This window comes from Agelaius phoeniceus, chromosome Z, assembly GCF_051311805.1.
Source record: "Agelaius phoeniceus isolate bAgePho1 chromosome Z, bAgePho1.hap1, whole genome shotgun sequence".
Lineage (NCBI taxonomy): Eukaryota > Metazoa > Chordata > Aves > Passeriformes > Icteridae > Agelaius > Agelaius phoeniceus.
The window spans coordinates 41,664,990-41,902,058 of NC_135303.1; the positions used below are offsets into that span (position 1 = coordinate 41,664,990).

The 237,069-nt window shown below is 41.7% G+C and overlaps 4 protein-coding genes across 9 annotated transcripts; 3 read left to right on the forward strand and 1 right to left on the reverse strand.

Moving 5' to 3' along the window:
* Positions 1-25,843: 25,843 nt before the first annotated feature.
* Positions 25,844-133,604, forward strand: LOC143691860 (PALM2-AKAP2 fusion protein-like). 4 transcript variants are annotated; one of them, XM_077171773.1, is made up of 5 exons: positions 25,844-25,919; positions 111,143-113,534; positions 120,380-120,558; positions 123,720-123,758; positions 130,031-133,604. In XM_077171773.1, the coding sequence occupies exons 1-5, from the start codon at positions 25,854-25,856 to the stop codon at positions 130,121-130,123; spliced, it is 2,769 nt and encodes a 922-aa protein (XP_077027888.1). In that variant the 5' UTR covers positions 25,844-25,853; the 3' UTR covers positions 130,124-133,604. The 4 variants fall into 4 exon arrangements, with proteins under 4 accessions (XP_077027888.1, XP_077027889.1, XP_077027890.1 ...); XM_077171775.1 differs by lacking the exon at positions 25,844-25,919 and adding an exon at positions 37,989-38,106; XM_077171777.1 differs by lacking the exon at positions 25,844-25,919 and adding an exon at positions 38,281-38,414.
* Positions 133,605-140,009: 6,405 nt separating this feature from the next.
* Positions 140,010-152,700, forward strand: SLC46A2 (solute carrier family 46 member 2). The gene is made up of 4 exons (XM_054652714.2): positions 140,010-146,684; positions 148,211-148,294; positions 149,918-150,074; positions 151,523-152,700. The coding sequence occupies exons 1-4, from the start codon at positions 145,625-145,627 to the stop codon at positions 151,578-151,580; spliced, it is 1,359 nt and encodes a 452-aa protein (XP_054508689.1). The 5' UTR covers positions 140,010-145,624; the 3' UTR covers positions 151,581-152,700.
* Positions 152,701-152,905: 205 nt separating this feature from the next.
* SNX30 (sorting nexin family member 30) lies at positions 152,906-205,721 on the reverse strand. Its single transcript, XM_054652149.2, has 9 exons — positions 205,407-205,721; positions 183,808-183,996; positions 177,361-177,471; positions 174,474-174,632; positions 171,922-172,117; positions 171,074-171,273; positions 165,409-165,495; positions 159,955-160,107; positions 152,906-157,809 (listed from the first exon to the last, which is right to left on the reverse strand). Exons 1-9 carry the CDS (start codon positions 205,566-205,568, stop codon positions 157,750-157,752), a joined length of 1,317 nt encoding a protein of 438 aa, XP_054508124.1. The 5' UTR covers positions 205,569-205,721; the 3' UTR covers positions 152,906-157,749.
* Positions 205,722-216,655: 10,934 nt separating this feature from the next.
* On the forward strand, positions 216,656-229,192 carry INIP (INTS3 and NABP interacting protein). Of its 3 annotated transcripts, none has more exons than XM_054652070.2 (6): positions 216,656-216,872; positions 217,535-217,642; positions 218,156-218,243; positions 224,959-225,061; positions 227,558-227,648; positions 228,525-229,192. In XM_054652070.2, the coding sequence occupies exons 3-6, from the start codon at positions 218,219-218,221 to the stop codon at positions 228,618-228,620; spliced, it is 315 nt and encodes a 104-aa protein (XP_054508045.1). In that variant the 5' UTR covers positions 216,656-216,872; positions 217,535-217,642; positions 218,156-218,218; the 3' UTR covers positions 228,621-229,192. The 3 variants fall into 3 exon arrangements, with proteins under 3 accessions (XP_054508045.1, XP_054508046.1, XP_077028107.1); XM_054652071.2 differs by lacking the exon at positions 216,656-216,872 and adding an exon at positions 217,034-217,175; XM_077171992.1 differs by lacking the exons at positions 216,656-216,872; positions 217,535-217,642; positions 218,156-218,243 and adding an exon at positions 218,314-218,392.
* The last annotated feature ends 7,877 nt before the right edge of the window (positions 229,193-237,069 follow it).

The following is a 237,069-nucleotide window of genomic DNA, read 5'->3' on the forward strand; positions in this document are numbered from 1 at the left end:
CATATTGTAGACCCTGTTGCTCTAGGATCACATGGCACATTTTCATATTTGCAGAAGAAAAACAAAGATTGGGTTTAGCTAGAAAGGCAGTATGTTCTGAGAAAACTTATTTCCTGAGTGAGGGAAGTATTCCATACAGCATATATAATTTGTGAGAAAAGAACACTGAATTATTCAAGGACTGACAAAGTAAACAGTGTGCAATTTGCTTTTGGGGCTTATCACAGACAGCATCCTCTCTATATCAGGACTGGAGGAACCTCACCATAATCTGAATTGTAGGTGGGGGGGGAAGAAAAAACCCTTAAGTAGTTGGGTTTTTTTTCCTGACATAGTGTGTTTACCTGAGGTTAGAACTATGATAGGATGGATAACATAGCTAGGTATCACATGCCTCCTTCTCAGAAATCTAAAAATTCATCTTCAACTCTGACATTTAAAAAATGCACCACAAATTGCCCATTGCTACACAAGTACCCACCCTCAGCTCCTTTCACTCAGAAGCCATACAGATAAAATGTGTATGCACACACACACACACACACACACACACACACACACACACACTTTTGCAATATGGTACTTTTTTGCATTACAGAAGGGAAAATGGCCCTGCATTTCTGCTTTAGAATTTAGTCCTGAAAGTTTTGCAGTAGTTGGGGCTTCAAATTGTTTTTTTTCCTACTTGTGTTCAATGACAGAAAGTCAATTTGGCTGTCCAAGAGTCCACTCTGTCCACTCTGAATGCTGAGAGAACTGGCATGGTTCTGTCATTGAAGGACAAGAATTGATTCTGCTGAAAGAAATTATTATGATTGTTTCAATCTCTTTGATTTTGCAAATACCTTCCTAATTCAGAAAGTGTTTCAACATGGCAAAAGGAGGGATCATGCACTTGAGTTAGCAGTAGTGTCTGTGAGAAGACCATGAATTGACAAGGGCATTATCATGTGCAACTAACTTAGTGCTTGGACTCCTGGATATATCAGGTACATATTCCATCTCTTACTGCATACCGTGGCCTGTGACATGCTATTATTTTCATTCCACCTCACTTTATTCCATAGCCATGAGAAGATGTTCAGCTGATAATTCCTATGCTGTACAAAACAGAGTCATCCAAGTAAATACCAACAACAGACTTGACAATTTTAATATTGCTGCTGTAACTAAGGTTTCAAAAACAAGGTATTTCCATGCATTTCCCCTTTTAAAATTTCTAAGGAAAAAAAAAGGGAGTGATTGGGATATTTTTAATAAAATACTTAGCAGCTGGTTCAGATAGCACAACACTCCCCTGAAGCTTGTCTGGAGTAGTTCTGTGGAGGTCAGTGACTTCACAGAGTAAGGGCATATTCAGCATGTAGGAGGCCTCTCAGGTTTTGTTTCTTTTTAATTTATTTTAATAGCTCTGTATCCCTCTGGTAACAGAATGAAAATAGGTGCTTACTCTAAGAGTTCAACACTCAAGCTGCTTCAGTAATTGGGCAGGTGGGGGGAAGGAAATGGAATAGCACATTTTCAGAGAGCCCCTTACTCTCCTGCAAGACCCTCACAACCTTCCCTTAATGCCTCAAAGATCATACAACTCTGCAAAATTCTTACTTCCCACTATGATATTTTCAAGGTTACATGAAGAAAGCTTTAAGGCTAGTAACTGTAAGAATGAATAATAAAAAAGGGACAAGAAGTTAGTAACAGTTTTTGCTGTTCCAGGACCTCCATTTGCAGTTCTCATGTGCTGCTCAGATGCCCATTGCACTATGCACAGTCACAAATGAATGTGCTGTAGCTGCTCAGGGGAAATCCAGGCTGGTCTCTGAAGCAGTTTGCAAAACCACAGCATTTTACACAGGTGTGTAGAACATCCTCCACAGTTTTTTCTACCTGTGGTAGAAAAAGCTACCTGCATTATTGTCAGAAGAGTCTAGTTGACACAGATCACTTTCTCAGATTAGACAATGAAGGAGATACTTGTATAGAAATAGAGTTTGCTATATCAGACTTGGAGGAGGGCACTTCCTAAAACATAACTCAAAATAAGAATTAAGGGAAAAATTAGCTGGCTGAGACAGTGTGGGTCACTCCAAACATGGGGCAGAGGGGGGTTGTGTTGGCATGCAGACACTGGCATGTAAACCTAGGAACTTGGTTGCCACAGAAAGAAGGGAATTTGCTCCTGTCTTTTATATACAGCATATCTTCCTGGTGTGAGGAAGCAAGGTCTCTGGACACACTGAGCACTAATAAAGATGCTGGCTCAGGTCTTGGGAAACATCATTTCCAATTGCTGCTCTTCTGAGCAGTTCAGCATGACCTCACAAAAAGTCTCTCATCTGCAGATCTACAAAGGTATGTAGAGACAACATCATCCACTTGATTTAGATGGGAAGTGCAGATACCTAAAATCCTTTGTGAGCCTGAAGTTTTTCACATTTTACATCTGTAATTTAGGATATTTGGCACTATCCTGCTTTGTGCAGCTGTGGTGATGTGGCTGTTGGTGTCTGTCACAAGACTGGAGGAATGTGGGGCATGCTGTGGGTACACAGCAACATAAAATATCTTCTTACTGCTACATTTTTGGAATGGTTCTGCTTCTAACAGCATTGCCAAACCAGAAAAAAATACAGGCTGCATTGCAATCAAACCCAGCCAATTACAGCAGTCAAGCATTTGTTGGGAATGGTTGGTTTGCCATGAATTATGAGAAAAAGGATAGAACTGCAGCACATTTGGTGGCTTGTAGGTAAGAAAACAAAAGGAAAAGAATAGTTGAAGGAAAAAATGAGGCATGCAAAAATGGGTCACTTTCTCAGACACGACAAATCAATTCAGCTTCCTTTTTGAGTATTTCCACTGTATGTAATGCATCACTGGCTACAGAATCCCTCCGGCTATGGATGAGTCTGCTCCAGGAATGGCAGCAATATGGTAGCTCCTGTGGGCTGGGGGGAGTTGGTTGAGCTACTCAGCCCTGCTCTAAAAGAGGTTATCTATTCACTTGAGCATAACCCTGTGCTAAAATAACTGTGCAGTGGTTACCTCTGGACATCATTTCATTGTGGTTTGTGGGCATTCTGTGGCTTAAAATGAAAGTACCACCAGGTTTTGATCATTATATTTCACTGGAGTGTGGTAGACATATCATTTATTTTAAAGCAAATGAGATTACTTAGCCCTGGCAATTTTAAAAGTAGATTGTTGCTGGTCAGTTTTTGTTGCTTTGTAAGACAATGTTTCTTCTTAACATGCTATGCTAAGTTATAAACATCTTTATTGCTTCAGAAATAAGGGTTTATAAACAAAGGTGGGGTACTTCCTTCTGTTGACCATCTTAGGCAATTTTATATTGGTTTTGGTTGAGTTACTGGTGAGATGGGGTAAAGTGGTGAATCTGTTAAATACCACATGCAGTTGCACACTGAGAACAGAGCTGACATCTGGAAATTCTCCACTGCTGCTATTTCAGTCTGCTTTTTTTTTTACAGAAGCTGAGGTCACCAAGGGGTTAGTAAATTTGGAAAGTTAACTAAGATAGATACTACCCTGGGATAAAAACAGCCTTTAACTTACAGGAGAGAAGTAATTTCTGGTTTTGGTTCTACAACTTGTGCTGAAATTCTAGTGCTTTTTGGGGTCTTTTTTGAATCTCCAGCTCATGGAGTCAAACAATTTGAGGTCAGTCTTTGCTGCAATTTAAAAAACAAAACAACACAAAACCAAACCAAACCACAAAAAACCCAAACAAACAAACAACAACAACAACAACAAAACAAAACAAAACAAAAAAAAAAAAACACAAAAAAAAAGAAACAGTATTTCCTGGGATTCCTAGCTAAGGATGAAAACTGGAAAATATTTGCTCTAGCTGCATGTACTGCAGGTCTGTGGTAGTCTATTTTCTGAGCCTTTTTCTGTGGCATTTATGAGATCACAGACAGTATTTTTAAGCACTCTTGAATACAATGAGGAAATGAGACTATAACAAATGGAGAAGCTATTGAAATATTATACATTTTTTCATTTCTTCACTGATTTTATACATCAGGATTTTGAGTTCACAGAGCTAGAAATACTGAGATTAATTTATTGATGTGTCTTCACAATGTGCCAAATATTTTCTAAATATGAACAAATCCAGGACCTGTCATGGAGGCTGCCTGTCTCCACTTTCTTCACACATTACAAGTCCAGCAGAGGAAACATTGGGGCTTAAAGCTCTAAATAATGTTCAGAGTATTTGAGTTCTAATTGAAAGTGAAAATAAAAGGAAACTAGTTATTTTTCTCTCATCATCCAGCACCAAAAAGAGTCCTCCTCTAATCCATAGACTAAAAGGAATTAAATTCAGTTTGATGTCAAAGGACAGCTTTCACAATTTAACAACTTCAAATATTAGCAGCAGGGCCAACAAGTCCCTTAAAAGAAAGTCCACATGTGATTTCTGGGACAGAACCTTACCCCAAGCCCAGCCAGTGAACTCAAAGGGCTTGTGTGGGAAGTCAAAGCAGACTTTTGTCACAAAGCACTAGAAATAAAGTATTGAAATTAGTTTGGAAAACCCTCTCTGGTGCAATAATATTTTTAAAGCTAGGTTCTTGACTGTCAGAGAGATTGAAAGATAAATAGTCCCAGAAAGCAAAATTCAAGGAGGGGAACACAGGCTTTGATTGCATACCCAGCTTACTCTGAAGAAGTGCACTACCTGTCACCATCAGCACTGAGAAGCAACTGTTTTTCCTTATAAAGAAAATAAGTGGCACAAAATCATGGTGTTTTCACAAAGGGCTCTGCTGTGTGCAGAATTTCAAAAAGCAAATCTCTTTACAGCAGCAAACCAGGGCCGACCCTGCAGTTACACTGCCTGGAGTTCCTGGTGTGTTCCAATATTACCCACTATAAAAGCACATGACTCACTGCCAAAGTGACAGCCTTAATTTTCATCTTAAGTGTTTAGTCATTTTCAATTATGTACAATTATGTTAAGAAAAGTTTGGCCAGAAGAGTTTATAGAAAAGCTAATAAGCTTTTTCAATAGTATGCAGTCAGGTTAGTATGTTACTGTGATACAGGTTGCTGAAAGCCACGTTGTTCAAATAGGTAAGAAAAAAAATGTACAGTAGGAAATCAAATAAACTACTTTTAGAGAATAGACCCGTAAAAGATATGTTTGAGAAAAATTTAACCCTTCTGCTAGTATTTGAATCCCCACAAATGTTTTTTGTCATAACAGAAAAGAACTAGCCATATACTTGAATTTAATTACAAGGGTAGCCAAATTTATTTCCATGGATCTGCTTGTACCACCTCATTTCATTAGAGACTTCATACAAAACCCTAGATAACTGGAAACAACAGAAGATGTGAGCCATCCTGTAAAGGAATCACCTTTTTTGGAGAACAGGATTATTAAATAGTGCCAGGCAGGAGAGCAAGATAATTATGAAACAGGTTCAAGTTGAAAGAGAGAGAATTTAGGTTAGATATACTAGAAGAAATTCTTTATCATGAGGATGGTGAGGCACTGGAACAGCTTACCTGGAGAGAAGATGTGGATGCCCAGTCCCAATCAGTTTTCCAAGCAAGGCTGGATGGGGCTTTGAGAAACCAGTTGGGGTCTCCCCTGCCCATGGCAGAGGAGTTGGAACTAAATAACCTTTAAGGTTCTTTCCCACCCAAACTGCTCTATGGAATGCAGTTAAGTGCCTTAAATTAACTGATCTGTCTCAACCTGCAGTGATGAAGGTCTTGCCTCCTGTGTAACTAACCCTCTTTTCTTCTAAGACCTCTATTTTGCAGAAATATCTTCTTGATTCTCCACTGCTAATGGGTGTGGAAGCCCACCACATATGGCACCTACAAAGAATGGGCAGCAGAGATGGTGCTGAGCAGACAACAAAAGGAGGCAGAAACTTGTTATGTGGTGTTCTGTTTTAAGGACACTGAGAACACTGTGTATTCTGCATTGGAGCAGAATAAATAATGCTGTTTCATTTCAGTGGTGAAAACTAACAAAATAAAAGTAGATTAAAAGGGGATACTACCAGGCTGATCCCAAAGCTGAAACTTTCTTAATTGACCAGTTGTTTAAAAAAACACCGTTTGAAGGAAAAAAAGAAAAATGTCATAGTATCTCAAATGGAGTAAAATTATTGCTATGACATTATTAGGACATTCCCTTCAATTTTTTTATCCAAAATTATTATTAGTGATTTTAATTATTATTAGTGAATTCTATGTGATCTTGCTCTTTTAGAGCTCTATTTTTTTCCCAGAAACTTTGCTGTTTAGAGTCAAAGGGAAAATTCCCTTGACTTCAGCCAGCACAGCACTTCTACGTGAAGCCTGCAGGGCTGACATTACAATTTCAAGTCAAGTGTGTCTAATAAGGAAGCTAGCTATGGGCAAGAGACCCACAGCTGTATATTGTCAGTACTGGACGTTGCTTGTTTTCCTGCTGCCTGTGGCCAGCTCTCTGATTTTCCCTTCCCTCCTGACTGCTGCCTTTTTCCCCTCAGCTGCCTGCATATTTGCACAGCACTCATTTGAGCACCGATGCACTACATGGATGTCTCTGAAGCACAGACCCAGTTTGATGCTGCTGTCAGAGAGGAAGACTCCGGTCTAACATTAATTGTCATGTATATAAAGACTAGCACACCTGTTTGACAGATGCTAAAGTTTGTGAAGAAACTTTTCTCCAGAAGTTTTTTTCCAAGAACAAAGATGGAGAGTGATTGCTTTTCTTGAGTCATCATCCCCTGTACACAAATCTTCCAGTGTCATGTGCATCTTGAAACCCTTAGCCAATACTGAGGATTGTAGGAATTACATCCAGATATAATGTCTGACCCCAAAACAAATCTTCCCTTTCTCACTTCCACTGCATAAAGTAAGCAAAACTCAAATCAGGTAGTGAAGGTTGAAGCAAGAATATAATATGCCAGAAAAATCTTAGTGAAAGATCTTAGTGAAAAAATGTCTTGTAGACCCCCTAGCCCTTCAGAGAGGTCCCAGAACTGGGAAGCAATAAGATGCCAACCTTGAAGCCAGAAGCTCTGCAAATCTAGTCACTGCTGAAGGACATAGTCTCTGCATTCCTTACTCAAGTCACCTGAGCTCTCTACCTCAGCCTATCTGCTGTCTAATTTTTCAGGTGGAGACACTATTCATTTAAAGACAGCAATGTGAGCACTAATTATTGATTATAGGGACTATCTCCATCAGGTTGTACAGCAGTTTTGGTGGCTTCTCCCTGTTTCAGTACAAATAATTAATACTATTTATAACAGTCACCAAGACAGAGTTGCTAGTTCCATTCAGTTAATTTTGTCCTTAAAAAGAAATCTTCTCTTGAATAAAATCTGTGTGTTTTGGTAAAGTGGCACTCTGTCCATATAATCACATGGTGTTTTTTAAGTGTCAATATTACTGCAAGCTAATTCAGGGCCCTTGTGTGTGAAGAGGTAGATTGGAAAATTCCCCCTGGCAGAGTCAGGGAATGGGATTCCCTCTCTATTGAAGCAAAGTGGCATCAGTACTCCCAAGCAGGTGGTCAGAAGAGTGAGTTTTTTGTAGTTCAATATATATTCCCACTCTGACTCTTGAAGTAGGAGTCAAAGACAGACAAGTGCTTAGCTGGGCAAGAGTGGCAGATCTCCCAGCTCATCTGAGTTGAAGGGAAGTGAATCAAGGAGAAAAGAGACTTCTGGTGCAAGGGAATCCTGTGAGAAGAGAAAAAGATGAATACTTGCAGGTTTTCCCAGTCTGAGGAGATATAGAGAAGCATCAGGGGGCACAACAAATTGCAAGTGGATGAAATATCAGTTCTTCACAGCTCTCATGCTGAACATGGGGTTTAGGCTCCAGCCTGCTTAGCTAGTCCACCAGGGAGTCTTCATACCAGTTACAAGTCAGTGTCTGGAAGCAACCAACATGTCACCTAGTCTACAATAAATAAAAACTCAACAGGCAAAAGTAAACTTGGGGAGCACACAGAAATGCTCACTTTTGATAGTTTTTTGAGGTTTGCTGCAGCCCACTGCAAGAGTTCCAAGTCAGAACTACCACAATCCAAACATGAATCTGCTGTCCCTGTAATTCAGAACAGAGAGGATCATAGGCCACAAAGATCGAGAGCTAGGCAAACTTCAGGACTAGGCAAATTACAGGTTTTGCACAAGGGTGACAGACAACCATATGATTTAGAAATGGATGTAGGTCCGGGCTTTCCCAGAAAATGAGTGAGCCAGCTCCTGTGGTTTGGTGTGTATCCATTAATGTCATTTGTGCAGAGATGTGCTGTACAGAGCATTATGTCCACATCAGACCATACCAGACCTGAAGACAAATCTGAATTGCTTCCATAACATTAACCTCAAAGACAATCCAACCTCAACTTCACAAATTCTCAGACCTGAAAGATCAGCTTCGGCCAAAAAAGATGAGCACATTCAGGCCTCCAGACATTAACTTCCCTCTTATTTGCTATTTAGATTTAAAAATAAGTTCTCTGTGGAGAATGGTTGCTGTAGCAGCCCTTGTCAGTTCTGTCTTGAAAGATTTAGTCAGTCTCAAAGATTACATTTGCTTTATGCTGGACTCAGAACTGGGCTGAGCTTGACCAAGACCTCATAGTCATGAACAGTTTTATACCTGCAGAAATGAATGGGGTCAGTGGGGATGTGTGTGTGTGTGTGTGTGTTCATGTATGTGCAGAAAACATCCCCTGACACAACAAATATAGGCTTAAGTTTATGAAAATAAATTTGGTATTAATTCTAAACAGTGTATCCTTTTGTTAGTATTTGCCCTTGGATTTTTCAATTTTATCAATTCTCAAGCTGACTGAGACAGGACTCACTTTTTTTTTTGCTGGCAATATAACACAAGTATTCTAGAATGTGGCAAGAACAGGGCAATGGTGAAAAATTTCTGATGTCTTATGTCAAAAAACTGGGCTCACACCCTACATTTTACAAAATCTGGTAAACCTTCAGCTGTGCAATACTGCCTGCTCTGAAAGCAACAGCTGGAGTCCTGGCCCCACTGCAATCAAAGGGAGTCTTGTTTCTGATTTCCTGGGACCAGAATACACAATGAATCTCTCTGTGTAAATCTTTGCAGGCCTGGATCCTAAAAAATTTACGTACTACTTTCAATAAGCCATAAATTTAAATCAATATATTAATATTAAAAATACTAGCTTTCCATGAAGTTAAGTTAAAAGGAAAAATCTATTCTGTTGCCAGAAAGTCCTGAATATATTGTAAAGTTCCCCAATATTTATAATTGTGTTATTACTGTCACTGTAATCAATCCCATCCAATTATCTTAGTAAAGAGATGTAAGACTTCAGTCTGGATATCAAATATTTATGAAAGACATATTAAAAGAAAGAACTTCCAACTGAGCCATGAGGGACAGCATACTGAAGTTATGCAGAAAAGATTACTTGGTAGTTGTTTACATCTTAAAACTCTGCCTACATATACTTTAGCCTGTGTGACTCCTTGGCTCACCTTCAAGAGTTTGCACAGCCCACTGTGCATGCCTAGCTTTGATATTAGCAAGCTCAAACTCCAAAGTTTTTGAAATGCAAATCATCCAAAGAAAACTTACACTGACATTTGGATTAGTTCCTACTACCAGCGAAGCTATGTGGTTCAGTTCAACTAGTTCTTCTTTTACAGTTCCTCTTTTTGATTTCTACCTGAATCAAAGCTGTCATTTGTACAGTACTGTGAGTTAATGTATGGCAAGATAGAGGGCAATGTAGTCTGAACTGAAAGGTATATAGATTTTAAGTTAAACAAGATTAACATCTAGCAAAATGGGTGAGCAATGACAGGGTGATGTATTACACAGAGTGGAGATGCCAGTATAAGTGAACTCAAGGGGTTATAGGGTAGATAAGAATACCAGAACTGTTCCCAGAAATTGTTTAATCAAAAACTATTACTATCATGAAAATTACCACATTTTTGTAATAATATGTATTTCCATCAGACTATACTTTTTGTTTTCAGATGAAGTGATAAATCCAATGTGGTTATACACATGAGCCTTGGCTTGGCAGCTGACATATTATAAAGTTAGGCCCCCCTCAAGAATCATAACTAATTTAATGGCAACATGATTATGCTAAGAGCAAAGTGATAGAAATAGCATGTGTGCCTTGTACAACTGACCTGGTAAACCTTCAGCTAGACTGAAGGTTTAGACTAGACTTTACTGAAGTACCAAACATCCTAAGTATTTGTGGAATATCTTTTATTATGTCCAGGCAGTAGGTGAAGAATTGAATGGAAATGGTCTTTAGCAATTGAAGTGCAAAAGATGCTGTAAGCTATATTTTGGCACTTAATGTGTATTTTAAAAAACCAGCATCGTATTAAGGCAGAGAAGTGCTATTGTTATTATATGAAAAATGAGGAACTAAGAAAGGAGACAATGAAGGGACTGCCTACAATGTGGTAGCTCAGCCATTTCCTCAGAAAAAAGAGTTTTCTGATGCCAGTATGCTTCTTCTGTTACCATGCCTGTACATTTAATCTGCAGAGGAAAAGTCATAAACTGAAGAGCTACCAGGCAGGTAACTCCATTTCACAGCAGCAAGGAGCCGTGTTAAAAAACCCTTCAGGGTGCTTCAGTGCCCAAGGTGGGAATGATTACAGCCCCCAGACCTCCTGTATGTACAATTAATACCGATGTATCCCATCAGCAAAAGTTCTGCGTACAACACACTAGCAACTGCCATGAGGAAAGCTTCTGCTGCCCTTCAGGTGTGCACCACTGGCATTGAGAGCTGTTAGCTACAGAGGCAGTTCTTGTTGTGTTTTAGACCAGGCTGTTTTCAGGGTGTGCTAAAGCCAAGGAAAGATGACCTGCCCTTGCTTTATGTCGATGCACTGGTACAGGAAATGCCATGGCGTTACACGGGAGAAGCATGACTGCTCCCATCATGGCTGCATCTTTTACTGCTTCCTTGCATAACCAGTGTTCTGACAATGTTTTTAGAGGGCAGAAAAATATCTCCACAAGAACACAAATGTCTTGTCTTCCTTTCTCTTTTGCTTTGCTTTTCCAAATTTCTGCAGTATTCTGGTCTCTCAGTCTCAACTAATGTACAATTTTCCAGTAAGGATTTCCCTAATCACTGATTTTTAATGGGAGCACCCTGAACAAAAGGGGGTGTGGCAATCAATATGCCTTAAACCATAGTAGACAGATGTAATTACATAGCAGCAAATGCAAAATAATATCCCATTTTACTAGGATAGGACATATCTTCTAATTTTATAGCCAAAATAAAATAAAATATTATAAACCAGAAGTTATTGGTACTGGAAAAGGAGAAAACAAAGGACAGAACAAAATGTAGAAATGGTGAACTGCTAGCTTCCAGCACTCCTTCTCCAAATATTCACTTACACAATGAATATACTTCCCATTCTAACTCTAAGAAGAGTTGGGTACCCTGCAGCAACCTTTGTAGAAACTCAAAAAGAGACCAACCTCAGAGTGAGGGAACAAGAATTCATAGTCCCATTCAACTTAGGTTGCACAGAACAAGCCTCTGCTTGTGTCTCCATCTGTTCATTTCTATTACATATATATACAAAGCCTTAGGCCAGGCACTGTCTTTCAATTACATTTGCATTATGCAGGAAACATCTCTGCTCATTAAATCTACTGGGGTTTTAAAGTGTTAGCTTTGGGATAGCACCAAAATATTCATATTATCATCCCAGCAAAAAAAAAAAAAAAAAAAAGAAAGAAAAAAAAAAAAGGCATTTAAAAAAAACCCTCAAACATCTATTTGAAGTCAACTATTCACCTCCTTCTGCAAAACACAGGAAAGCAAATTCAGCCCTGATACAAATATGTAAACATCTCACTGACTTCAATGGCCATTCAGCTTAGCTGTGTCAAATCTGAATTAGGCCTTAGGTCTCAAACTGTCTTGTCTGCTCTTGCCATCTGTCTTCCTTTGCTAACCTAATTCCTTATTAAATAGTGTGTCCTTATTGAGTGTGAACCTATCCCGCTGATCCTTTCTCTGTAACAAACACTGCTAGAGGCTAAAATTCCTGAAAGTTATGACTACTTTGACTGCCTTTGCCTCTAGATACTATGAGAGTTTCTTTTAAGGTGGTCTGAAATTCAGACTGTGAATTAAAAATTCCTGAGCATTCAATCTTTTTGCTGTCATATCTTAGACATTTAAAATTACTAAGCTGTTTAACAAACCATAATTTATAACAGTTCAGTTCTTGGGTTCACTGTCTGTTCTCCTTAGAGGTTTCTCAACTGGCAGCACTAATCATGGTAGTTCACCCACTGTGTAGATGATGAGGGTGTTATGCAGAAGAAAAAACAAACAAAACAAGCAAACGAGCAACAACAACAAAAAAACCCAGACAGACAAATGTCTCCATGTTAACAAACCAATGGACAATAGATTTAGAAAGCATATTAAATGGGCAAGGCAGAGACATGTACAGTGACATCCCTGGTCTAGTGATTGTGATGCTGGAGGAAGTACAGGGGATACAGACCTGTACAGGGGTTCTCCCTATGCGAAGCTTCTTCCTGCTGCTGTCAAAACCAATTGTTCCAGTCCAGTAGGGCAGTTCTTGTGTTCTTAGAAACTGTCTTTTACTCATGCTGATCTCAGAAAATAAATGTGGAAAATACAAGCAACCTGCCTGTACTGTTAAAAGAAATTAAGCAGGACAGTTATTTTTATCTGTTACTTGGTGCACATTGTAAAGAGACTATTTGAATAGCTGAATAAAGGAAGAGGCAGTCAGTCACAAACTTACTTTAAACTCAGGCTGAGCTATTCACAAATTGAGAGCTGCTGAGGATCAAGTAATTTGATTGTCATTTAAAGAGGAGAGAAAATAAAAAAGAGAAAAAAACAATGAACAAATGAAACCCAAAATCACCAAATGCCATCTCTCTTCTTTTTTCATTATGCTGCACAATATCATGTTCCATGCAAGACTTGATATTAAAGTACAGTGGTTCTTTCAAAAAGAGGCTTTCCAATACACTTCTAATTTCTAAAAATCTCACAAGAACTGTAGCTTGCTACATTTCATCAGGAATTATTTAAATAAGCAGCCTAACATTTGGGGGCTTACCCTGAAACCTGAAATTTCCTGCTCTTTGTTTGTTTTCAGAGCTGGATTCTCTGTCTAGAGGGCAGGCTGCCTCTTTAAGGTGTTATTTTAAAATCTTATAAAAGTAAGTAATAACTCTAGCACTGAAGCAATAAGTATTTGAGTTACAGGTAACACGAAAGGTAATTGAAACCCTGATGTAATTTTATGCCTTCTTCATGCTCCATTCCACTGCTATTATGGGTTTATTGTCAAGATGGGAGCTGCACAAAATGATTATTGCTACCCTGGTACAGGCTCTATGCTGCTTTTTTCCTCAAGATGGTAGCTAATTCTCTAAGGAAGACACTTTACCCCACCAACACTATTTGGTGTTCATGCTAAGGAGAAAGGGAGGGAACAAAAGAAACAGGACAGGTAAAGAGAGATGCAAGTACACTACAAAATCTACATTTTAAAAGGACGTGAGTTTTCTTATTACAGCTTTAGAATGCCCCCAGCTTGGCTCAGGGCTCGAGCTCTGGAAAAACTCCATAGTTACAAATACTGTTCATGCATCAGCTTCCACTTTGTGCAGCCTGCACAGATGGACTGGCTCATGAGGCAGGGGAGCCTCGCACATCATGGCCTGCCTTGCATGTGACTTCTGCCCCAGCAGGCAAAGCCAGTGCTGGAAACTAAAGTAATGTGACTCCAAAAAAGTTGAAACCAAGCATAACTATCCAAAGTGAAGCATCAGCCTTTAGTGTGTTTTGATGTACTCTGGAATGCACGTGCTTAAAGACTTTCATTGCCTCAGTAATATTTTTAATTTTGAATTTAGACAATGCATGTTACAGGACAGATAAACAGCTGAGAGAGAACAAGTAGAACTGAGCTGATAACTTCCACAAGCTGGCAGGAGAAAAACAGATTTTTCCTACTGACTTGGGATTGTGCCATAGCTGTTTGTTCTACACTTGAGGAGCCATGTTTAGCATACCACAGACACAAGAGTCAGAGTTTTTGAATTGCACCAGCAGGGCACATTTTAAGGAGCACATGTTGTGAATTTGAAGAAGTAATAGAGGACAAAGCCCTTTGAGAATGGCTGGCTTATGCTCCTTTAGGAAGTGCAGAGAAAAAGCATCCCTTTAATCTCCCATATGTTTGTTTATCTAGAGGCTTAGAGGTTTTACTAATATGCAGGGTTTCTCTTTCTGAATGATATCTTTACATGAGTTCTCAAAGCATGGGACAATCTGGGAAGTTATATCCAGTTAGCCCATCTCTCTGCAGCAGGACTTAAAAGTAACAGAATGGTTAGAATGTATGGAGCTCACAGTTGGTAATGGCACAGCTGACAGCCTCTGCATAAAAATCAAGGGACAAACAAATAATGTGGATGTCAATGTGGGAATCTTCTATAGACCTCCTAGCCAGGACAATAATGCCAACAAATTCTTTGAGGAACTAAGGGACAATTCCAAGTCAACTGCTTTTGTCCGTTCATGGGGACTTCAACTTGCCAGAAGTTAACTGAGAGCCTCACACACCTAGTACAACCCAGGCTGGAGGATTCCTAGAAAACCTGAATGACAACTGCCTGGAGCAGGTCCTAGGGGAACCAATTCAAAGTTGCCCTCCTGCATCTGCTGCTTTTCAACAGAGAGGATCTCGTGAGCAAAGTGGAGATGAGTGGCCGTCTTGGCCACAGCAATGACAGAGCAGTCGTTGTCAGGAGGAAAAGTGCCAGCAAAACCTCAGCTCTGGACATGAGGAGAACAAACTTCAGGCTGCTCAGGAAAATAGTGAGTAAAGTCCCCTGGGAAAAGGCTTTTGCCAGCGCCCAGGTCCATCAGTGCTGGTCACTTTTCAAACATCACCACCTAAGGGCATAGGAGCAGGCAATTCCCAAATGCTGGAAGTCAAGCAGAAAGGGCAGAAGGCCAGCTTGCCTGAACAGGAAATGAGGCAAAAAAGGAAAGTATATACACAGTGGAAGAAAAATCAGGTGATACGAGAAAAGCAGAGAGAGGTTGTTTGCCACTGTAGGGAGAAAATTGTATGCCAAAGCTCAATGAGTTGAAGCTGGCCAGAAATGTGGGGGGAAATAAAAAGAATTTTATCAAATATATTAATGGCAAAAGGGACTGTAGAAATAACATTGGCCCATTACAGGATGAGAATGGTCACCTCACCAACAGTGACATAGACAAGGCAGAGGTATTTAATGCATTCTTTGCCTCTGTATTCAATATGGGTGAAGGACCAAGAGGGTCTCAATGTCTGGAGGACCATGACTGCGAAAATGTTGAACTTCCAGTCAAACCTGAAATTGTGCAGGATCTGCTGCTCCAGCTGGATCCCGACAAATCTAGGGGGCTTGATGACATTCATCCAAGAATCCTCAGAGTGCTGGCTGATGTAATTTCAAGAACTCTCTTGTTGATTTTTGAGCAGTCTTGGAAATTAAGAGGAATCCCAGCTGAGTGGAGTTGATGAATGTTGTTTCAATTATCAAGAAGGCCAAGAAAGAGGACCCTGGAAACTACAGACCTATCAGTCTCACTTCAATGCCTGGTAATGTTCTGGAGAAGATTATTCTGGGAAGTATTGAAAAAACACCTGAAGAACAGTGTTTTCAGGTCACAATCCCTGGTCACAGCCAGCACAACCTCATGCAGGGAAAGTCCTGCTTATCAAACCTGATTTCTGTTCATGATAAAATAACCCACCTAGCTGATCAAGGGAAGCCAGTTGATGCAATCTCTCTGGATTTCAGTAAAGCCTTTCATGCTGTTTCTTACAGGATCCTTCTGCACAAGCTGTCCAGCACGTGGCTGGATAAAGACATCGTGTGATGGGTGAGCAACTGGCTCATGGGTCAGGCAGAAAGGGTTACAGTGAATGGGGTGACACCAGACTGGTGACCTGTCACCAGGGGGTTCCACAGGGCTCCATGCCAGCTCTGTGCTCTTTGTCTTCATGAATGGCTTGGACACAGGACTGGAAGGGTTACTAAGTAAGGTCACAGATGATACAAAACTGGGAGGAGCAGTTGACTCCTTCAAAGGCCAGAAGGCCCTGCAGAGACGCCTTGACAAATGAGAGGATTGGGCAGGCACCAACTGTGTGAAATTCAGCAAGGACAAGTGCTGGGTTCTGCACCTGGGATGGGGCAACCCTGAATGTACAGAGAGATAAACGAATGACAGGCTGGAGAGCAGAAATGAGTGCAGGAAAGGGACCTGGGGATCCTGGTTGAAGTTGAACGTGAGTCAGCAGTGCCCTGGCAGCCAGGAGGGCCCCATGTCCTGGGAGGCATCAGGCAGAGCATCACAGCCAGGCAAGGGAGGGGATTGTCCTGCTCTGCTCTGCTCTGAGGCAGCCTCACCTGGAGTGCTGGGGGCAGGTCTGGGTACCACAATAAGAAATATATATATTTTGAGCTGTTAGAGAGTGTCCAAAGGATGGCCATGAGGATGGTGAAGGGTCTTGAGGGGAAGTTCTGTGAGGAGTGGCTGAGGTGACTTGGTGTGTTCAGCCTGGAGAAGAGGAGACTGAGGGCAGACCTCACTGCGTCTTCCTTGTGAAGAGAAGAGGAGGGGCAGGCACTGTTCTCTTCTCTGTGGTGACAGTGACAGGACCCAAGGGAATGGCCTGAAGCTGTGTCAGAGGAGGTTTAGGTTGGATAAGATTGATCACCAGGATGTTTGGGCACTGGAACAGGCTCCCCAGGAAGCTGGTCGCAGCACCAGTCTGACAGAGTTCAAGTTTGGACAATGCTCTCAGGCATGTGATACAACTCTTGGGAATGGAGCTGTGCAGGGCCAGGAGTTGGATTCAATGACCCTTGTGGATCCCTTCCAACTCAGCTTATTCTGTGATTCTGTGAAGTGTTGGTTGTTTAGGGCATTATATTTCTTACAATGCCCTAAGTATTGTCTGGAAGGTGAAGGATGTGACATAATTTGACATTACACATTAACTCTGTCCTGAAATATTAAACCTTTTAGGTGAAAATCATAGCCCAATATCATGAAACCAAAATCATAATATATTCTCTTTTTAGTTTGGCTTTTTCTTTTAAAGCCCTCAATATCTTCCTCTAGGAGTCAAGAAATCCTTTACTGAACTCTCTAAAGCATATGGCTTTAATAAGAAACATCACTAGAGTTTTGGCCATGCCTCTTTTGAATGTTGTGGCTGGGAAATGAAACATTTCACTAGCTATTTTAACTGGGGAGTTAATCTGTGAATGACTGAGGATATACCATATCTGGGTACTATGTTTGCTAGTGAAAACAAGTAATAGTTTGAAAGCAAACATTATAATTTTTTCTAATTATATATAATTTTATAAGATTATCCACAGAGGCCAGAGGTTGATGCATCTTCTCTAATTGAACAGTAACTTACTCTATAAGTAGCCCCTCTGAAATCATTGAAACTGATTACCACGTGGCACAGCTAAGCTTAGGTGAAGACATGTATCTTCATCCTTTAATGTCTGGATCTTGTCTCTGATGTCCTTTTGTCAAAAGTCAGATTACATTAACCTTACATCATCGATGATTTTAGTTTGATTACACATTTACTAACTCTGTTCAGTGCTCTGGATCTAGATAGTAGATCTACCCTCAACTTCAGGTGAACTACACTCTCTTGGATTGCATGGCTTTCCAGCATTTTATTGCTCATACCATGATGACACCAATTCACCAATTCACACCAATTCACCAATTCACACCAATTCACCTGTACCTTTCAGCTCTCCTGTGCCAGGACTAGCAAGATTTGACTCTACCATTGCAGAATTTACAGGTTTTGTGTTAACATGTGTGTCTAGTACAAATGTAGGATTGGATAGGATTCTTTCATATCTTGACCACAACAGAAGACAGTGACAAGGCATTAATTAATACCGTTTTCTATCAAGCAAAACTGGTAGTTTGACTTTGCCATAAAATATTGATGCAAATTTTTCTGTCAGAAAAGTTGCACATTTCTTCAAAACAATTGACAGTTGTTCCCCTTAACTCAAAAGTATGCAAAACTGGAGATACAGATAGTCTGGGCTATGTCTGCCTCATTGCAGTCTGGCCCTTAACCACTACAAAATAATTGGGCATACAAACCCACTCTCAGTGTTCTCAGGGGTCTTCCTGTTGCTTTGTGCAAAACTGAACTAGTTCTTCATGGTTTTGTGCTATAAACCTCCTTATTTTAGTAGTTAAACTCATGGATAACCTGTAAAAATCTGGGAATATGACATTCTTTACCAGCATGGAACAGAGCTGCTCAGAAAAAGTTATATCTGTTTATTTCTAAATCCACGGGTGGATGCATGCAGTTCATTCACTTGTAGTCACCTTCAGAGAGCCTGATGTTTTGTAAAATCTCCAAATGCAAACCAGCTTCAAAATGTCACTTCCTAGGAGACCATGAGGTGTGAAAGGAAAATTGATGGCAGTAGTTTCTCTCATATACACTCTATTACCTGCAGCTAAATGTCAACAGAGTATGTTTGTCCCACTCCCTCTGCAGTTATGCCATCTGACATATATAAGGTTTTACCCTCTTGAGTCAAACTGGTTTTTCACAGGAAAAAGCAGATAAGCATAACTGAAAAATCATCTAAAGATGTAGCTGAAAAATTGAAATTGCTTTCCTGCCATTCCCAGGAGGTGCACTGCAAAGACACAGACATTTACTTCCACAGTACTATTCAAAACTAGTGGGGAATGTCCTGTCTGCTGCTAAATGTCAACAAAGAGAAAAGTAGGTTTAACTGCACATGTCACTTTTGACTATTGCAGATGCATCCACAACATCTTTTGCATATGTATGGAGCATTCCCAACCACTGGTAGATGCAACGGCAGATCTAATTCAGGAAATTTAAAAAATAATCATAAAAATATACCTTATCTGCATCAGTGTAGGCAAGATCAGCATGAGGAAGAGAGGAGATAAGTTGTCTGACTTAGCAGCTAAGGGAATTTGACATTCCTCCTCTTCCTGGTTATTTACACACATGCATTTCTTGGGCCAAGAAATCCTTTATACAGGTGCAACACGGTTAGTACCACAAGCTATCCCCTCCCCTGCACTACAGATGCACTTTCTGTGCTGTTTCTGTAAGTGATGGTTTTTCTTTCTCCTCACAGACAGTGGTTATCAGTAGCAGTTAATCTTTCTGCTACCTTCTGCTTTCTTTCTGTGGTTAGGTTTAAAATGTCATGATTAAAAAGAACTTACATTACATCACTTGTGCTTCCTTGCTTCATATCATTCAAGGAGTTCTCTGCTAATTTTAAACTCTTGTTCAAGGCAACGAATTCATCATTTGGTTGCACTTCTGTCACATACAGGAACTAAATCTAGATGAAATTGGGAGGCTATCTATTCTTTTAACAATAGAATATCACTCTTCTTACCTGGTAATTCCAAATGAGGGAATGTTCTCCAAGGCAAATTATTACAAGCCAGAGAAACAGAATTCACAAGTTTTTTCCCTTATTCATGCCTCCAAATTCATGTCAGAGTTTTAGCTTATGTTTTGCAAACATTTTCTCTGTCAAAAATTTTAGTGGTTCCCTCTCACTTCCATCAAAAGTTCTTCATTATGATCAAGATTGCTGGGACTGGGAGCTATTTTCTAAGCAACATTGCAATCTTATTCTCTTAGAATAGCTTTAATCTTAGGGCTGGTCTATACTTAAGGTTTCTTTCCAAAATATATGTAGATTATGGTTCTGAGGGCATTTTGATTGCTTTGTAGCAGAAATTATGAACTTCATTGCACACTTGCAGCTATTTGTGGTACTAGAACTAACTATTAAATGGTTTTTTCCCACAGAGCTAAATCTATGAGAAAAAGCACAAAGATCTGAATCAACAATAGTTCATCACAGTTGGTCACTAGGAACTATGTTGGTAGGTAGAAATTCCTTGTTAAAACAAGTAAAAGACAGGTATTGAGAGTGGTATTGCATGACCATGTAGTGAATAGCTAGATATAGAAGATATAACTGGTCTTCCAAGCCACCATCACTTCCCCCACAACTGAAACATGCAAAAACTATGTCATGAGTATGGTGAGACTGAACTAGTTCAAATCACAACTGAAAGCCTGAATTGAAGAGAGCTAATCCATCTCAGTGACAGAGATCTGCGCAATGGGTTTAATTGATCTGGCTGCAACCGCTGATGAAAGTCTTCTTAGGTGTTTTCCAAACTGGTGCCAGACATCTGCATCTAAAATATGCACCTGAACTTTGGAGATTGACACTTTGACATTTATTCTTAGTACAGATGCAGCATAGTATTTCTAGCATGGTCACAAACCAACTCTGAGGGATGTCACCAGCCAAGGCTCCTTTTCCTTGGGGCATAAGTAAGTGTGATTTCCCTCCCGCTAGTACAAGCAGGGAGATTTTTGTCGTATTTGTATTTAAGTACAAAATACATCACAGTGTGAAAGCTGAAAAAAGGCGAACCATTTAGAAAGAAAAAGCAAATCAGCGAAAGAGAATTGTGCTATTAGCTCTATAACCTGGGCGTTCAACCCAGTTAATAACATGACTATCAGATGCAGAAAAACACATTATGTAAGCTAGTGTGTTCAGACAATTGCAATGAGACACATCAAAAAGAAGTGGCACCTACAGCACTGTCTGCAACAGTTTTTCTAAAACTGAAGATTTTATTAAGTAGAGTATAAAATTTTTCTTAACTCTTTGAGCCCTCAAAACATGATTTAAAGGGTAAGAAATTTTCCCTGCTGTTGTTTCAAAATATAGCAAGTATGCAATGCCTCAACGTAGCATTAAAGTGAAAAAAACAGATAAATGAGTGGTTTTCTTCGCCACTGAAGCTATGCCTTTATCTTCCTGCTGCAATGTGATCTCTCCCAGTCTGAACACCAGGAAACCACCAAGCCTTTTAGTGGTTTAATAAATAAATGTGTCAGCAGTCTTGCTAGAAGATTTTTCCTAGACTGTGTCCTTTTTCTTCTCCCTCTCCTTCTTTAAGGATTTTATTTTTCTGAAGACCTTCTATTAATCACAGGAATCACTGGTGACAAACTCTGCTTTGTAGTGTAACATGGCATCTGCCTGCTGGCTGAGCTTGGCACTGCCAAGACATTAACATGAGGACATAGTCAATCTTTCATTTTAATGACAAGTCCTGGGTAGCTGAAAGAAAGCAGACTGAGATACAGCAGGAATTCCTGTGATCCAACTCAGGTGAAAGTAGTTGCTGTAATAAATTCCCTCCTTGACCTGTTCAAGACCAAGTTAAATGATGATCCAGGATTTATGTGGTTTGAACTGACCTGCTCCCTTCCAGTCTGAACAGGGCAGGAGGCATGCTGGTGAGCAACTGGCCAAGAGATCAGGGATACAAGCACCCTGCAGAAGGGAGAAAGGAACAATCTAGGAGTAGTACTTTGTGCTTTTGGGACACGTATACAATGTTCCTTGGCTTTGAAAAGGACTAGAAGTGTTCTCCACAAACAAACTGTCTCAGTGAAAAAGAATAAACTGATCCATCTGCATTCCAGCAGACGGCTGATTTGGTCAAAAATTACTATCTTGGGAGAAATGAAGAAAGGTTGACTTAGTTTTCCTGGTGAATACTCTTAAGTACTTTATCTGCCTTTTCCTCAGAGGAGACACATATTTGCACTAAATTGTTCTCTGATTCATCTTCTCTTGCACTACAACCTGCTCTTTACTGAACCAATTTCTTTGACAAGAGGATGTAGGCTGCCAGATTTTGGATTGATAGAGACTGCACCAATGTTAATGGCTGTGTGGCGTAGGTTTGGAGTTGTTTCCTGACAGCTTACCAGCACAGCAATGGAGTCCGTATGCTGAAAACACGGAGCTCTCTGTAGCTAAAACAAATATCAAAACTAAGATCCTAAGATCTGTAGAGCCAGGGTTTTCTAAAGGAGTTTTGGGTCACTGCAGAGAGTTTACATACTTTAGTAGTGGAATTGCACCTTTAAGTTTCCCTTCTCTGTCTAGCTTCTGTGGAGGTAGAACAGAAACTCAAAGTGTTTGGGAGACTGAGAGTGCTGGAGCAAGGACCCTTGAGATGAGTGTGGTGCCCACAGGCCAAAGCCAGCCCAATCAGAGGTGCTTCCCTGTGGTCACAGTGCTAACCATGAAGAACTGTGATTCAGGAACAGGCAGATAAAATCTTCCCTTTTTTGTTGAGAGCAATGAGTAGGTGTGCACAGCAGTTTTCCGGATTCCTCATCAGTACCTTTCTTTTCCATCCATATTTTGCACATTCACTGCCAAATAAATTACCAGGAACTACTGGACTTTTACTCAAATTTCATCCTTCCCATCTTGACAATATCTGTTCCTTTCTCTACTAGCTGATGCTGATGAGAGCCCAAATTCATTCTAATTATCTGTACCTTGATTTCTCTCCCAAATCTGCATGGATATGTCTCTTAAGGAAAAACTTTTAGCTCGGCTTCATTCCTGTAATATCATTTGGCCCTCTCTATTGCAAACCTCCTGTCATCTATCAAACCCTATTCACAGTTGAAATGAACAGCAAATAAAAGGAAACAAAGAAGTCAGCACAGTGCTGCACAGACGTGGAGCTAGCATGCACAGAGATGGATGAAAAGCCACTGAGCCCCAAGAGTGCTGATGGAGCTGCCCTGCAGCTGTTCTGCTTGAGTTACTTCATCACTGCTGTACAGACGATTATAAATGTAAAAACTTAGCTGTGATAATGGCAGCAGGAACTGGTACTATCTAGGCCTTTATAAAATGTCCATGAATGCTTGGATATTTATCTTTTTTAATCCAAGGGTGATTATGAAGTTGCCATGTCCTTCATGTAAATCAAGTCTGAGGTCAATGCTATAGCACATATGGCCTGTCACCAAAAACAGTGGGGGATGAAGTCTACTCATGATACTTATTTATTTTGTGAGGTGTGTAGGAAATATATAATTTCCTTATGCAGGTTAATTTCTAGGCCTCAGACTTTCATGACTTTTTTCTAGAAAGGTACATTTTTAATCACTGTAATACTCTCTCCTTAATCTTTCAAGTGTTGCCACATCAATGGGGAATATATCTTACAAGTGGAGATCTTAAGACAATACCAGTGCCTTCCAAGGGGTATGCAGAATGCTAGTTGTGGCACAAGTGTGAAATTAGGTAACCCACATTTCTAGTGAGCATCCCAGTCACCAGGATACACTTTCTTGCTTGGCTTAGGCTGCACAGACATCAGCATTTCATCAGAGAGCAGTAGTATGGTTTTTAGTGAACTCATCCCTCTCTCCTCTACCACATTTGCAGTTGATTCAGATGTGGAGTGATTCACAGTACAGATGTACTGTTGAGATGCATGCAAGAGTGCTTTTGGAGGAAGCCAAACCAGAAGCTCTGCTGCAGGGTCACATGGAACACTTCTCAAACCATAGCATAAACATAAATATCCAAATCAAGTGGTATTCCTTATGACAGTATGGTAACATTCACTCCAAGGAATCGGACTAAATCTAGCCTGACATTAAATCCTGAAAGTATTTATAATATAGACTTGGATATTTCAGCACCAACTGCTCCTATCCTCTGATCCAGTCCGACAGCTACAAGGTAATGCGGAGGCATCCATTCAAGGATAACATGCAAAAGCTTCACAATTCCAAATACATTTAGCTTGGGTATGAAGGGAAGTTCTAGAGAAATTATAAAAAAAGGTACACAGATCTCTTTCACATCTGGTTTTGGAAAGCAAGAGAGCATATAGATATCAGTAGACAATAAAAGACCCATTATGCTGAAATGTTATATACAGTTATATAAAAAGAAGGATTCTTTTGGCCTGATATTAGCATGAATAAAGCTATCAAAGAGAGCTGGAAAGATTAAAAAAACCAGAAAAAAAAAACCTCAGAGCAGAATAAACTAGTTGTTTTTTCTGCAGCATTACTTCCAAAGCAGCAATGCTATATGGGAACCCCATAGAGCATAGAGATGAATGCAAAGAAGGGATTAATCCTGTGGTAAAGTCACAGGATTAGAGTTCTGACTTTGTGGACTGTTTCAGAGTGTGGAGAACACAAGAAAAAAGGTCTCAATTCCATTACTTCTCACATTGGTTTTAATGCAATTCTCAAGGCTTCCTGAGGGCTATCTATTGGCTCTGTGGACCACATGGACAACATTGCTCAGCAGGTAGGAAGAGGAAGGACCAGCTCCAGAGAACCTGTGCTGGGAAAAGTTAAAAGCATTTTCAGGATTTTTATGGGCACATAAGTCCCACTGGCACTTTTAAATATTCTTCTCCCAAAGCAAAAGAAGTCTAAATGAAACTGCAACCAGCAAACATTGTTAGAAGAAAAGATGCAGGTCTTGTAGTGAAAGTCTGTCTCAACTGCAGCTCAAGCTAACACTGTTAGCATGTGCCACTGTCCACTGGAGCAAAAAATATGCAGAGGGTATCTCTGAAACACAGATACTTTTTGCATAAATACTCATAACACAATGGTGGTACATACACAAACAGTAGTGAGTTGAAGAGATACACTCAAGATTATAGACTCAAGTAGCAGCAGAGGGCATGAATAACTATCCTTGTATTAACCAAGGGCTTCAGAGCCATTTCAAGATGTATTATTACATGAGAGACCTATTTCAAATTTAGTAGGCATGCACTGTGCTGTGGTAGCATAAGGAACTTTATTCAATGTGCTCCCAGTTTGAATGTGTACCTTCAGCAGAGCTACTGGTGATGATACACAAATCCTTACACATCTTGCCTCTCTATGGAGAAGATCATGTAACCCCTATAATTTAATTTCACAACTTAGAACATATTCACTGATTTAATCTGACTCTAACCCAACATTATTTAATTATTGCCATTGCTATGGAAATTCTGAAAGCAATCGAGCAGCTGTCTGTGCTTAAACAAGATTGTCCATGAAAGTGAGATCAGTGGGTATGTTCTTACCTTCTTTAAGGCCTAAGCTCGATACAGAAATAAAAGTGCAGAGGTTGTGGCAGACAGGCTGCTCACACCATGCCCTATAAGCTGTGCTTGTGGCCTGACATGACCCAATAAGCAGTGGTAACTATTCCCTGCATGACAAAACAGCATTCTCTAATATGACATAACCTTAGTTAGGGGTCCAGATGCTCTTACTTGCCCTGCCCTTTGGATGCACAGAAGTGATGAAAAGTTCTCTGGCTTCTTCTAGAGACAGGACAAGCTCATACAGGGTGTGACCACAGGCACACCATCAGCACAGCAACATGGGTGAACACCGAGTGCCTGGGGAGCTGCCTGGGGGTGACAAAGGCCATCCCATCACCCCATGAGGAACCAGGGCAGCTCTGCCACTGGGAACCACCCTAGGGACAGGGATGGCCACTGAGCGGTCTGAAATGGAGTATGTTCTTCCTAAGCCATGGCACCCCACGTCAACACTAACCACCCACTGCATTTTCTCCAAAGAGCCAGCCGCCTCTATGCAGCACACAGAGCTGTCTCCAGCTGGCAAAGATATTTGTCAGCCATGGTTTTGGAGCCTTTCTATGTTCTTTAACAACAATGACAAAACACCAGGTTGGTGACAGAGCATGGTGGGTAGAAATGGATCCAATCAAAGCAAAAAAACCTCACAGCCATGCGTATTCTCCCATGGACAATAAATGTCTTTGGTTTTGTAGATGCAAGAGGACTGGCTATGCTGCTGAGGGACCCATCGGGACCATGCTCCTGTGAAAGTTCTGAAGCCAAGAAGGGTGCAGGGGTAAGTCTCCTCTCACTGTGGCCTTGTGGGAGGCACAGGGATCTGCACTGTCCATAATTCTTGACGGACCCCACACTCAGTGGAGTGCATCCTATCTTCAGCTGCAAGGATGCTGTCATGCTGGGCGTAGTTTTGCACAGTAGACCCCATTGGTGTAAACTGTATTCTCTTGGCTTCCACAGGGCTTCTTTTGAAATAGCTACAAGTCCAGTGCCACAGTTAGGATTAGGACGATTTTCAACAGAAGTGAATCTCTCGAAAAGTTTGGTTAAATAATCCTGGCAGCTCATGGAAGATGGTGTCAAACCAATGCTCTGTCCTTCCTCACTGTCAGTCAGTCTCCCACATATCTTCCCTTGCACATTCTATTCTCTTCTTCTCAGGCTCCCCTGCAAATACTGCTGCTCCACCTCCTTTCATCTGCTGGGCAGCTTCCTGTGAGCAGCTTGTCAGCATGAGGAGGGCAAGTGCCTGAGAAGCTTTGCCAAGTATTTTTCCTGGTAGCCTGGTATAGTGGGGTGGCACATGGAAACACTGTTTTGCTGGAAAAGCCATGACAGGAATACTCCTTTTTCTTTGTCGTTCTCACTGTGGTTGTGTGCAGCCATGTGTTTCCAACAGCAGCTAATGAAATTGTCAGTAAGATAAAGAGTGGAAAGGCAGTGAATGGGCAAGTGAACTCCTGCAGGGCCAAGATATTCATCTTCATGGTGGCCTACATTGCTGAGGAAGTTTTTGTCTGAAGCCAAAAACAACCATGTTAAAAACTAGAGGTGTCTACAAAAATTTTACTCTAGACATTTCTAAATATGCAAACGTGAGGCCATATTAATACCTAAATTATTACATAGGCCATATTAATACCTAAATTTATTTTAATCTTTCATACTTTTAAAAATTAAATTAAACAGCAATCTAGGCTCTTAAATAGGTTCATATGAGACTGATGAAGCATATTTCATACATCTGCTAGAAAAGTAGGTTTGATTGGAATTTTTTAATTACAGTTAGTTAAATTTCTTTAGAGAATCATTTAAAGATAAAATGCAGTAAACTTGTGTCTTCTTCTGGTCTGTGAGTGAAAACTAGTGTGAGAAGCTCATATCAGCTACCTTTAAGATCTTAAAGGCCATGGTGAATAATCAGCTCAAGCCAGCATCTGCATAACTTCTTTTTTTGAATGAGGAAAATGTAAACACAAAACACATTTTGATTTTTCTTACAAGACTTACTTCTTTCTTTTACTAGCTAAAAAAAATCATTTTCTCAAAATCCAGATTTCCTACAGGCTCTACTTTTTTATTTTCTACAGTGCTAATGTTTAAAAAATACCAAAACAAAACAGATCGACTGATAACAAATATGAATCTGACTACATGTACCACGTTCTAAATTAACAATTTAGAATGGATGGCATAACACAGAATTTCACACTTCTGGGTATCAGGACCAGATTTAAGGTTAAATCTATATAAAGCAGCAAGTCAAAGCATCCTCAGAGACACCAATCAATAATAAACTACTTTTCATTAGGGAAATAATTTTTAACACAGGCAATAAAAGTAAGGTCTAAATTGATAGTGCAAATAAGTCAAAATGAAACCCCCTTCATGTTATAGTTAAATCTGATATTTAAATTATTCTGGTTGGAGCTGGAGCATGGACTTGCACAGGCATTCCCAGACATTGTGCCCGGGTTGCTATCAGTGCTCTGCTCAGTGTAGCTGCTTTGTGGCAGCTCTGAAGTCACAAGCAGCACCTCTCGGGCTGCTGAGAAAGCTCTCAGCTGGACTTTAATCAGCCCGTAACATTCTCTAGCTCAAATTAAGGTCATCCTTAAGGAAGAGGGGAAAAATGTTCGATGACTCTGAATGCAATTTGTTTTAATAGCACAGTACTTCGAATGCTTGGGAGTGTAACATCACACAGAACAAAATCTGACTTAGCATTGTTTCCTCCTTGGCTTTGAAAAAGAGGTGTCATTTTTTCAATAAAGACCCCGTGCTGAAGGCAGAGGTTTAATGACATAATTTTGCAAAAGGGAGGCTGACTCAGTGCTGCTGCAAATGTAGCATGAGCAGAATCAGCAAAATGCCAGCACAGGAAAGTCAATAAAGTCCACGAGAGTATCCTTACCCACATGGAAAAAGGATTAATTTCGTCATTGAAAATTACAAAGAGCTAAAATTTTCCTCTATTAAATGCTAACAATTTGTGGAAGGGACAATCCTGTGTTTGAGGCAAAGATTATATGGAGCAGTTGGTTATAAACTCTTCCAAGTTTGCTGAGAGAGATATCCAAAATGATTGTCCTTTCTATTGTTAAAATGTCAAATGGGCAATGCTATTTGCATATATGAAAATTATCAGTTCTAGATCCACTCCAAAAATAATCCATGCACACCTAGTTGCAGTATTGTTTCAATAATATTTTCAATTAATAGAAACAAGAAAGTGAAATCCTCATATTTGTGTTATTTTCAACAAACAACTTACTCCAAGGGGAGGCCTGGGCCGTCATAAAGTTCCCTTCCCTTTAATGAACTATTAAAAAAGACACAACAAGCTACACTAAGGTCCTGACTGTGCTATTGACTGTATGGTTCAAGTAAATGGTAACTAGTGTAGCTTTCAATTAAGTGTAGAAAATTCTTACATCAAATAGATAATGATATTCATAGCCAGTGAAGACAAGATATCGATCAGTAAACAAGTGCTACACTTGGAATACTCTGTCTCACCAGAGGGAGAATTTGTAGTCCTCCCTAAGAGCCATTCCATGTAACATGCTCTGAACAAGCCAAATTAGACCTATTGTTGAACAAGACAAAGTTTGTGAGTAACCTTGGAGGGTTTTTTTATGTTTCTTCCTACATTTCTAAATAGCAAAATGCTGCCTCTTCATTGTTGCATTGTTGCATCCTGTTATGCCTGCAGCTCTCTTTAGAGTGCACGTTCAGAATACAGTGTAATTTATTACTGAACCATTCTTGCAGCTTTTGCTCAAAAAGTGTATGTGTGTGGGAGTAGCATAAACTGCAGCTGGTTGTCTTTATATTTCCACCATTATTGCTGCTGACTGGCAAGAAGGAAGAAGATGTACATGAACAATATTTGGTTTTCTGTAATATTGCTGTACAGGAGATTGAAAGGTTATCTTGGTGGATGACTTCTAATTTCAACAAAACCTTTAGGGCCATGGAAAACATCAGCAGTAGGCTGAATTTATCTTTCATTGCTAATATTTTGGGGTCATACTTTATCAGAAGTATAGAACATTAATTTTCTTTTTCATTGGTTTTATAAAATATTGTATCACCAAAGAACCTAAGTGAGTCCAGAAATTTATGGGAAAAATCATTAATTTCATAGTGCTGCTGCTTTAAAACAAACAAACAAAAAAAAAACCAATTCAAGCAGTTCTAGGATATGCCCCTTCCCCTCATCCTCCCTCTTGTCCTGCTGCCATAAAAGTGTTGTGGATGAAAACTTTCCATGTGACCCAAAATGGCAGAGGCTTTTATATTTTACAGCATTCTGTATCAGTTTATAATGGAAATGCTTTTTCTGCATAGTAGAAGTATATGAACATTGAGAGACCAGACAGCAAAAATCCCTGTCATCTGGGATGATTGGGATCTTTCAATGTGTAAGCCTTCTTCCTGACTCTTCAGGGAGTATCAGATATGTCTCGCTGCTATGCCCACCATGATCAGATACTTCTGAAATTCACTCACAGTATGCAGCAAAACACGGAGGCAAGGTACCAGCCAACTTCAAAGAGGAAAATAGTTTGTTTTCTGCAACTGATGCTTTCCCCAGCTGGCTCCTGCCTGTTCTCATCACTGCCTTCCCAAGCTGCACAGTCCATCCCTGGTCCTGTCCAAAGCTTACCTCATGCTGAAGTCAACAGAGCTGATGGGCAGGGTGATGGAGAGGAGAATTCATTTGCCTTACTGAACCGCATGTCACAGCACACAGCTAAGAGTTCATTCCCAGTTATTTCTGCTAATTGCCCTCGACTGCATCTTTGTATCATCATGGAGACAGGCAACATTGCTGAGGGAAACCAGACTTATCAGTCATTCAAAGTGATCAAACATTATGTTTGACCCCTGGCTTTGTAGTTTTATTTTTGTGACTCTGCGTGGAAACTGTCTAAGCTGAGTAACAACACTGTCAAGCTGTGGACCTGTGTAATATGCCCCCTTACCTCCATATCCAAAGACAAATAAGATTGCCTGCTCCAACAGTGAGTTAGACATTAAAATGCACATCAGTTTCAGTTTCGTACTGCAGAGTGTGTATTTAATCAGCAGACCTATTATCAGGCTATTATCAGGTTCTCATATCATCTTATTATAGCTTCATTTTGCCTGATTGCACTTCTGATGATCAGAAAACACAGTGAAGCTAAGACCTTAGCTTATTGCAGGCACAGCGAGTCCTTCAGCTAACCATAGGTTTGGTCACTGGGCCTGTTTCCTTTCTAATTCAAGAAAAGGACACATCTTTAGGAAGCTATGATACTTTTATTTGAGGTGAAAAAACATATTCTTAGTTATGAGACAAAAATTTCTACTTTGAACTATGATCCGCTTCTTTGAAATATTATCCTTGTCTCTGATTTTCTGAGAACTTTTAGGTAGTCTTGGTTTTCTCAGTCATTTCTAGTGTTGCCATCCACTATGCAGCAGATGACACATGACACATTCCAGTTGGAGGCATTTAACACCTTTGCAATAGCACTAGAAGGAATAAGCATCCAGCTTTTCTCTTGCAAGGGCCTGGTAAAGTGTGTTGAGAAGACAGTTTAACTGCTGAAGATTAGCACTTCAAAGTGCAAAACTCAGAAGATTGAAAGGTCGAGAATTTGCAGGACCATTCCCTAAGACTGTAGCAACATAAAGGTGAAAATGTTGGGAGTATGGGAAGAGGATCCTGATGTTCTGTGTAGTAGGGATTTCAGTCACTGGAGGCTGACAATTCCCCATATAGGAGTAAAAGCAAAGGCAGAAGGATTTCTCTTCATAATTGTCAGAGCGCATCTGTGGTAATGCTCCAGGAAAAGATATCATGACAAAATATGCCTTTCTCCATTTAGTTCATTCTTGGAACAGAAGTAACTACTGTGTTGGCTTTGCCTAGCAATTAGATGTACAGAATTTAAGAAAACTGACCTATTTTGGCGGTTGCTACTTGTGAGCTGAAAAGGCTATATTTACCTGCAATATGAGCAGGTAAAGTTTAAATGTTATTGTTTTTAATAATTATAGAAGTTGCTTAGTGTAGTATTAGTCATCAGCTTTTGATTCTCTTTTGCCTTTCCTGGTTAAAGTTTTGTGTAATGTCCTTTTATACTCATCAGATTTTCTTGTCCCAGACACTAACAGTTCCTCAAATTCCATTGACATTTCTTTCAAAATCCACCTTGTGTCTCTCCACATAATCATTTGAAGAGCATTTTTTGCTATGACTGCAATCTATTCTAATCAGGCTTCTTTTCCAGTTTCTACTTTCTACTGAAATCCACGCAGGTGTTACAAAAACATATTTTTCACTCTTTCTCTAACATACTTTTCACTCTTTCTCTCTCACTAGATTTCTTCACAAGATCTACACAGGCCTATTGAAAGCATCTGATTACATTCTCTTCCTATTTTTTCTCTGCTGCAAGTCCCAGGTTCCCACCCCGCTTAGTTTCTGCTAATGCTCAATTTCTGCTAATTGTTCCTCTTGTTTGCTGTCACTTTTACTTTAGTCCGCTCTCCTGTATCTCCCACAGTTCTTTATCTCCCTTATCAGACTCTTTTTCCTGGAGTGACTCCGGGCCCAGTTTTTCCTGCAGGGGCAGGAGAGGTCTCTGCACATCAGCACCCATTATTGCCTTCATTTTGATAACATCATGGGCCAGATAAGAAATCATTATGTTGAATGAGATAAACTTACTAAAGGAAAGCCTGTCTCAAGTCCAGGTCTCAGTAAACATTTTGGAACCCTCCAAGAGCTATGGCATAAAAAAAATTCCAGCTCCTTCTTCCATCACAGTTTTGATCACTAACAGCAACAAATTATTTCTGTGTTATCTTTGCTTCAACTACTGGAATTCATAGTTATATTTATAACTCAGTTTTTGCAAATACTGCAACGTTGAATAATCAGTGAAATAACACTATGTATGGGTGTTTATGTGTAGATACTTAAACATTTCTGGACTGTTCATTTTGTGAATTACCTACACAAACAATTTGACCGGCTCTACAGTACTTTTTTTAAACTATAGAGCCTAATTTATTTAAGCTGCTGCAGGACAACACTGCTTTATTCTCTGCAGACAACTTTATTCTTTGTCTTGTTGTTTTTATTGTTCCACTGGTAGTGAATAAAAGGCTGCATCTGTTCCTCAGGAAGGACTTAATCCAAAGCTTATTGAATGCATTGGAAGAGTCTCCACTGGGCTTTGGATCAAGCTCTTTAGTTCACAAACAAATGCTTTTTTGTGAGAATATGCTATTGAAGTATTGTATAGAAGAATTACAGAGGTTCCCTATTTCTAAAATAATGACTGCTCTTTAAATCTTTTTTGCTATGCCCGCTCTATCACAGGAACAATTTGCAACTGTACATAATTGTTGCAGTACTGTAGTCCATGTTTATCATGCCCCACCATGTTAATATAAGTGTAGTTAATATAAGTGTAGAATATGTAATGCTGTGGTAACAAGCTATATTGATATGGCTCTTCCTATGGAGGCAGTAATTTGAGAAATATATAGAGATTCATGTACTGGCCTGAGGATGATCTGGCTCAATCAGGCAAGATGGACATGGCAAAACATCTTTAAGGACTGCCTCGTATTGGTGTTATTGATGAAGCTGAGTAGAAAGAGGGGTTTGTAGAATAAAAGAGGGATACTACTGAATGGAATTTTTTTCTACCCTTAGGAAAAGGAGCAGACTGAAAAGAGTCACAAAGGGGAAGTCACAATAGGGGAAAGAAACAGGGGCCATTGTGGACAGGGGTACAATCAGACAAAGATAAGGCAGGAGGAATCAAAGCAGAAACACTAGCTGAAATAAGACTGTAAAGGACTTTAAGTGAAACTTTACAGCTCCAGATTTGCATTGACTGTATTTTCGACAAGGAGGGAAGATCCATGAGTTGGTTATGCAGTGGAATTCCTGAAAGCTGCAATAAAATAGATTTTTTTCCTTACAATACTACAGGTACTGAATGCTTATTTGGATTTCTTGTGAAGGGAAACTAACAATTCCCGTGCATTGAAGAGAACATGGTGCCAGAGAAACTTGCCTAGAGTACCTTTTCACGTGGGTGTAGATGACAGAAACAGTTACTGCTGGGTATTACTTTGGTGACAGAGCTGCTTGCAGTAAAACACACTATACTGTGTGGTAAGTGCTTGAAGGGTTGCCTGCACACGTAGTTTGTACGCTGATGGTGACTCAGACAGTTTATGGAGCCAATACTAAAACATTACTCACTCAAGGAGCCACATTTAAGCCAATGAGATTACTCATGTAGTGAGTGGCTGATAGAGATCTTGCCAAGCTATTCCACCACATAATAGATGTGTGTAAATGAGCCTGTAAGTCAGGTGAATAACTTCAGAAAGGAATTTTTACGTTCATTCTATGTATGAACTTTTTCTATTTGAACTCCTTAACCACAGCTGAGGTCCTATTACGTTTTGCCAGCTCCCACTAACCGTTCCCACTAACCAGCAGTCCCTATCCTAAAACTCATCAACTCATACAGACAAATAAGGGGAAGTGACTTGCCTTCAGTCACATCACAAGTCAACAGCAATGACAGAAATAGAACAGGGATCTCCAGTCAATTCTCTACCAGCAGCTCCCTGCCTCTGTAATTCACAACATTTAATCCCTGAACTGAATACAAAGCATTTATGAATGTGACCCCTAAATTTCCTACAGCTCTTCTGCTAACTGTCTGGTGGATCTCTGCATTCATTAGCTTTATAAATGCACAGAGAATACACTGAAGTACCATTTTCATCTCACACACATCATTACAAGCTAGTGAATTCCCTCATCCAGCTCATCCCCATGTTTTTCTTCAGTCAGAGAAATAACCAGAACCACAATAAAAGGAAAATTATTCTAATCACAACATTTCTGACAGTCAGTCTAAGACACTTAAAAATCTGCATCCCAAGCAAAACTCATTTTTCATATTCAGTAGAATTCAGTGTGGAGGCTACCATATCAAGCATCACCTTTCTGGACTGCATTTCGTTTAATAAATGTTATAAAAGTGCCTGGCATATTCAGCATCATTACCACCAGTATTTTCCTTCCTTTCTTTGTTCTGCATTGCTCTCAGCACCTTTTAGAGTTCATAGAGAACACAAATAGTGTGCTGGGCTGTAAAGAGCAACCTGAAAAAATTTATAATAGGAAGAGGTAACCTCTTCAAATTATTTTCCATTTGAAGGTCCACTGCATAACAATAAAAAAATCTGCCTCACTGAAACCAGGCTCTCCTGTACTGACAAGGTCCTAAAGCAGAGTAACTCCTCTGTCTCCTGAATAGAGGAGGAGCAGCAGATACTGATACAGCTTCACTCTTTTCACTCCCTATTTTTCTCTCCTCTCCTCCAAACATCTTTGTCTTTAATTTCCTTCCCTTTATCTCCCCATCCTGAGCTGCCCTGTGTCTCTTCCCCTTTCTAACTCCAGGCACTCTTTGTTGGCAATGGTTCCATCCTCTTTCTGTCCATGGAAGGGCACACATCTGTACAGAGGCAGATTGCAAACTAGGTCAGTTTATATGGAGAGATAAAAAGAGCAGGAATAAGAGCCTTTTTGTATAATAACAAGGTCTCACACAAGCACGTGGCCCAGTTGTCAGAGATGTTGAGCATCTGCTGTTGCCACTGACTTCAGTGGCACTAGTCTTCATGTCTACAGGCTGCAGAAGTAGAAAAGCATCCTCAGTTTTGCAGTCCCCTGCAAGCAGAAGTTCAGATACACAATTGCAGCTCCTTGATGTTCTCCAAGACGCCACATTAATATCAGGATCTTTTTTTGTCAATTTTTCCAACATGTTCAGCACAGTCTTGGGATGTAAATTGGTCAGTCATTGGAGGAGGAATGAGGTGATACTAGGTATAACACCTTTTTAGTTCACAAGCACATAAAACAGGCCTGAAATAGAATGACAAGTGAGGAACTGTCATGTGAGTGTTAAAAATAACTATCTTTCTTGACAAATATTTGGTTAATGCAGGTATCTTTATATTCTTCCTCCTTTCAGAGTTTTTAGGACAATACCAACTGATCTTGCAATTCATTATTTAGGTAAAGGTATTTTAACATTACAGTAAAAGTAAAGGAAGACTGCGCTCTGGCAAAGATTAATTGCTCCTTTCCGCTACCTGGACCTCTCTGTAAAAAAATTACAGAGCATTAACTGCATCAGTCTCATTTGTGATATTGCTTTACCTAATGGAAGAAAATCTGTGCTGCAGTCACATGCATCGGTCCAATCGTGTATGAGTCCAGAAAGCAGGAAAGGGGCAGAAGGTAATTGTTGGAACAATAAGATAGAGGAAGAGGAGCTCTAAAATTCCCTGTTTGACAATGTAGCATCATTGGTTTCCACAGTTTCCTCCACAGTCCACTACTGCCAGTCTCTCCAAAACATGGAGCTCTTAGCAAGCAGGATACTTGACAATGCTTATTTTAATTATGATTCTGAGGCCTGGAGGGGACTTTTCTGGATGGTTCTGAAGGTTTCCAGAAGCAAAAATCACTAATTTATTTCCCTTCCTCCCTTCCAATAACTGCCTTACTCTATTTCTAGCAGCTGAAGTTCCTAAAAACCAAATAAAGGGTGGTCTGACCTGTGAAACATACAAAAAGGATGCAACCCCCATGCTCCTTTTCCTCTTTACTCCATATCCCCATATTGCCATTTGGATGGCATGCCTACCTGTGGGAGTACAGACTTTGATGACTGCAGGGCAGGATCAGCAATGCATGTCCATGCACAGGTGCAGCTTTCCTTTGCTCCCTGCCTGCTCTCTGCAAATAGGCTGAATGAGGACACATTGTGATTCCAGCACCTTATCCTAGAAGGACAGAGGCTAGGAGTCCTGTCTTTGGGCAGATAACTGCATTGCAGACATTCCTGGGGACATTCCTAGATGGTGCAGCTGAAACACCCCTGTTCAGAGCTGATCTCTCTTCCTCCTTCCTGTACCCCAGCCCCATGCTAGTGGTAAGTAAAAAATGTTCATTAAAAAGCCCATCCTTTGTCCAGAGAATTTACAGCAAAGTCTGAGAAAGAGAAAACAGATGGCTGCCAGTAGGGAGAATGACAGACAGTTCCCTGGTCAAAGACCTTGGTGGGGTTTTGTCTGTACCATACTCTTGCATGTTTTTAGACCCATACATTTACAAAGAGGGTTGTGGCCAGGTGTAGTTGATTATTAGGATAGCTTCTTACTTACAGTTATAGCACCAGCTTACATGTCTGCACTTACGTGTGTATGGCTCGGTTTCCTTATTCCATTACTTTTTATTACAAATCATTTTCATTATCACACAGTGTTCAGGTAGCAACCATGCCTCTGTGTGAGCATCTGTGTCCTTGAGTTCTCAACAGAGAATGCAGCAGCTGAATTATCAGCAACAGCATGTACCTTCCCATTTAAAACACTGGCAACTGAAGAGTGGAAGGTGGAAAATGTGACACTAAACTTCAATACAGACTGAAGAGCTAGAGGTTTGCAAACCTCATGCCTGTACTGTCCAAATACAGAGATGCTAATTGGGCTAGAACTAAAGGACACTTACTGCAATCTATCTGAGAAGAGTCAACATTGCTGCTGTAAAGTCCTGCCTTAAACAAACCTTTTGGAGGTCTCTGAAAAGGTAAACAAAAACGTGGATAAGGGTGATCTAATTTCCATATCAGACTGGGTGTCTAAAAGGTTCTTGACAAAGGCTTTTAAGGAGACTAAGCAGAGAAAACAACAGGAGGGAAAGCGCTGGTATAGCTCGGTAATTGCTTAGAAGATAAAATTCAAAGTACACGAATAAATCACCAGTTCTCACAATGGAGGGAGGTGCTGGTTGGTGTAGAGTTCTGCAAGAGTCAGTGTTGCAATGTGTGCTGTTCAATGTACTCATGCCTTTCCTGGGAATGGAGTCAAATAGCAAAGTTCATCAAAATGAATTTATTTGGCAGTAATAAGAGGAAAGATTGTGAAGAATTATATCTGGACATTATGAGATTGAATATCAGAAATCCAGTATAGGTGAATGTAAAATAACACACATGGACAGTCATTAAAAATGGTGGGCTCTGAGCTGGCATGAGTAAAGTCTCAGGGTTATGACAGGCCATAGAAACATCACCTCCTGTGCTCAGAAGATCCTCATGAAGTATTGTCAAGGAAAATATCATTGTACCACTGTATGAATCCGTGCTTTGATCACATCTTAAATCCTGTGTATTTTTTCAACTCAAATTAGATCTGTTAGATCAGGGTCATGCTCAGGAGTGCATCAAGGACACTAGGAGGTACAGAACTGTCTGTGAACAAAGGTCCCCGTGAGAGCAACCTACAACTCTTCAGCCAGGAAATGTAATGATGTATAGAGATTACTGTGGAGATCTACAAACCCATGAGCAGGTCTAAGAGAGGGTTAATTGTTCCCATCTCCAGCTTAAAGAAAGGGTTAGTTGTTCATCGTCTCCAGCACAGGAGCTGAGGGGATAATTAAGCTGGTATTGAAACAAAAAATAAAAGGCAGGGCTTCTTCACAGGAAGAATAGCACATCAATGGGAATCTTTGCAAGCATATTTGGGATCCAGGCAACATTGAAGAAGTCCGGGACAGCAGTACTACCTATTAAAAAAAAAAAAAAAAGGAAAAAAAAAAACCAACCAAAAAAACCCCACACCAATAAAGAAAATCAAGCCAAAACCAAACAAAAAGAAAACAGCCCGAAACCCGCGGCTTGGAAACCCCCGGAGCTGGCGGCGAGTGAAGCTCCCGCCCCGTGCACTCCCCGGAGGCGAGCCGCGGGGCCGCGCTCCTTTCCTTCTCGACGGGGCTCGGCCCCCCCCGGTCCCGGCTCCCTCCCCTCCCGCCCGCCGCGGGCATCGTAACAGGAGAGGCTCGCAGGCGGAGGGTAACCCGAGCGCGGCAGGGCGGGGGCCGCAGGGGCGGCCGCGGAGCCTCCGCACGGAGCGCATCGCCCCGCGGGCCGGGACGGGACGGGCGCGACGGGACGAGGCGGGGCGGGGCGGAGCGGGACGAGGCGGGCGGCGGCTTTGCCCCCCTCTTTCGGCGTCGGCGAAGGGGGCGGGCGAGGAGGGAGGTGGGGAGGAGGAAGAGGAGGAGGAAGAGGAGGAGGAAGGGGGACTCGACGTGCCGGGGCTGCGCGCGGAGCTGGCAGCGCACGCTGCGAGCCCGAGGAGCGGGAGCGGTTTGGATAAGGTACCTCCGAGCGCCGGGATGCGCGCGTCCGCGCGGCGTCTTTCTGTCTGCCTGCCTGTCTGTCTGCGTGTGTGTGTGTGTGTGTGTGTGTGTGTGTGTGTGTGTGTGTGTGTGTGTATGAGAGAGAGAGAGAGAGCGGCTCCCGGCGCGGAGGGAAGGGAGGCGGCGGTGGCTGCGGCGCCGGCGAGCTGGCCCTCGGCGGGTTGCGAGCGGGAGAGGGGAGAGGGCGGATAGGCAGGGCGAGGCGGGGGAGGTGAGGGTCTGTCGGTAGAGGTGCGAGGAAGGACAGGGGAAAAGCGAGGAGGGAAGATGGAATCGCGGGGAGGGAGAGACGAGAAGAGGAAAGGAGAATGCAGATGCGCGGAGGGGAAGGGAAGAGGCCAGGAGGAAAGAGGGGATGCCGAAGGGGGACGATTCTAGCCTTGCCATGGGCAGTCCTGCGCGGCGTGCCCGCCAGCCCCGCGGGATCCCCCGGCGTGCACGGCCCGGGCGGACTGCCGGGAGCTCCGCCGGAGTGGGGGGCCGCGTAGTGACCGCCGGGTCCGTGCCCGCATCCCCCCGGTGTCCGCAGGCTGGGGCGGCTCTGCCCCCGCCGGGGTCTCCGCCGCCCTCCCGGGGCCGCCGCTGTGCCTGGGAGACGAGCGGGCTGTGGGCACGGAGGGGGCGTGTGGAGGGGCTTCAGACAGAGCCTGAGAAACCTGTGACGTAATTATTTTTTAATCAGCATGTGTTTTTTATGGCGATCTCAAATTTTCCTGGACTCCCCATTTTGAACAGAAAATCCCCTGTATCTTTGTTCCAAGTATTTCTATTTTTAGATTCCTCTGTAACAGCAAAGCGAGTTCATGAGTTTTAGGTATTTTTTTTTCTTTTTTGTTTGGCCTCTGCTGAGGACCACTGCAGTGTAAACTTCCGAAACACTGGTGTCTCTTTGAAAAAAAGTTATTGAAATTATTACTGAGGTGAGCAGGCCGGCAGCTATTGTGGGTATACCAGTGTTTGAGTTCCTGATGACATTAATCATTAGCCTTAAAGAGCAGTCATCACACTGAAGTTAGGTTTTTATCTTAAGATGAATTGCCTGTCAGGTCCCAGAAGATGTACATTAGGTGCAAGTACCAGCCTGCTGTTAGAAGAGACAGAGCATATACCCCCAGTTGTGATTTTACCAATGAAATAAACTTGTTTTATTATAGGTGGTGATTAGCAGTTCAACGTTGTAATGATATTCTCTGATTCTAGCATTGTCTCATAGCTCTGGTATGTCAATTTGTATTCATGCTGTGTAAGTGTTTTGCAGAGGTTTTGCCTATCTGGCAGGGATTTATTTCAATTTCACAATTACGTTTTCTGATCTCAGAGCCTCAGGAACCCAAAGAAGTTGTGTATGTATATATCAGCATCTGTTGTAGTGTGTGACTGTTTTTTTCCCTAAGAAATACAAGTTTTTTCATGTCTTTAGATCACAGTTTTTATGTCTCTGCACACAGCAGAAGTTACAGCGGAAATTGTGTTCATTTAAGTGTATTCATTGCAAGCATTTCTGACCACTCAGTATTAAGTGTTTTTTATCGATTGATCTTCATTTTATATTTGAATGCCAGTCCATTTGCTGCCCTGCCGAAGCCTCTGCCAAAATAAGTGTTGAGAAATCTAAAATGTTACATACAGATACTGGCTTTTGAGAACTGATTCCTTGTTTTTGTATTAGTTTTCCTAGCTGTCCAAAGAGTACAAGTCCCGGTGAGCTCTTAAGTAAATTAAGCCATATTTATAGATATTTTGTAATAGTGCCAGTAAAAAAATAGGTCTTGTGGCCACTGATGGTTATTTCTCTTCACTGTGGATGTGCAGCTTCTGTACAAGGGATGTGTGCAGTCCTTTTAAATTACTCCAAACTCCTGTGACTTCAGCCACAGTTTTGGCTAGAGTTAAGAACACAGGATCATATGACTTACAGAGTGAAAAATACAGCCAGCAGAATACTGAGCAGTTTGATGTATACTTTGATCATAAGATAATTTGATTCATGCCTGGTTTGTCTTGTCTAAACCGCAAAATTCACTTTTGCTACTGGAAACACCTGCTGATTTAGCAACTACTATTGATACTCCATTTATAGCAAGACAAGAAGAGCTACATAAAGCATCATCCAGAACTGTCCCTATTGTCACTATTCACAGTGTGATTTTTCTCTTGTTCATGTGCTGCTGTACTGATTCTCAGGCAGTTCTGACTTCAGCTGATGGGCAGTACATTTATGGCTGTGGGATAAAGAGGGTTGTTCAAGCTACCAAATGGTCTCTTTCTTCCTCCTACCCCCCTTTAAAAAATGAAAAGCTGCGGCAGCTGTCTCTTCGAGCAGGCTGTGCTGAAGGGGCAGATCTTTGTTCTCATGTGCACCCTGTTTCTTGGATGGCTAGAGTTCAGCCTGAATTCTGTGTAATTTTGATACAATTTTCATTGCCTATTTCCCATATTTAGGCGTATTTTTTTATTATTTGTTTCAATGCCAAAACTTAATGAAGGTTCCATAGGAGATTCTGGACAGATAATTCATTGAGGAAAAGTCTTTTCCAATACTCCCACCCACTAGGACCAAGTCCATTGAAGTTGATGTGGATAGGCTTGGCATTCAAATTATTGTGGAAAAAAAAAGCTGGCCTGTTAATTGACGATGATGCCAGCTTACCTAAATATTGCATTGGTCTTGTAGAGGAATGTTCTTAAATTGATTGCTGACCTAGACCACTATAGTGCAGTTCTATAAAATGAGGCTTAATTTTGAAATATAGCAGCAGCACTGAATGAATGCCAACAGATGCCATTATATCTATAATTTATTTAGTTTTCTTTGAGCCATATGTCAAAGTGGTGTTCTTTTTCTTCTACATGTCCAAAATTTTAAGTCTTATCTGCTGAACTAACTGTAAGACTTTGGCATGCATTGCTCCGGTAAATTAGCAAAGTCCATAATCTTTGAACTCTCCTATCTGGGATTCTTCTGCTGCTAAGAATGTATTTCACAGTACAGCTTGATAGGGAGGGACCTGGAGAATGATTCTGCTGGTTAGTCTCCAGTGAGGAAGCAAACCTTGCAGTCTTCCTCTTGGGGTAAGTCAGTTAGGAATAGTTTCCATCTCAGCCATCTAACAAGGACAGATGTTCACTTGTAGTTGGTAACATTAACTATCCCATATTATGCTAAATGGGAAACATTTTCACAGAGTCAGATTGGGAATTCAGGGGGGGTTTTTGAATACCTTATGGTAACCAGTCATCATAGTCATTGAAGTTGACTGCAGGAATCTAGATATTGATTAAGATGAAGGCCCTTCCAGTATTTTCTGTCATCAGTTAAGAGTCACGGTTATTCAGTACTGAAATGTGTACAAAGCTTTAAAAAATACATGTCACACACAACAACTTCAGGAGATCACATATGTATCTTAGTCCATCCCAAAAAACAAGTGTGAATCATCAGTGCCAAAGTTTTTCACCTATACAACAGAATTCTTGTTTCTTCTTCTCTACATTGGACAGTCTTCAGGGCTTTTCCATAATTTTCACTCAAACTCACTAAGTTGAAACTGTAATTTCAGCTGCTACTGCAGGCTTGTTTCCCAAGTAATAACATACACAGCGCTTGACTTTTCTGGTATTATGACAGAATTAACAAAAAAGAGGATACATTTTTTTCATATTAAAATTCTGGGTCATCAGCACAAATTGTTGTTCTTACTTTTGGTGGTGAATAACCTTCATTAATCCATTATAACTGTAAATCATGCCATCCTTAATTTTAAAAATAGATTGTTTTATTTAAGTTTATAATTAATGAGAGTTCAAAGTTCACTTTTTGTTTATTTGATGATGGTAAGATACTGGATCTCCAGGAGAAAACTGTATCCTCAGAATAATTCCTCAGAAATGTTATTAAAATACTGTATTGTAACAAGACTCAAGTGTTGCATTGCTTAGTGTGAGACTTATATGCAGTGTAGTGTGAAAGTGAGAGTTTTCCCTAGGTATTATACTGGCAGAGAATTATTTATTTAATCCCTTATTAATAATAGAGAAAAACAATATTGTATTTAAAATAAATCAGATTTCCTCTACATCTATTAGAAAGGTTAGGAATATTGCTTTAAAAGACATGCACAAGCTCTAGGGAAAACTTTGGTATGTGCTACTGAATCATGAAAGTATATCCAGTTCATTTTGGAATTTTCTTCCATCTTTATCTAATTGACTAAAGAGATGAATCATGATCCAGGGGGAAAGAATGCTTCCAAAGCTCTGGATTTTTTTTGTCTAGAATCTCTTGGTTGCAATAATTTCTTTTGGGGCTCTGGGCATCATAATTTTCCTGTTCTTCTGTGTTTCTGGATTCAAAAGGGGAAAAGAGCAGAAAACTGTCTGTATCAATTACTAAATTCACATCACCATATGTACCTCAGAAGGTAAGGGTTCTCTGTGTTTTACCAGCTTTATTCTACATGTTTTTGTGTTATTTTATGCCACATCTGTTAGTATAATTCATGCATGAATCAGGAAAAGTTTTTAAGGGTGTAGTGGGTGTAGTACTGGCAGGGAAGGGTGACTTTTATGCGTCTCATTTAGTCCCTTTCTAGCCATTAAAGTTGACCACTTCAACAAAATAGTGCAAAAAAAAAATCTTCTGTCATATTAATTTTCAAATACTTTTAAACTGGTGGCACATTAGGATTATACTCACTTAAACACACACACCCCAAAACAAACAAGCAGACAAAACCAACCAAGCAGATAAATAAACACCACCAAACCCACAAACACCACTGCTTCAATCACCGAGTTACTACGTCGTTATGACTGTGCCTGGGTGCAGATGCATCTGAGGACATACGGAGCTTCCTTCCTGACAGTTCTTCTCAGGGACTGATACTTGAGAGCAGGGATCTTATTTTTTAACCATTAAACCCAAGAATTCAAGTGGACGTCTTATGCCTCGTGTTCTGGGACAGTGACACCAGGGTTGTTTGAGTTGAGCTTAATAACAGCCATTTTTTCCCCAGCACTCCAGGGAAAAATACAGCTCCATCTGTATACATGCTTGGAGTGCCCTATTTCTATATCTCATTAAATGTGGAGCAAGTTTAGTAGTGCCAGTTGAGAAGAAATCCCTAACAGAGCTGCTAATATACAAACAAGATTCACCCATGTTTGCAAAAGCTTCACTTTTAAGAAGTTCCCTTCCCTTTTTTTTTCCTAATTGCTCTTCTAGGGCAGGTTTCAGGAAGATGACAGACCAGAAAAAGGAATGAGATGAAATTTACACCTGTATTAGCATCCTGCACCAAACTCTATTGGCAAACTAATTAAATAGATGTACATGTATTAATAAAGCTTGCACAAGTAAAGCAGTAAAGATTGGTTTTGTTAAAGTTGTTGAGTTGGTATGTACAGATCTTTTGTCTTTCTAATTCTGGTCTGTTAGGAGTGTATCACAGTACTCCTGTAGCCTTGTAAGGAAGACAGTGTGAAGCCAATCTCAAACCTTTAAATGTTATTCTATCAGCTTTCCTCAGAAATAGGTCATTTATTTCCAATTTTAGAGTTCCCTATTAGCTGCTACCCTGCCCCAAGAGTGAGCGCAAGAAGAGGTTTTTGCTGGCAGTGCTCTTGAGAACCCACATGCTGGTGTGGGAACTACTATCAATAAACCCAGAGAGTCATTTAACCTGATTTTAAAACTAAGTATATGCAAGGTGAACAAACCGTTGTGGCTTGTGCTGACTGTCCCTATGTTTTCAATACATGTCTTACTGGCACAGCTTGCTTGCACTTAGGAGAGGATGACTATGGCCAAAATATCAAGGAAGATCTGGAGGACCAGGTGCATTAGTAGGAAATGTAGCCATGAGAATTCAAAAACATTCAGGCCTCAACACCATGTTGTTTCACACAATGTGGGGCTGAGACAGGGACACACCAGGGCAGGTTCCCAGCAGAATTGTTCTGGCAGGGCTTGGCTGAGCTCGGCAGAGCAGAGACTGATCCAGTTCTTCATTGTTCCTTGCTCCTGCTGCTGGTTACGATCATTAAAAAGAGAAATTGTTAGCCAAAGTTATGGTCTGACTTTTCCATTTGATTGTGTATTTTCAGTATTTTAATAGAGTCGTATATTCATTTAGTTTGGAAAAGGCCCTCAGAACAACAACGGTAAAACGATGACAATTCTGTATTTTTCTGTTGTGAAAGCGGTACATATACTGAACACACTGGTCAGTGTATCACTGGAAACTGGCCTAATCAAACCAACCATTTTGATACTTTAGTTAGATCTAAAAGGTAGCACAGAAGAACCTGTGCTGGCTTTAGATGCTGTTCTTTGATTTGATAAGTGCCTGAGCCTGTCCTGCATCCATTTGATGTTCCCAGTCTCCACAATGCTTCTATGACTACATTATAATGTGTACTTTCACTAACACTCTTCTGTTTCAATTCCTGGCTTTGTTTAATTTAAAAATGTCGGAGACATATTACCTTCCTCTTACATTACTGCCAATGAAAGCTTGTTCTTCCTCTCTGACTCTCAAATCCATATGAGTCTCCTCTGAATCTCTGAACAGCAGCTCTGAGGAAGGAGAGCAGCAGCTGCAGTTTTTGGGGAGTTCTTTAAAAGTTGAAGTGTACTTTTTAAAAGAGGAACTAACATAGACTGAAGGAGTGCCCATTCACTTTCTGAAAATGAAACCTTTTAACAGCATTTTTGATGGGCACTCAAAACACCTCTGTCCTGTTGCCTCTTTGGCTTTCTAAAGTGATACATTTCTAAGGCCCAGGCTTATGCTCATTTTGATGTATAAAATGTGCTTATCAACTTGGTTAACGAGAACAGAAGTGGCATGGCACAGCAGCTCAGAGTGTATATTGACAGACTTCTAGCGAATAGTTCTCACTTCAAATTAAAAATATCTTTTAATTAGTTGACATTTTTGGCATTTTGGGATATATTTTAAGCCCTTAAACTTCTTGAAAAATCTTTTTCCATCTAATTAACTCAGAGATAGCTCAGGTAATTTTGAAATTTCTAGGAGGATCACCCTTAGGGGAAAAAACTCACATTTGGAGCTGTCACTGGAAAGCTGACAACAGCTACTGCCATATTTAGACAGTCCTGAAGCCAGTTTGTGATAAGATCAGCACATGAGCAGGGCTCTCCAGAATTTAGCTCTGAGTGGCAGTTAATTCCACTGACTTTTCATTTATTTCTTGGGGCTGGGGGCTGGTGGTCAGAAGTAGAGTTGGATTCCAAATATTTGGTGACTGAGACAAACTATCTTTCAGGGTGAAGTGTGCTGAAAATAAGAGACTACAATAGAATTAATGTTTCTTGTGGGGAAATCCTTTGCTCTTGTCTTTTTGTCAGATGTCGTTTTCAAATGAACTTCTGCTCTGAATAAAATGTTTTTAGGCTATTCTGACTGTCATTCATTCCCCAGGCTTCTCCATTATTCAGGGGTTTCATTTGTATAGCAGCAACAGTTCAACAGCAAAATTGCTTTATTCTTCTCTGGTTATAGTGGGATGTGGGGAAAACTCAGAAGTTCAGCTGTTGGGCACGCCTTGCCTACTGTTCTTGTTGACTCTGGTAGGTCATCTTGCTGGATCTTGCTGGCCTGAATGAGGGATGTGACTTTGTGGAGAGCTGGGTAGGGTCTGTATTAAACTGTGTCCTGCTGGAAACTTGTTTTCTTTCTGGAGGAAAAGGATGATAGGACTGTTCTCTTGCATGCTCCAAGACTCTGTATTATCCATACTTTCTGAAGAGAAATCAAGCCAACTCCCTAAGTTCTTGGCAGAGTGAACTGTCAAAAAAGGGACTTTTCCAATGGGATATTACCAACTGATCACCACCTACCTGGGATGTATGTCCTTGGGAGCAGAGGAGTACGTACGTGATGTTTTTAAGCATTCCCTTTCCCATGTCTTCAGGATGTGTTTCTGCAGAAAGGAAAATAAAACTGGAATCCTGCAGGTGCAGATGGTAACGGTGTGATTGTGTCTGTTGTCATGTTAGATACTGGTAAGAAACCCAGAGGCAAAAAAGAAAAAAGTACATAAGTTTTGTCACATCAAGTGCTCAGTTTCTATTAAAAATGGTGGTGAGTGTGAAAGAAAGTGAGAGGAAGTTACTTATGCTAGTATTCAGTAAATGGAGAGCAAGATGGCATTTAAAGCTGTGGCAAAGTTGCATTGTTCAGAAGTGTTCATCTGCAGATGCAGTGGATCTGAGATAATTAAAGACTAAAGCACTTCTACCAGTGTAACCTGTGCCATCTTTTCCTCTGTGTCTGTCTGTGGCACATGGACAGCACTCATGCTACACTGCATGACCTCTGAAGAGCAACAGGGCTGGGCTCTGGTTGAGCTCCACTCAGTTTTGTCTTCTTTCATTGAAGAATTTGCTCTTCAATGTTCCACTCATTGCAGATAGTGACACTTCGGCAGAAAATGTGAAACATCAGGCCAGGGTTCACTGCTCACACAACCTTTTTGAGGGTTTGTATCTTCCAGACACAGATACAACTGCTGGTCCAGACTGGGAGAGTCAACATTAAACATCAGAACACCATCATGCCAAGTTACCTCTGCAGGTACTTACCAGCTCTTTGGCTGTGCATTCTTAAGTGGTGAGGATTTGGAACTTTAGTAGAATTGTAGCAGCAGGACACAGGGGTATCTTATGGATAGGGACTGACTCTGTAGTTAAAAGGTCCATGTGTACATGGATGCTTTGTCCAATATCCCATTGGCATTAGTCATCTGTCAGATGATGCATTGGGAAATGCATCATGCCATATAAATTATCTTTCTAGCTGCTGGATCTAATGAATAATTTCTTTTGGAAGCAAAAGGGTGGGGGATAAATGGAAAAAGGAGACGCTGAACAATTTGCAGTTTTTATTGTGGCAAATGTGAGTTTGAAATAGTGTGCCCAACATCTTTAAAGGGGACCCAGTTTCACAGCAGGAGGACTTCAATTTGCTAGGCACAATGCCAAGATTTTATAGGGACTTGATGGTTTAATTCCTCAAGAAAATGGCAGTGGGCTCCAGCAACAATAGACCTCCACTGTAGAGGGTCATGATCAAAAAATTTCTAGGTTCTTCCTAGTCAGGCCAGACCTCAGGCATTTTAAAAAGTTGGGCAGTATGGAAACAGGCCTCTGCTGCTCTGTTGCATTTCAGGTTTGGGACTAGATACTGGGCGATACATTTTGCATTGGTTTGGTGAAACAGATTTTGTGTGTATATTCTGTTGTTAGACATCAGTTAATTCATGCTATTGAACAATATTTGAAATTTTCTAGTTGATTTGTACTTACTTTGATTATGTGGGCTTGATATGGAGCTTACCATAGATGATAGAAAAAATATCACAAGAGACTAAAACCAAATTTTTCTCTTCTGCAGTTTTCAGGAATCAATAAAATCCTCTTTTATGTAACTATACAGCAGCTTCACTGATAACAAATTTGGACTTGTTAACTGCAATTTTTTTTTTAATCTTTAAAGTTTTAAAATATTTCCTGGGCTGCAGAGTTAAAAACTAACAAAAATATTTTAATTCAGAGTGTATTATAAAGACCTGACAAATCCAAAAGAAAGGCTTCTCTGGGTCTTTTGTTGTTCTTGTTCAGATGCTGAGGCTTATAACCTTTTCTGAAAAGTTCTGAAATAAGCTACTCCTCCTTCAAATCCTTCAAGCCAAAGGCCCAACCTTGGCAGGAGAAGACCCTCTGATTTTCCTCTGTGCTAACAAACACAAATAACAGAGAAATATGTTATTAGTCTCTCTCAGTGTTTCCCACAGTCTGTGACAGTGTTGCCAGAGTTTCTTTGGTTCGGCTCTTAAAAGGATAACAGCAAAAAACAGCTGTCCTCGGAGTGGCAGGGCAGGATCCTGGTTCTCCCGAGATCTGTGATGGGAAGGAGATGGTGGGTAGCATCATTGCCCTGGAGCAGGCAGCTCTGCTCAGGGATCTGACCATGCAAGTCAACTTGGCCAGGGCAATGGTATTGGCTCAGACCCTTGTTCAGTAGGAGGAGGCAACACTTGTATTTTCTAGTCTGCGTTACATTTGCAATGTCTGTCTCACTAATGAATTTCTTTTGTTCTGCAAAACCCAGGTCCTCCCTCCACCTTTAGCCTGTTTCTTGTTTATTTCTCTTCTTTTGGTGTTACATAAGGGGTTTTTCTAAGTGTTTGTTGGCACTGGGTGTCAAGAGCCTAATATAAGAGTAAAGTGTACATATCCAAACTTTTTCTGGTCACTGTTTGATTTGTGTGAGGTTGAGAGGAAGGTTGAGTCATTTTCTTCAGGGAAGAGGTCTGAGTGTTCAACTGATACTGTCAGTTTCTTTCTCACAGAGAGATGTGTGTTTAAAAAGCAGTGTGATGTATGACAGTAGTGGTGGGAGCACACAGAAGAACCTTGTCAGTGGAACCAAGTTCTCCTGCCAGCTGTGCACCAGGGAGTTGGTAACTGCCTGAGCTGCTGGAGAGTTAACACAGATCTGGTGGGGTGACGGAGTAAAAGATTTGATCCTTGTCACCATGACAGTCCTTCATCTGATTCACTGCTCACATTGTACCTTGGGCAGCTTGGCTGAATTATATATTTGCTCCTAAGATATTGCGTGCATTTACAAAGGCCTTCCTGGAATGCAGTTACCAGGAAAGCTTTTTCACTTCACTGATACTCCTGTATCTGCATTTTCAGCATCAGATAGGTATACATGGCATGCATAACCCTCCTACAGAACAGGAAGCCTGGAGGATGCCTTGAAGGCTACATCTTATTGCTGGTCTCTTCCCAGAATGCTGCTTCGCCTTTCCAAAAGATAGACTAGGAGCAGTGCCCTGGTTTGGGGCAGTAAAGCCCCAGGGCTGACACAAGCTTATACAGGGGTTGATTTAAGCAGCCAAAAACACAATTCATCCATGCCTTTCTATTTCCTTCTAGAATATAACCTTCTCAAACAACTGTGTGTTACTGCATTATTGTTGATTCTTTCAAAGAAAGATCAGAGCTTTACATGGAAAAGCAGCAGTTGGCTTGTATTCCATCAGGAAAAGCTGCATCAGAAATAGTTTTCACTAGAAAAAAACTAGAAAACCTCTTAAAAAAATTACTAAAAGTTTAATTTTTGCTCTTGAATTCTTGTTCTTGCCAGTTGCAGTATTGTTGCTGCAGACCAAGTAGTTTATTCACTAACAATAAAATTAAATAAAATTAAACAATAAAATGAAAACAATAAAATTAAAAAGGTATCTACAAACTCTGGTTAGTCCAGGCACAAAATGGGAATGCTGTCTATGTGCTGTTATTCTTGTTGTGCTCTGGTCTTGTGTTTATACATTGCTTGAATCTTCTGTGAGCATTGTGTGGGTTCTTTTACTGAGATTGGTGGGATTTCTGATCTTATGTGACCATAGCTTTTGCCTTTCCTTTGCCTTGTTTTCTTTATAAAATTAAGTCAGCCTTCTGTGATTAAACTCATTGCATAGAAGGAAAAAATGTGAGATGTTTCCTGCAAACAATTGATGACAAACTCATTGTACTAAGCTTGCTGAAAAGGAACTTTTTTTTGGAAGGTGAGAATAAAGGAATTTCCTCCTCCACCCTTCTGTTGTTCAGCTGTGAACTGATATTGTTGAGAGGGAAAAAAGTTGCTTTAGTTTTCCTCAGGATATTATTATGTGATCTTAGTGAAAACTTTTAAAGGTACAGCTGTCACTCTAAAGGTTTCGGTTTCGTGCAGAATTGAAAAATTAATTCCTGATTTGTTTTTAGTTTAAAGCATAGTTGGTTCAGTTAATTTTCACAGAAGATAGCTCTTTCTGAAGGTTCAGAGATTGCCCGGGTTAACTTTACAGTTCAGTGAGAATGAAATCTCTTTTATGGCACTCTCTATGAAACAGTTTGATAATTACTGATCCTGCCTGACTGCCATTGAGGGAATGGGAAAATGCTTTTTAAGGGTGGTAGTGGGGTAGGGTATATTCCATTTCTGTATTTATCAGGCAAGATGCCTAAACTAGGGTTTGACATTACCCTCTTTTAGTTTGTGTTGAAGTCACTTTTATTGAAACACTTGCTCAGCATCGGGGTTTGAGTTTTATGATGTCCTGTACGTGTATTTTACTTTATCAGACTGTAAGTAGGCTCACCATCCCACCTTTTCCTCATTCCTTGGGATCTCCTGCAGACCCAAGCTATTGCAGCTATGCAGATCCCAAGCTCTTGTTCTGCCATTTCTCTCAAAACTCAAATTGCCTTCAATTTCTTTCCCTGATGGTCTAGTTCCTGTTAGCATTCAAGTGAAAGAGCAGGGAGAGATTAATGCTGCTCTGAATATTATTAATAGTTCTTTGTTACATCCCTAATTAAGATTTAAAATAGGATTTAAGTAATTATATAAACCTGTTATAAGGTATAGTTTCTGTCCCAAAATCTCAAGTAGACAAGATAGAGAATAAAAACAGCAGATAGAGTAGACAGCAGTAGATCAGTAGACAGCATTGCTACCGATAAGCACCACAGAGCCCACAAGTGCTAGCCAAGAGCAAAATTACCTTGTCTCTGCATACTAGTTCCAGTAAAATTCAAACCTAAAATCTTTTCAATGGTTGTGATTGACAGGCTGAAGTTTCTACAGGTCTTGGTTTAACTCTAGGTAACAAGTCACCTCCTCCTCCATGCCTGAAGAGCAGAAAGACGTAACATGTGGGATAGGTCCTTAACTGCAGCCTCCCTAGGTTAACTCTTACTTTTGTGGCTATGCTTTTAAAAGTCAGCTGTATCCCTGCCTGCAGGACCAGCCAGTCCCAGAAGATAAAAAGAAGCCTTCAAAGATTTGCAGGTTTTTTTTTTCCCTATTGCAGCACGGGACAATCAAGCATAATGCTTATTGCTTATTCAGACTTTTACACTGGTAGAATTAGGTATTCCTTGTCTCCTGGTGGAACAGATATTCATAGTTTGAAACATATAACCTTTTTGGTGATTCTGGACTTGCATTATTCTACGCCAAAACTGTCACAAGATGAAGCCTGGGAAATGGTTGAAGGAAAACAGTGAGGCAGAGGCAGGGTGAAAGGAAGCTCTTATGGTCTGAGGCTGGAATGATGTCAGGAAGAATAATTGTTTTGTACTCTTAATTGCTAGCTTTGCTCATGCAGCCTGAATTGACATGGGTGGGGAAAATGTGGTGTGCCACATCTGCACTGACTCATGGGACAGTAGTCACCTGCCCCCTCAATTATTTTTGGCTTCCTGTGAAAGACTCAAGTATGACATAAGCAGGGAGAGTGAGATCCAAAGTCCTTCATTTTATTAGCTTGGAATGTGGATCTGTCACCAAATGTAGCGATAATGGAAGCAAAATGGGAGTTCAAGGTTTTTTTCTACTGTATGTGGAGCTGTGGTAAGGCAAGCTTTCACATGAGGCACATGGATAGCAAATGCCTCTCCAGAGGCACATGCATAGCAGATGACATAGCACTACCTTGTGCTTGGTTCTTAGGCTTTCATAAAGCATGTCTGTTGTCTACCAGATGCTCTGATATGTTGAAGAGGCATTTAAAGAAGAATGGCACATTAAGTTCAAGGTGTTGTTTTTAGTATAGAAGTTTTAGGACATCACTTGTATCTTGCAAAAATATGAACATATGCGAGTAGAAACAACCAAAAGTTAGCCTTTATGAAATGCTGGTTAGCATATATAATGCTGTTTTCTCAAACTGGTGTATTTGAGTTACCTTATTTGCATGTGTTGTGGTTTAACCTCAGCCAGCAATCAGGCACGAGGCAGTCGTTCACTCATCCCCACACCTGTGGGGCTGAGGAGTGAATTGAAAGGATAAGAGCTGGAAAACTCATGCGTTGAGGTCAAAACCATTCAGTAGAGAAAGCAAAAGCCACACACACAAGCAAAGCAAAACAAAACAAGGAATTATTTTACTGTTTCCCGTCGCAGGCGTGTGTTCAGCCATCTCCAGGAGAGGAGAGCCCCATTATGCATAACAGTTACTTGCATAGACAAACACCATCATTCCAAATACTCCCCTCCTTCCTCCCACCTTTATGTACTGAGCATGATGTCACATGGCCTGGAAATCTCTTTGGTCAGTTTGGGGTCACCTGTCCCAGCTGTGTCTTCTCCCAACTTCCTCACCAGCATGCAAGAACAAAGAGCAGATAAGGCCTTGTTTCTGTGTAAGCCCTGCTGAGCAATAACAAAAACATCTCTGTATTATCAACCCTGTGTTCAGCACAAGTACAAAATATAAAATATACAAAATATAGCTCCATACCAGCCACTCTGAAGAAAGTTAATTCTGCCCCAGCCAAATGCAGCACAACAGTTCAACTAAAGTACACTACGTACTGAAGCAAGGGGATTTTGAGGCTAAATAAGACTCAGAAGATTTAGCAAGAACAGTCTGGGAGGGGTTCCTGTAGATTTAGAGTTATTGAATTTCAAAGTAAGTTCCCTGTAATTTCCCTGTTAGAGGCTAATTATCACAAAATGTGAATGGCTTTTTTTCTCGCACGTATGACTTCCATGTCAGCTCATCATCTTGATAAAGCAGACCTCATGAAGCAGATTTGCAAAGGGGTGTCCACATCAACGCAACTCTCTTCATATAACTGTGGGTATACAACTCAATTAAGATTTAGGTGCCTGCTGTTGAGTACCAATGGTTCATTTTAATTGAAGAAATGCAGATGAGTATTTTTTATTTGAAAGCATGTGTGCATGGTACAGGGTTTTGTTTGGTCTTCAGAACACTCATGTAGTTGGAAAAGGTTGTATATGTCAAATATTTGGTTATTAGCATTTATAGTTTCCTTGATACAATACTCATTTCAATGTATTCTTTAAAGCCTATTTTCTACTAAAGAAGAGTTGCCTAACTAACTGTGTCCATGATATGTCATACTTGGGAATAGTTCCCAACAGTCTTGACAGGCAGTGAAGGCTATGCAGGAACAGTGAATCCAAAAAGAAGAGTTGTCGGTTGATTTCAGGTTGATTTAATTGCCTTTTCCCTACAGATGGCATGACTGATTTAAGGTAAGTAGCTGAAACTGGTGAGTGGGGATGGAGGTCTGACATCTGATTAGGGCCACTCTGCTTTTGATCACCCTGCTGGTAACTCTAGGTCAAAAATAAGGCTGGTCAAGTTTATAGGAAGAATCTAACGCCAGGAGAAAGTGTTGCATTATAAGACCCTTATGTTTTTAAGTCAATTAAGACACCTCACTGGAAAATTTTTGAAATTTCCCTGGTGATGTGTAACTGGGACACTACTGAACATTCAGCAGAAAAAAATCTTAAAGGTTGACACCTGACAACAGAAATTAAATGGAAAATATGTGGGACAGCACTGCACAAGTGATTGAAAATCCCTGGGGCACAGAAGTGAACAACACAACTTGGAATCAATAAGGGGTTGTAAACATGTAGATTTGGCAGTTAGCTTGATTAGGTGAACAAGGCAGTGATGAAGAGGATTCTACTCAAATACAGTTTCACTTGGCTTGAAACTTAAGGCTTTTTATCTGCAACTTCAAATCCTATTAGATTTAATCCTCAGCTGTTTGGAAATTTCACCATTGTCATGCACACATTTTCCACCTTGCAATCTTATTAGGCCTTGATACCTGCTTTACTCGTCAGTAGTTCTTCACAATTTTTCCAGATGGAAATTCTCCTTGAAATCAGATCTGAGTTTGTGTTCACTTGAATTTCAAATTGTTCTTCCTAGTTCAGTTGGTAAAGAATATCGGGGTCAGAATCCATATGTAATAAAACCTCAATTTGACCTGGTCACCATTAACTTGGAATCTTTCTAATGGGGTGATTATCTTCTTTTGCTCATTTCTACACCGATTTCTTACCATATACACCCTTCAGCTTCATCTGGCAGCATTATTGTTTCTGATATAAGTAAAATCTGTTGGTGCTACTGTAAAGCTAATATACTCATTGCTTAGACAGCTAATTAGCATGACTAGCAAGCTGCCTGAGGTCTGTGAGTCTGACTTAACTCTCCTACACACACTGCTTAAAACTAGAGCGTCACTGAAATAGCAGTGTAGGGGTAGACATGAACAGCCCCTCTGGCTGACAGAGGGGAAGAGAAGGTCTAGGAGAAAGGCATTAGCAGAAAAGAAGCACTTTCTCCTTCAAGTCTCTCTTTTGAAAGAGAGCAATGAGTTAGTTGTTAGCTCTTCTCAAAATGTGCTTTGCTACTGTTGGTTCTTTGTCTGCAGAAGGCAGGAAGTAACATCTTGGCTGAGGTTATTCTTCCCTAGGTTTCTGTGCACATTGAAAGCTTACCCCTCAGATCCAACATTTCCCAGTTTTAATCCTTGGGATTGAGCATCACACTTTCTTCCATAAACAGCTTTTTTCACTTCAGATAAAGTGCTACCAAGGGATAGCTGATAGCAATGAAAAATGACTTGCACAGGATGGAAAGGAGTGTCACACACCCCAGATGAACTGTGTCTCCATGGGGAGCAAGGCAGTCAAAGGAATGCAGACTGAGCACACTGTCCAGCTTTACACCCATCAGAAATGCTCACATATGCTTCCCAGGGTGAAATGGATCAACAGATGGTCCCTAATCCATTCTCCACAAAGAACATCATATACATCTCCTAATCTGTTAATTGAGTGATAGTAACATGTCCCCTTGGCTGTTCATGGGACTCTGATTGTGCCTTCTGGCAAGCAGGAGCAAACCCCCTGTTCTTTGCCCTTTCCTTCCTTAATGCTCCAGACCTTTCTGCCTTTATGCAAGGTCATAGTGGAAAGAGTCAAGATGTTCCATTAATAGAGACTACTCTGAGAACCAACCAGAATCCTTTCTGCTGCTTTGTCATGCTTTTGTAAGTTTACAAGCATGCCACTTCTCACTTCAAGCACTCGCTGGGTCTTGTGGAGCAGAGATGTTTCTTTGCCATTTATAATGAAGATTATTTTGTGTTAAATTTTGCTGTTGGTTGTGCTGAAATACCTTCAGCCAGCATCTAGTCCTGTCACCCAAATTCAAGCAGCAGCCTTGCTAAGGAGAAACTGAGAGAAGCAGATGTAACATAAACAACATATTTTATCACAAATGCAGCCTGCAGCAGCAATCATCCACATGGAAAACCACTGTTCTGCCAGAATTTTGGGTTTTATTCTCTGTACTCTATAAGGGAGGCGCTCAGGAATCTGTTCCACCTAGTTGTGACCATGAATAAATTCAAGAATAGGAATGTCAAACCAGAAATGCCAGGGAAGGTGAGAGCAAGTGGTTCATACTTGACTTTGTTTTTTCCAAGTCGTTTGGAGTTTTCCTAACATGTGTGAAGTTTCAGAGTGCCTGGATAGGAGAGAGAGAGGCAGAGCGAGAGGTCTGCAGCCTGCTGCTTCCTAAAGTGAGTTGGTACCAATGCTTACTGCCAGCATTTGCTCATTTTCAGTGGTATGTTAAGGTACAATAGTTTGCATAGGTTTTTAAAAAAAGAGGTGAAAGAAGTTTTGCATCCTTCAAAAACTGGAGGTGGCATGCTCTCCTACTCGGCTTTTTATTCTGTGTTCCCAAATCACTCCCTACATATCTATTGCATGGTAGGGTTTTTAAACTTCTTTTGGTGTGCTCATCTTTTTAAGGATGGTGTCAGGTTCACCCTGGAAGTGATCTGCTCTACCTGCATGAAAGTCTAGCCCAAAGAGCTATGGGAGGCATAGCTGAGCATGGCAGTAGCCACAACAGAGAACTGAATGTAGACCACCATCTGGGGAGGAGTGTCTGTGAGGAAACCTAACAGCTGGAGGAGGCATGATTGCTTTATGGCAGTGTGAGCCATAAAGGTGACTTTTTCCTCACCGGAAGAAACCAGCAAACTTTGGAAATAAGTGCTAGCTGTCAATTATTTGGTTACGTGAGCAGAATGGGGAGAGATGAAACTGTGGTCATGATGTGTGAGAATTTCAAGAAGAGTGTAGAAACGTAACCAGGATTGACATTTGAGCTGACAAAATACAGAACCAAGTCAAAAACCACAACCAGAGGCTTTCCTCTCGACGTGGTGCTAACAGCATCTTCCCACTCCAAACAGCCACTTCCATGAATACAAAGGAAGAAGTTGTGCCTGCTGCCTCCGCCCCTGCTATGTCTTCTCTCCCCCGTGACTAAAGTTAGGGGGAAGCTTATTCAGCTGCTTGATAATGCAACAGAGTTTGGGCTGCTGTCATAGCTTCCATCTGGTTTAGTAATTTGTTGCTTAATTAAGCTAATAATGTGTTCTGCACTGAAGATGTGGCTGTCAAGTCATTGCTCAGTTAAGTTAGTATCTTGTCCTGCACCAAGGCTGTGGCTGTGGTGGTACAACCAGCACTGCAACTGATGGAACAAGCAAGGAACCAGCGGCCAAGGGGTTGAAACTGTGCAGACATGCCCAGCATCTGTGTGAGTTCGCCCTCAGACCTGGGAGATTGCCTTTTCCCAGCTTCTGCCCAGACAGCCTCTTCATGACCTCATGCAGGGCTGTGCTCCCTGGGAATCCAGCAAGTCTTCTCCCTGATGGCCACTGGAGATGGGCTGGAGTGGGCTGAGTGGGAAGTGGGCCTTCCTCCCCAGGGACACATCTGCTTTATCCGTTTCACTTACTGGAATAGTTCACACCCTTGTCCCAGATAGTGCAGAGGTTTACACCCGATGAGACTGGCAGATGCTCCTCTTAACCTGCTGCTGTGGTGCTTGTGCAATGTTCTCCTTCCTGGCCTGCATTTACCAGCCAAAGCAGGGCCTGGCCATCCATCTGTCCTTCTCCCTCTCTCTGCAATCTCTTTGGCTCCTCAGCTGCAGGTGAAACAAAGATTGAGCAATCAGCAAAGCCATCGAGAACCTAATCTGTGTCTAATCTGCCATCTTTCACCTACTATTCAACCCTGTACACCCTTGCAAAGATCATGTACAGCAGTAGCTCAGACCCATATTCCTTAATAAGTAGGAAATTGAATGCAAACACATCTTGCTCCAGTTACTGGAAGCTTTAAAACAAAGATGCCCCAAATGTGATTTCATTTGTAAGTAGAGCAATTTCATTCTGCTTTTAGGTTCCTTGCTGTGTTTGGGGTTTGATATTTTTTAAGGAAGTAAATATTTAAACACTTTCTTCATCTGAAGTAAAAATTTTATGACCATTATTAACATGTGTGCAGTTTTGAGTAAAATCTATGCAAAAATAAGCAGCATTCCTCTCCCTGAGGTGGATTTAGTGGGCACAGCATTACTCAAGGTTACACCACCACTTCAGTGGATTTCCTGAGACCCAAGGAAAATACTTCTAAATATTGAGTTTTAATTTATGCTATTAAAAGTATACAGATTTAAGCTGCCATTGTTGTCTCATAAAAACCAGGTTTGTTCCCATCCTCAAAATTTTTTAAATTAATTTGATTCACTTGTGGCAATGGCAGATTTTAGTGGGATTTCTTTTTAATTAAAATGAGAGCATGTGAATCCCAGAGGGTAGATCCTGGTTTTGTTGCAAACTCCCCTTATACAAATAGGATGCTGTTCCATTAACAGTGCTGCAAGAAAATAGATTTGAGGATTATCAGGAAAGCAGAATGATATGACAGTTCTAAAATGCTATAAAAATGTCTGAGATTGAGAGAGGCCTTTCTCCATATTTGATGAGAGGAGATAAAGGCAACTAAATATAGTGAGGACTGTACTATAGGCACTGATGAAGGAAGAAATTAAAATTCAAGCTAATGATCTTTGCTTTTTAGGAGAACTTAAATGCTAGGATATCTTCTCAGTCCCAGACCAAAGGCAGACCTGTGTCAAGCCTGAGCCTCTCATTCGAGTCCCCTGGACTTAGATGTCTGTTTATGTGAAGTTGCAAGTGTGAACTTCAGGACTGAGTTCTTAGAAAGTGAGTTGTAAAAGGAAAGTAACATGGGGGTTTTTGCCCTCTTGCCTCCACCTCCCCCTGCTAAAAATATCATCAGTCCATTTTGAAGTGGAAGAGAGGGAAGAAATAGGTGAGTCTGAAGCTGGAAAAACCTTCCCAGCTTACTGGCTCTTGTGTCTCTGCCCTGCTGCACAGCCCTGGAGACCAACAGAAACACTAGGCAAAGCCCTCACTAATTAATCATCAGTTAATGACACGTACTGCATCAACTCCACAGCAACCACAATATCACCTGTTGCCTTTCTCTGAGTATTCTGTTGTTATTACCATGTGCCTTTATGGTGGTGTATGCCACTTGTGTACATTGTTCAGCTCCAATTCCCAGAAAGAACACTATTCTAAGCTTAAAAAAATGTTTTATTAGATAAAAGGGAAAAAAACCAGCTTACATATATGGGAAAATGCAAGATAAAACCTATCAAAGGAAATTATATTATGTTTCTGTGAAGCTCAAAGAAATGTGTATTGTATTGTGAAAACACAAAACAGTTTGCTCTCTTCCTGCACAGCTTGCCATCTTTTTGTTGTTGTTGTTTGTTTGTTTGTTTTTAATAAAGTTAGAACTTAAAACCAGCATGTTTTCTGGAACACTGTTATTTTACTAGCTACAGATTAAATAAATCAAGAAATACTAATCTCAGGTGCCTTTTTTACTTGGACTCTGGCAAAGTTAAGAAGTACAGTGATTCACAATCTGATTTCCTTGTATAGCAGCGTCCCAGTCAGAAATCTCAAATAGTTGTAAATTACTTTGATAGTGAAGTAAGTAAAGACAGGTCTGTCTGAACCTCATCAACTTCAAGAGCTTGGTTAGGGAGGAAGAAAGATGAGAGATACTTAAGTTTTGAATTTTAAAAACTAAAATCTCATCTATGAGTCTTTGTGAAAGTAAAATCATATTTTCTTTTGTATATCCCAATTCTCTTCTCATTCAATAGCAAAAGCAAAATGAAAACCTTTGCTAACTAGATGTCTATTGTAGGTTGGAGAATAGTAGGATTGAAGGGGTTTTATATCCATCATTACTGTGACTATTCCCCATGCTGTTAACAGTCTTACTAATCTAAATTCCCTATACCTTCTTAACCAGAATGCCAGACAGTGATTAAAAACCATAAATTCCTTCCTTGATGGAAGGAGAAAATCAGTCCTTGTTGCACCATGCCTCATTTTCCTGCAGTCCTACCTGCAAAACTTTTCTTACTGTCAAGAGAGATACGCATCTCCATGTGTTTAGGTACTTGATCCTTCATATGTACTATGGGGGGATTTTTATCAACATCTTTCTGCTGTGTTAATGGCTTGGTTGGTGTTCTCAGAAGACTCATACGGAAGAGACACTGAAGCAGAAAAGGTTTTACTTTTGGCCAGCCTAGCATGCTGTTGTAATTATATATTGCTGTAATTAATCCAGCGTCACATGCTGCGGAATCTGACCCAGGGAAGAAAAGTCACTGACCAATGTGGTCGATTAACTGCATACTATAGCAGACTACCTCTGAGCTTGCTGATGTTTCTTGGTGCTTGCAGAGTGGGATACAGCATGGTCATTCCCACTCCAGCCCAGACAGCTGCTATGCAGTGGAGACCCCCAGAAATGTGATGCACAGCCTTTTTGTGGCAGGTTTAGAAGAGATGGGTTTGGCATCTAATATACCCAAGATAACCAGTCTGTATCTGCCCTTCGGCTCTTGAAGAGCCTTCAGCATAGCATGAGGAGAATCTTGGGGAGTCATGAGTGTAAAACTGGAACAGGAAAAACGCTACAAAGCCATTGAGCACAGGCTGAAATAAAAGCAGACTTGAACTTTTCATGGGCTTGTGTACATTAAGTATTTTTAATCTTCTTTGCATTCTTTTAATGAAATATGAATTTTTTGCTGGGTGTAAGAGTCTCTCAGATAAAAACAAACCATGCTCTTGATTCACGGGTATATGAGCTGAGGGCAACTTGTCATGTAGGAGAAATGGTGAACATGTACTCAGGATTTTTGGTGTGCTTATAGAGCAAAATTCAGCAGCAGAATGTTACCGTGATGTTAGGCTATGATACAGACCTCCAAGATAACTCCTGCTCACCTTTGTCTTACTGTATTCAGGTGAAAGCTTTGTTAAAGCACAGCATTATGCTCTATTTTGAGGTGAGTATTGCTCTTGGGGTACTGTCAGCCCAAGTCCTGTCATTTTTGAGAACAAAAATAGGTCAAGACAAAGTGTTTTGCCTTTGGGTTTTCCATTAAGCATTTGCTTGCATATTTTTAATATTATAAACCTGATTTTATTCCATAAAATTACCATTACACCTTCTGGGTTATGTTCTACTTCTGCATATAACATTCTCAGCTTCTATTAGCATACTTAAAGTTTGAAGGCCTCAACTTGGCCATACAGACCACTGTATCAACATTTACACACGTTTTGGGGTGTTAATGAAGTAGGCTTGTTTCACACAAAGATTCCTCTAACTAAAGGCATGCCTAAAGCATATGTCTTGCAGAAGATTTTATATCTGGTTAGGAACATACAGTGTATTTTTAAATAGAATGGATAACTTCTCACTGAGGTGACCTTAAAGACAAAATCTCCTGCACTTTGTTGCGCAAGGTAAGTTTGGACTCTTCATGTGGAACGTGTTTTCCTAGTTGCTCTCTGTGTGCCCCCAGGATTTATGACTGGATTACTACACTAGATCTACACCTATGAATTTTAAAGTGCATCATATCGTTCAATATTCTTGTATTCTTACCTCACTCAAAAACTGCAGCCATGGAAGTGTCTCCTTTGGCAGGGCTTAATTGCCTGTGGGGTTGGGTTGCTTTTTTTTTTTTCTTTAGAAGGGTTTTATAAATCCATCAGAGCAAACTGTTGGATTTTTACAAGACTATTAATGGATCTTTTGCCTTTGATTTGTTTTCAACAAATACAATACCTGTTCATGGCAGACCAAGAGCAGTGCTCTCGTGGTGCTTCCAGAGGAATGGAACAGTTTTGAGAAGGTCTTTAATTCTTTACAAATTCGGGGTTGACTAAATGCCATCAACAGTTGGAGCAGCTGCTAGTATAGTCTACAGAATTTACAGATGACCTTTTCTGCAAAAGAGGAGGTTTACAGCAGTGGATAGTGGACTGTGGATTGAAGTGGATTGAATACTTCGGGCTCAAATGTTTCTGGTTTTCTGGGGAGGATAGTCCAGATTGCACCCTTGTTTAAGGGTGTTTGCAGGTGGATTAAGGAAGAGTGGTTTGTGATTCCTCCTTTGAAAGCAACAGTCACCAACTTCAGGTGGGGAATGGCTGTAGCAATTCTCACCCTGCCATCCAGTGGGACCACAGCCCGTTTCCATTCACACATTTCAAGGCACATTGGTCATAAAACAAAACGGAAGGATCCCATCTCTCTGTATGCATGTCTGCCCCTTCAGTCTTCCAAGTTAGGTGATGGGAGATGCTTTGGTGCCTTTCACATGCCCTGATATATGTCCAAAATGTGTCAGGTGTAAGAATATAATGAGAAGAGGAAAGAGAAACTGATTAAGATGTGCGCCTTACTGTTAGTTGGTCACAGAAGGATCGTACCCTGCCACATAAATGCCACATAAAAAAAATATAGGTGTCCTTTTTTGTAGGAGCAAATATGTATTTCCTTTGCATGCCAAAGCATATGTTTTGCAATGGATATTGTTCTGGACTGCTAAGTGAGGAGGGCTCAGGGCCAGTTGAGGCTAAAGGTAATATTTTGTATTGTTTGCGTGGTGCATAGGTACACTGCAGCTGCGTTGCATATAGAACACTGGAGAATGTGTGTTAACACCATGCCTTGTGTTTACCAGCACTAAAGGTTCACACAGGACAAGCAGAAACACCAGAGGCACGTATCCTTGATTCAAATGGCCTTTATAGAACAGGGTTTGGGTTGCTCGTTGCTCTGGCAAAGTGAGGGAACTACTATGGCAGGACTTGTTGGAAATTTGCAGGAGTTTTTAAAGTGAAGAGGATTTGGGGTATGGTAGTTCATTAGGGAATTGTTCAATGTGTGAGAAGCACCGTAACACGGATAAAGTGCTAACAGGGTCTAAAAGGACACGAAAAGAACTACCACAACTGAGATTCATTGTACAATAATAGGTTAAGCAGTACAAGACACATCAAGATGCATATATATAATCTCTGTCAAGCAAATTCAGTCATCTAAAGGGAGATCTGTTGGGGTGGTGGGAACAGTGCTTTTTACAGATTGGGGATGGTACAGTGGGCTCCTGGATGCTTCTTCCAGAAAGACATGTACTGGAATAGACTCCAGGTGCACTGGACAGGTCTGTGAAGAGGCCAACATGCTGGCAGTGTTCCATCCAAAAAGAAGTTAGCTGAAGCAGGGTAACACCAGGTTGAACACAGGGTTTCCATATTTAGAGTATAAGTTTTAGCTCATCTTCCCGTATCTTGTGAAGATCAGACAGACAAGAACAATGCTGCCAATCAGACACTGAAATATGAACTGCAAAAATACTTCCAGTTCTCGTCAGAGAGCTCAAGCAATGGAGAAGTTGAAGATTCTCTAGATGGCCTGATGCAACCTTTTAATCCTTTGGAATTTCTTCCATGGCATCTTTAGCTTTCTTCTCATTGTCTATGTGTGTATATAGATGTAGATATTTATATATATATATACACTTTTTTTTTTAAACTCAAGTGTAGGGAACTCTGGAAGAAGCTAAGTGAGACAAAAAAAAAAGCTTTTGGAAATTATCAGGTTTTTAATTTGTAGAGGATGGCCTTCTCCAGAGAAGTTTTCAGGTAAGGCAGCCAGATCACAGCCAGCCTTTCATTTCAGACTTGGTTCTCTTTTTGCATTTGAAGATTGTGATTCATTTGCACATTTACAAAAGCACCTTTCTCTTGAAAATAATTGCACAGAAAATCAGGGAGCAAATGCTTTCCCTATCATCCTGGAGGAAGGAGTTATTTACTAGCATCTGCATATGAACTAGTACAAGTAGCAGCTGAGCTCCTGGTCAGGAGAAGAGGATGTGCCTCTTGTCAGGCAAGATTTAAAAGTGTGTTAAAAGATAATTCACCTCCTTCCAGGTGAAGTATTTGAATGTAAGTCCACCAGAAGAACTAATAAAATCACTTACTGAAGATGCTTAAATAACAGCATGGAACTTTGAGAGACTCCTTGATTACCTGTACCTCGTTGAAAGGACCTTCAAAGAAAGGGAGACATGTTGAGGAGCATGGATCAGTCCATTCTTGTGAATGTTCTTTTGAGACTTAAATATTTAGACTGTTCCTGTCTCCCCCCATTCACTGGGAGGTAGTGCTGTGCTTCAGCCCCTCACTTCTGCTTCTCTTGCAGTTCCATGTGCTGTTACCCTTGAAGAGGACATATGGTCATCAGAATGAGTGATGGTCATCAGAATGATATCTAAGGCAGAAACTGTAAAATGAACAAGAAGGAAAATAAGGAATAAGGAAAAGAGTTAGCCCGTTGTTTCCTGCCACTGTCAGTTTCATCCTGGAAAAAGAGTGGATGAAAACACTATAACAGGCAGGAAAGATCGGCAGTGCACTTCAAGGACAGGCAGAAGATCTCTCCTGTCATTTTTGGACTTAGAGTTAGCTGCTTTTCCTCAGGCACTATTGCCAAGATAAGGATTGGAAGTGGGGCAGAGAAAATTAGATGGAAGTTTTCTTCAATCTACATATTACATTGATATGACCCAAGAGAAGAAAACCAAATCAGAAAACATTTTCCTAGCACATCTGTGAGTTGTGAGCAAGTGTGAACCTTGTTCTTTAGCCTTCTTAACTGATTCAAAATCCTAACCATGTCTGATAATATGCATGGATTTTTCTGTAGAGTCACGTCATTTTAGTCTTACTGTTCTGTGTTTTCAGAGTAAGAAATCTCAAGAAGATTCATCCTTTTCCTAGATTTTGTGGTGTGCTTATGAACAAGCTTAATATAAACAAAGTCACAGGTACTTACCCATTGCTTTTTTAAGTAAGAACTTTTTCCTAATAACGTTTACTTTGTGTAATTTTTCAAGAATGTTTCCTTCTGTTTTCATACCAGTTTTTCCACAGAATACATACTTTTGTAAACAAAAAAACAACATGTGCTTTTTCCTTAAAACACGTGGGAAATGCCCTTTTTGACTAATATAACTAATGTACACCTATTAAATTCTTTAAATAGAGTTTAAGGAATCAAAGAGGATGCCAAAGGTAAAATGCAGCATGAGAACAGAGAATAGTTGAACATTAAGGACAGCCCTTGTGTGAAATAACATTGCTTTTTAATAAACCTATCAAAATATTTTATTCACACTTAAAAGATGTTTCCCCACTTTCTCTTGATCTCAAAGGCAGTCACACAGGTCAGTCATATGCCTGTGGATCAAGGGAAAGTTCACTCTGGGGATGCTTTGGGGAAAAATTAGCTTAGTTTAGCATGAGGATGTGGTGTGGGGAGGAACGACAAACTTAGACAGCAAACCTTGGGTATGTGCTGCTATTTAACGTGGATGGGGCCTTCGTCCTGACTTTTAACAACATTAACAAACAAGCATCCCCCAAGACTTCACCTCTGAAAGGATGTAGGCAGGGAGAGACAGGACTGCTGCTTGGACCCACTCCTGCATTTTCTTACTGGCCTTCAGGCATGGCTTTTAGAATCTTGCTTCAGGTATTCATTTCGCGTGGAAAAAACACGGTGTGGACGTTCCCCAGGACTGCCACAGATGCTCAGGAATTCTTTTGCTTGTTTCTACTGTATAAAATGGCCTGAGGGTTTAGCAAAAATGCTTAACATCTCAGCAGTGCCTTCGCTTTGTGCCCACTGACAACACGTGAAGTTCTTCGCCCAGTTTCAGTGAGATAAACTGTGACCCATCGATTAGGCAAAACTGACCGATATTGGTGCTTTTGAAAAGAGTTGTTCTCACGGTGCTTCTAAGATACAGCAGACAGCATCCCTAACATCTGACAGGGAGATCTCTGCCTAAGCAGTCAGAAAAGGCCAGTGAAATTGAAGGGATTAATAGTCGTGATAGGGAGAGCATCAAAGGAGTAGAAAACTTTAGGGAGGGGCTGACAGGCTATCAGCAGGCTTGGCTGGAGTCCTGGGACTCGAGAGTTTCTGTTTCTCCCTCAAATGGTTCTCTGTCACATCAGATACACCCAGACATTCCAGCTTAAGCTGGGACAATTCCCTGTGCTTGCTCACAATGGAACGTGCCTTAAAGCACCTCCAGCTGCTGTCCGTAAACACAGGACAGTCCCACACCTTCATGCAGTGCAAATAACCAGTCTTCTCCTTGTGTGAACATTTCTTTGGTAATTGTCCTTTAGAGTAAAATAGAATAGCTTTCCTTTTGACTCACCAACAGACGTGCTTATGCTCACCATGGAGTGGTAGTACTCTTTATCATTCCATTGTGAGAATGTGTCAAGTGCTGCCCAGGTCCTTCATCCCGATAAGCAAGTTGTGAATAGTCAACAACGATGTGATAAATACGAGGAATCTGACGACTGTGTGTTCATACTTTGCAATTTGAAGTAGTTATTGCCCCTCCCAAACATGTGGCTGAGGTGCTTGTAAAGCATTTCACAGGAGTCCCTGCCCTTTGTAGCATGATGCCCCAAGGCCATCCTTAACCACAGAGCAGCTGCACAGCACATTGCCATTATTTATGTACAGCTCATTAGCCACCGTACAGAAAAGGATATGATCAAAACACATCCTTCCCCACTCTCCCCAATGAAAGAACCATCTTAAAGACCTTGACTTAGTCTGCTGAGCCTGCTCTGTCTATGAACAACACGTCCTCTTTGTTGGTGCACTTGGGCAGTGCACCATCTGTCTGAGTGTGGACGTGCTCAGCGTTTGCATCAGCTCACTTAAACCTCTTGAGCCCGTTGCACATTCAGGGATCCACAAAGAACCAGGATACTCCAGAATGTTTGTCGGAAAAACTTATGAAACTCACATATATGTACAGTTCAGACAAAAAAAAAAACCAAACAAACTAAACAAGACAAAAACCATAAAGTGGAATATGTTCCTCATTTTCTGTTTGGTTTTAACTTTTAGTTGCAAAATGGCAAATGTGTCTCTCCAGTTGTCTGGTGTTCTTCAATACCTTAGTGACGACTACTTACCAAATAAATTTAATGTTAAAACTGAATGTTACAAATGCTGTATCTTAATTAGTCATCTTGCTCCCTGTTTTCTTGCTTTTACAGTCTCAGTATCAACCTTCATCCCAGAAGGGAAGTTGCTGTGTCTGTTCCCTTTTGACTCCTACACATCTGTGCTACTTGCTCAAGTTTGAGCTTCTTCCCTCTGCTTCATTTTTTAACTGGGGCCTCCAGAGGGATGCAGAGAAAGGTGTCACCACCACATCCACAGTATGATATTCCCTTGAAATTGTTCTGCCAGGGACTAAGATGCTAACTTAAGAGAAAGCACTTGAGGGGCCATTCTTGCAGCCTTTCTCCCCAGGAACATTTCCATGCTTAACCTACTAGAAATAAGGACTTAAGTTAGGTTCAGTGACAGCCATGGAGAGGTGCTCCAAGAGAAGTTCAAGCAGTGACTTTGTTTCATGTATTTCCATTTCTTGTTTTTTCACATCAGCAGGTTTGAAGGCAGACATGTTATTGCCTGACTGTAATAGAAACGTGTTTAAATTAACTACACAAAGAAGCCTTGCACTAACCTTAAATTTCCTTCGCTGCACTTGATTCAAAAAGCACTGGATTAAAGCGCCATTAAAAACAAGCCAGAGCTCTTAAAGAATAAATACAGATGGAAACACAAATACAGTTTGGGCAAGATTTTTGTCTGAGGCTTTTAGCGTATGTAAAATGGGGTTGGATGGGTCCTCAGAAAGGGGCTTGTTCCCTAAAATAGGGGAGAAGCCACTGAAGAAATATCAAAAGCTCGGAAATAGCACTTAAGAACATGGTTTAGTGGTTCACTTGGCAGTGTTGGGTTAATGATTTGACTCAATGGTCTTGGAGGTGTTTTCCAACCTAAATGGTTTTGTGGTCTCAAAGGGAGAAAATGGTGTCAGTCAGGTAATGTCTCTAAAGATTCCCTGCTGCTTGCTGTTGTCTCCACAGGCTGGCACAGGTAACCTGACTTGGGTATTAAACCTCATTTCAGAGGATCTGCCTCCACCAGAGAGCTGTTAGGCAACAAAAACATTTCATTTCTCCCAGGCCACACGTGCCGCACTAACCAGACATGCTTAATGTGAATAAAACCTTACTGGAAGCAGTGTCTAGGAAGAAAAGCCAGTGGCTTCCAGGCAGGGAACAGCAGTGGGTGGGGAAGGAGGGTGTGGAAGTGTTGCTGTGCCTTCAGGATGGCCTTTGGGTGGGCTTTGCAGCCCGCTATCCTGGGCTATCCCTGCGTTCCACCCAGCACTCTGGAGCAGTGCCCATGGAGATCTGGGGGGTGAGAAGGGCTCTTCAGATGAACCCCATGGAGGGAGAGGCTTTCTCCCTCTGAGGTCTCACTGCCCTGTTCCTGCTTGTAAGGTCTGGCAGTGGCACACTCTGTGTGTAAGAGCCCGATGTGCAGGCTTTACAGGAGCACAGATTTGCACATACCTCCACAAAGCTCATTCACATAATCTGTGTAGAAGGGAAAGGGTGCCCCCCAAGCTGGATCTATCCCAGTAAGATGGGTCTGGAAGCACAGGAGAGACCAATTTCGCAAGAGAAATTCCTAGGTGGAGTTGCCGAGAAACTTGCTCAGGCTGCTACATTTATCTTGTTTAGATGGTATTTTGTTTGGTGGTGCTCCTTAGAAACCGAATGTCCGCTTCCTTTCTGGCTTAACAAGGCGCTCCTAAACAATGCTAATCAAAGAGTGTCAGGGTTTCCTTTTAAATGTTGCTTTTGACTCTTAAGAGGTGGGCTGTCACTCACAGCCAGCACTCCGGCTGGTTACATCCAAAGGTGCTGCAATTAGCAAAACATCTATTTCCGCTAAGCTTTGGCTCTTACCTGTCCTTAGCTGTTGTTTGCAAATTACACGAGGCAGCAACTGCTGGTGTTTTGCTTTCCTTGACAGCACTAGGAGCACGCAGCACCCTCTCCCTCTGCAGGAGGGCAGTACTGTCTCTGATCTAGATTGAAGGCCTGCAGGAGCAACTCACAAAACTGCAATGCTGCACTTAAGATTAAGGAAGAGAAATCAGTGAATTGACTTTTTTTTCTTCTTTGTAACCTTTCAATTGAAAACTGCATTTTAAAACTCATATTTGCTTCATTCTGTATCTGTGCTCAGTGGTATTGTATTAGCTACCAGATTTTAAAATGCATGTGTTTGGTTTCAAATAAGTGTAGCTGAATGATCAGCTGCAGTTCTCTTGACTTTCATGGATTGATACTTCATCATTTGTTTATTCTTGCACCTTAAAAAAATACCTTGAGGTGAAGGTCCTTGGTCCTTCAAAATACCTTGGTCTCCAAGCAGAAGGGTTAGCTCCATACACAGCATCATCAAGTTTGGATCTTATCTTGTCTGTGAAAGATAAGTTAGATCACTCTCGCTGTCTAAATGGCTCTAACATAGCACATCTTCATTCTGTTTGCATTATGCCCCTTACTGTGAATGGCAGCTGCAAGTCTGCAGACAGCATCGTACCTCAGCCCAAAACTGTTGAATGGACGGAAGCAGTATCTCGAACTCAGTCTGGGATTTTAGACTCATTTTTCAGCATCTCTCTTCACATGTCTCTTAAGACATTTCAAGACATAACAGACCTCTGTGAAAGGCACAGCTGCTCTCAGTGTCTTGAGCCAGAAGAGCATTTGTGGCTGTGTGATGTGCAGCCACTCCTCATGTCCATACAGCCCACCCAGCCAGATGAATGGAGGAGCTGGTGCAATAACCATATGGCTACGAGTTCAATAGCAGTGGCAGATATTTTGTCTTAGTATGTGGTGGCTAATCAGTGTGGGCAAAAAAGCAGCATGTAACAAGTGATTCCAGAGGGGTGTCACAGTATGACATTAGTCAGGGAATTAATCCCACTGCTGGGTTTCTAGGTGGTTGCAATGACTGAAGTGCTTTCATCCTTGAAAATGCTTCATATCTTAAAGTGAGATTCTTGTACAATAGCAGCCTTTATCCATCCTGGCAGGGGCAAAGTGACATTTTGTGCAAGCAACATGAAATTACTGTTAACAGTGCACCAGAAACCCACTTGTTGGTCGACACAGCAGGAATATATGTATTCTTGTGCAGCAATACAGGCATACACGTCTCTGTGTGTCTGTGTCTGTATGTGTGTGTGTGTGTGTGTGTGTGTGTTTGTGTGTGTGTGTGGTGTGAGCACTCAAAGACATCTTCATATGCACCAAAGGAGCCTTCTGCCTCCCCCTTCCTCTCCCAAAGTTTATTTCCCCTAATTGTGCCCTGCAGCAGCAGCATCTGACATAAGAGAAAGCTGGGACAAGCTCAGTCTCTGCCTGGTCTGGGCAGACATTGTTCAGCACACTTAACACCGGGAAGCTCTCAGTCCCTGTAAGGAAAACTCAGATGGTGTTGCATGCTGGAAGCACTGGAGGTGGGTGAAGTTAGTGCAATGGTCTCACAGCATCTGTTAGCAGATGGGAGCAGGGAACTCTGCACAGATTCCATACTTCTTGTCAGAGAAGGTCTTTTAGTAGAAAGCTTTCAGTGTAAGAGTTCAAGAGGCAGTGCAGTAACTTTTCATAGCTTATATATAAATGTTACTTTATTATAACTAATTAATTAACAGAAAATGAGGGGATTTGTACAAATCCTTTTGCAAAATTTCATCGTTTTTAAAGGGATTGGGCTAAAAGGGAGAAGAAAAGACACATTGTTCGGAGAATTCAGAGGAAAAGAGCATGCCCTGGAGCAGCTGAGTGCTCTGCACATGATGGGAGGCTGTTGTGACTGCTGAGATTTTGAAATGGGACAAGACCTTGTGAATTGATAAAAAATGAAGGAGTGACAAGGGTAGGCTAAGGTAATGCTGAGCGTTCATCAAAACTCTACATAAAATACCTGATACATGTGGAGGGATATTTGACCAATGTAAATAGAATATTTATTAGTTGAAATAACAAGTATGAATTTGACACAGCTGGAATTACATTGGTGTTTCTCTTGCTGCTTTTTACTTTTGTGAAAACCAAACTACCAGGATCATGGTGTTGTCATAGTATCTCTTCTTCTTGAGATGAGATTTCTATATGCATTTCTGTATGAAGCCCTGTCATGGGGTGAATTCATGTGTCCTTGTTCTTCATCCACCAGTGGTTCTTCAGTGATCTTTTTCTGAGGATACAGTGCCTGGATATGTCCTTTGGAGACACAGCTTGTCTTCCAAAGATCTCAGCAGGGCACAGACCATCAGCTGTGAGAGTTCACTGCTGGAAGGACAGAACCTGGACAGTAAAAGACACAGTTTTGCAATAAAATGAAAGATCAAAACAAGGTGGGAAGAAGCATGAAAGACTTAGGAGGGATGAGGCTAATACACTGTAAGTTCCTAACATTTTTTGATTGAGTGGAGCTGATTCCCCAGTCACCAGACTTACTAAGTTGCATTTAGAAACTGTATTTTTTGTAAAAGGATGCAACATGTACCTACTCCAAGGAAAATCAGATGAGTTTCATGCTGAAGTTTTAACTGGCAGCTTTTTCTCCAATGATTTTGTCATGTTACACCTCACTTGGCACAAATATGTAAGGTATTACTCCTATGGAAAAAGCAAATGTAAAAGCCATAATAAAATCATGCCGTATGGCTGGTGAACTTTCTCAGACAGGCTGGTGAACATTTTCATGTGGCTAGAGCTGCTGGGGGCTTTCTGGTTGGGACTTTTTCTTTCCGTTTTCCCACTTTCCATTTTAGTGCAAAAGGGCTGTATGTGAGACCTAGATGTAGGCTTTATGATAAATTTTAGGAGGGAGGCTGAGACTTGAGTGAACAGAGAAGAGCAGAAGTTTTCCTCCATACCCAGTTCCACAGCCATAGCTGTGCAGAGTCTGTGCCAGTAGGCTCTGTTCTGCAGCACAGAGATCCATGTAGCCGTGCAGGGGCAACCTCTGTTAAACCGTCCCAAGGCTCTGCAGCCTCGAAATCAGCTGGGCACAGAGCCTCTGAATGCCTGCAGATAGTGCCAGCAGGGCCCCTCCCATGCTCAGGCATGCAGCAAGAGGTGCTGGCAGAGGGAGCAGGGCACAGCAGGGAATGAGGTGGAAGGAGGGATGGAGCAGTAGGGCCAGGATGTGGCAGGGGCTGGGGCTTGTAGCAGGGTGAGGGGTATGGCATGTGATTCAGAGAGGCTTGGATCCATATTTCTGAGAATTATTTGTTGCATTCTGAAATTACTTGTGGCAGGGCAGTGCTGTGGAGCTGACAGTCTGACTGATTTTGTGGCTGTGGTGGTGCTGGCTGCTCCAACACAAAGAGTTAGAGCATGGTGCAAAGGGAGAAGGGATTTTCTCCCGGAGTTCCCCACTGAATTGCTGAAACTTTCTCTCCTGTAAACAAAGTGGTTGCGTGAGCATCCTCCGTTTTATTTTTCCCTTCTGATGCCATTTCATGCAAAGGAAATGAGCTGCAAGTGTTTGGCTTGGCAGTGTAACTTTGGTAATCGTATCCAGGGCATAGAGTAGCATGGGCTGGTGCTTAATCATTCACTCATTAGCTCAGTGTCGGTTGAGCTTGGAAGACAATTAGAGGGTAAGGAATTGTGTCGGGCCGTCTGAGAGGAGCAGGTGTAAGGCAGTCCATGAAGGACGACATACTTTCTGTGTTTCTTGGTGCACTGACTCATTGCCATTTCAGCACAGCTGTTGCTGCTGCTACCAGTTTTGGAGAAAACGTTTGTATTTGAAATGGCCATCTGCTTGCTATTGTCATTGTCATATTGTCAAGCTGTTGTCATCTTTTAATTGGTATAATCCTGTTGGATGAGGGAAATAGAATTGTGAGCATCTCCTGCACTGCCACCAACTGCCAGCACCTCCCATGCCATACACCTGTATTTGCCCATACACTTTCTGTGTAAATACCTTCCTTATGTACCCAGGGGCTTCCCTGAGGGCTGACTTTCCCTATGGGGCAATACAAAGAGAATTTCTTCCCTCTTGGGCTGTGATTACTTGCCTGTCAGTGCAAAAGTGATAGGGGCATGACTTGGCACTGCAGGGGTTGCATGGACAGCCAAGAGATGAAAGCCTGACATACAATTTGAGATTAAAGGAGCTTTACTTGTTTAGTCTAGAAAGTTGCAGACTGGTAGGTATCAAAAGTTTATATATGCATCAGGGAGGGAAACAACAAGAAGGGCAGTAGGTTACTAAATCAAATGGTCAGTACTGGGAAAAAACCAAAACAGAGGTGAACTAGATATTAGATGTCCACTAGAAACTAGAACCCAGCCCTTGAGGATCAGACTAACACTGCCATGGCAACAATGGAGACAAATTTTCTTAGCCTCTTTTTTTTTAAGACAGAATTTGAATAATTTCATGAAGATGATAAACTGTCGTGCTTTCCTGCCATAATCGGTGATGGGACTAGATGACATAGGAAATCTTGTTTCCTTCTTCTGTCAGTACATACATTTGTTAAAGTTCCGGAAGCAGTTTTGCAGTGGCGCCTAAGATACTGCAAATGAAAAGCACATTTGGGGATTTCAACTGTCCAAACACTGCTTCAAACTATGAGCTGAACAAATTTCACAGGATTACAAGGGGGGAAGGTGAGCTGATGGCTTGCTAGCTGACCACCCAAGGTAAGTATGATGATTAGGCTACTGGAGCGTCAATTTATGCTGCGTAATGCTGTGTTTGCTCAGTTGGAATCTGATTTTAGATATGAATCACTGTTCCCTTTCTTTTTACTGAGGTTACTCTTCAGCCATATCATCAGACAACCAAACCCAGCATGGCCAGGCCAGAGGTGAGGAGGATGACAGCAGCTCCTTTGGCCTGGCTTGTCACTGCTGTGTGACTGTGGCTGCCTGCTGTCCTTGTGGCAGTATCAAAACCACAGTGCCAGCACCTTTCTAGTACCGTTAGGCTAATGAAAAGCCTATTTTTCCATGGTGACTTTTACACTTGATCCCAACTGTTGTCATCTAAGTGCTTGTGATATTTTCTGCTAAACCACAAGAGGTTGTAGTTCTATGATTAGTGCATAATTCCTTTTGTAGAAAGCCCAGGGATACACTTGGCATATTACCTAGACAGGGACACCCTAGAAAAGCTGAAAAGAACTGTTTCACAGTCACTCAGTATTTTCCAGGACAGACAATTCCACCCTTATATTCTGTTCCTGATGTTTCTTTTACATTGGTTGTCTCAGGATCATCTCTCTCTCTCTCTCTTCCCTCCACAGCAGTTTCAGTGAAGGTTTTAAGAGAGTTTCCTCTTCTACTGTAGTTTCAGGATTTTTGTCATCTTTCCCATTTGTAAAAATGTTTGGCTTTTGGTCTTTCAGAGGTTAAAAGGTGGTCAAGCAGCAGATGTATCTGTTTTGGAAAGAATATAAGTGAGAATTAGGGATTTCCTGCTTAGAGAGAGCCATGTGAATACCAGTGAATGAGCAAAATCTAAAGCTCCTTGCCCTCTACAGCCAGATACTCAGTTAAATTCCTTGTGTTGTGAGCCATGCCTTAGCAGCTAGAGAACCTAGAGCTGAACCGGGGATTGCATAATGTCTTCTTCCTGTGTTTTTGGTGGCAGGATTTGTTTGACAGCATGCTAGGAAGTTATTATATATCTTCACCAAGCCAAGTAATTTCTGTACAATGGGAGAACCTCAATGATCGTGCCTCAATACCATCACTAGTTTGCCGTGCACAGGTTGATGTATTCAAGGGAAGTTTTGCAATCAGCGACTGTTAAGATTTTACCCTTCATGATCTCATGCATTCCTTCTGAAAAATGCAGTCAAGAATCACATTCATGTATAGCTGCTGAGCATTTGGACAAAATACCTTTTTCTTACACCCTTTCTTACTGCTTTTCCTTTCAAACAGAAGGTAGAAAATTGTGCTCCTCAGGTTCCTTATATTTATCTGAATTAATCTTTCTAGACCATGTTAGTCCAGCCGATAGTCACCTACATGTTTTCACTTTGAAATACTCTAAAAAAAGACTTTTTCTTGTGATGGAACAAGTTTTTCTAAGTACTGAGAAAATTATTTAGTACTGGGCTAACCTTGCATGTGCTCCTATTGAAATACTCCTTATGTTATTACTCCTTGGAGCACCTAGACTAGCTGATGGTCTAATCACTACACATTCTTGTTTTCCCAGAGATGGAACTTTTATGTAAGGAAGATGGATGTTGAGTAATAGTAGCAGTGTTGTATCCACAGAGGTTTACCAGAAAACAATGGAGATTGGGTAATGTAGGAAGAAACAATTTATTTTATTAGACTGACTGGAAAAAAGAAAAAAAAAAAAAGGAAAAAACCCAGTGTTTTGGGCTCAGCATCCAATCACTAGCACACCTGCATAATAATTTGACTTTCTTCCACAAAGCAACCGGATGTTTTCTAGCTTTGCGTTCTCCAGGCTTCACATACAGGGTCTGGAAAAAGAATTTGCTGCTTCTTTTCAAACTTCTCCATTTCTTTATGGAAATTTGCTTAGCCTTTGAGATACATGATTGGAAAAGACAGGCTTCTCATGTTGCTGATACTGCATGTTTTTGGTTTACTATCTGACATCTTGCATATATAGTCTGATGACAAATATCGTTTTGAATCTGCTCTTTTGTGTCACATATAAAATGGGGATTATGAAATGTTGTGCAACAGAAGAGGTAAGATGAGCAAAATGATAAATTTAATTCAGGAGATTTTGAGACTGGCTGGTTTAAAATTTCTATCTTACTCCTTTCCAGTCAGGAGGCAGGAATGAAAAATGAGGGGTTTATACCTGTAGGAGAATTCTTACTCTAGGAACAGAAGAGCAGCAGTATAGTAGTACTGCATACTAGAAATACCTGTCACTCTTTCCTGAGGAGCTCAGGCTGAATTCTTGGGCTCTCTTGTTCAATTCTGCAGTTCGTGTTTCTTCAATAAAGTGCTCATGACATTTACTAATTACAGATAGATATTTGGCAGGATTAGACTGCTGAGTACTTTCACCCAAATTTCAGATCATCAAACCCTATATTTTGCAACTGTCAAACCTTGTGATTATTTAAAGTCTTTGAGTGCTCATCACCAAGACTGAGAGAGCCTCTGGCTCCTACGTGGCAGTGTCCTTTTTAGCCAGGCTATCTTCTGTAGGACAGGTACAAATTCTTCCCTTCCTTTTGTAAGGGAATAACAGAGCACAGTGGTGCCTTATTTCTCACACCATTTCTGTGTTTGTACATGCATATAGCATGGACAGAAACAAAGGCATTTCAGGAAATTTCAAGTTCCCATGTATTGAGTGTCAGGTATGCTGAGCAGAGAAAGGGAAGCGGAGGTCTTCCTCACTCTTCTGGCACTGTAGCTGCAATATGCTCTAGTGCATGAGCCACTGCATTTCAGTGGGGCACTGAGGGACCAGGAAAATGCAATGAAGCATTTTAATGGGCAGTAAAATGAAAAAAGAAAATTGAAAATCTTGGATTTTCTTCTTGGGTTCTTTGGATACCAAAAGAAGAAGACACCATATGGATACTTACCTTATTCACTGATGTTATGTGAGAGATTGGTCCTGAAGTCTTCAAAGAAGGAGACAAATTAGCAGCTGTCTTCAGAAGAACACTCTTTGCATACAACTCATAATATGCTGTAGACACCTTTCTGATAAAAGACACTGAGATTAAATTATTTTTTCCAAGTCAGAGCCTGGGATTGAATTTGATCTCATAAATTCCAATCTAATAGTTTAGAGACATGCATTTTTCACAGCAGGAGGTTTTATCTCTTTGATGCAGTGTCTCATCTTCCTTACTCATGGACAACTGGAAGGCAAACAACTTTTCTGGCTTCATCAGCTTGAATAAATTCTTAACCTTATCCTAAGGCTTTGTATTTATTGGGAAATAAAAGAAGGAGGGGTAGAAGGGCAGCACTAGTAAATCCTGTGCTGTCAGAGTCTCACAGGAAGTTGAATGACCCTTGCTTGAGAAACAAAAACCACAGAATGTGGGCGTGATACTTATTGCTACGTGCTTTGCATTCTCCTCCAAGAACCGATTGCATTTTGCATTGCTGCTGTAAATCCTGCCTATCTTTTCCAAGAAGATTTCAACACTAACTCTTCTGACAGCCAGCCACTGGAGAGAAGCACTGTGTAGTATTTTGACTTCCGAGCCCTGGAAAGCTCTCCCCTGGTGTTAATGATTTTTGGTGAAAGGGAAGAATGATAGGCTTTCAGACACAGTGGGCATTCATTAGTATGTACTCTGTCAATAGACCCGACTTGGATGGCACAGTCATATCTCTGTGACTTCCCTTTCAGTGTGTTTGTTCACTGTTTCTCCCTGAAGACAAGTCAGCTGTTGCATTGACTTTCTGATCTTTGTATGTGAATGTTTATATTATCATCAGCGGCTCTGTGATCTCATTTAAAATTGGCTGTGGGCTGAGGCGTCCTGGTTTCTTTTCTGATTAAAAAGAAAGGGGGAAAAGCCTAGAATGAAAGGGGTGAAGATGGCTTACTTTTGCAGAAAATAAGCAAATTATGTTTGCATGGGTGTAAGGTCATAAAAGTTCAGATTGTGCATTTTTAATTGTTCACTTGCGTGAATTCTTTCTTAATGCAAAAGATATAAAAGCAGCCTCAGTGTGTTGTTCACAGTTAATTAACTGTTCTAAATATGGATGATATATCACAATATTTTCAGCTAGCTAGTTTCTGAGCTGTTCAGGAGCATTCAGTTCTTCCACTACAAAAATCAAAGATCAGAGATTTTCTTTTTAGGAAGCTTGTTTAATATTCTATATTAAGACAAAACATTTTGTCATGAGTATTTTCCTGAGGATCTCCTGGGTTTCAGGTATTTTTGCAGACTTGGTTCACTGTCAAGTCTACATGATTGTATCTTGGTACTTAGGTTGATCTGTTCTGTATGTATATCTAACTTTAGAGTTGAAATACTATGGTATTTAGAGTTAAATACTGTGGAATTTAGAGTTAAATACTGTGGTATAGACTTCATCATATAGGTAATGAGCAAGGCACACAGCCTTTGACAAGCAAAACAAAAAAAAAAAGGAAGTTATTAAGAAAGTACAAGATTAGGATGCATGCAGACAAGCTCATTTCTTTGCCACATCATTTCTTTGCAAATCTGGCCATGGGAGGGTTCAAAGGATGTGTAGAATGACCATTTCTCACCAAAATGCACAGCCCTGCCCTTGGCCCTATTGAAGTAAATTACTGTTACTTTAGCAGAAAGGCAGCACTTCCTCTAGCTTGTGTTTTAACTTAAGTTCTTCTGTAATCCATGTTAGTCCAGACCTCAGGTGTTTTGATTGTTTGCCAAGTACGTGGTGAAATCAGTGCTTTAGTAGTGTTCTAGGTGTTTTTCATGGCTGGCTGTCCCTCTGCTGTCAAGAAAGACAAAATATTTATGAGGAGGTACATTTTCTCAGAGAATTTTCTTAACAAAACAGTTGTGTGTGAGAGTGCTTCTGCTGGTTTTTGTGCTCCAGTTGGACTTGCAGAACTCTGTTATAGCTGTTTTCTGTTTATGAGCTGAAGGGGGAGCAATGCTGTGCACAGCCTCAGTTCTCTGGTAGGAGTAGCTATAGGGACAATTCTTGTACAGTTCTTCCTGCATCCCTGTAATTTATTTGGATGTCACTGCTGCAGTACAAGTACTGGAGATAAAATATTGAGGTTCACTGAATCAGATTTGAGTCAATATAAATCTAAAATTGCTTCTTCCTCTGTCAAAACTAAAGAAAGAAACCAGGATAACTTAGTTGCTTGATTTGTTTGCGTGGACTTCCATCTGTGATGGTTTATGCTTACAAACAACTGCCTTAAAAGCAAATGTGGCACTGATGTATAGAAAGCATCCCACTGTAGCACTGACAAGTGCTTTTTTGGTTCATCACTGAAATAACATAAAAGTAAAAATAACTGAGCTTTGCTCTTTTGCCAGTTAATTGTCTTTGAGAATAAGCCTTGTTCTCTAACAGAAAAAATAATAATCCATTAAGAAAATTGTAACCATAAGCAAGATTGCAGTATATCTTATTTCCAGTGTTGCAAAGACCTCACAATGGGGTATTCTGGAGGAAACCTTTCAGTCTCATTTAGGGTAGTAATTTTTTTTAATGTGGTGATTGTAACATGAGAGTGATCATAGCAGCTTCTGTGTGAATTTATTATTTATTACTGTGCTGGCTGCAAAGTAGAGGTCAGGATGCCAGAGACAGGGACAGGAGGGAATCCCTCCTGGCAAGAGGAACAGGGAATTCCCTTCAGTCACACTAAAAGGTAATAGCAAAAATAAAGAAGGCAAAGCTACAGATTATCCCTGATATCTGCGTCTAGACTTGTGAAGTAGAGTCCAATGAAAGTAGAGTCTGCAATGGAAATAAAACAAACTCAAGATTTGCAGGAGAAGGAGTGACCCTGCCATGACATGCTGTCCACCATCAAGAGGAGGAGTGGGAGGTTCAAAGGTTATCATCCTATTTATGCTAATTGAGTTTGAGCTAAGCTCTTCCCAAGGAAAAAAGCCTCTTATTGAATTAGTTATTCAGTTCCTCAGGATGCAAGTGGAATGGCTGTAACACTGTCTTAGAGTCTGCTGGAGTGGCCCTTGAAGAGTACAGCTGAAAGACTTCTCTTCATTTAAGCATCCCTCAGATGCAGAGCAACACGAAGATCTGAGAGACTTGTGTGCCTTTTGCTATTTGTCTGTCTTCAAAAGGGGCCAAACATGTTCAGGTACACAGCACCCTGGCAGGTCCTCTGCTTGTCCATGGAGCAGGGCTTGAGGGTAAGAATGATTTATTTTCATAATGTTAAACAACCATAATTTGTAATTGTATGAATGTGATGTGAAGGGGAGGCAGTGCTAGAGCTAGACAGAGAATTAAGGATCTGTAGGAATGTGTCTTGTTCATTCTGTCACTGCATGTTTCCAAGTTGCTGTAACTTGAGGGAGCAAGTCAGAACTCTTATGAAAACCTGAATTTGTATTCATACATCAAACATACATCACTGTTTACCTCTGTTTAGGAAAATATTGTTAATAATTTTAATTTCCATAGGCCCTTTCATCCTTAAGCTTTTGAAAGATTTATAGAGATGGAGTAATTAATTAAACCATTCATAAGAGTCTTAGGAAACACATGTTAAGGTAAGATTGCAGTCTGGGTAAATTAAGTATTTTATTCAAGGTCATGCAGCAAGTCGGGAGCAGACAGGAGGATGAACTCCAGAACTTCTGATTCTAAGTCACTCTAGTTGGATAATAATAGTTAGTTGTCTTCTAAATTGGTTTTTTTTTTAAACCTTTAGTGTTGAGGATTCATGAAATTACCATGAAGTGTAGCAGTAGAACAACTGTGGTCAAGATTGACATCTGAAAAGTGTAACCTTAAATTAATTTGGCCATCATTATTTGTACACCTATTCTCACAGTACATAACAGTATTCTTTTCCATGAAACCAGTCTACTAGTCTCTGATGGCATTTAATATGAAAGAGTTAGTTTGCAATTCAAAAATACCTATTGCATTTCCTGGCTCTTCTGATTTTATCACAACTCTTGAAATACTTGGTATGGGTCTTCTTTCCAAAAGTTCCAAATGCAGAAAAACCTTTAAACTTTGAAAAAGGTTTATAGGTTCAAAAGTTGCAACAAAATACTGGAAATTATGGTTTCTAAATAATGTCTTCTGATCTGTGTTTTTCTGTCTCCCTGTTTGAAAGAGGCAAATCAAAATTAAAATGTTATTTACACCATTTTATTCTTACATCTAGCAAGTTTGTATCTCATTAGCTTTTGCAATCTTTGAAGATTGATTTTTTTGTATCAGTCTCTCTAGAAAGTGCATACTTAAAAACAGAATGAGCAAGACCTATGTACACCTATATGAGGACAATTTGCATTTGTTGCTAAGTCCATTTTGACTATGCCTTTTCTAATCCTTTTATCTTAAAGGATCCAACTATACAGATTGTATAGATCACTTATCAGTCATTACGTAATCTTCTTTGGGATGGAGGTGGGATTTTGTGCTGTAAGAAGGATAGCCCAGGGCTTCCAAAGGGTTGGTATTTCTGCAGATTTTTCCCCCTGCAGCAGGTTCTTAGCTGGCTCTGGGGTCTCCTTCAGCACAGACTTTGGTTTCACAACTATTTTTACTATATCATAAAAGCTTACTTCTTGATAATTATGAATCTGGAATGTATGGCTTTCACAATTAGCAGTTATCTAACCACAATTTCTGCAGCAATTTGTCCCTTCCTCTTCCCCCTGGTGTCTTAAGCATCACTGAAAACAAAATACTCAGAAAGTCCATGAAATGCTTTCTTTATCCTGTTTCTATTTTAACATAGCTCCACAGTCATATGTTACAGCATATCTGAGACCCAATATATTACCAGAAGCTATAGATGAAAAGAAAATTTGGCCATGTGTCCAGTGGGTCCCTGAAGGCATGGCATTCTTAATTGAATTTTATGCTGTACAGAGCTGTTCAAGTACTAGAGCAATGGTAATAAATTTTGGATGTTTGTATCCAAATGCATTAAGGTGTCAGAAAGCAGAATGCCAGCTGCCAGCATTGGCTGCAGTTCAATCTCTGGGCTTCAGCTCAGAGTATTGCCTAAGCCAAAAATTAAATAGGCTGCCTGGGGAACATTCATATCAAATGAAATCAAGTGCGCACTTGCTGTCAAAAAAAGGTTAAAAGACTAAATGCATTTACTGTCCTTGCAGTGCAATATTGTGGTTGTGATACCACCTCAGATAGGAATATGCGTATTTCTGTTCTAATTTAAATTCCTCAGGAGGATGGCCACTTCATTGTAATGATGAAGTGATACTCTCAGTGATAGTCTGAGGTTTTTCCATAATTGTTTACTCAAAATCAGCCAGAGATGACTTCTCCCAAAAAAAGTGATATTTCCCTATATGGATGAAGTAATGCCTGCTATGACAGTGCCAGGCTATGAAATCATAGCCTGCTGTCTGCATACCAGCCATTCATTACACATGTGCATGGACCAGGAACAAACTGGGAAGTGTTATGTGGAGTCATGCTCAGAAAGTCTGAATTCCACAGGATTTTCTCTGGGTAATGCTGGAATGGTTTAAAACTTCAAGTGTGGCAACAGTGTGGAAGATGTCCATAGCCCCCCCATGCACAAATCTGCCCTCTATGTTTTTAAAATAAACAGTGCAGTTCAATGTTTGGATTTGTTACTTATTTGCATTTCTCTATTGCAGTGAGTTAATTTAGTCAAGCCAGTGATGTTTCACATTACCTTTTGCCTTAGCAGGCACTGTTGTACATTAATATTTATTAAATCATATTAATTAGACAGCTGATGAAAGCATACTGTTGACCTTGCTGGAGGAAGGCTGCAGTATTTCTTCTCTCTTAGGCCCAGCTAAAGTCACCATTTAGCATTTCATACTTGTAAGACTGTACAGCTCACTTTTGCATGCGATCAGCATCCAGGCTTACAGCCTGCTTCTGCTCAAGAGCACAGCAAAACTCTCCTTGATTTAGACTAGTGCAGGACTGGATGTAGCAAGATAATGTGGCAGTAGTTTGAAGGTACTATTTGTAGTGATCCCAAAAATGGAGAAGTTTTGCCAAAACATTATTACTGGGGATTTTGGAGTTAGCACAGGTACGATTAGTGACGAGGCAGGGCTGCCTCTAGTCTCCTGCTACATAGCAAACTGTCCTGAGGCTCATTAGGGGCATATCCAGGCAGTGCAGCAGTAGTGGTAATTAGTTTAAATGAATGCTGCTCATTTAAAAAGCTGTAATTTGTGCAAAGCCCTTAGGAAGTAAGGAGGAGCTTTGTGAACATAAATTCCCTAAAGCCGAGTCACAGTCTTTCCAGGTGTGTGACTAAAGGACATCATAAGCCTTACAAGAAACAAATAAAGGCTGTAAATCATCAAGAGTTCTGCAGTTGCTCCATTGAGTTTGGAATTCTGATTTTTACTGATCTGTTGAGACTCTATGGTTGCACTGAATTGTTTTGAATTAGATCAGAAGAAAACCCAGAAAGATCTTAACAGTAAAGGTAGATGTGATTCTTTAATATTGTTGAGGTGCTTTAGGCTTTGCTGGGTTGCTTTTCTTTTACACATAAACCTGTTAGGCCTAGCATCTCTAGATTTTCTTATTTGTCAAGTGATGTGATAAAGGAAAGATTTAGAAAAAATGCTCATTATTATTACATGCAAATAATTTGTCTCTAGCTGGTGGTTCCCAGATTTGAGCTACCACATATTAACTATGGCACTGAAAGTGAATACACTTTCATACTTAACAAAAAGTGTTCTTAGTATGTCTCCAGTGATTCAGATGAACCAAGTCATGGCTGCTTCTTTTCAGACTAAAGAGCTGATACAATTTCCTGACATTTTTCAGGCAGGAGAAGTTTGAGCATGGTATCTAACATAACTCCCTGGCCCTTTTAAGAACCTGCGTTCCCAGGCAGATAAATAGCACTGCACAGTGAAAAGCAATCCTCTTGCCTTACAACTGAAGTGGTGTTTTCAGACTGGTAATTTGTCTTGATAGCAAGTAAATGCAAAAGCATCCTGCAAGGAGCTGACTTGCACTTAACATAATGCAGCAGCAGATGACTGGAGTTGCATAGACTTGGGTCACATACTGCCTGTCCTGCTCTGATCTTAACAGGTCCTAGCAAAGAACCTTAGTGCCCTATAAGGTAAGCAGATGAATGAGCCACAAATGCCCACCATAGCTGGATAGTACTTGGTTGCACAAAAATGGTTCTATTCTCTCTATACCACCACTTCTTTTGTTTTGAGTGTTTGAAAATTAGGATTTTGCTGAAAATCAGAGTTCATGTAACTGAAGGATCATAGAAGAATTTTTAAAGGGTTGTTATCTAATGATCTAGAAGAATTTTAAAAGAATTTTCAGAAGTAAAGATATTCTAGCTTTTTCTGGTATCAGAGAAAAGCTTAGAAAAAAGTCAGACTTACTGCTAAGAACTCAAAAACATAAGGAAAGTAAAAATGGCTATATAGCCACATTTTTGTGTTGGCAACTCTTGGCTTCCTGGGACTTTTAATAATGACATCTGAGCAAATGGGATTATTTTTATTGCTGTATGATTAGGGAGCTTTAGTTCCATCAAGTGCTAGCAATACCAGTTTGTGCGCATTGTTATAGTAAGCTGGGTCATTTCATCTCTCTTATTGCTAGTCAGGCTGCTGCACACTGCACTTAAAGCCCTTCTAGGTTGTTGTTTCTGTTCCTACGTGATGCCCTTCTGCCTTTTGAAAGTGTTCCTAGTTCTCTTCAACTTCTTTTTGCCTTCTTAGTTTTCAGTCTTTTAATGCTGACCCAGTGGAATACTGATCTGCTCTTGCTGCCCTTTGTTTTTCATATGACCAAGAGACTGGAGATTGATGAAGAAAAGAATGAGATAAAAGGAGAAAAGAGTGATGATACCACCAGGTTGCGTGACCTGTAAGCAGAAGCTGTCCAGCAGAAATGTCTTAATCTGTTTTGAGCTGTACACCATGTTCACTGTCCTCATTCAGTGAGAAAGACTTTCAGGGCCCCTTCTCAAGTTACATTTGAGCTGCTGTGTACCTGCATTGCTGTTTTCTGGCAGTAAATTAAAAATTCTGATTATATGTTCATAAATTTATTCTCGGTCATTTTGGTAAAATTCTATAAAATTAAAACTTGTCTTCAGTTCCCATTAGAATACCTTTGTGCATTTTTTGCTGGGAAAGTATACATGGGTATAAATACAAAAACATCGAGCTTTTGCTGAAGTCAGTTTTTGAATCATAATTCCTGGAAAAAGAACTTGTCCAAGCCGTGGCAATCATTAGGGAAAAAAATTCTTGAGCAAAGTCACAGTAAAATATGTCATTAATCATAATCCACCCACATCTAGGCATCATATCACCAGACACTTCACTGGAGGAAGGAACAGTACTGTCGATATTCATGACTCACTATATTAATGGGTTATAAGGTTTAAAGCATCAGCTGTGATCCCATTATGACTGGCATTGTGACATAGACTAGTGGATTTCTCCAAATTGATTTTTGTTTGGATTACAACTTATCTTTTAGAAAAACATCCAGTTTTGATTCCACATGTCCTATAAGGCAGCATTAATCACAGCCCTTAATAAATTGTTCCATTGATTAATTATAATCATTGCTAAGATAGTTCTGTTAGAAAATAGGCAATATTTTACTCATGGTCTCCCTGAACACTCCCCAGTACAATCAGAAATGTCTTGTGCTCCTTCCTCCTCTGAGGGATAGGCTTTGTCTGAGGATTGCAGAGCGATTGGGAGGTTTTTTGTTTGTTTTTTGCCCTGCATAACCTGTGAGGTTGGAAGAAGTTCTGGCTTATGGCTTTAATTACAGTCTGTTTAACTATCTAAAAAACCTTGCCACTCTCTTCCTTGAAGTCTTACCCTTGTGATGCCAGCACACACCTGTGGCTGAGAAGAGTAATGTTGATGGCATGTGCATGATCTCCACTTTTCATTCATACTGCTTTCATCTTCTTGTCACCTGACATTGCAGCCTGCTGTCATGTGTCCACTTCTTTGCTGAGCTCTCATTGGAGGTTCTGACCAGGTCATTATTGCTGTTTTAAAACTAGAGTAACCTAGTACATTGAGGTCCCCATCTGAGCTGTGCTGAGAGCTTCTGAGCATTAATCAGCTTTCCTGATGAAATGGTCAAGGTGAAGTGCCTTGGTTAAGAGTTCTTTTCACAGTTTCAGCATAGTTAAGGGTTGTGCTTATATTATGATTTCCACAACAGAACTGGCATGTGCACTGACATCAGACACATGCAGACTCGGGGTTGGATAAGGACCATTGGCAGCCATTTGCAGCAGTTCCAACATGAAGCCAGGATCCCTGTGGACTGCAGCCAGTGTTACTAGGCCAGAAGGCTACTTTTCCCAAACCCTGTAATGAGGTGTATGTGTGCAAAGCAGAGTGGTGATGGGGGATGCAACACAGAGGTGTGAGTCTGGGTGAGCCCTGCTTTGAAGACATGCCCTTAATTATGCTGCAGGTTTGGGCAGTGCTTCTGTAATAGTTGGTTATCGAATCATCTCAGAAAGCTATGATCTTTCTTTATCCCTTTTGAGACACTAATTGGTAAGAAGAGATGACGGTGCTAAGGCACTGATAAGCACATTAGCCATGTTGTTACTTAGCTGCTGAGATGTTCACGATTCCTTAATTGACGCCATTTATTTCCTTTGGGTAATTTCTGTTTAGCTGACTTCCTCAGCAACGCTCTGTCCACAAGTGTTTCCTGAAATTATCAGCTGACATAATGCAAATACTGCTTTTTGTGTGTTTGTACAAGTCAGAAAGCGTAGCAAAGTATGATGGCTTCCACTGAGCAGAATACCAGCAGGCTGTGAAGGGCGTTTCTGGGTAGACAAACAAGAGCTTTTCCATGCCCTCATAGAATAACACAGAGGTCCCGCTCGGGTTCTGACTGGGTCAAGTTGAATTATCCTTTGGCAAGCTGGATATTTTCCCTTGTAGTCAACAAAGTGAATAATGATGGTCCTTAGTTAGGAGAAGTGTCAGCCCTTGGACTGTGGCATGAGTGTTTTAGATTCAGCGCTCAGCAAACTCTTGAAGTAGCCTTGATAACTTTTCTATATAGGTTGTGATGAAAATTGTCGCACTTTACTCCTTTCTTTTCAGAATCTGAGATTCTTATGCACTGGACATTAAGTTAGTGATTGAACTGGCGTTCTAGTGTATATTTTATTCTTCCTCTTGGTAGGACACTGACAACCCCAAATTTGCTATTTGTTGAATACTTGCAATTTAGCATACAGATCTGAGTATATACACCTCGGTAACATCTAGATCTGTCTGTCCCAGAAACAGGCGTCAGGAGCCAGTTCTGGGACTTTCACTTTAAGCATCAGGATTCCAGCATTTTTCTTTTAAAGGCCTGATCTGTGGTGTTTGTGGTTCCTGAAAACAAATGAGCTCTGCTTTCAGTATGTCTGGAGCTGGTCCAGGTCTGTGCTGTTGTCCACGTGTTAACTGCTGCTCACCATTCCAGAAGAGAGGCTGATTCCCACGTTCATCCCACTTGGAAATAGCAAAACAGCTTGTTTTTTGTTCAAGTGGCTTTTTTTGCAGCGACTGACTTTTTAATGGTACACTTGTATCCTTGTATTTACAGAATTTTCAAAGTTCATGGTGACTCTGAAGTGGTGCTGTGATCATGAGTTTAATTTTATTTACCTTTTAATACTGCTAAGAGGATTTTTTTTTCACCTGTGATGTAAGAAATGTTAAATGCTATCTGATGAAAATACATTTGTTATTTATAGGTAAATCCAATTATTTAGTTAATGGATCTTAAAAATAGGTATAAGAAGTGGCCATTCATATATTTGTGAACAACTAATTGCTATTTCCCTCCTGAAAAACATCTATTGTGATTGATTTGTGAGTATTCAGCTTTGTGAAAGGCTGACCTGTTAGCATAGCTTTATCTTGCATGTCACAGAGAACAGACAAATCAGTGCTTATTGAGCCACCCTGTAATTGCATTAGTCTGTAAACTTCTGGTGGCCTGGTTTCCTCTCTTATTAAAAGGAATGAGAAGGGTTGGAGACATGCTTGGATACTTGCACTTGTAGATTAGACATTTCCTTTTTTGGAGGTCGGCTTTAATGGCTTGGGTTTTTTTCCTTAAAAATGAGACATGGTTTTGGTTTGGTGTTATTTTTTGTTCTGCCAGAAAACTGTAATGGATTATGCAAAAATGTTCATTTGTTCTAAGCTAAGATTATTTATAGGTCAGAGTTCTCACATGATGAGTACTTCCAGCTTTAGGTCCTCATAAGGAATACAAATTCAGTTTTCAGACTAGCTGTTGTATTTCTTTTTCTAGTTGCAATAACTGATTTAGGTCCCTGTCTCATCTTGAATATGTCAGTTTTGATAAATAATATTCACCTCACAAAACTCTCCTGTCACTTTGTGAGTTACAAAGTGCGTAAAAAGAAACATAAAATACATTTTTATCTTCCTCATAAAAGTTATTTTTGAACACCTAGTTCTTGTTAACCTGTCAGTCCGAAAGGGAAACCACCAAACAAACATGTCAGTCGGGGCAGGGAGGGGATAGGGGGCAGGCAGGGATTGTTGCAATGTTTTTGCTGTGGGAAAATCAGCTTGGAATTTTTCCCAGCATCCTGAGTTTCTAAGCTCTCCTGTATTAAAACCAGAGAAGCCAGTTGGGGTCAATAAAGTTAGACAGGTGCTTCAGCATTTTTTTAGGCGCCTACAGCCAGGGGAAGGAGTTTTTAGTGGGAAGCCACAGGCACGGGTGGCTGGTTCAGCTGAGAGCTGCCACTGCCCCAGTCGCTTCCCCCAGCCCTTTGGCTGCTCCCAAGAAACTAAACTGCCAAGGTTTGCCCCAAATCTGCTGTGTGACCCCAGAATCCTGTTCAGACCAGAGCTAGGCGAACACCAAACAGCTTGTACTCCAAACCTTAAGCATTCAGTCTATAAGTAATTACAATTCCAGTCCTTTCACAGTATGTATTAATAATGCAAGATAAATCTTAATGTTAACTGTTTCCACCAGCTAAAGCCCTGATTACTACCCAGTCATTCAAAGAAGCAACAGTTGGAAATGAAAATGAAGCTGATACCATGGTCTAATGCTGTTATCATGGAAAGGCAGATGGTGTTCTTGGGGTACTCCATGGTTACACTGTTGCCCTTTTCTAAGGGTTTCTGTTCAGCAGTGGAAGGAAGAAAGAGCAACACAAAACCCCAAAAAAGGACTGATTGCAGTGTGAGTGTTTAGTTTGGTGGACGAAGGACAGCTGTCATAAAAAATTTCTCACAAGCCCCTCACTGTTTTTTACTGACAAGCCATCCTTGCCCTCCCTGTGGTTGTGTGAAGAAGGGTTGTCTGTGGGGGAGGACAAATGGACAAATTTGTAAGAATTTCATGCTAGAGTAACAATCTTAGAATGGGAGTGGTTGCATGGTTTCCCCTGTTGGTGGCTGCCTTCCAGCTGGTAATGCTCCACATGTAATTCACAGAGTGGTAATCCAGCTCTTCTTCCCAGAGTTTGAAGCTACTCTGCCTTTCCTCCTGAACCATGTGAGAGTTTTGTGTGACATTTTGGGCCAGTTTATGCCATATATTGCAGGAAAGGACAGCTACACTGGAGGGAGAGGTGGTATTGTCACAGAACCATTCACCAGCAGGTCCCAGGTAAAATCTCAGAGCCTTTACAGCGTCTTGGGTACAGTGTCATACTAAGGCATTAATGCCCTGGCATCTAATTCACAAGTCTTGCTGTGAGTCAAATATTTGACATGCTGCTTAATCCGTGTTATTTTTTCAAGTATTTTCCCAGTTTAGGTTGTCCCAGTTTGATGACTGCCTTTATGGCTGAATGTCCATGGTTTTGTAAAATGGACTAAAAGGGTGATATGCTACAGAAAATATTTTTTAAAACATTGATTGAGAATACTCTGTGAAATTAAGGTAATTTCCTGGAACATTGTGAAACACCTAGGTGCTTACAGTGTGGTTAGAAGTATTTGTATGGTGGGACTAGAAATATGCAAGGTGGTGTTCTGCCCATCATCCCTGTAAAAGAATGACAGAATGTCTTTATGGATTTCTTCTTGCCTGCACTTTCCAGATTGCATACTACCATCCCATGTTTCTCCAGCTGCCTCTCTGCAGTTTTTCATACAGGAGTATAGGTTGGGAAGACACTTGGAGCTGGGCAGCCTTTCCTTGGCTTAGAATTTGTCATGAGATAGCTTGTGCATAGATTTATGTGAATAAAGCTCAGCAGAAAGTCATTTTCTCGCCTCACAGAGTTACCACAGTGGGAACTGCTTCCTGTCTGTCTCCTTCTAGATATATGGAGATGATAGATAGATAGATAGATAGATAGATAGATAGATAGATAGATAGATAGATAGATAGATAGATAATATGTATGCCAGAAAGAGGAAGGGACAAATGAGCTCATTCTGCATGCAGGTTTGATTACTGCAATTCCCAAGTGTATGCTGCAGCAGAGAACCTCTCACTGCTCCTACAGACAGCTGTCACAGGGGACACAGGCTAGAACAACATTTGCAATTGCTTTCCAATACCCTGCATTCTTGTCATTGTTAGAGCCCTAATTTGCTGAGCAGTTGACTTGAGCCCAGGAAATCATTATGGATTGGTTTTATTGTTGCTATTATTGTAATAGGAGGAGGGAATTAAAAACAAATGCCTCAATGCTGATGTTTGACTAGAGTGAGAGACTGATCTGTAAACGCCTGGAAAAAGCCAGGCAGGAGGTCTGCTGGGCACTTGATAAGCTCTGTTTCAGCATTATGTTCCAAGGGGATCCATACACAGAACTTCAGTGGAAGTGAGCTTGGGCAGAGGCAGGGTGGATGGGCTCAAACCACAGGATATTGCTATTACAAGATGCTACATGGAAGGAATGTTGCTTGATGCATTTAGCACAACCCTTTTCATCAAGATGCAAGTAGGTGGTGGACAGAAGAAGCCAGAGGAAGAACAGGAACAGCTGTTCCTGAAGAGAAAGCTTGAAGAAAGCCAATGATCAATAAAAGGAAGAGAAAGGATTCTGGAAAAAAAACTCAGAAAAGAGACATTTCAGACACACAAGTTAACGTAGGTAATCGTAATTCAAGTTCTCCAGTCTCCAAGAGGCAGCAGCTGCTGTTTGTCTCTCAGCAGTGATGGAGCAAAGAAGGCCTCTGGTAGATGTCCCCCATGGAGAATCTGTGCTACTCAAGGCTGGCCAAGAGGAAGCTCCACTTAAGTGACCGAAATGTGCAGTCAGTGACATGAGGGAGGCCTGATGGGGCAGAGCACTTGGAGGGTGGCTCCAGCAGCCAGGGAGATGCTGCATGTCTTCTCATCTACTGCTTCAGGCAGTGCAGACTGCCACAACTGCATTTTCATCGTCTGCCAAACATAGGTAATGAGCATTAGCAATATATGGAGAGCTTCATAATGAACATTGTGTGTACACAAGGGGTGTTCACACTACATTTACAGCTGCTGCAATGCCCTTTTGTCTAGGCAAAAGAAAAAGATGTAGGCAAGTCTTAGTATGAAGGAAAATCAACCCTGAAAAAGAAAAAAAAACAAAAGAAAAGAAAAGATAAACAGTCAAACAGTCGCCCCAGATAATTCCAAGATTAGTAAACTATCAACCAGTAGCACCGTATTTGTATAGTAAGATTTGAGGTCTGTCAATACTTGACAATTTGCACTGTCTGTGTGTGGTGCCTAATTCATATGTTGAAGTTCTAATGACAAGAAACTGACAAATTTGGCAACACTGCCCAGTAGGCTATCAGCAGGAGTCTAAAGGCTCTCTGTTTCACACAAGAACACAGATTTACAGAGAGCTCTTCACCATCAGTTCTTAAATGAGGAGAAATAAATTTGCAGGAGGATAATTTGTAAAAAACTAAAATAATTTCATTAAGAAATCTTTTAATGTTCCTATCAATAAAAAGAGGCTCTTCCACATATTCTATTAATTAATCAGTTATCACACAAGTAAAAGATCTGTAGCCCTCTTTAACAAGGTTTTGGTATTATACATCTGTTATTCAGATTGATATTTCCTATAAAGTGCCCATGAGTTTCACAGTCTCAGACAGACTTCAGGATTAGGTATGTGCAAACCTGTATGCACATGTTTTGACTTTCAGAGTGCCTTACCTTTTCTTCCTTTTTTGTGAACTTGAACATCTGTGTTGTCCTAGGACAAGTTGTGCTTCTTGGGAATGTCCTGTATTTATGAGGGCTTTCTGCCTCACTGTGGTAAATCTCCTTCAGCATTCTTCTTCATCTCCCCTTCCAAAATGTGAAAGACAGTTCAGATGTTTCCAACCCGGCATTTTTTAAAATAAGAAAATATTATTGCATCAGGAGGAATATGCTTATAGTGGGACATGGTGCTTGTTTCAGGGCATTTACTGTCAGCAAGCTCATTCCTGTTCTCTCTTATTTAGGTTTAATGTCGTGTCTCAAAAAGCAGTGAAATTTCAGGGGGATCCTAAATTTCAGGGGAATTCATGTGGTTGTATTGCATTTCACTTGCTGAGAGAGAAATCAATTATAACTCTTCAATTATTTTCTTCAAGACTGAGCTAGGTTTTAATACTAAATTTATGTAGGATATTATGTTGTAGATATAATTGTATCTACACTTCTTTGCCCATTTCCATCAATTCAGTGAAGCTTAGTTTCATAGCAGGGAGCAGTAGAGGAAATTTATAATGACTTGGAAGATAGGACAGTGCCTTGACACAAACTTATCAGTAACCCACTACTAGAAAAATTTAAGTAATTGCCTCTAAATGCTAGAAAATCACTGTAATCAGGGAATGCATGCTTGTGTTTGTCTTGTAGTTAAAGATGCCTTAACATTTCCTGAAATGTTGTTGCTCATTTGATTAAGCATCACAGTTCTTATCTTTGTTTGTGTGAAGTCCTGCTGGATGGCATAATTCTGTATTGGCAACAGATGTATGTCTAAGACTTAAGCTGTGACCAGTAGACATCTTCCTTGTATTTGCCTTTCCCACATGCTTCTGGAATCATAGGAAAGCACGAATATGGATTTCTTGAAGGTTTTAATTAAATGGGCTTAAGCTGTGTTTTTAGACCAGAAATAGCCTGCCTGCACCTCCTAAGCTGTGTTCAGCAGTTCTTCAAGGAAAACGCAGAGCTGTGGCAGAGTTTAGCCTCAGAAGTTGCTGCCTGTCACAGGAGAAACACAACATCAGTTGGCCCAGTCAGCATAGTCATGGTGCTATGCAGGATTCCCTCTGAACATTCTGCTGGTGCTGGATGATGGTAAAGGAAGTTCAGGGTTTGGGATGAGAGGGAGAAAATCAGGGGAAAAAAATTTGGAGGGTCTTTTCCCTGACATGAAGGAATTTTATTGCTGCTACTGTTGTTGTGACATAAAGAGAGCTACACTATTAAGAAAAAAAAAAGCTACCCTATTAATGAAACCAGTGAATTGTTGTAGAACAAAATCAGGTGTGTTTTGACCAATTTGCCAATATTAAGTGTAGAGGAAATAACAGCTGAGTAATTACAGCAAAAGAAGCATTAAATGCAACTTGAAATACACAGATATTTTCTAAGCTTGGGGATGTTTGACATTTTGTAGTGTTAATCTTGGTTTGTAATAGACTGGCCATAATCAATTTATGTTGATAAGCTGTCCTGTGCTTCTTACTGGTCTCCTTTAGGTAGATGGCACATAGCAGTGCGTGCTGTTGTTGCAAATAAGTGTTTGGTTTTTTTCCAGACTGTTAAGATCTCTCTAATTTTCTATCTATGTGTTTAGTTAAAAGTACTGTGTCTGTTGAAAGCTACAGCAGCTCTGCATCTAGAAGAGCACCATATAGGAGAAAGTTTGACTACATTAAAGAAATTATGGTTCCTATATCTCTGAACATTCCTCTGTTTTGCCAGTGCAGAACATGTAACTTTGTAAGACGGCACCAGAGTTAAAATGCTTTAGATTTTGGCTGAATTAATAGAAATTAACTAGCATAACTCCAGCTTGCAAGATTAGGAGTCTGGGAGTTACCTAAACACTTTGTTCTATTTTAAAACAAACATTTTTCTATCAGCTTTTTCAAAATTCCTGAGGATCTTTGTTTCCAGCCACCTTATCTAAACAAATCAAAACAAACAGTAAGCACAGGTTCCTTGCTACCACAATAAATTGATTGTTTTAACTGGGGTGGTTGTGGACTGGTTTGGTTTTGGGTATTTTTCCTTGTCTTTTGTGTTTGCCTGAGAAACAGGCTCAGCATGTAGGATGACAGGTCATCTGAAGTGCTAACAACATTTAAAATCATTCCAGAGGAAGCCTCTTGTGTTTAGGGAGAGGCAAGAGCCTGCACAGGACCATTGCCATCAGGCAGCTGATAGAGGATTGCTCAGTTACCCTTTTGTGTCCCCACATGAAGCACGGAGCAGCTAAAGATGGCTTTTAGAAGTGCAGGCTGGCTTCGTACTCCTACTGTGAGTGTAAGTCAGGCCAGCTTGGGTTATCTCCCCTTGAAGACTAAGGAGGCGCTCTCTGCTTGCACACCCCTCCAGTGAGAGATGCTTAAATCAGCTTTAGACTTTTAAACCTCAGAAGAGTGAAGAGTTTACTGTGGAGTGACTGGTACATGGCTACAGGAATCACACCGGGTGTTGGCATGTGATGTCACAGGTTGTGGAATTTTCACCCACCTCAGTCTCCACAACAAAAGCCTGTGGGTAAGACAGTGCTTTTGAGAGGTACTGAAAAAGTGGAGAAGAGACGAGAGGAAGTCTTTTCCCTTCTAAGGGGCTTGCAGCAAACTTAAGTAATTTTTCATTTTGGATCCCTTGTTTGTGTGCAAGAGCAGGTAAGGAGATGAATAGCTCCTTAAATATTAAGTGTCAGTATCTGAGGAAAAGAAGTGGGAAGCTGTATGATCTTTCTGACTTGTTTTTCCTGCTCTCATCTTTTCATGACACATAGCATTCTCAGCTGATTGGCATTTATTGCTCCATCCCTGGTAATTTTGACCAGGTATTTTATGTTTGCTGTGCTGGGGGTAGTACACATGCCATGTGCCACTTTTTTTCTGAATGGAGAATGCCCCCAAAGCCCCAGTTTCCAGAGCAGTCAAGTGTGAGCACATCATTTAAGAAGTGTTACCTGTTCAGCATAGAACTATGAATGAAGACCAGTTTTAGCATTGGAAATAAATTTCAATCCAAATGGCATGGAGAGAGAGCCTCCAGGTATTCTTTGGGTTGGGTTGAACACAAACTCTTAGTTTTCACCGGGGTTAAAGGTTTCCTGCTTATGTTACCTAACCCAGCAGCCAGTGTGAGTAGACATTCACATAAGTACAAGTACACATTGCCAGTGTGAGCATTTTTTTCCCAAAGAAGCTGTAGTCTTTTTCTGTCATAAGAAGACATGGCCCTGACAGTAAGCAGCATCAGAGCCTGGCACTGGACCCCTTCCCTTGTGAAAGTGAGCAGCAAAAAGCAACTGCATTGCGCCTCCTCACTGCAAAATGCAAAGCACTAGTGAAATGTAAGAGCCCTCGGCTCTCCCATCAAGGTTTAATGTGACAGTTTCCTATTGGAATTTATTTTGGTGGCCATCCTTGGGTAATTCATACTGAGCAGTTATTCTCCTGCTGCTGCAGCAGCAGTGAAGACTTTATCTGAAATGCAAGTTTCAGTTGGGGGGTACTCTCTGGAAGGGAGAGGTTTGAGCAGTGAGCGTGTTGTTCATACCGCCTATCTCAGAAACTTTTTATTTCTGTCTCATACTGGTTGTCTCATACTGTTCTTCTTTTTAAGAAAAGGAGGCCTGGTTACAGCACCATGGGAAATTGAACTGACAGAGCCAATTTGTACTCATAAAATAAATAAAACTGGCCTTTGGGTTTAAAGTGTGTGATTTCCTTGGAAGGAGGAGGAAGAACAATTATGATTGCTCACCAGATTAAATTCTTTGTAATTGCTTGTTTTCAAATAGCCCCTTAAACATGAGGAAATATCCAAGAAAACTATTTATTTTTTTAAAAGATTTTGTTGCAAAAAGGAATTCTGTCAAACTGCCTTTCCTTGCTGCTATGAGCTGTCTCTGCCAAAGATTGAAAATCAGCTTGGGAGCAAGCATGCTCAGGCTGGCATCTGCTGGGCACCTGCTCAGGAAACTGCCTTCCCTCTCATGAGATGTGCTCCCTGCATCTCTTCACCGTGCTGGACCATGCAGTGAGGTCTGAAATGTTTTATCTGGAGAGAAGTCTGGGGAATGGAGCAATTCGTTTAAAAGTGAAAAAGCACCAAACCAGCAAGTGGCAGGCTGGCATTAAAAGCCTTACCAAATGCCCTGTATCTTTATTGTTTTACTCTGGTCCCTTGCACAGGATACCCTCAGATGTTCACCATCCATAATGTTCATCACCCATAATTAATCCTCCACTGGTTTGGTAACAGTACATTTCTAGAGGAAGCATTAAAAATGAGAAGGAGATCATTAAAATGTTTCGTGAACTCTAGCAGTTGTAGGCTTAAGCACCAGTTTTGCTTCAAGCAGACAGGCTTCTGGGGCACTCTTCATTTTACAGTCCCAGATAGAGATGTCTGTGGAGATTATAGTTTAAAAATAATGTGCCGATATGGTGGCTCTGGGCCCATCAGACCTTCCCTCACATGCAGGCAGCTTTGCTGTCACACAGAGGACATACCACACTTCCTCCAGTGAGGTATGTTGATACAGAAGGAGGTAAGGGAAAAGTTCTGATACTTGTTTTTTCTTCTGCAATTGCACATCTTGTATTTAATAGTCATGTAAGGATCCTATGCTAGTCCAACAGACTCAGAAAGTGAGGTAGGGTATTTACTCCCTGAACAGGAAAGGGATGCACAAGAGGATTTGTTTGGTTTATTTATGTTAAGCTTGTGTATACTTTCCATAAAGAGGAACACTTCTTCCCCCCCCCGCCCTTCTCCCCCCCCTTTTTTCTTTTTCTCCCTTTTCCCATATGTTAAAAGAGCAGAATTAGCTGTTTACAAGGTTGTAGCAATGAGCCTCGTGGTTCAAGTCATGCAGTTACCTCCAGTGTGGGAAGGTGTTTGGGCTGATAAGCGTCTGTGGCCTGAGGTAGCTGAAAGGGATTGTGAATGCTGTAATTTTGTTACTACTTAATCAGGAGATAGAACACTGCAGATCAGTGCTTCTGCCACATTTTTAAAGAATTTGTGTTGAACCAAAACCATAAATTGAAAACTCCTGCTGAAATCTGGGATGGTCTCTCTCAGAAACATAGCATAGGCTGTGCCTGACACTCCGTGCCTCATCGTGTACTGTGAAGGTTCACTGAGGAGGGCTGTTTCAGCTTAAAGAAGCCTCCCAAAGTGAAGGCCCTAGTGGAGAACATGGTGCCACCTACATAATTTTTTTTTACTGGTTGAGCTCTTGCTTTACACACCTCACCTGCCTTCACAGGTGGCCTCTTGGCATGCACAGAGCAGTCTTATGGCCATTTACCACCAGGATTCCATGTGCTGCAGGTCTGAGGATCCTCAGATCTGCAGAAAAAAAAAATAGGAGTTGCCTGCTTACACTTATATTACATACATGCAGATTTAGACATGAAACCCATAATCCTTGGATATAATGTGCATTTATGCTGCAAATTTGGAAGATTAGGGTCTGAAGCAGGTAAATCACTTTGTAAGGGTCCTTTTTTCCCCACATACTGAGGCTAGCACTCTGCCTTTTGTAATCTTGCCCTTTATGTCTCTAGAAGATAACAATGGCTGATTGTTCAGCGGATCTCTGATACCAGTACAGAATCTTTAGGAGAGAAAAAGATTTCAATCTTTGCAGACTTACTTCATTTCAGTATGGTATGATGTACAGGACCCAGAGGCATACTGCTTATAGTCATGCAGAAGAGTTGGTTAAAAATTCAGATATGTCAAGAGTCTTTGCACTTCAGGAAGTTAAAAGAAATAATTCTGAAGTTAAAAGGAATAATTTTAAAGTATTCTTGGACCACTTTGAGTTAGTTTATTAATTCTTATTTGTTTCTTGATCATTCAGTTGTTTCAAGTTTCTGTTCAAATTTTTTGTTTTAACCAAGAACTCTACAATTTTATTTTTTTTTAAATAAACTTCGGGTTCTTTTGGGTGGGACTGATGCTTTAAGGGGGAAAAAACCCAAACAACAAAAAATAAGAGAAACTCCACCTTACTTTAAGTTGATGGCAATGGTGAGTCTGAGTTCCTGAGGGGAAAAGCCTTGTTGGTTTATCTGAGGCCAGGTATAGCAGAAAAGGGTTTAGCAGGGTGTGTCTGCTGCCTTTGCTACTAAGCTACACTGCTCTACTGGACACATGTCATTACCATTTAGCTTGTTCATTCTTGCAATATCCCAATATATTTTCCAAAACTGATATTTTCCAAAACTTTTCCAAAAGTTGATATGAGAAACAGGTCATTAAAAAAAAAAAAAGAAAAATTATATAGTGCAAGTCCGTTAGGGTTCAGTGAAAACTGAGCATTTGCATGTCAAATGGACAGTTCCCATGAGTCTCTATCAAACAAGGGTCTTGAGCTCCATCTCCTGCACACCTGGGGAGTGCTCCAGTTACAGCTCTGTCCTCCAGTGACCTCCCAGGCATGTGGGGCTTTAGACATCTGGTGTCAGGGCGAGTACAGAAGATAAATATCTGGTGACCTTCTGCTCCTTCAGTGACCACAGATGAGGCACAGCCACAGGCACAGCCACCACAGATGAGGCAAGGTTACCTAAACGTCATATTTAATCAGTAATCAGCTATAGAAATTGCATTTTAAGTGTTTGCACTTTATTTAAAAAGAGTATTTCTCTGTGGGACACTTATCCCTCTTCATAGGGTAAAATTCTGGGACAATCCAAGGGAATAAAATAACTAACATTGTAAAATCTGTAACTGTGCATTAAAATATCCATCCCTCTACTGTGCAGACAGTGTGGGAAGTGTTACATGAAGGCACACGATATTTCCTGTCACTTGAGGTTCACCAAAGCCACTCTTAGCGCTCAGGACAGGGATGTTGAGTGCCATTTTTTATTGGTTTTTGTTTTTGTTTTTTTTCCATTCTGGTGAGACTCTTATTTACATTCTCTTTTCATAGATATAATTTAACAGATAACAAAGAGTTTCTTACTACCCATTTTAAAAATGTAGAGGCTTGACATGCCTCATTTAATGTGGCTCAGGCAGGTTGTGGAGCATCTGGTGAAATGAGCTACCACTGCCTTCAAGGGTTCTCCTGTCAAAAATGTCACTTTCATCATTGCTGGTAAAGAATGGCTGTGCCTTCCCTTTGCTGATGCCCTAGAAGTAAGAAAGCAAGTTTTATGTAATTCCTCAAGTGAGTAAAATTTCCTTGAGATATGTCATTTTTAGCATCATGTGTGACCCTAAATTCAAGCCATTTTAACCCAAAGTACAGAGGGCCTTTGCAGGGGATGTCTGGTCAGCACAGCTCATGTTTTTACCTTAAACTATCAAGCTTCCAGGAAACTTAATCCAAGGGTACTCAAATGTCACTAGCCCACAGGCAGCAGTAATGAACAGGTACGGTGCTGTTCAAAAAGTTCTGCTTATTTTCTCCTTCACCCTTCTAAATTTGGGTGGGGGTTTTTTTGTTTGTTTGTGTTTTGAGGATTTTTTTTACATTCCTTGTATCCAGTTGTTTTCCATATGGCTGGTACTTTCCATGCAAGCTGTGCACCTCTACCCTGACCTGAGTCTTCTGAAACTGCTTACCAAAGGTGGCATAGATGCTTCCATTAACATTTCAGCCACTCCTGTGGAAAGAATATAGTCAATTCTTTTTTTGTTTTGTGGTAGGTAAAAATTACTGGTAATTACCACTTGGAGCTTGTGTCTTTCACAGCAGCCCTTCATTTAATTGCTGTTTCTTAGTACTAAGCCAGCCACATGCTGTGTTGTTGAGTTATGGCTCTCCCTGCCAGCCCCCTTCCAGCCTGCCCCCTCCCACCAAAAAAAAAACCACAACCAAAACAAAACCCAAATTTAAAAAAAAAAAGAAAAAAACCCCAAAACCAACAACCAAACCAAAAAACCAAAAACAGCAACAACAAACCCCCTACCAAAAAACTAACTAAAACAACAACAAAAAAAAAACCCCAAAAACCAAGAAAAAAAAGAAAAATCCCAAACAAACCTACCCACAAAAAACCTACAACGGTAAATTCCTGCTTATGCTACCTGAAAAGATGTCTCTTGCCAACACGGTGCTTTTGAAAGTATCTCCAAGGAGGTGGCTGCCTCTATTACAGTTTAAGTGAAGTCGTGCTCTTTCCAAGTGTGAGCTGGCATTTTCCTTTCTACAAGACTCTCTTTGTGTGAATAGACTGAGGTTATGGGCTTATTTTTTTTTTAAACCAGGTCTCCCTTAGCCTGTGACATCACAGTACGGTAATGAGCTGGGGAAGGAATTTGATTTAACAAGCCAAAAAAAGCTAAGGTCTTTATGGAAAACAGCACGTTTGTAGTTTGCTTCAGAGTTTACAGAAGCAGAGAGAAAGGGCAAACTAAGGTTTCTGACCTGCCACACATTATCTATCAAATTTAATCTTTATCTTTCTATATTGGGAGGTGTATTTAAAGTAGCATTTTTCCAGGTGATACTTGTGGAATTCTTTGAATTGTAGCTGGTTTGTTCATTGTAGTAGTGAAATTTACAACTTTCTACTAGACGTAATACAGGAGGATATTGATTCTCAGGAGAAAATATACTTTTGTATATCCTGTGCATGTGATAACTAGGAGAACCACCCAGCACATTCAGTGTCTATATTCTTCCGACAGCACTTGCAAAGTCTTCTTGCTTCAGTGTTTAGTTGCTCTGAAGGGGTATATTTCTCTAGTTGAGTGTATTACTCTTCCTGACACTAAAGCAAATTTCAGTTCATAAAGATGCTTTCCAAGTGTCTGTTCAGCTTCATCTTTTAGTTGTTTAACACTGGAGGAAATTAAGCATAGTACTGTGAGCAGTCACATTTAGCAGCAACAGCATTCCTGGGTTTTATGGCATTTGATGTGTGCTGTGGCGCTTAGTTGATATCTCTGTGCATGCATCAGGATAGCACATTCTTTAACTCCTGAGAAATGAGGAAGGGTATTTTAGGGGAAAGCATCTGAAAGCCAAGATGACTTGCTGTCTCCTACTAGCCTTTGGCTTTTAGGTAGACAGACTCCATAGCTGAAGTCTCATGCAGTCAGTTAAAATACTGAAAACCAAGCTATTGCTTGTGTGATATGCTAGTAAACAAATACTCTTTTGAGAATGTCTGGTCTTCCCCCCTCTCTAAAGCAATTTGATCTGGAATGTGTCAAACTTGTGTTTCTACAAAAATGTGAGGTGCTCCTTGCTGTTTAATGTCGAGCCTTTTTATGACTTATAAAAGCTCCAAGCAAGCATTTAAAATGGCTCCAAGCAAGCATTTCCTAGCAAATTGTCTGAGAAATACAGCAACTATTAATATGACAGTTTAGTTGTATTTAGAGATTTTGCTAACATTAAATGAATTAACCACTGTTTATTTTAATTTTCTGTAATTAGGTAGAAAAGAACCCACATCTGAGGAACTTGGCAATCTGAAGGAATTTTAAAGCAGAGCAGTTTGAGCTGGAATAACCAGTTCAGTTAATAACATTTTCCTCCACGTGCCCAAAGAGAAAGTAATGAACACCTTAATCAAATAATATCCTAATATAGTCCAAATGTGCTGTAGGTCATTTTAATCCGGTCCTTTTCAGCAGGAAAAGAAGGAGTAATGAGTTTTTGCTTGGAAGAGGGGAGGGAAGCAGGGGCAGAGGGACAGGAAGTGGTAGGTGCTTGAAAGGAGATGTCTCAGGGATTTCTCAACTACTTTCCCCAAACAAGGAATTCAAAAAAAACCAGCCTGTGCAAGTCTCACTTTCAATGAAATATTCTCCTGCAGGAGAATAGTGAGATGACTGAAGTGCGTAATTTTGTGCAAAGCATAGATGAAGTTGCTAACTGTTCAAAACCCCAAACTCACATGGTATGTCCTATTTATAGCCTAGGAACAGCAATGGCATGTGGAGAATTTAGCAACATCCTCCTTCTTTACAGACTGTACACATTTGGCCTCTCACTGGCAAAACTGTTTTGTGGACTCTGTAGTCTGACTTACTGTTAAATATTACTTGTTTGCTGGATATTTGTTGAAATGGTGTGTCAAAGTCCACTGAAATGATAGGTCAAAGTCAAGCATCCTGGCTATATTGGATTCATCATTTAATGATAGCAAGTTTCATTTTGTTGATATGTATCTTTGAAGGGGGATTTTTCTACATGCCCTGTGCAGAAAATTAAATTACATGCATGCCCTTAGAGGGAGAGCCCTGCAAACCGCACTCCACTAGAGTTACAAGGTTTTGGCTCTTGTATAAAATCTCCAGTTGCTGTTTTCTCCATGATCTGTTTCTGGTAAAAGGGACTGAGAGTGAAGGCATTTTTGTGTGGTAGTTCCCTGATGGACAGTGGGCATGGTGACACAGTGGGGAGCACGACTCAGGCAGGGGAGGTGATGTGCTGCTCTTGTTGGAAATGGCTTCTCTTCCCACTTGTGTGAGTAACAGCTAATGGCACAGACTTCAGTTATAGCCTTGGACCACCATCATGTTTCCCCCCCTCTTCACTTACATAATGTGATTTTTGAGCTAGTACTAGGCTAGATATCCTCTTCATTCATATCATTTCAGTGTTCTTTTTATAATGTTCCTGTTACAGGCTTTTGCCTGGGTCTGGAGGTAGCAGCCTAAAATACATTTTGGGTAGAGCTAATTCTACATAGGGACCTTTTCAAGCAGCTACATGCTCTCTCACAATAGAGCGTTTTAGAGGTTCCTAGCTTTAAAACAATTCCATTTCCTTGAAAAATTGGGAAGAAAGCAGTCTGCAGAGTGCTTAAGCCTGCTGGCTGGTTGAGACCTCAGACTGTAACCTTCCCAAGACTCACTGCTTGCAGTGAATAAACATTCACTGTTCTTTGTGCTCCTGGCAGAGCAGGCTGCCGCTGGGTGAGACACACTGCACCAAGCACAGTTACGTAGGCATACCTTCATTTAAGGAGATTTTGCTGTGATGAGTCTTAATCTAATGGATGAGAGCAGCTCTAACAAGTCCTATTGATAAAGACAAAACATCAATGATAATTCTTAACTTTCTTCTTCAGCTGTCAGAGAAACAGATGTTTGGCCTTATATTTCTGAGCATAATTTGTTCCATTAGTCCAGCATAGCCTGTGTGGCAGCAGTCTTGTCAAACTCCAATATGTATTGAACAGCCATGCCTTTCAGAAGTACAGCAAGTATTAATTAGGCTTTAGAAAATAGTTAAAAGCAGCATGACCTCCAACTGTTAACATTTGTGAAACAGAATTGAAAGTGAAAAATCTTAGTCTTTATTTGCAAAGGTTTGTAGGTGGTTGTTTCAGTTAAAGCATTCAATTCCTACTCTATTGCCCTTGAAAGTAAGTGGTCAAAGAACTCCAGCATAGAGATCATGTATCTTTTTTCAGAAATTAAAGGTTAGGCTGCCATTTATGAAATATTTACCGAATTGTACCAGCTACTGAAAGACTGTATCCTCAGAAGACTTTAACACTGATACACCTCAGAAAGCCTATTTGTTTGTTTAAGGCATGTTTATCTCTGTTCCTAATATATATTAAAGAAGGTTTTCCTAGCAACCATAATACCTGTTCAGAGAGCAAGTGAACTGCATGGCCTTTTGTCTCCATTTACTGCCTTCCTCCTGCCCCTGCCTAACCCAAATTCCTTCCTCAGGAGGTCCCTTTCTTATTCACCAAAATTATTAACGTGTCAGTATTTTTTTCGAGCTCTCTCATTTACATAGGAGAGTTGTAGATTCATTCTTTAGATGGAACAGGAGCCCTGTGCCCCCCGGTGAAAAGACTAAGGAATTTTCCCCTTGTCTCTATCCTTTTTCGTGCAAGCGACCGTAAAGGTCACTCTTTCCTTGTGCTGACATTATCTAGATGGGTTAGAGAGTATTAAGAGCAAGGCTTAGTTTAGCGTCCTTTCCCCTCCCCGCTGGGATTAGATCATGCTTTATCAGAGCAATTGTTCCATCCCCGACATGTGCAGGGCAGATTTCAACTGCAGCATTTTGTGAAACTGATTTTTCATCCATACATTCAGAAGTCATGTTCTGCTCAACTCAGTATCAGTATTAGGCTCTCTGTTAAGCTGAACATTTCTCTTCCCTTATTCACCTGGGATTTCTCCTCTTTAATTTAACATCAAACCAGAGGCTGAGTGTGAGAGTGCTACTAAACAGCCAAGCCCTTAGCTCAGCTCCACCAGCACCAGCTGAGTGGGGAGCCTAGCCAAGCGGTGTCTGTAAGTGCAATGGTACAGGCCCTCATTCTGTGACCTTCAGCTGTAAAGAAGAAATTCTCCTTCTGTTCCTTAAGGATTTTATCATTCATTGAATTGCCCGCCAAGTGTGGGCAGTTTTCGAAATGTGCCATGTTCCTTATGTGTTAGTTGGATGGGATGCTCTTTATTTCTCCAGCAGACCATTGTGCTTCCTTAGGCAGCATTGGAGGCTGCTTCACAAGACCATATTTACCAATTTAAGTGACTTAACACTACAACCTCTTTAAATCAAGTATCCCAGCTGTTGGAATTCAATCTTGTTTCAGCAAAAGCAGATTTTGGACGCAAGCCACGGAAAAATAAGCCTTAGGAAAAATGTGTAACAAAGTTAAAAAGTACTAACCATCTGTGGTGGTGCGCTTGATTAACACGTTAACGTGGTTTGTATTGACCTTTAGTCCAGTGCTGTCCCTCAGTGGCATTGGTTTGTTTCCCATGCCTGCACAGAGAGCGTGCTGTCCTTTCTGTCCTAGGGAACTGAATGAAGCAGCATGAGAAATAATAATACCTACTGGTGTATTTTAATTTGAGGTGAAAATAATTTTGCAGGTGAAAGGAGCATCAGAAGTGTGATTTGAACTGATGAGAGTGATGATAAAACCATATTTTTCTGCATGAAATGCATTCTTTTGCATGCATTTACTGCTCTAATTCAGCTGCACTTTCAGGCTGACCTACATTACAAGAAGCCAACAGTGCAGAGAACAGGAGAATGGCCTTTTGATTGCAGGTTCTGGTACCTGAAATCATTGCCAATTTACTGATCTCTTGGATCCTTCAAGCTCCTGGTTCTACCTATGTGCAACTGATTGAAAATGTGGTGTGAATGTGGAGTGTGGCAGTACCAAACAGTGCTGCACTTTCTTTATGAGAGTATAATCACAGATTCCTGTAATTTCAGATTTCCATCTTGATTATGTAAAATTGAACAGAGCTTTCATAGCAAAGCTAACCAGCTCCACACAGAGTAGTATCTGCGTCTACACCACTTGAATATATGTTGCTTTCCATACTACCAGCTGTGTAACCATCATGCTCTAATAAACTCTGCATTGTTTTTTCTTAATCAGAGGTGATATTTCTTTTCACTCAGCAGTTAGCAGCCTTTTGTTTCTAAATATTAATTTCTGTATAAATCACTTTATCCATATAGGTGCTTTGTGCAGTTTCAGTTCTTTGCTGAATTAAAATATTTTGTAAAAAGAACTCAGCATTTTATTGTTGCTTTTTTACAATAGCTGCACAAGCATTAAAGAAGGAAGATACTTGATTTTCTTACTGCTGTAGCACTGGTTGAAATCTAGTTATTAGGGTTGAAAATTTTTCATGGAGAGACCAGATCTGTGTTTTTAGGAAGCAAGAGAAAATAACTGGCATGCAAGATCACCTGGTTTCCTACCAGTAGAGTACCTCTTCAATTTATGTACCCTGGCATTAGCAGGAGATAGTAAGGTTTATTACAAATTTGGATCCTAACTTACCCAGGAAAAAAATTCACCTATTTGCAATTGAGGACACAAAAAAATACTGTAGCTACAGAGGCACATATGGAAAAATACAGTATCAAGCGACTGTGTCCTCATCATTAAAATATCCTGTCATACAATATATGTTAATCATTAAAGTAGTGATAATTGTTGGGCCACTTTTATCCCTCTTTAATTTATTACAGCAGCAAAAGAAGATTGGAGTTTGATTTGATAAAAGAGCTTTACAGTGTATCACATGGGGAAGTTGAAGCCTGTGGCTCAGATGGATATTTCCAAAAGAATATTGCAAAGCCTTTCACGTGTTTTCTGAATGAACGCAATCACAACTTCTTTGCTAAACCATGAAGAAAGGAAATAGGAAAACCATGTAAAAAAGTCACACAGCAAGCTCTCCAAATAAGCACTTTGTTTGGCACTCTATCCCCACATCACTTATCACTGTCTGTAGTCCAAAAGAGCTCCTTACACTGGTTCTTAGGAGGAGATAATACAAAGTTGCATTGATTTTTGTTGCATTTTAATGTACTCTTGTGATTTCTGAAGTGTTTAGGAGACAAACCAGCATTTCACAAAGAAAATATTGTCCTGTCTGGCTGCCTCAGAAAAGTCACAGAAGAGCGTGGAGAGCTGCTTGAAGAGAATGTCACTGTAACACTCAACACTAAAACATTTTAGAAAGCAGATATTGTTTCAGTCTTTGTATTGAAGACACTGTATAATGCACTGTGAGAGGAACAGGCCAGGTTTTGCTTTTTGGGTGCAAGTAGGGTTGTGAATGGAACTATTCGAGGTAGTGTCAGTGTGTGCCTGACATGTCTTAAATTCAAAATCTGGCCACAGGATTTGAGGGGTTTTGTTGGGTTGGGTTTTTTCCTGAAAATTGAATTTTATTTTATTAAGAGAAAACTTCTAAATTTTTTGTGCAACATTTCCCTTAGTAGTTTAAGAATCTTTAGATGTCAGTATAAAAGAGTGTATGAAAAAGGAAGGCCTTTTTGCATGGAAGCAAGAAGACAACACTTAGGGTTTGGATTTGGGATTTTTTTTTTGTGCTTTGTTTTTTTTTTTAATCAAAATGTATATTTTCTGTAAGTAATGTGAGTAGAAACACTTTCTTTCCTTGAGTTCCACATCATCATCTTCACCCCTTCTCCCCTCCATTACTAGGATCTTTTTGAACTTTTTTTCCTGCTACTGCTTTCTCTTAGCTCACCCAAATAGGTAGTTTCTAAAACACAGATGTTTGGCCCATTTCTTTAGACTGCTTTGTGCAAAGGCTCCCTCTGTCACATTCTTCTCCCTCCTGTGCCAAGGGGGGTTCACCACATATTTGGACTTAGATGGGGTGGCAGCTGCCTGCTGAGAGAGGGAGGGAGGGAGTGCAGGAGCCATTGTGAGACAGGAGCTGCCACAGCGGTTTGGGCTGCCAGTCCCACCTGGGATGGGGTAGGATGGTGGCACCTGTCTGAGCACCTGTTGTGTGGTAGGGGACATGGGCTGTGAGGGATAGATGCTATCACCTTTTACAACTTTTGTTGCTTTTCTGGTTCATTATGAAGTGCAACACTTGGGGTCTTAAAGAAAATGAGTTCTGCAAAGACTTACTGTTGCTAGCAAGCATGGGGCAATACCTCTGCTGGCTAGGAGTTTTGTCTCTGGACAGGGTGTCTGTCTGGAACCACAGAGGTTCAGCTGACTTCTGTGTCTTTGCAGTGTTTGGGATTGGCTCCATCTGTTATGCAGGTGGTGACTGTGTTCTTCAAAAGGGTGAGGTGAATGAAAGCAGCTGCTCCCTTGAAGGTTTGCCAGAGTCAATCTCCTAACAAATCCATCATTTGCTTCCTTCTTAATTGCAAATAAGACAATCAGAGAGGCTGGCCAAGACAGTAGGTGAAGGGAGAGAAGATGACTGACATCAGCAAGGATGGTATGGATTAGCCAGTAAACCATCGCAAATAAGGTTTTGCTACTAAAACTGCTTGATGTATGGTGGGCCTGATGGTCAGATTGAAGAGAAGAGTGGAAAGGGTTGAACAAAACACTGGTTTAATGCTGAAGCAGGGGGAGGAGGAGCAAATGAAGTACAGGACATCTCCAAAAGAATATGAAAGCCAAAGAAATGGAAGGTTGATAGTGCTAACAAAGCCAGGAGACCAAAAGCATCAAAAGCTGTCTTGAAACTTGGCTGGAGTGATTGTAAAAGCCCACAATGAGGAAACTTCCAGATTTTCTTAAACCATGAAACTTCTTAGTTGTTTGATCCTTTCCTTTCCCTTCCCACCACCGCTACTGATGCTTCAGAAGAATGTTGATCTGACTCGGAAGGATTTCCTCCCACTTGTTTCTGTAGGCATTTTTTGTTGCATCAAACAAAGAAAGGCACTGGCAGCACGTTGGTTGGGTCCTGCTAGTAGCACACCCACATTTTATTCCTTCTAAAAGAGCTGATTGCCCAAACACTTGCACTTTTGTAGATGAAGAATTCAGCCAAAGAGAAAATATGCTAATAATTTTCTAAGCTGCTAATAACTATAGTTTACTAAAGTGCAGCAGCATTGTAGAAGTGACACTAATTGCCCTGTTGCATCTTGACTTAGACAAAAATGAACACACATTCAGAGACAGTGTAAATGTAGCAGCAACTTCTGGAAAATCTGGGTCTAGATGAGTAGTTTAAGGGCATCACTGTGAATGCCTTGTGACTGACTACCATTAGGTTTGAATGCAGCCCTTTTCCCATTCACAGGTCTTTGTAATGGTGCAGGCTTTGAAAAGCCTTCTCCCTGTAGGTGGCAAATACAAAGCTGCTGATGCAGGCTTATCAGTGAGGAGCAAAAGCAGCTCCCTGGAAAGCTCTCCTCCTTCCACCAAGCAGCTGAGGCATGGGGGTCTGTGTGTACCCCACTGCCCTCCTCCTCCCACCCATGGTGGCTCGTCCCAACATGTGCCATTTCCTGCACCCATTCAGTTGACCTGGGCAGGTGCTGTGGCCTGGACTGTCTTGAAAAGCTTTGTTTTGCCATCTGCTTCTGTCCTTAGCTATCTCAGTTCTCTTCTTCAAGTAATACATCAGTAGATTGATTTCTGCTCCCCGCAGGAGTGTCTGGAGCATAATTTTTATTGCCACAACCTCACAAAGTTGTCCCCAGGTTCTGGCAGAATGTTTTGAGGAAAATAAATGGGTGGTTCCTTTGAGTGTATTTTTTTTCCTCTCCTAGCAATCCTCACTGGCTCCTCTGCCATGCTTGGAGTCCTCGCCAGAAAGGCTCCTCCAATAAGAAGCAGTGTTTTCTCGTAGGTTTTACTGCATAATTGTCTATTTTGCTACATAATTACCTGTCCCACACTAATTGCATAGACAACATGCACTTCCAGAATTACATGCTGTCACAAGTGCACGTCCTGATTAGGCTGTTACATGCATGTGCCTTAATTGTGAGTTATGGATTGCAGCTGTGGTGAGAGGGTGGGCTCTTACTTGCTAAGAGGTTTAGGCAAAAAACTACCTGTGGTTCTCTTACCGAACTTGAATATCCAAATATTATGTGAACTGGAGTGGTTCACACAGCGCAGAGGTGGAAACAGACCTGCTTCAGTGAATGCAGTCTCTGGGACAATCAGGTATATTTCCAGCTCCATGGTGTGCAGGTACAAGAAGCACAGGAGCAAGAGCTCCTTCAGCTCTGCAAGGAGATGTGTTTTGGTGGCAGGAGAACACATCTTCATTAACTGATTTTCTGTCCATTCAGGATATGATTTTGAAGCTAAAGAGGACGTAGTTAGCTACCAATGTCACTAGTGGCTTTGATCTATCAGATTATAAGCAAATATTAGTGGGAGCATAATTTCATACCCATGGTTTGTGTGAAAGGGGACAGCCATCAGTCCTGGACTTTGCACAGACTGCTCTAGGGGCCACCATACTCATTTTTGCACCAGCAAGTCGAGCAGGGAAGATGTAACCCCAAATATCAAAAAGGTATTGCAGTCTTAAATCCTGTCACCTGAGTACCTGTTGTGTACATGGAGCTCTGCGAGCAAATCAAGAGCAATACCCTTTCATTTTAAAAGAAGCTGTTATCTATGATTCTTTCATTCCATCTGTGCCTACTGTACAGAGTAAGCACTTTTTATGCTTTATATTTGTTTGCAGAGCATCTGATTTCTTGAATATATCATTAACAGGACTAAAGAAGAAACTGACCACATTTCAATATTTAAATGATAAAAAATGCAATATCCTTTAAGAAAAGAACTGCTGTGAACTTCAGCTGGAATATTTCTAAGTTCAACAGAAAGTGAAGAAGTGAAGCAAGTAAAACCAGTTTGAAGTTTGTCAAGTAAAATATGTAGACAAAAGCAGGTTGTTTGTTTTTAAAGATTTTTTTCCTCTGGTGTTTAAGCACAGTTAGGAAGAAAGTATCTGATGGCTGAAGCCTGCATTGTCTTCAACTGTGTACAACTATGTAATTAGACAGAAAGCTTTTCAGAGTGTTTTTAGAAAGAGCTCTTCTGGGTGACTGGCTGTAATTCATTAAGGTGTGTCAAATGCATTTGGCTGCCAGTATAAATCCAGTGACAATATGATTGTTCAGGTCACTGATAAGTGCCATTGTGCTCCTTGTTCATCATCTTCTGCTGTGGTGTGTGTTAATAGCATGCTGGATAAGGGACAGCAAGGCAGGGGTGACTACCTGACAATGGTGCTCTTGTTGGTGGCCACTGAGTTCACAGGGTTTGATCAGTGCCATTTGCTTTCAAAGTCAACGCCTCACACATAGAAACACATGTGCAAAGCAGGCAGAGAGCTCAGATACTGCCTTTCTCTTTTAAAATGTGAGTCAAAGGGAATAATGTATCACTTTTGGTTTTCATTATTTAGGAAGTTAGCAAGTGCTTTTTAAAGAACCATGTTTAAAATGTCCTCTTTAGTTTTGGTGTTGTGGATTGGTTTTGCCTTTTAGCAGTATAGAATTATTGAGAAGTTAATTGACGTGTTACCAACTTAATCAGAAGTTCCTTCAGACTTTACTCTCAATAAGTTCATTAGGCTTCTTGACCAGTAAAATTTGCCTATATATGAGCATAAATAGTATTTATGTCAATAAGCTTGTGACCAGAGGCAACACATCAGGGAGAAACATGAATCCAGTAGATCTGCACTACAGATCAAAGTGGAAGGGAGGATACCATGACTATGGTCCCTGTCATGCTCTTTGTGGTGTTTTTCATGCTATGGGAGTTACAGATGCTTCCTGTCTCCCAAGTGCAATTGTGTGTAGGTTTCCATGTGGGATGGAGGAAGACCCCATGTCTTTCCAGCACCATGTAATTCTGCTCCATGTTTTATGACCAGGATTGAGCATTGAGAATTGAACATTCCCTACCATTGCCACATCATTTTTCCTAACCTGGTGTGAGTGACCAACTCTTTCAGCATATGAGTATCGTTTCTGCAAAGCACAGGCAGTAATACTTTTCATCAGTAGAAGCATTATGAGATTTCACTTAGGCGTGGAAAGCATTTTTGGAGTACCAAGATGATAGGCGTTGTGTACTGCATGTGCAAATCATTGAGGAATCTAAACTGCCAAGTTACTGTTAACTTAGAAATTCAAAGTTTATTCCTAGTCACAGACCAAGACACAGGCATGAAATAATGACAAAGTGAGGATGGTAAGCAAGTGGGAGATTCTTAAATGAAAGTTTGTTGTTGTTTTAGTACCTTTTCCAGCTTATGGTAAGGTAACTCCCTACTTTTTGTGTTAATGGCTTGCCTTGCTTTCCCATGCTCTGAGGGAATGCTTTAATCTCAACTTTAAGAAGTGCTAGGATTTGTTTTCCAGATGGTGTTTGCTCTGCAAAAAATTAGGTGTTCATTTTTTAAGACTTCATAATTTTTCTCTCTTTTATTTTAGAAATCTTCCAGAATCCCTGAGGATGACATCAGGTTAAGAAAAAACAGAGACCAAAACTGTGCCAATTTCTTGGAGCCATCTACTGTGCTTGCTACAAAGGAAGAGAAAATGGAAATTGAAGTTCCAGTTTCTGAACATAAAAGCATCACCACAGTGGCTTCACCACATCCCACAGACAATCCAACCCACTTCTTTTCGCCTGCTTCCAGCCGAAATGGACTTAGGGACAGGCATGAATCTCTGGACAGTGAAGTTGCTAAAGAGATCAGATACCTAGATGAAGTGCTGGAGGCAAATTGTTGCGATTCTGCTGCAGACAGTACATTTAATGGGACATCCTCCCCTGAACCAAGTGCAGTCTCCGTTATGGATGGTTCAGGAGCATCTGCTAATGTCAATAAAGAGTCAGTATCTAGTGAAAGGGAAGAAAATGTAGCAGACAAGCAGGTATCCTTGGAGGTTGAGACATGTGAAGCTAATATAACAGATGAGAATCTGAAATCCAATGGCCATTCCGTGGGTGGTCTGAAAGAAGACACTAAGGAGAGTCTGAAGGTGCCAGGAAGTCCCACTTCTTCCAACAGTTCCAGAAGATCCTCTAAGGATGGAGAGACAACTCTTACAACCCTTAAGAAAGAAGCAAAGTTTGAACTGCGAGCCTTCCATGAAGATAAAAAGCCCTCAAAGCTCTTTGAAGATGAGGAAGAGAAAGAAAAATACAGAGTCCGCAAAGTGAGACCATCAGAGGAAATGATCGAACTTGAAAAAGAAAGAAGGGAACTCATTAAAAGCCAGGCTGTCAAGAAGAACCCCAACATTGCTGCCAAATGGTGGAACCCTCCTCAGGAGAAGCCCCTGGAGGATCAACTGGATGAAGAGCATCTGGAGTCTCACAAGAAGTACAAGGAACGTAAGGAGAGGCAGCAGCAGCAAGGTGCAGCACCAACATCCCCCAAACAGGTCAGCTGCTCCTCTGTATCCCCAGAGCCTGTCAATATCAAGAAAGAAGATATTGTCACAGAGCAAATTGACTTCTCAGCTGCCAGGAAGCAGTTCCAGCTGATGGAGAATTCAGGTCCATCTCAGGGTCAGGCCCCACCAAGGCGGTCAGTAACACCCAAAATGTTCTCTGTCAAACCCTTCTACAAAAGCCTCAATTCTCCATATGTGGACAGGCCGATGTCGTCCGTGACAAGACCCGTTTCAGTGTGTGGGCAAACTGGACAGCTTGAGGGTAACAACGCCACGGTCGTCAAAGCACAGAAGGTCTCCTGTAGCTCAGAAGATGACAAAAGCACTCAGAATACCACAGCTGACACAGCACGAGACTTACCTTGCAGTGATAGCCCCAGAGCTGGACCAGCCTCAAAACTGTGGGCAGAGGATGGAGAATTCATGAGTGCAAGGGCAGTCTTCACAATGGTCAAGGACGATGGACAGGGAATTCTAGATCACTTCCCAAAGTCAGGAAGCGCCTCTTCGCCGCCAGAGGAGCTTGACTCCGGTTTGGATGACTTGTCTGTCAGGTCTCAGGATACCACGGTCTTGGAGACCCTTTCCAATGACTTCAGCATGGATAACGTAAGTGACAGCGGTGCCTCCAATGAGACCATGAGCGCCCTGCAGGAAAGCTCTCTAGCGGATTTCTCTCTGCCGCAGACCCCACAGGCTGAAACTCCAGCAGAGTGCAGGGCTGAAGGCATCTCCAAGTCTTTCAGTGACCCAGGCTGTGATTCACCCTCCTCTGCCTTGGCAGATTCCATGCTGATGGATGACCAGCTGGACTACCAGGCTGGCCTGCTAGTTCAAAACGCCATCCAACAAGCCATAGCTGAGCAGGTGGAGAAAGGAAACCCAAAGGAAGAAGGAATCCCAGCAGAGAAAGAGGCCTCAGCCAAAGAGCAGCCAGCCAGCACTGGGCCAGGTCCAGCCTCCAAGGAGCATCAAAACCCAACGTTTGAGCCACCCCAGGTGTCTTCACCAGTTCAAGAGAAAAGGGACACCATACCAAAGACTTCAAAAGAGGAAGACTCAGGACTCAGGGAAGGGAAGAGTTTGCAGCAGTCACCCATGTACTCAGCCAGCCAGCCATTTCTTGTGGAAGAAAACAGGCATGAAGTCAGCTATTTCAGCAAGTATTCAGAGGCAGCAGAGCTTCGGAGCACTGCCTCCATCCTGGCCACACAGGAGCCTGAAGTGACTGTGGGCCCTTTCAAGTTGCGGTCAAGGAAACAGCGGACTTTGTCCATGATTGAAGAAGAGATCAGAGCTGCCCAGGAACGAGAAGAGGAGCTGAAGAGGCAGCGGCAGGGTTTGCAAATGGCACCAAGCCCTGTTACAAAGAGTGCACCACCCATGCCCACCAGAACCGTGTCTTACAAAACTGCACCAGGTAAGAGCTCAAAGTGTCAGAGCAGAAGTGAAACGTGACTGAAGGGTCAGGTATGGTTTAGTTTTATGTAATTTTTTAATGAAAATACTGTTTTGCAGGGATGGGAGGGCAGATGACTTCACCTGCCTGGAAACTGCATGGGACAGCTTAATTTTCTGGCTGTGAGCACACCTGCAGAAGGTTCTGGGTTTTCACAAATACAGTGCAGAGATGCTGATCATCCTTACTAAACCCTGTTCTGTATTCACCCATTGCCACATGGTAGCATGACGTGTCCATCACTGTGCTGCTCAGACCACCCACTGAAATTTAGGATCATTTCAAGGAAGCACAGCAGCAGTTTTTACAGCTGTGTGGCTGTTTGAAAGACAAACATCCAAGACTGTGCTTAATAGGTTTCCTGTTCTCTTGCACGCCATTAGGGAAGTGCAGAATAAGTGGAGATGTGCAGATTTTGGGGTATGAATTAGATATCTTTTTCTCTGTGTTTTGCTTTCTGTTTTGAGATCTTGGTCTTAATGAGCTTCGTCTTGTAAAATTATATCCAGAGTTATGAGTTGCTGTGTATTTTAGCTGGTGTTATTCACTACTGAATTAAACAAGCAACACAAACAAATAGTTCAATAGATTCAGTGGAAGTCCTCTTGACCAATCAGTTTCTGCATTCTTTTTCTGACATTCACAGCAATTACAGCATATCTGTCTCTCCATTCCCCTTCTCAAGAAATAATGTCAAACACTGATGCCTTCTAAATATAATACAGAAAAAAATACATTTTAAAAAAACCCCAGAAACACACTATTTCTGTGTAGTGATTTTTATTAAGCATATACCTGCATATGCTTTGCAAGTGCCTGTAGGGTTTATTAACAGTGGTCATTGTGAAAAAGTATTGATTCTACCAAAAGTACTTAAGTGCTGTCTTTATTTCCACTGGTGTAAATACCAGTCAGTGGTAGTAATTTTCTTTTGAAAGTCATGGTAAGTTTGAATCAGAAGTAGATTTAGCCCATTATTCAGTATGATTGTGAACTTGGAGTTTTATGGAGCACATAAATAGAGAATACTTAATTTAGTTTCTTCTGCAAAGAGAATGATCTTAACATGTATTTTTTTGAAAAAATGTAGCAAATACCAGTCTTTTTTTTGAAGTGCTATTGGTATAACTCCTAGTATAGCATTTTCCATAAGGATCCTCTCTAATCTGAGGTGTTCTGAGAAATGTAGCAAATACCAGCCTTTTCTTTGAAGTGCTATTGGTATAACTCCTAGTATAGCATTTTCCATAAGGATCCTCTCTAATCTGAGGTGTTCTGAGAAATATCTGACAAGACATGAGATACAGGGCACTACAGACTTCAGTTAGGAGGACTTGTTTCATAAGGTGTGCTCATGACTGTGTTCAAAAACAGCGTCATCTGTAGTGAAAGTGCTCAAAATGGGGTAGATAATGATTGTATTTTACTCAGAAGTGATGTTGGATGGGCTGCTGACACTAATGCTTGTTTTAACAGAGCTTCTGGGAAAACAACGTACTTCTGCTTTCTCTACACAACAAGGCATTTACTTTTTGTCTGTAAAAATGTTTGTCGTAAATTGCATTCTAGAGAAAATTATAAACTTCTGTTTATAATGAATCATTCCAGACAGTTTCCTTTAAATGTCCAACTGCCATATGTTCAAGAAAGAAAATTGGGATCTCTTAGCCGATGACTCAAGCTACTGCAATTTGCAGCCGATGACAAGGCAAAGAAATAATTTCTAGGAAAAGATGAATATGTGTCAGTGTTTAAGACTATCATTTATCAAAAAAACCCACAAAGAACATTGGCAAAGTTCTTCTTAGTTCTTCTACTTTTAGTGCTTCCTGAACAGCAGATGTGCTCAGCATAGCTCTCACCTGCAGATGTGCTCAGCATAGCTCTCAGCTGCAGGACCCTTAGCATTGGAAGGTGTATAAACCTCACCTCTCATAAAGTTCATCTCCTCCTTGCTGTCCCTTTAGCCAGCTGTATTGCTGTTAACACCAGCAGGCATCCTTAGAAATAGGGTGGAGGAATACCATGTAATCTCTTGCGAGATTGCAGCAACTTCCCTTTTAAAGTTACAGGATCTTTTCAATATTTGTGAAAAAAGTCAAAATATAATTTAGCAGAGTCACAAACATCAGGCTGTTAGGATAGACAGAGCAGAGGTGACACACGCATCAGAAAAGAAAACCTGCTTCTGCTGGGGCCAGTAAGAAATATGCTGTAGAATAGGTCTGGTACTGTAGTATGTATATCTAGTTTCACAAAGAAAAATAATAGCAATTCTACTACTGATGATAATAACAAAAAAGAAACAGAGGTATATCTGTCAGCAAATTGCCTTTTCCAAGGAAAGAACTGGCACTAACATCAGGATACCTCAGCAGGAAGGGATTAAGGGGTCAAGTATAAATTTGAAAAATCTGTTTCTAATCCTTAAGTGTGGAAGTGCATACTTACTGTTTTGAGAAGGCATAATAATAAACTTAATTAGCAATGGCCTAAAAATCAGGCTGTATTTTGGTGGTGGTCTGGGCAGAGTAGCTTTTTTAGGACTCTTGGTGTTCCCTGACTACTTATTACTGCTGCTCCCCTTCTCTGCTTTGAACTGGGTGGGTACTGACATAGGTAACAGAAAGACAAACCATGAAAAGGGACTGCAGTGAACTGCAGTGTAATTTAACTGAAGAGTGTGGCAGATTAACACAGTTCATGTAGGTGCATTTGTGCAATAACCGCTAATTACTTTAGATAGCAAACAGTCTGGCTTTACTCACCCTGACATGCAACTTCATAGAACTGATGGTAACACTCAGTTTGTCTGCCAATCACTCAGCACAATCCAAAAGGTCTTTTAGTAATAAACTTCTGTACTGCTAACAATTATCCTTTAAAATTGTTTGTTGATGCTTTGAAACAACCTTTTAACCAATCTCAGACCACTGAATTGAGACGCAGAGTAATTTCAGTGGAATGTGTACACTCTTCTCCAGGGCACTCCTGGAAAGGTGAAGATGAAGAGCCTATGTGAATTTTTCCCAGAAAAGTTGGGTTTTCTGCATGAGGAGACTCAAGAAAGACCAAAGTGCCAGAGTATTGATGTATGGGTAGTCACCCTGGATCCCAAAATATTTCTGGAGCACTATTTAAAACTGAATGTCTCCTGTGTTGTTTTGCTGGAGCTCCTGCTGCACTTGGCATGGTGTGAGCAGCTGCACAGCAAGACAGTGGTTTCCTCCAACAACGTGCAGGTGATACAGCATCTCTCCTGGGCAGAGGAGAGGGGCTGTCTGATAGTTTATTTGAGCAGGATGATGAGCGTGTGACATGAGATGAATCCAGCATAAGCATGGTTATGTAATTCCCATGGTTTTTGTTATTCCTTTTATTAGAAGTAACTTTGACTATGTAGGACTTATATCTAAGTTCCTGTAGTGCCTGACTCTGAGTAGTCCTGTTCCTCAAAAGGAGGTGTGAGAATCACTACAGGGGAGGTTTTGGTTCAGTGAAGGCTTTTCATCTGGAGCCAAACCCTTTGTCAATATCTGCTGTCTCAGGCTGAGAGATGGGGAGTACCTAGCAGAGAAATCATGCCTGAGAGGTACTTTGGGAAGCTGCCACATCTGCCTTTTTGGTGCTTGTCACTAAAGTATTGCCAGGTGAGGCATAAGGCACATTGTGGTTGGGTGCAGGCACTCAAACACTTGCACAGGCATCAAGGAGAACTGCCCCCCATGCTCATCTTCTATTGCCCTCAGCTGATGAACTAAATGAGAGAACTTCAGTGGGTGTTGTAAGCTTAGTGGGGAAGTTGCAGCTCAGACACACAAGCAGTCAGATACCTCTAAATTGTCAGTAACTGTGAGGGATATGTATGTGCTGTCCTTTTCTTTCTTCTCTCTACTTTCTTACCCTGAGTGGCAGCTGTGGAGCTTAAGCCTCTGTCAGAGAAACCACTTCAGCTTCAAAACCATTTTCCAATTCAATTTTTCTCTAATAAAGACCTATGTTTAGGAAGCTTCCCAGGTTCAGCCAAAGCCTGAAGATACTTTTTGTGTAATGGGAAGAGGAGCAGAAACTTAGGGCAAGATATTCTGTGGTCGTTGCAAAATTTTTAATGCCTTGTATGCATGTGCAGAATAAGGATCAGATATAATACATATGTATGAACTCCCTCTTAAAATCAGAATTATGAGAAAGCCTAAAGTAGAAATGTTCATGGAAGATGCTGTTTCCTTACCCTTTTATAGGCACTGGTATGAAAATAAGAAAGTTAATGATTTTCTCCAGGGATTTCTCTGGAGTGCTCATCAGTCATCCCCAGAATACTTCCAGGAGTGCCTTAACAACATACTAACCCAGTTCATTTGTCCTTTGCTTTCTTACTCCCTCCCTAGTGGAGGATGTCTATGAAGTGAGAGAATCTTTGAGACACACTTTATTTACTGTTTCCTTGTTTGTGGTTTTGCATATTTGCATTGTTCACCTGGTGCCCAAGAAGAGCAGAGAAGCCCACATTTCACCAGGAGTGGTAATGAGGCTGTGTGTTACTAGAGGAATCTTTTTTTTTTTTTTTTATGTACTTAGGCAATCCCCTGAGTCCAGCACAGACTGGTTTCCTGCTGAAATGTCTTACTTTGAAAATTCGTCTCTGCTATGCAAATGTCTTAAAAAATTTTCACCAGCATCTCTAAGTAAATGTGCGTTTATAGATTTGGGATGCTGTAGCCTTCATATAAATACAGATATGTATAATATGTGTACATATATTGTGTATATATATATATATATATATATATATATATATATATATATATATATATATATGTACGTGCAATACAAAGCTTGGAGTCAATGATTTCTTGAAGGTCTTTTCCAACATTAATGTTTTTCTCATCTGTGATAATCGAAATTGATGGGCCTTGCGTCCAGGGCAAACAGCCCTCCATGAAGATTTCCCCTTTCTTAAATGGAAATCCCCAAAACCTACAATTTGCATTGTTTTCCAGGTGAAAGGGAATGAAAGGATCTCTTTTCAGCCATTAGGCTTGTTTGTAGATTTGAGCATCTTGTGGTGTGTGTATGTATCCCTGGAGAAGGTACAAGTTTGGCAGATATCTGAGAAGCCTCATTCTTCCCCCATTACGTACATCCATCCAAGGCAATTACTAGTGTAAGGATGAAGTCCTTAATCACCAAGATATCTGACCCTTAATCAGGCCTTTCATTTTCACCACACTTTTTTACCCAGTGGGCCTAATTGGCAGGGTGTCAGTAGTTTCAAGTCTCTGCTGCTGATCAGTCTAAGCTTCACACATGGGTGCAGCTGGGCAGCTCAGGACCTATTGTTGGTCTCTGCTTTGGCAGCACAACTCCTCTTTATCTGTGGAGCAAGTTTTGATGCAACCCAGAGAAGAGCCTGTGCTCATAGAAGCTCCCCCTTCAGTCTCTGGTAGAGTGTTATAAAAAGGATGGATTCCTATCCTCATCACTGCCCAATTCATTAAGCTTAAATTAAGCTAAAATTAAGCTTAAATTAATGAGAAACTAATCATGCTGGGTTTTTTAACACTGATCAGAAATGGAAAACCCTGGCAGGGGAAGTTCTTGTAAAAATACCTCTGGAGTGTTGGCTCACTTCTACTTTCAAGAATAAATCGTGTTGATTTTTACAGGAGATTTCAAGGTTGCCCTCTAGTGGCTGCAACTGTCATGACGCTTTTTGAAGAACCAGCTAGGGTTTTCATATGTTTTATCAACAAGTTTCCTAAAAATCAGCATGATCCTTCTGATTATTTCATTTATTTTTAAGGGGTTTGCAGTGGGTATTTTTCTCTTTTCATGGTATTTTTTTTACATTCATTGAAGTGTCTTATTTGAAAGAGTTGATGATGGTCCGATGGAAAAGGAAACGTGATTTTGGTTCAGCATTTCTTTCTCCCGTCACAGCTGAGAACCCCCACATATCATTCCCATGACCTGCCACTGTCGTCCTCATTCTTCCCAGCAGGATGATGGGTGGTTCACCCCAAGTCAGCGCCTGATGATGAGAAAGTCAGGCTGTCCTTCCCAAAGAAGTATGGGTTGTCCACCTGTGAGTCCTCCTGCAGCTTACAGGCTTGTCCTGGAGTGCCTTTTACCTGCCTTTGGGGTCACTGTGCTCAAAACAGTAACCTTCCATGGGATGCAATGGACTCTGCCAGAGAGCAAAATGAGTTCTCTTTGGCTTTCCTTCAACCAGGAGGGAATCAAAGGCCCTATCTGAACCAAGAGTTTATAGGACAGAAACCTGATCCTCCTCTGCCACAGAAGCACTCTTTGCAACCTGCAGGAAAATGCTGCAGGGAAGAGCAGCACTGAGGATCGACCCAAAGCCCTTCTTGCTTACAAAGCAGATAAAAAGCACTGGAAAAAGAGAAGGCAGCTGTGTTTAACAAGATGCCTTCTTTGGATGTCTTGTGCATGGTCCCTGTGTTGCACTGGCTGAGCAAGAAAAAAATCGTCTTGTGGTTTTCCAGAATCTTACAAACATTTTCAAATCACAGAAATGTATCCTGTAGGAGGAAACAGGTATTTCAAACAGGTACTTTTGTAAACGGTGGTTTTGTAAAAAGATTTTGTAGTGGGTTACAGGAAGAGGGAGAATTTTTTTAAAGTCTATGACCATCCTGATTTACCAGATTGTTTCATAGACTTCATTCCAAACTGTTTCCTCATTCAAAATCTGCTGGAAATGCTTCTCCAGCTGTCATCTTTGGTAAACAATTTGTGAGTCCTCAGCTTAGAAGGGGTCATTCTTTTTCATGTCATTGCAGGGAAGATAGAGAAGATCAAGCCTCCTCCATCCTCCATCACAGAAGGCCCTGCCTCACAGTTGGACCCTCCACCCGAGGAGTCTGCAGGAGCCCAGCGACCCAAGAACCTGATGCAGACCCTGATGGAGGATTATGAAACACACAAAACCAAGAGACGAGAAAGGATGGACGACAGTGCGGTAAGCGCCGTTCTCCTTCTTCCTTTATGCTCTGTGATAGAGACCATGACTTGCAAGAACCAACAGACACTGAGAAAGGTCATTTCACCAGAATCTGATCAGATCACTTTGCAAGTGGGTAAGGATTTTAACACATTGCAAGGGGCAGGTGTTCAAAACAGAAGGATACAGGCCAGTGAAAAGGAAGAGTGTGTCACTACAAATATTAAAGGCAGCTCATATTATGTTTAATTTTCGCTAATTATGTTAACTAATAATAAGAGCAGTGTGTAGCTGCCCTGTAATTGGCAGATTCTGTTAATTCACACATCACCAGGACCCTCCAATGGTTTATTTCAGTGGTGCATTGAAATTTGTGGATCAAGCATGTATTCACATCTGTGTTTGTAGACTGCCCCCCCCCCAATCCCCAAAATCCAATCCAAGTGGGCTCAGTCTTCACTGTAAGTTGATAATTTCCCCAGAAACCAGCAGTTGTGGAACTAGACTGGGAGTTAACTTGGATCCTTTAACAGCTGGTATGTTGTTGCTGGATTTGTTGTCTTCCTTCCACACACGCAGTAGTAGAGTTCATCTGAATTAAGGTGTTTCTGAATTAAGGTAGTCTATATTAGAGACACTAGTAATAAGAGCTACAGATTTTTTAACTGCAAGTATCAAAATTCAGGAAAATTTCTTTTTCCTAAGAGAGCATGAGCTGTTTCTTATTCAGAGTCATTATTCCTGTGCAGTGAGTGCAGAAGGTAGTAAGATACAAGTTCAGTGTCAGAGTCAGTGTTTGCTGAAGCAGCCAAAGTCCTCCAGACATTTCCCAAAGATGGCTGAACAATGACCCTACTGCCAAGGATGCTCCAACAAACTGCTTTCTAGTAATGTTCACTAAAGGCAGGCTCTTATTAGGGGTATAGATGTAAGCGAAGTTTTGTAACACAAGTATTGCACTAGTGTGGCAGCTTTTAGTTGCTTGTGGATATTGCACAGTAACAAAAGGCAGTAAAAATCAGAAGGAATGCAATATGGAGGGGTCCTGTTGTACTTTTGTTGGCTAACTAAAAATGCAGATAGATTTGTTTCCTGTGCACACCTGAATTTCTGGTCCCTTATTCTACTGAGGCCGCTGATGAGCAAGGTTCCATTGCCCATCAGACTTCTACAGCAAATAGAAAACCAGTTTGTGCACAGGAGCATGTCTCGTTCTGGCAGTGGCGTCTTGGGGCCACATCTTAGGAAGGAGCCACTCTCTGGTTTCTCTCCCTCCCCAAAGCACCCAGTGAAAACGGGGTGGTCCCACCTGCTCTGGTGGGTGCTGTTTCCTGGCATCTCCCCAGAGCATCTGTCCCTGAAGGTGCTCAGAGGCTTGCAGGGCAACACTCATGACCTTTGCAGAGGCTGAGAGCAACATTAAAAAGAATTGGGTATAAAACACCCACTGTGCAAACCAGCACTGGAGTCCCACATCAAGATCATTGGCCTGGTGGTTGCGAACTTCAGAGCAGCTGCTCTGCTGATGGGGTGGCATTCAGCTTGTACTCACCCTGTGCTCTTCCTCTGCCCCTGTGAAGAGTGAAGGTCACCTGCCCAGCCTGTGAAGTGGTAGTTTGTGGCTGGAATCTTAGGTCCTGCTCATTTATTTACCTGAGCACAGTTCCTCAAGTGCTTGCAGAGCTGCACACATGCTCCCTGGAAGGTGGACTGGCCACAGTTGCCTGGTCTCTGCTACAGTTTGAAGTGATGTCCTGTCCAGAATGCTGGGCAGTGGTCTGGGCAGTATCTGACCACAGAGGTGTGCTCTGGGTGCCATCTCAGCTCTCCACTGCTGCTAAAGCTGCCCAGCCACTGACAACCCAAAGATGCACTGCCAGGGCATTGGTGCCACTGAAACAACCTGTGGGATAGATCCTTTTCTGGCATGAATATTCAAGGCTTCAGTGAATTTGAAAAGTCCCAGTGCACACCAGTGTCCCACAGAGCTGAGGTTCGTCGTCAATTCTCCTCTTCTGTAAGCCCACTGCATAAAGCCAAACAAGATTTTTTTGCTGCCCACCCAAATCCAATTAGATGTCTGTGTCCTGCAGAGCCCAGAGAGAACTTCCTGACATGAGTGAGAGTGTTTTGTTTCTTTTCCCTGGCTTTTTCCACTATCCTTTGGTAAACAACTCTGCCATTGCCTTTGCCTGTCAATGGCATAATTTTAATAAGAAGTGCTGCACTTGTACCACTGTCAGTTTGAGTGAATATTTTGTAGTCCAGGCTAAGCAACTATTTATTTAAAAACCAAATAGCTTTAATTTGTCAGCAGAGAGCATTTGAGCAGTGTTCTCAGGAAACGGTGTTTGTGTAACTAAAGAAACAAAACAGCCAATCACTGCACTGTTTTTAAAAATACATTAAATACAGCAGGAGAAGCAGCATAACTGACAACCAGACAGGCAGCTGCTTCTTGGAGCATTATGTCCTGAGAGCTGAATGTGGCTCAGCGTCTCTCTATGTGAGTGAGGAGAACCAGACACTTCCTCAAGTACTGGAAGCTGTCAGGGTGCCTGGCACAGCAGCCATGGTCTCCTGAATGGAGAGATTTCTGGAAAGGTTTCATGTCCATGGGAACTCCCTTTCATGCTGAGCACACCAGCAGTACTGATGTACAGAGATCCACTTTCATCCTGTGTAAGACACAACAAAAGACAGGAGGGTGGTTTCTGTAGGGCATTTACCCTCTGTAGTTTCTCCTTCAGGCATCACCACCTTCTGTTTCATGTCTGGCTTCGGTGGTTTTAGTGGCTACAACGTGACTTGTGGGTTATGCCTTTCAGAGAGGACAAATCAAGCACATCTTGGAAGAGCTGTGCTGCTCAGGAAGGGGGGCAGTTTCTTCCAGAGGGTGTGTTGCAGTTCAGGTTTCAGGAGATGAGTGAAAGAGAAAAAGCAGCAGCAAGGAAAGGGGTCAAGCACTGATGGTAAACAAGACTGAGACTGGCCAAGCAACAACATTAAAATAACACCAACTGGCTAATCTTTACTTTTTATTTTTTATGACACTAAGTTGCTTGAAGTTTTATACTGTGGAATGTGCCAGTTCTTAGAATTTTTGTAATTTGTTCTTGTTTCCTAGTTATAACATGCTTGTTCAATGTACTAATGTTGGTCTTTTCCCTTTCTACCAGTACACCTGTAAATTACTGTCTAGCAAGGTTACTTCTGAGGTACTTTTCAAGTGCTTGTTTATTTTTGCTTCTTCTTGCATGGTGATTCCAAGTGCACGTTGCTGCAGTTGTCATTTTCATAGTGTGTGCCAGTGACATTTCATATAAAAAATATGTGTGTGTGTGTGTGTGTGTGTGTGTGTGATATTCCCGTATACTCTCATCAGCAAATATTTTTGTGGCTGGTTTTCTAACCCTTGGATTCTAGTTACAATTTATGGCATGGGAGGGGTTGTAATTAAAGGGATGGGAGCTGTTGCCTGGGAGTGCAGCATTCCTGAGGTGAGAAACAAGAACTTCCCCTTAATCCCCCTTACTATTTATTTAGCTGCAAAGCTAATCTGGGATCCAAGTGTCTTCAGATGCTGCATGAAACTTCCATGGCTTTCCTTTATCTTTGATTACAATATATTTAATACTATCAAAATCTCTAGTATTTTATAAAAAAAACTTGCACACCATCCTTTGTTCTGTGGAAGAGTCAGATCCGAGTGCATGGCCTCAGTCTGTTTCATACTGTGAACCTTTCCTTGTCCTTGTCTGTTGTGATGTGATGACTGATCACAGTTCCACAACTTAGCATCAGTGTTTGTCTGAGGGTGGAATAAACCCAAATCTGCCAAATAAAGGGTATTTACAGTGACATTCAGTATTTAAGCAAAGTAGTAATTGGCACAGTCCTTACACCCCCCAAAGTTGGACTTTGCCAAAGTAAGTAATTTAAAGAGCAGGTAGTTGATACTAACTACAATGTTTGTTTCTGCCATGTTTGTTAATGAGGTGCTCGGTAATATGTGTATTTCAAATGCCTGTAATTTTCTCTGCAGATTGTGGTAATGACGGATACTCATTTGTCCAACATCAGCACTTTTTTATAAGCCTGAATCTTCCATTTCTTTTTCTATTTCATAATATATTTGACCACATCAGCTACCTCAAGACAAGTACATGAACATTTTCTGACCTGGAGAGTAAAGCAAAGACAAGCCATTTCCTATTCATTAAATAATTTATAGTAAGTTTTATCACACTGATACAAGCCAGTGATTGATCTTTGTGTAAGTTAAATCAGTATCAGAGCAGTGTGCTTTCAGAGTCCTGGTTTAAACAGAGGTTGTGCCTTTTCTCCTCCATAATATATGCACAATAATCTAAGTCAAGATTTGTGAACAGCAGGTAGTGATCAGAGTGTTCAATGTTGTGTGAGAGGCAGTTCAGGTGTAGTTTTTACAGGCCCAGGCCATGGTCTTCTGCTGGGAAGAGTTTTGTGCCCACCTTGTGTTACGGTAATGATACAAAGAGTAAGGAGCTGAAGAAGAGTGTGTATGAATGGGAAAGGGGCTAGAAATAAAAAATACTGTAGGACACAGCAATTCCTCATGTGAAAGTATGAAAGGTGAAAGTATGTTCTCTGGCTATTCCCCAGCATCCATCCTCAAACTGAAGAAACCATGCGATGATTCTCACTGGAAATCTTCAGCTGAAACTAGGCAGGTTGTTTCAGAAGCAACAGCAAGATTCAAGGCACATATGCCCCTACTCTCTACTAACCCCACAGCTGACCTGTGTCTCCTGTTCACCAGAGCCTACCAAAATGCACTTTGGTGCAGGCAGGTGGCCCAGTTTTTTAATCATTGTAGCTGTGCCAGCTGTGCTTGCCCTGGCTTGGGAGCAGGGGCATCCACACAGTCATCCTGACAGCTCCACTCTGGAAAGCAGAACACAACCCCCCAGCAGGGCACAGTAAATGCTGAAGTTCAGCTACCACAGCAGCTACATCCGGCTTCATTAGGGTGATGTGTTGCATCTCCCCCAGATTCCTGCCGCCTGTAATAGCAGCACACCCCATTGCTGTTTAAAGAGACCTAAGTGCATGCCCTTGTATAGGATACTTTTATCTTCAGAACCCTCTGGTTTTGGCCTTACACCTATACATACATTCAAATGTACAGGACACTAGCTTGAGTTTCCGTAATACCAATCATGCTGTAGCAGATAACTGCAGTAAGGTGATTTATGTAACATTAAAGGCTACTGCTGAAAAGTTTTGTGTTACTAAACAGAAGATGAACTAGATTTGATGATACCAGATTTGATGGCATGGGGCACACAGTTCATGTTTTAATACTTAGAAGCAGCAATTTAATACTGCCACTGTCTTGTTTCAAGTAAACAAATTTTAAGTCTCAGATACCCAGCTCCTTACTGTGTTTACTAGCAGTCTGGGTATTCAGTAAACAGCATTAAGTGGGTACAGTAAAGAAAATACCTGAAGAAGAAATAGATGTTCTCTCGGTAGTTCCAGCATTTAAAGCATTTAGTTTATCATTCCTGAGCAGGAACACTCACATCTGCAGGAGCAGGCAGCCTCTTGCCTGCATTTGCACTTCCATCTCTTTATGCACACTGTGCTCCATGAATGTGTTTTCTGCAGCAACTTTTTCACCTAGTACTTACAGATTTTAGACATGCAGACCTTTGCATTTTCTGCTTTCTCTTCTTCTTTTAGTTCTTCCAGATTCAGATGGAAAGAATCAGTTAAATATTAAACCTCAGAAAAACTGTTTCACTTCCACATCAGTTCTGCTACTACTGTTCAACAAAAATTGTCGTGTACTGTATAGCAGTCAGTTTTATGATTACTCAAAAATAACACCACTATTTCAGTGACTGTGATAAATATTATTTGGGCTAAAGAATATATATATATATTGCTTACTCTTGTTGTCAGTAAGAGAGCACTTATTAAAGCTGTAAGCTGTGTGCTGGGTTTGTAAAATCTGATGATGGGAAATTCAGAATGATGATGGAAAGTCTCCATCTCTAGGATGGATAGAAAAATTATTCATATGCCACCTTAAAGTGGCAGCTGTTACAATTTTTTCCCCAAAATCCTCAAAAAATAAATTAAATCTTCAAGGAAAGAACCTTCTGCAATTCTTAATGAGACCTTGAGCTGCAACCACAAGATCCATAAAGACATTTTCTGCAGAGAGGCGAAGAGCAGTTCTTACAGCCCTGCATATCTTTTGTCTTTCCCTCACACCTACTTCTGCCCTCCAAGTTCTTCCTCTTCTACTACAGCTGGTATTCAAATCACCTCTGCCAAATAAGACATTTTATGTAACATTGCTTTTTTCCCTGGTTTGGCCTTTTCAATAGGACATAGTTCACAGGCTGAAGGAGCCCAAGCTTAAGTGAAGCACCTGCTTCATGATCTTCCTGAAGTTGTGGCCCTTGGCTGCCTTAGGACAGACCCCCTGAGCACCAATCTGCCCTGCCTGCCCCCACTCAGCTGATGCAGGGCATTATCAAGGAGGGTGCTTGTGAAGCATTGACATAGCATTTTTGACTTGCTGTGGAGAGCCTGGTGGTGCTGCACTCATTATGGGTCTAGAGTCAGCCCCGATACCGGCCAAATTTATTTCAAAATTGAGATAGTTGGCTGTTTTTAGGCAAGCAGTTTCCTGGGTCATGATTTCATTGCTCCATTGAGGAGTCCCAATTCCCCACTCAGTCATTCTAGTTGCATGCTATAATTATGCCACTGTTTCCTCTAGAGGGTCTAAAACTGTCACAGCCTTGTAAAAACAAGGGTTGTTTTAGGTCAAACACTCTTTTCAATAGATAGAAGAATAGTTCTGGAATAACTATTCAAAAGGATCTTTAGTTTATATGCTGTACCATTTAGTGTTAATACTGAGCCAGACTTGATTTCCTGTAAGGGGCAAATTCACACGCTATGCCCTCATGGTACCTCTGATATGAATCTGGATACAGTTTTGCTTGGAGACCCAGCAGCATCTGTAGAAGCTCACAAACTGTGGGGTAGCTGTGCAGACCAGGGATAAATGGAAGAAACCCCATTGCCATCTTTGAAGACAAATAGAAGCTGACTGGTCCAAAGTGAGAATCTTCAAAGTTCAGGTGTCCTGACTGTTGCAATCCATCACCAGGGACCATCCAAATACTGTGATGTCCAGCAAAGAAGCTGCTGATTTCAGGCTGTTCTAAACTATGCAAAATCCATTTTATTTTCAGCTGGCATACTTTGCAGACCAAATTCCACAGACTTTATTTAAAAACATAGTGGCAGTTTTAGTTTGAAATTTATGCTGAATGATGCACTGATACCCACTCCCAGTTTTGCTTCTCCATTGTTCAGTTTGAGGTGTCTTTTCTTGGTTTAGGCATTCTGCAGTGGGAGTAACTCCAGTACACCTCTTACAGACTGATGTCTCAGACCAATTTTTTCCTACTGATTATTTTCTTTTTCTCCTCTCCTCTCTTCTCCTCTCCTCTCCTCTCCTCTCCTCTCCTCTCCTCTCCTCTCCTCTCCTCTCCTCTCCTCTCCTCTCCTCTCCTCTCCTCTCCTCTCCTCTCCTCTCCTCTCCTCTCCTCTCCTCTCCTCTCCTCTCCTCTCCTCTCCTCTCCTCTCCTCTCCTCTCCTCTCCTCTCCTCTCCTCTCCTCTCCTCTCCTTCTTTTCCTTTTCTTGTGAGCACATTTGCACCTCTGCTAGGAAAAACAGAAACCACTCAGCCCTGGTCCCTCCTTCTGGTGGTGGTTCTGCAAAAAGAGGAAGCATGATTTTGGGCAGAATTTCAGAACAAAATCCCACTAGTGGAACTGGACTAACTTTGTAGCCTTGGTCAGTGCTGAGAATGAGATGGAGTTTTTGTTAAAATTCATCTCTGTTGGCCAGATTTTATCTTTAGGTCTTTGACTTGTTCAGTTATAGTCAAAAGAAACTAAGAGGGCAAAGAAATACTAATGCTGGCAAACTCTGTCCTATCTTCAGCTCCTGAATGAAGATCTAGAGGTTACAATTGGCATAAATGCAGTAGTGCATTCTCATTCCCATAAGCAAAGTTACAGTGGCCTGTAATTTCAGCTGGCAGTCAGAGCTGATTTTCTGATACTGCTGGTACAGTATGTATTCTTCCAACCACAGCTTGTCATAAGCTGGAAGAAGAATTTCTTTAGTCTTGAATAATTTTACTTTCGTTCTAGTCAAGGCTTAAGTCCTCAATGCATGTGACTTTCTTCACAGAAGAATAAAATACCATCATCCTATCTCAAAAGGTCATCTACTCTTCTGCAGTCAGGGATTGTGCAGAGCAGCTTGCAGGAAGCATTAGTGATGAGGGATGGCCAGCATTGCTTCAATGAAAAGTCATGTATTTGTTGTGGGATTTTTTTTTACTGACGTAAAAAGCTTCAAAAGCTTGCTTCTTTGGGAGAGATGGTTAAAACACACTGAGGACAATTGACATTGCCAGCTCTGTAGTTTCATCATGGAGCTGTTATTCAGTGTTGGTTAGAAAATAACACTGTCGTGTGCTTCTGTAAGAAGGCTCCAGGCCCCTTTATATCTCATTCTGCTCTGTGAAAAACACCCACAGCCATGCATTATTTGCTGAGGAGTACCTCAGATACATCACAATAATGCCTTTTGATGTTGTCTCTTTTCTTTTTGACTTTCTCAAAACACGTGTCAAAACTGTTTCTTACGTTTTTATTTAATTGTTCGTGTGTGTGCATATGTACAAATAGATACAGTGTGTGCATGTACCCGTGTGTATGATGTGTGTATATGAAATACATATAAATGTATCAGGCCCATCTTGTACCAGGCTTTGTAGGCCTTCCTCATGTAAATATCCTTTCACATGTGCGTGGAGTGATTGTTCCCTCAAGGATTTTTCACTTTGATCACAGTGTGCCATAGCTGCAGCCCCACGACCACGAGAAGGGGCTGGGGGCAGGCACTGCTGCCAAGTCTGCCCAAGAGGGTGATGTGCTGAAAGAGGTGGCTGGCTGCTTCCTGGGCCTCATGTGCAGCTCCAGAGCAGACTCTGGACAAAGCTGCAGGGTGCTTGCTGGCTCCTGCAGTTTTAGTTTGAAACTAAACTAAACTTGGCCTTGGGGAGAGGACCAAGACCTGGACAGGGCAAGTGCAGCTGGGCTGGTAGAGGTCAGCTGGGGCTCCCTTGCAGAGAGCCGGATGCTGCCAGACAACTCCTACCACTTCTGTCCTCCTGTGGTGTGGCTTTGCTCCTGTGTGCCATCTTCCCTCTCTCACACCAGCGAGTGCTTCCATTGCATGTCTTCCTTCCTGCACAGGGTGTGGCACTGGAGCCCCGTGGGAGGGCCAGCCTGGCTGGTCCCTGCCCACCTGGCTGGTCTCTGCCTGCCTGGGTGCAGTGTGGGACGCCCTGAGGGCAGGGCCAGCTGAGTGACATCCTGTGCTTTCCTTTTCTCTCCTGACCAGGTCCTGGAGGCAACCAGGGTGAACCGCAGGAAGAGTGCTCTGGCGTTGCGCTGGGAAGCTGGCATTTATGCCAACCGAGAGGAGGATGAATAACCACTCTGCAGTGTGAAGACAGCAACCAGGCGTGCCGGAACCAAAAAAATGAGAAAGGAAGAAAGAAAAAAAAAAAAAAGCAAACACAAAAACCCACCGTGAAAGCAGCAGCATTTTAGTCCAATATTTATTAAATACACAAGAAACTCGATGCACATAGACACAGAAATGATCCAGCTCCTGGCAATCCTAAAACTACAGGAAAAACACACCTAGAAAACAGCCCCTTTTTCTTCTCTCCATCTCCCCTCTGAAATAATGCAATGGAGAAGGGTGCAGGGGGTGGGAGGCCTTGGGGTGGGCACAAGAGGGTGATTGCGCCCATGGACCAGACAGGCTGCAGGCACGTGTCGGGAAGTGATTCGTGGAGGAGTCTGCAGCCAGGGCTCACACCTGTATTTCTCGCTGACTGAATTGCCAGCCCTGCTTGTCCCCAGGACCACGGTAGCTCCTGTCAGAACCTCCTGCAGTTCCTTCGCCTCCCACAGCCGCTGCACAAGACTGTCGGCATTAATTCGGCACACTCTTATCCAGCCACAAAACACAAAGATACTGCCCTCTGTTCTGTTTCTTTGAGGAGACTGAAGGGTTGGGTTTGGGATTGGGTTGGTTGGTGTTTTTTTTTTTTTTTTTTGGGGGGGGGGGGTGGGTTCTGCTCCCCTTTCTAGCAATTTATCTGTTTAAAACAAGAAAAACCCAACAAACAGGGAGGCAGTTACTGCAAATGTACAATCCAGCAAACTCAGTCAAACAATCCTTGTGTTGCAAACACAAGCCATCACAATTTAGGAGTGGAATAGATGGGGATGAGAGCTAAGCCAAATGGATTACCTTAGCTTTAGGATCCTATATGCTTGCAATATCACCTGAGCTCCAGGTTCTCAGAGCATATTTACGCAACAAAGTTTCTAAGTAGAAAATCTGTATTTAGCAATGACAACTATTTTTTGATGGTGGGGTGGGAAAGAATGGCATATGTGTAAAATCTTTGAAGATGGATAATTTGAAGTAGAAAGGTAGTGGGAAAGGGATACAAATAAAGGACATTTAATTTTTAAATGAGGCAATAAATGAACTAAGCCAGACTCTGGCCTAGAAAGAGGTATGAAATAAAGAAGGAAGAGAGTTATGTCTTCAACTATATTTATACAACTTAAAAAGCCTTTGAAGTAGAGTGCTTTGTGAAAGTCTTCACGTTTCCAGGCAACAAAAAAGCTAAAGGGCATAATGAGTTGGAAGGAATGAGCAAGGAAGAGCAAACAAGGGAAGAAAATATTATTTTAGCTGTTCAGCCAGTGTTTTCAGCGCTACAAGCAAACCATAGAGCCTTTAGTTATTGCTTAGGCTTGGGATCAGCAGTGAAGGATTAGTGTGTGTGTGTGTGTGTGTGTGTGTGTGTGTGGGAGTGTCTGGAAGTGTGTGGGAGTGTGTGGGGGAGTGCATGAGGCTGGCATACCACAAAGTGTATGGCAGTGCGTGCACTGATTATTTTCTCCACAGCTGTTTACCAGCTATAGGGGTGAGTGCTATTTTTTTTTTTTCCGAAAGGGGATATAAAAATAAGGCACTGAGTTAATGCAGTATTTGTGATATTAAAATTTGACCCAACATGGTATTTGCATGAGTCACAATTGCAAAGTATTGACCAGTTTTGTAAGCTGACAATTAGGAAAAGAAATGTGGTATTTATTCTTGTGCTTTGTATTTGTATGTAGTATAGAGGCTGCGGGTTTACTCTTTCTTATCACCAAGCAATACAATAGGAATATTTTACAACTGGGAACCATAATTTCTGGACTAGAAAACAAAATTTGGGAGGTGATGGGAAAAAAAGCATCAAAGCCTTTTTTCTCTAAAAAATATTCTTTCTTTTTTATAATCAGTTATTATTTCGGTATCTTTTAAAAAGTCATCAGCCAGAATACTGTGTCCTCCCTAAGCCATTCCTTGGTTTCATGACCTGCTGTGCTGTTTTATCCTGAAACAGTGAACTTATTTAAAATGAGTACCGATACTGTGAGCATACTTCTGGTGCTTTTTTTAAACAAACACAGAACTTGCAACCAAATTATTCACCACCACCACACTTCAGTTCCTCCAGCATGTGATTTCTGTCCATGGACACTTATAATTTTCAGGCTTATTTTTAGGGAACTGTAGTAAAATACATTTATATCTACCCATTGACTCAGTTCTTTCCCTGTCCCCTGTAAGTCCTACTGAACTGAAGAAGACCTGCTGAACCAAGAGTTCACTGTGATGAGGGCAGCGAGCTTATCTCAAGGAGAGGCACCATGGGGAGGTTCCATGCCTGTGAAGGAGTCATGTATCTAATGAAGTGGACCTGTTTTTCAGGCGTGGTAATCAAGGGTGAATCAAGGGCAATTCCTGTCTCAGGGTGGGTTGTTGCCATGCAGCTGTAGGAAAAGCCACCAGCACCAGTGCAGCACTAGTGAGACCATATGTCACGTAGCTGCAGATGTGAGCCCCACAAACCTGTGTCAAGAAGATTCTTGGCCTTTGGGGAGAGCTTAAGAGAGAAAAAGGAGTTTCCTGAGAATAGGAGATGGCCTTTGTGGTGTGGTGGTCTCGCAGTAAATGGCACTCATCAGATTTCCCCCAGTATTTGCTCCTGAAAGCGGGGTCAACCCTGGACTACCTTCCCAGGAACTTGCATCTTTATTTTCTTTAGTCTGTAAGCCTGTTTTTCCTTCCAGCTTTCTCACTGGAGGCCAGTGACAATAATTAGCCATCATAAGACATCTTTTCATGCTTTGTTCTCTGTTATAGAAGCATTTCCTTTCAGCCCCTGCAACAAAAGTATTTCAGTCCAGGACGGACAGACTTTTCACCCAGCAGTTTTTCTCTTCCAGAAATTATGGACACTTATAGTCAGCAGCACATTTAGTGCTGTGGTAACAAGAGTGAGATGCAGTTTCCTTGCCTCTGTTATTTCATTTGCATGCTACCAAGCTTAGGTGTTTATAAGTATACAGCAGTAATACATATCTATCTATATATGACTATATCAAATGCAACAAAAGAGCACTATTGCAGAGTTAACTTTGTCTCCACAAAAGAAATGCTCAGATCCTTTCCTGTGGCAAAGACTGGTTTTAATGAAACTGTGTATTGAAAAATAGTTAAGCATTAGCATTTGTGAATATAATTGGTTTGAGGTTACAGTGCAGGTTTTCTGAACAATTTGTTTTTAAAGCTGCCGATTTGGGCTTCATCTTGCTCTGTACTGACATTTCTGAGGGAGAATAGATTAGTCTTGACTTGTTTGGCAACCAAAAGGCAGCCAAAAGGCAGCATCTTTGTCATGACTTATCAACCAGTTTCAACAATACCTGGCTTTCTGTATGTTAACCACTTAAATGTTATCCTGCTTCTGTTTTATAGTGACTGTGAGGCCTACAATGCAAGTATATAATTATTTTCTCATTAAAATAGAAACCTGTGTTGTGTTTCTATAAAACTGCCTGTTTCTTCATGTTATTGCAGGAAAGTGTGCCCCTGAAAGCTGCACGTAGCTGTAAGAGAATGGCCTGTGTCCCGCCTCCCGTGGCAATCAGTCGGTCTCTTCCTGTGGTTCTTGACTTTTGTCTCTCTCTTTGTCTAGAGGTGGAAGAGATCTCTCCCCACTTAGTGGTGTCAATTGCAGGAACAAGAGCATCCCTGCACATTTCTTTTCCACTATCATGCTTGTGGAGGTTTGCAGAGGCCAAATATGATCAATCTCATGACCTTTCTTTTCTTGCTTCCTTCACCCCTGCAGGAGCCCCACTGTCCTGTGTGGCAGAGCACACCCTTCAGCCAGCTGTCCATTTGTCACACGCCTGGCTGCAGCAACCAGCTGCTTGCCCATTGGCCCTCACACCCCCTTTAGGGTCAGCCAGACGAGGGGAGTTCCCCTCCCTTGACCCTGTGAGGAAGCTGCTGCCAGCTTTTCCCGACAAGAGCTGGGAGGTGCCGGAGCACTGGGTGCACCTCAGAAGGGCCACAGGGACTTGTTGGGATCTAGCCAGGTTCATGCCAGCCTCTGCCCCTCCCTGTGCCGGGAACAGTCAAGTATTTAATTACAGCCCTCTGTGGGAAGCAGCAGAGGACACTGGTGATTTTGGTGGGAGTTGCCTAGGGAACAAGTGCTGCCTGCAGTTTGTGCTCTCCATAACACCAGCTCTCTTCTCCCTGTGCAGATTGTATCAGAAATGCCTATGGAGAAAATCAGTTGTTGATTTACTTGCCAGTGTAGTAAATGGAAGTCAAGAAATGGGCTAGAGAACAAGCTTGAAAATTTACCCACCAGTTCCAGTCCCTCTGTCTTTGAAAAAAAAGGTGTTGCTGTCTTCTCAACATAGGAGAGGCTTTCTGTCTTCCTCTGCCTTGCCTTTCTCTATGCCAAGAAGAATGGTGTACTAGGGGCACACAGTGGGAAAAGGAACTCCTTGGCATCTTCTTTGGATTTTAAGTGAATTAAAAGTGAAAACTGGACTTTTGCAAGGGAGCATTCAGACATTGCAAAAGTAATTCAATGACACCAGTGGGTGGCAGCAGGTCAGGAATTTTGCAGTTCGTTCTGCTGTTATCAGATGTTGTTATCTGTTTCATAACACACTCAGGACCATTTAAAGTCCCTGTCACCCCATTGCATAGCTGAAATGGCATGTGCCAAGCTTTAGGGTGTTTTTTACTATGTAAGTAAGGACTATAGAAGAGCATTTTATCAATAATTTCTGGCATTGCCCCATGGAAGTTGAAGATACTGCACTTCATTTAGTTTCAGGTGGCTTTAAGGGGCCCCAGAACAATAGGAAAGCAAAAGGAGAGGGAAAGAATCTCCTCTACAGAGCCAGGTTTGATGAAACTGCTTTAAAAGGAGGGAGAGCATTCAATACAGTGTTTTCAGTTGTGAAGGGGCACAGGACATTTAAAAAATCATACAAACAGGGATCTGTAGTGTAAGGAAAGCAAGTCAGAGCAGCACAAGCTGTAACAGGGTGGAGGGACAGAACTACAAATACAAGGACGAACTTAGCACTAAAGACTTTCACTTACGTTCTAGCTGCTGAATTGACTGGGGGGAGCAGTGCAGGAAACTACTAGCAGTCTGCATCCAGCCCTCCACTCCTTCCCAGGCTAAAGGCTGAAAGCATCCTGGTGTTTCACATGGCACAAGACTGAGATCCAAGGGCTATCCTGTCACTTCAGCAATAACAGAGGGGGAAAACAAACAAACAAAATGCTAAACAACAAACAAGCAGCAGCAGAAAAATAACAAGAATGCCATCTAGAGTTCATGGTCTGGTGATAGCTCTGGCTGAGCACCGATTAATTGGCATCATAACCCACTGCTTTACCAATGGGGTCTTTAGGAGCAGAGCTTTTGCAGTAAGCACTAAACATGGCAAGCAGTGTGAGAGCTCCTGCTCCACTCCAGGCATGTGTCAGCTTTGCAGTGAATTGAGAATGGTATGCCCCCAGGAGCTGGAAATTATTCAGGCCTTGTTACAATCTAGAGTGTGGGAGCAGCGGCAAGAAAACCGATGAAGGAAGAAAAATGTGCAAAGCTACCTTGTCCCATTCTCTTCCTGCAAACAGCACGGGGAGCATTGCGTGGTGGGGATTTGTGTGGCACCAGTGACATCTGCAGGTGGGATTGCAATGACATGGTGAGAGCTTCATTTCCAAGGACGGGCCCTGGAAGACAGATCCTCGGGGCAGCCAGTACGTGGGAGGGACGTGTTGAGCGATGCCCCAGCCCCAGGGCCCGTTCAGTGCCGAGCTCACTGCCGTAGCACCCCTGCCACTAATGCAGGAAGCCCTCCTGCGGATAGGAAAAGAGCCATGGCACATCTCACAAGCCTCCCATGGGGAGACGCTTGGGATTCCCAGAAAAAGCTGCTGTGCTTAGCATGCGTACCCAGTGCCCTGGTCCTGGCCCTTCCTACGGGAGCTCCTGGGGCACACCAGCCCTGCCAGGAAGCCACTGCTGGGAACAGCTGCAGGCTCTGTGTTGCCTTGGCAGGCAGCTTGGTGCAGGACCATGGCTGGACACACAGAACACTTGACAAGGGACCTTACTGCACTGAACCCTTGTTGTGGGAACTGTTACTGGCTGAGAAGGTGGATGCAGAGCAGGGGGAAGGAGCAGGAGGCTGGAAACTGCTCCACAAAATGGGGAGGATTTCATACTGAGCCACAGCAGACACACCAGGGCAGTGCTGTCCCCGTTGGGGTGTTACTCTGGTGACCCAGAGTGAGCCAGGATGCTTATGTTCAAATGACCCCTACAGGTATTTCTTCCTCTTGTAGTATCTGAGAAATCTGAACTTTCTTATATTAAAGTGAGCATCAAGTCCTCAAGCTGCAACTGAAACACACTAAACCAGGAAAATATTAGCAAAAACACATGGATAATCACATGGATAATGATACGACCTTGATGAAATAGCTTTTCACAGGACTTATATAAGGTTTCCAAAGTGTTGCTGGCAACAATGTTGCAGTGTTCAAAATTATTGCAGTCATTAGAATGGGGGAAAGAGGTCTCTGTGAAGCATTATCTTCCATGGAGAAAGGTGGAGTTTCCAGATATGCAATGGGAGTTGACTTGCTGGACAGCTTTCTAACCCCCACATTGTGTGGAGGTGGCAGAAAGTATTCAGCCCTATTTAATTGGAGTGAAAGAAGGAAGATGCTAAAGTAGGGCACTTGCTCACTCTCTGAGAAGGCTTGTTTGCTTCTAAGACCATGGTTTTGGGGTACAGCACCAGCCCAAGGTGGACCCAGACTTTCACAATATTACCTTTTCCTCTCCCTGCCATCTTCTTGCCTTCTGCTGCTCCCTTCTGATTTCCACATGATGCTATTGACCCCCAAAATATGGCTGGTTTTGGGCACCAGGACTAGGTGGTTTCTATGGGCACAGAGGTATCTCACCTTGCCTACACTGAGCCTCCTGACTGACCACCCCTGCAAGGCCTGCAAGGCCCCATCAGCTTCCAGACAGACTTGTTCCCAGGCTGGTCTCCTCTCCTCAGGTATTTCACTGGATTTACACTTTGCCAAATCATCCTATTATCCATCCCATGGAAGATGGATAAACTGAGAACCATGAGATAAACCTTAAATGGACTAAATCCAAATGTACCAAAGCACTTAGATAGCAATATACTGTAAGGGCCTTGCTCTTTGAGGGCCACACAGCACTAAACTCAGCTGGAAGCTCATGGACTGAGCCTGTGCCAGCATACTATAAAATGATAAGGATATGTTAGTAGGACTGACTGGAAGTGGTATTGGGGGAGAGCCACGTGAAACAAAATTCTTCTCTTTGTTGTACTGCTCATGCCAAAAGGGCATGATTTCTGCTTTTCTTTAATGCTGTGTTTGAGGAAAACAACTGCTGAATAGAAGGCAGGCTGAGCTTGTATGTGGTGCAGAGGGTAGTTTTCAAAGAAAAAGGTAATTTCAACTTGTGGGACTTGCTGTATAAAGAAAGTGAGGATTAGTAATGCAGGTCAGAGTGGTATAAACAGTGGAAAACAGAAAGATAAATAAGGGGAAATTATGCTGATGGGAATTTTTCATGGAAGAAGCCATTTCAGAAGCCAGCAAAAAGCATGATCAGGCAATGTTTCAGCAGGGGTAGAAAGTATACAGCAAAAAGCATATTTACCCAAGCTCTCTGGAAACCACAAAAAAGCTCTTGTCAGTTACAGCCTAAGTCTCACCTGCTGCCAGGTCTGGACTGTTGTGGACAAGATCCAGCTCAGCTGTCCTCCTTAGCCTCTGTTTGCTGGGTCAGTCTTCAGCAGAATGGAATCAGGAAATAGCTGAATGATATCATTGTTCATGAGCCTCATAATTTATTGACGTGAGGACTCAAGAGTTTATAAATTAAAAGATATGTCAATATAGTCTAAGCTTAGCTGGGTGTTTCCAAGGAATTTATTATAAAGGATCAAACTAAGGATTACTAAAGGATCAAACCAGCATTTCAGTACCTCAGTGGGCTCTATTTTTCCAATCTTGTTTAATCTCTTGTTCCCTTCCTGTATAGAAATATTAAATCAGTGTGGTTTTAAAATGTCAGGAGCTCAGTTTATTCTCCAGGCCCTAGGTTACCCTGGTTATGAGTCCTTGCTGAGGGTGCCCTAAAGTTCATTGCCAGACATGACTTGCTAGCTGCTAATAGTTCCCACTGGCATCTTGGAGGTGAAGTCCAACATAAAATCCCTGAAGGTGACAGCTATTTACCCTTGGAAAGTGGTGGTGTGGAAGTGCATCACATGTGGCAGTGGGAGGTGTGATCCCACATCCCCCACACAAGGTCCTGGCCCTGCAGCAGCAAAACAACTTCATCTACAGCAGAGCAAGAGCAGCACAGTCCTCTGGAGGGCTCGTGACGTGACCCTCAGCCGTGTCCTGTTGCTCTTCAGCAAACAGGAGTGTCTCAGGTCCTGCAACGACTGGTGATAGCAGTCTTTCAGGAGGTGAGTATAGCTGGCAGTCCTCCCTTCAAGAGGATCACTCATTCTAGGCTGGCCACCAAGGTACAAAGCCATGCTGAAATAGGTAAAGTGGCTGGGAGATGTCTCCCCATTGCCCACATGCAGTTAATCAGGAGCTTTGAAACCATTGCCCAGAATGGGCAGAGGTTGTAGTGGGGAAAAGCAGTCCTGCTCTCAACTAGTATGGCCATTTCAGCATCTACACAATGGGCATAAAAGAAAAGTTTTAGCCCAGGGAAGCTTTGAATATCCACAGTGCTGAAATGAAGCATTGAGGAAATAGCAAATACCAGTAACAGCATCTGTCTTGCCACACAGTTTAAAATTTACATTTATGTATATATGTATATTTATATTCAGCTGTGCTTGTTAGACACTGAAGAAATCCAGCCTGTAAAAAGTTAGCAGCAACAATATTGCTGGAAAGCTGCCTGGACTTTCTTGCTTCCCTAGTGCCCTTTACCCAGTACCCCTCTTCAACTCCAAAATTTCCTGCAGATATAACAGGATCTGCAAAGAAAGGAGAAGATGTGCAGTATTTAGGTCTCTTAGATGTATTTTTCAATATCTTTTTATACATGTACTAAGAATACACAAAATCTACCAAGGCTGTTCATTCATTAGCTGCCTGGGAGGGTGCTAGCTAACATCCTCCAAGTAGTATGCACTGTCTACATGAGCTTTCTCCAGAGTCTGGAGCTATCTTCTGGAACACTTGGATGCAGAGTTGTGGGGCTGGGGAACTCCAGACACATCTTCCCGTGTCTCAAGTGGAGGTGACGCCTCTGGATGGGTTACAGAGCCTCAAAAGCCCTTGCTGTTTTCCAGTTAAGGCTTCTCCAGCACTAGGACTGCAGTTTGCCCACCCATGCACAATTCTGCTCTCTTGTCCTAAGATTACACCACTGGTGCCTTTTTTCACTGGTGCCCTGAAGCAAAATGAGAAGGGACATCTCCCCCATAGCCTCCCAGCCACCCTCATGGACAAAGCTGGTGCCTTTCCCTTCTGTCTCAGGAGCCTCTCCACCCTGCCAGCTCAAAACAAGCTGGATAATTAGCCAGGTGTGGCTATGGCACATGTTATAAACAGGGTTATCCCTATTATTTTCTGTGCCTGGTTGCACAGGTTCAGAAATCCTCAGCTGGCATTGGAGTCTGTTTGCAGTGAAGACAGTGATAGGCACTGCCATGCAACCTTGTAGCCCAGAACCACCTGTGTGTGGGCTCTGCATTCACCCCAACCTGTGCTGAAGGGCCTGTGTGAGTGGGCCACAGAGGATCAGATGGTGCTCTGTAATCAAGGAGAGCTTGTTATCAAGTTTCCTGTGTTTTTCATTTCTGAGCTGCTGAGGTTGAGTAAACACACCCCACGTGAAGAATGTGAAAAGCTGCTGTCTGCTGTATGGAAAAAAGGGTGCTATGGCTTAGAAGGGTCACTGGATTGTGTATGCCATTTCTTGATTTTTGCTTTTTCTTTTTAACAAATGACTGAATGTGTTTGACAGGATGTTCTGCATAAAACACCACAAAAAATTTAAAAATCTAAATTGCTAAAACCATAGCCAGTTTCTGTACTGAGGACCCAGCCCAGCAGAGTAAACAGAGAGAGGTTGTGAGAAGTGAGTTACCATCTGCCTGCTCTAAATGTCTGGGGTATCACTGAGGGCTTACAGCAAGTGATGCCTTTGGCGCTAACTTTACCTGCCTGAAAAACGGAAATTTAGCCAGGCAAGGAGCTAGCTTGAGATCTGTCAGATGAAAACAAACGGATTACCAGGCAAGGGTGTCTCCAGAAGATTTAAAGAACTATATACCTTCCCTCCTTTCCAGAGAAACCACGATGCCTTGCACAGAGCAGAAATTCAGAGCCTGTATCTTTATGCATTTATGATGCTTTTGAGGGTCTCCACCTCTCAGCCAGGAAAATGGAGTGGATTCATCCCTTTTTTCTCCACTGTCCTGATGTTCTCTTCCAGCTACTCTAACTTCTTGTAGAGTCTCAGGCTTATGGAGAGAGATAGATTCCCTCTAATTGTACCTGGCTAGGGCTGAGTTATTTAGCAAAGGTCCTATCAGACCAGAAAAATCAGCACTCCTCTTTCCTTTGCTCTCCTCTTCTTCTTTCTTCCCCTTACTTCTAATGATAGGTGATTTACTATTGCCAAAAAGTTTTCTAGACCTAAACAGAAAACAAAATATGAACTAGTCCTGCAAAATTATTTCAAAATAGCTTTGGAGAGCACCTAGGAAGGGGAAAGAAGTCTGTGGGTTTGAACCAAGTTTTTATACATTAATGACTGTTGTTCATTCAGCAGTGATTTTTTTTAAATAATAATGTTTTTGCTATAGCTATATAATTTTTTCAGACTATCCACTATTATGCAAGGTTGGATTGCTTAAGTTGTAGTGCTAGGACAGTTTATTTCATCCCAATTTTCAAGGCCATTGCTGCCTGCACACTCTTAAAATTTGCAGTGCTTCTGTTCCAAACACATATATACCTTGGCAACAATTAAAAAAGAGTAATGAATATAAATGAAAAGGAGGATGTGCACACACACAAAAAAATTAATTTAGTGTGAGGATTATCTGGGCCTTATCTAAGAGTGACTGCAGAAATTGTTCTGTGGTCCAACTGATCAGGCCAACACCAGGTACTGCAAGAAGCATTTTTTCCTGCTTCCATAGAGAGTACTAATGTTGAGGCATACAATTAGCTGTCAGGACTATTAATTGCCCAAATTTCTCAAGCTAAGGGGGGAAACGCTGACTCAGCAAAAAGCACCTATCAAAGGATGCTGTGTTTTATTTTCAGCAGGGGATAGGCCCACAGGAGACTCCAAAAGGTAAGCAGAAAATTCTGAATGGAGAAAAATAGAGAAAACCATGATGACTGGTGGTGACAGCAAGGGAATGTAGGTGTCTGGTGCTGCTTGGTCAGCCAGTGACCGTCCTGAAGGAGCCCTGGACAGTGCTGCCATTCGCAACTCCCTGCTGCTCTCCTGTGTTGTTCTGAAAGCGGTGCTGAAGCAATGGAGAGTGCCAGCCTTTTCCAAAGGAGGGCTGGCAGACCTCCCTACCCTTGTGGGGGGGTCACCCCTCCTCTCCATGCTCCATGTCAGTGTGCCCCATGAGGTCTCTCCATGGAGCAAATCCCTCCTCCAGTGTGTCTGTAGCCTGCACACCACCCTGGCCTTTGCTCTTGTGGAGCAGTGGGTGAGGCCTGAAGGCACGGGGGAAAAGGCACCCATGTGCTCCCATTGCCTATGGCCTGTGCTCCCTTTTCCTCCCAGGGTAAGCAGAGGAGAGCAGATGTCTCCATAGATGATCCCCACATGTCTGATGATGCTGCAGATCCCAAATGCCAGACTGCTGGCCCAGAGGTCTCAGTGTCTGAGGCACCTCCATGTGCACCTGTAAAGGCATGGTCTTGCCTTTTATTACAGTAACGGTGCCACAGACACTGACACCAGACTCCTGAGTGTCCAAACAACATTGATGTTGTTTCTCAGAGCCACAAAACAAGGCTGATAGATGTTTTTTAACACAGTCTGGGCATTAGCTTCCACCATCAGTGGCTCTGGATCCAGCAAGCAACTGCCTTGGGCTAGAATGCTGCATCCCTGTGCCCCTGACTTTCCACACAGCTCCCATCCTCCCTCCATCTCCCCCATCCCTGCAAGCAGAACCACACACCTTGTGAGGACAGGGGCTGTATATAATTAGATGGCAGCCACTGAGGAAGCGAGTCTCCCAAACCACAGAATGTTTTGGTCACTTATGAAGTATTTTCCAAAGGAAAACCAGCCATCACTAGAACAGCTGCTTCTCCCCAGTGTTTTCAACCAGCTCTCCCTCCCTCTGGAGCTGTAGTGGGGCTGCAGCTCCATCCAGGATCAGACCCAGGCACTTTACAGTTTCTAGTCATATTTCCCCACTTTACCACTGCCACAAAGCCACAGTGGAGAGGATGATCTGCACATACCAAGTAGGAAGAGGAGGAGTTAGAGCTGATTTACCACCTTGGAGGCAAAATGCCTTGCCAGGCAGGGATTGTAAATCACAGATCCTAATAGCAGGCTTAAGGGAAAGAGATGAGGAGGGCTTACTTTCCCACATTGGATTGCAGTCCTGGATATCAAAAGGACCTCTTCAGACAAGGAATGCTGAAGACCAAGTTCCAGAGTGTAGCCCAGGTCCCCTAGCATACTGAAATTCCTATGGCAACTCTGTTCAGAAAGAAAAAGTGATGGAATTGCCATAAATGGTTTGAAGAAAAAAGAAACAGCAGAGGAATGTAAAACATCACCACAGAGAAACATAAAACAGCTCTGGTTTGGCCAGATTGACAAACTTTGAAGAGCTGGTGAAACATGTGCTGACTATGCCTCTAGTGGGCCTCCAGACAAGACCATTCTAGGGAAAAATGCCCTAAAACTGTGTGGTCCTTCTCCAGTAGGCTACACCATTGTATTTGCGTTGTTAAGATAGTCTCTGATTCTGTACATGCATTTTTCTTAAATGTCAAGGACCACTCTCTTGAGGCTCCACCAAACTTATGCTGCATGAACATATTTTAAAGCAGATGCAAATGTCCCTATAAATATTAGCAATATAAAAACAGGGGAGTCTGAAAAATTACTAGATAATAGTAATTTTGAAAATTTTGTGGCATCAAATGAATATGGTATTTGTGAAAATTGTTTTGCAGTAGTAAATATTTTGGAGCCTGAGCTAAACTCCTACTTTAGCACTTACTGTTTTGAAATTACTGACATGGAAATATATACTTCCGTGAGAACTAGTTCTAAAAAGTACATTCAACATGAGTGAACACACAGAATATCCCAGACATGTAGACAAAATTCATGAGATCACTAGGAACATTAAGCACAGTTCATTAGCTATCTAGGCCTGAACAGAGTTGGCTGAATAAGCCAAGCAGTCTGTATGTGCAACAAAGTGTGGAGGAAATATATCCCTCATGTAGGAGTGGAGCAGATCTATAGTGTCTTGAGCACAGTGACTGTAACACACCTCTGCACTCCAATTTGATTCCTTTGCACCAGACCCCGTGTCCCAAACTGAAGCTTGAATGGGACAAGTAATTTTTCTCGCCCTGTAATTCTGGTGGGAGACACAAGGCTCCCTGGGTGAACTGAAATGTAGTTAGGTAGAAAGGTAGTTCCTTTGGTTGCATTTGTTGCTTAAACTGGTCACAGGCTGATGCTGTGGGGTATTCAGTAAGGCTGTCTGGAATTTCTGTCTTCTGGATATATTTCAGGGTTTGCTGAAAAAAAACTGTCCCCCTTCTCAAAAAAGCTGAAGAAACTAGACACCTTTTGCAGCTAATCTGGGAAAAAGAAAAAAAGGCAGCTGTTGGCACAACACACATAATTTAGAGCTGGCTAAAAACCTTTTGGTCTAACAAAAAAATTCTCTGATGAAGGTGGAATTTTCTAGAGCAAATCATTCTAGTGGTCAGTTCCCCACTCCTTTCCCTGTTAGATCCTGTACCTTTCTTTCTGTATTTGAAATATAAGACAAAAATTATTGCACAACCAAACAGAGTGAAAAAAAGAAACTCTTGAGCCATGGCATTGAGTAAATGTCACCTGAGTCAACAAAGAGTCCGACAGATGGAGGCTTTAACATTGTTTTTTCAAATTCATCAGTAATTTATTTTTAAAGTAATGACCATAAATCTTCCTAGAACAGATTGTTTTTCTGCCTGTTATGATTCATTAAACCAGTACAGAATGAGATCATTATCATTTAAGTTAGCATTTTTGAGACTGCCAAATATCCTTCAAGTACTTCCTGCAGCTGGGACTGCAAGCATTGTCCTTGGAGCTGGCAGCCTGCTTGCACCATATCCTGGTCCAAGAGCTTCTTGTGCCTCTGGCTAGCAGCACTGCTGTGCCCACGGGGCCCTGCTTGAGTGGGTCACTTTACCTGCCCCTCAGGCAGCAGAAAATTGTAAACTGACTTCAAGCTGCAAAGCTTGAGAGTCTATGGAAAGAAGCACCTGAAGAGATGCACAGCCATCTCCCTGAGGAGCTAGGGCTGGAAACTCTTCTCTTCTCCAGAGGTGGACTCTCACCCACCTCAGCCTGCAGGTGAGCTGGCTGATTACTGAGACACAGCAGTCATTGATGCCTCTGGATAAATTGCCTCCTCTTGCAAATTCCCACATTGTAAAGCCAAAGGATGCAGCAAGCAGAGTGGCAGCCACAGGAGACATGTTACCAGAAATAGACTTTTTGCCTTTTAATTTCTTTTTGGTGTAATTTCCTGACTGCATTATTGAAACAACAATGACATAAGGGGCATGATACAGCAACAGGGAATAGAGAAGCCGGTAAAAGCAAAAGAAACAATGTCATATTTGTGTAGAAAAAAAGAAAAATGAGCTGGGAGTAAAGGGGAATTCACAAATTATCTGATAAAAAGGCACATAGCCATTCCCTGCCCCCACAACCACTCTGAGAGTTCTCTGACACATGAAAGATACCAAAAGAAGAAAAAAAACCACCCAAAATGTCAACAAACAAAAAACAAACCACCACCCCAAATTACAGCAATTACTTGATCAGGGTATTTTCACTTCCTATTCTGGGAGAGAGAAATTCCCCAGGTCATCTGACCTCTGTTGAAACTACACCAGGAAGAGGAGCAGCAGCAGTTGACGAGTGCAGGGCGTTCTCTGGCTGTACAAAAGCCTCCCATGTCTGAGCCAGAGCTCAGAGCAGCGCAGGGATGTGCAGGTGTGTGTACACATAGCAAGGTGAGCTGTGAGTATCCTGCCAGCCAGATCATCTCTTGCACAACTCTCCAGTCCTGTGCAGCCCAGCAGACCTTTTGCTGCTTGTTTCTAAACATGCCTCCAGAGCAGACCTTCTGAGGAGCTGTTTCCTCGCATGCTGTTTCCTTAAACGCTGCTGAAAGCAGCTCTCTCCAAGAAGAGGTGGCAGCTAGCAGCATGGTGGGAATAATGTCAATGAGGACGTGGATTGAGCCAGTGGTCGCGGGTTCCCAAGTGGCCAGTGCCTTCTACGACACAGCACTGCTGCTGGTAGTGAAGAACTACTACAACCAGACCAACAGCACTGCTCCCTCCCACGTCCTGGAAGACGCTCAGCAGAAGGCTGTATCTAATTTTTATATCATCTACAACCTAGTTCTGGGCCTGAGCCCACTGGTGTCAGCCTATGGCTTATCCAAGCTGGGGGACAGGATACATCGCAAGATCCCCATCTGCTTCCCTCTTCTTGGTTATTTGGGCTCCAAAACTCTCCTGCTCCTCCTGATTCTGCTGGGCTGGCCAGTGGAGGTGATGTATGGGGCTGCTGCCTTAAATGGGCTGACAGGAGGCTTCACCACACTTTGGGCAGGCATCATGGCTCTGGGATCCCTGGGGTCCTCTGAAAGCAAGAGGTCTCTGCGGCTCATCATTATTGAACTGGTATATGGCCTGGCTGGCTTTCTGGGAAGCATGGCATCTGGCTACCTCTTTGTTGGCTTCAGCGACCGCTACCGAGAAGGCACCGTGCTGGTGTGCTGCAGCATTGCTTGCTATGCCTTTTGTCTCCTCTACAGCATTTTTGTCCTCACAGTCCCCAAGCCAGCAGCTTCCTGCCCAGCCAAAGCCAAGAGTGCAGAGGAGGTAGGTGGTCAGCTACCAGAAGCAGTGGTAGCAGGGAGCTCCCAGCCTTCAGAGAACAGCATTTTCACTCCAGTGTCACCCTCGAAGCTCATCATCATCCTGCTGTTTGTGGCAGCAATACTCTATGACCTGGCTGTGGTTGGTGCCATGAACGTACTCCCACTGTTCTTGCTCAGGGAACCTTTAAGTTGGAATGCTGTGGAGATTGGCCACGGCAATGCTGCTGGGTATGTGATCTTCATTACCAGTTTCCTAGGAGTTCTTGTGTTCTCCAGATATATGAGGGATATTACCATGATCATGATCGGAGTAGCTTCATTCAGTGCTGGCATCCTCATTATGGCCTTCGTGCAGTGGACGTTCCTGTTCTACATTGGTGAGTTGAACAGTCATGCACATGAGCAAATACAGCTGAGAAATGGGTGTTTCAACATCACTGGAAGGGCTTTTTGCTTTGCTTTGTGGCAAATTTGCAAGCAGGGAGTTAGGCAGATCATCACAGGAACAATTTGCAAGAAAGCATTCTTTTTAGTCCTCTTTCCCCACATCTCCCTTAGTACTCTTAAGACTCAGCACTCAACAATATCCTGAGGAGGCATACACGTCTGCCAAGGATTAGTTTAAGGCTCATTGACTTGTAATTCATCAGTTGGTCACACACCAGATCTGAGCAGAACAGTGTTCACACTCTGGGAGACTGGGAATTGTTGCTGACTCCCTGTACTAGTGGGATTGCACCACTGCAGCAATAGGAAGCACTTGCTTCCTTTGAGGCAAGGCTTAAGGCTACAACAGAAGCAAAATGGCAAAGGCTTCCTATTATGGGAACATCTTAAGGTGTGATTTATTTTTGTCATATGAAGGCACTTACAGCTGATGGGAAACTTAATGAAACATTGGTGTTGTAAAATACCACAATAATGTAGTTTACAGATCTCACACTGTTACATAAATTACTAAGGGACAGGTAAGAATAGATGGGGCAGCATCCCATGATAAAGGAAAGGGAAGTTTACTTCTGGGAGCTAACCTGTGATGAAAAACAAAATCCAAGAACTGCATGCATTGTGCCAGAGCTATCTCACAGAGTATTATCTATTGCATGGCTTTAAGGTTTTGTTTCTCAGAATGAGAAAGACACTGGAGATAAATGCCCTGAAGTGCTTTTTCTGTCTGTCCCTACAGGGAATGGGGAATTGAAAAGTAAACAAAGTTTTTCTAAAGGGAAAGATGATAGGATATTGTATTTGTGTACTAAGCCAAACACTGAGTGAAAATTTTAAGAGATTATGTTTGTTTAGCCAATCAAGCTGGGGAAAAAGATTAAAAAATTAAGTAAAAAATAAAAAAGCTTACTTAATAATTAAGCTTATTTTCATCCTGAAGGCCTGCTGCTATGCAGTGTGTTGGATGCTTATTCCCTGCATTGCAGAAACACCTTGGTACACTAGACATGGACCAAGTTTTCACTGAGGCTGGTTCTGCTGACAGGAAGGTAATTCCAGTTCCCCACAGATTTTCACAGTAGAGACAGGCTAGAATACTGCAAGCCAGAAGCACCAAGATGCAAGACAAATGTACTGTTATAAAAGTACTGTTCCTGTCAAGGCTGTGTAGCACAGAGGGCTCTCTGCATGTTAAAACTTAAATCATCATCCTCATGGATCTCAAAGGAGAGGGAGGATCCCATCCACACTGGGATGTCTGGCTGAGAACAAGAGACCGTGTCTAGTTTGGGCAAAGGACCTCTGATAATGGGAGCAATAGGTGGCTTTTTTTAGCAGAGAAAAGGTGAGACAAGGTGTCTGTCCAAGCCAGTGGCATATAATCTTCAAAAGCAGTGGCTGTGCTGGATCACAAAGAGCAGATACTGGTGATAACTCAAAATTCATTGCATTACAGCACGGGCAGTGATGCTCTTTGCCCTCATCCCCTTACCAACTATCAGGTCCATGTTGTCCAAGCATGTTGAAGGATCATCCTATGGTGAGTATTTTGGTTACCTTACCAACCAAAACCCCCTGAAATCCCTTTATTCAGCCTAGAGTACTAAGAGAAAAGTAAGTTATTGCTGCAATCTGTGCTTTGTGTAATAATACCAGAGGAAACGATACCACAAACAGGAAGGGAGAAGCAGAGAAACTTGCTGGACAAGATTCTCACATCCAATCTTCTTGTCCTTGGTTGCATCATCATTTATCAACAGAATTTTCAGCACATACTTCAAAACATTACAATTAGTGCATAGTTCAAAGGTAGGGAAAATAGCTGAGGTGCTTCTCAAAAACAAAGTACTGCAGGGAGAGCCAAGAAAAGCAGGACATTGAGTTGAAGCACTGTTATAGTCACACCATTTATATCTGGCTTCTTTTGCTTCCATCTTTGGGAAGGATGGATTATTTTAATCTTTTTTTCAGTTATGCTTTCTAAAGATTTCTTCAGGTGTTTGCAGTTTGTTCCTGTCGCACCTGATTTAACTACAAAGAATAGCTTTTGCATAAAAATTGACCCTTCTTGGAATAGTGGCTGGAATTCTTTTCCATTAAATTACATAATAAAAATTAGTAAAATGTATTTTACAGCAGCATATTGAGGCCTACCATTTTTACCTTACCCCAATGAGCTAGATTTAGACACAAGATACAGGACTGGCCATTCATTCAAACAGCACCACAGGCCCACAACTGCTCATGCCTCCTCCAAACAAGTTTCCTCTGCAGCCTACACATCCTTTTCCTTTCTCCCATATGAACACAACACTGCTCAGTCACCAGTTCATTCCTACTGCTTGTGCTCCCTCAACATCCACCACAGCAAAATCATCTCCCTGCCACAAACAGCACAGCTCACATCCCAAATTAACCACTATAAATCAAACATTTTTAATCGCCACCTTGAGCCATATGGGCTGCATATGATGATGGCGTCAGTCCAGATCTCGAGTAGGACCCTGCAGCAGAGCAGCACTTGCCTTCTGGTTGCAGTTTCACCTCCTGGTGCTGAGTGGCTGCAGAATGCTACAAGGGCAGCAAGCTCAGCACATAGCCCTGATCTTGCCCCTAGTCTGCAAGTCCCAGCCGGGCTTGGGTTATTTCCCTTTCACCCATTTACCATGACAGAAACCCTTCAGTAAAGAGTGGCTTCAACTAGAATTCAGTTTCTGCCTTTCTTCCACATGAAATATCATACAAATCACACACACATCCCCATTTCAGGCATTATTGTAATTTCAACCCTGTGAATCACTTTTCTGGCCTAGGCCAGAAGCAGACCCTGACTAAAATGTCTCCATCATCCTGAAGATGTCAGCTCTAGACTATTTTTCTACCTCTAGGAAAAGGAGCACTTATTGAGCAGTTTATTGCTGCTCTTACAAGCAACTACCTTTATATGTAGACTGTTTAGGCAGACAGTTTTCCAGTTGAATCTTTTGTCCAACACCTAAAAAGAAAAATTATTTAATTGCTGTCTAGAACAGAAGCAGATACAAGCTCATGCCATGTGGTGTTAGTGGAGCAATGACTACACAATTGTGATCCTGGATTTGCCAGGGAGATACCACAGCTGGTTTGTTAATCTCCAGCAACAAACTATGTTCTTGTCTTACAGGTAAGGTATTTGTCCTGCTGCAGCTGTCTTTAGTCACCACGGGAGTAGTGACATCTACAGTCTACAACAAGATCTATCAAAACACACTGGACTGGTACAGCGGCTTCTGCTTCATTTTGTCTTTTCTAGTTGGCTGCCTGAGTCTCCTCCCTTTAAGGTAAGAAATGGGAAAGATTTTGTTGAAAGAGACATGCTGTATTTTCTCTGTACTTCCTGATTCTAGGTCTAAAATTTATAAAGCAGATAGGAAAGAATTTTAAAAAGAAAACAACACCCCACACCAATTGAATTTTTTAAAAAAGGGGAAAAACCAAACTTGCAGAAATGAGTTAACAAATATCAAAGAGATTCAAAGAATGAAAGTTGCAATGTCTAGCAAGTGCTTTTTTAAATCTTATTTTTGTTTAATGTAACATTAATTGCTGTAGGAAGAGTATCTGGCAGTTTAACAGATAATCCCGGGGACAAAGCATTCACCCAAATGTAATTGTTTGGTACTGTGAAAATAGTAGTAAGTAGAATGAAGGAATAACCCTACACAAAGTAAAATGTTTTTTTAAAATTCCATTAAATGTTACTTATCCATTGAGAAAAGAATAATTTCAGTCTTCCTCAAATGTTTCAAAGAGACACTATTACCACAGTGGAGGAAATGGTTACTTTTCTGGTCCATTGAATTTGCCCAACTGTACCACCATGGAGTGACTGCGATGTACAATTTCAGGAACAACTTTTAAGCACAAAACCAGTTTAATCTGAAGAGAGAAAGCTGAAACAACCCCTCCACCTACTTTTACAGAATTCTTGAAGGATCTCCCTCCAAGTCTCACTTTGTCCATTAGAGCCTCCCCAAGACTCTCCAGCTTGTTGCTTTACTAGAAACGGCAAGATTCTTTCTGTATAAAGTGAACTGTGATAATGTCAGTATTTAATCCACGTAAGAACAATATCTTCATTCAGATGTAAGGCATGTACTGGATAGGCTAATGCCTCACTCTAGGCAAAATTCTTGCCTAGCTCTGCTGTAGTTAAACAAAATAGAGTAGTACAAAGTCTGAAAGGACAAAGTATACTGACCTCAGCTGCACCACCTAGACAGGAAGCAGAGCCTGTAAGGAAAGCTCCTCCACCACCACCTCTGTTTTATCCAGAGCATCAAAGGCTTTCTGGGGTTGTGAATGCATTTGACAATCAGTGACTTCAGGACTACTAGTGTGAGGAGGGCTACTTCTACTCATCATTCCACTGGGTCTGCTTTCCTTCTCAGATCTTCCAGACCCAAAAGACTTGTTTCTTATATGCAACCCTCTCTCTAACAGGGGTCACTGCTAGCTACTCAAATGCTTTTTAATACAGGTTCCAAATAGAAGTACCATTACCAGTACAAACACGGGTTAATAAAATGAGGGATGACAGATGGTGCCAATGTCACTGAATGCACACAAGAGAGGCTGGCAGACATTAGCACACAGGAATGCCATTAGCACGCAGCCAGCTCCAGATACCCCAGCAAAGTTTAAGACATAGATGTGGAAAGAGCAAACTGCAGTTTGAGAAGGTAGTTTGCTAATTCTTATTATCTGCATTTTTTATTGTTCTTTACAGCTTTGTGGCCATCAAACAACGGTCAACCACTGGCTCCCTTGAGATTCTGACTGAGTAACAGAGGCATCTTCTGGTTGTTATCATTAGTCTCTACCAACACAATAGGATATGTAGCATTTGTATTTCCACTTCACAGCATGCCACAACCACTGAGCCACTAAGCCTCTCGCCCAGGAAGAGATGTTTTCCTTGTTATTTCTGCAGCACACACCTCATCCTGCAGAGTATGTGCATTAGCTATTGCACACCAGCAGTCCTCAGAGCATTCTGCTCTTTGCTACACTGGTCAGCAATACCAAAGAGGCACAAGGATATAGGCTAGAAATGAAAGTGGCATTTCCAGACACATCGTTCAGAGAGGAAGTGGAAAGCAGAAGATTGGTTTTCCATTCCATTTCCTTCTTGTTTGTTCATTCAGAAATCTCAGGGCAGTTCTGTGACTCTGGCTGATGAAAGAGAGCTGCAAACCACATGCCACATGCAGAGGTCCATCAGCACGACACACCAGCTCTCCATCTCCTGCAGATGTTATCAGCCCAGCCAATTAATGTTATGTACAAGACCATTAAATAGAGAAATAACACCATAAAAATATGTAAGATTAACAGAACTTTAGTAATCCCTACAATAAAACAACCCTGAACAGATGTTCATGTCCCTGATTTCTGGGAGAATGTCACACTGGACAGTGCTTCAACAGAGCTCATGCAAGGACTAAGACTCAAGAGCTAATGCTGGTGTTTCAACTCATACCACCACAATGTGCTACTCTTGTCACAGGTAAAGAACAGCTAAGTGCAGCACACAGCTCCTACAGGATTTATGGAGTTGTACGGACACTGATACCATGTAATAGTACTGTGTTACCAAAGCTTTTATCTGGGTTGGAAAGGAACCTCACACCATACAGCAGCTAGCATGAGATGATGTCACATAAATCCAAACATTAGTCAAAAGTGTGGCATGTCTCACAAGGATATGTCTGCTTACATGCTAATTGAACTAAGAAGGATTAAGTGGCTTCCAAGGTCCTGGACTAAGTAAAGGAAAGTTAAAAGCCCTTAAATAACTGAAATAATCTGGAGGCAAATCAGGCAGCTTCTGTTTGAGCCAGGGGTATAGCAAGCAGAAGTTGGTTCATCATTACACAATCCCTGCCTCTGAGGAAGTTGCTGTCACCCTGTTCCACCCCCCCATCCATCCACCCCCCCCCCCCCCCCCCCAATCTTTCCTCAGCTCCTTCACTTTCAGTATCAGAAGTAATGCAACAACAGGTCAGATGATTTCTATTTAGATCAACCATGGAAAATTTTACAGGAAGGGTATTTCTGCAGTAAGATAGTGAGCTGCTGAAAAAAACAAGCACATGCATCATTTCACCAGTGAAGACTGCAAAAAATTGAAACTTTATTCTAAGTAAAGGAGTCATCTTTTAATACATTTATTGGTCCATTCCATTAAATTAATTGAGGTAAACAAATGGTGCATTTTAAAAAAATTTACACAGTAATAGAGAATTACAAACAGTTTTACCTCAAAGCATTTTTCTCCATCAATACTATCTCCATAGTAAACAATGCACAAAATATATTTAAAGAGATATATGAAAGGATATAGAAACATGCCAGCACCAGAAGGCAAGACAACATTTCCTAGCCTGCGAGTCTGAACAAGAGCATTGTTGCCAGATTTGACCAAGTACAGGAAACAAAAGCCTCCTTCCCATTTTTACATTGTTTACTAGCTAATTCACACAGAGGCAAGTATTTTCACAGCTTTCATTTTGTATTTTAATGGTATGAACAGTGACTCTAGTTCTGGTGAGTAGGTTTACAGAGTGAAAGCAGAAGAGTCTGGACAAGGAACCAGCACCGTTTGGTCCCCATCACTGACACCTTCAACACAGTGTGTGAAGCTCACAGCCAGCTTGCCTTCACAGCTCTCCAGACCTTAGGGAGTGACAGAGGGATACAGTCACAGAGAAGCGAGAGCAAGGACGGTGCTTCTTTATTTTTGTGTTCTGTACAAAAGCCCTTTGGCTCTTATTGTAAGACTGGTCCTCAGTAACCTGTCTCCTTGCGCAGTGGGAATGTTGCACTGGCCATAACGCTGCAGCTTGATCTGAAGTATGGATACACATCCCAGCACCAGGTTAAGGTAATGGTTTGCTTCAAAGCATAGAATACCAAGACCTTCAAAGTAGGCTAGGACATGCTTGTCTTAGCATGCCATTTACATAAGGGTGATCTACTTGTGCCTCTTTGGAAAGCTCATTATTTTCTGCAAATTCGCTGTGCTTTAGGCATGCAACCTTAAAACCTGTCCAGTTCATTACTAAGTACTTCTGCAAGTCAGATACTTCAGCAGGACTTTCAAGTGCTAAGCAGAGAAATAAGCACTGCCATTTTCATTTGTAAATTGGTTCGACAGTACTCCCAAAAAGTTTTAAATGCCACATTCAGTCTGCCAGAAGGCAAGTTTTTTCCTGTGATCCCCAGTTTTACTTCACAAGAGGAAAAAATAATCCAACAAGTAGTAGCAACTTGCCTGTCTTTAAAAAAAAAGTCCTGATTTTCCCTATGTGTTGTTGTAGTAAAAGTTTAATACACCCAAGGAAAGAATGTTCTACCTTCAGAATTTAAGATGACAGAACATCTAACGAGCTAATTTAGTCTATACAATTTTGTACAGTGATGATCAGGACAAGGATTTTCAACAGTCTGCAACAATAATCATAATGATATCCAGTTAAATTGTGCAAGTTTAACAAAAGCATGGCTCCTGTTAAAATAATGAACCGTCCCTGCTATCTGGGATAGAATTCTTTTGTACCCTTGCATCTGCAGGACTGACAGCTGAAGAAATGTTTCATGAACAGGCTATGCAGAGCCACTGCTTCAAGGCTACTGCACAGTGCCTCCACAGAACTGTCTCTGCCACTCCTGCTTTGTTTCTATCAGTTATTCCACTACTTTATCCTCAGAATAAGTTTTAGTGCAGCAAAAATCCAAGTAGATTTCAGTGAAGAATCCATACTTTATTCTTTAATATAATTCACACCAAAACTGTTTGTGTCTTTAGGGCTACACATATTACCTTTTCATTTTTCAATGTATACCTGAAAAAGCCATGATGTTTTAACATCTATGTTTATTGCAAGATTTAGATCCTGATAAAGGTATACATGAACAATACATGGTTCATACTGAGCACAGAAATGAGCTCAGTGTCTGCTTTATTGTGCTGGTGCCTCTTAACAGAAGAAACAAACACCACAGAAACTATACAGAAGTAACTGGGCAGCAGTGAATTATGCATCCCCTGCAAGGGCCTTGCCCCGGTTATGGATTATGAGCAAAACTGGGCTGATTTAAGGACTGCTGAAAGAACCACATTTTAAACAGGCTCATAAAAAGGGCACCAACTACTTCTGGTGTCATTTTGGTGCACATGCAGAGAGTCATCTTCAGTGACTTAACATTCAACAAGTTACTCAAAGATGAAGCTCCTGCACTATTCTTGCTTCCCTTTACCAACATCTTCTGTTTCTCCCAGGGAAGTGTAGACCATCCAAAGTAAAGACTTTCATTCTATAAGGACTACAGGATTACATATTAAGAGTTTTACTGTCAGTTCAGGACTCAACTTCCTTCTAACAACAGTTATGTGATACAAGTGTCACTCTGCATCTTACAGGAATTTCCTGCAACTTTTGTACTTTTCCTGACTGGCATGGCTGCCCCAAACATCACAATCAGGATCCTCCCCACACCTCACCCACAGCCTCTCCCTCAGTCACCTTGTGATTTACAACAGCTCTTCATAAGAACAGACCACTCCACAGTCTGTAGAAACTGAGATCCACCTATGCACACCCTTATTACACTGCAGCAAATCCTCCTGCAGAGGATTCTTCCTTTGAATGCCAGGTTTTACTGCCCTAGTAAGAGCTTAAGAGGTTTCAGTCCAGATCATGTAAGGTAGCTTGATCTTCAGCAGCTCCAGCCTCAACAGTTACATGCTGATTTGAGCTTCACTTGGTACTCTCCACTGTCCATTATGCTTCTCTTGAACAGCTGTGATGTTAATTGCTGAATTCCCCAAAAGCAACACCCACTTCAGTTTGACATAAAGCAAAGCAGGAAGACTCCCTTAGTGTTGTAAGGCATCAGATGAAACCACCTGCAGGAAAGAAATCACCATTCTTTCTACTCATCTTGTGCTGTTTATTTTACTAAGATGGTGGGAAGACCAACTAAATATTAGTTCAAGGTATATTTTGCTTGAGTCCCAGTGATGTTGTAGAGTCAATTACAAAATTCCATTCATTCCACGTTCTTTTTGAACTAATTCAAAAAGCATGTTGATCTTTCTTCGTGGAAAATGGGGAAGACTGTAACCCTGAAGGACAGACTATTGGATAGTATGCAAGTGCTTATTCTAGATTACTTCAAGATGATGCCCTTAAGTACTTCCCCTGAAAAAGAGGAGTCTGTGATTCTGAACCTAACAGTAACTTAAACCAGAGTTCTCATTTACACCAAAAAGTGCATATTGACAAACTGATCTTAAACAAGAAACATAGTTTGTTTAGTACCACAGAGCTGACAATAAGGCTGAGCCAAAAAGAAAAATTTCTTAAAATGTCTTATATTTTACTTTTTCATGCAGAGAGCACCATCTCATTAGCCTGACAGCTACCACAGTGCTGCAATAACTCATCTTGAGAGTTCCATAAAGCCACCAGGCTGAGAAGGGTGGCTGCATGTTCAGTTGGTGTTTATGAAGGAATAAATTCTAAATCAGACTAGTACTTGGTGGGTACCTTGTTACAGGAGAGCAGAGAAGTTCCACAAAATCAATCACTGCTCACATTCTTTGCAAGAAAACAAGTAATCACTCCAATTTAGAAAGTAAGCACAGAGTTATTTATTGCCCTAAATCTCAGTATTACACTCATATGAGTCCCAACCCCCTGCACTAGGATTGTTAAATCACGGCAGCATTCCTAAGGCCTAAGGCCATTAACACCAAGCAGGCATTTACTTGAGGTTGGATTGCAAGAGCAAGGACAAAAAAGGGACTTGCAGAAGCAGCTGCAATTCTAAAGGCCAACAGAAGCTACTAAGAAAATAGATCTGTAACAAAAGTAGCCCTAAAAAACTTGCCATGTGGTTCAGCAGAGACAGGTATGAACCTAATAGGGTACCCATCTATCCCCCACCAACCCATTTAAGGCAAGTTTCACACACTCTGATGCTTGGTGGAAGGAAGCATTTGACACCTTTTGGCTTTTGGCTGCCGCAAATAAAGCATGGAGAAAGAAAAGAGTTCTACTTTTACTACAGCAGGCATCTTAGGTGACCAAGCCTAAAGTGGCTCTAGTAAAACCCATACATAAAGCATGGTATAAGAGATCTCCACCATGCAACTTCCAGAGCTAGCTTTGGAAAATTAAAAGACCCATCCTTCCCCATTCCCACAACCCCTGAAAGGCAGCAGTCCAACTCATTCCCGTAGCTAAGCTGGTTTTTGATCCCCAAGTCAGTCACAAGTACACTTCAGTCAACTGACATTACTTCATAATCACCAAGGTAAACAAAGATACTCAGTATGAACCAACAGCATGCCACACTCACAAAAACCACAGCTCATGCTTCCATCACCAGCCATCTGCAGCTGGTGCTGGTATGGTCTGTCTAGAACCAGCCTGATTCCTGGACAGAAAAGTCTACAGAGACCATTTCATCCAGAGGGAGCACACAGGTGGTAGCAAAACAGAAAATATTCTTTCCCAGCCTTTCTTTGTCCATTCAAAAAAAAAAAAAAAATAGAGAGAAGGATTGGTTAAAACAGAATGGTAATAAAGATGTCATTTGGCACCTTGCAGTAGAGTTTTATTTTCATCTTTTTAGTGTTCCATTCATCAGTTCCTTCCAGACTAGAGAGGTAAATTTTATCAAGATCCCCATGCACTTTCTCTGTGAACCCCAATCACTCCATAGAATAAAGAAGGAACCATTCAAGATAACTCAAAAAGATGAAACATGCCCCTGTTTAAACACAAAAATTCAGGAAAAAAATTTCAAATAGGCTGGAACAGATACTCTGAAAAACTAAGTGCAGCTGTCATTTCAGTTAACTTAACAAAAAGAGTCCTCCATACAGTTCCAGTATGACTAGTGGTACTGAGCACAGAAGTGCTAGACTGTCCATGAAGGTACTTCTTATTTGGTCTCTGGCTTGTCTTGCAATAGTGGTATAATTGACTCCCACGCCGTAAGGCACTGAAGAAAGAAAGATTTACAAAATTTAATTTGTATCAGTTCATGTGATTTCTGACCAACCCTTCCAGACCAACAGCATGCAAGTTGAAGAAAAGTAATGTGGGTCTCTACAGATTATTACAGAAGGGGGAAAAAATACCAGATGTCAAACAGCAAGGAAGCATTAAAATAGCTGCACCTTCCCAACAAATTCAACAAATTCAAGTTTTCCATCAGCTGGCCCAAGCCATTAAAAATCATCAGAACATCCAGGATTTCCAAATACTAACCTAGATTTTTCTAGCTGAAGAATATCACAGCTTTCAGCTAGGCAGATGAACTGTTTTGAGTAGAAATGTACATCTTTGTGGTGTGACTGTGGGTGAAGGCTGATTTGGACACAATAGCAGCTAACAATCCAGCAAACTTATTTGAAAGAAAACATGCATTTAGGGATGTTAATTCTGAGACACGGTGTATTCCAGTATGGCTCTGGGACTCAACTCCACTACAGGACAAACTGGTAGTGCCTGGTATAGGGAACTGTAAGTGTAGTTTCTGGGTTATTAGAAAGCCACTCCAGGCTTTGGAGTCATTTCCCCAGACACATACACTTACTACAATCCTTGTACTGTATGTTGTTACTGTCTTTCAACCACATAGAGCCCAGAAGTCAAAGTGGGCAAATGCAGACTGTGAAATCCAAATTTTTAAATGCTGAAATGGGGCAAACTCATCAGCAGCTCTTATATCCACAAGTCATTGTTGACAGACATCCTCCTTCTAACCTTGCTGATTGTACTGCAGATGAATAGAGTACTTCTAGTTGTGTACCTTGAAGCGACTGGACACTTTCTGACCAAAAAACCCTCTTGCTAAAAGCAAAACTAATGTACAGATCTAACTGTCAATTGCAGACGCACTACTGGATGTTCAGTGAAGTCTCTAATATTCCTCTCCACAGCAGCCTTAGAACTGAGAGACCAGGGTGAAGGAAGTTCTGTGTGAGCAGTTATGAACTATGATTGGAAGGGGAAAAGGTACTGCATATAATATTACATGGAGAGGTAACCTAGCACAGGAAGAAGCTTGTAAAACAGATGTGTAAACATGAATAGACAAGATTAAGTATAGTTTCCTAGGCAATGCATAAGCCTAGTAGTTCTAGAAGTGTTTAATATTTCATAAATATTTAATACACCTGAAGGGGGCTTATGAGACAGTTGGAGGAGGACTTTTTACAAGGGCTAGTGGTGATAGGAAAAGGGACAGTGCTTTAAACTGGAAGAGGGCAGGTTTAGATTAGACAATTAGGAAGAAATTCTTTACTTTTAGAATAAGAAAACACTGGAACACCTTTCCCTGAGAAGCTGTGGATGCCCCATCTCTGCAAGTGGTTTTGGTTCATACTGGATGGGGCTCTGAATCACCTACTGTAGTGAAAGGCATCCCTACCTCTAGCAGGAGGTTGACACTTACATGACCTCTAAGGTCCCTTCCAAACCATTCTGTGCTGTGATCTATGGTATCAACCACTGCATTGGGCCGCACTGTTCTAGCACAAAAGAAAATTAGATTGGAAGCATATGCAGTTAAATGTCAACGTCCTTTTAATTAAAAATAAAAAAAATCTAACACTAAACCTCAGGTAGAAATACACCAACTGAAAAAGGGCAGAGGCTAGCTGTTTTCAGGACTAATATACAAGGGACAGAATGATGCACAAAGGGACAGGAATTAGAATAACTTATACATAGCAGATGTATAAGTTAAATCTATGTATGAGTCTGTGGCCGTGCATTAACTCATGTAGTTTTGTTCAGAAAAGGCAGAATCAAGGGATTTTTCTACTCTCATAGTATTACTAGTATGTGTAATTCTGGGGGTTTTTTAATCACTACCGCTGCTGCTCAGTAATTTGTTCAATTCAAAAGTGCAAAACAGACAAGCATGCATGATAAAATGCTGTTAGAGTGCTGACTTGCAAAAGACCACTAGTCTGACAGAGTTCACTTGACCACAACTTCCAACTCTGACAAAGAGCAGCTTCAGATGTCTAATATTCTTGTCTTCAAGACAGTGTGAAGATTTCCTGAAGAATTATCACCATTTCAGAGGAAAATAAACTACTCTTATTCCGGCCAGTGCTCCAACAGTGACACATACCTTCTCATAGTACTGGATGTTTTTATCTGCCATCCCCATGAGTAGCTGCCTAAAGTCTTGTCTTTTGTTGTTCTGCCATCTCTCCATATCTGCTTTCAAGTCAGCATTGAAACATTCTACTCGGTCTTGACATTTCTCAACATCTGCGGGTACCTGCAGCAAGATAAATGAGGATTAAAACTGTCAGTAAGAGTGCTAGATTGCTGAATTAGCTCAAACCTTACTGAGCAGAACTACAGAAGAAAGGGTAAGTTCACAAAGCAGTAGTTATCCTGAATCAACTGAGTTATGGCTGCAGGGAAAAAGCTATGGTTCTGAACTAGAGAGGATATGAGATTGTTTAATTTGTTTGTTGCTGTTTGAGGTGGGTGAGCGCTTGTGCTTGTCCATCTCTATGCCTGATATAGAGGCGTGGAGGAAGCACCTTTTAAAGGCACAGAAAAACCATTTGGCGTAAGTAGTGGTACTGAGGGTCACTTCCTAGTGCTCAAACTAAGCAGCTTAGCTCCACAGCAAGCTCTTCTGCTTCCCATTTACAGCTGCAGTAGGAATGTCCCAATTTACACCAGTGTGTATATAACAACAATATTTAGGTTTATCAAAAAAGGTGGGTAAGACACCTCGGTATTGACAACTGCAGAATAAAATTTTTAAGTCCTTAGTTTTTAGCTTCCACTTTTAACATTCCAGGCTTCCTGAACAAAATTTAACTGCGCAGCACTTGTGATCATCAACATGGGATTGGCTCATGGACTTTTAGGCTCAACAATGGACATGCAACCATGCAAAAGCAACAAACAACATCTTGAAGGACAGCCTGCTGCAAGCTGAGGTAGAGATTTAAATGAATTTTTGACAGTAGTCACTCGCCTACCTTTAGACCAACTCACTTAGTTGGTCTAAAGGTACACACACTTTAGACCAACTAAGTTGGTGTTCTTTGCTTTATATTAGTTTTAACTAATATAATGTATATCACCAGGCAAATACAGGAATAATTTACTAGTGTTTCCTCAAGCAGGAAAGACAAACACCTTTTTTTCCCTTCTCACTGCTGCATGGTCCACACAGACAGGAATGCTGTAAGGACATGCAGACTAAGCCCATGAGCTCAGAAGAAGAAACTCCTGAATCCTGGTACCAAAGTGAGAAGTGAACATTTGCTCTGGAAGCTGTGACTTGTACGAAGGCAAAATACAGAATGAAGAACATTTGAAGAACTTTGGGATAGCTCCTCTCGTACTTGATACTTTATTAGTAAACTTGGAGGAGCGTGAAAGAAGGAAGAGGATTAACAGACTACATAAGAAGCTTTTCATGGATACTTACATGAAGTTTGAGGTGGGCTACTATCTTGCAGTTTGGCAAGGTACTCAATTTAGGCAGAAACACACTGACTGTGTTTCTGCTCCAGGACATGGATTAGGACTGATCACTTTATTACTCAGAGAAGGTCTTACATCTGTTCTTCAATAAACCAACCTGTTTGACATGCAGGAGCTCTTTACACTCATGGGATTTGAGTTCCCTTTTATTCACACAACTGAATTTACACTACAGGCAGCTTGGAGGTTCAGTAGATACTTTTTCTCACTGCCATGTCTGAGCACTATACCTATGGCTACAGAATTCACTCTGCTACAACTCCAGATGAAGTTTCCTCACAGGCTGCAGACAAGAACAACCAAGCCAGTGACTGTAAGATTTAGGGGATGCTCCCCTCAAGGCATGCATGCCTTGCATCATAAGTACTCTGCTATCTTAATGGGGAAATCTAGGCTATCAAGAGAAATATTTATGAAGTCTGGAAGCAAAACCCTGTAAGATTTCCCAATCTAACTAACTTAGCTTCTAAGCACCCACCAGCTCCCTGCTTCTTCTGCCAGGATCTGAAACCACAATGAAGATATGTAGAAATCTGTTCTTTCTCACAGCAAGTCTCTGGCTGCTCAGGCTGAGAGGGCTGTATGAATTTAGAGCTACAGGGATAACCCAGTGGTCAGGAGATGTGTCACGTGTGCTCTCATTAAGAACAACAACAGCTAACTCCAACTAAGTCTCCAAAGACATCATGAAAATAGTGTCTGCACATGCAGCAGTCCTATCTGGGTGTGCAAATGCCTTACCTTACAAACTGCAGCTTCCTAGTACATAAATTGCAATTCAGTAGTTACGACAAAATTTTAAGTTAATTAACAGCATTTAAGCACTTTATATCAGTGAAAACTCAAATGCAGAGATATTATATGTTTGTCATCAAATTTAGCCCAAGCTGAAGCATCAAAGCTGATACTTTTATCTCTTTTTACCAATGGAGACACTAAATATTAGCTAACAACTAAGAACCAGGAAGACAGTAGATTGGACTCAGAGAAAATGCTACTTCTTTACTGATACCTGCTCTCAACTACTTAATAGCTCAAAAACCCCTCAAACTTGTTGCTGAAACTCCAACACACTCTTAAAGGGGCCAGGACTATTTTAGTAGTCAATTTCAACTGATGAGAGAGGTACACGCAGGCAAGAACTAAGCATAAAGTTGTACATATGTGATACAAAGTTCTGCATCTGCATCTAATCCTCTTCACAATGATTCTGTTCTCTTAAAATCTAAGCTTGCCTAATATCTGTAATTTGGTGTGCTCAATTACAAACAGCATGTCCACTTTAAAACTCTTCTATATCAGCATTACCAAGTAGCAAATGGTCCAAAAGTACAACAAATCCAGCATTAATTAGACAACCAATCTTTGCATAAGATATTTCTACCTTCCTAGCTCTTGGGAAACAGTTATTTATTACAAGGCCTTTTTCCCCCACCTTCTACTTCAAGTTCTGCACTGCCATATTTACTGTTCCCATAGATCACCACACTTCAAAGCCTTGAGGTAGACAGAATAAAACAGATCATCAGAGGCAAACTTCATCTCACTAAAACAAAACCACACCCATTCTTTATTGTGCTGGTTAGATTACTGCAAAATCAGCTCCAGCATGGGTCAGAAATGGGTGAGAGGCATTTCACCACTGCACATGTTAGAAACTGAAAGGCTGCAGACACCACACAAACACCATGATGCTACTGGTAAACACCACCCACACTGCGGTGTAAGCCACTGTGGTGGCTTTTGGTGTAAGCTTCAGCATTCTGAGCAGTAGCTGCTGACAGAGAGCCACAGCAGCACTACAAGCCTTCTGCACTCATAGGCCACTGAGCTCTAGGCTGATCTCACTGCCAGAACAATCTAATGGCCTGGTGAGCTCTGTGATGCCAGGCTGGGTATGTGCACAGGAGTCCCAGAATGCCCTCCAGTGAGAGATTTTTAAGTAGTGATAGGCTTATCTTTCAAGATCTAAAAGAAGGCCTTTGATCTCTTAAAGTTTTGTTTGGGATCTTTTTACATCATTTCAACCAAATCAGCAAATATGCCAAGGAAGACAAACGCCATTCCACAACATGATCCTCTGTAGCACGGTGTGTTCTATGCGGGTTTTATTGTAAAGTTGGTTATTTTTTATAAGTTAAGATTATGGTTTGGCCCTCGGTTCCCCCCATGCTGTCCCTCATAATGGTTTGTTCCTCCTGCCAGTTACCTGTCCATCATTGTAACCACCCCCCCTTTATTTTGAGACTTTATTCTGTCAATCATCCCTTACTTAAGATATGATTTGTCTCCTGAGCCTTTTCCCTCCCCTGTGCCATTCTTATTGGTTCAGTTGTGTCCCTCGCTCCTCCCCTGGGCTTCGTTCATTGGTTCCCTTGTGTCTCCTCCCGTCACGCCCATCCCCTTTATCAGTGCCTCCCCAACGGTCATTCTCTGACACCGTCACTGGCACCGCCTGGGTCAGTAAAACGCCTTGGCATCCATAGGCGTGTCCGCTCCTTCCTTCCTTCACCTCAGTGCTTCGCAGTTCTGCTCACGCCTGCATCACCACGTCGCAGACGGAGTCACTACTCGGGGTTCTCGCAGAGGACCTGGCAGTGGCGGGATTTGTGGTCTCCACCGGTCACTCTGGGAGCGGCTAGCCAGCACCTGTCAGCTCCTGTGGCCGCGGAAGCGAGACTGCAGCCCTCTGCCAGCTTTTAGTTTCCAGCATGTCATAGAGCCAGGAGACCTTGCTGAATGTAAGATATGCTTCTAGGCACAGCTCTGAGCTCTTACAGGTAATGACACATCCTCCAGCTGGAAAGATTCTGAAAACCCCACAGACAGTATTTTGTGAACTATGCAAGGAGTTCTACATAGTTTGTTCAACTTCATCTTGTAAATGACACAAACTACTTATGTTACAAAAAGGTAAAACAGTTGCCAAAAATATTCTGATACTCTGAAGAGAAGATGTAAGTATGCAAAAAAGTATTCGAAAAGTTATTCAAAATAATCCCTCCGAGGTATGAGATCCAAAGGACTTTTAACATGCGCAAGATTGGTACAGTGAAATGTCTAAGAACCAGCTTGCTGGATATGCTAGGTTTAGTTCCCTCCATCCTAGATACAACTGCTAGCTCCTGTTTATACAAAGCTACACTGAGGAAGTAGAGTGTATACCACACCAGCCAGCAGAGGGACACGTCGTAGACCCAAATACAAGAGCACCACAAAACACCTAGTACACCACTATTTTTATAGCCACAAGATCAGAAAAACACTTTAGCATTTCTGTGCTCTCATACTCTTCAGTTTCTTAGGTTCAAAATATTATGTGAACCTACTGTAGAGTGAACATTATTGTATAGTAGTCATAATACTGGAAAGTCACCCATTAATTATTAACACAAATACAAGGGAAACCAAAAACCTCCAAACAGAGGAAGGGAACAAACCCTATTGCCATCATCAGTTAAAGCTGCAATGATTTAAGAAAAGGCTCTTGCACTGTGTTTCATGCAGAAGCGGGTGGCAGCATAAGCATGTCAGTTCACAGCTTTGCTTTTGCATGGTGCCCAGCCAAAACCTGTCATCCAGTGATGCATGGTGCCATCTCTGTTCAGCATCATGCAGGTAGAGCTCCCTAGCAGAAATGGCAAAATAAGGAGTTTTCCACAGCCAAACCCAGGGTTCTGCAACAATACAGTTTCACAGTGCCAGGGATAGGACTTTAACTCAGTGAGCTGACATACTGCTGAGTCACCAGGGACTGTTCCACCACTGCTTTGTTAACCTGTCACTGAACAGTCCAACTGACTGCTGTCTGTTGTTGAAGTGTTACAGAGTCATCCTGCTCTGAACTGTGAGAGATCAGTAGTTCAGAAGTTGTTAGACAAGTTACATATATTTATACTTAGGTTTTATTTCACACCAGCTTGCCAACAACAAATTTCTGTTCTGCCAGAAACTGCTTAAACTGCAAAGAAGCCCCCAGATCCATGAAAAAAGCAAGTTCTGCTTCTCCATTCATTTCAGGAAGTACTGTAGTGCAAACTGTTTTTGTAGAGCAATTTTAAGTGCTAACCTTTGGACGGTCTTCTCTTTTCAAGGCTACTGCTTCCAGTTTTGCTTCATACTCCGCTTGAACTTGGTCCCTTTTCTTCAAAACATTCTATGGGCAAGAGAAAAGAGAGCTGTGAAGGGATCCTCTTGTTCTTTCCCCCAGGCCACAAGAAACTCTAAAGTGATACATCTTCAGTGCCAAGTAAGCCCAAAGTCAGACTTCCAGATATACTCTGTCCTGTTTTACAGCATTTAGGGAGTAGCTTTTAATAATGAGCAGCACTTGCTGGCAGGGGCATATAAAATTAAACATTTGGATAAGCTGGAGGCATGCAATATAGAAGCAATCATGAAACCACTAATATAATCCTGAGCAAGTAAATTTAATTAATCAGTTGACCTATTACTACCATGAAAAGGATACAAACAAAAACATGAAAGCTGACAAGGACTAATGTAAAGTTTTGGATATCCTCAAGCAGCAGACAGACAACAGCATTGGCTAAGAGACAGGAAGACCATCACAGAAGGTATTACAAATCCCTTTTCACTTGCAAAGACTCTTCAGAATCCTTTTAAGCAAGCTGTCACATTCCAGTGTTAGAGCAAAAGCAAGCCTTTATTTTAGATCAGCTGGAGGCGGGGGGGGGGGGGGGGAGGTTAGTTGTTGGTTTAATTAAAAAAAAAAAAAAATTATGAAAAGAACAATTTACATGAAAAGCACTGGACTGCCTGAGAGAGCTTCTCAAGCAGTAAACATCTTATTGACAGAGTATTTTCAAAATAGAGAGGCAAAGATGCTACCCTTAGTTTGTACTATATCCACAAAGAACTTCACCAAGTTTATATTACAATCTTACAGTTTGAAAAGAACCACAGGAATTAGTCTTTCTAAAAAATAAACAGCTTCGTGTCTGCAAGAGCAGGCAACTTACCACTTCAGGTACACTGAAGTGGTACACCACAAAGAAACAACTCGTATTTTTAAATTACTCTGTCGATGCAAAGTTATTATTAAAAGTGCTCAGAGGGGAGTCAACCAACACTCTCTGTAAGTTTGAAATTCTCTTGCAGCTAACTTGGCTTTGAGTCTTCCCTTCGGACATCCAGAAGGAATTGTCCCATTAGGACACCAAGTAGTAACTACTCATTGCAACACGTCCAGACAAGGCTAGTAACACATGACTAGTTATGTGCAGTGCTGCCTACTGAAACATATTTTTAAAAAAGTAACTCCTCTAACAGCCACTCTAGATCTAATTAAGAGCAACTAAGGACGTACATATATCTACTAATCATCATCCCTCTCCTCCTTCTTAAGCCAAGAGAAGGTCACCAATGCAGCTGCTCTAGAGTAGGGATGTTCAATCCATTATAAATGGGAATGGCACTCCATCCACAAAGCTACTATTAGATTAGTCAATAAAAAGAGGGCAAACCTGAAGAATTCACCTTCAAGAGCTCAACTCTCCCTTTTGTTCCAAAAAGGATGAAGAATCATACCACTGGTTGTGTTTGGTTGAAAAACCGCAATACTGCCCCTTCTTTTTGGAATCTATGCAACTATCTGGGATGGCCTTTAGTGATTGAGGTTACCAATGCAACAAAAGTCTGAGAGATTTAATAGCTATTTCTACTTTGTATTGCCTCTTGAACCTGAATCAACTGAAATTTCTTCTGTGAAAAACAACTGCCTCCAGCAATTGTATTTTGCCTTTAGAAGCCTGGAGTTAGTGCAGGAAGCCGAATCTCTACCAGGAGTAGCCAATGATTAACAGTTATTGGCAAACTGGATTCAAAGAACAGGTGTCTTAATTCCCCTTAAGCGCTCAAGTCCACCTACTGGGGACCACTAATAATGAGCTTGTGAATATGGTTTTAAGTATCCAGTAATGGCTGACCTGTAGGTAACGAAAAAAATATTGCCCTCCCTTTCACTTGTCCGGTATTTTCCTCTGGCACCTTTAAGCAATCTCCTCTGTTCTAGATTGATGCCTTGATGCTTTAGCAGCAATTATGAAAAGCTCTGCATCAAGTATCCTCAAAATTACCACAGACCATGCAATACACATTAAGGCCTCACTCAGAGGGAAAAGAAGTTTTTTTAAAAAAAAAAGTTGGAAGAAACCAAACTCAAAACTAAAAAACCTCAATCAACACACTTCAGTTATTTCAGGCCAGAACTATACCAGTGGTATCTTAACATGAAAGACTTAGCCTAGTTTCAGCAGGTCCTTCACCATTTTGTATTTAGTTGAAACATTCCACCTTGGCCCACACAGAGCTTTCAGGAGCTTGCCATCAGCATCTTACTTCAAATTTAAATTTCAATCCTGTTTGCACACTCCATAGCTTCCTACTGTGACTAAACATCACAAGAGGATCTCTAGTTACTCCATGCCCTTAAGGACACAGTTACCTACTAGTGTGGTGCTTGCTTTAAACATGCCTTAAAAGTAATGTCCAAGAACACCCCGGGGGGATCACGTCACATGATAAACCTTTATAGCAATGTTGAGCAAACAGAAGTCATGTAACATCCTAATATATGCACTGAATCGTGTATAGGAGATTTTGTCCTCTGCACATGCCTCCCAGGGCAACACCAATGTACATCAGCAAATGTGGTACCATGTTTGCTGACAAGGGCCTCGCTGCACCAGGAACTGAGACATCACCTTGACATGTAATAGAAACCACAGAATACCAGGCTGGAAGAGACCTCAAGGATTAGCTCATCCTACCCTTCTTGGCAAAAGACAAGATGGATCAGCACCCTGTCCAGCTGGATCTTAAATGTGTCCAGTGTTGGGGAGTCCACCACTTCCCTGGAGACATTATTCAAAAGGATGATTGTTCTCATTGTGAAAATTCTCCTCTTGTGTTTAATGAAAATGTCCCCAAGAGTAATTTGCACTGACTGTCCCCGTTTTTCCATGGGTCTTCTTGTGAAAAGGGAGCTTTAATCATATTTGTACTCAATCATTAAATACTAGTAGGTGGTGATAAGATTTTCCCTAAGCCTTCTTCCTCAAGGTTGAACATACCCAGCTCTCTCAGCCTTTCCTCATACAGCAGTCTTCTCAGTCCCTTGACCATCTCTGGTCCTCTTCCAGACCCTCTTCAGCTTATCCACATCTTTTTGTGTGCAGCAGGGATAAAAACTGAAGACAGTTGTGGCCTAACCAGTGCTGAGCAAGGCAAGTAATTTGGAAAGGGTCGGTCTCTTCCAGATACTACCAGCACACATTTTAACTCAAGGACACAACACCAGCTTCTGCCCTGTTCTGCAAATCTTTCAAACAAATCCAGAGGTTAGGCTTCCCTCGAAACAACCAATTTTCTATTCAAGCAGAACTACTGGGGTGCAGTTCCCTCAGGCTCTTCTCCTTAGGTACAACAGTGCTCCTGAAGACATCAAGGCCTCTTCGTCTCTGAACAGTGACAATAATCTGGCAGTTCTTACTCAAGGGACATTCAGCTATGACTGCTCTATAGATCATGTTCCCACACCTACACCAGGGGTACAGTGTACAACAAAGAAAGCTAACCAAGGTTTCACTGAACTCCTAGTACCTGAGGAGTTACCTTCCATCAAGTACCCTGTGCAAAAGATATGCTCTGAAAGAACAAAACAGACTTTCATCTCACAAGCAGTCCTCACAGCAGCTGATGAAGAGGAATGCACTGCTAGTGAAGAGGACCACCCTTTCAACAGAAAGTCTCCTGCACTCCAAGGGTGCACTCCTTACTAACTTTGGTTACTTACTTAGCGTTACGGATTCTGCAAGGACAGTTCAGTAGCTGCTCACTTCAGAAACAGAAACAGGCTGATGTTTTCTAACAGAAGAAAACTGCACTTTGTAGAACCTGAGAGTTCAGTTTTGCTATTTGAGAAGAAAGGAAAATACAAACCGTCTGTCTTTGCTAATAATAGTTTTTGTTCTCGATTTCCAAATTTTTAGACTGAGTAAAGCTAATAAGATGTCCAAGCCAGACACTAAACGGCGTAATTCTTTAGAGCACTAGAAAGTCAAGTCAACAGTCTAAACAGTTCAAGCTAAAAAGCAAGGGTTTCTTTAGCTGAACAAGTACTTTAGACAGTAAAGTAAGTGTTGGCTTGGAGACAGTGCCATTCTAAAAGGGCTGTAAAAGACCAAAAGGAAGCCTAGGTGCAAGTCTGTAATGCCGCTCTGCCTGTGGTGAGTGGTGATTATCTGCCTAAAGTACCTCTTCAGCTGAAGAAACCCTGGCTTTCAGCTTAAAAAAATTTCCCCTGCTGTATTTTTGAAGAGCACCTCTCACAATTCAGCCTGCTCCTTCAGATGCCATCTTTGGTAGGTATTTTTAGCATCAAAAGCCAGATGTTCTGAGTTAAAGTATTTAATCACTAGCCTCACACTCTGTTTATTTATAATCACACTCCATCCACCTCCAATTCCTACAGTCCAAACATCCCAAGACAAGGCTTCTTACAGCTCACTCTGTTCAAGAAATACTTTACTGTTAATAGACCCATAAAGAAAATACAACTTATTCATGCTGGAGCCAAATCCATGGTGACAAAAGCAAAGAATATACCCAGAGAATTAGTGCAAAGCCACCTGCAAGAATACTTTAAACACAAAGATGTACAACTCCTGTAGCTGGGAAAAGATCACAAGAAAGTGTTTAAATTCTCAGTTTGAGAAGCATAGGATGACATTAAGACAGAGAAGGAATACCATGTAAGTAAGGACTACATGTAAGACTGTAAGTTTACGGTGGGCTATTAGATCTGTAAAGGAGTGCATATCACAGCCTTGTAACAGTTGTTCCAAATGATAAGTCTTCAGAAGGAACTTGTCTGCTAGTACCCCATAGTGGGACTGATACATACATATGGCACACATACTGTGCCACAGGCAAGTTGTGAAAAGCTCTGATGCATAAACTAAAGTCCTGGATATAATTTTTTAGTAAAGTTAACTCAGTAATTCTTTTCCCCATTAGATGTGATTGATTACCAACGCTCCATAACTTCAAGAGAATAAAACCCACATTAAAGTAGCTTTTATTATGTCTGCGTAAGCAGTAAAACATAAAGTTCTTAAAAATTATGAGTCACAGAATACCATCTTTAAGCAGTTACTTGGTATGCAGAACTTAACTGACATATCATGCCTAGGGTATAGGGATGACAGAGGAAGCAATATCTATCATTTGGACACATGGTTCTAAAATAAGGCACCCAACTCTGCTTCATACGAGTGATATAAACTGCTAATGCTGTAATTCCTGTTGGACCCCACAGTGACTCTCTAGTGAAGTAGTGAAGAGCTGAAGCACAACTAGCTTCAATTCAAAGAGAGATTCTAGGCAGCCACTGGAAGTCTCCTATAGAGTATCACCTGCCAAACCAATGAAGGGGCAACTCATTGGTTATTTATTGTAGGGTGCACATGTTGTGTACACCCTATAATATTGACCCTAGCTTGATTGAAGAGCAGAGCAGACAGATAATGCTATTCATGCAGTACCCTGCTATTAAACATACCTAACTGTGTTTTGACTATGAAAATATCCTCCTACTTAATGTATTACTTCCCCACTTTTCCCATGACCACCTTTTCTCACTGTTCAAAACAAATGAACTTGCTAATTCCAGGCAAACACGACAGCGCTTTCTGCCACAGGGCTCTCTTTACCTTCATGGACTCAGCATACAATATATATTCCCTAAGCACAGGCAGGAAGTCTTCTGTCATGTCCTCACTGAGTTCTTCAAGAGCTGTGCAGCAATTCCCAATACAGGCAGACACTCCTTCCAGTGGCTCTGATAGCTCAACCTCCAGCCCTCCCCAGGTTGAATAAACAGGTCCATATTCTCGTAGTTCCACCAAGTATTCTACAAGAGGCAGATGAAAAAATAGATTACAGAGTAAGAGCAAGGCACAAAGATGAGCAAACACAAAATAGGTGAAATCACGCACGAATTTTGAATAACATTAATCCCCACAGGGAGTCAACGCTTACATTAGCTTCTTAATAGACTTAATAGAGCTCTGTGGCTGCACAGGTGACAGGTTCAAGTTGTCTCTTTCTTAACTTATGATTCCTACAGACTTCCAATACAAAGATTCTTGCACCTGTGCAGTAGCCAAGGTCAGTTTTTTAAACATATGTAAAACCTATCTCTACTAAGACAGACTCGTAAAGCTTGTATTCATCTAGGAATTCCATTTGTATTCCTCCAGGTGGAATCTACAGGTCATCCCACCTGTAATCTTTCAAAAATTTTTCAAAAAATTACTCCAGAAATCTTTCAAAAAATTACTCAACTTTAAAACAAGATTTAAATTGAGCTAATATCAGATACTGTGTTACTGTGTTTTGGGCCTTTCTAAAATCTGGAACAGGCATTAGATTTTGCCCTGTGTGTGACTTATTACAGGCCAGAATCATCAACACAAATTGTTATTATCATTATATCACCCAGAATAAGACACAGAACATTCAGACTGGAGTATTATGATGGAACATCCTGTCTCCTTACCCAGCTGTTCCTTGATGATCCGTTGTGCTATTCTATCAATGGTACCAAGCTTTAGAGAGAATGTGTCCAGATAATCCCCAATGGCTGCAAACTCCAGTGGCCGACTTCTTAATTTGTAGCCTCCAGTAACGTATTTGACAGACTCCCCCATCTTTGACAGCAAAGCCATTCCTTGCTTTTTGTAGGCATTAAGATCCTAGGAATTAAAATGAACAAACAAACAAACAACAAAAAAGAAACAAAAAAGAATATGTTTAGGAATACTCACTTATATGTTTAAATATTAATACAGTGAAGAATACTTTACAGTCAAGATCAAATCTTGTGAAAGCAACAGATTACATCTGACACACAGCCTTGAACAAAGGCTTTCTACAAGCAGTACAGTTGAGCACAGCTTCAAGGCTCCATGGAGATAAATTATCCAGGAGAATAGTATGAAGTACATTAGAAATAAACAAGTAGGCCAACTTTGCGTATGGCCATACTTTCCCATTTTCCTGTACTCTCACCAGGGAAGCAAGCTTATTAACAGTTCTGGTTCCACCAAAACATTTCACATCATTCATCTACACATACTTCTAAGTCAATACCAGTACAATACCGGTATTAATCAGATGCACCAGCTGGCTCTACTGACCTACTACAGAGCTACACACTGCACACCTATTTGGTAAGCAGCCTCCTCACTCCAGTTCTGTGGTCAAACAGGAGGCAGGTGAAGACTGCAAGCAGAAAAAATGCAGCGTGAGGAGACCAGCAAAACTTCTCTGCAAGAGAGACTGTAGCTCAGGCTGGGTCAGATGCATCCATATTGCTGCACAGAAAGTGTAAACCTCCTTCTCACTCCTTTACACATTTGCATAAACCAACTTTCAGATTATCTATGCTAACAAGACTGCTACTCTACAATTTTCATGGGATTTCACCTTAACAGTACACCAGAAAAAAATGGTTTTAGTTAGTCAAAACGCTGACAATGTTTCGTTTTATTTCTTCCAGCAGAGGTCAGTATTCAACATCTCAAAACAGACTCAGGAGCTATAGTTTGGTTGTCCTATAGAGCCTGAGGAAGAGATGTGTTCAAACCAAGCAGGCTGTAGAGATCAAGAATTCAGACGTATTACTACAGACGAGACTAAAAGCTTAAGAGACTAAAGTTTTTTCTTAAAAAAAAAAACCCAAAAAACAAATAAAAAAATAGCCATCTTCAAAACATGTACTATGGTATTCCTTCCCAGCACTTAATGTAAGTCAAATGTAAGCCTGATTAAGAAAACCTGACGTCTTAGCAGTTAGTGTAATTTTCAATTATGTTTGCATTTAAATGCAATTTGATTTTTTCTTTCCACATGTCATCAGTATGAGCTACAAGCAGGCATCAGAAAAGATCCTTGAACTCAAAATTATTCACTCACTCTCTCAAGCATTCTGGTATGTTACAGGTCCAAAGAGGGAATATGAAGAAACATTGGTCTCTCTTCTTCAACCAGGAGGTGATCTTACAACTTCCTGTAGTAACTAAATTCTGAAATCCTAGTACACTGAACTGACACCTCACTGCTCCACTAGACCAGGTTCAAACATTAGAACCATTCAGCAGAACATCCTTTCCCCAGGATGCTCTGTAATCTCAAGGCAAACTCTTCCTAAAGCAGAGGATGAAGCCCTTGACATTCATTTTGCAGGGATGGCAGAAGACAAATAGAGCAGCTAAGAAAGCTGCATTGTGTTTGGACAGATCAAAAGAGGAACTAGCTATAAGACATTTAAACAAATTCTGCATTTCTGGCTTGTTTCAGTGGTTAATTTCACTATGGAGGGGAAATAAAAACACTGGAATTTGATTATTAACAGCAAGCGAAGCATGAACCTGAAGTGAGCTCAAACATCACATTTAAGTGAGCTAGATTAATGTGACTTTGGAAGGGCATACCTTTACAGCACTTCTCACCTATCTGGTAAAACCCAAGCATAGCTGCAAGTCCTCCTAGTCTTATTTGGAATGCAGTTCTAAAGAAAGCCAAAGAAAATTGCACTATTCCTGCATGAGTCATGCAGAAGAGATGCATGAAATTGTTGGCTGAGAACAAACAAGAATGAGGCCTCCATGCTTAGTTTTGAGGGCATCAAGTGCAAGCAGTATAAAAAGAACAGACAAGATAAAAAGTCAAGAAATTCACAAGCTTTTGTGCAAGGGAGACTCTTCTTCCTCTCCCCCTTCCCTCCTCCCCAAAAGAGGATTTTAAAGTCTACAGTTTTCTGAATTTTTATTCTCTCTTGCATAATAGGATTACATGCTACAAAACAATAAAGTCTGGAGAATTCAATTTATCAATCTGCAGAGAGGATTCCTCTTCCCTTCAAGCACAGGGAACCCATACTGTTGTCACACACAAGGGTCTGTCACACACAATAGTCAGAGTGCCCAATAACCCTCTGGAGGAAGTGGAAGCTCTGATCTGCTCATGTAGTTTTGTTAATGCCTTTTTACCCCCATTTCAGAAGGGACTGCAAAGGTCAACAACTGTATTCGAAAGTTACTGGCTTACCTTAGCTGTGAGAAAGACGTTGAAGTGCTCATTAAAAGACAACACTGGGTGATCAGTTATTCTCTTCAAGAACTTGTCTAACGCTTTCCTCCTTGTCTCCACAAACTCTTCCGAAAAGCGATCAACAACACCCTTCACCACAAATTTTTCAGGAAGAGGCTGTCAGAGATAAGCAAACAGTACAAGATTCAAAAGACCAAAAACTTGCTTCTGTTTTGGAAATTTGGAAATAAACAAAGCAATCAAATTCCAGTCTTGACAGGAACTGAAACATTGTGTTTGTGAACAGGTACCATGCATCAGATGGGATGCAAGCTGTGCTCAAAATTATCCTTAAGCTGGTCTGGCTTAAAGCTAGCCATTCTACTGAATGGCTTCAGCTGAGAGACACACCAGGGAAGTCAAACAGTACTCACACTAAATACTTGTAGCATAGCTTAGATTGTTCTCCCTACTGCTATCCATATTCAAGATCCAGCTCTGAAGAGATGCCAGAAGAGCTGCATGCTATTTATAACAGAAGCACACATAACCACCACCCCCGCCACCAGCCAGTGCTGAAGCAAGGCTGCCCAGCCTCAGGAAACTCAGAAAATTGCACAATTCTACTTCCCACAAACCCTCTATGAACAATTTAGAGCTTTTGAACAGGGCCCTCCTGTAAAAGGCCAACAGCCTTAGTGAGAACACTGAGCAAAACCAAACCAGGGACTTGACACAGAAAATGGCTGGATCTTTTCTGAAGTGTGAGCGAGTACACCTGGTCATCTATCACAGCTGACTTTCCTGGGTATGTTTCTGTAAGTGACAAAAGCCTGATGATACATTCACTTTTACATCTTACTATTTTGCAGTTCATCTCTGCAGTTCAGTTTGACATGTAAGCCCAGACTATCTCCAGACTTGCTAGTTATACAGTCCCCCCTGTTACACTTGGATTACAGAATACACAGTACCACTTTGGATGAAAGGTAACTTTTTAAGCTGATGCATGGTTAATTTCAGCTCTACCACTACATGTGCTTTTGTTCTGTCCAGACAGCATAGACTTCAAGATTAATATAAGTTTTAAAATTGTGCTTTACCTTTGTAGTCTAGAGACAGAACTGAGATCAGTTTACTGTCTTTTGAAAGAAAATATTAGAATGTCTCAGATCTTTTAAAAAGAAGTAATATCAGAAACTGAAGAGATGAAGAGGAACTCACAGTGAGGTTAGTTTTGACTTCCAAGTGTAGGCTGTCATGACACACTGCACTGATAAGACATTATCATTTGCTACAGCAAGATTTTAGGCAGAATCACTATATTGAGATTAGGAAGACAACTCCCTTTTGATAATTTGTTAGGCTTTCAGGGATTCCAGTATCTATAATTACAAATACAGATAGTCTTAGATTGTCTTGAAACATCTTTTCAGAAAACACTTGAGCCAGTGCATCTGAAACCACCTTTAGCTTCTATACCTCATCTATTTCTAGACAATAAATACATAAAACATTCAGCAACCATATCCTGCATGAAGGAGATTATTAGGGGATTCTGTAATTGCTAACTTGTGCATAAACAGACAAAATCCTTTATCTCCCTTATTAACGGCACATCCTTTTACCTCCAGATTTTCTAGAACAAATGCACCTAAGATACTGGCTTGTTCTACAGCCAGTTCCATGTCCAGTATTACAGCTACTCATGCAAAGTTTGCTGTTCTGTCTGCAACAAATTCCTGGTAGGAGCAAAGCAGCTTGATTCCCCAGCTATGACTCACCTTCTGCTACTCGACTATTATTTACAGCCTTGCAGGCTTCAGGCAGAACTGGCTGCCTATTAGTGTACCCAAGAAGCAGAAGCTGAATTGTGATTGTTCCAGCTGTTCAGAGAATGGGACGTGAAAAAACAGTATGAGCACTTAACACATTACACATGCCTCCACCTTATGCTCTCAAGCTCACTGTCTTTCTTTCCACTACTGTTCACTAAACATATTTGCTGGAAGTTAGTGGTGTCACATGATTTTGTGAAGTACTTCTTATCTCTGAAACACTCAGCTATTATTCCACTTGAGGCAAGTCCTAGCATAATTAAGGACTTAAACAGCGCTCAACCATAGAGCAACCTAACAATACTTCTCACACAGCCTACTCCTTGCTGAGGGAGGGAGGGCAGAGAAACTTCCACCCCATCACCCACCCCAGGCAAGCTAAAGTATGCTAGTAGTGTTGCTATTTCCTGCCAATTCAATTCCTACGGGGCTTTTTAAATGTCTTTCTTCAAAAGGACTGAAGGCAGTGATCTCAAAGGTTTCCTATACCTACGTATAAGGTAGTACTAACTTCCTCACATCAAATAAGGTGGTCAGATCACCAGTTTCAGCAACAATGGGTGCAGTAGTTTAGCTAATCTTATTAGGCAAGCTTCTACCTACTGAAGGCATGCAATAGCTACCAAACTAGAGGCTGAGACTTCCAAGTCAGTGCTATTACATGTTAGTGCTATTAAATGTTTGCACAAGCAGTTTTAAATTACTTTGTAAAACCAGCTCAAAAGGCCATCTTGAAAACTGAGACTAGAACCTGAAGTACCTGTGGCTTTTCATAATTCCTAGATGCTTTGAAATACAGATGTAATAATTGAGTAAACAGATTAAATGTATTCTATTTATGTCACAGCTACTGTAGTCAGCACATGTATTGCCCTGCAGGAGGTTGACAAAGCTTACCTCTCAGGTGTGCCACTCAAGGAAAGCTTAAGCTTCCTAACTAGTCAGGAATGGGAAGCAAAACAGAATAAAGTACTGTTTTTTAAACCTAGACACATTACATCCAAATATTACCCTTGGAAGACAGATGCACAACTGTCCTTAACAGCAGATTCTTGCTTAGTACCTACGGGAATAAGATGTGTTGGCTGAGACTCTTCCAGCTTGTTTCTCAACCAGTCGAAGTCTTGGTACCGCCGACGGACAGAATACTCCGGCAAATCAAACTCTGCTCGTGTGGTCTGGAAAAGAACAGGAAATAATTAGTGTGCAGCAACTTCAGAGCTTAGCAGCAAATGCAGTACAGCCATCTCTGGCAAGGGTGAAGCCAGACAAGCCTTGCAGGGGGGTGTTAATCCCCAAAATTTTGCAGCCAGCATGAGAGAAAGATCCTCTGGTCTTCCAAGCAGTGGAAAAGCAGCAATATGAAAAATGATTGCTTAGAGCTGATGTGTTAAGATCTATTTGAAGTTCATTACATGTTCTGCTCTCATCATGGTAGAAGTCTGTAGAGCAGAAGCACTGTGCACCACATAACTCTCTTGGTAGTTACAAGATTGCAAAGACTGTATGAGATATTCATTGCGAGGACAAGACTATTTTAACCATCGAGAATTAAAAGTAAAGGTGTTTACTGATATTCTATGACATGCACTATCCACAGGTGAAAAAGTGTTTCACCACTGTCTTGTATTCTAAGACTGATGGGCTTATCACACTCCAAGGTGAAAAGATGAGAATATAAGCTACCGCAAGGTTTGATGGACCATTTTTGTTGACTTCCAAGATGAAGAAACAAGTCTGCTTATGTGTATGTCCAATTAGATATATTAGTACATTAAATTAAACTTTTCCTTCTTTAGGGCAAGGTCACTACAAGTTTGAGGGGAAAAAAATAAGTATGCAGATAAACTCCTGGCAAGTGTTTTATCCAGTCTTTGAAGAGTCCATAACCTGGAAGGTTGATTGACTGTATGGGGCTGCTTGCACAGCATGTACTGCAACTGCCTAAAATCACTCGTGAAACCGTGTACCAACTAGGAGTGTCTGCTGAAGAGCCTGGCATTGCAGCAGCCCTGATTAGAAGGTAGATGGCCCTTGTAGTTATGTCCCTCTGAGAAGCACAGGCAGCTATACTTCAGTTACTTGCAGCATTATGTCCACCTTGCAATGCATGGCTTGCAGTGCCAGCACACTACATGCCTGCAGCCAGGCATCAAACCCAGCACACTCTGAGGAATACACGGCAACTCCAGCCTTGAGCTGGCATCGAGTCCAGCACCTGGTTGCTTTGCTAGTCCCAGCCAGTAGCAGCCTTTAAACGTCATCCACCTCTTCACTTGCTCTCTGAATGACTTTACCTCTTCAATTGCTGCATTTTACTCCTACCAATCACCACTGGGGATCCTGTAAAAGTTCTATATATGAAATCTCTTTCTAGGGTGAACTCAGGAGCCTCAATATGGTATCAACAGCACAGTAGGTCTACAATACTGTAAGCAGCAAGCTGATGTGTCATTACCTATAAAATTGTTTGGATTCTAGTAAAGGAAGGCACAGACAGAAAAATAAATCAGGATCAGCTCCTCCATTCTTTGACCTGCTAGCCATAATAAGCAATATAGAGGTTAGTCCATGGATTAACATAAAGAATCTTCATGAATTGGAGCAGTTTTGTTTGTAGATGAGGGACTACCAAGACCCCAATATCCACTGCAGATCTGTGCTTTACTCAGCTATGCACTTCTCAGAGTAACACCAGCTAATTTAACATCAAAGAGTGCCACACTATGAATGTGACTTCTGAGACTTCATTTGAATCATTTTCACTTGTTTGGAGTAAGAGAATGAATGGCTTTAAATATAAAGCTATAGTAAAGAAAATAAATAAAAATAAATAAATATAAATGGCTTTAAATATAAAGCCATCTATAAATAAAAGAAAGGGAAAAAAAAGCTTGTGATGAGGCAGTAGTAATTCAGTAGAAGGCAGACCTTCTGTGAACTGGCTGTCACTGCCCAATGGCATTTTAAGAGATCACATAGTGAGTAAATGAGAGTAATCAGAATGGCTACACAGTACAGTGTCTTATCCTGCAGCATGAGAATAAAGGTAAAGTCTCCCATCTGTTAGCACTGAGAAGCTTATTAACCACTATGCTGCTAACAGTTAAGGAAAACCATATAGGACTGCCTAGGAGTTGGAAAGCAGGGTTAAGTCCCAATACACAAACCATACATTAGCTACAGCTCACCTCTACCAAACTGCTCTTGTTGCCTTTACTTTACAAGCAGAAGTGCAAAGTTTTCCATATATCACATTTTTCCACTGAGATGAAAATACAGCAGCAACATTTCAGTGTTTACTGTAAAGGTTATGAAATCTAGACAGCAAATAAGCTTTTCAAAGACTATTTGGGCAGAACATAAAGGCCCTTCAAGGTTTTAATGAAACGTCACTAATGCTGAAAGAATTTGGATCTCAGATCAAACTCTTCATTAGTTTAGCCCAAGTTATTTCTTCCAGATTGCACAAAAGAGGAAGGAGGATCCCGCCACTGTCGAAGCAGCACTGAGGAACAGGTTTCACTGAGGTAGCTCGGGGTGCAGCTGCAGTGGGAGCTGCAGGTTAAGCTCAGGCTGGGGCAGCCCAGGCAAAGAGGCCCTGAAGAGCCCACCCTGGGCACACGAGGGCCCGGGGACCTGTGGCCCAGCCAGGGGGCCAGACACTGGGACATGGCAGGAGCCAACGGTCCCAGACCTTCCCATGCTTGGTGAGGGGATAAAAGCCCAGGGGTTCCTTTGTTCTGGTGTCTCCCCAGAGACACCAGCCCGAGCTGTTTGTTTGTAACTGTGCTGTGATGAAATGATTTTAATGGCTGGGACGTTCGAGACTGCTATGGAAAACCTAGGGATGGAAACCTGGTCTGACTGTGTGAGGGGGCATAGCTGGGAAGAGGCCTTTGGTCCAGCTCAGGTGGTGCAAGAGTGCCTGCCAGAGTGGATCCTGGATGGTTGAGCAGGGATATTTCCATAGCAGACAACAAGTAAAGCACCTATGTTTTCAACACAGTTAAATTCCTCCTGCTTTCTCAGCAAGATTTATAAATCTCATCTTGCAAGGACATGTGTCTTTTCCAAAGGAACCTGAGAAACTTACATGGCAGATGTCAACCTCACAAAAAATAATGGGCAAGATGTTTCCAGGAACTTATTGAAAATTCCAGCACAGTTCCACTAAGTCAGCACTGCAACACTCTGGGCTCAGTTTTACTTTCTGGAAAGCAGACAGTTATAGATACTTTTACCTCAATTGCTGGAATGGTTTTGACTAGAGGCAGTATTAAGGCAATCACCTGTCTTGGTCTTGCATAAGATTCTTGTCTTCCTTGGAAGGAGTTAACAGCCAAACCTGAAGCTAGCCTGTGATGACAAGACAAAAATATTTTTGTACCCTAGTTCTACTCTCTAACTCACCAGAGTTGACTGCAGATTCCCCTCCATGCCACTATTTAAGTTTGAGGCAACATCTTCAGCTAGGAAAAGAGGAGAATGACAGAGAGGGGGAAGGGAAGAAGGCTGGTGTTCTTAGCACTCCAGTATTTCTTTTTGCCTCAAACAGTTTAGCCTGTTTGAAAAAGACTTCATATCACTTTTACCTGCTCCTCTCTAGGGAATCAAGCTGTTTCATGTGTTCAAGTAATCTCATGGAAGCATGAGAAGGACAGGAAAGTGAAAACAAGACCTCCACTTGGTCCAATGGCTAGTACTGACTGGTTTGAAAGACTCTCCCTTCAAGCCTGCAGAGCAACTGCATGACTCTGAGCAATGACACTCAGCTGTTCAGACCTCCATGGGAAAAGGCACAGAAGAAGGCCTTGCCATCCTAGAAAGTACAATGAAAGTGAAGTTAGAAGTACACTTATTTATGTTTTCTTAGGATAGATGACTACATAACATATGGTCAAGCTTTACTTTCCTCTTTCTTCCTAAAAAAGAACTCTGTTTGGTAAAGTCTCCCTAAAATGCACCTCCATCTATCTGAAGGACACACAGACACTTCAATCATCACAGTCATGACCCATTAAGTTCCATCACAACTTCTACCTACCTTTACAGTTTCACTAGCCCCCCTGTGTAAGGAAACTGCTTACTAACTTGCATTAGTAACTGCATTAGCAAGATGAACACAGGATATGAGAGAATCAACAAGTCAGTCCTGAATCACTTTCTTGTTAGCTGGAGGATTACCATTACATTCTTTAAATGTGTTCATCCACAAGACAGGCTAGGGAATGCTACCTGGCTCTTACTAGGGAGCTGTGAAAACAGGTACACAATCAGGATCAAGTAAACTCTTATGTCTTCCTTTGCAAGCCAATGTTTTGGCCCTTCCTCAGTCACCACCATCTGCTGACAAAGGTATGAGATGAAAAGCACAGGGCATACTGCAAGACATTTTTTTTCCTATTAGAATGAAGGACCTGTAAAAACAAAGAGGGAAAAAAAACCCCACACAACACAAATGAGACTGTGATCAGTCTACACTCTTCCCTACAGTGATATTCTGTCACAACCACACATTACAGAATTAGCAACTCCCCTGGTGGTGATGCTTTTCAGTCTTCAGAATAACTCATTCTATGACCTATGTTTATCCAAACCTTTGAGGTTCCAGAAGCATTCTCCAGTAAAGGAAAAAAACCCAGCTGTCCCTGCCTCCTCATTCAGAGTCACCAGAGAGGCCTCAAATTTCTTTCCTGCAAGGCTACAAGGGAGGTGTTGCAAAGGCTCCTCATCTCACTCCATGGATTATTCTTGTGCAGCTTTTTTGCCATGTTTAATTACTGCTTGCAGATTCAATGGCTAATTGGCAATTAGCTTGTCACCGAAGACACCTTGTTTGTAGGGCAAGAATGTAACTCATTCATTAATACTGTTAAGTCTCGAACAATGATAGTCCTAGATAGTCCTAGAGGTTCTGACCCTAGAGATTAACCAGAAGTTTCCACAAATAATAAAACTAAATAGATGAGGATTTCATGATGATTCAGAAGAACAACTTACTCAGTTTCTTAACTGCATTGCAATGGAATGATATAGCAGATTCATGTGCTAAATGAGACCCAAAATAAAACAAGTATTAAAAGACAGGTAGGTAGACATCAAAATCAGAAGTATAGAATTATTTTTTAAATAAGAAAAGAGACACAGTTTGGTAATACTTCTGATCTAAATATGGTAAAGACCTTGGCCATGTTTCAGAGTTCTGCTTTAAAAAGAAAATGAACCCTTGAACATTAGGATTTCCAAGCATAGGAACATTATTAGGGTGCCGCTATATAGAAATATTTTATATTGGCAGAATAATTTGAATCTTAATTTAAGAGAGAAACAACATTAGCCAATTTTAGCCATTTCTCTGTGGGAAGATGCATTTTATTTTGTGGTTCCTATTCCTTCTGATGAAGTAATAGCTGAAGGCTAAACTGCTCCAACTAAAAAAAGATACAGTGTTTCCTGCAAGATTAAAACTGTTAAGAGTAAAAATGAATGACAGAGCTGTGTTAAATGTGCAGGAAGAGATAGTTACTATTTTGGAGAAACTCCATTTTGTCCTGTGCAGTCTGAAAGTGAAACTTTGAAGTGGACATTTGGAAAAAAATTATCTGTGGCCTGTAAAGGTTCCTTATCTCCATGGAAAATATTTGCTCCAGTACATACTGCCATCTAAGTGGGCTGGAGGAATGTTAATCTTTCTGGACAAATATATCAAGTATATTACCAGTAATGTTACTAAACACCTTTTGCCTTGGTAACTACAAGTGCCCAAAGCAGATGTCAACATCACCTAGGAGCTCATTATAATAAGAATGAATTAGTTAAGAGGAATCAATATTTCAGCTGTGAATGTAGTGGACTTTTCAGATCACTTTTCATATAAATACATATAGATTACATTCATGACTGAACTGCAACAGGTGCTGAAATAATCTCCAGACACTTTTGGTTGGCAGCAGCATTCCCAGGCTTCTTCATTTTATTATCAGCTGTAGAGCTATCTGAACCAGCAACTGCATGAAAGCTAGTTTACAGCTGAGGATCAAGACTATGATTTTAGTGGATAGCAGAGGAAATGTAGAAAACACTTCCAGCAACAAGCTTAAAGCATTTCAGAAAAGGATAGACACAAAAAGTGAGATGATTAACAGTGAACGAGTAACAAGGCACATTCACCTTAAGGGAACTCAAACCAAGTGAGTGTCAGATTACTTAAATGAACAAACTGTGAAGTTAATGAAAGAAACTGGCCTTGCAAGTTTACTCTGATTCTTAGGAATCAGAGACAAAAAAATAATAAACCTACGTTGACATGTTAAAAGCTTTTTCCACAATTTCAGACACTGAAATAAGTTGTGCTAAGAAAAGTCATCATCTTCAACACATTCACAAGGTACCAAAAGACACTCAGTTCTTGTCCTTAAGATAGGAAAACAGTGCAAGATGTGAATATCCAGCATGACCTCCAGTTATTCCACAAAGAAGGAAGTACTAGGACAGAGAATATTGCTTCATACCTTTGTTGTAACCCTGTATGTAATATACGTCTCCATTGTGCACACATGTTTTTTGGGATCATCAACAGTAACAAAGAGGTCTCTAGTTTCCACATCCAAGTCATCATCCAACTGCAGTCTGTTGAGGAGAGATGAGGAGGAGGCCGGGCTAGAAGTGTCCACAGGTGTGCCATTGGGCAGGCTGAGATCCTGTATTGGAGAGAAAAAAAAAAAAAGGAAGTTTTTAATAAGCTTAACAGACTCAAGGTAAAACATAGTATTTTCAAAGACACCACAGACAAGCTTCTCTGATATATTATAAGGGTTGCTTGTTTCAGCATCCCCAAGGACCACCCTCTTCCAGGACACTTGGGCAACATACTAAAGTCTTCAAGCATTGAGCTGAGGATAAAGCACATTACCAATATACCTTCCCTAAGTACAGCACAACCTGCTTTCAATTCCTAAGGAACGACAGCATTGCTGAACCAACACTTCCTGGTGAGACTGAGCCAACCTAGACTGAAAACAAAACAGCTAGGCAAATCAAGAGACCTTATAAGACAGGTTTCAGGCGAAATGGCAACAGTTCAGTTGTCTGGAATGCAGTTAGCTTTCACCTCTGGAGACTCCTATGATGGAGGAAGGAGCAAAACTTCCATCAGAGGGCTCCCATCCAATCCATTAACCTCCACACATGTTGACAGCAGCCAGAGTCTGAACTCCCATCACTGCAGTACACAACAGTCACAGATTATACTCTCCCGCACAAGAGACTAGGCACACCTCCCTTTTGGAGTCCTTAAGCAAATGAAAACACTACTTTTTTTTTGGAGAGGCCCTCATCCCCATTCTCCCCAGCCTAAGAGTGTCATCCAGCACTAAGAGAAGAGAGAGGCCAAAAGATCCAGCAAGTTGCTATTTTAGGAAGAAAAATACAGCAAAACAACTTTATAGCTAACATGGTACATCCACACACCTTCATATCTCACACTTCAATACAAACCAACTACTCCATAACAGTTGTTATTGCATATGAAAAATGCGTATTTTGTGATTGGCTTTTTGCAAATATTAAAATGAATATTATATGTGTTGTGTTAGAAAGTAATGCTGTATTAATTCTCTTAAGTAGTGTGTTAAATATAGTTTTAGGTTATAAAAAATGTTAAAATAGGAACTATGCTATGTAGGATACTTTTTTTAAAGAAAGGACTCACAGGGAGATAGCAGCCACAGGACACCTAAATCTTTCAGAGAAGAAGAATTTATTGCCCTCTCATCAGAAGAAACAAACTTCTTCCCACCTCGAAGGCACTGTTAGGATTCAGAGGAAGAAGCTGACGATGACCAGACAGAATCCTTTGTTTGAATGTAATTTATGCATCATGTATGAAGTGTATGAATATGCAACAGGCTATTGCTTTTAAGGGTTAATCCTTTGTTAACGGGTGTCCTTTTTCAGGCTTGTGCTGCCCAGAAAAAGGTACCCGGACATCTGTAACTCTTTGTTTCTATTGTCTCATATTGTACTAATTCAAACTGTCCAAATTATTATTACTCTAATTGTATTACTATTTTTATAACCATTTTATTACTATTAAACTTTTAATATTTTAAAAACAAATTATTGGTGTTTTTCACATTGCACTTGCATAATTATCACAGCAACTTAACACATTTTTTGCTCTGGTTTTATAGCAGAGGGAGCTGTCAGTGTGTGACAAGTTGTAGAGAAAGTCCTAAGGATCAATGGCTCTTCTTTTCAGAGAAGACAGGACAGTTTTTTGTTTGCATCTTTTTAATGGTAGCACAGGAATAGATTTATCCACAGAGTGATTTACCTTGTTGCCAAACAGAGAAACATCACTACAGCTAAGCACCACATTAACTGTGTTTTAGTTACACAATGACTTCCTAGACCCAACTTCACACAACTGTAAGTGGCCAGACAAAACATAACATCTTAGCAAAGCAATCACATGTCAATGAGACCCCCTCTGTTCATCCATGCTCCTTTAGCCAAAGGTACAGAATCACAGGCAAGAGCTTTGAGGTAAAGTAACTTACAAAGGTCAGCTTTTGATAATGGCTAAAATCACAGCTAAATTTCTACCAGTCATTGCCCATCATCATGGGTGTACTGGGATTTAAAAAAGAGCCATCTGTGTGTTGCAGTACTGTAGAACTGTGGCAGCATTGCTCTTCACCTTGAGGGCTGCCTTATGAAGTAGAGAAAATAATTGTTTAGCCTAGACATTTTGGGAAAGGGGTAATCTAAACTATTGTGTACTAACTGAGGTTAGATATGTTCCCTCAGCTAATGTACAGAAGCAGTTGCCAACAAATAGATGGTTTCAGATTTAACTGGCAGGTGAGCAAGACAGGAACTCAGGCACTCAAATGCTCTCAGGAGGGCAAAAAGAGCAGGAGGAGCAAGGCACAGCTTGCGAGTTCAGACATGAGGTAGACACTTCAAACTACACAAGCTTCTTGCTCAGACTCAGCATAGGAGGAACATATACAACAGGAGGAAGCAGTGGCACAGTAACTCAGTAGATAAGAAGTTCTGTTGAAATTACACAAACAAAATAAGCAGTAGACAAGATAAGGTTAACAAGAGGAGATGGATTCAGAAAATCTGCAGTTCAGCAAGACAAGAGAATTTGCTGAGCAGAGTAAAAAGCAAAGCAAACCTTGGGATACCACAGTAGCTTCATACCTTCATACCACAGAAGACAAATTTGTTTCTGTTTCCAAAGTAAAAGACAGCTCATCATTGCCCATGTGCATTGAGCATTAACGTAGAACTTGCACCAGAACTGCAGCCAGTCATATTCTAAGCTTCCAGTAGGACAATTAACTTGCAAAAACAGCTTAAGCCTGATTCCAGAGGAGATCTCAAAAGCTTGTAATAAAACCTCTCCAAAAGAGAGCTTAAAGCATGTGATGGAACCTGCTTAAAATATGAGAATCTAGAAAAAGAACCAAAGATGGAGCTTGCAGTCAGTTAGCTGCAAGCCAGTTAGTATGAAGATAGCACTTTCCTCACTAATTCTCTTGGGAAGTTACAATAACATATGAGTATGTCTTGCACATTTTCAGCAGCACAGAAGTCTGTGAAGGTTTGAATTCACTTCACTGCACTTGAGTGTATTCATGCAGTCATGGGTCCAGTGGAATGTCTTGGGTGTTAAAGGCTGTGATAGTTCTATATTGGATGAAAACACTCCAGACCTACATAAAGCAAAACTTCTGTACCAGCAGCGGTTCAAATCAGGAGAGCTGCTAGCTGTGGTGGTGGGGAAAGGAGAGATGATGCGTTACTGCGCTGTACTGCCTCATCTGCAGGATCCTCCCCTGGAAAAGACAGCTGGCATCATACCCTGCTACTTGGCTACTTTTCAGTAGATGAAAGCAAAGTTAGAAGCAAACTATTTCTCCTCCTGAAAGGGTGGAACCTCCCAGATAAGTGCACTAGAAACAACACATATAGCTGCTGAATCCTTGTTTAACAGTACGCAGGATCAGTTTTGCTTAAGTCTTATGCTATTGCTAGAAAGAGACAGGCTTTGAAGTATGACAGCAAGATACCTCAGGTTGTAATCCTACCATCAGAGCACCTCCATGTCATGTTAATTTCCCAGCCTTTCTTCCATGAGACTTGGGTGATTTAATTTTTTTCTTTTTTTTGGTGTTCAGGAAACAAGACTGCAGCATTTGTGTTAGTCTGCTTTTACCACAGGAAGAGGAGTATGTCCTGCAGAGCCTAGTAGGAAAGGAGATATGCAGCCACCTGTGTTTCTACCTGTTGGTAGAACTATCATACTCACAAGCATCTGAAATACTGGCTAGTATTATCCATTTTATATAAACAAGCTAGCAAGCTGTGTCTGACTTCAGTACCAGTGGCTCATGCATCAGCTTCACCTTTAGGGCATCAAGTAGCTGCCCATCCATGTTTTAAGTAACTCTCTGAGGTAGTATTATAAGCGACCAGCACAGTCCAGGTCACAGCAGGTACCTACTGCTTTCAAAGCCTTTTGTCAAAGTACCTGTTACTCACAGTACTCAGTCTGCCATAAAGCTGAGCAGTCCCACAGCAGAGAGGACAGGAGGCTGCTCCTGGTTAGCCAGGAAAGGTGGCTTGGAGAACATGTTTTGCCAAGACATTCTTCACTTCTTAGTGAGCATCCACAAAGATTTTTCCGAAGTTTCAAAGCTTTTTCTAAATTAAAGAGTAAACATCCTTAGTCTCTGTCCTCCACTTCCTCAGGACAGTCTAAACAGCTTTGTCATCTGTTGAAGTAGGTCATGTCAAGGTGTAGCAAGGCCTGGATCACAACCTATAGTAGATACAGTATGATATTCAGACTTTCGGGTTCATGAGCTACTGGTTCTTGCATACAGCTGTGAAACAACCACAAGAGCAGGCTTTTCATGCATTCCTATGAAGTTCCCAGAATTCCTCAAGACATCTGAATTTATGGATACAGAAGTCAGGTGATTTTAGCAGCATGTTTGGTATCCTACAGTACCAGGCAAGTAGGACCGAACTGCCTGTGTTGGAAATGCAACCTGACAACTATGCAGGCTGCCATCTGATAAGGCTGCTTCACTTTAGTTTGCTAAATCATGCTCTCCAAACACCTTGACTAGTCAGCCAGCCCAGAAACAGATATTAAATCTATCAAGAAGTTCACTTCATCCAAACACAAAATTCAACTGAATTTTTTATACTAGAAGTCTGCATGTGAGATTCAAAATTAGCTGGGAAGTTTCCAACTGTTGTCATCTTCTCCCAGGAGATTTTCCACAACTCCATTTACAGAGCAGTTTGGATCTACAAAAAGTAGAAACTTCAGGAGCTTGGTATTCAGTCTTCTGGATGGCAGCCTCCCCCCAGGGAGTAGTTTGCCAGAGAAAGCATCCAGGACTCAACCTTGAGGGCCTAAATTTCCATAGGTATTGTTTTATTGTGGAGACCACGGAGTCTTCTGCTGAGTTACAAGCAACTAGTTAATATTAAGGTTTCCAGAAAATGAATGCTAGTTTTCACCTATCCTGCCTGAGAAAGTGTACAGCTTAACCAGATAGCTTTGCTGTCAAAGCAGCAGTCCATGAAGAAGCAGAAGATGTGGCTCAGCCAGGTCTTCCAAGCACAAATAAACTCACCTCTGCAAAGAGTTACCCTGAACCCATGTGATGCTTGCGGGCACACTACTCCCATTCAACAAGTATTGTGTGACACAAAGAGACATTTAGAAATGTTGCTGTTTAGAGGTGCACTTAACCCTAAATACCCCTGCATAACTTAGAGACCTGAGAGCCAGGCCTATACTTCCGAAATTCAGAGTGCTGTAGACTTTCTCCTTCTGTTTCAAGGTGTTCCATTGCTTTTTGCCATTCATTTCACAAAGACACAATGACAGAGCCATGTTAAGCAGACAACAATTCCACACAATTATAGCTGGGTTTTGGAACACTCTTATCTCCATACCTTCAGTACATGACAGTAAGTCACATGGGAATGGCAGCCAGTGACTGGAAAACTGAAGTGGTTTAGACACCAACATTCCTGAGAGCACTGTAAAAGCTTACATGAACTTGGCTATCACAGATCTATTCGTAACACTCCTTGTCTTATCCCAGCAAGTTTTGAATGCAGGTATTTTTTGTATAGGTCAACTCCATGTAGAAAGAAAAAGCACTTCTGCATCTTCCACTACACCTAGATTAGCTCATCCATGTACAGTATTCTATCAGAAGACCCACCTGTTTAGTGAAATTTCAGTCTACACAATACTATTATTCAATACCAGCTAGAAACAGAACAACAGAAGAAAATGCATTTACTTCCCCTTTATGTTCAATTTCCTTCTCTACCAGGCAGGAACATCAGATTTTGTTTTTCAGAGGTCACTTCTGTTTCTTCACATATCTGAGATAGTACATGTCCCAGCCTCTTGCACTTGCTTTTGAACAGTTAATTTAAGGCACCAAAGTGGGCATACAGAGTGCAGAGAAGAGAGAATGCTGTGGACACAGAAGGGATGGAAAGAACAAGGCAGTCATACTCAACTGGGTTTAAAAAAAAAAATCCCCACAGTTAAATGCCAAAAACCCTGCTCATTTTCAAGAAGAAGAACCATGTTCCTACACTGATCCACAAATAAGACAGTGCTAAGTTGTTGTTTGACAAAAACTGAAGAACTGTGATAATAAATTTCTAGTCTAGACCTACCGTCCTGGAGAAGCGTAAATTGTTACACGTGCCAGCTCCTGATATTCTTCTCCAGTAATGGAAGGGATGGTACAGTTTATGTGGATGTACTCACAAGGAACAAGATGATACTTTCCAAAGAGGTCAGTGGTTTCCATTATAATAATCATCTAAAATCAGACTGTCAGGTTGAGGCCATTTTAAGAGAAACAGAGACTAAGAACAAATCAAAAGGAATTCCTCTTGCTCCTAATGTGTCAGTAGAGGAGGAACAATGATGGGCTGCTGAGGACCCAAGTGAAATTTAAACTTCTTAGCTGTGAAGGGTATTATGAACTGAGTCTGTGGGTTCTGCAGGGTCAGGCAGAAAATACCCAATTTAACAGGGCCACGCTTCATCTCTAAAGTTTCAGCAATACAACTGGTATTTTGTTCATCTAGCCAAAAATCCACTAGATAAAGACTAGACCAATTTGCTCTCAGAATATTTTAAATAAGTGTCCAAGTATAAACATGCTGCCAAGCCATGAGTCTGGTGACTTTGCTCTGGTGTTCATCATTTGAACTACTATTTCTGCTCTGTCGGTCAGATTTGGCTAGAGACACACTCCTCAGTGTGTGAAAAAAAAAAGGAATTTAAGATGCAACAGCTAATCATGACGGCCTGCAGTTTGGTACTGCTTAAGGCCTGGGATCATTCTTGCTTATACAGGTATCATACTTGGAATAGTGCTTCTTTGCATTTCAGCTGGACAGAGAAACACTGAAACAAGCTTCACAGAGGCACCACATGGTTGACACAAGCATTTTCTAAGCCTTCTCATGTAGGTCATGGGATTCACACCTTGTTTCTGAGGTTAACAGCCAAATTTCATAGGATGGATTATTTTACTTTGTGGTTTGTTTTCTAATAAGTCATCCCAGTTAAGCTAAACAGAACAAGAATGTGGGCACAGGAACATTCTGGCAAACAGCATTTTCAGGAAGAGCGATAAGCTATCTCCTACCTCTGTTGCTAAAGTCTTTAGGGACACAGCTATAATACAGCTTAGTTTCAGCATTCCTGCGTACCAGGGCTAAAGAAAGTGTCAGAAGAAAGTGCCAAGTATCACATCAGACTATCTGCTCATACAGTCAGTCTGGCTATAAGTCTGTCTTCCCACAGTCCATAAAAAGCAGGTTTCTTTCTGTGGTCCAGAAGGGGGAGTGTGCAAATCCCACTCTAAACCTAAATATGGTTCAGGTTAGAACCGTATTTAGAACCATTTTAGAACCATGGTTATGGTTCTAAAAATCAGGAATGTGAATGGAATCCAATAGATGTTTTACAACAGTTTACAACAGTTAAGACAAAACTTTCAATACTAGTAATAAGCCATGTTACTGTGCTGCTTTGTGCATGAAAGGCCAAATGCCTTTGGAGGACAGGCATCTGGAAGATGAAATGGGTAATTATTTGCAGCAGACATTAATAAGGCAAAATGTAAAGTTATAATACATGTTTTGAACTTACTAACTGCCATGAAGCTGACATGCACATCCCCCAAATCCTTTGCACAGGAAATAAAGTGCAAGGAACAACTTCAAGATTACCATAGCTTCCTTACTGTGGTAAATATCGAGAGGTAGCTCATCCACAGGATGAGTTTTTCTCTTAAAATAAGAAGTTTCAGATACAAGGCTAGCTTTTACATCTGTTTTTAGAGCACTTGAGTCCTTGCATAAGGCTGAATCTGTCTTCCTAAGCAAACTGCCAGGCTGGCAACTGTGCAGCATGATTAGTTCAGTTGTGTTTAAGCTGCAGAAAGTAGTATAAAAGTGATTATGACCTGATAGGAAGCAATAGAGTTTAAGGTTTGGGCAGAACTTGGATGCTCCTTTAAAAGAGCTAGAGGTTTTTTTGTCCTTCTATGGTTTTCAGTAGTAGGCAACAGGCACCAATTCAAGTCTATCTTCAGAGCTCAAAGGCCTCCACAAATGGCAGAAGCTACATGTCCTTAGAAAGATTCAGAAAATAATGGAATTTATGACTCTAGCTCTGTTAAGTTCCATGTCTGCAGGAAAGGTTTTTCTTCCAGTAATATTAATTGTTACGTGAGATTCTGCAGTTGTGTGCACAAAAACACCACAAATATTTCAACATGTTAAAGAGCACCTTGTCAAGAAACAAGGCTAAGGAACCCTGTGTTATGTTTAAAGCTTCATTTTCAGAAGCTGAGCGCTGACCTTCTACATAGCAAAGCAGCAGCCAGGATTTCAGACCATGAGCAGGAAAACTTGAATGCTGCATATGACTAGGAATCATTCCCAATCCAGGAAACTAGATTTATATCTGATTACAGATGGAACAGTTTATTAAGCTTGTCCAAACTAAACTGCCTTCTCCTAGAGACATACAGTTTTGTGTTAAAGCTCTGCAGACATATCATGCAGAAGCTGGGGTTTTCCCTCCACTCTCTAGAAGCAGATTTCGTTGTTACATCTGTTATCCAGCTACCCAGTGTCACCAAACTGTTCATTTGGCTTTTGAGAGCAAACAGTAATATGCTGGGTTTTTTCAATGTGAACAGATGCAAAGGATTGAGGAGAAACAGAGAAGAAATATGAGGGAAAGAGATAAGAGGGCTGGAAAGCACTGTAGTATCCTAGTGATTATTTCATTTAAACAAGAAAGAAAGAATATGCATACACTACAATGTGGGTTCCCTCATGCTCTCTGTTTCAGATGACTTGCAATAGTTTTCCTGACACAGACGAGTGAAGATTTTGTGAGAGCAAGTCATACTGACAAGGTACCACTGTGCAAGTAACAGAGGCCAGAGGCAAAGATACTTAGAGGGGAGTATTCATGTTTACATCTCATGCCCTGGAAGACCTGGAGGAGTGTACTCTTGGAGAAGCTCTCAGAGTTAGTTTATGCAGGTGCAATTTAAGCGATATCCCTCTATCACATTTGCTGATATACAAGACATTTTCCAGCAGAAAGGCATTTGCTCTCAAAGGGATAAAATAAACAAAGTGCTTATCTGTTGAAAGAAAAAAAAAAAAAACAACCCTAACCAAACCAAACAAACACAGCAACCTAACCAAACAACCCACAAACAACCCTAAACTAACCAAACCAAACAAACCCAAACCAAAACCCACACAGCATGACCGCTTTAGTTGCTGCTTTGAGGAGAAAAATTGAGGAAAAGCAATCACAAAATATTTCCTCACAATAAGAAAACTATCTATAGAGACTGATGGACTTTTGTATTGGTTTTGCACAGCCTGGTTTCTGGTAGCCAGGGAGCCACAGAGGTGGCTTCTGTGAGAAGTTGCTGGAAACTTCCGCAGTGTCCAGCAGAGCCAATCCCTGATGGCTCTGAAGATGGACATGCTACTGGCCAAAACTAGAGAAGTTGGTAACACCTCTCTGATAACATATTTAAGAAGAAAACCAAAACAAAGTCACAGGTTTTTGCTTGTAGTCAGAGAAGAGAAGGAGGTGAGAACACGTGAAGGAAACAACATGGAGACACCAAGGTCAGAAGGAGGGGGAGGAGGTGCCAAGATTCCTCTTGCAGGCTGTGGTAAGACCATGGTGAAACAGTTGTGTTCCTGCAGTGTGTGGGGATCCATGGGAGATGCAGAGATCCACTCACAGCCATGGGGATCCACGGGAGATGCAGAGATCCACCCACAGGCATGGGGATCCACAGGGGATGCAGAGATCCACCCACAGCCCGTGGCGATCCATGGGGGATACAGAGATCCACCCAGAGCCCGTGGGGATCCAAGGGGGATGCAGAGATCCACCCACAGCCCGTGGGGTTCCAAGGGGGATGCAGAGATCCACCCACAGCCCGTGGGGATCCAAGGGGGATGCAGAGATCCACCCACAGCCCGTGGGGGAGGTGCCCATGCCAGAGCAGGTGGATGTCTGGAGGAGGCTGTGATCCAGCAGGAGACTTGGTGGAGAGGGCCCTTGTTCCAGGCTGGAGCAGCCTGTCCTTGGAGGACTTCACCCCATGGAAAAAGTGACCCATGTTGCAGCAGTTTTGGGAGGACTGTCTGCCCAAGGGGGGAGTTCATGCTGCAGCAGGCGCAGTGCGGCTGCTGTCTGTGAGAGTGGACCCATGCTGGAGAAGTTCATGGAGAACTGTCTCCCATAGGATGGACCCCACGGCCTGACAGGGGAAGACTCCTCTCCCGGAGAAGTGGAAGAAAATCTCGGTGATGACCAAACCCCCATGCCCTGCCTCCCTGCGCTGTTGGTAGGAAAGAGGGAGGGGCTAGGGGGAAAAAGGTGTTTAAGGGCTTATTTTACTTCTGATTATCCTCCTCTGATTCTGTTATAGTCATAAATTCACTTTGTAACTTAAGTTGAGCCTGGTTTTCCCTTGAAGTGTTTTCTCCCAGTCCTAATCTCAATTCATGAACCCTTCATTAATTTTCTTTCTCTCCACAGCCCAGCTATGGCAGGAGATGGTGAGCGAACAGCTTTCGTGGGTGCCTGGCATTGGGCCACCTCAACCCACGATAACTTGAGATCTACAGACTAATCTATCTAGAGAAACACCTTTTAGTCAATAGTCTAGGCTTATCACAGCCACAAAGGCACATAAGAGGCACACATGGCTTCAAGTGAACTATACTGATCCAGAAGCAGGCTAGTCAGCACACTGGGAGTCATCATACAAATTGTGAAGAGGTCAGGATGATCACTTGCAATAAATGGCATTGATTAAAGATGTCCACAGATTTTCTGGGCAACAATCCAAAACCCACAATTTCATCTTGTCAGTATTCAAAAATTTCACTTAATTTGCGTTATTCTAGCATCTAAAAAGCTAAAGCAAAGGTTCCACTCAGAAAATCATGAGCTTCTATCATCTGGGTAGTCTATCACTACCAGATGCCACTGCTTTCACCACAGAGTTAGCTCAAAGTGCCTACTGCTAACACCATCTGCACCAGTGATGAGGAGGAGGCTTCCCAGCCCCTGAACAACACCTGTCTGCAAAGGATCCCTTTTCAAGGAACACACAGAATCATTCAAGCTTACTGGAAAAGTGAGAAAAGAGAAACTTTAAGGTAGGGAAGCTTTTTCAGACTTAAACTCAGCATGAAGTCAAAGCACAGATTGATAATCATTACAAAAGCATGTCCTTCAGTGCTGTAAGCCTCCCATTACTACTACAGATCACTGCAGTAGTAATACTATTGATTACTCCAAGACAGGAAGTGAGGCTGTCATTCTTCACAGGTCTCTGTAATTTGAGGCATGATCTAAAAGCAAGTTTGCATTTTACATTCTCTACATTTTCCTGCAAACCAGAGTACTACACATTTTTCCCATGTCTTTGCTCCCATACATTTGTGCAATGCTTGTCTTCAACCAAGATGCCTAAGACGACAAAGGAGAAACTCATCTTTAAGGGTTATATACACCACCACTTTCACTTCCAAAGTAGCATGTCACCTGTTGTGCATCACTTCACTGAAGTCACAGTGTAGAAGCTCTGATCACAGTGTAGAAGCTCTGAATGTGGCTCTAAGGCAATAATGCTCTCTAACAGGATTTATGCTTTCTGGACCACACCAATCACAGCTCTTGGCTAAACACTTTCCTTGCCTGTTGTATGAACCTTGGATTATTGTCTCAATTTTCAGAACCATTTCACCTAGTTCCACTAACCAGTATCACTTAAGTGCTTACTCTAATAAATACCTCCTGATTTAAGTGAAATATCTGGTGGAGAATCAACAGTTTTGGTATTGTAACATCACCTCCAGATGAAGATGACATCTCTTTCCATCCCTTGACCTACCCAATTTATAAAGTAGAATTTGTCCCATAAATTCACCTGTCAAAACACAGAATCGCAGAATAGGTAAGGTTGGAGGGAATCACATTGGGTCATCTGGCCCAGCCTCCCTGCTCAAGCAGCATTAACCCAGAGCATGTTGCACATTATTGCACCTAGACAGTTCTTGGATATCTCTAGTGAGAATACACCTCCATGAGCAGCCTGTTCAATGTTCCATCTCTTACACAGTAAAGCTCTTCCTCATATTCCGCTGGAACTTCTCGTGCACATGTCTGCTTCACTGGTCTTTGTTGCATGGCTTGGCACCACTGGGAGGAGCCTGGTCCATCCTCTTGACACCCTCCCTTCAGATACTCATCAGCATTGTTGAGATTCTCTCAGCTGCCTCTTCTCAAGGCTGAAAAGCCCCAAGTCCATCAGCCTTTCCTCACTAAGAGATGCTCCATTCCCTTAATCTTCTTTGATGCCCTCTGCTAGACCTGGGCCAGGAGTTCCATGCCTTTCTTGTACTGAGGAGCCCAGAATTGGACACAGCATTCCAGGTGAGGCCTCTCCAGGGCTGAGTAGAGGGGCCGGGTCACTTGCCTCAGTCTGCTGGCACTGCTCTTCATGATGCAGCCCAGGATGTCACCGCCTTCTTGGCCACCAGGGCACTGCTGGCTCACGGAGAGCTTGTTGTCCACAGGACCCCCAGCTCCTTCTCCACAGAGCTGCTTCCCAGCAGGTCACCCCCAGGCTGTGCTGGTGCCTGGGGTTGTCCCTCCCCAGGGGCAGGACCCTGCCCTTGCCTTGGCTGAATTTCAGAAGGTTCCTCTGTGCCCATCTCTCCAGGCTCTGAGGTCCTTCTGAAGGGCTGCACAGCCCTCTGGGCTATCGGCCACTGCTGCCAGCTTTGTGTTGTCAGTGAAATTGCTGAGGAGGCCTCTGCCCTTCATCCAAGCCATTGATGGGTAAATTAAACAAGACTGGGCCCACTACTGTACCTTGGGAGACACAACTAGGAACAAGCCTCCAACTAGAGCTTGTGCCATTGATTATGACTCTGGGATCTGCTGTTCAGCCAGTTCTCAATCCACCTCCCTGTCCACTCATCCAGTCCACTCTCCCTGAGTTTCCCTATGAGGATGTTTTAAGAGACAGTGCCTGGAAGCCTTTCTGAAGACAACATCCACTGCTCATCCAACAGGTAGCTGTTTCTTCACAGCCAGCAATCAGTTTGGTCAAGCATGATTTAGTGAATCCATGCTGACTACTTCTGATCACCTTTTCATCCTCTCTGGATTAAGATGGCTACCAAAATTCATTGTTCCATCACCCTTCCAGGGACGGAGGTGAGGCTGAGTAGTCAGTAGCTCCCTCTGTGTCTTCCTTCCTGCCCTTTTTGAAGGCCATTTAAGTTGGACTGGTAATGGAAATGATAACTCATTAAAATAATTGCAGCTTACTAGAGTTTTTTTTTTCCATCTTCAACTGGTAATTGAACTGATGGCACTGCTCTGGTAGCAACTGGTAGCTAGTAACTACCTTGCTGTCAGTTATTGATCTTAGTAACTGGAAAGAAACTGTTCCCCCTTGAAGAGTAACTTTCCACAGATTTTACTTCCCAGTTATAGCTGCCATGGTGGAGTTCAGACCTTTTTTCACCATTACATCCTAATGATGCAAGCAGTTTTTACCAGCCACAAGATCTTGGAAATTTCAGGTGCACTGGAATCCAGGCTCAGGCAGTCAACTCAGTCACAACTTAAAGAGTCAGTACAGATCTTACAACATGTAAGATCTTGCTCATGGTCAGCAGAGAACAAGCCTCAGCAAAGTTATTTCTGAGAAATACACAAGATAAAGTGCCATTTTAAATTGACTTATAAATGTCTTCCGCAGACTTAAAGCACATGCAATTTACAATCTTAAATATGCATTTCAGGTGTGGCAAGTAGATTTTCTTGCAGTGGCACTAACTCCACTGCACCAAAAGAGCTGCTGCCTTGTCTCCTGACCTACTTTACAGAGAGCAGTCTCCCAGCTCAGTGCTGGAGCAGCATGTGACAGCCAGACCATCTGTTTAAGATACCACAAGAGTACACCACTATGCTAGAAGACACCAGGACAACAATTTGCACATAAATCTAGGAACTGAGGTCTCCCAGATAGGTGTGTCAATGGCAAACCCTCATTCTTTATCCTCTGCCCCTCCCACCATCAATTACAGGGACATGCTTCCTGAGGCACTGATAGTAGGAGGTGGTCCCCATATAACAGTAATCAGAGAACTTTGTTATCAAAGTGGTTATCCCTTCCTATCCATGAATGAGGTTGGAAAACATTCAGCTACTTGGTTAAGTTTAAGGCACTCCAGCACAGGCAGCTGAGGATTCCTTCTCAAAATCAAGCATAACTTTTTCCATGGCTGACAAGTTACTCCAAGACTCATCCTTCTGAAACCTGAAGAACCAACTTGCTCTATGTATGCTCTATGTTTCCAATACTCTATCTCATTATGTATGAAGCAATCCTGTTGAAAATATTATGAAAGCTGTGCAACACTGAATTCGACCTCAAAGTATACACCCCTCCCTCCATTAAGCTGAAGTAAGAACCACAAAGTAATAACACTGTTGTACAGAAGAAGCTATGTTTAGCTTTACCAGGAGAGATTGAAAAAGTAATGGTACTAAAATAGTTATGCTGATTCAAGTGTTTGTTCTAACTTGCCAGCCATCCTTCATGTTGTTCAAAAAGAAGTTCAATTCAAGAAACTGGCTGTAGTTGTTTCATGGAGACCACTGAGTTTCACAACAGTACTAGAGCACCTATGGTGTAAGATACCATGAAAGTACCCTTTCCCATTTCTAAACGGGAAGGCAACTATAATCATTAAGGAACTAAATGATGGAACAGGATACATCCTCAGCAACTGTACTGAGAGTACACAACTGCATAGAATCCTTGATCAGATGTCTGTGCTGTCATTGAGGAAGACCACAACAGGCTGGAGAAATGGGCTGTGGGATGCCTCAAAAAATTCGATATGAGGAAACGCAAAGTCATGCACCAGCCAGGAGCAACCCCATGCAGCAGTGTGTGCTGGAGGCTGATCGACTGAAAAGCAGTTTGGCACAGGGAATGAAAAAAAAAACCCCACAGACAGCGATGGAAAAGTTGACCAAGAGCCAACAACGTGTCTCAAGGCAAAGAAGGCAAACAGCCTGGAGATAATAATGCTCAGGGAATCTTATCAGTAAGGATAAATATTTGATGGAACCATGTACAGAAGGAAGTAACAGACTCTTTTTAGTGAAAATTTAAATACTGGAAGTTTCACTTAAATATTAAAAAGATATTTTACTTTGTGGGTGACTGGATGCAGGAACAGGATGCCCAGAAAGCTGTTCAAAAAACAACTTCACAGGATCCTGGGCAGCCTGGCCTATCTGAGTCAAAAGGTTGGACAAGACAATATGCAGAAGTGCCTTCTAGCCTCAGCTTCCCTGTGACTGTCATTTTTGCATCCTGTAGATAGGAGCATAGATCAACCCATCCATACTGACACTGTTTCTCAAGTTCACCAACTTCAGTTTGACTTTCTACAGTCTTCAGTCTGTCCCAAAACTGAGAATTTACCTCCAGCTTCCTTTAAGAACAATACATGGTGCGAGTCTAAGTTCTCATCTAGTCAGAAAATTAAGTTTGTAGAAGCTCATGCAGATCTATTTTAAGCTTTCAGATTACACTGTAAACTGGTTTCATCTGTAGGTGGATAAAGTTAAGAGCAATAATCATAAAATAGCAGCCAAGGAGGCTGGAAGTAGAGCCTCAAACTCCCAGTATATTTTTTGGAATTGGAGAGGTGCCAGGCTCCCTTTCAGAGTAAGCGCTATGTAACAGCACTCCAGCAAACACCAAGGATATTTGATAAAGTGCTAATAAGAAGTCTAGGAATTCACCAGGGTGGCAACTTGGAAAGAGAGGAGCATGCAAACAATAGTTTTCAGTTAGTAACCAGAAGTTTGCAGTAGGAGTCTTGGAGTCCATCTCCATGAACTAGCAAATTCAAGGTATGCATTCACTACAAGCCTGGTATTCCACATCAGCTCTGCTATCTGCTTGATAGACTGCCTGTAAAACAGCCTTGAAGCTCCCATCAGCTGTATAGAGTTAACTGAGGCAAAAACAAGGTAGGCAGAGCTTCCAAGAATAAAAGCTGAGAAAGTTACAGGTAGCTGGCCACAAGTACAGTTGCAGCAGTCAGAAATGTCTAAAAAACGACAAGGGAGCCCGAGTCCTAGGACAGGTGGGATATGAAATGTTTTGGAGTTCTTGGGAGGAAACCAGTGATGTGAATCAGGACTCTTATCAGACAGCTGCCAGTGTCAAGGCAGACCACAGCAAGAATAGCCAACACCACCATGTTAGGAAGATACTCTTAGATTATACAAGTCTTGAGGGATCACAGCTAGACGACAGCGAAACTAAGCCACACAGAACACTTCCTTTCTAACTCTGCATAGCCTGGCACTTCCCAATCTTAGCAGCAGCCTACTAAATCTACATAGCCTCAGAGGGCCTGAATCCAAGCCTTCACGGAGCAAAATATTGTCTACTTCTCACCTCTGCTCTAAACTCAGTAACCTTTTAATACTGCCTTTTCTCCTAATTGTCAAAGCATCTGTCCTGGTGCACAGAGCAGATCTGCTATTGAAAGTGACAAACTTGAGCACATGCACAAGCAGAACTTCCTTCTTTATTAAAAAAGAAAAGGCAGAGAGAAATTCAGACACTTCCCCATGTCTTGCCCTCCTCGGCAGTGTATCTACTCTAAAAACGAAATCTTAATTAGCTTTTATGTGTTCCAAAAGCTAAACCAGCAAGGCTTCAGTTTTACAATTATTTTAATTCTACAACTAACCTGCCATGCAACTTGGGAAATTGTTTTCTTCTGCATGTTTCTCCTCCCACGTGATGTTAAAAAAACCCCAACCAAATAAAAGGAAAAAAACGACAAAACACAAGAAACATGGTAGCACTCAGGTTCAGCTTTAGCTGCCTCCTCTGAAAGCTAGCGGGGTGAAAGGAGAATAAACTCAAAGACACTCACTCACTCAAAGGTCCTCAGGCATCAAGACAGTATTTTAAGCAATAAGATTTCAGGGGAACAGAAAGATCTTTACAGAAACACATGGCCAATATATTGTCATGGTTTGATGCTGGCACAATGCCAGTGCCCCCATGAAAATACATTCTCCCAGGTGTCTGCTGTGAGTTGTGACCAGGAATAGAGTGAAACAGGCTCCAACTTAAGAATAAAGAAAACTTTATTAACCTACAACTATATGTAAAAAGAAACACACAGAAAGACTGAAAATGTCCAAAAACACCCCTCCTCCCCCCACCAAATTTCCAAAACATCCATCCCTCAGATCACCAACTCTCAGTCCATCACCACCCTTTCCATGTCACTCATGGCACCACTCAGAGAACATTTGCCATCGTGACCTCTTCCTTCCACATCCAGTGCTCTCACCACTAAACATGGACCAGAGCTGCTTCTAGGGTCTTCCTTTTAAGGGTGCTTTGTCCAGTTCCAAAAAAAAAAAAAGCACAGTCTCTCACTTTCAGGACACCTGTCCCCCCCACATTTCACCCCCTGGGGCCAAGGGGTCTCAAAAAGAGAGATCTTCTCCTCCACTGAAGATCGAGGGCACCAACCAACCTCCTCAACCTTGTCTCTGTTTACGCACTCTTTCACATAACATCACTGCACTCCCTTGGCTCTGCGCCATTGCCTCCCCCTAAATGCAGTCTCTGTGTCACAGGAAAAATGGTTCTGTCCATGGCTATACAAACGTCCGGCCACTCCATCATCTCCTGCCACCTAAGATTCTTCTCCACTTCTCTTGTGGCCCATTTCCTCTCTCTCTCTCTCTCTCTCTCTCTCTCTCTCTCTCTCTCCCCACCCTGGGGAGGCGGGGGTGTTGTTGGCTGCCCAATGCCTCTTGCTCCTCCACCCTTCCATCCTCAGGGCCCGGGCCTACCTCACCCGGCCGCATGGCTTCCCCTCCCCCGCCCAGCCGCAGCAGCCGGGCAGGGGAGAGGCCTGAGCCTTTCCCTGACCCGAACAAAGAGAAAGTTTTCCTGGGAGTTCTCCGCTTTTAACCCCCGTGTTCTCAGAGGCGTATCCATGTCCCCAGCAGCCACACCAGGTGCCAATATTCAAATCTGAGCACCTATTGGTTTGACCACAGCATCCCAAAAAAACTCACTTCCTCTCAAACCATGACATATATAAATGCTTTAGAAACAAGAATCTACAACTCAAGTGTTTCATGTCTCCTGCAACGTGACTGTAAAAGTCAAGTGCTTGGCTAAAATGTCCTTTTCATTTAAGAGATAAGACACTGTCAAAAGTCAAGGTGTCCTGTTTTCTAAAACTACTGTCCATTACAAGTCAGGATAAAAACACTACTTCATATAACAAAAGTTCTGCAGCCCTCTTCCTAAGATTCAGAAAACTTAAGACTAGTCTACTTAGATGGCCTCAGTAAACAGTACAAAAGATTTTCCTTCCCTTTCCAATGACCTATTGCTCTAGTAGCATTAGCCACTGTTCTTGAACAGCAACCTAAGGTTTATGAGACATTAAAGTTACACAGGATCTGAAATACTACATTATTCCCATATTTGAATCAAAATCCAAAAGGAGACAGAGGCAAGTGTTCCTGTCCTCCAGGTTTCTCTGACTCAGGATAAAGTGGTGTTCTTTCTCAATGGATAAAAAAAAATAAGTAAGAAAAGCATGCTTTAAACAATACAAAGCAGTGATGGCAGAGGTTCAGCCACTTCTATGCTATACATCAGTGGGAATGAAAATTGAAGCACCTTCTGGGCAGAAAACCTCCCTCTACTTTTGAACTTTCTCCCCTCAGAGGATTACAGTCTTAGGTACTTGAAGCTTGCAGCAGAATTTAGGAAGTATTTGCTCAGAGGAAACACAAGGAAACCAGAAAAAGCGAATTATCCACTTCATGGTGATGGGCTACCACCTATTTTCACTAGCCCTCTTCCTAAAGTGATATCCTAGTACATGTCTGAATATGGACAGTTGTCCCTAAAAAATCTGTCTCAAAGACACTTTGAGGCAGGAGACTTGGACCAAAATTTCTGCAGTACCAATCTCCACCAGGTTCTCTAAAAAGACCAGATAGAAGATTAGAACAGCTCCTAGTAAAGTATCAATAAATAACTAATGCAGAGCTTTAAGCCTAAGTCAGACTTGAATGCTGACCTCCCTTTGTTACTCAGCTATTGAAGTTACTCAGCACTATTAGTTGATTAATGAGCCAGTCTCTCAAAAGATAATAATCCATCATCAGAGATTAAGATTTTTAAGATTAGCACTGGAAGTGTCCAAGGCCACACTGGATGGAGCTCTGAGCAACCTGATGTAGTGAGGAGTCCCTGTCCACAGCACAGAGGTTAGACTAGGTCATCTTTGAGCTCCCTTCCAACCCAGACTATTCCACGATTCTGAGACTGAGACATACAAACCACCCAAAAAGTGGTTTTATCTGCTTACCTCCACTTACTCTACTCCCTCTCTATACTACTTAATGCACAGTGCAGGCATTGCCTTAAAGCTAGAACACCTGTTTACTCTTTTTTTTTTTTTCTGAGATGGAAAAGAAGTTACTACATTTTTTTTCTTGCCAGTGTATGACATATTAAGCTGAAGAAGGGATATCCCATACACAGCAAAGCTGTTGATCTCCTTCCATCAACAGGATAAGACATACGGCTTTTTCTGATAATGCAGCTAGAAGGAAAAAAATACCATATTCTCTCTTCCTACTTTTATTCTGCAAGGATCATAGCCTAGTGTCATTTCCAGGTCAAGCACAGAACTGCACTCAAGTCTAAACATCACGTACCACAGACAGTTTTGCTCTGCCTTTTAGAGTATTTCTATGCTGCCAAGTGCCTAGAACAGAACTACAGGTACTACATGCAGGGTATAGGAAGGTGGATTTCATTTCTATTGCCAATGGAAAATCTGGGCAAGAACTTATGAGAAGTTAGCTGACCCACTTATGAGAAGTTAGCTGACCAAAGCCTAAATCTAGAGTTATTTCTGCTCCCAGGCTGTCAGGAATACTGATACACTTCTCAAAACCTCAAAGCAGTAAAGCAGAGAGAAGCTTGCTTGCACTCCAAAAGCAAAGAAGTTCTTCAATACAACTGAGGAACGACATTACAGGGTGAAAGATACTCCTTATAACACTGCTTCTCACCAGCTCTACAGCAGTGTGGATAGACTGTGCCAACAGCTGCAGCTTCTCAGCTGGCAAGACTTGTGAAGGCAGCTGCCAATTTCTATTGCTACAGGTTTGCCAGACATCAACCTAGTTAGATCACTAAACCATCCATCACTGACAAAAACCTCCCTAATTTCTACCCCTGCCTTAGTCACCCTTTTCTCCGCAGGTCATCAATTGACTCATTTGTTAGATGAAGGCCTAAATTCTTGAAGAGAAGGTAAACATTGCTTCTCACTAGAGCAACAGTGGGCAAATGTTCAAGAAGAGGACTCCTTACATGGGAAGGAAGAAGTGCTGAATCCCTACATCACAGCTGCACACAGCAGATGGTGAAATACTGAAGAGGCCAGGCTACCTTGACTTACTTTCCTGTAGCATGGGAGGGTACTGGGCTAGATACTGCTGACAGCCTCAAGGTTTTTGGAGCCTAAGGGATCCATCCTACCCAGAAGCAGCTCCATATTCCCCAGGACAACAGCCACAGAAGAAGCACTTCTTGCCACCACCAACTCAGCAAAACCTTGTATGCACGAACCACCTGTACCAGAACTGCATTTAAATCCACATCATCCTTTGCAGTTCTTGCTCCCAGGAAATCCTACCTTAAAAATTTCAGGAAGACTTGTCTACAGGGATACAAGTCCTTGCAAGCATAGTTAATGTATCGGCAGTGCTATACTGCCACTACCGAATTATTACCACGAGGAAGGCACTTCACAGAATTCGCTACTGTCCTGTGAACATATCCCAAACCTAGAGAAGGGAAAACAAACACAGATACTCCTGCAGAACACCGTGTTGGTACTAGTGCTGGGAAGAAGTGAGCAGGAATTCAGCCTGGAAAGGACAATCACAAACAAGCTGATGATAAGGAAACCATGCCAGCTCAAAGCCTCTTCCCCGTGAGGACTACAGGAAGGAGACGGCAAAGGAGCTGCAGCAATGCCTGAAAAATTTACACCGATCTGTAGAGTATGAGCCACAGGAGACATAGTAAATAAAATCCTGCCTCTCGCAACCCTCCTCTGACAGCGCGACTACCAGTGTCCCAGACGGTTCTCCGCAGCAAGGGACACGATGTCTTCTCCCCCCGGAGCTGCCCTGTGCTCTTGCAGTGGATGTCAGCAGCGCCTAGGGCTTTCTCTCCCCACGGCGAGACGAAGCCGGGAAAAGGGATGTGTCAGGGAAACACACACACACAGTCCTCCCAGCTCTCCTTCAACACCAGAGGCCCTCTCAAATGCCGCAACTCCTTCCCCCGGGACATACCTTGTCGGCGATGCTGCGGGGCAGGAGCAGGTCGGGGCTGGGGGTGAGCGCCGGCCCCATCTCCTCGCTGCTGGACGTGGCCAGGGGATGCGGCATCTCCCGCAGCGACTTGGGCCCGGAGGACGGGAGGGGCTTAGGGGCGCTCGCCGCGCCGCCCGACATTGCGCCGGGGCCGGGCAGCGACCGAGGCAAGGAAGGAGGGAGCGGAGGCCGCGCCGCCTCGGCGAGAAGCTGCGGGGCCGCGGCCGGAGCCTGCCCGCCACCGCCGCGATACGACGAGGCGCAGGAGGCGGCGGCTGCGGCGACGACGGAGGAGGAGGAGCGAGCGCAGCATCCGCCTGCGCCGCCGCCCGCCCCTTTCCAAAGCGACATCCGCGCCACCTGCCGCCCCGCCCGCCCGGCCCGGCTTGGCGGCGGGGACACAGGCACCGCCCCCGGCGGCCACCCAGCGCAGCGGGGCGGGTCGGGGCGGAGGGGCGGCCGGGAGAGGCATCAGGATTCGTGGAGCTCCGGGCGGGCCGGGGGAGGCAGAAGCTCTGGTGGAGCCCCTGGTGGGCCGGGCCGGGCCGACTCGAGCCGACCCGAGACGGGGGAGGCACCGCGCCACCAAGCCCCGACGGTGACCCTGGAGTGCGGCGGTGTCGCCGCACGCTGTCGCACGGCGGGTTAAGTGTCAGAAAAGCAATCCTGCTCCTCGACTTCTCTAGGTTCGCCGACCTCAAATTACGCTCATGTTGGAAGGGAAATTTGTTGCGGTGTAGGACCGAGCCCAGGCGGGCTCAGGAGGGACAAGGCCCGGCCTCCGGGACTCCCTCACGGTGGGAGTACACCGGATACACTGAGAGATGTCTTGCACGCAAGGCTTGCATAGAAACATCCTTTCACTGATGCCACGTGTCTACTTTTGCCGCAGAGATCTCACGTTGAGAGATCTCCCATTGTTGTAGAATGTTTGATCGTGCTGAAATGAGCCGAAAGATATATCAAGAACTTTAGAAGCAATTCATGCAAATCCATCTAACAGCATGTATCCATTACAAAAATTCAGTGATCTATCCACATTTAACAGCATGGAAAAAGTGTTCATGTTGGCAGAATAACCAGAAAATAGGTGGAAAATCATAGTGCTGGTCTAAGATGTTTCCTGAGCAGGTAAAGCTAAATCTGGTGGATAGGTTGCTTTTTCCCAAATAATTTGCTCAGCGCTAATTAGACATTATAGAGTAACATGCTACTGGGGAAAGTGATGGATCACTATAAGACTGTCACAATCCCTTCCAGCTACAGATAGATATATGAGGATAAACATACACCTATGAGACCAGATAAGACTTGGTTGCTGTAAACATTTCATTTGTGTTTAATTTTTTCTGGGGAGTACAGACCACTGAAATCAAAAGGGCAGCACTAAAACTAATAGAAAAAGTTTTACAGGTGTCATTGTGAGGTGCCACACGGCAGGACAAGCATGAGGGCACAACACTGTGGACTGTAATTACAGAAAGAAATACTGTGTATCACAGGAAAAAATACGGGGAAAAAATCAATCCTTACTATAAATAACTCCTTAATATTACATAATGTTTGAACTTCAGCAGACATCAAAAGTCCAAGTGCCAGGCCCCAGTGAGAAAGTGGCTGTGAAATATCCCTTCTTCATTACACTTCAGAAACAACAACCTATTTATCTGTCAGAAAAAGGAAGCAATACACATTAGTCAGCTTAGATACATGTGTCCCAACTCTCTTTTAGACTATCCAAATCTTAAGTGGAAACTATTGTGATAAAGGAGCAGGCAGGTTTGTGTATCTGCCGCACTTTCATGAATTGGTTCCCTTCAGTTTTGTGACAGCCTGTATCTCAAAGGTTTATGACTTACTGAGAGCTCTTTCTCTCTTTTCCCTTAGGCATTCTCACCCAGCTGTGTTTCCAACTCATTCCTTTTCCAAAGGAAGCCTGGTCAGGGACACCAACACCTTCTAACGCTTGGAAACCTGGGGCCATCCTAGCTCTGTGCAAGTACAAATGACCTTCTTTGTACTCATTAAACCTTGGCTTAGTGGGCCTTGAGCTGAGTATAAGGAGGCTGCATTCTTGCAGCAAGGAAGACTGGTGGTATCCAGGCTGCCCAAACAGCAGGCAGCACAAGCAGCAGATTGAGTGCAGGATTTATCAGACTCTGCTTGGCACTCACTAGACCTTATCAGAAATCCTGTGTTTCCTCAGTTGTGGGACCTTTATACAAGATGCTGACAAACTGGACAAAGTTCAGAGGTGGGCACTGAGATGGTTGGTGACAATCTGCAAGCAGCAGCTGCAGGGCTGAGGCTTTTTGAGCCTGAAGCAGATAGCTTCAAGGGCAGTTAATTGCATCCTTCAGTATCCCATAGGGAAGGGGTGGAAAAGATGGAAGTGGGCTTACCACAGCAGACCATAGCAGGAGGGCAAGAGACAAAAGATCAACTGAAACAGGAAATTCCTGATGGATATTAGAAACAACTTTTTTTCCCCCTGAAGGTAAGTCAAGAGTCAGAGCAGGTTACAGAGAGAGGTTGTGCAGTCCACCCTTGGAGATTCTTAAGACAATCTGGTGCGATCTCACGTCTGACCCTCCTTCAAGCAAGAGATTGGACCAGAGACCTCCCTACATCCTTTCCAGCCTGAAAGACTCAGTGCTGCTACAGAAGTCATTTTGTCCAGTTTCTGAGGTTTGTAAGGTGACTCTCAATAGCCTGTATACAAGGATGAAGTTCCAAGCTCCACTTACTGGTCTAGTTTCCTGTGATAGGGCAATATATGCCTCTTTTTTTTGTATTAATTACAATTATCTGTGTTACCTGTTTCTGCTATGTCATCCTTACTCATTTCATCTGACATAGAATACTTAGACACATTTTCAAATAACTAACTGGATCAGTATATGCAAAATGCAGGAATATTTGTGCACCTGTGAATACAAGTAACCTGAAATCTGGTTAGAAAAAGTTTAGAAGACATTTGTGGAAGAGCTGTTACACAAGAAAAATACAAACTTGATGATTATTATCAAGTATATTCCTAAATTCTGGCTATGAAAGTTATGTTAAATTTCAGAATTCCAATTCCACACCAGCTATAAAGTCAAGCTGGCTAACTGTTGACACTAAATCAATAAAATCAATACTTAAATGTAATTTATGATAATTTATGATATTATGCTTTAAAAAAACCCAAAAAATGGACAGTGTAAGCAATCTAGCCCTGTCTTAATGACTAATGACAGATGTCTCTCGTCCTCCGATTTTGGTGAGTACCAAATATGCAAAGATTTGTACAGACAGCAATCTAGGTTTAACAGTGATACATATCTGAGGTAGCAAATGCAAACTATGATACTGAGAAACAAGGAAAAGACAAAGCTGGATGGAGCTCTGAGCGACCTGGTCTAGTGGGAGGTTCCCTGCCTATGACAAGGGGGGTGGAACTGGATGATTTTTTAGGTCCCTTCCAAACCAAACCTTTCTATGTCCTATTAGAAGAGTTCAAAAATCATAAATCATACCTTAAAATAGATTAAACTTACTTTAAATGTGTAATCTTAAAAATCTGTACAACTGTCAGGCCTTTGCTGTATTCTCTGCAAGTTCATATCACAGACAAGGGTGGGTTTGCAGGTTCTTCTTCAGCTGTAAGGGAAACCTGTTTCTATTTTTTTAACACAGAAGATGAGCATACTATGTAGTTGATTTCAAGAACTGGAACTTCAAAAAGAAGATAGAACATTGAATGTGAAATTAGAGTTAGGAGCAAATTCCTGTACCTTGATTAGAAGAAGTTGCACAATATGAACAGGGGTCATAAAGATCTCCAAATCTATTGTGCATTAAATGAAACAGAAAAAAATAGATATGCTGTGTGGCTGACTTCTTGTAGGATTATTTTCTACACACAAATAGGAACCTCTGAATGTGTCAGCATGTGGTCATCTGGCTCCAACAGCAGGCACACGAGGTACTACCAAAAACTGAGGAAGGTGTCTATTTTTATAATACCAGCAGAGAAATAATCAAATGTCTTAATTCTGCTAGGAAATGATGACTGATTAAAAACATGGTTATATATCCTTCTCCACTGTTGTGATTTAATTTTACAACCATAATATTTTCCTTGATGTTTACATTGATAATTTTCTTTTTGTTAAACTTCAACCAAGCTAAAACCATTGAGCACATGAAACATGCAACCAGAATAAAATACACAGTGAAAACAGAATAAAAAACACTGTGAATCAGTGGCAGGCTGAAAAGAGACTGCTATTCAATGCCCACATCTTAACCCAAGTGAACTTGAAAAAACTCATATGCTCTCCTAGCAAAATCATAACTGTTTATTATGTTTATATCATTTCAGCCCAGAAGCAGGATGAAACAGACAGGTGTAATACTAACTGGGCAAGAAGTCAAATGGTCAGTTTGGGGACCAAGAATCTCACCAATTCAAGAAAAATGTCACCAAGTTTCACACATTTTTTCCTGAAAAAATAGTTCTCTTTCTGTATCATTGAAATCAAAGTCCTGCAGGCTACCTCTTAAGATTGTTTACTAGGATAAACAGGGAGAGGAAAGATCCACAGATGATGTGCAGGAAAATCTACTTGCAAATTTAAAGATAGCACCTGTTCTGAGTGCCAGTTACACCAGTAATACCACCCAGGATGTTTTTATAATGGCAGATGGCTTTTCAATTGCTCAGTGTGAGCCTGAGAAGGACTCTCAGTTGTCTCTCAATATTCTTTTTGTAATGCATCTTTATATTTTTGTCCAGATGAGGCATAAAATGGTAACAGGGTTTACCATGACTATCAGGAGGCTACATTGTATTTATTTACTAGACCAGGCACATAAAGCCCACATGCTTTTCATCAAGTATTCTGTTTAAAGACAAATTTCTAGGATTCTTAATAGCATACTCCAGACAGTACAAACAATAAGGTAGGCTTGAGGCCACAGAGATACTGGCAGGCTTGGCTAGTTTGACAGGTCAAGGGCAGTAATTTTTTTTCCCCTGCTGTCAACAGCTTCTCCTCAACTGCTTTGCCTTTTCCCCACTGTGGTTTACCTTGGCAAAGATAACGTTTGTGTCTGGCTGCACATAGGCACACAGGAAACTACAATAGAAAAACACCATTCCAGAAGATATTAAAAAACCAAAAAAATCCAGCTATCTTTTCAAAAAGGGTCCTTCCTTCCATATGCTACTAGACCTTCATGTCTTGTACTGCAGAGATTGGAGAGGGCAGGCTTTTGACTCCATCATGTTAAATCCTATGCACATGCTCAGTGACTCTCTAGAGATAAGATCAGTTTTGAGTCATGAGCACACAACACCTGTGCATTCATGCACACATGTAAGATAATGCATAAGCTTTTCCTATATCAAAAGCCTTCAAAGCTGTCAAGTTTTGTGGAGGTGCCATAAACAGGATTGTGGGAACAAAGGACACATGTGATACAAAGCAAAGTCTGTGCTAAATGGCCATAAAATGAAAAATCAAAAATCCATTCAAGGAGAAAGACAATAACTATGGATACAGTATCTTTACACAATTGGATATGGAAACCCCAATCAGTCTAAAACATTTAAAGACTCTTCAAAATGTATTTTATTTGTTTGAAGAGGTTTTTTTGTGACACACACAATAAATAGAGAAAGGGAGTGTTTAGGATGGTATGTATGAGTAGCACTGCCATATGGAAATGAAAACAGCATTCTGGAAGATCTTGATTCAACCCGAGACATCATGTACATACTATTTTCACTTGGGGGAAAAACAACCCATCATGTAAATCACTATTCTACTTCAGCCTCTAGTGATTAGAACTGTCCGTGGTCAGTCTGAAATCACAGAATCACAGAATCACTAGGTTGGAAGAGACCTTCAAGATCACTGAGATCACTGAGTCCAACCCATGCCCTAACTCCTCAACTAGACCATGGCACTGGGTGCCACATCCAGTCTTTTTTTAAACACATCCAGGGATGGTGACTCCACCACCTCCCTGGGCAGACCATTCCAGTACTTTATCACTCTTTCTGTGAAAAACTTTTTCCTAATATCCAACCTATATTTCCCTTGGCACAGCTTGAGACTGTGTCCTCTGGTTCTGTCAGTTGCTGCCTGGTGAAAGAGGCTGACTACAGCCACCTTTCAGAAGTTGTAGAGAGTGGAAAGGTCACCCCTGAGTCTCCTTTTGTCCAGGCTAAACAACCCCAGCTCCCTCAGCCGTTCCTCACAGGGCTTGTGTTCCAAGCCCCTCACCAGCCTTGTTGCTCTCCTCTGGACACGCTCAAGTGACTCAACGTCCTTCCCAGCACTCAGGGTGTGGCCTCACCAGTGCTGAGTACAGAGGAGAATGACCTCCCTGTTCCTGCTGGCCACACTGTTCCTGATACAGGCCAGGATGCCATTGGCCTTCTGGGCCCCCAGGGCACACTGCTGGCTCATGTTCAGCCGGCTGTCTGCCAGGACCCCCAGGTCCCTTTCTGCCTGGGCACTGTGCAGCCACACCATCCTCAGCCTGTAGTGCTTCAGGGGGTTATTGTGGCCAAAATGCAGGACTGGGTACTTGGACTTATTAAACACCATGTTATTGGACTCTGCCCATCCACCCAACCATTCCAGGTCTCTGCAGAGCCTTCCTACCTTCCAAGAGAACAACACAGACTCTCAGCTTGGTGTCATCTGTAAATTTACTAATGAAAGACTCAATCCCATCGTCCATGTCATCAATGAAAATATTGAACAGAACTGGCCCCAGCACAGACCCCTGAGGGACACCCCTCAGGGTGAGCAGCCACCAGCTGGATGCAGCACCGTTCACCACCACCCTCTGGGCCCAGCCATCCAGCCAGTTCCTAACCCAGCGAAGAGTGCTCCTGTCCAAGCCGTGGGCTGCCAGCTTGTCTAGGAGTGTGCTGTGGGAGACGATGTCAAAGGCCTTGCTGAAGTCTAAATGAACAACATTCACAGCCTTTCCTGCATTCAGCAGGTGGAAGAAAAGGAGATCAGGCTGGTCAAACATGACCTACCCCTCCTAAACCCACGCTGGCTGGGTCTGATACCCTGGCCATGCTGTAAGTGCTGTGTGATGACACTCAACATAAACTGCTCTGTTACCTTGCCAGGTACTGAGGTCAGGCTAACTGGCCTATAATTACCAGGATCCTCCTTCCCACCATTTTGTGAATGGGGGTCACATTGGCCAGCTTCCAGTCATCTGGAACCTCACCAGTGAGCCAGGACTGTTGGTAAATGATGGATAGTGGCTTCTCAAGCTCATCAGCCAGCTCTCTCATCACCTTGGGATGGATTCCATCTGGGTCCATAGATTTATGAATATCCAAGCATCTCAGAAGTTCTCTGCCTTCTCTTTGATAATGGGGGGACCATTCTGTTCCCTGACACCATCTACCAGCCCAGGAGGACAGCTGTCCTGAGGACAAGCCATCTTCCCACTAAAGACTGAGGCAAAGAAGGCATTAAGCACTTCTGTCTTTTCCTTATCTACAGTTACTAAGTTCCCTCCCACATCCAGTAGAGAACAAAGGTTGGTCTTACCCTTCCTTTTGCCATTACTATTGTAAAAACATTTTTTATTATCCTTTACAAAAGTTGCCAAAATAAGGTCAAACTGAGTTTGGCCTCTCTAATTTTTTTCTTACATGCCCTAGCAAGCCTCCTAAATACTTCCTGAGGGACCTGACCCTCCTTCCAAAGATGGTACATCTTCTTTTTATTCCTAAATTCCTTCAAAACCTCATTGCACATCCAAGCTGGGCGTTTGCCTCATTAACTCATCTTTCGGCACACAGGGACAGTCTGTTCCTGTGCCCTCAGGATCTCTGTTTTGAAGCACACCCACCTTTCCTGGACTCCCTTGTTTTTAAGGGCTGCTTCCCAAGGAACTCTCTAAGTCTCCTGAGTAGGCCAAAGTCTGCCCTTCAGAAGTCTAATGTAAAAGTCTTCTTGGTGCTCCTCCTCATTTCACCAAATATCGAGAACTGTGTAATTTCATGATCACTCTGCCCCAAGCAGCCTCCAAGCACCACATCTCCCACCAGCCCATCTCTATTTGCAAACAGCAGGTCTATCATAGTCCCTCCCCTGGTGGGCTCACTCACCAGCTGTGACAAAAGTTATCCTCTACACACTCTAAGAACTTCCTGGACTGTCTCTGTTCTGCTGTATTAAGTTCCCAGCAGATGTCTGGTAGGTTGAAGTCACCTACAAGAACAAGGGCTGGTGATCCTGACACATTCTCCATCTGCTTATAGAATAAGTTGTCCACCTCTTCCTCCTGGTTGGGTGGACAATAACAGACTCCCAGGAAGATGTTAGCCTTGTTGGCATTCCCTTAATTCTTACCCACAGGCATTCAGCTTCATCATGATTAGTTTCAACACCCATAGCATCAAAAGCCTCCCTAATGTAAAGGGCCATCCCTCCACCTCTTCCCCATTTCCTGTCTCTGCTTAAGAGCTTGTAGCCATCCAGTGGAGCATTTCAGCTATGTGGGTTGTCCCACCACATTTTCATGTTGCAGTTTATATTTTTTCAGAACTACACTCAATTTAACACAGCTTTTGTTTATAAAATGGGATACACAGCTCCCGCTACTCCAAGATGATGAGAACAGCTGGCCTGAAAAAGAGCATTTAATGCTTGAAGGAAGAGCATGGCAAGATTTGTGAGGTAGTGTTCAAGAACGGCCTCCTTTTAAAGTGAAGATTTTGTAGTGGGTTTCCAAAAGACATGCTATAAATGCTTCATTTTGGTTTGGTTTTTTTTGTTGTTTTTTTGTTTTGCTTATGCTGAACAAGAAGGAGAAGTTTCAGGCAAAAGTATTCTGATGCATTGGAGATTAGACACCATTCCTTTAAAGGGTTACACTTCTTCCTGTTTCTACAACCGAAGGAGAAATTAATTGATAATATATGGATGTGAAACTCCTCTCAAAGCCAAGGGATCATTTGACTTGAGACATGATCATGTTTTTGTCGAGATGCTGGAAGCTACTGCTATGATCAACATTCACCACACTTGTACAGAAATGTAGAATTAACAAGTCCCAGCTTTTCTTCACCTGAGTTTTCGTGCTGATGACTCTTCCTCCTTGCCCTGCTGTTCTTCCTTCTCTATCTTCCTTTCTTGATCCCCAAACAAGGACCACTGTCCTAATTAATTCTTCTTGCCAGGGTTAGCTGTGTAAAGAGGAGCACAGCAGGTAGGCCTGTCTGCCTCAAACTGCATATTTCAGAATCACTTACATCCTCAGTCCTGGAATGACTTCACAGAGAATTCCACCAGGTAGGATTATTAGTTTGTAGGATTATTATTAGGTAGGATTATTATTTAGCATGCTGTGCTGCTCTTCACTCACCCTGCTCCTCAGCAGTTAACGACTGCAAGCGAGGTGTCTAGATAAAATGGTCAGCAAATTAAAGGGACAGTTAAAAGGGACCAATTAAAAGGGAAAAAAATTAGCACATACTACATTTCCAAAGGCAGAATGAGAAATAACAAAATGAAACAAAACAAAAGCAATACCAAAACAGAATCAGGAGGGCAGGTGCTCAGTCAGCTGCTCATGCAAAGAGAACAGTTGACAAAAATACAAGTATGTGGGAATGGCAGCGATGTTTGCTTCCCACAGTATTAATCAACAGGGCTTTAAAGCAAACAGAAAACTCCCTGAGATTGTCTGCTGGTTTGGGTACAGGCACACACACACCTCTACACAAACACACACACACTGCTTTTACCAGGCAAACAATCCAGGTAACTAAATTCTACATCTGGACATTATGAGTTTTCAGGCACAAATTTGTTCAGCTTTACAAATGTCAAACACTGTGGGTGTCTGAAAAATACGAATGGAAGAACAGCATGCTTGGTTAGTAGATTGTTGCCTAACTCATAAAATCCATGTGTATAATAACTAAGGCACACTATTTTAAGACAAATGACTCCATTATTATAGACACTAACAAGATTTTTATGTATTCTGTACACTCTCAAATATGTAATTTATTTCTTTAAGATAGTAAAGCTGGCAGCAGCACATCTTTAGAAACTAATTGCCTTCAATATTTCTGTATATATGTGGCTGTCCAAGCTAATGAATTAGGGTGACATTTCGCACCGTATAGACCCTGTGTGTGTTCTTAGCAATATAAGTAATTAAATTGTAACTAAATCAACAGTTTTAATAAGCTCTTTTTCCACTTTAGGCCTGAAGAGTGAGGAGGTTATGGACTTCTAGCATTTGATGAAAGAGAAAGCAGATGAAATCAAATGCCCTGCAGCATGCAGAATGTTTGACTACCAGATCCAGTATCACCCTTGCTGTAAGGGTCATTTTCTCAGAAGTGCCTGTTACATACACCATCAAAACCTGAATATGAAAAAAATTAATATCCTGCAGTAAAAGCATGTCTACGTAGACAGCTTGAACTAAGTAATACAAAAAAGTAACTGTTTTCCTGTTCTTGTCCTTACATTCAGTTAAAGAAGAAAAGGGTCTTTATTTCATGAAAATTATTTTATGCCTTAAAAAAACCCTGCATATCAAACTGAAGTAGACAATGTGACTGATTTTTGGCTACAGAGAGGTCAGAGATCTGTATGCAGATCCATCTGTATTCAGTCTTTAAATCATGTATTTATAGCAGTCCTTAATAGTTCAATCAAAGCTACAGCTGCTACTTAATCCAGTTTGATTCAAATATTTTAACCACAAGGGCATAAAAAGTCTCAGATTGCTGCTTTAAGACTATGGTTTATTCCCCAGGTCAGACCGGATCATTTAATCAGATACCCTCATCTATACCGTTGTTACTTGACATTCCAAAAGCAAAGCACGCACTAATTCCATGAACAAACCTCTCTGGAATTAATTCCAAATATTGCTGCTGTCTTCAAAGACAATCTGCATGGCAGTGATTTAAAGAAAAAAAGAAACAGGAGAAGAGGACACAACCTCAAGTTGCACCATGGGAAGTTCTTCCCTGAAGAGCGATTAGATTTTCGAATGAGCTGCCCAGCCCAGGGAGGTGGTGGAGTCAGCCTCCCTGGAAGCGTTGAGCAATGACTGGGTGTGGCACTCAGTGCCATGGTCTGGCTGATAGGGTAGTGTTGGGTCACAGGTTAGACTCCATAACCTCGGAGGTCTTTTCCAACCTGATTCCACGACCTCTTCCCTTCCACTTGTGGGGTTTTTTTACTATTTAACCTCGATGCTGCCTGGAGTCCCCCACTGTGCGGCACAAGCGTGAAACCCTGGCGCTTGCTCCTATCCCCAGGGGGATGCCCTCGGCAGGAGCAAACACAGGCAAACACTGCCTCCCAGCTGAACGCCACACTCCGCGCGGCCTGCCCCCGTTCCCACAGGCACAACCCCGACCCTTCCGGGCCTGGGCAGGGCGAGGTAAGGACGCGGGAGGAGAGGAGGCCGCGAGACGTGCGAGGGGAGGGCACGGGAAGGGAGGAGGGCGCGGGAAGTGCGAGGGGAGGGCACGGGAAGGGAGGAGGGCGCGGGAAGTGCGAGGGGAGGGCACGGGAAGGGAGCAGGGCGCGGGAAGTGCGAGGGGAGGGCACGGGAAGGGAGGAGGGCGCGGCCGCTGTCGCGCTGTGGAGCGTCACGAGCAGGGGGCGGAAGCGGCGCGGTCGCGCTGCGGGGAGGGCGAGCGGGGTGAAAGGAGCCGGTGCCCCGCGCTCTCGGGCCGGGCAGGTGGGTAGCGGGCGGGACTGCAGGGGCCTGGGCCAGGCCGGCTGGCCTAGGGCAGGGCAGCGGCCCCGGCTCGGGGCGAGCCAGGGAGGCCATCCGTCCATTGTGGGCGGGAGGGAGAAGGCGAGCGGGAGAGCCCATTCCCGAGTGAGGGGGGGACTGGGCGGCGGGGGGAGTGGGTCAGGCCGTCCATGGCTCTTGGAGAAACCCGTCCCGACCGCTCTCGCTGAGCTTAATTAATACTGTCATTGGGTTATTGATTCACCGCAGCGTTGCTGCTCAGGGACCCGCAGGTCCCGAGCGTAGCAATGACACGGTCTCCTGTGGAAGTGTGGCTGATTCGTGCTTCACGTTTCCTGCAGGATTCAGCGTTCCCATCCCTCGCCTCCGCCTGGCTGAGCCAGAGCTCTTCACCACTGCACTTTAAAGCCTGGCACCTTGATGGAAACAGATGTTGATGGTGGTCCGAGGTGACGTATGACCAAGGAGCAGCAGGCCTCCTTTTTTTTTTTTGCCACAGCTGCAGCCAATTTTGGCTGGCCTTGTCTCTGGGATTTAAATTGTCTCTCCTCAAATAATCAGTTTTTCTTGAGTTAGAGCCTGAACTGGGGTCTTCCAAGGCTTCAGCTTTTAAGGACTACAAAGGTTTGATTTGATTCTTAAGTGTAGCCTGACATACCTTGTCAGGAAAAAGTTCAGTTGGGAAAATGGTCTGTATGACTCCAATTATTATATTATTTATACTCGAATGTTACTACTACTTCTAGAATCTGAAAAAAAGCATTGATCGCAACCCTTGCTATTTCAAGCCCAAAGTTTCAGTCAGAACAATATAAACTGTATAATATATTTTAAGCAAAACACATGCTGTGTTCAGCTTGTGCTTTCTAACAGTTGCCATATTTATAAAGTCTCTAACAGGTTGAATTCCAAGCTCTTATTTTAAAGGAGTATGTTCATCTTGTATTGTGCCTGTTTTGCAGATATTTGTGGGGGTTAAAAGATTTGAACTCCAGCTGAATAAAACAAGGGCTGAAGATTGAAGGATGGCAGCAAATCCTTCAGGACAAGGTAAGTTTTAATTTAAGTATTCAAGGAAAAGTAAATGCAAAATATCAGTGAAATCACCATGACTTAAGTTTATTTTTATGGAAAGATGAAGAAAGGGAAGAGAGGTGGGGCTGAAAGCAGCAGAATGGCAGCAATTCTTCTGGGACAAGGTACACACACATTTAATGGTTGGAAAAGACCACTGATGGTTGGGAAGCCCTTTATTACTGAGCACAATGTTGTGCTCAGGGTTAGGAAATAGGTATCAAGCCTATGCTACAGTAATCCTTTCCTGAAGCTTATTTCAGACACTTACTGCACTTGGCCTTGAACATGACTTGCAGCTATTGCACTCAACATCAGAGAACAGCCAGAAGTCAAATACATTCTATGGGAACAGCAAGACCCAGGCAGTAATATCTGTCACAGCAGCAATTGGCCAGGCTTAGGAGAAAAAGCCAGTTAAAACCATAATGGTAACTGCGATGAACTGTTCCTTTATACCAAGATGCATCTCAATTGTATCTGTAAAATAATAAAAGTCTTAATAATGGTCCATCTCTCTGCATGTGCTTTAGAGGGGGCTGAGGGTCTGGAAGTGCCACCCAGTGAATTTGAAGGAGGATCTTAAATCGCCCTCTAGAGGTTTTCTGGAAACCTTAGGGGAGCTCTGAGGCTTTTCCTATATGGAAGAGCTGGGGACAAAGCTTCTCAGGTATGGCTCTTCCCTTACTTGTTTATGAGAAATGAATTCTGGTTTCAGTTTTCCCAGCAAGTGGAGACTTTTTGGACTTTTTGTGTCCTTACCTCAAGCAATCCTGCAAACCTGGTGTTGCTGGATGATACTTCAGGGGGTATCCTATGACTCATGTGGTCCAAGCCACAGATTTTACTTGCTACTTGATGAAAAGGAGGTAGTTTCAGGAATGCTTTTTGAGATTTTATGAGGTGTTGAGAGACAAGTACTGCAGATTGCAGAGCTGTCTGTTTGCAAATTTTAACTCTGAGAAAGTTTTTGGTACGTAATGGTAAATCTTGCTTTTATTCTGTGAACACGAAATTAGCATCATTGCAAGGAATAGAATGTTGTCACAGAGAGTCAAAAGCTGCTTTTTCTTAAATATCTTGGTTTACTGAGATGGGATTTTAAGGCCAGAATACTTTTGCTTCCCTCCCAATTCCAGTGACTTTTAATTTAGTAGACCCTTAGGATCTTTTATATTTGGGATATCCTTTATAGACTCATTAAAGGAACCATGCAGTTATTATTTGAAAATTGTTTGCACTAAGGAGACAAGAAACGCTATCAAGTTTAATTACCAAATAAGCCTATAAGTAGTACAACTAGGAAAATTAGAAAGGAACAGGTGATTATGAACAACAATTCAGGGTTTCTGTCTTTGCTAGGTGCAGTCTGGTAGTGAAAAGGACTGTGAAAAACACTGCATTTTTAGCTTGCCTCCTGGCATATGTATTAGTACTGTTCAAGGAATCCATTCTCTTCACTTGGACAAAAAGCATACAAGTTTACTGAAATGCTCACCAGAAGGGTTTTGAATGGTAGCACTTACTCAGGCAGAGCTGTAAGGATGAATTAAACAGTAGCCTTCTACACAGGTAAACAGTGATGGGAATTTTTTGTACTGAGTTACTAATGTTTTTCCTTTGATTTGTATCAGATATTTTCTTAGGAGTAAATATGAGTTTTCCATTGATAACAGACTTGGACTATAAAAGTTAAGATGTTTTGAACCAGACTTTTATTCACTGGCCTCTTAGAAAAGCACTCTTGGTAGCGAGTGGCATATGAGTGCAGAAAAACCAAGAAGAACTGAATGAAAAGCCTTATTTCAGTTCATTTGTACCACAGGGAACTGATGGCACGAGACTGACTGTGGCTTTAATAAGCAATAGAAGGTCTTGCTGTATGTATGCTGTGTTTTGTCTATCACATGCACTCATTGACCAGAGCGATACACTTTGAGGGGTGGAAATCAGCTTCTGAATTAGAGCAAATACTTCCACGTGCTCAGGAATACACTGCTCCTACTGCAATACTTCACAGTACTTAGGCAACTTGGATTCATCAGGCTGCTCTTGTGAAATGCCTGTGCTTGTGTGCAGCAAGGCCAGAGCTTTGTTGTGTGTAACTGAATTAGCCACTCTGTGTGTGAGTTCTCCTAGAGAAAGCTGTCTGAAATGAGAGAAATGTAACTGTTCAGGACAGAATTCTCTTTTGGTCCTCAGAGGTGGAAAAGATACAGATCCTGCTTCAGACAGGGCTGAACATTTCAGAAAAGAAGAGTTCTGGTATGTTGGAAGAAGAAGCTCTTGAAATATGAACAGAATTCTAAGTTTAAGGCTGCAGCAGTTCGAGAGTCTCTTTATGTCCTGAAAGTTGTTTATTCTTTTCCCTAAAGATATGTGGGGGCATTCCCAGGGCACATGCTAAGCAGTTTGATATGGCTCTCTGTTCACCAGTCTGAAAAGGAAGATTGTACTGTTCTGCATTGAATTATGTCATCATCCACACATTTTGCTGTTCCCAATCTGAGTCTGATCTGTGTGTAAACATAGTACTTGAGAACTTTGCAGCCATAAAGCTGTCAGTTACTTATATACATGTATACATATATACATATATACTTATAGGTATGTAGCGGTTTTCTGGAGGCACAGACAAAATACTAATGTATTTTTAAGTAATTCTACTTAATTTACTGAGTAACCAGTACACCTTTTGTTTCATTGTCATACCAAGTATATGAAAGCATATCCAGATATAAATTGTTACTGAGAGTATTGGCATGCAGCAGATTGTTAGATGATGTTTTGAGATGCCAGTCATCATAAGCAGAAGAGGCCATCAGAATAGAATTACTCCATTTTCTTCACAAGTGGTGTGTGTTTAATATGGACTTTGAATTCTGCTTTTTAAGAGGCTGCTGCCTCACTTAATGAATGCTGCCATTTATAGAAACATGCACTTCAGTAAAGAAATTGCTTTAAGTCCTTTATGAATTGAGCAGGCAGGACAAAATGCAGTGCATTTCAATGTTCAGAGCTTGGAGCTCACACACAGCTTTGAAAACATTTTCTAAGTAAAAGTGTATTTTGGACACAAAGTAACAGTGGGCTTTTTAGTGCTGTTACACATCTATGGGTAAATGATAAACGGTGCATCTTGGAAAAAACTTAAATGTCCTGTGAATTTGAAGCAACAAATCAAGGAGAAAAGATAATCAATGAAAAGCAAAAAATTAAAAACAGATAAATGTAATGCTGTTGCTAGCTATGCAGAGTTTATTAGAAGAACTAACTGACATAGGTAATGGTTAGATAGGGTGGTAGATAAAATGTTGAGAGTAGGTTAGAGAGAGAGGCTTGCTGTGAGCTCTTAAAGCTGGCAGTATCACTCAGCAAGGTTTCAGCTTTCTCTGGCTTTCTGCCTTTCATGTGCAGAAAAATAGATGCAAGTAATCTTTCTCATCCTGCACAAATACAATGCTTGATGTCAGAAACAGAGGTGTCAGAAAGGTTTAAATTCTAAATGTCCTGAATTTGCTACATTAGAGAATAATCTGAGGATCTAGGTGCTCAGTTTGACATCTGACGCTCCCATGATCTATTTAACTGTCTTGAATAGATTGTTTTGTGTCAGGACTCATGTCAGCAAAGCAGAGGAAAATGCTTATAAACTGCAATATACGAACTGTTCGAACTCAAAATCTTAGTACAACTCAGCCCAGTGAAGGGAAGTCTAGATTTAAAGCTCAATTAGGAGGTTCGGGTGTTTAAAATCTGCACTGGTTTTCACAGATGGGAATCTGGTCTGTACTAAGGACAGCTTTTGATTTTTGCATGTCCACGTTTTTAGAAGAAATGAAAGCAGAAAGTAGAAAGCAGAACCGACAAATCTGCAGATGAAATATTGCTCTTATTTATAATTGAAGCAGGAAACTTCTGTAGGAGTTTCAAATTTGTCTTTATGAAAGCATTTTGGGTTCCTCAACAGGGAAGAAAATGAAAGTTTTGCTTATTTATTGCCAGATATGGTTAATTACTCTCTAAGGATGCCAGAATTTCTCTGTAAAATGGATTTCTCATATTCCCCCCCTTCCATTGTTAACCTTTAAATGAACAGGCTTTACTTTGCACGTTGAAGAAGTTTTCCTGCAGGAAGATCACGTTGCTCAGCTGAGGAGTACTAACATGTATGTGTTGAATATGCTCCTCCACTTTCTTAAACAGGCTTTTTTTCCCTTGCCAATAACAAATTCACTTAAACAAATTAATTTTTCAGCACAGCAGGTTGATGGTGGTTACTGTCTGAACTCTAGTGCAAAATACTACTTAAAAAAACCCAACCAACAAACAATCAAACAAAAGCACAGCACAAATCTCTTAGTAGTGGTATGAGGAAAGAAAAAATACTTGGGTTTCTTCTGACTACCTCTAGAGTTTCTTTCACAAGATACTGTAACAAGACTCGAAATAGAAGACAGAGTCTTCTACTGTTTGTGATCACAGTTTAAAAACAGCATTTAAAATGTCTCAGGCTTTTCTGAATCATACCATCTGTTTTATGATAAATTTAAGTATATTTAATCTTTATTTTTTTAGATCACAAACTTATATTAAAAAGTGGTCTCCTTTTTCTTTCCATAATCATCATATCTTGTGAATTCCAAGCATGCATTTAAATTTATGCAGTTTAAGATAAGCAACCAGTATCAGTAGGGTGCTGAATAATATGTCAAGTATAATGGTTTTTGGACTAAAGTTGTGTAGAATGAGCATACAAACATATGGTTGTTTTAGGTCAGGCCCTCTAAGAGGTGATTCAGTCATCTTTTCCACACATTGTCTCCAAAATTTACCAGAAAGTGAAGTCTGGGCTAGCTGCGGTTCAGAGATATTAAATCCTAGCTTGTTGGCAAGATTTGTCAGCCTTTGTATGTCAGCTCTGTTTTAAGGTTTCAGATTCATTGCAAGCGCAAGGTCTTCAAAACAAAAAAAAAAAAGTGATAGTGTACAATACCCGAAGAGCAGAGAAACATCAAAGGCCTGAATCAGTACTCTTATCAAACAGAGTTTAAGTGGAGCTAATGCTACATAGGAAGGAGAGATTAGTGGACAGAAAAATTCCAGTTAATTAAATGTAACTGAAAATCTTGTTAACCAATATCAAAATAATTGTGGGTGATCTTACATAAAACCATAGTACAATATAATCAAAAGACTGTGCTCCTTTCGAGAACTCTTGTGACACTGAAGTTCATGGATGTGTATATTAGGCATGGTAGAAGAAAAAGGTTAGAGCTTGATAGCAAGGCAGTACAGATGCATATTGTTATTTAGAGTTGAAGGTTTCTCTCTGGTGACTGTGTCCTTCATTATGCCATGTAGATGACGGAATTCTGGATTATGTGACTGAGCATCAGGACACGGTCTGTCAAAGAGGATGAACTTTTTGAGTGCAGCTACTGAAAATAAATCATTTTACCTTGACATGCTAATAGTCTCCTTAAGAGTTATCATGTGTGGCCTTCCTCACAGCTTGTGAACTACCATGTTTAGTGCTGTCATTAACAGAGTTTGCAGGGCAGGGGCACAGCGTGCAGCAACTTCCAGGGGGAATCTTGAACTTTTTGCATGGAGGAAATAAAGGAGAGCTGACTTTTACTCTTAACTTTTTTTTTTAAATGATGTTGTCATAGCTTGTTATTTATAGAACAGCAGGAAATAAGAGATTCAAGAAGTTTGCATTTCTGACATGAGGAGTGTACTTGGTGGCATAGAGGCAGGTAAGAGTCAGCTCTGGAGCTGTTGTCCTCAGCTGTGCTGTTTGGGCATACTGGGCAATAGCAGGGGCTTGTGACTCTGGTTTGTTTGAGGGCTGCAGGGAGATTCTTTATTATATGAGTCCTGTGTAGGTGCAGGAGTTTTGCCATGTTTGCATTTAGAAGGCAACTTTGAAGAATACATGGGTGGCAGCTATTTTGGGCATTTTTGAAATTCTCTCAAGTCACCCTTCTTCCTGATCCCTTCTCTAGTATTCAAGGTTGCTTTGGAAGAGTGATGAAAGCAGATGGAGGCCACATTCTTATGTGGTGTACGGACAGTTTAATGGTTAAAATTTGCTTCTCTATTCCAGCATTTGATCATACTCAGAGTAAGGGTAGTGTGTATAGGGCCCATTATATTTAAACTTTTCTTCATAGATTGATTGAAACATGTTTGTATAAACACATGTGCAAGCTTAGTGATTTGCTCATTCTTACCTGTTATATATATGAAATGCTTGTGTTACAGTTTGAATTCACTGACATGAGAAATTAAGCCCCATGCATATATTACTCCATTGTTATTGTTGAATTGAACATTCAGTGACTACTTTTTACATGTAGAACCTGCTAAGTTTACTGCTTTTTTTTTTTTTGGAAGGCAGCTATTTAAACATAAACATTGATTGTAGCTCCAGTGCTGGCTTGGGAAGGGATAGGCTCTAACTTGAGTTAAAAGCTTCTGTTTAAAATGTAATAATATGCATGATAGCTTATGGAAGCTATTGCATGCTGAAAAATGAAGCCTATTTAATAATAGTCTTTTGAAGTGAAGATCAGTGTATTCATCTTAGAGTAGTTTTCTACAGGGATTTCTAATTCCACAGGGTTAGAGTTGGGCCACAGAAGTCAAATAAATATCTCTAATATTTTTCTGTCATTCTCACCAGGTTTCCAGAATAAAAATAGGGTTGCAATCCTGGCAGAACTAGACAAGGAGAAGAGAAAGTTACTTATGCAAAACCAGTCTTCCACAAATCACCCTGGAGCCAGGTATTTTATGTTCTTAGACCTGTTGGGCCATCACTGATTACATCAAGGAAAAAAAAGCCAAACAGCTAGTGAGCTGTAAACTTATATAAATACTCAACAGAAGTGTATTCTGACCATCTTTAATAACAAGGCAGAGGGACATTGGTCTTTAGGAACATACTTAAAATGGTTTACATAGCATGAATTTTGGCCTATATAATTTCCATTTGAGAATGAGAGAAGCAGATACGCTTACTCAAGTGCATTAAAGTCTATCATAAAGAAAAATCAGGAAGCAGCCACTCAGAAAACATTTCATTAAGCTGAAATGCTCTGGTGAATGGAAGTAGCAGACCATTAGGTTCAGGATTCTGTGTGCTTAGAAAAGAGCAGTTACAGCAGGAGTGAGTTATTCTTGAAACTCCCTATGTGCAAGATGAAACCAGTGTATGTTACAGCAGATAATCCTGTAAAAGATGCTGTGTTGTAGGGATGATTCTACATTGTAAAGTGTAATAGTCTAATCTGAGTTGAAGCGTGTTAGTGGGTTTCTCCCATAGAAGACAAGAAGATCAGATTTTTGTCATAAATCAGTAACTAGAAAATCACACAATAATTTATGTGGAGAAATTGACATCCTTACACTTTGGGGTTATGGTGATGTGAGTGCAGTGCCATGTTCTAGACACAGTGTAACCCACAACACCTGTGTAAGAGTCAAATACTCTGACTGCAGTCTGAGTGCTGCCTGTGTCTTTTCTTCTGAGTGATTCCACAGCACTTTTAATTCCTTCATAAGGTCAAAAAACATGCAGAATACTTGAAATTGCCTCATGTAGGCTTCTGAGTGAGGTAAGAAGTTACTATTAAAAACTTTATGTGGTTATTACTTGAGCAAAATTGTTGTGAAGAAAATCAGAATATCATACTGTTATGTACAGCTCCTGGCAGCAGTGTTTCTGTGCTTCATTATAAGCCTGACAGCTTTAGGGAGTGCTTGTTTACTCTCTTTTTTCTTTAAGGAAATACAACACTGTATTCTAGTGAGCAGAATTAGAATTTTCTAGTTTTGAAGGTGGACATGGGTGGAACCTACAATGCAACAGTCAGACTCTCTGCTTTGGTGTGGTGGGCTGATGTGTGATTTTTGAGAAGCTCACAGTTTTTTGATGTTGTGCCAAAGGTCTTGCACCACAGAGTTGTCAGAATTGAGACCATAAAAATTGTGCAAACTTGACCAATAGAGCTTGATGTACCTAAAGCACAACAGTGGCAGGGATAGCATAGGGGTGAATGGGTTTATTTCTTGACTTGGCATGTGAAAATCCTGTATCCAGGAACAGAAGACCTCTTTTGAAAAATGTCAGCTTATGGTGGAGCCTTAGGCTTATCTACAGAAATCATATTGAAAAGTTAGAGAGTACAGATTACAAATTGCAAATTAAATGCCTCCAAAATCACTGAAAATACTGTGTTTTAAATAAACTGAGTACTACTCTTTTCCAGCAATGAGACTTATCTTAATACTTGCCATAAGCAAAAATTTTTCTGAATTGTTTAGCTTTTGTTATGCATTTAGGCATAGATTTGGCTGCAGATCTTTCCGTGAGCATGGCTACTTGTCAAAAACTGATTTACTAAATCAGCTGTTGACATTGAAACTGCTGGTAAAATTCAGTTGATGAATTTGCTTGGGATCCTTGTCATTTGTACTTCTGTCTCTGTGATTGGTAAGAGCAGGGATTTCAGCAGCAGTCTCCAGTGACAGTTTCAGAGGTAGTTGGGAATTGTTTTGCGATACAGTTCCAATGGTAACCCTCACCTAATTTCCATGTTACTTTATATATAGAGTTGGGGGTGCTTTTTATGTCTTCTTTTTGGTTTAAGAAGGCAGATGAGTCCTAAGATATAAAAGACAAGAAAAAGCATCAGTAAATTTTAATTTGAAACCTTACGCTGCAGTGAGATAGATATGCTAAATCAGTTTTAGGTACTCCAAGCTGTTACCAAAGGATCATTATTTCAGTTAACATCAATAGGAAGCTCCTGTTTCATAGGTAGTGAACTGCTTCCCCCCCACCGAAGATCTGTTCTTATACTGAAGTCTGCAGAGCTCTTGTTAGTGCTTCTGTTTGTCACAACTGTTTAGAACAGTCACTCGGTGAATGAGTAGTGGTGAAAGCACAAAGCTGCTTTAGAAATTCCTTGCGTTGTCCAACACTGCCCCCCACTGGTTTCATTCACTTCAGTGTGGACTCAACCCATGGGCAAAATCCACAATAGGCTTCAGGTTTAGATTGGCAGAAATTGTTTATGGTGGCTCAAATTATACAGCTGTGGTCACTCCACCTACCCTTTTTTTCTCTTATATTTACAGATAGTAATTCCAAACAGTAACTGACAATTGCCAAGCCATGAGTGAAATGAGAACTCAGGAAGTCATGGTACCCATGGCTAGAATGGCAAGAACACATTTTGGCTGTGGTCTGTGTCATACCATCTTGTTCTTTCTTGCAGCATTGCACTTGCAAGATCACCTCTGAATAAGGATTTCCGTGATCATGCTGAGCAACAGCACATTGCAGCACAGCAGAAGGCTGCACTGCAGGTGAGCTGATACGGTCAGAGTTCAGTTTGACTCTTTTTAGATGTGCATCCCTTCAGAGAGCACCTTCCCCGCTCCTAGAAATATTGAAAAGCCCCTTTTAGGTATCTCTCATTTCTGCATTTGTCATAAGTGAAGTCTCTTGTGAAACATGTTCTTGGGCTTGGAGAGCTCCACCCAGCCCCACAGCCATCTCGTGGTGTCTCTGTTGAGCTCCCCCCAGTTTGTGTCTCAGACTGAGCTCAGATGGCTCCACTTGGCCTGCTGGCCATGCTGTTCCTGTGCAGCTCACTGTGCCAGTTGTCCTTGATCACTCCAAGGGCACACTGAAGGCTCAGGCTGAATTTGAGATCCAGCAGGGCTCTTCCCTAGTGGTGGAGGGAGGGAATATGCAGAACATCTAGCTTTTTAACTGGGAAAGGGCATGTAGGATTTCACAGAGGTGTTCCAGAGCCATACAGCAGCTGCCTCCCTCAGGTGAACAAGCATATATCTACATCACATGAGCAGAATCCTGGTGTCCCATGTTTGGGATTTTGTCTGGTGGTGCTCCATGTAGCAGCTGTCGTAAACCAAGAATTGCAAGCTGGTCATGGAAGGGAGTGGAAGTGGAAACATGGGGTCTAGGCAAAGAGCGATGAGGAGTTGATTGCTCCACCTCCACGGGGTTGGCTGAGAAGAGCAGAAGAGAATGCCCAAGTTAATTGCCCTGATGGGCCTTATTTTGATGTAGCTGATCTAAAATGCTGGGTTTGAATTTGACTTTCAGAATTAAGGAGCAAACTGGGAGAAATAAATAATGCTGCAGAAGCCATGAAATCTTAAATCATGTCAGTGCTGCAGGGAGAGATGCTTTAACAAATGCTTTTCTCTTTCCAGCACGCACATGCACACTCCTCAGGATACTTCATAACTCAAGATTCTGCATTTGGAAATCTTATTCTTCCTGTCTTACCTCGACTTGAGGCAGAATGAGGAATGTTGTCTCAGAAATTCAAGATCCGATTTTTGTCCACAGCAGGAGCTGTCTGACCTTTTAATTTCTTTATGTATCCTAAAACCTACTTTTTTTTTGGGTTCTTGCAAATGCCATTCAGAAGTGTGAGCTCTAGTGATGGGGAAATAGTGTTGAGAATTTTTTATCCTGTATTATTTCTGTTCCTCTGTCGGATCAAAGTCAAATGCAAGACTTTTATTGGACTTAGAAGTGCACAGGGTTTGCTCTTCCCTGTTTCAGTGCTTCCTTTAAATAAATGTCCAAAACAGAGTCACCAAGAGATGCACAATCTGACAGCATTTATATTTCTTTTTATTATGTAGAGGTATGGTTTTTGTAATGAATAATGAAAATTATTTCTGTTCATTAAAACAGACACGAATTTGTCAAATGCATCAGCCAGTCTTCCTCCCCCACCCTCTCCTATGCAGGAACATTTCTAGTGTACTGTTTGTAGCATCATCTGGTCTTAAGTCCTTAGTTAGAGTGTGCCTGCCTCTTACCTTGCTTTGTGAAATATGAAAATGAATTAAAGTGGGAAAAACCAAAATGTTTCTAACAGTCTTTTTATGGGCAAAATGTCAAAAGTTCTCTGGACATTTCACATGGAAAGTGTTGTCTTCAAAGACAATTCCATTTAAAAGGACAAATTTTTCTAGTTATGCCTTTTTCAAGACTCGGTGTGTTCTATTTTTGTTCACTCTTTTCCTTGGTGTTTTTGTCCATGGTAAACAATTCCAGCTTCCTGCTGGAAGAAAATCTATTGATATTAAGGTAAATTATTTTGGAACTGTGATTGTGCTACCAGGATAAAGTAACTTGGAATGAAAAATAGTTCTTACTTAGACTTCTTTATATCTCCACAGCTTTGCTCATGCAGTTATGCACTGATTGCACCTATGGAGGCAAATTTTAGAAAACAGAAAAGAACAAGAAAACTTATGTGAGAACAATAAATCAGAAAGCATCTGTTAAACTGGTGCCCATTTGAAACAGCTCTGTCCTTTGCAGAAGCTTAGCTGTCCCATGCAGTTTCCAGGGTTGTAGTTGGCATTTCCTCAGGGGCATGTAGGGTATTCTGTTTCTATATGCAGGGGATTGCCTGAACCCAATAAGACTACTGAACTATCTGTTCATATTTCACTGTTAATATTTGCAGTAATCAGGAATACAGAACAACTACCAAGAGATGGGTGAAGGTATGAGGGAAATGCCAGTGCTTTTCGTATACCTCAGCTGAACATAGACCTTTGCAGAAACTGGAGCATACTGAAAGATTTTCAGGAAGGAGAATCTTCTGGACCCAGCCTGGTAGAGCTTAAAGATGTGCAATTTTAACAAGAACTATTCATACCATATGCTTTTTTTTCTGGGTTCTGATGTGATGAGTCATGGGAATAATGATGGTTTTTGTGGGCAGTGGAGAAAGAAGTCACTTCTATTTTCTGTGGTTGGCTCTGTGTAGATTTTTCTTTTTAATTACCAATTATGAAATTACCATATGAAATTGTCCTGTCTATTAATTATTCTGTAGTGTGAGCTGCATATCTTATTAGATGCTTTGAAGAAAAAGATGTGCAAATCTCAGTGTAAAAGAGGCAGCTATGAATCTGTCCAACCTGGAAACATATAAAGGCAAAGGTGTTAAAGCAAATGCAGTAGAAAGCATGGATTTTATATTTGAGTTGAATTAACATTTAAGGAGCTCTGTGCTACATATTTGGTATTGTACAGACTGCAAATGGTCCAGGCAATGCAACAGTAATCATCTTTTTCCCTGGCAAAGTTACGGTTGCTCCACTGAAGGAGTTAACACTTGTTGGCTGGGTTGTTTTCACTTTGGGTATTGAAAGATCTACTTTTGGAAATTCAGGGCCTGAGCTCAAGAATGAGGAATGGTGGGGGGGGAATGAATGCAGCTGTTATGATATTTTAAAGTTATAATGTCTCAAATTATTCTTTGCAATTGTGAGGGTCTTGGTGCTATATGTAGATAGGATTAACTGTCAAATGCACAAATTACAAATATGGAAGCACTTATGTTAAAATGACAGACTCAAGCACTTACTGTCAGATGCATCAGTGTGTCTTGCCACTCTTTCTTTCCTACTATTAATCAGTATTGGATACATTAATCTATCCTATACAGTAACTTCAGCAAAACCCTTTCTTCTCTTCGAACTACACATTCAGATTCAAACTATTACCAGTTAGAATACATGTGAACCAGGAAGTGTCTGGGATGTGTTGCTCCTAGCAGTAACCACTAAGTTGATCAGATGAAAACTGAAGGCCTGTTATACAGTGCTGGCCTGTGTACCTCAACACACATGACTCAAGTAATTTTTATTTAATTTGCTACAATAGAAATTGGCCTTTCCACTCACCACAGGTTGGTGTAGTGTCTGTGTCAGAGCTGAATGGTGGGGTGGAAGCAGCTCACAGACTGGGCTAAAGCATCATGAGATCAGATTTTTCTAAGTGATGGCAGAGTTGTAATCTGTCAAGAACAGATGAGATAAAGGGATCAAAGATGTACAGAAGCACTAAAAGAACTGAACCCATAGCTTGTTTCTTAGCTCTGTCATCTTTTTCTTCTACTAGACAAGTTTTCACATCTTTGTTTTCCAAAGTCACCCAGCATTTCCCCACCACAATAGCCTCTGGAAAATGCTCTGGTCTAACTCAAAAAGCTTGGCCTGTAAAACCATGTGTGATTTCCTACCATATGTGGTTTTACTCTCCCTTTTTCCTTAGTATTTTCATTCTGCTGAATTCCTAGAAGCACTGGTATGAAACTGATCAATAATACCTGATGTTGTGTTGGACTTTATATCAGAACACAAAAGACTCAGTGCAATGCAGTTGTGGAAAGAAATTACAGCCCCTGGTGCAGCTTGCCTAGATCTTCCTAATTGCTTTGATGTGCTCAATCAGCAAAATTGATAAATGCTGTTTTTGCCTTCATGTGCTTTCAGCAATGGTCAAGCCACCTGTAATTTTCTAGTCCTGTGGACACAGCTGGGTAGCACTGTTCATGACCACTGTTCAAGGATCCTTGTCTGAGGTACACACTTTGGATGGCTCTAGGCTTTTATTAAATCACCTTTGTAATTTAAAGGCTAGAGGTCACTTACCATTTTGCTGCATAGCAGAGAAGTTAGTGCTCCAACCCAAGCCTTGAAGAAATGTGTGAAGAGGCCTGGCTTTCCCCAGCCTCTTCAGAGAAGAGGAGAATGTCAATTATCAACCAGTTTACAGGGAACATGAGCTTGAACGGATGGAGGGAAATGCAGATAATGGCACCTTAGGAGTCCACAGCTTTTATGGCTTCTCTTACAGAATCTGCAGGGTTGTAGGGGGAAAGCACAAGGGCTGAAGGAGGGAATGAGCCAGAAACAGTGTAGTATGTGATCACAGACATGAGCAGGCAGTGACTATCTCAGTGCATCCTCTTAAGCATTATGGTAGCTAATTCATTCAAAATCAGGAGAATGGCTGAGAAAGCAGCTGGATGATTCCTGATGGCCAAATTTATAGCAGTGACAATTCCTCCTGACAAATCAGCTCAAATAGCAAGCCTTCTTGAAGGACAGTCAGTCAGTCCTGCTGAAACTGAAGCTGATCCCCGTGTTTTGGGGAACATATGGACACATGAATCCTAAGGGAAAAATTAACAGAAGGCAGCTGGTCTGCTGGATGGTCTGTGTGCACAGACATCTCTGAAGGAGGAGGTGGAGAATGAAGGAAGGATTGTCTGACACCCAGCTGGAAAAGTCCACCTGTCAAGAGCTCTGTGTACCTGATTTATGTTTTGCTAACACACAGGGAAAATTCCATAGCACCTGTCAGTAACACTGTTGTGTCTGGAAAGTCTGGTAATCAGTGTGTTCTGAAACACTTCTGGAGGGCTAAAATACAGAGCTTTCTGTAGAGAATGGCAACTTTGACAACTAATCAGTGAAGTAGTTTTCACATGCTGTTAGGTTAATAGCTTGCTCAGTGAGTTTCTGCATTTATTGGAAGCACAGAGCACAACCCAGGTATTTTACAAAGACAATACTGTCCTGTTTCCTAGTTCTTCCACTCATAGAAGGAAACAAATGATAAATGTTTGTTTACATTCCTTCCTTGAATACACGTTTTTTAGAGAGAAAGTTTAATGGATTAAATAGAGAAAGCTTGATTATTTTGGTGAAACATTATGAAAAATTATGTTAAACTACTGGTGAGGAAATAACTTTCTTCAGCTATTGCCCTCTGCCAGTGTCATTCAGGTATTGAATTGTGAAAGGTGGTGACATAGTTCTCAATCTGTTCTCTTGAAGCCTGTAATCTGGATACTTTGGTGTCAGTGGATGCTTCTTTTTTCATGAAGATTTTGTAGATAAGGTCTGAAAGTTGTTCAAAATCTACCTGGAATTTACAATCACAAGCTTACATGCCACCTTCACTATGCACATATGTTGCACATATTAGCATATTATATAACTGGGTGGTGGTGCATAAACGTCAGTAGGGAAAGATGTCTCATTGTAAAAAATATGTATAGATTTACAGGCATCTTTACGTCTTCATTGGCTTTCTCAGTGTGTTACTTGAATCCTCACATGAGGCAAACTAATTTACTGTTACCTTCATTTTTGCAGTTGAAGAAAAATGCTAAGGGGTTCTGATGCCTGCAGGTACACGGAAAGCCAGTGGAACTGTCAGGATTAGCTCCTGGTTAGTCAGGTAGTGTGAGGCATCATCTGGAGACTATTGCTCTGCATCCCACACCAGCGGCTGGTTCATCACCCCCTACTAGGAGGCGCAGAGCTCTTTGCTTTCTGGTTTGTCTTTGCTTTCACTAATAGCTAGTGCTTTAGCTTTGGTTTGGTTTTCTTTTTCAGATGGTGAAGACAACAAAGTAAGTCAGAGTCTGGGCCTTTTATGTTTAAAATTTTGAGCAGGAGAGATGGAAACCAAAAGAGCAATGTTACACTCCGTGTTTGGAAAGAGCTTTCTTTCTTGTGCTTTGTTGTTTGCAACAGTGACCAGATAAAGTTTCCCATTATGCTGGGGTTTAGCCATCACTGCATGCCCTAAGTATGATAGAGGATCTCTCTGTCTGGATGACTGTAGATTTTCTCCACTTGTCAATCAGTGCCCACTTGTGGAAGTGGGAATGGCCACATGTAGGCCCAAGCAAAGCTGCTGTCTCGATATTTCTCTGCCAGCAAGACTGCACAGCTGGCTGACAACTGGGATGGGTCAGAAGGACTGAGTGTTCACAGCCTGTCAGGAAGAGACACACCAAGAGTCATATGTTTTCAAACTCTGCCCAGCAGAGGGCTTATTTGTCCACAGAAAGCAAAATGCTGTGCACTGGCCTGTGTAGGACTGGCTGCCTTGCCAGCACCCCTGGTAGTATCTGTAGTGGGGGGGGGGGGGGGGTTATGTCCCATCTAAATGAAGGGTTGGTTTGAAGCTACTCATTCTAAGCATAGCGTGCTTCCCTGGACTTTGAGTTTGTAAAGGCTGACTTTTCCCTCTGAGCTGGGCCTGTGTACATGTCCCAGTCTCCCTCTCGCACAGATTGGTTTTGTCAGATTCAGGCCTAATCACTCTCAATTTAATACCTTGAACTGGTCAGTTTGCTCTGTCAGCAAACAAGCCTGCTTATTAACCTGTCCGTTTGGATAGACCATCTTTTTTTGATGGGTTTGCTGATCACGTGACACAGCAGTGTACTGACATAAGACAGGTTCCTAAGCACAGGAAGTCATTAATAGGTACAAACAACTGCTCATTCAGCCTTTGGTACTGATCTTCCTTTCAGCTAAGCATTGCTAGAACAATAACAAAAAAAAAATATTTCCATGTATAGTAATGGAAATGCTCCCCCATGCTCCTTTGTACCTTATTCCAGTGATAAACTCAGAGGCAAGGTTTCAGAGATGTCAGTAGGATGTCTTGATCCCTAGAGTACATAAGAAGAAATTGTGAGTCCAGCAGCACTCACCACAGTTTTCTGGTGATACAGACATATGTTAAGGATAGCTGGTGATATTCAACCTAGAGTGGAAAGTCTAAAACCTAATAAACTATTGCTTATCCAAAGCCCCACCTCAGTGATATCCTCTATGTCTTAAGTCAGCAAATGGCTTCCCTCAGCATGGCTGAAGACAACTCAGTACAGCAGCAGAGCCCTAAAGCAGACAGGAAACATGGTGATTCTTGTTTCTGTGATTATTACTTTTTAGTCTTTCCACACTAATGTGGTCTGTAATTCTAGCTGGCCTGGTTTTTATGCCCTTTTGGTCCTTTGTAAGTCTTGTCAGCAATTTCTTAAAACTTTCTGTGGTTACCCTGTCAGTTAACATTTTTCTCTCTGCTAGACACATTCATTTCTCTCAGTTACACTGTGTTGCTTCTCCAGCTCCACTTCTTCCTTCCCTCCCTCCCATTAGTGTTCCTTCCTTGCAATATCCCTTACCTGAGCTACTTGGTTATGCCACAGCAAATGTGCTTTAATGAAGGTCTGTTTCAGTACTAAACAAGATGTAAGTGCTCTTTTGACAGATGAAAGCAAGACTAGGATCAGAAAGTTACTTCTGGGAACCCTCAGAGTATGTTCAGCTGAGAAAGGTCATGACGCTATTGGATAGCTCAGCATCACCCTGAAGTACTCAGATTCATTGATGAGGAAGTTGGGGGTTTTTTGCAGCACTTAAACAGTTCTATTATTATTGAAGAGTGACATAGATTGTGAAGAGTGTAGCAAGCTGAGTCAAACAAAATGCTGGCTGATTCCGGCCTGAGCAGAAGCCTGATGACATGAGTGAGGGATGCTACCTGATTTTGGCAAAGACTAGGTAAGCAACAACAGCACCTGATAAAGTGCACATGGAGCCATCTATCTCAGTCCAGAGCTCTCTAAGGGGACAGGTTAAGGCAAGGGGATGTAAGGCTCCTCTGCTTTAACCCACAGAGACCACCTGCATCTCACATGTGGTCAGTTTGCCACATCCTCGGGCTCTGACCCAGTGGAAGGCAATTAATTGGCACAGTCCTCCCAGAAACTTACTTTTGCCACCAGACTGTAAGGGTCAAAAAAAGAGGGTAAAGCAGATGAGTGATGACTGGAAAAAGGTTTCTTTTGTGGGCCACGGAGCTGCAAGATGAGTTGCCAGTGCTGTCTTGGAACATGGGTTTGTGCTGTGCATGTGGGAGCACCTCAGTCCTTTTAGCTCTGGAGAGTTCTTATTCTCTGCTCCCCTGAGACAGCCTCACACTCCAGCTCAGTGCTGGGAAGTGCAAATGTCATCTTAAATGCAAGATGATAATTAGAGCCCAGTGAGGCTTTAGTTCTCACTTTCCAAGGGAGGACTTGGGACTTCAAAATAGTATTACCCTGTGCTGGTGCTTCTCAGACCATCTGAGAAGGGAACCAGAAACCCCAGAGGTAAGTTTACCACACAGGAGTAGTCTGTGTGCTGCTCTGTCCAAGCTTGGAACGTGACCTGACTTCCACAGCACAGGAAAGTGCCTGGATTCATGCTTGCAAAGGCAGTGCTCTCAGTCTGACGGGAGCTCCTTCCCTTGGGATGAATGGTGAAAAAACAATTGGAACCCAAGCTGACCCACAGTTTCACACAGTTGAGAGCCTGACCCTCAAGGTAATAAGGTTGGTTTTGTCCAAACCAATGAATTCAATGCCTGTCTAAAGAGGATCAGTTCCAAAGAGGAAGGTTGAGAAAGATGTGTCAGGGAAATGCCTATTCTGTGCTAGTGAATATTTTTATGCATGGTCAGGACAAGCATAATGCCAAACTGGAGGAGGCTTTATCTCCTCTCAGTAGTTCACACCCAGATAGAATTCATACAGGACTTTTCCCTCACTCAAGGACATAAATCTCCATCAGACAGCAATTCCCTGCCTCCCAGTTCTGTGATGTGTGTTCAGTATACATTGTGCATTCCACATAAATGTGCCAGTAGTTCATGTAGATACATCACTGTAGATTTCTTTCTTGCTTTTGATACTGCAATGAAAGCCAGTGCTAGGTCTCCTTCCCCCTCCCTGACTCTTATCTATGTTTTTCTTTTCTGTCAGCTATTTCCTACAATATTGGTTTCAAGTGGCAGGAGATCTACCCATGGGAATTCCTAATGCATATGCTATAGTGAAAATTACAGGCTTCTCTTTGACAATCAAATTGATTTCAGAAATATCCCTATAAGTAATATTTACAGCAAGTAACAAAATACACCTTGCAGATCCCTAGAAATATGTCAGCTTTTCAAAACCAAGACCATTTTCATGAAGAACAAAGCAAAACACTGAATCACAGCTAGGGTTCTTACTGATCTGACATATAATGCTTTATTTACCAGCAAGTGTTAGCTTTCCTGCATTCATAACTCACATAATGGGAGGGAATT

Coding starts and splice junctions, on each gene's coding strand:
- LOC143691860 (XM_077171773.1), top strand. CDS start 25,854: ATGCTGCTGAGGGACCCATCGGGACCATGCTCCTGTGAAAGTTCTGAA. Junction 25,920..111,142: donor AAGCCAAGAAGGGTGCAGGG/GTAAGTCTCCTC, acceptor CTTTTATTTTAG/AAATCTTCCAGAATCCCTGA. Junction 113,535..120,379: donor GTCTTACAAAACTGCACCAG/GTAAGAGCTCAA, acceptor ATGTCATTGCAG/GGAAGATAGAGAAGATCAAG.
- SLC46A2 (XM_054652714.2), top strand. CDS start 145,625: ATGGTGGGAATAATGTCAATGAGGACGTGGATTGAGCCAGTGGTCGCG. Junction 148,295..149,917: donor TGTTGAAGGATCATCCTATG/GTGAGTATTTTG, acceptor CTTGTCTTACAG/GTAAGGTATTTGTCCTGCTG. Junction 150,075..151,522: donor CTGAGTCTCCTCCCTTTAAG/GTAAGAAATGGG, acceptor TGTTCTTTACAG/CTTTGTGGCCATCAAACAAC.
- SNX30 (XM_054652149.2), bottom strand. CDS start 205,568: ATGTCGGGCGGCGCGGCGAGCGCCCCTAAGCCCCTCCCGTCCTCCGGG. Junction 172,118..174,473: donor ACGTCTTTCTCACAGCTAAG/GTAAGCCAGTAA, acceptor TTTAATTCCTAG/GATCTTAATGCCTACAAAAA. Junction 160,108..165,408: donor AAAGAGAAGACCGTCCAAAG/GTTAGCACTTAA, acceptor ATCTTGCTGCAG/GTACCCGCAGATGTTGAGAA.
- INIP (XM_077171992.1), top strand. CDS start 218,329: ATGAAGAAAGGGAAGAGAGGTGGGGCTGAAAGCAGCAGAATGGCAGCA. Junction 218,393..224,958: donor AGCAATTCTTCTGGGACAAG/GTACACACACAT, acceptor CATTCTCACCAG/GTTTCCAGAATAAAAATAGG. Junction 227,649..228,524: donor AGCAGAAGGCTGCACTGCAG/GTGAGCTGATAC, acceptor TTCTCTTTCCAG/CACGCACATGCACACTCCTC.